This window comes from Triturus cristatus, chromosome 6 (assembly GCF_964204655.1).
Source record: "Triturus cristatus chromosome 6, aTriCri1.1, whole genome shotgun sequence".
In the NCBI taxonomy this organism is placed as follows: Eukaryota; Metazoa; Chordata; class Amphibia; order Caudata; family Salamandridae; genus Triturus; species Triturus cristatus.
The window spans coordinates 978,712,697-979,001,054 of record NC_140589.1 but is presented as its reverse complement, the minus strand read 5'-3'; the positions used below and the strand labels follow the sequence as shown (position 1 = coordinate 979,001,054).

General features: G+C 44.5%; 1 protein-coding gene across 1 annotated transcript; it reads left to right on the top strand.

Annotated features, from left to right (window-relative positions):
- The first annotated feature begins 73,734 nt into the window (after positions 1-73,734).
- Positions 73,735-270,035, top strand: LOC146820882 (uncharacterized). Its single transcript, XM_085609759.1, has 6 exons — positions 73,735-73,806; positions 105,476-105,569; positions 146,868-147,011; positions 147,451-147,541; positions 219,466-219,520; positions 269,917-270,035. Exons 1-6 carry the CDS (start codon positions 73,735-73,737, stop codon positions 269,920-269,922), a joined length of 462 nt encoding a protein of 153 aa, XP_085465885.1. The 3' UTR covers positions 269,923-270,035.
- The last annotated feature ends 18,323 nt before the right edge of the window (positions 270,036-288,358 follow it).

The following is a 288,358-nucleotide window of genomic DNA, read 5'->3' as shown; positions in this document are numbered from 1 at the left end:
TGTAATAAAATGTCAATGTTGATAAACATAATGTCTCTGTACACGTAGCTTTACCATGACTATGGGTTAATGACAGATTAATGCAAAACATTTAGGGGGCGATTTTGATGTTGGGCGGAATTGCTTCTGCCCGACACTGACTTGGTCCTGAAACTGACCAACCTCCTCTTTAGGGTGCGACCGAACACTGATTTGTCACATTCCTGCTTTTCCCTATGGGAGCATGCATTACGGCCTTAAACCGGCCAGAATCATGGTCCCATAGGGAAATGGGAGGTGCTGTTCATCCCTGCCCTGCCATGGGCCCCCAAACACGCTTTCGGACATGGTTTCCATGTCGGACAGGCCGGCATGGACGCCATGTTGGAAAGCATGCATCATAATCCCAAGGGCGGGAAGGGTTTACGGGCCAACTCCGCCTGGCCGACGTGCTCCATGAGCACATTGTAACCCAGCCAGAATGACCGGCTGATTTACTTTCCGACTGAAGCTGAACTCGAACAAGACGGAGGTCCTCATCCTTGGATCCACCCCCTCAGCCTGGGACGAATCCTGGTGGCCGACTGCACTAGGAACACCCCCAACACCCACCGACCATGCACGCAACCTAGGGGTCATCCTCGACTCCACCCTCTCCATGACGAAGCAGGTCAACGCCGTCTCCTCCTCCTGCTTCAACACCCTCCGCATGCTTCGCAAAATCTTCAAGTGGATCCCCACCGAAACAAGAAGGACGGTCACTCAGGCCCTCATCAGCAGTAGACTGGACTACGGAAACGCACTCTACGCAGGAGCCCCGGCCAAACTCCTGAAACGGCTTCAACGCATCCAGAACGCCTCCGCACGCCTGATCCTCGACATCCCTCGCCGCAGCCACATCACACCCCACCTGAGAGACCTGCATTGGCTCCCTGTCAACAAGAAGATAACCTTCAAACTCCTCACCCACGCACACAATGCACTCCACAACACCGGACCAACGTATCTCATCAGCCGACTCAGCCTCTACACCACCACCCGCCAGCTCCGCTCCACAGACTGCGCCCTCGCCACCGTCCCCCACATCTGAAGAGTGACCGCCAGCAGCAGATAATTCTCCCACCTCGCCGTCAAGACATGGAACACCCTCCCCATCCACCTACGGCAGACCAAAGACGTTCTGACCTTCAGAAGACTTCTCAAGACCTGGCTCTTCGAACAGTAGCAGCTTCCCCCCCTGGCGCCTTGAGACCCTCGCGGGTATGTAGTGCGCTTTACAAATGCCATGATTGATTGATTGATTGATTGATTGATCCAGCATCATAATGTGGCAGTCGGAACCGAGCGGCCCCTTACAATGCAGTCAGGAAGGCACAGACCGTTGGTCGTAGGCTTTATGCGCTGCATCGTAATGGCCCCTTAATATATATCAAACTTTCTATAATCCTTTTTTCTGGTGTTTCTGGGAATCACCACAAATCACATTTTCTCTAATTGAACTCTCCCATTACGCTGAAGCCGTCAAATTTTGCAACTTGTGCCTGGATTCCTCGAACTCCTTGAGTTGACAATGCACCTTGTCTTGGATGTCATCCATCTAAGTTTCGCCTCCCTTCCGCTTTCTCCCTCTGGCTGCTGACAGCTTCTTTTTTTCCCTACAATTTGACTCACCCTTTTCCAAAATAATTTTGATCCCTGTCATAAAAATGAAATGCATATCACACAAATCAAAATAATTTGTAGCATTGTTAATATAATTCTGAGGATTCCTCCTCTAATACTACTAAACTACTCTACAAATTTTAAAAATCCTTTCCATATCACTTACCAAGTACCTGTTGCTTCTAAATCTTTTACCTTGCGAGAGATATGTGTCATGTTAGTTATGAACTTCTTAAACAGGTTACTTGCATCAGCATTGCTGGACTCGAAGCTTGCAACAGGCTCTGCCTTTCTTTCCTAATAAGCTATCTAAATCAAGCATACTCTGCAATATAAAAGTCTGCATGTACAAAAGCTCTTTATTTGTAGTGGTTAAGGTGCCAGCCTTGTTAGTAGATAAATGATCTACCAAGGTAAACAGCTTTCTGATCTTTAAATCATTTAAAACTATACCTACAAAGGGTTTATGGCTCTACAATGTCTCCTACCATTTGTGAAGTAGTATGCTTAATTTTACCAGGAGCTTGTATATCCTGTCATCTACATGATATACCTTAGACAACACAAAGACTAAATAGCAACTCCCTACCCAGTTTGGTGGTAGCTGAAAATAGGTATGCTTTCCACACCGGTTTGCTCTGAGACAGAAGTAAGTTGCTGTTAGTTGTTTAAGCTGTGTTTATTAGGTTTTGTACACTAGTTTTGGGCTAAGAGAATGAGTAAAGGTTTGTACAAACAGAATTGTTAGAGGGCAAAGTTTATTTGGTCCTTACCTGCAGAACTCCAAAGTGTGAATTGAGCCTGTCTGTCTCCTAGGAGAATTCTGAATTGAGGAGCAGCTTCCTGCCCCCTGGCCAGCAGCCTACGCTTGCTGATTGGCCACCTAGCTGCCAAGCAACCCCGAGCCCTCCTCTTACACCTGCCCAGGCACCTTAGGGGTTTGTTAGGTGAACCCCAAACCATTCACCTCCATTTTGTGAGCTGCAGTTTCCCTGTGCCCAAGACAGCAGTGATTCAAGGACCAGGAGGTGGTAAGAAGGAAGACTTGTGCTGTCTCTTTCCTGAAATTTAAACAGTGATTTTGCTCTACCCATGATTGCATCATTTTCACCTGTTTTGCTTGTGATTGTTACAGCTTAAAAAATGAAGTTTTTACCTTCCTGTGAGTGCATAATTTTTCACCTTTTTTGTTTAGAAGTTTGAGGTTTTTACTTGCCCTTCATTGTTTCATTTTACCTGTTGAATTGTGAGCTTTGCAGTCGAAAATCTGTTGTATTTTCAAATTGCCCTTGACTACCTGATTTTCCCTCCTAGTTTCTGCCTTGATCTGTGCTCAGACCTATGTGTTAAGCAAACCCCCTTCCCTCCCCACCTTAGCAGTAATCTGATGTTAGTTGCCTAAACTGTGTTTTTTAGGGATTGTACACTCATTGTTGTGGCTACGATAGTGACTAAAGTTTTGTAAAAACAGTATTGTTAGAGGGCAAAGTTTGTTAGGCCCTTACCTGCAGAACTCCAAAGTGTGGATTGAGCCTGTCTGTCTTCTAGGATATTCTGAATTGGGGAGCAGCTTCCTGCCCCCTGTCCAGCAAACACTGCCTGAGGTCGCAGGGACTTTAGATAGGCTGCTATTGAATGCTACAGGTGTGCACTGATTGGTGGTTGTATCTGTTTTCTATTGGATTAGTTTTTGTGTTCTCATTTGTTTAGTATTTGAGGGTGCTGATTGATTCCTGTGTCAGTAAATCTATTGATGTAGGGCTTAGGGTTAGGGATCTGATTGGTGGATAGGTTTAGTGATTCGCATTGTTTTTATGGGCTGTGCTCACCATTAGATGTAGGGCTCAGGGTTTCCTGCATGATTGGCTGCTGGGACTACGGCTGGGGTTAGGCTTTCTATTGGACATAGGGCATAGGGTTGCCTGTCTAATTGGGTGCTGGGAGTCGGGCTGTGATTGGCTGTAAGAGACTGATGTCCTATTGGTTCTAGGGCTAGTGTTATGATGGGTTAGGGCTAGAGTTTTCATTGGCTGAAGGGGTAACCTCATTACTAGGGCTATATAAGGTCAGGGCTCAGGGCGTCTCAGCCCGAGCGTTGAGGTTAAGGGCAGAGAGCACAAGGGCAGTTGCCTGTTTGAGTCTGGTTAGGACTAGGGCCAGAAATGCTGCCCAAATTTACATAGACCAGTACCCACCCTACTCCATCCAAACCTGAGTAACATACTCACAGCACATGTACTCTACTCATTTAGTACAGACTAACCCTATACAAATGCCAATGTCTCAGCATGTTATCACACATTTTCACCATTATCTACAAACAGTACACAACTCTATCCTATACCACTAACCAATCTACTCATCACTAACACAAGCCAAATTCACAACATATTTAACTATATCACATCCAGAAACTCACTCCCTGCTCTAATTACTTCCTAACAGACCCCTTTTTGTCACTAACAAACCTAAACTCATTCTTCCATCATTTCTCAAACCAACACCCTCCTGTTCTTTCTACCACAATAACACAACCTCACAACACTTACACTCCATACATATTCCCTCTTGCAGCAATCAAGTCTAAGACAAACACTCTTAACTTCACTTCATTTCATTTTACACACAATATACACTCTACTCACAAACACATCACCACCCCCTTTTCCTTACAACTTCCGCTCACAAACAATACTATACAAACAAATCCATCTCATAAAACAAATACATCAGCACTTCGTTTCACTACCCCTCAAAAAAAAAGCATAACACCCACACCAGCACAACAAAATCTCTCAAGCGCAACACCTCAGAACACTTTCCATCACAATCTACAAACAAATGAACAAACTCCAATGCCAAGCTTTCTATCTTCCATCACACCTAACACATATACAGCAACACAGCAACTATCTTTTAACTGCCTCTCATCTATTGGATAATTTCAAACCTTTGTACATGACCCACATGCTGCACCACTATCCCTAACTCATACACCTTCCACCCTAAACAAACTCAAATAAAAAAGCCACATGCCACACCTCACAACTTTGCTTTTCCATGTCTACTGCACAACAAGGTTACACTACAAAAACAACACAGCGAAGCAACTCACTCTCAAACACCGCCTCTACCACCTACACACGCAGACCCATCAAAATGCCTTCCTAGCCTGCTGGATGAGGAACACAATGCAGCTACAGGAGTGCTATCCTCATACAGCTAATACCAACACTAAGGACTCACCTGCTACAAGCCCACAAAATACTCTTCAACAAAACAAAAAAATAGTATCGCCAAAGCACATTCTCTAAACTGTCTACTAATAAAAGCTTGATTGCTCTCTAAAAACAAACATCACATCTATGTAGGGTGACCAGATTCTCAAAACAAAAAACGGGGACAGTTCATAGACATAGAAGTAGAACTACGGTTTGCAATAACAGTCGACATAAAACTAGGACTATTTGACAGCTGTCATAGACATGGAAAAGGAACTAAAATGACAGCCGCAGATGAAGAATTACAGACAAATCATATGTGTGACACAGACTTAGCCTAGAGAGACGTCAAGGTTTCAGTGACCGTCACCCGGGTGACCCACTAATTGTACGGTGTGATATCCTTACTTGGTGACACTCATGGCTCCCTGTGGATTGCAAAGTATGACTCACTGCACAGCCTGGACAACACGGCCTGGAGGCACGGATTAAGCAGCAAACCCGAATTGCCGGGGCACGCAGTTGCTCGCGGCCTGAGCCTGCCAGTGCCTGCAGCCTGGCCAGCCTTGGCAGAGTGTGTTACAGTGCGATCAGGCAGCTGCAGCGCCTGCGGTGTTACTCAACACGGTGAAATGTGTTGCAAAACTGGCGCCGCGTGAAGTGTGTTTAATGTTGTTGGGGCCTCTCTGACAAAGGTTCCCTGTTGGACCGGGTCACTCACATGACGTCAGAGAGTGGCCCAGAGTCCTGATGTTCTCCTGACTTCAGTTTGCTGGGAAGGAGGGGGGCACCTCAAAGGCTGGCAATCTTTATGTTGATTTTTCTGCTGGCCCATCCAACAACAGTAGCCACCAGAGTGTTGTTAGGGCCTCACACATCTTTTTTGGGCTGGGTCCCACCTTGGAGAGAGGCACAGGGTCACTCATGTGACATCAGAGAGTGGCCCGAGTCCTGATGTTCTACTGACTTTAGTTTGCAGGGAAGGAGGGGGGCCACCACAAGGCTGTTTCCTGATATTTGTACAATTCTAAAAATTACTTAGATATGAGTATAAATGAAAGTTGTTTAACCATTATTTCTTACGCTTTGCAGCAGCTAACGTAGAGTTTCTAGTTGCTCAAATGGGTGTCATATCTGATATTTATACGTTTCCCTCTTTTTAATAACTTGATTTTGCTCGCAGGAAACTGCCACTCATAGTCGTTAAAATGTCACTCCTAATTACTCTGAAATGATGAAAATGTCACACATAGAAATCTGAAACCTTGGCAGCTATGCATGAAACATTACACCTACAACAAGCCAGGATTATTCGCTTTGTCAGTTGTTCTTAGCTGCATAAGATAAATAAGCAACAAAGTTGGGCTTCGTTGTACATAACATTGAAAATGCTTCAGTTCTGGGATGATGAGACTGTGAAAGAACTATAACGGGTCTCTTTGAAGGCAGTGAAAGGTGGTATTGCTGCAGCAGTAAGATTGTTTTTTCATCCTGAGGGCAAAAATGGACATCCCAATAAAGACTGGTCTCAGCAACTGTGCTAAGTGAGCAGAGAAATTTCCCGGTTTTTAAATAGTGTTTCAGTGCGAGACACTATTTAAAAACCGGGACAATTCTCCGTTTAACAGGGGCACTGCACAAAAAACGGGACATTTTTGTAAGTAGGAGCAAAGTGTCGGGACACGGGGAAACTGTTCCGAAAACAGGGACCGTCCGGGGAAAACCAGGATGACTGGTCACCCTACATCTGCGACCATCTTACGGATGCGAAACCTGATATACTATTCATAAATGAATCATGGTTGGGAGATGATATGGCTCAAGTCCTGCATGAAACCGATTCTTTAGGTTATCAAACTATCACCCAACATCGTATAGGCAAAAAAGGGGGCGGCCTAGCTGTTTTGTTCAGAAAAACATTACATATCACTAAAGCTAATGAAGTCTCCAGGAAAGGTTGTGAGGCCCTTTTCTGCAATCCTACACCAACTTCCTCCTGTAACTTCCTGCTCCTTTACAGATCTCCACCTAGCAATGCAACATTCTCAGACATGCTGCTAGACACAGGTTCAAATCTGATAACACTACACTCCAACCTATGCATTCTGGGTGACCTCAACATTTGGTTTGACAAACCCAATATGACCCATCCGAAAACAATCATCACTGGCCTAGATGCACTGATCCTGAATCTGATCATCCGCAAGCCCACACACATCGCCGGACACATCCTAGATGTCATTTTTGCAAATACAGAACTAGTTACCTTTCAAACAATGACACCTGTCACATGGTCAGACCACCATTTGCTTGCTTTCAAACATAAAACAACACTAAGCGACACACCTAAAACCACCTTACATGCATCCACCTATCGACTGTGGAACAAACTCAATTTGGAAAACTTAGACGCACAACTACCTTCCAGTACAGATCTAGACACTATAAATTCTCTTCAAAAACTATATGAGTGGCTACAAGAAGGTTTTGATATCCTAATACCACTAAAAAAAACACGATAGAACAAAAAAAAACTAGCACCTTGGAGAAATACAGAGATAAAGGAGATAAACAACAAATTAGAAAGCTGCAACGTGCCTGGCTCAAAACAAACACCAATTAAGACAAACGTCTCCTACAGAAAATGAACAGATTATACAAGTCAGCTATCAAAAAAGCTATGAAAATGTACTATTCAGACAGAATTCAAAATGCTAAATGTGCAAATAAAGAATTCAATAAAATTCTCAATTAATTCCCTAAACCAAATTGCCTAGAAGGAGCTCATCCTGTTACTCAAAATTTCACAGAGAAACTGACAAATCATTTTATGGGCAAAGCAGATACGTTGGACTCATATTTTAAACAATGAAAAAGCACCAGCACCGTCCCTTTTCCAAAACAACAATCGAAGAATACTCTAACCCAGCCTCTCCATTCCTTCTAAAACATTTCACATGATGAACTTATGGACCTGGTCAATTTAAGCAGGCCTGTTGCCAGCCCTTCTGATGTGTGTCCACTGCAAACCTTCAAGAGAATTCTTCCAACAACCTCTGCTGCCTCTCCAGAAAAAAGAATCATCAACTATTCCTTAACTTCCGAAAAATTTACAGAAGAACTCAATAGGTCATACATACACCCATTACTGAAGAAAACAAACTTGGAGCCGCTGAACCCTGACAACTACAGACCGATTATAAATGGACCTTTGGGCAAACTGATAGAAAGAGCAGCATTTGCCCAGATGACACAATTCATTGAAGATAATGCCGCACCTTCATTCTTCCAAACTGGATTCCGTCCGGTAAGAAGCACAGAATCTGCCCTCGTTGCTATCTAGGATGACCTGAAGAACACTGTTGACTGCAACCGGGTTGCTGGGCTACTTCTCTAGGACCTCTCAGCTGCCTTTGACACAGTTAACCATGACACTCTGATACAAAGACTCTATGAAGCCGGCATAGAGAGGACTGCTCTAGACTGGATCACATCCTACCTGCGCAACAGAACTAATGTAATCCATACCCCTTCTTTCTTGTCCAAACCGTACTTCACGCAAGCAGGAGTAAGTCAAGGCTCTATCATCTTGCCCATGCTTTTCAACACCTACATGAAGTCATTACCGGCACTGATCAATCAATTTCACCTCACATGTTATAACTATGCAGATGTCACGAAAATACTCCTTCAACTGGAATGCCCAAAGACATTGGAAAGGCACCTTTTTCAGCTGCCTAATAATCTGGGAACACAGCCTAAAGTATCGAAGGAAGTAAGAAACCTCGGAATGACCATGGACTCCAAGCTATCAATGAATGCCCAAGTGGAAAAACTAACAAGATCAAGCTTTGTTACTATAAAAACACTGCAATGAATCTTCCCCTCTTTGGGATTTCCACACAAGGTCCAGACTACCATCTCTCTTGTTCTGTCCAATCTCAATTATGCCAATAGCCTCTACCATGGATCACCTTTAATGACTATGAAAAGACTACACCAGGTTCAGAACTTAGCTGCCAGACTACTCTTACATATAAAGCCACAAGACCACATCTCTCCTGCCTTGAAAGCCCTGCATTGGTTACCGATTGCCAGAAGATTCACATTCAAGCTGCTTTGTATCACACACAAAGCAATACATGGAACAGGACTGCTCTTCGTAAGGAATAAAATCACCAAGTATATTCAACAAAGGAACCTCCGCCTCAAAATCCCAACGTACAAGAAAAAAGTCATGGGTGGCACATTCTTCTCAGTATAACCAGCGAAACAACCCCCCAACATATGATCCATGGAAGAGCACCTTATCTTCAGAAAACTACTCAAGAATTGGATCGTCCCCACCCAAACAGAAAAATACAGCATATACCTCTGTATATAAGAATTGATTTGCACTATAGATCTGTACCTAAATATGTGTTTTGCTTTGTATAAACTTGTATATTAACTATGCTTTAAAGTATAGATATTTGTTAGTTCTGCTTCACATATGTACACATTACTCATAGTACATTATTCTATGTTTTTAACATGTATATAAGGGACTGCATAAATAAGTACATCTTTTATCATAACTATTTATGTACAATTGCTTCATTATTGAATTACAAAAAAAATAATAGCAATTAATTTAAATTACAACACACTTGAAAGCAGGAGATTAATACATTCATCTTTAATCTGCATATACTCCGTTTCTTATGCATATATGAATCTTCCATATACTTATGTATCTATATAATTATTATTATTATTCTAATTCAGCATATACAATGCACTACCCTATTTCTCACCCTATACCACTCTCAATATATTCCCTTCCTCAACTCTCTGATTCATCTCAAACTTCATTCTACTACTCTTTCCAATGCACTACCCTATTTCTTGCCCTATACCTCTATCAATTTATCCTCTACCGCTACTCTTTCATTCATCCCAAACCCCATACCACCAGAATGACCCCCCAAATAAACCTGTCTAGACTCTTCCCTACTCTACCCCTCCTTGTATCATCTCATACCTCTTTAATATTCAGAACCCCCAAACAAGCCTTTCTAAACCCTTCCCTCTGACTGTTCCCCCTCCACCTCTCTTTTACTCATGCCAAGCCTCCTCCTACTACTATGAGCTAAAAACAAGATGTGTCCTTCCCTCTTCTATCCCTCCACTATCCTTTTCAAACCATATAACAGATTTACATACCCACCACTCAAGTTAATTTCATATTTCACTATACTAATTCACTACTAATCGTTTCTGGGTTCCAGAGTTCAGTGCTACTTGCCAAAAATGTACTTCAACACCTCATCAAGGGTAGCAAGCCCTATATAAATGCAAACCTTTTCCCTCTTCTATCCCTCCACTACCCTTCTCAATCCATATAACTGACTAACATACCCACCACTCAAATTGCTTTCATATTTTCACTATACTATTTCACCACTAATTCTTTATGGGTTCCTGAGTAACGTGCTAATCGCAGAAAAAGTGGTTCAACACCCTATCAGGGGTAGCAAGTGCAATATAAATGTAATTACAATACAATACAATACATACATAATAAGCTCCTGTAACATTAGATCTTCTCCTGACAAAACTTCATTCATTGCTTTAAAATCTTGCACAAAATCACTCCAGCCTACCCTCTCTAGCCTTTGATTCTGACATTTTTCTCTTACCCTATATATATTTCTCCTCTTTTGTTAATCCAAGCTGAGTTTCAGATGTATTCCTAACTCCCTAACTGCTTATTTTTCCTTTCCCGAAACTAATTCCTACCCCTTTCCTAACTCCTTCAGTTTTTGTTTATTCACATCCTCTATAAAACCTTATGCAGCCCTATTCAAATTAAATGAAGCCTTAAAAATAGTAGGGTTAGCTGACTTAACTTGTGTGTTTTTTAATGAAAAGAATTAAACCTAGGCACATCTTCTAAAAGCATATTCAAAATTAAAAAAATATTGCTCAAAATGATCGTGACAAAAAGGCAAATTTCATAATCTTACTACAAGAAAGTGAATATGTAAGAGTCAAATGATGATAGGTAACACGCAGTGCCATAGAAGTGGGAAGATAAGTGCAACATATCAGTGGTAAACTATCTAAATGAAACACTGTCTGAAACATTTCCTTCAGAGCCATTTTTATTTAATACTTTCACACACCTACATTTCTCATCTAATAAGGTCCACTTTGATCTAATATCAGGTGAAGAATGCTCGACAGAAGGGTTAAGACTCACTAATAAGCCCACTATTAATAAAACCATGCCAAGACTACGAACTTAATTTTGCAACATTTCTGCGCAGTTGACACCACAATTTCTCCCTTGTCAGAACAAAAAGGAAAAATCAAAAATCAAATTGACTTATTGACATTGCTGTGCAGATCAAAACTTTTAGTTCTTTTTACTGTAAATTAGTTAGTCCCAGTTGTTGGAACTGGCACGTTCTGGTTGGCTGAGGCAAGGTCCTAAACAGGCAGAACCTACCACTCCCGTCAGGGGCGGGTGATTACACTCACTGTATAACCTATGCTCACCCTTGGGTTCCTGGCATTGACAGTCAGGCTTATCACAGATGCAATGTGTAAATCATTGCTACATCACTTACACACACTAAATCATCAAACGTCACAAAATAGACTTCACACGTGGTGTATGTAAATAAAATTTGCATTCAACACAGATTAACTAACATAACATGAACATCATGTACTTCAGAAATATCACTACCAGTACTAGGCCTACCCATGATAAAAATTAAATCAGCAATATGCACATTTGGGAGGAATCCTACTTTACCCCTGAGCCCCTTATGCGGTGCAAAATTTTGTCAGAATGAGGCCCACCCTGGTAATTATTCTAATGCAATACTACACTGTTATAGGGTGCACACCAGCTCACAACGATATCAGAAATATGAACATACAGATAATTACAACACTTTGAAATAACCCTGTGAGCCAAGGGTGCAAGGGTAAAAACAAATCTCCCCGCACCCTAATGCTGTGCACTGATATCCAGTTGGTCAGTTGATAATGCACTTGCAGACCCCGTGGCCCAAGCCCTCCTCCACCCTTCAGCTAACCCCAACTAACCTACACCGCCGTGTCGACTAGGCGAATAAGCGGTGGCGGATCCTTGACGAATGTGTGACTACAGGACGCTACTCTGACACACGATTCCTGCGTGATGCTAGGAAGCATCCACTAGTAGAAAATCTACTGGAGCTCGAACACAAGAAGTGCAGGTGAGTGCATTAGACCTCACTTTTGGTATGCATGAAGTATATGCGTAAAGACCAGGCAGGGACCTTAAATTAAGGAACAGAAATACAACGCCCTGACGAAGGCCCCAGACCCGATTGGGCTATTAACGAGGGCCGAAACATGTTGGCACTTATATGAGGGTACATTTGAATAAAATTATGTTCAAAAGAACCCCAACATACGGTTTTTAATGGTACCACAAGTGCCCCAGAATAAAGGTCGAGTAGGGGTATACTTGTAGGTATTTTTATTTTGTAAAAAATCTGGTTCCCTGCTTAACCAGTTACCAACTTATATAAGCACTCCCATTACATCTTTGGTTGAGTCCGCCCAGATAGTATCATCTTATCTGGGTGTGGAGAAAACGCCTATGATGAAGCATGTCACTATTATGTGAGTGAGACGTCTTCTTCAATATCTCTGATATTCCACCTGATATAGAAAACACCGTAGGAATCTCTCGAAAAAACGGTAGTCCTTGTGGGTCTACTGGTTGGCAACAGTTGCCTATAGTGATAAAAAAGTTTTGATTGGGAGAACGCAACTGGCGTGTTTATTCTCTCACTCTCCTTGTGTGAAAAAAAATCCACCTTTATCACAGGAGAGGGTTTGCCATTGGGAATGGTAGGAAATATGATGAGGCTGATCCACTGCAATCCACCATTGCCGCCTGAAGTAATTTCAACCATTCCCCAGGTTAACCTATGGGAACAGCAAACCTCATAGGAAGTGAAAACATACATGGGTGTTCTTAACTACCTGTTCAGGGAACACACACATGTGTACCTGCGCTGCCTTTCATCTCCCACATGCTTCACCCCTCAGAAATTGCCCTAGGGGTGCTCTAATGGTAGTGAAAGGTTCTCCCTGGGTTGGGTAGGGTTTATTAAGGCCAACCTAAGCATAAGTGCAATTGCGCACACAAAGGCCTGCAATGGCAGGCTGGACACATGTTTAACACACCATTGGTGCAAGTGCGTACACCTAGGCCTGCAAATGCAGACTTGTGACATTTTTAAAAACATCATGTAAGTACCTCTTTCCTTTGAAATGAAATGAAAGAAATTTGTTAAGCACGAACAGCTGCCCTGAGGCGTCCAGGCGCTAGGGAATAGAATGAACCTTCTACTGAAGTTGATCACAGGGAGTAAGTTTGTTTTTTAGTTAAAGAGGAAGGTTTTTAATTGTTTGCGAAAGGTTAGTAGGTTGGAGTTGAACCTTAGATGTAGGGGGAGAGAGTTCCACTGTTTGGATGCATTGTAGGAGAAAGATCGACCTCCTGCTCTGGATCTTCGTATCTGCGGGACAACGGCTAGGAAGGCTTGAGAGGAGCGAAGCTCTTTCTTGGGGGGGTAGGGAGTGACCAGGGAGTGGTTGATTACAGGGCCGGATTTCCAAAAGGCTTGGTGGGTGATGCACATGGCCTTGAACTTAATTCTTTTCCTGACAGGGAGCCGGTGCAGAGTTTTTAATCCCGGCCCTATCGGGGTTCTGCGGGGATTCCAAGAAGTGTGCGGGCTGCACAGTTTTGGATCCGCTGTAGTTTGTTCACGTAGTATTCAGGAGCCCCTAAATACAGGGCGTTGCTAAAGTCAATACGGGACAGAATCAAGCCCTGGATGACTACCTGTTTGGCCTCGAAAGGAAGAAGTGGGAGGATTTTTTCATCATCCTGATGAGACCAAAGCATGTTGCTGATAGTTTGGTGACTTGTGTAATGAATGTTAGGGATTTGTCTAGCCATATTCCGAGACTTTTTATGTTATCTCTGGGTGTAGGGGGGCACCTAGGCTGGGGGCCCACAATAGCTCTAAGGTGGAGGGGGCAGATGGACCGAGGAGCATGAGCTCGGTTTTATCCCCATTGAGCTTTAAGCATGACTTCGTCATCCAGCTCTTTACGTGCTCCAGACAGGGAATCAAGCTGATCTGTGCTTGCTGACTGCTCTTATGCGCAAGGGAGACCACTAGCTGGGTGTCGTCCGCATAAGCGACGATCTTAATGCCATGCGGACGGACAATCCCTGCCAGTGGTCTCATGTCTGCGTTGAATAACGTGGGGCTTAATGAGGAGCCCTGCGGTACCCCACATTCCAGAGGCTTGCTTGAGGAGACTGAGGCTCCTTCAAAGACTCGGAAGGTGCGGTCTTTTAGAAAGGACTTGAGCCAAGCTAGGGCTTCTCCTGATATTCCTAAGCTGAGGAGGTGGCGAAGGAGGATTTTATGGTTCACCGTATCAATGGCGGCGCTCAGGTCAAGGAGTATCACTGCCACTGATCCCCCTGATCTAGGATCCGCCTCGCTTCCTCTGTGACTGCCACCAAAGCCATCTCCGTACCATGTTTGGGACGGAAGCCCGTCTATGTGGTGTCAAGCAGATGGTTGCTCTCGAAAAACCTGGTTAGAGAGGTGTTAATGTGTTTTTCGAGGACTTTGCTTGCCCACGGGAGCAGTGAGATAGGGCGATAGCTGTTGAGGTTGCCAGGATCGAGGTTGGGTTTCTTCAAGAGTGCTCGGACCCTGGCATGATTCCAGGTTGGTGGAACTGTGCTAGTCACTATCGAGGAGTTCAATAATTCCAATAGTGTGGGAAGAATCACCTGGCTAGCCGAGACCAGCGTATTCGGTGGTGCAGGGTCGCATGGGGAGCCAGATTTTATTTGGTGCATCAGAGACTCAAGTGTTACTGAGTCTAACTGTGGGAAGTGGGCTAGGGTGTTATGAGGCGACTCCTCTACTTCAGCTGCTGGATAATGTCCTTGGGGGAGTGGGTCCGAGTCAATGTCCGGAAAAGATGTGTAGATTTTGTTTACCTTCAGGAAGAAGAAATCAGCCAGATCGGGAGGGCACATTGGGGTTGGCGATTGGTGGGGGTGGAAGCGTAGTTAGACTTTTTACCGTTTGGTACATTTCTTTGGGTTTACATTTGGCCGACATTATTTTGTCATTGTAATAAATTGATTGTGTCAGTTTTATTGCCGATTTGTAGGCTCCAATGGCCTCCCTGTAAGTGGCTTTGTCCGTAGCAGCGTAGCTCAGGCGCCACTTCCTTTCCAGCCTCTTACAGATGCGCTTTTTGTCTCTAAGTTCTTCTGAGTACCAGGGCGCTGTTTTCTAATGTCTTTTTGAGCTAGTAGTGCGGAGGGGTAATATGGAGTCTAGTGAATTTGTGATCCAATTGTTGTATTCACTGTTGCCTTTAGAGGGATCACCGTTGAGCACAGGCCTAGTTTTGGTAAGAATGTTGGTCCAGCCGTCCAGACATAGTTTGGACCAATTCCTCATTCTGCGGGGGATGTGGGAGGGTGGGACACATTTGTGCGTAGTCCAGGTGAGTGGGATCAGGAAGTGATCAGTCCATGGAAGATGACTGATAGTGCCAATTGTTAACTGTGTGCAGTTGCTGAATACAGAGTCTAGTAGGTGGCCTTTTATGTGGGTAGGGGAGGAGACAAGCTGCTCTAGTTCAACTGCCGCTAAGCTGGCCGTCATCTCTGTGGCGACGCTGTCCTGTGTATTATCGAAGTGTATGTTGAGGTCGCCCAGTAGTGTGAAATTTGCCGGTAAAGTAATTAGTTCGGCCACAGCAGAAGGTAGCGCTGTCTGGAACTGTTTGAGTGCTCCAGGAGGGCGGTAGATGAGAATGTCAGTGAAGCTTTTGTTAGGGGAGAATTCGATGACAAAGTGCATGCTCTCACAGTCTGCAATGGACTCCGTAGGGCAGCGACAGGAATAGATGTCTTTATAAATGAGATCAAGCCCCCGCCTTTCTCCTGGACGCGGTCCAAACGGGCGATCTGGTAGCCTGATATAAGGGCTTGTACCAGGTCAGGCTCTGAGTCCTGAGTGAGCCATGTTTCAGTCAAAAAGACTATGTCCGGCATGTGCTCGCCCAGCAGCATTGATATTTGCAAACTGTGTTTGGGTAGGGATCTGCAGTTTAAGAGAAACATGTGGTAGTCCCGCAATTCATCTTTGTGAGGAGGGCTAATGAACTCTGTCTTACAATGAGGGCACAGGTGAGGGATCTCCAGGGGGTGAAACTCTTGGCAACATTTAGTTGTTGCAGTGTTCCTCAATTGGTAAAGAGAATCAAAGCTATAGTGCCTCTTTATTCCCAGTGAAGGGGGGAAAGGGTTGGGGGGGTGGCCCCTAGCCCCGGCCTGCCGCGGACGGGCGCAGACGGGCTTGCCTTTGGCACGCCTTCGGCACGCTGGCGGCACGCCCGCTGGGCGCGTCCACTGCGCGGCCGGGGGAGGCACATTGTTTTAAGGGAGGGGGAGGCGTGGCCTCACGGCAGTGGGCGTGGCCTATGGGCTTCCCCAGGAATGGCGGCAATCGATTCTCCGACCCGCAGCAGCACTTTAATCGGGTGCGCGGGGAGAACCGAACAGGTTAGGAGGGGGAGTGTCCAGGGGCAAGTGAAACACCACACAGATTAAAAAGCGGTCACAAATACAATTTTTTAAAAACAAGCGTTTCTCCCGGCTTTCCGCCTCAGGAGTTGGTTCCAACTAAAGCGCACGTTGAAGAGGAGGCGCGACTTATATAGTTAAGAGGGGCGTGGCCTCACGGCAGTGGGCGTGGCCTGTGGGCTTCCCCAGGAATGGCGGCAATCGATTCTCCGACCCGCAGCAGCGCTTTAATCGGGTGCGCGGGGAGAACTGAACAGGTTAGGAGGGGGAGTGTCCAGGGGCAAGTGAAACACCACACAGATTAAAAAGCGGTCACAAATACAATTTTTAAAAAACGAGCGTTACTCCCGGCTTTCCGCCTCAGGAGTTGGTTCCAACTAATGTGTAGGAAGGGCGAGTGCATTTTCACACTGCCTTACAGGGGAAAAGTGCCCAGAACCCTACAACCACAGAGAATCAGCCACTCCCTGGTGGTGTCCCCTGGGAAGAGCCAACCTCCTAAGTAGGGGAAACCCACATGGGGGTTCTTCACTACCTAGACATGGAATACCCATGTGTACCTGCCCTGCCTTTTTCCGCCTACCAACTGCTCCAACTGCTCCGACGTGCAGGACTTTCCCTAGGGGTGTTCTAGTGATAGTGGAGGACCCACTCAGGGTTGAGTAATGAGTGAGAAATGCCACCCTTGAGCACAAGCTCAACCGTGCACCCACAGGCCTGCAATGGCAGGCCTGATACCTGTTTAACAGGCTGTTGTGATGGGTGGCACAATCAGTGCTGTGTTCCACTACTAGCCAGTCTAGTACCTGCCATGGGTATGTGGTGACCCTTCTACAGGGCACTGACAGGTACAACACCTATACCAGTAAGCACCATGTCCTAGCATGTGTAGGAAGGGTGCACAAGTGGTCACACTGCACAACAGTGGGAAAGTGCCCTTGTCTCCAAAGCCATGAAAAGACACTCAGCAAAAAGAAGGAGGAAAAAGTAAAGAGTTTTGGGGAAATCCCCCTAAGAAGGGCCATGCCCAACAATTGTAGACTCTAGGATTTAGGAACCTATAACTTTGACTGCATATCTAAAGGAAAACTCTATGCCTTCTGCTGGGCACCTCTTGAAACTGAATATCTTCATCTTATTACTTAAGGTGAAAAACATGAATTTACAATTAACTAACATATGTTATTCATTCAGAATTCATTAATCAAAAATGTTATGTAATCCTTAACTGTATTAACATTGTTCGTAGGGGCTTTTCATACACATTTTGATTATCTGTTTCATAGTTTCTCAGATCAGGATCACTTTTAACAAAGTAGGTCGACTCAGGAGCTGAATATCTTCCTTTTGGCATTCTTTGTCTCAGATCTTCTGAACTCTGATTGTTCACTGTCACATGCACCCTGTTCTATGGACTCTATGGGGGATGTTCACAATGACTTATCTCTGATTTATCTCCACCTTAACGCATCAAAAGTGGATATAGACCTAACACCCCATTCATAAGCTGGTGCACACTGCAGACATCGCCAGTATTCCTGCGATAACTGCCCATTAATCTATCACCACGGTGGACACCACCAACTAACCCTAATGAGATGCAGAGTAGGCGTTCCCGTGCAAAAACACACGGAAAGACAACAACACCACTTTGACAACAAACTGCCAGATCTGCGAAGTGAACCAAAAACAGTCGATAAGCCGCGGTAGCCGCAGTGGACGCAACCATGTCACCCCAGGCCGTGGGACAGATAGCGGAAGTGTCGCACGCTGCGTCCCCGTGTGAGTGAGCATAGTGGGTTGGCCCTGGTACACCAGGCTGTGCAGGTGTGTGGTGACAAACCCCGTTGCACAGGGCGTGGTCCACTTCTAGGAAGGCAAACGTCACTGACAATACAGCGCCGCGTGGCCCGCCACAATGCTGATGCCGTGAGCAGGTGGGCCTGCGACCCTGTGCGCCTGCTGCACCCCAGGACGCTGATGCACAGACCAGGCCTACCCGCCCCAGTGCACCAGTGCCGCACTGCTCAACTTCCGACACCGTCGTGTGTCAAAGAGGGCCCAACACATGCCGGTGCAAGCACCAAGCCCCAGTCCCGTGACCTCTGCAGACCATCGCTGGCCCCCCGATGCTGTTCCACATTACTCCTTACTTATTTACATGTTCCACTGGCGTCCTCTTTGGCCCAGTAGGTCCCACATGTGTAACAGTGTCCTGAGACCTGAATGGCAGTGACCCCAAGTCCGTGGCAGCAGCCACAGAGCCAGACTCCCTTCGATCAGTGAGGCATAATTCCATATCGCAGGCCTGCGACACGTGGTGCCACTAACCCTGTTCAACGCAAGCCGGCGACACGTAGTGCCACTAACCCTGTTCAACTCAAGCCGGCGACATGTGGTGCCACTAACCTTGTTAAATGCAAGTCGGCAACATGTGGTGCCACTAACCCTGATCAACGCAAGCCGGCGACTCGTGGTGCCACTAACCCTGTGCTCCATGAGTGACTGTCATCCTCCGGCGGAACGTCATTGGTGTCTGGACCTGTGACCTGGGGGTTGTCATCAGCAACGGACAGGTACAGACTTGGTGTCTGGCCTGGGTCTGTGGCATTCATATCTGCCATGTTGCCAGACACAGCTAGCATGTGCCTTCTGCATCATGCCCTGAGGGTAGGCCTCCCATTGTTCCCTGTGACACTCCGCGGAAGGCACCTATGACACAAGGGAGGCCCTGCTCTGCCCTCATGACCCTGCCCCAGTCTCCCGCAGGTCAGCGTCCCGTGGCGGTGGGCCCATGTCGGTCGCTGTGCATCCGGGGCCACTAGCCCTGTGTGACTCGAGTCATTCCTCCTTGTTGTACTGATATTGGATTTCTGAGTGCCTGATGACTGTTGGAGTTATTGCCAGCACCAGCCACTCCTTAAGGGCTGGCTTACATTCACCCCACACACAACCAGCACAGGGGTCACTGGATTAGTGGGCCTGCCATCACATCCTGCCGAACTAAGTATTGACTCTTTTCTCCCTGCACTGTCACAGGTGATCAAGGATATGCACTCTGCCCTTGGATGATGACACCCCTCCGAGACCCGACACACCTGCCCAGAAGCAGTACAATGCGGCCCACATACGTACCAGGGGCATAGTTGAACGCACATTTGGCGTGTTGAAGTCACGTTTCAGGTGCCTGGTCAGCACAGGTGGGAAGCTTCTGTGCAGCCTAGACATTGTGTGCAAGATGATCGTTGCATGTTGTGTGTTGCACAACATCTGTGTTCGCACCAATGCCCCATGGATGATGATGGTGACGATGGGGCAGGTGGCCCACATCCCACTGCAGCTGCGGCAGGGATGGCCCGTAGGAACTCCATCACTGGAACTTACTTCTCATGAGCACGTCACATTGTGGCCGTCCATGGCAATCATGGGACAATAGAAGATGTCCAATTGCACTGCATGTGTGATTAAAACATATTTGCAAGTTACAGGTTGTACTTGTACATTGTCATGTTACATTTTGCTGCGGTTTCAAATGTGATTTGCCATGTTGTGCACATTTGCGGAACCAGTTGTGTCCTGTGTTCAGTTGTGGAGAGGTTGCTGTTTGTACCGGGATGTTGTCAATGTCGAGGTGCACTTCTGCTTATGCGCGTATGGTGCACAGTGGGCGAGTCGCTCCTGCGATTCTGATTTGTCTGCCACTGGTCTTTTTCATGCGGTGTGCCTGTCGGTTCTGTTCTTCCACGGTGCTTGGATGTTGTGGTGTACATGTTGTCCTCTGCAGTCGGTCAGGGTGCATCCATGGTACTCCGCTGTTGATGTATTATTATCTGTGGCATTTTCCGTATGCTGTTCTTGTGCTTTTTCCCGCATTGCGCATGAGTATTGATGCCCCCTCTCTGGTTGTCACTGTTTTCTTATCGCGCTTTTGCCCATCGCAGGTTTTTTGCGTTGGGGTTTGTGTTTTTATCTCCGTCGAGGTGGTTGTATTGCGGGCATTGGCCGCGGTTTCGGCAAACTATCGCATGGGGCCGCCTTGTTGTGAATTCCAAGTTGACACAGGGTTATTTTCCTGCAATAGGCTGCGATGGTGAGAGTTTCGTTAAGCTTATCTTGCGGTAGTTATCACACGTTCTTGTGAATATACCCCTAATTCTTCCTTTTAAAAAACAAATAATTTTATCAACCATTTCACATTACCCAATACTTATACATCTTATACGTCTGGGGTGAATGTACATTTGCAGATAAGAGTCTCACCACATACCACAAAACAGGAACCAATATTTTCAGAAATGTGTAAATCAATGGGTATACAGTATTTGACTCAATGGGAGCCATGTTCATTCCGTCATGTACAGCGATGACACAAATAACAAAACTATAGTAGCATGAACAATCAGGCCCTTGACTTAACAGCATGTTTATCTTGGTGTTACAGAGGGTAGAAGGTAAGGGGGCATCAAACACATTGAGAGCCGCAGAGAAAGCAGCATGTGTAGAGCGGGTGTCTGGTACTTAGGGCCTGGTGAAGGACTGGGTTTTTCTAAGACCCAGCGGTGCCAGGGAACAACACCTGAAACTTTCGCGGGTTACCTGTTCTGGCGTACCAAACACAGAGACACGGGACACTTCCAGCGACGTCAGAGATCAGCGTTTATTTACTGCAGGGATACAGAGGTCACAAGAAGTACACAGCGTGTAGGTTCTCGGAGACTGCTTCAATTTGCAAAAGTGGATCGCTCCTTTTATACACGTTTTTCCCATAGAATCAAAGATTACAACTCAGTTCCCATAATAAACTTCAAAGGGGTCGCGTTCATGTTTCAGGAGGCCGGAACATAATTACAACAGTATTGCCAGTTCCCAACTGTAAAAACATATCTTCTCTGCAATAAAACACATTCCATCCTGATCGTAAACACATTAGGAGAAGGGGCAAGAACAGATGCAAGGAAAGGACAAGGGTGCACAACAGATTAGAGAAGAGTGTTAGGAGTAATAAAGGGAACTTGATAACGGGATCAGAGACACCGTGTCTAATGTATGCATGGCTGAAACAATAGACCGGCACGGCAAGACGAGCCTTGAGCGGGGCCATCTGCCTTCGTCGTGTCGTTCCCCTCGTCATAAAAGTCATACTCCAAAGAACACGTGTCCCTCGTGTAAGCTTGGGAGTCCCAGGGTCACGAAGCGGACGAAGTCCGTTCGCTGGCTACTTGAGGGCAAGAAACAAAATGGATGCCGTATCTAAAATGGAACCCGAGGGGTCAGATGAACAAACCCAAAAATCAGACAAACCATACGTGGTTGCGTAGCGAAACTGCGTACACCCACTATACTCGTCATTTGCGGTTCGTAGATACCCAACTCACCCATATTCGTCACCACCCAAAAAGTGTCGTTCCGTCCCACACGGAACCTCAGACGCTCCTTTTGCCCTCATGTAGGCAAGCACTAGTCAAGATCGGAATCTATTTCAATATTCATCAGATCGTTCAGTTGCTGCTGGAACATCATTCTATTCATCAACGTCTTCTTGGTAACAGATGGTCGTCTTATACACGTTGTAGCACATAGGCCACATAAGTCAGGATCACACTGTACACAAAGACAACACGTGAACAGAAACGTTACAACAACTCCTACGATCATCAGAATCTTCCAACCCCAAGTTGACATCAGGCCCCAAAACCATCCTAGAAGCGTCCAATTACCTTCGTCCACGTGTATGGACTCAGAGATCTTGTGCAACTTCGAGATGGCTTGGTAGACAGTTGGAGCATTGTCAGGAATAAAAATGCAACAACTCGAATGGATAACTTTACACACACCACCTCTATCTGCGAGAACAACATCTAGAACCATACGGTTCTGCAACGTCATGAGTCTATCCGCCTGAAGTTCAGCTGTGAGATTACCAAGGGCACTTGCAGTAATATTAGCAGTCGACTCTACTACACGTGTCAGCTGTCTTAGGTTCCTACTATTAACCATAGGTCCCCAAAACGGCAAGAAACCCTTAAAGAAGTCTCCTGCTTCTTGACCGGCAGTATCCTCTTTGCTAATAACGCCTCTCACAACTCTAGTCTTGTGATAATCTGAGGCAACTGTGAAAGTCGGTGGTAAAAGATTCGCAATATAACAGGTACCCGAAAAATCACGGGGTAACCATGTATATGCGCGTTCATAACATACAAAATAAGTGCCCTTAGCGGTCAGAAAAACAGGGGAGGAGAGCATCGGCAGAACATACGTGTCAGTGCAAGCACTGTTCCCAAGTTGTGCTCTCGGATTTCGACCCAGACCTTTCAAGCAGAAATTACCGAGGTGTGGTTCAATCCATATTGGGGACGAGCTCTTAAGCTGTCTATCACCCACTGACGTACTATACTCAGCCTCGCTCAGATCCTTATAAGCCTGTACCTCTTCATTTGGGATAAGCGATGCATCAAAAACATCTCTATCTAAATCCGCTATCGCTATCGCCAAAGGTTTGTGATACGGCCCAGGACCAAAATTGGCAGAACGTGGCTCTCGACTGGGGTAGGAATCTAGTGCACTACGGAACATAGTTTGGAATGCTCGAGCCGAACCCTGGGAGCTGTAAGGAAGGACCAAATATGGAATACCCCTATCCATGGTATGTGGCATTAACCCACACACCCAACAATTGGTAGTATTCATCACCAACTGATGCTGATGTAGAAGTTGAACGAAGGAGTTATTCATAAATTCCGCACGCCTAACCTGTTCATGTTGAGGCAGGGGATGAAAAGAATGTGGGGAAACAGTGGTGAGGGAGCTCAGTTTAGGAGAAGAGGTAGGTGAAACAGAAGGTAATAACAACTGTACTCCAAAATACACTCCACCCACCAATAACATAGATACGGTCAGGAACAATAGGAACACCTGAAACAAAAAGCATTTTGTACATACAACTCTTCTTAATTCCGATCTCTGCGCCGACATCCTTTCTACTTCCAACAGCTTAGAGAATACCATCCTCTACAAACCGTCCGTGACGTACTTGACGCACTTCGTTCTGAGTAGCGATTATCAATCCCCAGGAGTTCCCAGGAATCGACAAAAGTAACCGACCTAGCGTCAGAAACCTGCTAAACAGAAAGGAGTACCCGCACGGCCCTACGGTGACCCGGATGGAGAGGTTCCCTCGAAAAGTTCAGATTACAAATCTCTTAGCCGTGGGACAGCACATAAAAACTCAAAAAGAAAGGATATAATTGTCCATAATGTTCATAACATCAAAAGCAAATATACAACTAATTTTTATTAGTCCTTGAACGAAGAAAGTATCGACTTCTTCCAGGTCGAGTTTGCTCTACAAACAATTGTTCAGCTGGCGCAACAGTATTCGATGAAGTGGACAACGAGTCAGACCTTGGGCTCTCTGCTACCGATGACTCCACATGTGGGTTTGGCAGTGACAAATCATTCCCCACAGGTTGAGCGTCGCTAAACGGCACAAAGTGCAAAGGAGTCTCAGTTTCTGTTGCCGAAATCCCAGTCCTCACCCAACCATCCGTTGGTAAGGGGATCGGTACCTTTTTCGTATGGCTGGCGTGTACCCAATTCTTCCGGCCCTCCAGTCGAACCGCAGTCCTCGTCGTCAATAAGACTTGAAAGGGTCCTACAAATCTTGGCTCCAAGTTACGCTTCCGACCAAAATTTCGGGTAACAACCCAGTCTCCTGGCCGGAGCTGGTGTCCAGGGCCCTCTGTCTGCGCCGGTAGAGCTTCAAAGACCTGTTGATGGATTAACCGTAGTTTAGTGGTCAAATCATGCAGGTAATCAATTAACATTGGATACTCAAGACTATCAAAAGCCCTTGGTCTCGGGACCCCCCAAATATTCGCAGGGCGGCCGAACACAATCTCATACGGGCTAAGCCCTACTCGAGAGTGTACGGTCGCTCTGGTCGATAGGAGAGCCAGAGGCAAGGCATCAGGCCATGATAGACCAGTCGTAGCCTGGATCTTGGCGAGTTTTAGTTTTAGGGTACCATTGTACCCTTCAACCAAACCCGCTGCCTGTGGATGATTAGCGCTATGGAATTTTTGACGAATTCCAAGACCCTTGCACACACTCTGCATTACACTTCCCACAAACTCACTTCCATTATCCGACCATACAATCCGTGGCATTCCGTACCGAGGAAAATATTCCTTCAGCAGGATTTTTGCTGTGGACAGGGCAGTGTTATCCTTAAGAGGATAGGCCTCAATCCATCTGGAGAACGCACAAACCACAACCAAAACATACTTTAGGTTATTGCATCTCTCCATATGGATAAAGTCCAGCTGGATAACCTCAAAGGGACAAACAGGAGGAGCAAAATGACCAGGTGGAGTGGGAGTGCCCTTGCCAGGATTGTACATCAAACACACCATACAGTTCTTAACCACTCTCTCGGCACACTTAGCAATACCCTCATTTCTCCATACAGGGGACAAAAACCTACATATTCCTTTCACACTGATATGCGACAACCCATGAGCCATCGTCACAACAGCTAATACGTACGCATCTGGTAACATCCACCTCTGACATTCCGTCAGGTCAACCCAACATCCATGCATGTCCAACTTTCCCGTACTTTCTTTCCACTTAGTCTTTTCGGCTTTAGTAGCTTCGTTCTGAATTGCTTTCACACTCTCAATAGTATTTTCACACATACCAGTCTCCATCGGCCACCTCACGGAACTCGTGACATACATTCGGGTCGCAAGATCCTTAGCCGTTTCCTTAGCAATCTCTTCCGCAAACGCATTACCACGACCAACATCATCCGTCACTTTCCGATGTGCACTACATTTAACAATCGCCACTTGTTTAGGCAGCGTAAGTGCATCCAAAAGGTCATTCACAAGCTGCCCATGCTGAATCTTCGTACCATGCGATGTCATAAATCCTCTTTCTCTCCACAATCTTCCAAAGTTATGCGCAACACCGAATGCATACTGACTGTCGGTAAACACATTCACTCGCTTTCCTTTAGACAAAACACACGCTCTTGTCAATGCAATCAACTCTGCAGCTTGCGCTGAATTCTGATTCAATCTCGCAGTTTCCACAACCGTGCTCAACGTCACCACAGCATACGCAGTCGTCACATCACCATTCGGCAATTTAAAGCACGAACCATCCACATACAAAGTACCATCGGGATCTGTCAAGGGAGTGTTTTTTAGGTCCACACGACCTTTTGTTTCTTCCTCAGTTCGTAAATAACAATCATGTGGTGGCACATCATCTGATTCCATATTAATCGGCAACAATGTCGCCGGATTCAGTACATTACAACGTTTGATCTGTATATGACTTGCCAAAAGGGTCAGCTCGTACCCAGACAACCTTGCACTCGTCAGATGTTGAGTCTTTGTCCGATTCAAAAGAGTATCAACTGCATGCGGAACCATCACCATGAGCATATTATCCATAACAAGACCTGCGGACTGCCGAATAGACGCCGCTGCTGCCGCTGTCGCCCTCAAGCAACTTGGCAACGCTCTAGCTACCGGGTCTAAGGTGGAGGAAAAATATGCACACGGGCGCTGCTTGTCACCAAATTGTTGCGTTAAAACACTCAACGCACAACCTTCCCTCTCGTGAACGTATAATGTGAATGGCTTGCTGTAATCAGGAGTACCTAACACAGGAGCCGAACACAGTGCGTCACGTAGTTCAGAAAAACTTTTCTGACATTCCTCCGTCCATGGCAAAGGAGTCGAAACGTCCTTGCACGTGAGAGCTATCAATGGCTTCGCTAATAATGAAAAATTCGGAATCCACTGTCTGCAGTATGACGTGATACCTTAAAAGGCACGCACATCTCTCTGGGTCGTCGGCACAGTCATTCGAGCAATTGCTGCAATTCTTTCAGGGGTCAACCTTCTTCCCGCCTTTGACAATAAGTGACCTAAGTAGGTAACTTCTTGACAACAATATTGTAACTTAGAAGGTGACACTTTGTGGTGTAAGTCACAGAGATGCTGCAATAGTGACACAGTAGCAGTCTTGCAAACTTGTTCAGTATCTGCAGCTACCAACAGATCGTCAACGTACTGAATCAAAGCCGCACCAGTTGGCAGCACAAATGCATCTAGTTGACTTTTAAGAGCTTGGCTGTAGATCGATGGGCTCTCACAGTAGCCTTGAGGTGCGCGTTTGAACCGGAAACTGCGACCTCCTAACGGAAATCCGAACAAATCACGACTTTCCTCAGCAATCGGAATGCTAAAGAACGCATTCTTCAGATCGATTACCGAGAACCATGATGCAGAGGCTGGAATCAGAGTCAGTAAAGCTGTAATGTCTGGAACCACAGGAAACTGCGGGACAACAATTTTATTTACTTCCCGTAAGTCAATAACTAGACGGTACACGGGAGGCTTGGACGGATCAGTTCGTTTCAGAATAGGCAACACGGGACTATTACACACGTTACCTCGTGTCTCCTCAATAACATCTTTATCGATCAGATCATAAATGATCGCTAATAGTGCCCGTTCACCATCAAGGGAAATACGATACTGGGGTATACGTGGTAAGCGCGCATCAGCTTTCAATTGAACAACATAAGGTGGGATACCCAGTAGGCCCACATCATTGGGACCTGTTGCCCACAAAGAAACCGGAAGAGAACTCAATTCCGGTGGGAGCTTATCGACCGACAGATACATAGGGGAGATCACATTCTCACCCAATGCAAGCTCCACACCCGTAGGAGAGCAGTACAAAGTCGCATGTAACCTCTTCAACAAATCCAAGCCCAAAAGATTCTCACCACAACCAGTAGTCAAAATCAAAGGAGCTTCTAACTCATGAGACCCAATCGTAAGGGGCAAGGGGCTAGAGACTGGATTGCTAACGGGGGCGCCAGAGAATCCAACGGAAACATTCGTTAAGCCAGACAAAGGCGCGCCAGGGAGTTTCGAATGCATAATGGAACTTTTTGCTGCACCAGTGTCCAACAGAAAAGGCTCAACGACGCCCAATGTGGCTACTGCAACATAAGGCCCTCTCTGATCAACCGGAACTGATACTTCTCCCTTCCTTTGTCTATGGCTGTCCTAGTAGATACCGTCCGTATCGACATCACGCTCAACGTAATGGTCATCCACATGATACTGTGCAGATCTACCGGACGATTGTTCACGTCGATCGAAACAATTCTGCGAGTCTGAGGAAGTGGCAAAACGCTCGGCCTGATTCTGAGTAACTCCACGACCTCTACCACGTGAAGCTTGTTGAGGGCCACCACGACCTCCTCGAGCTGACACACCATTATTCCTATCACGGAGAACCGGACAATTAAACTTCAAATGGCCCTCCCCTCGACAGTACGCACATTGATTATATCCCAACACAAAACGAGGTGCGGGAGAGTCATTTCGTGTCTGCGATCTAGAGAACTGTGATTGCGATCTATTTGGCTGTTGCGACTCATTGAAATTTGAGCGCGGAGAATACGCTTGCTGCAATAGGACCTTAGTTTTAAGATCCTTTGTTTTCTTATCTGCACGTTCACTTTCCTCCTTTTCCCTATTTTCGTAATATTGGGCCGTAGCCAATATTTGAGCAGTGGTAGAAACAGCCCATGAACTCTCAGAATTTTTCAACTTATTGCTAAGTTCGGGCAACAAGTTCGATACAAACTTATCAACAAACAACCGCTGACCACCTTCTGAACCCATGTCCTGGCCACTATGATCGACAAATGCTTCCTCGAATCTCGTAAAGAAGTCGGATACGCTTTCATCCCTCTTTTGCTTGCACGCGGACAACTTGTCCCAATTGACGCGCATCGCCGGCATAAGCGTTTTCATGAGGGTAATTATCCTCTGGGGCAATTCCACAATAAGCTGCTCAGGCTTAGCCCCACCAACTTGCTGAGCGTCTGCCGCTGTAAGGGCAGCCCAATCACCGCCCAACTCGGCCGCGTGATTCTCGTGACGAATTTTCGCCCAAATCGGCTGAGGCACTACATTGCCAAACAACATATCAATATCAGCAAGGTTCATAACAGTAGCATCCACCAATTGGGACAACTCCTTATAATAACCCGCTGGATTTTTACGAGGATCAGGCAAAGTTTGCTTCACCTGTAAGACTTCCGATCGTTTCCAAGGGAGGTGTATCCACACTCTCTGAAAACGGCCTGGGACAGCAGGGTTAGCAGTAGGATCACCTGGCATCCATACTGGGGGAACTTCCCGCATCGGATATTGACCAGGTTGTGCCATCCACGCTGCAGTCTCTTCCTTAAACAATGCTCGAGGTTGCACTGTACATCGAAATGATAGCAGACGTTCTAGAGCTTCTCGAACCTTGTCACCCACGATCACACCAGTTGTGAACCGATGCTGGAGATCAGAAACCTCTGACGGTACATTATCTACCACATCGTGATCCCACTCCTCCTTCAACGATTTACACAATTCCTCAAACACGAATCGTTGAGTGGGCGCATTAAACTGAGAAAATGTTTCAAACACTACACGCGAAGAGTATTTAACGGGATTACGTATCCATTTATGTGCCATTTTTACCAGCGATTCACGTTCCCTATCATCAGGAAGCTGACTGCGCCGCTGAGCGGCATCAGAAAGAGTCGAGCCGGGTATTGGCCCAAAAAGCGGAAAATAAAGAGTAGCAACAGCAGTCAGGAGACGACTACGAACAGAAGGAGAAGAGGAAGAAGATGCAGGCGCAGCAACAGTAGGGGTAGAGGCAATAGAAGTACACGCAGCACCAGGAGTAGTGGGAACGACAGACTGAGGAGGGACTTGAAAAGGCGCAGTAGGAAGAGAAGCCGGTAAAAGAGGAGGAACGATTTGCGGCACAAGGGGATGCGGGAGAGCGGGAGGAACAGCGGGCTGACCAGCGGCCGCCAAAACAGCAGGTGGAGGAAGAGGTAGAATCACAGGACCCAGAGTATCGGGAGCATAGGGAGGTGGTGATTTCAACAGATAAGACAATAGCGAATCCTCTACCGCTTCTTCTCCCGACTTATCGACATTAGACGGTAGCACCGGATAACATTTATCCACCGCCATATGATGAAGTCGAGCACTAACTTCCTGCTCTTTCTCATTTTTATCTCGCTGATACTGTTCAGCATCTTGCATCACCGCAATAACACCGTCTCTTTTATTTTTCTTACTCTGTTTGATTTCTTTCTGCTTGGCCTCTTTCCGCCACAACCGGAAGGAATCAAACATGGCCGGCCTAGCCTTCTTTTTAAACAGTTTAGCTTCCAAATTATCTAAAACGGCAGTTTCGAAACTACCATGAGATGGCCAACTAAGAACACCATCATTTTTAGTGTAGCGGACCCAATATTCATTATACACGATAGGACCCACTCCATGGCGACTATAGAGCTCGTAAATTGGAGTTCCAACCGGAGGTATCGGACATGAATCCTCCAGCCGGGAATCCATTCTGCAACATTTGAGAAACCCAAACAAAGTACTACGGCTAGGCATCGCGCACACTAACCGAGTTTACAAACTTCAAGGGCTATCGATTTTATGATATCCTCGCAAAAAGTTTGCGAGACCCTCGGTTTTTGGCAATTGCAATCGTCAAATAAAACCCATCAACTAAGAACCACAAATGCTATGGTACCATGCAAACAACAAAGGAACACTGGGAGCGACCCACAAATACTTAACTGAAAGAACAATGGCGTCACCAGGAAGGCCCGTCTATCGTCTCGCCGTAAAAAGGACTACGCCAGGCGCCAAAACAGGTCGACAGTCAGGGCATCAGTCCGTCGCAGCCGTCAGGAGGCGGGGATCTTCGCGGGAAAAGACGTCGGGCCACTTATTTCGACAACTGGATCGATGAAGCGGGGTGCACCTTCCCTCGGAGATTTCACACGAAGTTCCTCACGATCGTCGGGCTTTTGGACCAGTACCGCTGATGTCGCCCCACGTTGGGCGCCAACTGAAGGACTGGGTTTTTCTAAGACCCAGCGGTGCCAGGGAACAACACCTGAAACCTTCGCGGGTTACCTGTTCTGGCGTACCAAACACAGAGACACGGGACACTTCCAGCGACGTCAGAGATCCGCGTTTATTTACTGCAGGGATACAGAGGTCACAAGAAGTACACAGCGTGTAGGTTCTCGGAGACTGCTTCAATTTGCAAAAGTGGATCGCTCCTTTTATACACGTTTTTCCCATAGAATCAAAGATTACAACTCAGTTCCCATAATAAACTTCAAAGGGGTCGCGTTCATGTTTCAGGAGGCCGGAACATAATTACAACAGTATTGCCAGTTCCCAACTGTAAAAACATATCTTCTCTGCAATAAAACACATTCCATCCTGATCGTAAACACATTAGGAGAAGGGGCAAGAACAGATGCAAGGAAAGGACAAGGGTGCACAACAGATTAGAGAAGAGTGTTAGGAGTAATAAAGGGAACTTGATAACGGGATCAGAGACACCGTGTCTAATGTATGCATGGCTGAAACAATAGACCGGCACGGCAAGACGAGCCTTGAGCGGGGCCATCTGCCTTCGTCGTGTCGTTCCCCTCGTCATAAAAGTCATACTCCAAAGAACACGTGTCCCTCGTGTAAGCTTGGGAGTCCCAGGGTCACGAAGCGGACGAAGTCCGTTCGCTGGCTACTTGAGGGCAAGAAACAAAATGGATGCCGTATCTAAAATGGAACCCGAGGGGTCAGATGAACAAACCCAAAAATCAGACGAACCATACGTGGTTGCGTAGCGAAACTGCGTACACCCACTATACTCGTCATTTGCGGTTCGTAGATACCCAACTCACCCATATTCGTCACCACCCAAAAAGTGTCGTTCCGTCCCACACGGAACCTCACTGGTGCTGAGTTGGGTCCAGGTGTGTGTACCTTACAGAGTCACTACGTTAAGTACATCCCTTGTATTGGAATCGTCTGGGTTGGTCATGGCCTATGAGGCTGGCATGTGCATGTTTGTAAATGTCGTACTTGCATCCCCTAAAGGATCTTTCATCTGTCTTAGCTTGCACCGCAGCCCGTAGGGCTTCTCTGTGGTCAAGCCCCAAGCCACCATGCTATCCACCTATTGTATGCTGGATCACCTCCATCTCAGCCCTGGTCTACCTCTCTACGACCTTCAGCTACTGTGGGATGTTTGGGGGTTTCGAGACTTCTACATCATAGCTGGGGCATGCTTAGCCAGGACTAACCCTAGGTCTATGATTTTGACTGTGTGTTTGTGTTTTGTTTGGCACAGTTGTAGGCCCAGGAGGCAAGTCTTTATGTCTGGAGTGATCTGTCTTCACACAAGTGTTCACAGTGTGGTCGTTATGTGTGTCAAATAGTGTGCAATCACATCACAGGTCCACATCATGTGCATGAAGTTTACACAAGGCACTAGGCAGTGCTGGTAGGTGTCTGAGCTGCCAGGGATAATCTTATCCATGCATTTTTGAGTCAAGTATATTTGGTGGAAATAGTTGAATTGGGTGTATTTGGAGGTGGGGTTCCATGTTACGCTTTGGTGTATCCAAACATCTTGTCCCATTCACTGTCAGTGAGCTCTGTGTTGAGGGATTCTTCCCACTTCAGTTTGAGTGAATTGAAGCTCTAATGTAGTGTAGGAGATTAGGACCTGTTTAGGACCTTGACAGCCCTCCCTTCGAACCATTGTGTGTGGTGAGTATGTAATGTGTGGTCCGTGGGCAGCTCAATTTTCCACTTGCACCATGTATCTCTGACCGCACCCAGGAGCACGTTGTGTGTAAGGACCTTGCCCATCCCCAATTCCCAACTGTCTATCAAGGTGTCATAAGTGTGTATGGTGCCGTTGGATAACAGATCTCCCACCATGAGCACCTCTGCATCTAACTATACATGGTGGTTGTGGAGTACCATGCTTAGAAGCGTGAGGTGAGCCAAAGTGGGATCTCTGGAGCATATGGCTCATGCAGCATCTTGATGCATCCATGCTAGCATTTCCTTGCTTCTTGTATCTGTCTGGGAGCTGAAATGGGTAGGTGGGCAATTCCCACTACTGCCTCATAGAGGGAGATGAGCTCCACTATGCACACCAGCTCCGTATGTATACAGGTGCCTTATGGCGATAGCCAGTGTAATGGCCACTTTAGCTATACCACTAGGTAGTAGGATTCAAAGTGTGAAGCCTCATGGCCCCTGAAGTTGATCAGCACCACCCATTGTCTCCCTGGTTCCTCGACAAGTTAGCGGAGTAACATATCCAAGTTTCGGAAGAATGTTATCAATAACAACAGAGGTAGAGACGCAAAATATTAGAGGATCCCGGGCAGCTGTAATATCAGAACTTAACATCATATCCTATTGAGATGACAACCAGTTCATCCTCTCGCTCACTAAACACACCCTCATCACCAGACCAACTTCCACAGCACCATGACAAATGTTGCTGACTGGATGAAGATCAAATGCCTGAAACTCAACTTGGACAAGACAGAAGTGTTGATTTTTGAGAACAACACCTCCCTGTGGGATGATACCTAGTGGTCACCCAAACTCAGACCCACACCCTCACCCACAGACCATGCCTGCAACCTCGGCATCATCCTGGACAACAAACTCACCGTGAAACACCAGATCAACGCTGTCTCATCTTCTTGCTTCCACACCCGCCACATGTTCCAAAAGAGTTTCAGATGGATCCCAGTCGGCACCTGGAAACCATCACTCAAGCTCTTGTCACCAGCCATCTGGACTACAGAAACTCACTCTACGCTGGAATCACCTTCCAACTCCTAAAGAGACTCCAGACGATAGAGACCTCAGTGGCCAGACTCATCCTCGATCTCCGCAAGCAGACCCATTTCCGCCCACCTCAATAACATTCTACTGGGTCACCATCGAGAAGAGATGCTGTTTCAAAATACTGACAAACACCTACAAAGGACTCCATGACCAATGACCAGCATAAATCATCCACTGCTTTCACTTCTACCAACCCTCAAGAAACCTGCGCTGCGGATCTGCGGGCCGCGCTTGGAGACATCGGGGTGGTCAACGATCATATGGCCCGGCGGCTTGAGGACTTCGAGGGACGGGCCCGACGCAACAACATCCGCGTCATAGGTGTACCGGAGTCCTCTGACGGCCGCCCGGTTGACCTCGTGGTCGAGGAACTTATCCTGAAACAGTTGTCCCCGGCTGGCCTAAGTAAGTTCTTTGCCGTGGAGCGGGCCCATCGAGTTCCGGGCGGTCGGCCACGGCCGGGGGCCCCCCCGAGGCCTATCGTGGCCAAACTGTTCTACTACAGGGACCGCGACGCTATTCTGCAGGCCTCACGGACCCACGGCCCGGTTCGTCATGAGAACTCGACCATCAATTTTTATCCGGACTTCACGCAACTGGTCCAGAAACAACGGATGGGATTCCAAGGGGTGAAGCGTCGTCTCCGCGAGCTAGGCCTAAAGTATTCGATGCTCTACCCTGCAAAACTCCGAGTGGAATATGGGGATCGGACAGCCTTTTTTGACTCTCCCGTGGCTGCAAGTGACTGGCTGGACTCTCTGCCGGACGGAGGTGGCCGTCCCGGACCCTCTGCGGGCACCGCGGGTGACGGGTCCCCTTTAGAATGACTTTTGGTCCTTGATTTTGCCGTTTTGCACTGTACAGTCGGGTCTTATTTCACTTGCATATTGTGTTTAACCAGGACCAGTGAGGGGGGCGGGCGGGGACGGGTCCCTTACCTCCTCCGGGGTCTTTTCGTAGAATGGGGTTAGAGGGGCGACAGGCACACTGCAAGTTGGGGGGGTTTTTTGGCCCGCAGGGGTGCAGGGTGGGGGGAGTTGGTCCTGGGGTGGGGTTGGGGGGGAGGTGGGGTTGTTTTGCTGTGTGTTTTTTGTTTACAGGGCGAGGTACTGATTTTTGTCCACATTTGGGAACTGTGCTGCAGGCTGGGGGACCCTTGATCTATTGGGGGGGATGGGGGGGGACGGGTTGAGGCTTATGTCATGGAACGTCAATGGGTTGGGGGACCGTATCAAGCGGGGTGTAGTACTGCAATATTTGCGTCGTTTGACTCCTGATGTGGTGTTTCTCCAGGAGACGCATCTGGTTGGTAATGTTTGTCATGCAATGAACAGGGGGGGATACCGCCTCGTGGCCCATTCTGGCTTCACAACTGGTTCCAGGGGGGTGGGCATTCTCCTGCAAACCTCACTTCCGGTGGAGATCACTAAGATAGTCTCGGATGACAGAGGGCGCTATGTGTGCTTGATTGGGAGGTGGGAGGGGCAGCCCCTTGCCCTGGTTTCAGTTTACGTCCCCCCGGGCCTCCAGAACTCCACCTTCACTGACTTGGGTCGAATGCTGCTTGACCTTCCGGACAGCCTCCTGCTCATGGGCGGGGACTTTAATTCTGTGGTTTCGGGTGAACTGGATCGTCACCCACCAAGGACCCTCCCCGCTGCCCAGGCATGGCTGGGTGGGATGCTGGATACCTTCGGCCTGGTGGATAGTTGGAGATTAATGCATCCGACCCAATGTCAATTCACCTTTCACTCGGGGGCGCATGGGAGTCTCTCTAGGTTAGACTACTTCCTTATGCCCGCGGCGCAGACTGGTCGGATTCGTGAGGTCAGGCACCTGGCGCGGGGTATCTCCGACCATTCTCCGCTGTGGCTTCTTTTCGACACCGGGCCGCGGTCTGCAGGGCGGATCGCTCCCATTAACCCATGGTACCTGCGAGACCCTACGACTCGTGACAGCCTGGTCAAGGCTATGGACCAATACTTCCTGGATAACGAGGGGTCGGTGTCGTCTGCAATGTCCCTGTGGGAAGCCTTTAAAACCGTGATCCGCGGACACGCCCTTTCCCAGATAGTGGTGGCTAAGAGGGTCAAGAGTGAGGCAGTGGTGAGGCTGGAGACTGACATAGTGGGGCTGGAGTCGGCCTTGGAGGCGAATGTCACTCCGGACGGGCTCCATGCCCTCAGCCTGAAACAGTTTGAGTATAGGTCCCTGGTCACTGACGCGGCCAAAACTATGTATAGGGAGCAGCAGGGTCGACTGTACGATGCCGGAGACAAGGCGGGAAAGTTGATCGCGTGGCTGGACAGGAAGGAGAGAGTGAATCGTGTGGTCCCGGAGTTGCGTGCTGCGGATGGTGTGTGTGTGACGGAGCCTGACGAAATTGTGGAATGTTTTGCCGACCACCTCCGGGCTGTGTACTCCCCAGTGACTGACAGGGATGAGGACGACTCTCGCCTTCTTTTGAGGGATATCTCCTTGCCCGGCCTGTCCGTTGAAGACCGTGAGCGGCTGGACGCCCCCTTGTCGGCGGATGAAATAGCGACCGCGATCCGCTCCCTTCGCTCGGGCAAGGCTATGGGTCCCAACGGTCTGCCCATTGAGCTATATAAATTGCGCCCTGACAAGCTTGCGCCCTTCCTCAGTCGCATGTTCCTTGAGTCTCTGGCGGCGGGTTCCCTCCCGGCCGACCAGCGTTTGGCCACGATAGTCGTTATCCCCAAGGAGGACAAGCCGCGAGACCGCTGTACTTCTTACCGGCCTATTTCACTGCTAAATGCGGAGCCTAAGGTCCTGGCGAAAGTCCTTGCCAATCGTCTGTTGAGCGTCGTGTGCGATCTTATTCATCCGGACCAATGCGGATTCATCCCGCATCGTAACACCGCTCTTAACTTGCGGCGTCTTCACGGCGCCCTTGCCAGGGCGGAGCTCCTCTCCGAACCGGCCGTGCTGGTTTCTTTGGATGCCACTATGGCTTTTGACACCATCGAGTGGCCATTCCTCTGGGCTGTCTTGGCTAAGTTTGGCTTTGGGGAAGGATTTATTGGCTGGGTGAAGCTTCTTTACACGGGACCCATGGCTCAGGTGGTGGTGAATGGGCGGGTCTCTCGGCCCTTTGCCCTCGGCAGGGGCACGAGGCAGGGATGCCCTTTGTCCCCTTTGCTCTTTGCTCTCGCCCTGGAGCCACTCGCGGCTTGGCTCCGCTGGGAGCCCTCGCTTAGAGGGATCCGGTGGGCCCCGGGCTTTGAGGATCGGGTTTCGCTGTATGCGGACGATATTCTCCTATATCTCACCTCACCGCGGCAGTCGCTCAACGTCCTCTTTGACGTTTTGACTTCCTTTGGGAATAATTCGGGCCTCACGATCAATTGGTCTAAATCCTGCGTCTATCCGATCTCCGGTGGTCCTCCTCTCCTGCCGCCTCGGCTTCCGATCCAGGTATCTCTGAGCGGCTTTAAGTACCTGGGGATATACGTTTCGCTGGACCCGGTGGCTCGCTATGAGCAGAATCTCCTGCGTCCGCTTCGGCGATTGCGAGAGGACACGGCCCGGTGGTGCAGGCTGCCCCTGTCCCCGCTGGGTCGGGCCGCGCTGTTCAAAATGATGTCCCTTCCCAGGTTCCTCTATGCACTCCAGAATTCCTTCGACGTCATCCCAGTGGCCTACTTTCGGGAGGTGGAGAGCCTGCAGAGGAGATTGGTGTGGGACGGGCGGGCGCGTATTGCTCTTGCTAAGCTTACTCTCCCCTGGTACGACGGGGGCATCGCGCTTCCCGACATTCGCAGGTATTATTGGGCCGCGCAGCTTTCGGCCATCAACCATGCCACGTATGCGCCTGGCCTGAATCCGGCGTATGAGATGGACAAGTTCCTGCTTCCCGGCGGGGACTATAACAGGGCGCTTTACTCCCGCTCGGCTGGCCGGACCCTTACGGGTCCTACTAAGATTGCGGTGCGAACCTGGAGGGCTGCCACTGCGGCCACGGGCTGGAGTGAGCGACTGACATGTGCTACTCCTTTGTTTGCCTCCGATCGCCTGGGGAGCCTCTGGACTACGAAGGGGTTTGACCAGTGGGATACGATTGGTATCAGCAAAGTGGGAGACCTGTGGCATAAGGGCGCGGTTAAGACTTTCGCGGCTCTTCAGGCCGAATATGAGCTTACGGACAGGGAGTTCTTCCGCTATGCCCAAGTTCGACACGCCCTGCTTTCAGTCTTTGGAGAGGGGACCAAGATCCCGGTTTCTTCGCCCCTCGAGGACCGCATACTTGACGGACATGTCCCTGACAGTACTATTTCTTTAATTTATAAGAAACTGATTAATCATCGGGCTGACCTCTTGGTGCGCCTTCGGGAGGCTTGGACGGGGGATGGGGTGGAATTGAACGACGAGGACTGGCAGTCTGCACTGTCGTCCCCCAAGGAGGTCGCCATTCCGGCCCGTCTCCGGTTGGTACAGCTTAAGATTCTTCACCGGGTGTATGTGACGGGTCCTCGCTTAGTCTCGATGGGATATTCCGATGATGGGCTCTGTAAGCGGGGTTGTGGGCTCAGCGCCACCTTTCTCCATATCCTGTGGGAGTGCCGCGAGGTGGCGGACTACTGGCGCCGGGTACATACGGTTATGGGACAGGTCACTGGGGTTGTGCTGCTGCCGGAGGTGCGTCGCTGTGTCCTGAATGTGTGGGAGCCCAATGATTATAGCGCAGCTCAGACTCGGTGGGCGGCCCTGGGGAACATGATTGCCAAGAGAGATATAGCGCAGCTTTGGGGTGCCCAGCGGCCGCCCACCGTGTCAGTATGGAAGGAGAATATGGACTGGTGTATGTTCAGGGAGAAGACTGTGTATGTTGCCCGTGGTAAGCCGGGGGCATGGGGCAGAATCTGGGGGCAATGGAATGCATATCGCGGGGGTATCTGTACGCCCCCCCTGGTGGACACCGATATCGCCATGTCCCCCTGACCCTTGACGGTTCCGGGCACCTTTTGGAATGACTACATATGGACGTTCGTTTCCCTTGGCCCCCCCCCCCCCGTCCCCAGCCTCCCGGTACTCCTTCCTTTCGCGTGCTGCTTAAGGGTCTGAACTGGAGTTCCCCGGAGGAAGCCTGACCTGCACTGATTGTCTTTATGCCTCGCCTTTTGATTTTCTTTTAGTTTTTTGTGTTTGTTGGACTTAAGTCTCCTGTTCCTTTAGAACTATCCGGAGTCACTACGGGGCCGAGCCCCGGGAACCGACTGCAGCTTTGATAAATGTATATTTTATTCTGTACTTAGCGGCCGGCCCTGGTGGTTGTAGGCCCGTGCTTGTAATCGAATTATTGTTCAATAAAAACTTTAAAAAAAAAAATAAAAAAAAAAAAAAAGAAACCTGCGCTGTGCCATCCACCAAAGCCACAGTGGAGGCCGTTCCTTCTCCTTCCTAGCCACCAAAGCCTGGAACGACCTTCCCCTTTTCACTTGAACATCACCATCTCTCACGGAATTCAGAAAGGGACTCAAGACATGGCTGTTAGGCTGAGCCCAGGAAGACATCAGCATCTGGATACCCTCACGGGTGATTAGTTGCGTGCTACAAATACTGACTTATTGATCTTGGTTATGACAATCTTGTCCATTGGCAACAGCGGTAGCACACACAAAAAAGGCCATAGACTGCTGGGCGCTGGCCATCAGTTGGCCTAAGTTGCCATTGTAGAGAAGAAATTCGTCCCTGTAGACCTGCACCCCCAGATTTTGGAACATTTCCATTTCACATGAAATAGCCGGAGTTTGTGTCAGTGAGGTGTGCTGCCACGCCACCTTGCACAGTGGGAACAAGCATGACTTGTTCCTGTTTGCCATCAACCCAGAGACAACTTTAATTCTTCCTTGATCGTCTTTTGTATTAATTCATCTATCAAGACGTTTTTCAGTCACCTCCACTTTTAGGCAACTTCTCTTCCCTCTGCAGTCTATGATCTGAAGTGCTACCACTCTCTTCTAGCTCATGATACACATTCTCATTCTCAGCTGTGTGATTGATTGTTGTTACTCTCACTCATTCACAACAGATTGTGAAACAGTGCTAACTTTATCACTCACATCATCTCAACTCTCAGCAGCAGTTTGGGGGAGTCGGTGCCTCAGTCTCAGTTCTTGCTCCTAGTGAAATTGGGGCCCTTGTTTTCAGTTTGACTCTGCAAATCAGTGGTTGTTATCAATACTTCTTAACCAGCTTGTCTCACTTTCTTGGCATGGGAGGCATGTATCCACTGTGGGAATCAACCATACTTAACAAAGGTTTGGCACAAGTAACACTTGAAAAGTTCTCACCCAGTGTTGTGCAAGAGATATTTTCCTGACGTGTTTCTTCACCAACACCTATTGACCAGGACTGAAGTCATGGCAAAGGTCCTATCTAGCAGATGGAGTCATGAAGTCAACCTGATGAGAAACTGAATGCCCCACATCAGCCAATTCTTTACAGTAGTCAAGAACCATATCATTCATTATATTCAGAAGCGCAGCCGCAGATACTGACAGGATTCTCAAGGCTCTCCCTATTAGCACTTCATGTGGGCAAGGTCCAGTCATTTGATTAGGAGTGCTTCGAAGACTCATTTGAAAAAGGGAAGAGCATCAGACCAGTTCAAAGTGCTGGAGGCACACATCTTGGCCATCTTTCATTTCAGAGTGTCATTCATTTGTTTCACTGTGCTTGAAGCTTCTAGCCTGTAATGGCAGTGGAACATCTGTTCGATTTCAAACTACACACAGCAACTTCATGAAATTGTTTTAAATGAGTGCCATGATCCGACTACAGAGAAAGTGGTAGGCTGGAACGAGGTATCAATAGCCTAAATAGCAGTGTGGGAAAAGTGAGACTGTCACACCTTATGGTAGGGTATGCTTCAACCCAATAAGGAAAAAAGACAAACTGTTACTATAGTATAACGAAATCCATTGCATATGGGCATTTCAATAAAGCCCAACAGCATGAGATTTAAGGAACCATTGGACTTCTCTATGTGACTAATGGTTGCAAATGTTCTCTTGCCTACATTTAACTGCTGATAAGTAACACACCTTTGGCACAAGCTCTCAACAATCACACAGAACTGGGGATTGAATCAATGACTTTTAAAGGTGTGAACCAAAGCATATCTTCCTATGTGGGTGGAACTATGAAAATGCCAAAACAGGGTTTGATCCAATTACCGTATCACGAGGGAGGGGTCAATATAAATAAAACAAAAGAAGGGCCCCCAATACCTATTATTGAAGTTCAAAACACATCGGCTCACAGAGAAGATTGAAGCGTGTAAAGACCATTTATGGGACAATGCTCACAGGTTCACACAATAAAAACCACCAAGTGGGGTGACCTCAAATTTATATATGGTATAAAGTACGCCCTTGTCGTACATTACTGGGATATTGCAAGTCACTGAGGAGTTCAATGACTATAGATGGGAACTGAACAGAAGGCTGAGTATCTTATGGAATTCTGATGTGACTAGCAATATCCTTATTATGTGCAGCAGTGGGTACATTATCCCATATAATACATAGCCACACCATCATGTTTCCCACAAACTACTTTAGTCCTTAGTGCATAACTCTTCCATTTGAAAGAGCGAGCACGTTTGATAATATAAAGAATAGAAATAGAATATCTAGTGCAAAATAAAACACATCAAAAAATATATTTGCTTCAAAAAGATATTAGAATCAGTTCCATACAAGTCAGTTTAAAAAACAAAAGCCTCAATAGCTACCTCAGAGTGTGTAGAAACATGTAAAAAGATTCTAACTTTCTATCATTACCCAAGGAGTGCAAAAAGTAACCATGTTGCCATAAATATTTCAGGTTTTCATTCTAAGGTAGAAAAACATAGCAGAAGAAAGAAATGCAATGTTTTGTTATTCTTTAAACCACTACTTTAATTATGCTCCAAGACCTGGCCTGCCTTTCCCCTCAGCTGCTGGCTTTCGCAGAAGGCATTGTGACATCAGAACACAACTGTATCAAGTTAATACAGTTGATTTTTGACAGCATTTAATAATAATAATCTTTATTTAGATATAACACATATCTTTAAAAGAGTTTACAAGATTCACAGTTAAAAAGAAACCAACTGTTTTAAAATACAATACACTGTTATATGTTACACTGGCTATAAAAATACAACATAAGTATTAAAACAAGGCAGTGTTCTGTGGAATAGGATTAGATGTATTGATCTATCACTTTGCAGAGCATGATAAACGTTTCATTTCTTCTTCTCTAAAATTTTTGTTAACAAATCCTGTTTTGCGTAAAGTTACGATATACTTGTTGAATAAAAGTTATTAAACCCAGGTTTAAGTCTTTGTTTTCAGGGTTCAGAGCCACAATAATGGCTTGCCTGCATGTCCGAACACCCATCCTATGCCACTCTACTTTAAGTTTACACCTGCGTTGCGAGTTAAAAGCTGGGCAGAGACAAACTACATGTAGCAGGGTTTCGGCTGTCTTGCCGCACCCTCTGCAGATAACATTTTCCGCCATACGTCGCCAGGGGGGCAGATCTTGCAAAAAGCGCCAGTCACCCATCCTGATTGCCATAAAGCTGCGTTTTAAGTACAGTGAATATGTGCAAGACAGATAAGATGCAGGGGCTAGCCGTCTGTAAGAATTTACAAGAGCCCAAGCATGACTGCGTTTGGTGAAGAGGGCCTTATCAATTATGAGAGAACTCATTCTCACACATTTTTTGATGGCAGTTTTGAATGCTGCCCGGCTGGTGTTGAGGACCCATAGCTCGCTCGCCGACATTTGACAAATGTAATCCTTGAAAAGACAACCAAACGTACCGCCAGGGTTTTTCTGGGTAATTTCCAACCAGACCAAAGATTCTAGTGTGCCTAAGTCTGCTTGTCGCAGTTTGTGGCAGAGATTCAGATATGTACCAATGTTAGAAGCATCATAATTCAATATCCCCAGCTCAAGTCTTACCTGAGCTGGAGATGCGGAGTTTGGCAAGTGGAGTACCTTTTTATAGATTTTGCTTGTATGTTGGTTTAAGGCAGTATTCAGCTTGCCCCTGAATATCTCTATACCATATGATAGAGAAGGGCCGATTTTTGCTCTCAGAACTTCTAAGAGTGGTAAAAGAGTTGGGCCAGAGATATTTTTCGAGACTTTAGCTAGTGATACAGCAAGGGTTATGGCTTTGACTGTGAGCTCGTTACGATGTTTAGTAAGGTTACCTCTAGAGTCCAAATGGACACCTAGGTACTTGTACGAGTGACCTACAACAAGGCTTGTGTTATTATATGACCAACCTCCAACAATGCGCCGTTTCCGACCAAATGGGACTACTTGTGTTTTCTTTAAATTAACCTCTAGTTGGTTCATGGACGTGTAGGTGTACAGTTTATCAAGAAGCCTTTGCAGCCCGACCCTAGTGAGGCTAAAAAGAACCAGGTCGTCGGCATATAAGAGGTTGCTTAAAGCCATTCCTCCTACCTTTGGGGCGTGACTATTAGTATCGTCCAATGAGGTTGACAAATCCGCTATAAACAGATTGAAAAGCATGGGGGCCAGCACGCATCCCTGCTTCACACCTCTTGATGTCGAAATTTTCCGGGAGAGATGCGTGCCGGACCCCAACTTCACCCTAACCCAAGTTCTGGAGTAGAGTTTTACAATTGCCTCCAAAAGTTTGTCAGGGATCCCCCATTTCATCAGCTTTTCCCATAGAGCGGCCCTCGGAACCCTATCAAACGCTGCTTTGAAGTCAACAAAGCAACAAAACACCGATCTGGATGTAGCGAGTGCTTTATCGACGATAGTTGACAATGCTAATAGATTGTTCATTGTCCCGGAATTTGCAATGAAACCTGTTTGGTTAATTGGTATCAATTTGTGTGCCTTTGCCCATGCCCTCAACTCCTCCAGCAGGAGACCCGCATAATGTTTCGCCTCAATGTCCAGAAGTGCAATAAGTCTATAATTTTTGGGGGAGGCACGGGAACCAGATTTATAGATAGGTTGAATTATTGCACCCCGCCATGAGTCTGGGATTGTTGCAGTTCTCAGAGCAAAGTTAAAGAGATTTGACAATGGGCCTGACCAGAGGGCCACGTCAGATTTAAACAAGTTCTGTGGGAGGCCATTTGGACCCGGAGCTCCATCTGATCTAGCTTTTGACACAGCCGTGGCGACCCTTTCTTGTGACATCTGGAGATCGTCGTTATCGGTGTATGAGCACTCTATAAGATTGTTCTGCTTGTTGTTATGATCTGATACTTTCTCACTTACGGGATTCTCTCCTGTTGCTCCCAAGCATTCCGAGTGACTAAAATGGTCAGTAAGGAAGGTGACCCAGTCTGTTTCTTGGATGTTAGCAGATCCAAGGCTCAGTGTGCTTGAATTTGACTGATTGATTAGGGCCCAGAATTTTTGTGAGTTTCGGCTCTTACGCTCACACACTAACTTACACCAAAATTGGTTATCATGTGTCCGTTTATCTTTAGTGGTTGCCAACCTGAATGACTTTTGGGCTACTTGGTACCGTTTTAATTGTTTCTAGCTTTCTTAAGTTGCTTCGACTGGTGTGAAAGCGTGAACTGGCGCGGGAGAGATCTACTTGAGGGTTGGTGTTTTTTTGGAAAAAGGTTAATCAGGCGAGCGCAGAGCATCGTCCATGTCACTATCGGGGAAGCTTCCTGGTCAAATCCACCTCTTATCAGCTCCATGCTTACTTGAAGGATCTGCGGACTAATGTCATCGCTCCATCTGAGGCGTTTGAGGTTTTCGGAGTATATTCCCCTACTGGTTGAAGGTGCAGGTTTATGCTTCACCGGGTTTGTTTTGAAAGCTATGACCTGAGGCCGATGATCACTTTCTGTTCGTGGGTGAATGCAAAAGCTGACCAAGCATTGGAGCAGAGCTGAATTACAGATGGAATAGTCCAGATAGGAACGTTTGTTTCCATTTGTCCAAGTCCAATTGGGGGGGTATCACTCTCCAATCTTCCATTTATGACCAAGTAGCATGCGCTATAAAAACGCATCGCACATAGGTGTCCCAGAGCACTGTAGGCTTGATTCGCCGGTTTAGTTTGTGCCTCTGCCTCATTCAAGGAGAATAGAAAGGGCCCCTCAATTTCTGTTAGTTGCCCCTGAAATAGATTGGTATTGAAATCCCCAGTAACAATACAGTCCGAGTGTGGGTGCTCCACGGCTAAGTCGCTCATAATTTCCGTTAGTCGTACCAGATGTGATTTTTTGTGTGCGTGTATTTGGGTTGATATACACGTTTAGAAGACTGAGTGAGCGTTGTTCCCGCCAAGAATTGATTTTAACCCCAAGCAGCCAGTCTTCATCCAATTTTAATTGTGTTATTGGGCCTTTTAGGTTAATTGATATATATATTGACATGCCACCTTTTGAGTGACCATACCTGCTGTCCCTCAGTGCTGGTTTCCATAGATCGATATAACCAGTGACGGGGTGGCCTTGTGAAGCCCAAGTTTCCTGCAGAGCTATTACAGCATGCTTACAAATAAAAGAATAAGTTTCTGGGTTCCTAACTTTCTGTTGAAGACCGCTGATGTTCCAGGAGCAAATTAAGAAGATGGAATCTACTTGTGGGATGTGCTCCTTTGCCGATGGGAATGCTTGAGTGCTTGTGTTTTCCGAAGTTGTAAGAGTTTGACCAATAGGCTCTGTACCTTGAGGTCATTCTGTTCTTTTTGATGATAAGATAGCTGGGAGCCAACTCCAGCCTTGATGAGAGTCATCGTTAGAGACCACATTTGAAGTCGGGTTGTCACATGCTTCAGATCCTGACGCATTTTTTAGAATCGAGAAAGGTCTGGGGCGGGGCTCGAATTGTAGGGTTCCGGCTCTTTTGGGTGGCGTTTGCTGGTTTAATAAAGCTGGGGGGTACCCTGGGGTGGAATATGGATAAACTCGAATGCCCCAATCCCGCAGGATAGCCTTGTGGTCCAGAAATACCCTTGCCCAATATGCCGACTTGAATGCTACCAGTGTTACCTCAGATGGTTGTGTGCCTCTTGGGGGAAGGAATACGATGGAATCTATGTCGTCCGTAACCAAGCCTGCAAACCCCGGAGTACCATCCACTAATTTAATTATATTAGATCTGTTGAGAATGTCTTGCCTACCTTTTGATTTATAGTCTGGGGCTAGTATAATATGAGAGAGATTAGAGTCGCATTTGTCCTTTTTACTGCATAAGCTTTGAGTTAACTTGTTGATGTTATTAAGGGTCAGGCCTGCGTCGAGATCCTGCTCCTGTAGAGGCTGGTGTTGATGGTCCTTCCTCAAGGACTGTCTATTAGTAGGCAAAAGTGGATTGTGATTGTAAATTGTTTTTGTTAGGTTTGAACTAGTCATGGCATGGTCTGACCGGGGTAAAATTGAAGCAGGTACTGGTTTAGGGTTATTTGCGGTCGCTGTAAGTTCTGACAGGCTTAGATCATTACTGTTCGCCCTTGGCTTTTCTTTAGCTATACAGCATTTCTTTATATTAGATTACTCAGTGTCTCACAAGACGCCTATAATAAAGAAATTGGAGACAACCTTTTATACAGAGATTACAGATTCCCATGTCTTATACACCCTTTCTATTCGGGACTGTGTGTCATACTACTAACAATGTATCAAGTTGATGTACATTCATTTATGTCTTGCACACTTTTGAATGTTTATTGTGAGGTTCTTTGTCATTTAATTTAGTACAAAATTTGCTCAGTTCAAGCCTATTATGATTTGGAACTCAAAAAGGACGGCCTAAGAAATCCAAAAAGGTCTACAAAAACATTTCACACAGTATACAGTGTATAATAAAAAACATAACAATATAGTTCAGTGTGCAAACAAACCCTACTTATATAAAAAGCCCCATGGAAAAATAAAGTGCAAATATGCAATGGAATCAATATGAAACACTTCTTAAAAAAAACAGGAAACTATCCAAGCATAAAAAATATTGCAAGAAAATAGTACGAAGTATTTTACAGTGCAACTCAAGTACAGTGCTTCTATACAATACAGTGCTATCAGCTTCGGAAAATAATACAAATACTTAAATCTAATTAAACTGTGCAAAGTCGTATTACCCCAAATAGCCTTATTCATCAAGTACGGGGGCAAATACAGCTAATACAGTCATATCTAAAAAAAAAAATTAAGAATTGATTAAAAAATATAAACATTTTTGAACAAACTGTTTCTAAAGGTGGAACGAAAAAACTTTCTGAGACTCCACTGCCGAGGTAATATTATGCTTTAAAAACAATGGTGTTAACAATTGACGTCGTAATGAATGTAGGAGAAGCCTAACAAATAACACATGATTTAGATCTTGGACCAAATTCCTGCAAAGATCACAAGGCTTTTCTTCCCTAGGTAATCCTTCCCATGCTCCAGTAATAATATGAAGAGGAAGCAAATTCAGCCTTAATAGCAAAATTGTTCTATGCACACCATGGGGAAGGCTCCATAGGACAGATGGTTGAGGTTTCTTGTATATGCTACTCTCCATTACTATATCATTCCTAATGTGCCAAGTACACAGTACAATATCCTTTTTCCAGCTAACTTCATCAACTGATTTTTTAATCACATTTTTCAAAATAAGTTTTGGGAGGGGTGCCACTTCACTTTGACCAATTCCAAACATATCCAGAGCTTTCATATAATTTGAGAAGACGGCACTCCTTCCCTTTAGACTGAGAAAGAGTTCATGTTTTAATGCATCCCAAATAGAACCCGGGTCACTGTTTAGTTTGCTATTCCGCCCCCTCCGGACTGCTGCCACAGCAAACACATTCATAGAGAGGAGCACTAATTCAAGCCGGCGAGCGGAAGGAGCAACTAATGAATTCATATGACACATTTGGCACCAAATATGCCCATCAACCTTCCCGAAAAAGGCCCGGTACCACTCATCCATTAATTCAGAGGCATAGCTCAATTAAGGCGGAATTTTAATCCTATATACCGCCAAAACATAGGCAAAATGTCCTTGCCTGCAACACTTGTAAAGCCTGCTAATGGCAGAAGCCTGGGATAATGCCTTACTTCTGCACTTACTGATATGATCAGTATTTGAGCAGTTCCTGGAAAAAAGTCTACCTAAATAAGGGTATAGCTTTACCACTTCCAACTTCTCTTTCCCTAAAAACCAATGCAAAACGTTCCTTACTCTACACCTCAAGACCTAAAAACCATAAGTTTGCTCTTGATATTTATTTTTATGAAATGTTCATCAGCATAGTTTCCTAGCTCAAAAAGATTCCTCTGTAGACCTATTGTGATTAAATCTAGCAAAATAACATCATCCGAATAGAGAAGACAACCAACATTCATTGTTCCTAGGTTTGGTGGGTCCCACTTACACTGTCCAACTCTGCTAGGTAAGTCATAAATATAAAGGGAAAAGAGAAGGGGCACACGGAGTACCCCTGCTTCAGCCAATTGTTTGTCTCTACTTTACTAGACAAACCCTGATTCCCTCCCATCAGGACCTGAGTCCAAGTGGAAGAGTGCAAAGCGTCAATTAGCCTAAGTAAATGTGCTGGGATCCCTAATACAACCAATTTCCTCCACAGTGTCTCACGATACACCCTATCAAAGGCTGTGGAGAAATCTATAAAGACAGCATATAAAGCCATACCCTTACACACAAGATACTTTGAAATCAGAGTTTGGAGGGGTGTGATATTATCTAGGGTACCACAATGCTTCCGAAAACAAGTCTGCTCCACAGGGAGAAGATTACTATCAAATGCCCAGTCCTGAAGGTGAAGAAGAATACACTTGGCGAAAATTTCCCATTCACATCCAATAATGCAATCTGCCTAAAGCTGGCGGGAAAAAGCCTTAGGACCCTTTTTTATATAAAGGCACCACTTCCTTTCCAAGAAGACAATATGGTCCAATATGAATAACAATATTGAAACACTGGGTGCAGACAAATGGCACATGCAGAAATATCTTGTTTGATAAGAGATATCGGGAGTTCATCTGGGCCCATCACCCCAAAATACCTAGTTCCATTAATAAAACTCTCTATCTCCGCACAGGAAGGAGGGCCATATACAATCAATGAGTGTTACTTATCATTCGACTCCAACAGAAACTAGCAACTAAAATTAGATGCATATAGCTGCGAGATATATTGGGTTCACTCTGCATCAGATATTAAGTTGGCCTTAGCCTTAACTCCTGTATCACAATATCCGGCTATTAAGGACCATTATTTACGCATCACAAGAAAGCTCAACTTCTCTCAGTTTAATCGATTTCTGATCCTCCTCCCTCCTACGTTCGGACACCTTCAGTCTCGTTCTCACCTGCTTCAACCGGTTGATTTCCCTTTGCCTCAGTTGCGATAGCTGCTTAAATTGTTCCCTTACTAGGGAATTTAGATCACAATTTACCTTTTTTACCTCCAAGGGGTATCCACCAAGAGATTATCACTGGAGTCTCGTTTCTTACTCCCACAAGATTGAAACCGAGATAGCGGCTTTCGAACCAGGCAATAGGGTTCTCTCATGAAGGGCCTAAACTCACTGTTTTAACATATCCAGCCAATCCAATCACAAAGCTTTATTTGATCATTGTAAATAGACCATAAAAGCACAAAAATACATATAAAAAATGTCCAGGTCAATAAATATTCATCTATACATTAGTTAAAACATTATTAAACACATTTTGCTGTCCAGTTAAAACCTTTATAATCAGTTATATAAAAAGAACAGTTCATAATATGACTACAGGGTGCTGCTAGAAACTATGCCCAACCTTTTCCTCTTCCGAAGGCAGGCCCATAAAAATGAGGTGACACAGAAACAGACAAATGGGTCACATAGGGCTTTTAAGAAATACATTGTGAGCCGACTGTGCCTAAAAATATGATGCCTCAGAATTGGCAGTATAAACAATTTCCTTTCCTCTGCATATTTTTGATAAAAAAGTAGGCTATGCAGATCTGTCTGCGCCACAAGGTTGTTACAGGGGCAGCGATCGAGATCTGCTAGCCTATACTTTTTTTGTGGATATCCCAGGAGTAAGGGGGTCATGTTTAATCTGAAGCGCAGTAGAATAAATCTTTGCTGCGCGCTGTTTATCCGTGCTAAGCCATCTCCTGGTATTGATGGGACCAAGTCATACGCAATAGTAGAGTGATGGATCAGTTTTTTCCCCTGCGGGCGTATTCTTGTCTTTGGGAATATATGTCTTTTAACCGTTTCTTTGTAACCCCCTTACAGGAATAAGAGTCCTGAAAGAGTTTTTCCATCCCTATAGTCTTCAATACAGTTTCTACATGATTTAGCCACCCAATTCTTTTGTAATAATCTAGGTTGCAGCATTATAATGGTTTGTGTCATGTCGACCGGAGTTCTTTGCCAAATTGATAGCCAAAAGAGTACCGGGGCAATTCTTATAGTGTCGCTCAAAAAAGGGAGCCCAAATTCGCGATGTAGAATATAATTTGAAGCCGATTGGGGTAAGGACACAAGGTTTTTAAAGAAGGAGTCTTCCATTTGCTGTAACAGGCCAGCATTAGCCATCCCCCACAAGCCTGATCCACATGTTGTGGCTGATTTTATTTTGGCTTGGTAAATATTTTTTGTTACGTCCAGTGAGCTTCCACCCAACCTTTTTGCAAATCTTTTAAATGTGTTTAGGCTCCTTTGCATACCCTGGGCTCTTGTTTTAACTAACAAATCCAGCCAAATTCATCATATTATTTGACCAAAAAGTATGCCCATTTATTTTGTTATAGACAATCCTATCATTTCTAGAATTCCACAGCTATATTGCCTTACGTTCTAAATCAATAGCCACTGACAGAATACTGTGATCACTCAAATCCATCCCTAATACCTCAAACTGTGTGCAAGCGCTAAACATTTGGTAGGAAACCACCCTATAATCAATTAATCACTGCCTCCAAGAGGAGTGGAAAGTGAAGGAGGCTGGAGAATTATCTGGGAATCATCCATTAAAGGCAACATGGTAATTGGTTTTCATGCAATCCAAAAATCATAAACCCCGCCTGTCTGATCTAATATTACCAAGTTAAATTTCTTCTGGGATATTCCACACCTCATCCAACTCCAGGGTTCCAAAGGTCAAAGAGTAGCAATTCTAGATTTTAGCACTAAATCTCCCAACCTAATTATCAGCGTGCATTCTTCTGAAAAGCTAATATTATGCACAAAAGAAAACAAAGACTCAATTAAAGAGTCAGACGACCTCCCGGGGGGAATAGAAATATTTACCAGAAAAAAAGCTGAATATGATCCTCCTATTACATTTCACAGGACTAACGTTATACAAATACAAAGATTTGAGGGGTGGACAAACACCATAGGATTCCAATTTATACTGCTACTCAGTAAAATAGCTATACCTCCGTTGGCGTTACCTTTTACCGTAGGTTTCGCTGCACAAGAAAATATAAATTAATTCTCATATTTAAAATCAGAACAAACCCAAGTTGCCTGTAAGGAAATTATCAATGGGTGAAATGCATTAAAAAGTTTAGCTTGGAATTAGACTGTCCTAAACTCGCCATATTCCAGAAAAGAGTTTTAACCATGGGGCTACCTCTGCAACATTGGAAGTTTGGTATCGTTTGAGAAGCATTCAATGCACCTTCTTCCCAATTCCAGGGAACTAACTCATCCCCATTTTGATATTACCTGACTATCTGGTCCTCATATCCCACAATATTTGTCGCTCTCCTTCCTTTATCTCTACCAATAGAGATATGATATCATTCAGATTTGCAACCCCCCTACCATTGTAGATGTCTCTAATGGGGCCCTGGATGCCAACCCTTTGACCAGCTAACGTAGCGTCAATGGTCACTTCAAACAGGAAGACATCAATAACTTTTTTTCCTGGAAACGGTCCATATTAGCCAGAATTAATATTATAAAAATCCTAGAACTAAATGTGACTCTTGAACTCAGAGGTGTGCTTAGGGAATCTAACAACACCCAATCAATATCTCTACTTGTTACCAGGCACAGATCCTCTATATCTAGTAAGAGCTGCAAGATGAAGCTCCTATTCAGAAGGCCCAATTCCCTATCAAACAGAGAGACACAATCCAAAGTATTAGAATAATTGCCAGACTCTGCCTTGACCCAGGCCCATATTCAAGCATCTGAGGGGTATATTCACAAGAACGTGTGATAACTACCGCAAGAGTAGTGTAACGCAACTTTCAATATCGCAGGCCATCGCGGGAAAATAACCCTGTGTCAACATGGAATTCACAACAAGGCAGTACCATGCGAAGGCAATCAGATAACGCGGACAATGTCAGCGTCAAAATCAACGCCACACCGTAAAAGTGCGCAATGCGAACACGAAAATTTATGCGATGTGGCCAATCGCGGTACAGAAATCAGCGAAAACCAGCCACAGGCCTGCAAATCCCACGCGTCTGGTGGAACAATGCACTATAAAAGCAAGACAAAAAAAGACAAAAAACAATTCAAACTGCGTAGCAACATGGATGCACCCGGACCGAGTGCAGAGGACAAGCCGAACACCACAAGCCCCACGGAGGACCAGCCAGGAACCCCGTGTTCAGGGAAGGGCAAGGACAAGAGGAAGAGGAAGACGGGGTTCAGTCCGCAGGATGACCAGATCATCGTCACGGAGGTGACCCAACACCATCAACAACTGTTCGGCACCTCCACTGTGGCACTGGCAACCCAAACAGAAATATGGCAGGCCATCGTCACCAACGTCAATGCAGTCGGAGTGTCGAGAAGGTCACTGGAGGACATCAAGAGGCGCTGCCATGATCTGAAAAGGCAGACAAAACATAAGCTCGCCGCCAACAGGGAGGCAGCAACGGCGACTGGAGGTGGGCCTCCTGCGACACAGGAGGAGCTGGATGAGCTGGAGAAAATAGTGGCCACAGTCAGCAGTGAGGAGATGGTGGCAGGATTGGGAGGCCTGGACACAGCACAATACTACCTGACACAACAGCAACACGGCGAGTGATGACCAGCGACGGGGGGACGGGGGGAAATGGGCACAATGGCACACATGCACAATCAAGTGTAGCACACTACACACCCACAATGACCGTGGAACATGTCCCTGATTGGCTTGTCACACTGTAGTACACATAGAAATTCCAAGTAGGCCCCCACCCACAATGTGCACAGAGGGCCCCCCATTACCAACATCACAACCAACCCATGCACATGTGCTGAATCCAGCAAAGCAGCAGCTCTGTGACCCACAGTGGCTGTGCAAGTAACACTGCATGTCCAATAGCATGGCAGCAGCTAAAAAAATGACATGGCCCACGAATCGACATGGAGGTTGCCCAGTGCGGATTACATCCGTAATGGAGCAGGTCACACTCTGACATGTCCCTGTGCACCCACAACCCATGCCCTACGAAACACGCAGCAGACGAACAATGCACCAGGCCACAAAATCTCTCCGAGAGCACATATGACCCAAGTAAAAAGCAAATCAGGCCCCGATAAGCACACAATTCTAAGGCACTCTACCTCAAAGGGAGATGGCCACACAAAATCAGAGCTGCAGGGGCAACTCCCCCACATTGCAGCACACACACACACATAGCAATCACAGGACATCAGCAACGACGGCAATGTGGTACAATGTGCAACACCAGCACCACAGGACAGAGCGCACAACAGGTTCCACTCATGCGTAGTAACTGTCCCCTCACATCTAGCATTGCCTGACACAGTGTGATGATAATGAATGGGTACTACCACACATTCATCATGAATTCGGAAAACACACTGAATGCCATCAAATAGCCAGCTCCTCCAAAACAGTCACAATGTACATTGGCATGCAGTCTGAATGTAAAAATCTGCAAATCAACAACATTCATGTGAAACTCTGTTAACCAGCATCTCCCCTTAACATTTCAGAGGGACAATCAACACCTACTGCAGAGCAGAACACAAACTCCATCATTGATGACCTAGAGGACAACCTGCACATATGTCAAGATACCCTCCAATGGATACTGGACAGCCTCTGCACCCCACCTCAGGAGCAGGGCAGGCCAGCTGCCTCGAGGTGACCCCACCACCTGCACAGACCACACAGCAGGAAACACACACGTCCACGGCTGTCTCCCAGGACCCCCTGACCAATACATGGAGCACATACAATGTGTGTGGTCTTTCCAGGTGAAGCTGGCTGAACAGCTGCATGTGGGGTTTGAGCTCATGACAGCCAAACTCAATGCCATACATGGGTGTCTGAGTCCCATCAGGGACCACGTACAGTCCCTATCGGACACCCCCTAACACCATGCTCAGCCACAGATGACTGCAGCGGGAACATCAACACACACAGCTCTGACCCATGATGTGTCCGTGGCACACAGTGATGCTGCCCCATCACCTTCGCAGTCTGATGTGTCAGTGGCACACAGTGATGCAGCCATCACCCCGCCACACACACCGGACACACCGGACACAGAACCCATATCAGGGGAGTAAGAAGGGGATGTGAACTACTGTGTGAGGAAGGAGGCAGTAGCAGCCATCACGCCATATGGCCTGTCCCTGCCTGGTTATGACCTATGCATCATGGTCTGGGTAACCCCTCCTAGTGACCCCGGAACACTCTGCGGCTTTCACCCGGACCCTGACATGGACTGCCATTTTGTCACCGCAGGCCAATTACACAGCTATCCTGCACTCTCCCTCTTCCCAATCACAGTGCAATCCCCAAAGGACTCTGGTTGGCACACCACTGGGCTTCCACGCGATGTGTGCTTGGATGGCCATGTACAGCCCCAGCTCTGTCAATCACCTGAATGTGAATAAAACATTAAAAATCACACAAATGTGTCTTCACTATGTTCACTCGCGTATGGAGTTGTGGCTGGATGTAGGGACAATGTTTGCACAGGAAGGTACACCCTGGTAACTGACATCTGTGTGCTTGTATATCCCTGAGATACATGGCCAATTGGATGACTGTGAAGGTGAGTACTAGCTGTGTCCCCATTGCACGTCAACAACAATTTCACAACCCCCAACGTATGCACACGTCCATGTACCGAATGCAGTCCTACACCACATGTGACGCCAGAAGTTCATGTCGCATACCTACTCACACACAGCTGTGTGGACACATTCTGTTGTGATATATGACATTGCTCCACATGGTCAGAGGTTGGACACCATACTCACATTGCTGTAGTCACGTAAGTGCACATGACATCCAGCACCAATCCAAAAACCCTGTCTGGCTCACAGAGGTGGAGCTTGCCAAAGGAACACCCCCCTATTGCACAAGCGTCAGTCAGTTCCTCCCTGTGTAGGGACGATGCTCATTGCGGCACATTCCCATCTTTATCACACTGCTCTTCCCTGGTACTCCTCTCAACCAGAAAGGCCTTACCATCCATAGCACACCTCTGATCCCTGGTACTCCTGTTAACCAGAGTGAGCTTCCCGCCCTTAGCACATCGCCCATCCCTGGTACTTTTCTTAACCAGAAAGGCCTTCCCGTCCTCAGCACACCTCTCATCCCTGATACTCCCCTTAACCATAGCGCATTTCCCATCCTCAACACAACTCTCATCCCTGGTACTCCTCTTAACCATAGCGCATTTCCCATCCTTAGCAACATGACCATGACTGTGGCGCCATTTCATCCCTAGCACACTTTCCTTCTCTAGAACAGCTCACACCACCGGTTACTCCCCACCCCCAGCATCGCTCATACCCTTCTCATCCCTAGCACCGCTCTCATCCCTTGCACCGCTCAAACCCCTATCACTGCTCTCTCCCCTAGCACCGCCCACATCCCTAGCACTGCTCTCTCCCCTAGCACTACCTACACCCCTAGCATGACTCATACATCTAGCACCGTTCTCACCCCTAGCACTGCTCACACCCCTAGCACCACTCTCACCCCTAGCACTGTGTGCACCCCTAGCACCACTCTCACCCCTAGCACTGCTCTCTCCCCTAGCACCGCCTACACCCCTAGAATATCTCATACATCTAGCACCGCTCTCACCCCTAGCACTGCCCTCTCCCCTAACATGACTTATACATCTAGTACTGCTCTCACCCCTAGCACTGCTCGCACCCCTAGCACCGCTCTCACCCCTAGCACTGCTCACACCCCTAGCACCGCTCTCACCACTAGCACTGTTTGCACCCCTAGCACCGCTCTCACCCCTATCACCGTTCTCTCCCATAGCACCTCCTATACCCCAAGCATGACTCATACATCTAGCACCGCTCTCTCCCCTAGCATGACTTGTACATCTAGCACCGCTCTCACCCCTAGTACTGCTCTCACCTCTTGCACTGCTTGCACCCCTAGCACCGCTCTCACCCCTAGCACTGCTCTCATTCCTAGCACTGCTCGCACCCCTAGCACGGCTTACACCCTAGAACCACTCCTACCCTTAACCCCACTCCTACCCTTAGCACCACTCATACCCCAAGCACTGCTCACACCCCTACCACCACTCTCAGCCCTAGCACCGTTCACACCCTAGAACCTTTGCTGACACTTTGTCCATATTTGCACCGCTAGCCAAACCTTTCGGGTGACCCTCTACCGGGCAGACATCAATGAGAAATGGGCCCCAGGGCGCCCTTTATATATATATATATATATATTCACTGAAAAAAACACAGGTTTCAGGGACGGTATAGTTAGAAAGTAGCATTTAAAAAACCTTTGAAATAACCATAGATTTTACGGATGTTATAGTTAGAAAATAGCATTTAAAAAACCATTGAAATTCACTGAAAAAATCATAGGTTTTACAGACATTATAGTTAGAAATTAGCATTTAAAAAACCATTGAAATTCACTGAAAAAACCATAGGTTTCAGAGACGTTTTACTCGTGCAAAACCATAGAAATTTCTCCATTATAGTTAGTACAGCTAACTATAACTCGTGCCCACGCAATGCACTGCTGATGACGTCACATATTACAACATTCATGACATGGTCAGTGACATCACTGATGACATCCCAAATAACATCACTGATGACATCACTGATGACATCATCCATGTGAAAATCTGATCCACCTCCTCACACTCTAATATAACCTTTGATACACCCACTGTAAATTACAGACTGCCATTCTCAAAACCATAGACACTCCAACAGCAATAACTACATACACACTCACTGATTCTTAGGTTTACACACACATCCACTCACTCACCCGTACAGTCACTCATACTTATGGTCACTTAGTACAGGACTATCATATGCACTCATACACCTATATAAACACTCACACACCACCACTCATCCATAGAGGTACTCACACACCTAGTCGGTCATGCAAATAAATAATCACACTGCCATTTACTCACCTATAGAGTTATACACACACCAGCCCAATCGCTCATACAAATACTAGCACATTCTTACGCTCTTATACAATCATTGATACAAGCACACACTCATCCATACAGCCAATCTCACAATCACACACTCCCACATATAGCCATTTACATACTCCCACACACATATATACTGCCTTTCACATATGTAGTTAGTCACACATGTACCACTGAGATATACATTCACTCACTAACACACCCATACACACACTCACCCACCTATACAGTCCATCACAGATACACTCTTGAAACCATGCACCCACTGAATCACTCACTTACACATCTATATACAGAGTCACACACACCCCACCCACATAAACAATCAGGCACCCATACAGATACTCAGACAACCAATCAATAACCCATATAGATACTCATGTAGCTATTCACAAACCCATGTAGTCGCTTACACACCAACAGACAGACAGATACAGACATTCACACAGTTTAGTCACTAACCCATGCATTCAGTAAGATACGTTTAATCACTCACTTATAGAGTCAATCACGCACCTACTAAATCATCAGTTCAGACACTTATACACCCACTCATTCTTCAATACGTCTTTCCCTATATACATTAAACATATTTAAAATTTACAGATACACACAGTCACTGGATGATGTCATCAGTGATGTAATTTGAGATGTCATCAGTGATGTCATTTGAGATGTCATCAGTGACGTAATTTGAGATGTCATCAGTGATGTCATCAGTGATGTCACTGACCATGTCATGAGTGATGTAATATGGGACGTCATCAGCAGTGCATTGCAGAGGCATGAGTTCTAGTTAGCCAACCTAACTATAATGGGGGAATTTCTATGCTTTTGTATGAGTGAAATGTCCAACTAACTATAATTTTCCCTAAAACCTATGGTTTTTTCGGTGAATTTGTAAGGTTTTTTAAATGCTAATTTCCAACTATAACGTGCCTGAAACCTTTGTTTTTTTCAGTGAAAATATATATATATATATATATATATATATATATATATATATATCTTCACTTAAAAAACCATAGGTTTCACACATGTTATAGTTAGGTGGACATTTCACTCGTAAAAAACCAATGAAATTCCCCCGTTATAGTTAGTTCAGATAACTATAACTCGCGCGCCCACAATCCACTGCTCATGACGTCACATATTACATCACTCATGACATGGTCAGTGGCATCACTCATGACATCACTGATGATATCATCCTTGTGATAGAGTGGCGGTCGCACGAGTTATAGTTATCTGAACTAACTATAATGGGGGAATTTCATTGGTTTTTTACGCGTGAAATGTTCACCTAACTATAACATGTGTGAAACCTATCGTCTTTTAAGTGAATTTGTAAGGTTTTTTAAATGCTAATTCCTAACTATAACGTGTGTGAAACCTATGGTTTTTTAAGTGAATTTGTACGGTTTTTTAAATGCTAAGTTATGCATGTATTTTTTTTTTTAAGGTTTTTCACCATGCGCGCACCCCGCGATTTAAAAAAAAAACAACAAAATGTTTTTTCACCCTTCGGGGTCCTTTAGGGACCCCCTGACAAAGGCTAGGGGGTCAGGAACTCTCTCCCCTGCCCCCTTTTCACGTTCGCCACCTCTCTTTTTCACTATCGCACCCAAAACAAACAAAATGGCGGCCGACACTTCCTGATTTCCAGCAATCAGAATTACGCTCGCGCACGTTAGGGTGCGCGCACGGTGCGCGCACGGTGCGCGCCTATAGATATTTATGTACATTTAACTGCAATTTTCTCAGGAACTACTGAACAGATTGACTCCACACATGCAAAAGGCAGATGCCTGACCTGAGGACTACCTCTCGGCCAAATTTCAAGTAATTCTGTTCAGCCATTTGGGCTGTACCTTCGACTAAAGGTCCTATGGGAAAATGCATGGGGAAACGCGTTCTGGGACCCCCCTTTTTTCTCGACCCCCGCTTGACGAATCACCCGAGACTTTCAGGGAAGGAGCTGAGCAGAGCACCCCATTAGTTTTGAAAATTTCGCGAGGATTCGTCAACCGGCGCCAAAGTTATTCAAAATAGAATTTTCAGATTTCCTATGGAAACACGGTCCTAACTATAACTATCTACTGGCGACCGCCAGTAGATAATATATATATATATTACCTACTGGCGGACGCCTGTAGGTAGTTATAGTTAGGACCTATTATCCATAGGAAATCCACAACATTCTATTTAGAATAACTTTGGCGCCGGTGGATGAATCTTTGCAAAATTTTCAAAACTTGTGGCTCGCTCCGGTTCGCTCCTATTCTGAAAGTCTCGGGGTGATTCGTCAAGCGGGGGCAGAGAAAAAGGGGGTCCCAAAAAGTGTTTTCCCCATGCAATTTTCTATAGGGACCTTTAGTCGCAGCTACAGCCCGAACTGCTGAACGGAATTACACCAAATTTGGCAGAAATTGGTTCAGAGTCATGCCTTTTGCTTAAATGGTGTAAATCCGTTCAGTAGTTCCTGAGAAAATCAAAAGTAAAATCACATATATATCTGGGTGGAGCCTAACCACACATCTCATTGTGAGATCTGATTGGCTGTCAGCACTTCATCCAAGAAGTGTTGGTAGCCATCTTGGGACCAATATACATGATAGCACCTCATTAAAAAGCATTGCAGTCAATAAAAGGTTTTAAGACTTTAGTTACATTATAAATCATTTGTTGATGGTACCATACTCATTTTAGGAATTGTGGTATGTTCTAAGGTGATTTTACCATGTGAAAAAGCCTTCTGCTGGGATATCATGAATCATGTTTGAGAGAAAACTATTTTCTCATGCTTTTCCCACAGAGGTTTGGAAAGTGATCTATAAGCTAAATTGAGAGAATATGTTCTGTAAATTCACATTATCTTTCTCAGTCATGTGAGAATGAAGTCTAACATTCTCAGTTAAACATGTACATCCAACAAGGGCAGAGACTGTCAGTTGATTCATCTTGACGCATCTTCACGAACCTACATCCGCCGTGAGGGAAACGGCTGTCATGCTGATCTTGCCTTGACCATCTCATTTCCTCATCACTTTGCCCAGAAACGCCGTGAGGGGAACGGCAGCGCGAGGCACGAACTACACCCCCCAGAAGCCTTAGCGCGTTTGACGCTGTCACGTATCACGTGACCTCGCTGGTGGGCCTTATCTGGCCGAAGCGCCTCCCGCAGCGCGGGACGCGCGCGGGCGGCGCCCGGGCGAAGCCCGGGCCAAGGGCGGGCCCGTTTAAGCCCGTTCAAGCACGATCAAGACCGGACCGGGCCACCCCCCTGTCATCCCTGATACTGCTTGCTGTATCGGCTTCGAGGAGGATTGTAAGTACTGTTATTTTTGCTCCTTGATTAACGCACCATGGCTGCACCATCAACCAGAAGCAGGACTGTATTAACAGGAACTCTGGACAATTTTATAACAAGAGCAAATTCCGTAATAGACCAGGGGATAATATTAATGGAAAGAAGAGTCTCCCAAGACATAGCGTTTGCAAAAAGATCCTCCTTGGGTCATATTGCTAATGTAGGCTCTCCAAATGCTCCTAGCAGAGTAACACCAGATAATCGCCCCTCATGCATGGACAATGCATCCTGCAGTTCAGATCTATTGCAGCCCCTCCCATCTGAGCAAGCCCTAGATTCTACTTTAGCGTCAACAATGCTAAGCTCCCCTGAGAGGTTAAGTCTCCCCCAGTTGCGAGGAAGACGTGAGGGAGCGATGCCAAAAAGAAAATTGACTACGGTGTCGAGAGCGGGGGAAAAAAAAGCGAAATTTGCCAAAGGTCATACGGGTACTCAGATGATAACTGATTCAACTATAACAGCCCAACACGCAGCTGCTTTAGTCCAGGGCCCACCTATACCCTTAGGAACTAGGGCAGCAACTCCCATTAGTAGTGAAACCCCACGTGAGATACATGACACCTCAGCAGAGATAAATGCCACTATAACTGCTCTTCTGAGTGCTATTATTAATCCCCTGGAATTGAGATTGTCTCGTATTGAGCAGCAGCTTTTACGGCTAGAACAGGTGGCGTTGGATACACAGAGCAAGCTAATTCCAAATATACCTAATCCATGCCCTCTTCCTGCCAAAAATGGGTGTTTCCAGTCTGACTTAGATCCAATTAACAACACGCCTGTCCCTCCAAAAATACCAACAGCAACAAACCCAGCCACTATCCCAACCACTCATATGGGGAAGGGGGATGCCAACACAAATGAAGGGAAGGGTGATCAGATGGAGAGCAAGGGGTATCTCCCCAAGGAACGTACCATAGATTTGCCACCAGAATGTAGCCCTTATGTGGCAATTTTGGTTGGAGTCCCCGAGCTCCCAATCTCAACCATAGAATCATACCCCTCCCTCAAAAATAAAGTAATAGATTGGCTTAACAAATACCGACCACTTCCCGAACGCATCACTAGCGAAATCCTTATGGTACGCAGAGCATCGTGGGTGGGTCATGGCCCAAAAAACATCAAAGGTGATTGTATTCTAGTAAACTTTAAAGACCCCCGAACTGCTGAATATATCTGCAATTGGAGGTACCAGGGACAGGGTGCACTGATCCAAACTCACCCGCTGTCTTACTTTTACCCACCGACCCGCTGGGATGCTAGGGAGAATGGCTGGACATTAGTACAACATAGAGGAGGAGCAAGGCCACCAAGGGCTCCATTTGACCATCCACCAGCACCCCCTAAAATATTAACACAAAACAGATACAGCTGTCTGGACCAAGTGGATTGACTTGATCGGGTAATGGGAGCGGCGCAAACTCAGAATAACAGCAAAAGTCGGGTTGTCAATGAAGCTGAAGGCCAATCAACAATAGATGGGCTCTCAACCACTATCATAGAGAAACACACCCATACTGCTGAACTCCCTCCTGAACTTCAAGAGGTTACATCTGATGCTAGGCGTCCAGACGTGCAAGAGGTTATAGAGCCGCACCTATGTGACAGTACTGTTACAATTAGGAGCGACTGTAATACCAGGGTACCTATGAACACTGAATCCATGGTAATTGCGTCTTGGAATGTTGCGGGCCTACATAGTAAAGTAGTGAGCGGTGAATGGGGAACGTTTATCGATGGAATGGACATATGTCTATTCCAGGAGACCTGGGCAAGAACTGAGGAAAGGAGAATGGGATTTGCGGGTTTTCATGTACCTGCACGATGGGGGGGTAAGGGTCGACCGTCTGGGGGTCTTACCATATGGGTGGCAACTCACTTGGGCTGTTCAGCCGAGTCTGTTAGCACACACTCGGACGATATACAGTGTGTAATCCTGAAATGGCCCAATAATTTCAAGCTGGCTGTTGTGAATGTTTACTCGAGGCCTGTCAGCCTATCTAGTGAGTCTACTACGGTCGACGAACTATCAAATTTTCTGTACTCCATCCCTACGGATGTGTCCTTACTAGTAGCAGGAGATTTTAACTGCCACTTTGAACCCTTACCGGGGATGGACCATGGTGCACTTGAAACTGAGGGTGATTACTGGTCCATTCCGCAAGTCCAATCTCCTCACATCAGGTCCTGGTCCCCTCTAGCGGTCCAAATAACGGCCCTCACACTAAGCCACTCAATCAGGGCTTGTAACGGACGCACCAATTCAGATACTCCTTCCAGGTGCACATACAACAAAAAGGGCCACGAATCGCGTCTAGACTACATTATGGTTCGGACACAGTCGTGGTCAAAGGTTATCGACCTCGAGATTATCGCAAGGGACGACAGTGATCACAATTTGCTGAGGCTGGAGCTGGCTTCTCCGGTCACACAACCGAAGGATTTAGGACCCAGAGATGCCCGAGTAGACAGGTTAGTCCTAACCAATGACCGGCGCAGGGTCAAGTGGGACAAGGTGGAGGCATCCCCTGAGGACCTGGCAAGATTGTATAATTCAGTCTTGCCGTGTTTTATCGAATTAGATGTTTTAATAACCCAAGAACCTTCTCCAGATTTTAATATCAAACTGCAGGCCCTGCATACGAATCTCGTTAGTATCTTGTCAGATATGTTTAATCCAGCAGCAACCAAAAGAAAGAATAGGACCCCCCTTTCCTCTTGGTATAATGATGCTTGTCGCCTGGCAAAAAAAGAGTTGATTCGGGCTGTAAAGCAAGGCAACGATAAGATCCTTATCGCCGCCAAGAGAACTCATTATAAAGCTATGCTGAAGCTGGCCAAACAGGATTGGGACCATGCAAAATGGACCGATCTGTCATGCGCCCTAGAACAGAGAGATGCCCGTAAATTTTGGTCTATAATCAACACAGGAAGTGGGGATCCTAAACCGGCCACTGAGCCTAATATAGAGGCTAGTATCTGGGAAGACCACTTTAGAGCCCTGTATGCCATCGAAGTTGATATGGACACATATCCGGCACTATCAGCACTGAATGACTCCTATGATTGCATACAGTTTTCGCCTGAGGAAGTTGTTAATGCCATTTCGAAAATTCCACCTAGCAAGGCCCCTGGGCTAGACAAATTGCCGGGAGACCTCTTTAAACACCAAATGGAGATCTGGGGACCATACCTATGCATTTTATTTAATGCAATCTTGAGAGGAATGAACGTGCCCTGCACTTGGTTGGGCGCAGAAATTGTTCCCATCTTCAAGAAGGGTTCCCCCTTGCTACCGGCTAATTACAGACCCATCAGCCTCATAGATGTCCCGCAAAAAATTTTTGCGCGGCTCATCCTTGAACGACTTGAGGACTGGATGGAGGAGCACGCTATACTGAGCCAATACCAAGCGGGGTTTAGGAGGAACACCTCTACCATGGACCAAATCTTTCGCTTGTTATTACTATTCTGGAAAACAGCAAAGATTGAGGGTGGCAGCCTCTACATGGTATTTGTGGACCTCCGCTCCGCTTTCGATTTAGTACCCCGAGGGAAACTTTGGGGCGTGTTGGTCAGTCTGGGGGTGCCCCTACCAATCCTGACAATACTGATCAAGTTGCATGAGGGCAATTTTGCCCAGGTGCGTCATGGGAAGAACGGGGCTTTAACCTCTAAGTTCCCCATTGGCAGAGGGGTGAGACAGGGGTGCGTTCTAGCACCCACCCTGTTCTGCCTATATGTCAATGGTGTGATTTCCCATCTTAATAGCGCCCTCAACAATGACGCCCCAATTCTGGCAGGTAGCAGGGTGCCAGCAATTATGTTTGCGGATGACACCCTGCTACTTTCCAAATCACCAATGGGAATTCAGCGTGTCCTTGACAGTTTCGAGGACTTCTGTAGAGGTCGAGGCCTGGAAATTAATGTGAACAAAACAAAGTATATGGTGTTTAATCCTTCACCTTCCACACGGCCAAACCCTAAACTTGATTCATCAAAGCTAGAAAGGGTAAAAACTTTTGATTATTTAGGAGTAACGCTGAGCGAAAATCTTTCATGGGCTCCACAAATTGCCAAGGCGCAGCTGAAATTAGCCCAGTATGCTGGGGGTATCCTTAAGTTTTCCAACACGTCCACATACAAACCAATTAAACCCCCGCTTGAAGTATATAAGAGCCAGGCCAGGGCAGCAATTCTATATGGAGCAGAACTTTGGGGGCACCTACCTGGGCAGGAACTTCTTAAAATTGAAAACAAGTTCATCAGACAGTTACTATCACTTCCACAGAGTACTCCGATGCATCCTCTGAGGATGGATCTGAATCTGAGGTCGATGGATGATGAACTAGCTTTGAAGCCCCTTAGGTACTGGCACAGGCTGTGGACTACACCAGAATTATTGTATTATAGATTAGAGCTGAAGGAAATTCTGGCAAGCAACTGTGTACCAAAAATCCCTTGGTTTGTGTTTATAAAATCCCAGTGCATCAAACTCGGGCTGGATGGGATGTGGTATGAACCGGAACTAAGCTGCAAGATGATCTCACGGAAGATGCTCACTAAGATCTATGTGGCTGAGAAACAAAACAGAGTGCAGACTGCCCCTAATATTGGAGTTTTAACTAAATCTTTTTTAAGTGTCAAGGATTTTTACCAATTTGAGAATTTTATGGATATTATTTATCCTATACCATCAAGAAAACTTTATTTGCAATGGAGATACGGCACACTACCTCTGCGAGCTTTCACTAGCAGCTGGGCATCAAATTCTGTTGAGACCTGCCCTGGCTGTAGTTGTGTTAAAGAGGATGAGCTCCATGTATTATTTTTCTGCCCTGCATACACAAAAGCTAGGAAGCAGTGGATAGTGCCTATCTGCAAAAACATGGGTTTTCGGCAATGTAGCCATGCTTTTAGAATTTTAAAAACAGACACATCTGAATGTATAGTTTTTGCAGTTTCTAAATTCCTCTTTGCAATGTGGAACAGGAGAAGGGGACTATGTATTACTTAATGTATTGTAATGAAATATTTCATTCTGTGCCAAGTTTGTCTGTATATATATTTATTTTTTTATGTACTTTTTAAGGCAAATTGCCGAAATAAAGATATCTTGATGATGATGATTCCTTTGTGTTCTACTGCAGCTTCCCAGAGTGTTCCAAAGAACAACTAGAGCGGTAACAGTCCTACTTATGACAAACATATGGCACACCTGAAGCCATCTTCATTGGATTAAAGTGGTAACTCTTAAAACATTTAATTTAAAAAGGAACAAAATGAGGGGGTTCACTTTGCCATAGAAAGTATGATTAGTGCAGCAGAAAGAAAAATGAGGGCACATTTTGAGTGACTTCTCAAATCCTCTTCTATTCCATTAAAAAATTCTGACATGCAGACTGAAACATGCACTTTCAATACCAGCAGCAGACTTCCCTGGTGAGCAGTAGCTTTACTACAGTGATCTAATGAGCAACTAGAGTGCTAACATTTTGAATTTATAGCAAATGTGTGACACATCTGAATGCCTTCTTGATGGAATCAAAGTAAAAAACTGAAAGTATTCCTACTGAGGAGACTGTAGTAAATAAGGAAATTATGAAACTTCATAACAAATAAGTCTCCCAAGATGGCCACCAGAGACAAAAGAGCCCAAATATAGCACAAATATCACCCAGATGTAGCCCAAATATAGCCCAATGACAGACTGTCTCAGAGTGTTCTAAACAACAAGTAGAGCGCTAGCAGTCTTACTTATGACAAAAGTATGTAGTAGAGAGAGAGTAGTAGAGAGTGAGTAGTAGAAAGTAGTAGAGAGTGAGTAGTAGAGAGAGAGAGTAGTAGGGAGTAGTAGAGTAGCGGAGAGTGAGTAGTAGAGAGTGAGTAGTAGAGAGCAAGTAGTAGAGAGTGGGTAATGAAGAGTTAGTATTAGAGAGTAGTAGAGAGTGAGTAGTAGAGTGCGTAGTAGAGAGTAAGTAGTAGAGAGTGAGTAGCAGAGAGGGAATAGTAGAGAGTGAGTAGTAGAGTGAGTAGTAGAGAGTAGTAGAGAGTGAGTAGTAGAGTGAGTAGTAGAGTGAGTAGTAGAGAGTAGTAGAGAGTGAGTAGTAGACAGTAGTAGAGAGTGAGTAGTAGAGAGAGAGTAGTAGGGAGTAGTAGAGTAGTAGAGTAGTAGAGAGTGAGTAGTAGAGAGTAGTGGAGTACTAGAGAGTGAGTAGTAGAGAGTAGTAGAGAGCGAGTAGTAGAGAGCAAGTAGTTGAGAGTGTGTAGTAGAGAGTGAGTAGTAGAGTGAGTAGTAGAGAGTAGTAGAGAGTGAGTAGTAGAGAGAGAGAGTAGTAGGGAGTAGTAGAGTAGTAGAGAGTGAGTAGTAGAGAGTGAGTAGTAGAGAGCAAGTAGTAGAGAGTGGGTAATAGAGAGTTAGTATTAGAGAGTAGTAGAGAGTGAGTAGTAGAGTGCATAGTAGAGAGTGAGTAGTAGAGAGTGAGTAGCAGAGAGGGAATAGTAGAAAGTGAGTAGTAGAGTGAGTAGTAGAGAGTAGTAGAGAGTGAGTAGTAGAGTGAGTAGTAGAGTGAGTAGTAGAGAGTAGTAGAGAGAGAGTAGTAGAGAGTGAGTAGTAGACAGTAGTAGAGAGTGAGTAGTAGAGAGAGAGTAGTAGGGAGTAGTAGAGTAGTAGAGTAGTAGAGAGTGAGTAGTAGAGAGTGAGTAGTAGAGAGTAGTGGAGTACTAGAGAGTGAGTAGTAGAGAGTAGTAGAGAGCAAGTAGTTGAGAGTGTGTAGTAGAGAGTGAGTAGTAGAGTGAGTAGTAGAGAGTAGTAGAGAGTGAGTAGTAGAGAGAGAGAGTAGTAGGGAGTAGTAGAGTAGTAGAGAGTAAGTAGTAGAGAGTGAGTAGTAGAGAGCAAGTAGTAGAGAGTGGGTAATAGAGAGTTAGTATTAGAGAGTAGTAGAGAGTGAGTAGTAGAGTGCGTAGTAGAGAGTGAGTAGTAGAGAGTGAGTAGCAGAGAGGGAATAGTAGAGAGTGAGTAGTAGAGTGAGTAGTAGAGAGTAGTAGAGAGTGAGTAGTAGAGTGAGTAGTAGAGTGAGTAGTAGAGAGTAGTAGAGAGAGAGTAGTAGAGAGTGAGTAGTAGACAGTAGTAGAGAGTGAGTAGTAGAGAGAGAGTAGTAGCGAGTAGTAGAGTAGTAGAGTAGTAGAGAGTGAGTAGTAGAGAGTGAGTAGTAGAGAGTAGTGGAGTACTAGAGAGTGAGTAGTAGAGAGTAGTAGAGAGCGAGTAGTAGAGAGCAAGTAGTTGAGAGTGTGTAGTAGAGAGTGAGTAGTAGAGTGAGACGTAGAGAGTAGTAGAGAGTGAGTAGTAGAGAGAGAGAGTAGTAGGGAGTAGTAGAGTAGTAGAGAGTGAGTAGTAGAGAGTGAGTAGTAGAGAGCAAGTAGTAGAGAGTGGGTAATAGAGAGTTAGTATTAGAGAGTAGTAGAGAGTGAGTAGTAGAGTGTGTAGTAGAGAGTGAGTAGTAGAGAGTGAGTAGCAGAGAGGGAATAGTAGAGAGTGAGTAGTAGAGTGAGTAGTAGAGTGAGTAGTAGAGAGTAGTAGAGAGAGAGTAGTAGAGAGTGAGTAGTAGACAGTAGTAGAGAGTGAGTAGTAGAGAGAGAGTAGTTGGGAGTAGTAGAGAAGTAGAGTAGTAGAGAGTGAGTAGTAGAGAGTGAGTAGTAGAGAGTAGTGGAGTACTAGAGAGTGAGTAGTAGAGAGTAGTAGAGAGCGAGTAGTAGAGAGCAAGTAGTTGAGAGTGTGTAGTAGAGAGTGAGTAGTAGAGTGAGTAGTAGAGAGTAGTAGAGAGAGTGAGTAGTAGAGAGTGAGTAGTAGAGAGAGGGTAGTAGGGAGAAGTAGAGTAGTAGAGAGTGAGTAGTAGAGAGTGAGTAGTAGAGAGTAGTGGAGTAGTAGTGAGTGAGTAGTAGAGAGTAGTAGAGAGGGAGTAGTAGAGAGAGAGTAGTTGGAGTAGTAGAGAAGTAGAGTAGTAGAGAGTGAGTAGTAGAGAGTGAGTAGTAGAGAGTAGTGGAGTACTAGAGAGTGAGTAGTAGAGAGTAGTAGAGAGTGAGTAGAAGAGAGTAGTAGAGAGTGAGTAGTAGAGAGAGAGAGTAGTAGGGAGTAGTAGAGTAGTAGAGAGTGAGTAGTAGAGAGTGAGTAGTAGAGAGCAAGTAGTAGAGAGTGGGTAATAGAGAGTTAGTATTAGAGAGTAGTAGAGAGTGAGTAGTAGAGTGCGTAGTAGAGAGTGAGTAGTAGAGAGTGAGTAGCAGAGAGGGAATAGTAGAGAGTGAGTAGTAGAGTGAGTAGTAGAGAGTAGTAGAGAGTGAGTAGTAGAGTGAGTAGTAGAGTGAGTAGTAGAGAGTAGTAGAGAGAGAGTAGTAGAGAGTGAGTAGTAGACAGTAGTAGAGAGTGAGTAGTAGAGAGAGAGTAGTAGGGAGTAGTAGAGTAGTAGAGTAGTAGAGAGTGAGTAGTAGAGAGTGAGTAGTAGAGAGTAGTGGAGTACTAGAGAGTGAGTAGTAGAGAGTAGTAGAGAGCGAGTAGTAGAGAGCAAGTAGTTGAGAGTGTGTAGTAGAGAGTGAGTAGTAGAGTGAGTAGTAGAGAGTAGTAGAGAGTGAGTAGTAGAGAGAGAGAGTAGTAGGGAGTAGTAGAGTAGTAGAGAGTGAGTAGTAGAGAGTGAGTAGTAGAGAGCAAGTAGTAGAGAGTGGGTAATAGAGAGTTAGTATTAGAGAGTAGTAGAGAGTGAGTAGTAGAGTGCGTAGTAGAGAGTGAGTAGTAGAGAGTGAGTAGCAGAGAGGGAATAGTAGAGAGTGAGTAGTAGAGTGAGTAGTAGAGAGTAGTAGAGAGTGAGTAGTAGAGTGAGTAGTAGAGTGAGTAGTAGAGAGTAGTAGAGAGAGAGTAGTAGAGAGTGAGTAGTAGACAGTAGTAGAGAGTGAGTAGTAGAGAGAGAGTAGTAGGGAGTAGTAGAGTAGTAGAGAGTGAGTAGTAGAGAGTGAGTAGTAGAGAGTAGTGGAGTACTAGAGAGTGAGTAGTAGAGAGTAGTAGAGAGCGAGTAGTAGAGAGCAAGTAGTTGAGAGTGTGTAGTAGAGAGTGAGTAGTAGAGTGAGTAGTAGAGAGTAGTAGAGAGTGAGTAGTAGAGAGAGAGAGTAGTAGGGAGTAGTAGAGTAGTAGAGAGTGAGTAGTAGAGAGCAAGTAGTAGAGAGTGGGTAATAGAGAGTTAGTATTAGAGAGTAGTAGAGAGTGAGTAGTAGAGTGCGTAGTAGAGAGTGAGTAGTAGAGAGTGAGTAGCAGAGAGGGAATAGTAGAGAGTGAGTAGTAGAGTGAGTAGTAGAGAGTAGTAGAGAGTGAGTAGTAGAGTGAGTAGTAGAGTGAGTAGTAGAGAGTAGTAGAGAGAGAGTAGTAGAGAGTGAGTAGTAGACAGTAGTAGAGAGTGAGTAGTAGAGAGAGAGTAGTTGGGAGTAGTAGAGAAGTAGAGTAGTAGAGAGTGAGTAGTAGAGAGTGAGTAGTAGAGAGTAGTGGAGTACTAGAGAGTGAGTAGTAGAGAGTAGTAGAGAGCGAGTAGTAGAGAGCAAGTAGTTGAGAGTGTGTAGTAGAGAGTGAGTAGTAGAGTGAGTAGTAGAGAGTAGTAGAGAGAGTGAGTAGTAGAGAGTGAGTAGTAGAGAGAGGGTAGTAGGGAGAAGTAGAGTAGTAGAGAGTGAGTAGTAGAGAGTGAGTAGTAGAGAGTAGTGGAGTAGTAGTGAGTGAGTAGTAGAGAGTAGTAGAGAGGGAGTAGTAGAGAGAGAGTAGTTGGGAGTAGTAGAGAAGTAGAGTAGTAGAGAGTGAGTAGTAGAGAGTGAGTAGTAGAGAGTAGTGGAGTACTAGAGAGTGAGTAGTAGAGAGTAGTAGAGAGCGAGTAGTAGAGAGCAAGTAGTTGAGAGTGTGTAGTAGAGAGTGAGTAGTAGAGTGAGTAGTAGAGAGTAGTAGAGAGAGTGAGTAGTAGAGAGTGAGTAGTAGAGAGAGGGTAGTAGGGAGAAGTAGAGTAGTAGAGAGTGAGTAGTACAGAGTGAGTAGTAGAGAGTAGTGGAGTAGTAGTGAGTGAGTAGTAGAGAGTAGTAGAGAGGGAGTAGTAGAGAGAGAGTAGTTGGGAGTAGTAGAGAAGTAGAGTAGTAGAGAGTGAGTAGTAGAGAGTGAGTAGTAGAGAGTAGTGGAGTACTAGAGAGTGAGTAGTAGAGAGTAGTAGAGAGTGAGTAGTAGAGAGTAGTAGAGAGTGAGTAGTAGAGAGAGAGAGTAGTAGGGAGTAGTAGAGTAGTAGAGAGTGAGTAGTAGAGAGTGAGTAGTTATTGTTATTGTTATTGTTATTTTAATTTTATACCGCGCCTAATCACCTGCAGGCCTCTAAGCGCCCGGAAAGATGGAATAGGACAATAACACAACAGGTCAGAACAAAAGATCGCATTGGATTAAGCCATGCTCAGGCTTCTCCTGAACAGTAGCGTTTTCAGGCTCTTTCGAAATTTTAAGAGGTTTCCTTCCTCACGTAGCCCTCCAGGCAAGTTGTTCCACAGCTGGGGAACCAATACCGAGAAGGCTCTGCCTCCCTTCGTCACTAGCCTGTACCGAGAGCAAGTCAACAACTGCAGGTCCGAGGACCGAAGTGATCTCGTCGGGCAGTACAGTTGTAGGCGCTCCTTGATATAGGCCGGAGCCTTACCGTAGATGACCTTATGGGATATACACAGACTCTTGAATTCCACTCTCTCTTTTATTGGAAGCCAATGTAGGTTTTGTAGTAGAGGAGTGGCTCTAGACCTCCTAGGGAGTCTAAAAATCAGTCGGGCAGCATCATTCATTAGAATCTGAAGCCTATTAGTAAGGGTTTTCGGTAGGCCAAGATAGAGGGCATTCCCATAGTCAATTCTGGAAATGATAGTGGCAGTTACTATTGAGCGCATCATGGGCTCTGAAAGGATAGGGGAAAACTTCCGCAGTTGCCGGATGATATTAGTACAGCTGCCTACCACCGACGCGATCTGAGGCGCCATCGATAGGTCAGCGTCCAACCGAATCCCCAAGCTTTTTACAGCCAGGCTTGGTTTTGGGGCCGAGCCCAACTCCATGGGCCAGTAGAGGTCACTCCAAGGTGAGAGGGTGGATGGTATAACCAAGATCTCAGTTTTGTCAGGATTGACTTTTAAAAGGTTATCTGTCATCCATCGTACCGTGAACCTCAGGATGTTCTGGGATTGGAGTTGTGCGGCCGAGGTGTCATTTATACTTAGCAGCAACTGCGTATCGTCCGCATAGTTGAAGACTTTACAGTCCATCGCAGCCAGCGCAGCGATCAGGGGTTGCAGGTATAGGTTGAATAGAAGAGGGGACAGGGCCGACCCCTGCGGTACTCCACACTCTAAAACCCCGACCTCAGATGTTTCATCCCCCAGTTGTATCCTTTGAGTCCTGCCTGTAAGGAAGGATTCCAACCACTGCAGCGCCGAGCCCTTAATCCCAAAGCTCTTCAATCTGTCCAAGAGCAGGGTCTGGCTGACAGTATCGAACGCCGCTGATAGATCTAATAAAATCAGGGCGCTCGCTTTCTTACAGTCAGCCCTACCTCTTAGTTCGTCCAGCACCGAGAGCATCACCAACTCGGTGCTGTGATGTGCTCGAAAACCTGCCTGTCTATCGTGGAGTAGATGGTGAGATTCCAGATAGCAGGACAGGGACTGAAGAACATGTTGCTCAAGGATTTTTGAGAGAAAGGGCAGCTGGGAGATGGGTCTGTAGTTCTTCAACACAGCGGGATCTGACCCCAGCTTTTTCAATAAGGGTCTTACCCGCGCCTCCTTAAGTTCACTCGGCAGGTATCCCATGTCTAGCGATCTATTAAGGAGAGAGATGATGTATTCCTCCAATAAGGGACGCGCAATGCGAAAGATCTCAGGTGGACAAGGATCAGCTGGAGAGCCAGATTTAATTTTACACATCAGTTGTTCCAAGATTAATGTATCCATCTGTGGGAACATTGTAAGAGAACAGTCGCTCGCCTTAGTAGATGTTAAGGCAATTGCAGTCCCTGTTGCCGCCATATTCTCTATCTCCTGGACAATGATCTTCACCTTCTCCAGGAAATAGGTCTGGAAGGTATTACAATCAAAAGGGGGCTTAACATTATCCGGCTTCTTACTCAGCTCAGCCAAGATTTTAAAGGTTTCTTTCTGGATATTAGTGGCCTTGCTTAGGCGCGACTCAAGATAGTCCGCTTTAGCTTGAATCATAAGTTTTTTATATTGGTGGAGAAAGGCCTTATAGGTATCCCTATCAGTATCCTGCTTGGATTTCCTCCACAGCCTTTCTAATCTCCTTAGCTTGGTTTTGGTTTCCCTTAAGAGCGGAGTAAACCAGGGAGCTTTCCCAGAGCCCTTGATTTGCTGTGTTTTCACTGGCGCTATCTGATCGATGGCCCGAATCAAACATCTTGTTAGATCAGAGTAGTCTCGATCCAAATTACAATCTGGCTCTAAAACCTGGGGGGGTTCCAGATGTGCCTCAGTCAGGGCTCTCAGATTGACTTCAATCCATTTCCGGGTTTTCCTGAAGCTATGTGAGTTATGAACAGCCCCATTGCTGAGGGGGACCTCACACGAGACCAAACAGTGATCCGACCAGACACAGGGCGCTGCCTCACTAAATGTTAGAGTGGCATCGGTGGTCCACATAAGGTCAAGAATGTGCCCTTTTTCATGGGTTGGGGTATCCACAATCTGTGTGAAGTCCAATGCGGACATTAATGTGTCTAACTGGCGCATAGGTGAATCCCAGGTGGGCTTATCCCAATGTAGATTAAAATCCCCTGTAACCAAGATTTTTATATATCTTGACCTAAGGTCAGATATAATAGGACAGAATAAGTCAAAGAAGGTAGGGGTTGCCTTCGGCGGACGATAAACAGACAAGATCACCCAACACACATTGTTTACTGTGACCTTTACCCCAAGAAGATCGGCTAAGTCAATCGTCTCAGTTAGTATTTTTTCAACCGTCATGGTCTTCCTATACAAAATAGCTACTCCACCCCCCCGTGAGCCCCCTGGGCGGTTATGCCACATTATATCATATTCGCTTGGTACAGCGGCGATGATATCCGGTAACGAGTTCTCATCTGTCCAGGTCTCTGAAAGAGTCAGGACATCGATGTCACTATCCTGAAGCATATTATATACCTCCAGATGATGGCAGTGCAACGAGCGGGTATTAAGGCTCGCTATTTTTAACGTGGAACATTTATTCAAGGCAGGTGTGACCCCAACATTCCGAGAGATACTGTACTTTTTAAGCAACAGCAGGACTGCTTTGTCCAACATGGGCTCGCCTCTATTCAAAGATTTAAGCATTTCTGAGGAGTAAGTGCGACGATGGCCAGCCGTCCCAGCCCCTGCGCCCGCCTGTGCGCGGACGGGCGCAGACGGGCTGGACTCTGGCGTGACTCCGGCGATGCTCCGGCGTGCCCGCAGCGCGTGCCCGCTGCGCGTCAGCATGGCCCGTTTTAAATACCGGTCTAGCGTCCTTGCGACGACTAGACCGTGCGCAGCTTCTCTAGGCCGCCCCCCCAAGCCAAGATGTCCGCCGCAGTGCTGTCTGTCGGGAGAAGGACCCGCTCCAAACACGGTGAATTTACAAATGTGGTGCAAGTAAGTGGATTCTTAGTTAAAAGCCTAAAAGCGGCAACAATACACAACAAATACGCTAATAATCAGCGATTTTAAAAATTCCTTGTGTGAGCTCCTGTGAGCGCGCTGCACTCTGTAGTGCAACTCGCTCCGTTTGTCCTAAAAGTTTCCAATCACAGGCCACCTAGTTTGCCCCGTTTAAATACCTGTCTAGCGTCCTTGCGACGACTAGACCGTGCGCAGCTTCTCTAGGCCGCCCCCCCAAGCCAAGATGTCCGCCGCAGTGCTGTCTGTCGGGAGAAGGACCCGCTCCAAACACGGTGAATTTACAAATGTGGTGCAAGTAAGTGGATTCTTAGTTAAAAGCCTAAAAGCGGCAACAATACACAACAAATACGCTAATAATCAGCGATTTTAAAAATTCCTTGTGTGAGCTCCTGTGAGCGCGCTGCACTCTGTAGTGCAACTCGCTCCGTTTGTCCTAAAAGTTTCCAATCACAGGCCACCTAGTTTGCCCCGTTTAAATACCGGTCTAGCGTCCTTGCGACGACTAGACCGTGCGCAGCTTCTCTAGGCCGCCCCCCCAAGCCAAGATGTCCGCCGCAGTGCTGTCTGTCGGGAGAAGGACCCGCTCCAAACACGGTGAATTTACAAATGTGGTGCAAGTAAGTGGATTCTTAGTTAAAAGCCTAAAAGCGGCAACAATACACAACAAATACGCTAATAATCAGCGATTTTAAAAATTCCTTGTGTGAGCTCCTGTGAGCGCGCTGCACTCTGTAGTGCAACTCGCTCCGTTTGTCCTAAAAGTTTCCAATCACAGGCCACCTAGTTTGCCCCGTTTAAATACCGGTCTAGCGTCCTTGCGACGACTAGACCGTGCGCAGCTTCTCTAGGCCGCCCCCCCAAGCCAAGATGTCCGCCGCAGTGCTGTCTGTCGGGAGAAGGACCCGCTCCAAACACGGTGAATTTACAAATGTGGTGCAAGTAAGTGGATTCTTAGTTAAAAGCCTAAAAGCGGCAACAATACACAACAAATACGCTAATAATCAGCGATTTTAAAAATTCCTTGTGTGAGCTCCTGTGAGCGCGCTGCACTCTGTAGTGCAACTCGCTCCGTTTGTCCTAAAAGTTTCCAAGTAGTAGAGAGCAAGTAGTAGAGAGTGGGTAATAGAGAGTTAGTATTAGAGAGTAGTAGAGAGTGAGTAGTAGAGTGCGTAGTAGAGAGTGAGTAGTAGAGAGTGAGTAGCAGAGAGGGAATAGTAGAGAGTGAGTAGTAGAGTGAGTAGTAGAGAGTAGTAGAGAGTGAGTAGTAGAGTGAGTAGTAGAGTGAGTAGTAGAGAGTAGTAGAGAGAGAGTAGTAGAGAGTGAGTAGTAGACAGTAGTAGAGAGTGAGTAGTAGAGAGAGAGTAGTAGGGAGTAGTAGAGTAGTAGAGTAGTAGAGAGTGAGTAGTAGAGAGTGAGTAGTAGAGAGTAGTGGAGTACTAGAGAGTGAGTAGTAGAGAGTAGTAGAGAGCGAGTAGTAGAGAGCAAGTAGTTGAGAGTGTGTAGTAGAGAGTGAGTAGTAGAGTGAGTAGTAGAGAGTAGTAGAGAGAGTGAGTAGTAGAGAGTGAGTAGTAGAGAGAGGGTAGTAGGGAGAAGTAGAGTAGTAGAGAGTGAGTAGTAGAGAGTGAGTAGTAGAGAGTAGTAGAGTAGTAGTGAGTGAGTAGTAGAGAGTAGTAGAGAGGGAGTAGTAGAGAGAGAGTAGTTGGGAGTAGTAGAGAAGTAGAGTAGTAGAGAGTGAGTAGTAGAGAGTGAGTAGTAGAGAGTAGTGGAGTACTAGAGAGTGAGTAGTAGAGAGTAGTAGAGAGCGAGTAGTAGAGAGCAAGTAGTTGAGAGTGAGTAGTAGAGAGAGAGAGTAGTAGGGAGTAGTAGAGAGTAGTAGAGAGAGAGAGAGTAGTAGAGAGTGAGTAGTAGAGAGAGGGTAGTAGGGAGAAGTAGAGTAGTAGAGAGTGAGTAGTAGAGAGTGAGTAGTAGAGAGTAGTGGAGTAGTAGTGAGTGAGTAGTAGAGAGTAGTAGAGAGGGAGTAGTAGAGTGAGTAGTAGGGAGTAGTAGAGAGTGAGTAGTAGAGAGCAAGTAGTAGAGAGTGTGTAGTAGAGAGTGAGCAGTAGAGAGTAGTAGCGAGTGAGTAGTAGAGAGTGAGTAGCAGAGAGGGAATAGTAGAGTCAGTAGTAGAGTGAGTAGTAGAGAGTAGTAGAGAGTGAGTAGTAGAGTGAGTAGTAGAGTGAGTAGTAGAGAGTAGTAGAGAGAGAGTAGTAGAGAGTGAGTAGTAGACAGTAGTAGAGAGTGAGTAGTAGAGAGAGAGTAGTTGGGAGTAGTAGAGAGTAGTGGAGTACTAGAGAGTGAGTAGTAGAGAGTAGTAGAGAGCGAGTAGTAGAGAGCAAGTAGTTGAAAGTGTGTAGTAGAGAGTGAGTAGTAGAGTGAGTAGTAGAGAGTAGTAGAGTGAGTGAGTAGTAGAGAGTGAGTAGTAGAGAGAGGGTAGTAGGGAGAAGTAGAGTAGTAGAGAGTGAGTAGTAGAGAGTGAGTAGTAGAGAGTAGTGGAGTAGTAGTGAGTGAGTAGTAGAGAGTAGTAGAGAGGGAGTAGTAGAGTGAGTAGTAGGGATTAGTAGAGAGAGAGTAGTAGAGAGGGAGTAGTAGAGAGCAAGTAGTAGAGAGTGTGTAGTAGAGAGTGAGCAGTAGAGAGTAGTAGCGAGTGAGTAGTAGAGAGAGTAGTAGTGAGTAGTAGAGTAGTAGAGAGTGAGTAGTAGAGTAAGTAGTAGAGGGTAGTAGAGAGTGAGTAGTAGAGAGTAGTAGAGAGTGAGTAGTAGAGAGAGAAGTAGAGAGTGAGTAGTAGAGAGTAGTAGAGTGAGTAGTAGAGAGTGAGTTGTAGAGAGAGAGTAGTAGAGAGTAGTAGAGAGTGAGTAGTAGAGAGTGAATGTTAGAGAGTAGTAGAGAGTAGTAGAGTGAGTAGTAGATAGTAGAGATTGAGTAGTAGAGAAAATAGTAGAGTAGCAGACTGAGTAGTAGAGAGTGAGAAAAAGAGAGAGTAGTAGAGTAGTAGAGAGTGAATAGTAGAGAGTGAGTAGTAGAGAGAAGTAGAGAGTGAGTAATGGAGAGTGAGTAGTAGAGAGTGAGTAGTAGAGAGTGAGTAGTAGAGAGCAGTAGAGTGAGTAGTAGAGAGGGAGTAGTAGATAGAGAGTAGTAGAGAGTGAGTAGTAGAGTAGTAGGGAAGGAATAGTAGAGAGTAGTAGAGTGAGTAGTAGAGAGTAGTAGTAGAGAGTAGTAGAGAGTGAGTAGTAGAGAGTAGTAGCTAGTGAGTAGTAGAGAGTGAGTATTTTAATTTAAAATGAACACAATGAAGGGGTTCAGTGTGCTGAAAAAAGAAAAATTAGGGCACATTTTGAGTGACTTCTCAAATTCTCTTCTATTTCATAAAAAAATTCTGACATGCAGACTGAAACATGCACTTTCAATGCCAGCGGCTGACTTCCGTGGTGAGCAGTAGCTTTACTACAATGATCTAGTAAGCAACTAGAGTGCTAACATTCAGAATTTATGGCAAATGTGTGACACATCTGAATGCCTTCTTGATGGAATCAAAGTAAAACACCTGAAAGTATTCCTACTGAGGATACTGTAGTAAATGAGGAAATTAAGAACCTTCATAACAAATAAGCCTCCCAAGATGGCCGCCAGAGGCAAAAGAGCCCATATGTAGCACAAATATCACCTAGATGTAGCCCAAGTATAGCCCAATGACAGAATGTCCCAGAGTGTTCTAAAGAACAACTCGAGCGCTAACAGTCTTACTTATGACAAAAGTATGGCACACCTGAAGCCATCTTAATTGGAATAAAGTGGTAACACTTAAAACATTTAATTTGCAAAGGAGCAAATTGAGGGGGTTCATTTTGCCATAGAAATTATGATTATTGCTGCAGAAAGAAAAATTAGGGCATATTTTGACTTCTCAAATCCTCTTCTATTTCATTAAAAAATTCTGACATGCAGACTGAAACATGCACTTTCAATACCAGCAGCAGGTTTCCCTGGTGAGCAGTAGCTTTACTACAGTGATCTAATGAGCAACTAGAGTGCTACCATTCAGAATTTATGGCAAATATGTGACACATCTGAATGCCTTCTTGATCGAACCAAAGTAAACAAGCATTGAAAATGCAACAGGTCTTGCCCTAGTTTAAGTTAAAGCAATTCTGTTTGTAATTAGGTGGCTTTTTAGCTTTGCTTGTATTAGTGTTTTTCAAACTTTCATGTACATAACATGCATATGTATGCATATATGTATATGTATGCATGCATTTATATTTGTATTTATATATATATGCAGATTATATACATGTTTATATATGTATGTATCTATATATACACATACATATATATAAATGCATATGCACATATATGCATATATATATGTGCATATGTGTGCGTGTGAAGAGAGGTAGAGGTGTAGAGGTGTAGAGGTAGAGAGTTAGAGTTAGCGAGGTAGAGATGTAGAGAGTAGTAGAGAGAGAATACTAGAGCGTAGTAGAGAGTGAGTAGTAGAGAGAGAGTAGTAGAGAGTGAGTAGTAGAGAGTAGTAGAGAGTGAGTAGTAGAGAGTGAGTAGTAGAGAGTGAGTAGTAGAGAGTAGTAGAGAGTGAGTAGTATAGAGTAGTAGAGAGTGAGTAGTAGAGAGTAGTAGAGTAGTAGACAGTGAGTAGTAGAAAGTAGTAAAGAGTGAGTAGAAGAGAGAGAGAGTAGTAGAGAGTAGTTGAGAGTGAGTAGTAGAGTAGTAGAGAGTAGTCAGTCAGTGTCAGTCAGTCAGTTGCAGTCAGTCAGTCAGTGTCAGTCAATCAGTGTCAGTCATTGTCAGTTAATAAGTGTCAGTCAGAGTCAGTCAGTCCGGGTCAGTCAATCAGTGCCAGTCAGAGAGTAGAGAGTGAGTACTAGAGAGTAGAGAGTGAGTAGTAGAGAGTAGTAGAGAGTAGTAGAGCGAGTAGCAGAGAGTGAGTAGTAGAGTGAGTAGTAGAGAGTGAGTAGTAGAGAGTAGTAGAGAGTGAGTATTACACAGTGAGTAGTAGAGACTGAGCAGTAGAGAGTAGTAGAGAGTGAGTAGTAGAGTGAGTAGTAGAGAGTAGTAGAGAGTGAGAAGTAGAGAGTAGTAGAGAGTGAGTAGTAGAGAGTGAGTAGTAGAGTGAGTAGTAGAGAGTGAATAGTAGAGAGTAGTAGATAGTAGCAGAGAGAGAGTATTAGAGAGTGAGTAGTAGAGAGTAGTAGAGTGAGTAGTAGAGAGTAGTAGAGAGTGAGAAGTACAGAGTAGTAGAGAGTGAGTAGTAGAGTGAGCAGTAGAGAGTGAGTAGTAGAGAGTAGTAGATAGTAGAAGAGATAGAGTAGTAGAGAGTGAGTAGTAGAGAGTAGAGAGTAGTTGAGAGTGAGTAGTAGAGAGTGAGTAGTACAGTGAGAGGTAGAGAGTGAGTAGTAGAGAGTAGTAGAGTGTAGTAGAGAGAGAGTAGTAGAGAATGAGTAGTAGAGAGTAGTAGAGAGTGAGTAGTAGAGAGTGAGTAGTAGAGAGTGAGTAATAGAGAATAGCAGAGAGTGAGTATTAGAGAATAGTAGAGATTGAGTAGTAGAGAGAGAGTAGTAGAGAGCAGTAGAGTAGTAGAGAGTGAGTAGTAGAGAGTGAGTAGTAGAGAGTGTGTTGTAGAGTGAGTAGTAGAGAATGAGTAGTAGAGAGCAAGTAGTAGAGAGTAATAGAGTAGTAGAGAGTGAGTAGTAGAGAGTAGTAGAGTAGTAGACAGTGAGTAGTAGAAAGTAGTAACGAGTGAGTAGAAGAGAGTGAGTAGTAGAGAGTAGTTGAGAGTGAGTCGTAGAGTAGTAGAGAGAAGTCAGTCAGTGTCAGTCAGTCAGTTGCAGTCAGTCAATGTCAGTCAGTCAGTCAGTGTCAGTCAATCAGTGTCAGTCATTGTCAGTCAATAAGTGTCAGTCAGTGTCAGTCAGTCAGGGTCAGTCAATCAGTGTCAGTCAGAGAGTAGAGAGTGAGTACTAGAGAGTAGAGAGTGAGTAGTAGAGAGTAGTAGAGAGTAGTAGAGAGAGTAGCAGAGAGTGAGTAGTAGAGTGAGTAGTAGAGAGTGAGTAGTGGAGAGTAGTAGAGAGTGAGTATTACACAGTGAGTAGTGGAGAGTGAGTAGTAGAGAGTAGTAGAGAGTAGTAGAGAGTGAGTAGTAGAGTGAGTAGTAGAGAGTAGTAGAGAGTGAGAAGTAGAGAGTAGTAGAGAGTGAGTAGTAGAGAGTGAGTAGTAGTGTGAGTAGTAGAGAGTGAGTAGTAGAGAGTAGTAGATAGTAGCAGAGAGAGAGTATTAGAGAGTGAGTAGTAGAGAGTAGTAGAGTGAGTAGTAGAGAGTAGTAGAGAGTGAGAAGTAGAAGTAGAGAGTAGTAGAGAGTGAGTAGTAGAGAGAGAGTAGTAGAGAGTAGTAGATAGTAGTAGAGATAGAGTAGTAGAGAGTGAGTAGTAGAGAGTAGTTGAGAGTGAGTAGTTGAGAGTGAGTAGTACAGTGAGAGGTAGAGAGCGAGTAGTAGAGAGTAGTAGAGTGTAGTAGAGAGAGAGTAGTAGAGAGTGAGTAGTGGAGAGTAGTAGACAGTGAGTAGTAGAGAGTGAGTAGTAGAGAGTGAGTAATAGAGAATAGCAGAGAGTGAGTATTAGAGAATAGTAGAGATTGAGTAGTAGAGAGAGAGTAGTAGAGAGTAGTAGAGTAGTAGAGAGTGAGTAGTAGAGAGTGAGTAGTAGAGAGTGTGTTGAGGAGTGAGTAGTAGAGAGTAGTAGAGAGTGAGTAGTAGAGAGCAAGTAGTAGAGAGTAGTAGAGTAGTAGAGAGTGAGTAGTAGAGAGTGTGTAGTAGAGTGAGTAGTAGAGAGTAGTAGAGAGCGAGTAGTAGAGCGTAGTAGAGAGTGAGTAGTAGTAGTAGAGAGAGAGTGAGCAGTGGAGAGTGAGCAGTAGAGAGTGAGCAGTAGAGAGTGAGTAGTAGAGAGTGAGTAGTAGAGAGTGAGTAGTAGAGAGTGAGTAGTAGAGAGAGAGTATTAGAGAGTGAGTAGTAGAGGGAGTAGTAGAGAATGAGTAGTAGAGTAGTAGAGAGTGAATGGTAGAGAGTAGTGAAGAGCAGTAGAGTGAGTAGTAGAAAATAGTAGAGAGTGAGTAGTAGAGAGAGTAGTTAAGAGTAGTAGAGTAGTAGAGAGTGAGTAGTAGAGAGTGAGTAGTAGAGAGTGAATAGTAGAGAGTGAGTAGTAGAGAGAGAGTAGTAAAGAGTGAGTAGTAGAAAGTAGTAGAGAGTGAGTAGTAGAGAGAGAGTAGTAGATAGTGAGTAGTAGAGAATGAGTGGTAGAGAGTAGTAGAGTGAGTATTAGAGAGTAGTAGAGAGTGAGTAGAAGAGAGTGAATAGTAGAGAGTAGTAGTAGAGAATAGTAGATAGAGAATAGTAGAGAGAAGTAGAGAGTGAGTAGTAGAGTGAGGTAGCGAGTGAGTAGTAGAGAGTAGTAGAGAGTGAGTAGTAGAGAGTGAGTAGTAGAGTAGTAGAGAGTGAGTAGTAGAGAGAGAGTAGTAGAGAGTGAGTAGTAGAGTAGTAGAGAGTAGTAGAGTGAGTAGTAGAAATTAGTAGAGAGTGAGTAGTAGAGAGTGAATACTAGAGAGTAGTAGAGAGTGAGTAGTAGAGAGAGAGTAGTAGAGAGGGAGTAGTAGAGAGTAGCAGAGAGTGAGTAGTAGAGAGTGAGTAGTAGAGAGTGAGTAGTAGAGTAGTAGAGAGTAGTGAGTCAGTGTCAGTCAGTGTCAGTCAGTCAGTGTCAGTGTCAGTCAGTCAGTGTCAGTCAGTGAGTCAGTGTCAGTCACTCAGTGTCAGTCATTGTCAATCAATCAGTGTCAGTCAGTGCCAGTAAGTCAGGGTCAGTCAATCAGTGTCAGCGAGTGTCAGTCAGTCAGTCAGTTTCAGTCAGTGTCAGTCAGTGTCAGTGTCAGTCAATCAGTGTCAGTCAGTGTCAATCAGTCAATGTCAGTCAGTCAGTGTCAGCTAGAGCAGCTCTGCTGACCTGGTTCTCTGGCTATAAAGCAGCTCTGCTGACCTGGTTCTCTCCCTCTAAAGCAGCTCTGCTGACGTGGTTCCTCTGGCTCTATAGCAGGTCTGCTGACCTGGTTCTCTGGCTCTAGAGCAGCTCTGCTGACCTAGTTCTTAGGCTACAGAGTAGATCTGCTGATCTGGTTCTCTGGCTCAACAACAGCTCTGCTGACCTGGTTCTCTGGCTCTACAGCAGCTCTGCTGACCCGGTTCTAGGGCTCTAAAGCAGTTTTGCTGACATGGTTCTCTGGCTCTAGAGCAGCTCTGCTGACCTGGTACCTTGGCTCTAAAGCAGCTGTGCTGACCTGGTTTTCTCCATCTAAAGCAGCTCTGCTGACCTGGTTCTCTTGCTCTAAAGCAGCTCTACTGACCTGGTTTCTCTGGCTTTACAGCAGCTCTGCTTACCTGGTTCTCTGGCTCTAAAGCAGCTCTGCTGACCTGGTTCTATGGCTTTAAAGCAGCTCTGCTGACCTGGTTCTCTGGCTCTAGAGCAGCTCTGCTGACCTGGTTCTCAGGCTCTAAAGCAGCTCTGCTGACCTGGTTCTCTTCCTCTAAATCAGCTCTACTGACCTGGTTCTCTGCCTCTAGAGCAGCTCTGCTGACCTGGTTCTATGGCTCTAAAGCAGCTTTGTTGACCTGGTTCTCTGGCTCTAGAGCAGCTCTACTGACCTAGTTCTTAGGCTACAGAGTAGCTCTGCTGATCTGGTTCTCTGGCTCTACAACAGCTCTGCTGACCTGGTTCTCTGTCTCTAAAGCAGCTCTGCTGACCCGGTTCTATGGCTCTAAAGCAGTTCTGCTGACATGGTTCTCTGGCTCTAGAGCAGTTCTGCTGACCAAGTTCTTAGGCTATAGAGCAGCTCTGCTGACCTGGTTCTCTGGCTCTACAACAGCTCTGCTGACCTGGTTCTCTTGCTCTAAAGCAGCTCTACTGACCTGGTTTCTCTGGCTTTACAGCAGCTCTGCTGACCTGGTTCTATGGCTTTAAAGCAGCTCTGCTGACCTGGTTCTCTGGCTCTAGAGCAGCTCTGCTGACCTGGTTCTCAGGCTCTAAAGCAGCTCTGCTGACCTGTTTCTCTCCCTCTAAGTCAGCTCAACTGACCTGGTTCTCTGCCTCTAGAGCAGCTCTGCTGACCTGGTTCTATGGCTCTAAAGCAGCTTTGCTGACCCGGTTCTCTGGTTCTAGAGCAGCTCTGCTGACCTGGTTCTCTGGCTCTAAAGCAGTTCTGCTGACCTGGTTATCTCCCTCTAAAGCAGCTCTGATGACCTGGTTTCTCTGGCTCTACAGCAGCTCTGCTGACCTGGTTCTAGGCCTCTGGAGCAGCTCTGCTGACCTGGGTCTCTGGCTCTAGAGCAGCTCTGCTGACCTGGGTCTCTGGTTCTAGAGCAGCTCTGCTGACCTGCTTCTTAGGTTCTAGAGCAGCTCTGCTGACCTGGTTCTCTGGCTCTACAACGACTCTGCTGACCTGGTTTCTCTGGCTCTACAGCAGCTATGCTGATCTGGTTCTTTGCACTCACGATGCAAGCACTCGACTTTGCGAAAATATATTTAAAAATAATATAAGCTTATTATAAGTACAAATATATTATTTTTATGAATATCTTAGATAATCTCTTGCCCTAATATGTATATTAAAGACACATACATATAATTTTGGAACATAACATTTTTTTGCGGGAGTCGCGCACCCAGCGTGCCCCAGAACGTATATGATGTCACGTGGGACCTGTAACCGCGCAAGCATCTCGTACGAAAATGCGCATGTGTCGTGAATGTGCGGGAGCAGGAGTCGCGGACTGGTCGCATACCAATCGCGCACATCATGTAATATTAAATGTATATGATGTAACTGAAAAACATGCAGCCGTCGCACACTGTATGCGGATCTTTCACGACTTTTCTAAACCGGCGGCTAGAATGCGCGCGCCCACCGTGATGTGTACGCTTTTAGTGCACGACTCCAAAAAAGTAATTAAAACATTTTTTTAAAAAGAAAATAATATAAATATATTAAAATAAAAAATGAAAACAAGAAAAGTAATCAATATTTCAGTTTGAATTGTAAAAATTTTGTTTTGCAATTTCCACAAAAATATACAATGTTATTTAATGAATAAAATATTTATAAATAAACAGTTAAAAAACTGTAGAAAATCAGTACAAAACAATAGGTATAACTACGTTCACACTTAAAAATTAGCATTTAAAAAACCTTTGAAATTCACTGAAAAAAACCATAGGTTTCAGAGACTTTATAGTTAGAAATGAGCATTTTAAAAAGCTTTGAAATTCACTGAAAGAACCATAGGTTTCAGAGACGTTATAGCTAGAAATTATCATTTAAAAAACCTTAGAAATTCACAGAAAAAACCATAGGTTTCAGAGGTGTTATAGTTAGCTGGCCATTCACTCGTACAAAACCATAGAAATTCCTCCGTTATAGTGAGTTCTGCTAACTATAACTCGCGCACCCACAAAGCACTGCTGATGATGTCACATATTGCATCATTCATGACATGGTCAGTGACATCACTGATGACATCACTGATAACATCTCAAATGACATTACTGATGACATCATCCAGTGATTGTGGTTTAGTTTGAAATTTATTATGTATTATATATATACCAATCTGTATTAAAGATTTAGTGGATATATAATTGTCTGGATGGAGGATTTAGTAGCTATCTGACTGTCTGTTTAAGTGAGTAATTAAAAGTGTCTCACTTAATACATAGATTAGTAACTAAACTATGTAGTTTGGCATTATCCACGTGACAATCTGATACACTTCATCATACACAAGTATAATCTTTCATCACTCACTGTAAAATACAGAGTAACATATTTGAAACCATTGGCACACCAATACCAGTTACTACATACCCACTGTTAGAATTGGGAATCTCTGGTTGGCACAGGTAGGCACTTGTGACAAGCAGGGACTCTTACTTCTAAGTCAGGATAAGGGGATCACCCTCTTAAATAACCCCTGCTCACCCTTTTGGTAGTGTGGCGCAAGCAGTCAAGACTATTCTCAGGGCCTCATAGGTTAAGCATTTGTGAACACAGACAGCAATACAATGACACACCACAAATGGACACCAGTCAAGGTTATATCAAAAATAGTTCTCTTTATATAAGGCTTAGCACAAGACCAGAATAACGATTAAAATGACCACAGTATTATTTCAAAGTTCAATGTTCTTGTAAAAAGGCTTAAAATACAAAAATAGGCTTCTTTTACTCAATTCTGGCTTTGGACGGTTTGGACCTGGGTGGGTGACTCGTCCGCATTAAAAACAAAGAAAGTACGAGTCAAACAATCGGTGCGGACTCTGGGGTCCGTGACGCGCACGTTGCGGTGCGAACAGAACAAAATACCTTAAGTTCGTGGGGTCCGCGACGGACAGTGCGGGACAAGTTGATGGGTCCGGGTCGTAGTTCGGCAGCGTATTCGGTTTGGTCCGGTCGCGGCGACGGGACGCTGCATTGGTACGGGGCCTTCAGGAAAACGTGCGGATGGCCCGGATCAGCTTGCAGAGTCCGTGGCGTCGGCGTTCGAGCCGTACCTTCGGTGCGGATAGGCGGCGACACTTCTTGGCGCCGTACAGCGTACGGGGAGGATCAGCGTGATGCGGCTTCTCGGCTTTGAGTACGGCACGGTGCAGTACGTTAGCGGCGTATGGACCGTACCTGCGGGACAGCAAAGCTTGAGTCCGACGTACAGGGTTCGGCAGCCAGTGATGTACGTCTCGAATCGGCGGGGAAGGTTAGGTGCAATGCAGCCGGGAGGGATACGGTGCGTACTAACGCTTTTGGATCAGCGTAGACGTATGGTGCCGGGTGGCAAAGACACGGCTTCCTACTGGGGCCAAATCCAGCGGGAAACAAGCAAGAATTGTCCAGGCAACTCAGTTTTAGAAGGCAGATGAGTCCAATGGTCCTGGGACTCAGTTCAGGGGCAAGCTCTTCTTCCAAGCCCTTGGAGATAGTTGAAAAACAAAGTACAAAGTCCCTTTCAGTCTTTTCCTCTCCTTTCTCAGCAAGGCACCAAATGCAGACCAATCCCCCAGGTCAGGGAAAGTTACTCCTCCTTCAGCTTCTTCCAGGTCCTTCTAGTCAGGCAGAGTTCCTTCGTGGTTCAATCAGGATCTGATCTCTCTGGGGGAAATCAGAATAAAGCGCTCTCCAGGTGCTATGTGGAGGACCAGCACAAAGTCATTGATAGATCCAGGAACAGAAACAAAAGGTCCCAAAAGGTCCATCAGGCATCCAGCGGCTGGGCAGGGCCCAGGGAGGCAAGCCTTCCCCTGGGCCCCAGCAGCAGCACGCCCCTGGTTGTTTCAAGTTAAGCACAAGAACAAGAACATTTTCATGGGGTCACAGCCGCTCTTTTATACACAGAATCCTTTGTCTCCAAAGGTGCGGGGAAGGGGCGAACCAGATGCAACTGGTTCCTGAGCACTTTGTTTTGCTCAGCCCCTCTCCCTATTCACAGAGCAGGCCAGGGTCATCAGCCGCACCACAGGGGGCAGAGCCAGCATTGTGTGGGGAAAGCCCAGCCCTATTCAGGTCCTAGGTGTACTCCTCCCACTCATCAACCTGCAGAGCTCTCCACCCACCACTGGGGCAGACCCACCCTGACTCCTGGAGCCAGGCACACCAGCCAATCACACGCCAGACAGTCACTGCACATTTATGCCAGTGTCTAGAAGTGGCACTTCTATACTAGCTACAGTAACGCCGCACACATCATTGCGCAGCATTCACTCTCACGAGTTTGCACATATCAAACTCGACCCTGCACTCCTCACGCATCAGGAACTAGCACGGTCACTCAGATCCCCCATGCATTCCTAAGGGAGGGCAGGTCAGTCTCATTCAACCACACCGAGCGCACGCGCTTTTCACTGGGACACAGTGTGAAAGCACCTAGAGGCCTAAAACCACTAGTACAACACAGGAAAAAGGCTAGGATACTGCAAAAAGTTCTAGGGGTGAACTTGCCAGAAGGGCCAGGTCCAACACAACCCCCTTCCAGCCAAAACGCAGGGTAGACCAATCACCACCGTGATGGTCTTCCCTGCTTGGGGCGATAGAACACGGACGCAGGCCCGCACTGCAGGGACACTCTCCGGTCCTACGCCATTCTCAATCAACGTGGTTCCATCTGAAAAAACAACCGAAAAAACTCAGGCCCAACTAGGCTACCCCACTGGTACTACCTAGTTGTCCATGGCCAGGACCAGGCCCTAGGCCACCCAGATACCACTGGTCCTTGCCAAACACAGAGTAGGGGGTAGTAACCCCTGGCATACACGCCATTCTCCACTCTCCCTCTCAGTGTAGTTCCCAACTACCACTGATCCTTCAACCTAGGGTCCGCACCCTCAGGCTGACCAGAGGTCACGGGCAAGAATGTCCCACCCTACCTCTACTTCTGGGGTTCCGCACCCTCCCAGGGAAGCACCCACCAGAACACAACTCTCCCACCAGTTCAGGACCTCTCTCCACCAACTGGTCTACCACCTGGGGTCCAAGGGGTCAGAGGCGAGGACTCCCTCCCTCTGCACCCCCTTCCACTGTAGAGCAGGGTCTCTTCACCCAAGATGAGCCTCCACTGCCCTCAGGACTACAGCTGCCCTTACGTCCAGATCCGGAAACACCGACTACTGGCTCCCCAATCGAGGGACGTACCCTTTGGTCAGATGCCTTGCGAACCAGGACTTAACGAGGCTGACAGATAACTAATGGGTCGTGTGACAGTCTGCCTGCCACTGATCTCACGACCTCCTGCCCATCTGACAGTGCGTGCAGACCCCCCAGGACAGAAGTGGCGATACCACGGTCACTCAGTGGCGACTCAGCCCTCCCGGCTGGTCCCTGACCTACTGGTTCCTACTGGGGAATCCCTCCCCCTCTCACCCCTCCCTCTGGACTTCCGCACCCTCCCAACTGGAGCGGTACGGCCAGACACCAGGACTACTGGAGCTCTGATTACAGACACTCCACGTCCTCTAGACACTGGGAGATCCTCCTCAAATGACCTATTGGTACAGCCTAGGCCCCCGACCTGATGTTCCCTAAAGAAACCATCCAGGCCCTGAGAGTGGGTTTTGTGCACCTGGAGACACGCAGTCCCACCCACTCCTTCTCCGCAGAGACAGGACGTGACCCCTACACCGAGACCTAGCTGGGCTACTCTGAACCTCTTCCACCACGCTGGGCTGGAAGACACCTCAGCCACTCCTTTTGGAATCACTCCCCAATGCAAGCTCCCTATCCCAGAGAACTCACACCCAATCAACCAGCAAGCTCCTTATTTCAGAGAACTCACACCAAAGTGTTCAGCATGCTCCTTATTTCAGAGAACTCACACCATTCATCCACACACACACCCCCCAGACTAGTAAGACAGTTTGTACCGCCCCTGATTTCTCAACCTGACCACCACGTGACACAGGTACCATTACTCTGGGAACTGGGAATAGGACGTTCACATTCATCCAGCGCATTACACATTCATCCCCACCCCTCCCAAGACTGGTAAGACAGTTTCTACCGCCCCTGATTTCTCAACCTGACCACCACGTGACACAGGTACCATTACCCCGGGAACTGGGAATGGGAATACATGCACTGGACACACATCTGCTGACACCACTGGATCCCACCCTTACTGGTGAATCCAGAACCACATTTCCATTTGAAGCTTCGCCATCTCCACTTCATGTGCTCTTGTAGCAATCCTGTCGGCCATCTCCTCTGGCGACAGGCCTCTGCCAGGCTCAGAAGCACATTCTGGGGGTATCACCTTGTTCTGCTTGGGTTTTCGGATCAGATAGAACCTGCTCATCAGAGCCTCACTAACCCAGCCAGAACGTTACCCCCTCCCTAGAACCTATTTACAATCCTGCAACCACATATATCTATCACCTAAGGACAGGGGATTCCTACTATACATACCAAGACCTCTTACAATCGGCGGCCTCGCGATCCCATATGGATCCAGACCTCTCTGCCCATACGACAGTATCACAAGTGGCGGCCTCGCGGTCCCATACGAACCCAGACCTCTCTACCCAGACGGCAGTCTCAGCACAATCGGCGGCCTCGCGATCCCATACGGATCCAGACCTCTCTGCCCATACGACAGTATCACAAGTGGCGGCCTCGCGATCCCACCCGGATCCAGACCTCTCTACCTAGACGGCAGTCTCATACGACAGTTCATCCTATGATTACCATAACATACAAAAAGGGAATCAGTCTCACTATTCATCAGATCACACAAGGATTGCCAGTTCGAGCATAGCCTGTTCTCAGGTTCGAGGGGCTCCTCTTTCCCTTATTCAGGTACCACTTACCTGATCAGGGTTAACATCTGTTCATGTAGCCGCAGCTGACTAGAAGAATAGGCTACCCTCTTATACAAGAACACGCAGCACATGTTGGTTCACTACAAACTGGATACTTTATTACTCATTACATACACAATCACATAACATTACGATATAACACATAACCTGCAAAGAAAAGTGAAAGATTAAGTTGTACACTCTAATAAGAAAGGGTCGACATCACCTTAGTAGTATGTAGCCTGCACTCAGTAGTCATCTAGGTTCCCTTCTCGTCTGTGCCTCGGCTCGCCTGGAATCACCCTTCTCCGAGTCACTGGGACCTCTTCCTTATCGGCTACTCTCTCCTCTCTGGCTATTCTGCTAGGAAAGCATCTGTCTCTCGGTTCTTCTCCGCCTTCAAGATGGCGTCTGTCTTCCCTGGAATAAGTAGTAGCTTTACTGCTAACGGCTAGATGCCGCCTACGGACTGAACATGTAACTGCCTCAGACTTTCACTAATATAGAGGTGCGTTTCCTCATGGAAAATTCCGGCCTGCAACCTGCCGCCCACCAAATTCTTGTACCTCCCCATACCAAGGACACGTTCCCAGCCAGCCGGCCTGATGTAGTGTCTTCGGCATGAAGAAAAATACAATCCTTCGATAAGGGCCGGCCTGAACCGGTTCTCTCCAAGCGAATAACACCTCATAACTAAAACATTACGTTTGACCTAGAAGCATCCCAAGCTGCCGGAGCAGAAAGAAAGATGGAGTCTCTCCCGTTTGAGGCCTACCAGGCCTGAATTCAGCACAGCTCCGTGAAATACCCTCACTACAGGACAGGTTATCCCTAATACTAACGAATCTATCCCCTAGGCTATGTGTGCGAGCCCTGATCTATGGGGAAGTGCACAGAATCATGTCGAAGTGCCTAGTAAATAGGCTCCATTCACTACTCTAACCCTTAGACTTGAATGGTAAGAGACTGAAGTCACATTTAATCATCTTTTCCTCACAAGAAGGCCGGGAAAATCGAGCAGAACATTTCACCCTTGACTTCAGTCTATTATACATTCATTAAACGGAACTAATATCTGTGGAAGAATAATATGAAACAAGACTAACTGATCTATGTCTAGTACCAGGTGTGCAGAATTGAAGTAGTGAAGGAATACACTGAATAAAGCAACAGATAGAAATCAAAATGCCGATAGTAATCAGAATACCTCCTAATATTTGACGTAACATATGTAAATCAGGTAACCAATTAAAGAGCCAGTCAAACCAGCCCTGGTCAATGTGTTTTCTAACTTCTTCTGTTAAGTCATGTAATTTGTCAATGTGAGCCTGAATGGATTTTGTATGATCCGACAAGTTAAAACAACAAAGGCCCTCAAAATCAGAACAATCGTGTCCATGTTTAAGCAAAAGATAATCAATGGCCGCTCGGTTTTGCAAGATAGCCCTTCGTTCACCCTGGGCGTCTAATAGCATGTCAGACAGGACTGTAGAAGTATGATTGATGGATTTTACCATCCAGCAGGCCATTTTCCCAATAGATTTGGCATTATAAACTGCCAAAGCAGGAACACCAACAATTAAAACAGACAGGCTAAGGTATTCAGACTTGGAATATAAATGCAAAGATGAGTCACAATCCTCCTGTAATCTCACTGATCTCGAATCACACGAGAGTTGGCATTCGGATGTGATGAGAACATGAGCAAGCTCAGTCTAGTAATGGCACAAGGGCCTCCAGAAATATTTGCGGGTATATATGGCCAGGAAGTATTACCACATGAGAAAAGCCATCCGGCAGGTAGTAACATCGTGCGATAGTGACTGGGGGTGACTACCATACTCTTGCAAGTCATGTTATTCTGAACAGAAGTACATGTTTTCGGTGTCCTTTGAAGGCACAAAGTCCGTTCATGAGCGGTGAATGAAGTGGCACCTTTCAATTTTAAGCGCATACATTCAGAAATCGCACTAGGATCACAAGTAAGGAAAAAACATAAATCGCCCTGTGTGATATTATAGGTAACTATTTGGGACTGGATGGGGGGTATCGGGTCTGACAGTACAGTACACAAGGGGCAATACTCATGGGCAGCGAAATCGCCCAGAAGAACATTGGGGCGAGCATTTGATATATTGAAAATATGAGTCAAAGTCTCCAATGAAGCAGGGACAGCAACTAAACAAGTTGCCAAAATATCCGTCACCGATCTCATCGGTGTCAAGCAGAAATGAGGGGTTTTAGTCACTTGCTTAGCCAGTGTAATCCAAAAGTTCGGCGACGAATCCCACGCAGCGAAGGAACGCGACACTCGGGTTCTCAACTCAGCCCGGGTTGATGGGATCCCTCCTCTCTCGTCGTACCAGCCCAAAAGGAGTCCAACGCCGACACATCCTGCAGCAACAGTCCAAAGAATGATCTGAAAGAGAATCAAATACAGGCATTATTCATTCTCGTAAGTAACATTTGTCAGCCGGGACTGCTTCCCAGCTATCTTTCCCTGGTCTCATAACTAAAATGGTGTTGTCTTGACCGGTTGCAATCACTTCTGCTTGTTCAGGTGGATTCTTAGGCGACTGCACCCAAACTCTGGCCCCAGGATTATCTGTGGAGCCAAAACCTTTCTGGCCTCGTACAGTTAGCAACGTTGGGGCAGTGCCTTTTGTCATCTCACCACTGAAGACAGGCATTATTAGCAATTGAGCCACTCGGTCAGTTTTATGTATCAGTAAGTCAACCTCACTGCTATTCAGCAGGAGCACCTTAATCTCTCCCTGATAATCACTATCAATGATTCCTCCAAGCACCTGAATGCCTTTTACAGCCAGCCCCGATCTAGGGGCGATTATTCCGAAATTCCCAGTTGGTATATGAACACCAACACCGGTTTCAATGATGACTCGATCTTTACCTTTTATAATGGTGTCATCCATGGCATGCAAGTCTAAACCTGCCGACCCTGGGGTCGCTCTACATGGAGCCAAAGCTCCGGGAGTAATCTCCCAGTACATCACAGTTTCTCTGATCTCATTGGGCTTAGCATCAACATTCGGAGGAAACAAACGCATAAGTGGGGATTCAGCATTTAGAAAAGGACGGTTATTCAAAATCAATAGCGCTTGAGGCAAAAAATCTCGCCAATTCTTATACTTGTCATCTGTTAATTTGCGCAATTGGTCTTTCAGCAGGCCATTCAACCTCTCCACAAGACCCGAGGCCTGTGGATAATATGGTATATGAAACACCCATTCAATATTGTTTTCCACACAGAATTCCTGTACCAATCTTCCACGAAAATGGGATGCATTATCAGATTGAATTTGGAATGGCACACCATAATACATCATAATCAATTCCAATGTTTTAATAGTATTCAATTGGGTAGCTTGCTTACAGGGAAGGGCCACCAACAGGCCACTGTATGTATCAACAATGGTGCAAACATATTGACAATTCCTACTCATAGGAAGTGGACCAATGTAATCAATCTGCCAAATTTGAGCGGGCAATTTCCCGCGATGTAAATGACCTTTAACAATTTGGGGCACTTTGCGCTGCCTGATATGCTGACAAATGGGACAATGTAGAATAACATTTTTAATTAAATCTAGGGGAATATAAATTCCTCGATCAGCAGCCCACCTGCTAGTGGCTTTCTCTCCAAAGTGTCCTGCTTTCTGGTGGGCCCATTTCGCCAATCCCGCAATATCAGAATCTTGAGTGTCCACCACTGCCTCAGCAATTTTAGATTTCTCATCTGCAATATTATGAAAGAATTTGTCAAGAGAGTCTATCGGGGTATGAGCATCCACATGGAAGATTGTAACAGTACTCTGTGGGAGCATTTCCCAAATCTCCTGCCATAATTCTTTTCCCCACAGTTCTTTTGAATGAATTTTCCAACTATGGGAATGCCAAGTCGGTAACCAAACTGCCAGTCCATTGGCAGTAGACCAAGAATCGGTAAAAATATGACATGTGCCAGGCAACTCTTGCTTCAGAACTTGATAAACAGCATAGAGTTCAGCAAATTGACTGCTCTTACCCTCACCAGTTGTACTCAGCAATTTTTGTGTGATCGGATTATAGGACACTGCCTTCCAATGCCGTTTCGTCCCTATGAACCTTGCTGAACCATCCGTAAACCAGACATGGTTTCTGTCCTCTGCGGACAAATCATCAAAAGGTTTACCCCACTTAACAGGAGACTCCTGTACTAAAGGTACGGAACATTCACTCTCAGTCTCAGTTGATGGCGCCCGTGCCACCTGCTCATGCAAAGATGCAACTCCTTTTTGTCCCACACGTGCCCTGTCTTGTATATACCATTTCCATTTAATCACACTCGCCTCTTGAGCGTGTCCAATTCGGTGAGTTTTCGGCGAACTCATAACCCACTGCATGATAGGAATTTCAGGTCGCAAAACTATATCATGTCCCAAAGTCAATTGCTCGGTATCCACCAGAGCCCAATAACATGCAAGTAACTGTTTCTCAAAAGGTGTATAACGCTCACCAGCATCAGGTAACTTTTTAGTCCAGAAACCTAACGGTACTCTACTCTTGCCTTGTTTCTGCCACAAACTCCAATTCGCATAAAGGCCTTGTACAGACACATTCAAATCCACCTCACCATCACCTACAGGCCATAAATCTAGAGCATGCTGAATTGCTTCTTTTGCCAGACTGAACGCATCTTGCTGTGGTTTACCCCATTCAAATGCATTCTTTTTACGAGTGACCTGGTACAAAGGGGCCAATATTTGACTCAAATGAGGAATATGCTGGCGCCAAAAGCCAAATAAACCAATGAAGCTTTGGGCTTCTTTCCTATTTCTCGGAACTGCAAAATCAAAAATTTTCTGTTTAACCTGAGGGATCACTTCTCGGTGCCCTTCATGCCAATTAATACCCAAAAATTTCACAGCCTGGGACGGACCTTGTAATTTATCCGGGTTGATTTCCCAACCTTTCTCACGCAAGCACTCAATGACTCTATCCAATTGAGTCTGAACTTCCTCTTGTGTTTCGCCTTGGATCAAAATATCATCAATATAGTGACATATCTGAATTTGCGGATGAACCGGTACCTCAGTCAAATGCTCTGCCACCAGCCGGTGACATATCGTAGGACTATGCACATAGCCCTGGGGAAGACTTCTAAACGTCATCTGACGCCCGTTCCACGTAAAACTGAATTGTTCCTGACACTCAGGGGCAATCGGAATCGAAAAGAAAGCATTAGCAATATCAATGGACGCATACCATGTACCTGGATGTTTTTGGATTCTTTCAATTAGGGTAATAATATCCGGTACTGCAACAGTCAAAGGGGGTGTGTGTCTATTCAATTCTCGATAATCAACAGTCATGCGCCAAGAATTATCACTCTTACGTACAGGCCAAACAGGATTATTCCAAGCAGAAGTAACTGGAGTTATAACTCCTGCACCCACCAACTCCTGAATAGTGGTACTAATCTCTTCATGACCACCTGGAATACGATACTGTTTCTGACAAACCACTTTTATCGCCTGGGGAACTTTTATGGGGGGCATTCTTAAACGACCAACCCGTACAGGCCTGGACGATATATAATGTTTAGTTCCAAATTGGTAACATCCATCATCTAAGTGCAAAGTCATTCCTTTCAAAATATCAATTCCAATTATGAATTCTAAGAGTGGCACCACTAATACAGAGTATTCTTTTCTAGGAATTCTACCTATTCTCATTTCAAGTAAAGTTTGAACTGCGGGAGTTTCCTTTCCACCTAATCCGGTAATTGTAAAAGGCTGACCTTTAAACTTCTTTGATTTTCCATGAATAAGAGTGGCCTCCGCTCCTGTATCTACCAATGCTCGGGCCCTTTGGATATTACGATGTTTCCAATAAATATCAATATCTACATAGGGTCTATTATCTCTGTGAGCCCATCTGTGTACTGGAGCTTGACCTATTTCCTAGTCCTTTTTACTGTGTTCTGTGTACCAGGATAAATCAGGATAAAGACTCTCACGTTTCCCAGGTATCGATACCTCCTGTTCATATCCATCTCCATTACGAAATGGATTACTGTTCCCTGCATTGTACTGCGGGTTTCGATCGGCCAATATGTGTCGATCCTCTCTCCTTCTCAACTCAGGGGATTGATCCCTATCATCTCTACGTCTGCTGTTAACATAATCATCTCTCCCCCTCTCTCTTTCCCCCTCTCTCTCCCTGTCTCTCTCACGACGGGGGGACAAATCACGCACATAACGTCGATCATCACGACGATCAGAGCGCCCACGGCGGTCGTCATCACCGCTACCGTCAGAAAAACCACGATCACACTCAGTCGTCCGAACACGCCGGGCACCCTCCTTTCGATCCAAGCCACGTTTGCGAAACATTTCCCACAAACGAGAAGTAGTCTCACCATCAATGTCCTCCTTCCGCACACCATCGGCCATAAGACCAAAAAACATATCACGTCTAGTAAGTTTATTGTCACCAGGAGTACGAGTGTCAGGCCGGGACTGCCGTTCAGGTTTAAACCACTCACCCAACTCACCGAGTTGGCGTACCAATTCCAGCACCACAGATAACATGTTACCAGTCTGATTAATCAATAAAGTCATCATGACCTGCTTATAAGCAACAGGGGAAGAACGAATAATACGATTCCGCACAGAAGATGTCAAGAAACCATCAAGCAACCTGTCGGCAGTATTTAGAAAAATCGCCGTTTTCATCACCTCCTCTTTGAGACGTTGCGCAGCATCGCGCAAAGTATACCACGGTTTGTCATTCATAGGCCAGTCAGACTCAGTAGGATATTTTTGATTACAACCCTCAGTCGCCAATTGAAGCAAAGAAATTTGACCACCACCATTAAAGTTACGAAAATGATCCTGTACAGTAGAATCCGAACTCAAGGAACAAAACTTCAAACAATCGCCAGCATCCAACATAATGCCAGCAGCGCCCAGTTCATAAAGGCGCACCATCCATGTGAGTAAGGTCTCACCAGCTCGCTGCCGAAATCGCTGCAAAATATCACTAATTTCTTGTTGAGTAAAATTCTCCAAAGAGTCTAAAGCAATACCATTCGGAGCACCGGGAGCCTGCTGCACCTTCCGCCGAAAAACTGGATGCACCGAGACCGCGGGACGAGCATCACAAGGAGCTCGACCAGTACACGTAGAGGAACAATCAATGGAAGAAGCATCGACCCCGCTCGAAGGACGAGCGCAATCACGAGGTGCACCATCAGAGGCGCAAGAAGCAGACTTACAATCACGGCCAGAGCGAGAGGACTCGCGCTTGGCAGACTCCTCACCCGAGGAAGGAGAATCACTCGAGTTCCAGATATTACCCTCCCATTCATCAGGATTCCAATCCAGTCCGGCTTTCGCCACGACCAGACGCACCTTTCGCGTCGAAACCCGACCACGCCGATTCTTGTATTTATAACGAGCAATTCGCACAGCCGCCCTCTCGGCAATAGTTTGGTACGTCTCAAGTTTATCAGCAAGCAACTTATTTTGACATCGCAACAAAGTATGAGCATTCTGAATCTCAACAAAGTTCGCTTCCAAATCCTTATGCAAGTTCTGTAACTTCAACAACCTCTCATGCAGAATTCTGTACGCAGACAGAACAATCCAACCTCTGCGTCCCAAAACGGGAAGCTCATCACCCTTAGATACCGGCACCTTCTGTAAACAAGTAATCACATTAGCCGGCTCCGCCAGCTCCAAAAAAGAATTCCAATTCTCACTCAAACCAGTAGAATCAGCCCACTCACGGGCTAAGGCTTCATAAGGTGTTGAATCCCAGCCGGGAATATCAACGGGCAACTTAAAAGTAGATTTCGACTTTCTAGAAAACATCTTTGAAAAGAAAGAAAAAGAGAAAAAGAAAAAGAAGAAAGAGAAAAGAAAATAGCAAACAATTATAGACAAATAATATTCAAACGAAACCACGCACGCACCGAAAGGAAACACGATACAACCACAACGCACACAGGTTTCGTAAACGGTTCGTGACGCCAAATGTTCTGCTTGGGTTTTCGGATCAGATAGAACCTGCTCATCAGAGCCTCACTAACCCAGCCAGAACGTTACCCCCTCCCTAGAACCTATTTACAATCCTGCAACCACATATATCTATCACCTAAGGACAGGGGATTCCTACTATACATACCAAGACCTCTTACAATCGGCGGCCTCGCGATCCCATATGGATCCAGACCTCTCTGCCCATACGACAGTATCACAAGTGGCGGCCTCGCGGTCCCATACGAACCCAGACCTCTCTACCCAGACGGCAGTCTCAGCACAATCGGCGGCCTCGCGATCCCATACGGATCCAGACCTCTCTGCCCATACGACAGTATCACAAGTGGCGGCCTCGCGATCCCACCCGGATCCAGACCTCTCTACCTAGACGGCAGTCTCATACGACAGTTCATCCTATGATTACCATAACATACAAAAAGGGAATCAGTCTCACTATTCATCAGATCACACAAGGATTGCCAGTTCGAGCATAGCCTGTTCTCAGGTTCGAGGGGCTCCTCTTTCCCTTATTCAGTTACCACTTACCTGATCAGGGTTAACATCTGTTCATGTAGCCGCAGCTGACTAGAAGAATAGGCTACCCTCTTATACAAGAACACGCAGCACATGTTGGTTCACTACAAACTGGATACTTTATTACTCATTACATACACAATCACATAACATTACGATATAACACATAACCTGCAAAGAAAAGTGAAAGATTAAGTTGTACACTCTAATAAGAAAGGGTCGACATCACCTTAGTAGTATGTAGCCTGCACTCAGTAGTCATCTAGGTTCCCTTCTCGTCTGTGCCTCGGCTCGCCTGGAATCACCCTTCTCCGAGTCACTGGGACCTCTTCCTTATCGGCTACTCTCTCCTCTCTGGCTATTCTGCTAGGAAAGCATCTGTCTCTCGGTTCTTCTCCGCCTTCAAGATGGCGTCTGTCTTCCCTGGAATAAGTAGTAGCTTTACTGCTAACGGCTAGATGCCGCCTACGGACTGAACATGTAACTGCCTCAGACTTTCACTAATATAGAGGTGCGTTTCCTCATGGAAAATTCCGGCCTGTAACCTGCCGCCCACCAAATTCTTGTACCTCCCCATACCAAGGACACGTTCCCAGCCGGTCGGCCTGATGTAGTGTCTTCGGCATGAAGAAAAATACAATCCTTCGATAAGGGCCGGCCTGAACCGGTTTTCTCCAAGCGAATAACACCTCATAACTAAAACATTACGTTTGACCTAGAAGCATCCCAAGCTGCCGGAGCAGAAAGAAAGATGGAGTCTCTCCCGTTTGAGGCCTACCAGGCCTGAATTCAGCACAGCTCCGTGAAATACCCTCACTACAGTACAGGTTATCCCTAATACTAACGAATCTATCCCCTAGGCTATGTGTGCGAGCCCTGATCTATGGGGAAGAGCACAGAATCATGTCGAAGTGCCTAGTAAATAGGCTCCATTCACTACTCTAACCCTTAGACTTGAATGGTAAGAGACTGAAGTCACATTTAATCATCTTTTCCTCACAAGAAGGCCGGGAAAATCGAGCAGAACACACCTCCAGCACATTCTCTGGGAACTTGGATTCGTACCAGGCCCTCAGCGCCTTTGTAAACTGCTCCTTGTTTTTCAATCCAGTTTGGTTAATTCTATACTTGGAGAGGTATCCTTTCAAAACTTCACTTGTGCACCTCATCAGTGCCTTCTCCTCCCAATCTATGTCATCAACCCCAGAGAATATAGAGGCCGCTCTGCCTCCATTGACTGAGCTAGGCATGGTTTCTTAAAGTGGAGATTCTTCAGCAAAAACAAAAATCAATACTGTGTGGCTGCGTTATCGGTCTGAACTCACTACGTGGTGTTCACTCAATCACTGTACATGAATCACAAATGCAAATTCAAATCCTCACCGCTGACCACCAATGTTAGAATTGGGAATCTCTGGTTGGCACAGGTAGGCACTTGTGACAAGCAGGGACTCTTACTTCCAAGTCAGGAAAAGGGGATCACCCTCTTAAATAACCCCTGCTCACCCTTTAGGTAGTGTGGTGCAAGCGGTCAAGACTATTCTCAGGGCGTCATGGGTTAAGCATTTGTGAACACATACAGCAATACAATGACACACCACAAATGGACACCAGTCAAGGTTATATCAAAAATAGTTCTCTTTATATAAGGCTTAGCACAAGACCAGAATAACGATTAAAATGACCACAGTATTATTTCAAAGTTCAATGTTCTTGTAAAAAGGCTTAAATACAAAAATAGGCTTCTTTTACTCAATTCTGCTTCTTTTCAGGCTTTGTACGGTTCGTACCTGGGTGGGCGACTCGTCCGCATTAAAAACAAAGAAAGTACGAGTCAAACAATCGGTGCGGACTCCGGGGTCCGTGATGCGCACGTTGCGGTGCGAACAGAACAAAGTACCTAAAGTTCGTGGGGTCCGCGACGGACAGTGCGGGACAAGTTGATGGGCCCGGGTCGTAGTTCGGCAGCGTATTCGGTCTGGTCCGGTCGCGGCGTCGGGACGCGGCGTTGGTACGGAGCCTTCATGGATACGTGCGGATGGCCCGGATCAGCTTGCAGAGTCCGTGGCGTGTGCGTTCGAGCCGTACCTTCGGTGCGGATAGGCGGCGACACTTCTCGGCGCCGTACAGCATACGGGGAGGATCAGCGTGATGCGGCTTCTCGGCTTTGAGTACGGCACGGTGCAGTACGTTAGCGGCGTACGGACTGTACCTGCGGGACAGCAAAGCTTGAGTCCGACGTACAGGGTTCGGCAGCCAGTGATGTACGTCTCGAATCGGCGGGGAAGGTTAGGTGCAATGCAGCCGGGAGGGATACGGTGCGTACTAACGCTTTTGGATCAGCGTAGACGTATGGTGCCGGGCGGCAAAGACACGGCTTCGTACTGGGGCCAAATCCAGCGGGAAACAAGCAAGAATTGTCCAGGCAACTCAGTTTTAGAAGGCAGATGAGTCCAATGGTCCTGGGACTCAGTTCAGGGGGTAAGCTCTTCTTCCAAGCCCTTGGAGATAGTTGAAAAACAAAGTACAAAGTCTCTTTCAGTCTTTTCCTCTCCTTTCTCAGCAAGGCACCAACTGCAGGCCAATCCCCCAGGTCAGGGAAAGTTACTCCTCCTTCAGCTTCTTCCAGGTCCTTCTAGTCAGGCAGAGTTCCTTCGTGGTTCAATCAGGATCTGATCTCTCTGGGGGAAATCAGGATAAAGCGCTCTCCAGGCGCTATGTGGAGGACCAGCACAAAGTCATTGATAGATCCAGGAACAGAAACAAAAGGTCCCAAAAGGTCCATCAGGCATCCAGGGGCTGGGCAGGGCCCAGGGAGGCAAGCCTTCCCCTGGGCCCCAGCAGCAGCACGCCCCTGGTTGTTTCAAGTTAAGCACAAGAACAAGAACATTGTTCACAAGAACAAGAACAAGAACAAGAATGTAAATGCATTCATTCTTCAATACATCTTGGCATATATATATAAAACATATTTACATTTTATAGAAACACACATTCACTGGATGATGTCATGAGTGATGTCATCAGTGATGTCATTTGATATGTCATCAGTGATTTCATCAGTGATGTCACTGACCATGTCATGAGTGATGTAATATGTGACATCATCAGCAGTGCATTGCGGGCACGCGAGTTATAGTTAGCTCAACTAACTATAACAGGTGAATTTCTCTGGTTTTAGATGAGTCAAATGTTCAACTAACTATAACGTCCCTGAAACCTATGTTTTTTTTAGTGAATTTCAAAGGTTTTTTAAATGTTAAGTTCATATTTTAATGTTTATAAAACCTACATTTTTTCTATTATATTTTTAAATATTTTGGAACTCTATTATACTTCTTGTTTTTAACTTAAAAAATCATGTAATATTTTAAATCTTCCCAAAAAAATGTATATTTTTTGGGGGGGGAGAAAACTGCACTCCCATACCGGTAGCGTACCAAGCTCCATCAGCACACAAATCCTATCTGCCATATTGCTAAACTCGGAAATGATGCGCTTTTTGTATCCAACGAGTTCGTGGCACCGCATCCCGCGTAACATCATATGCGCATGAAGTCACCCCAGGTACTACTTTGGTATCCGACGGGTACGCAGTACCAAGCCATGCATTACGTCATGTACGTATGGGGTCGCACCTGCTGCGCGTTGCGTATTCGACGAGTACACGCTGCCAGGCCCTGTGTTACGTCACAGACGTATAGTATCGCGCTGGGTATGCCATTCAGTATATGAGAGCACGCGAAAATCTGAATTATTTTAAACATTTATATATTTCTAACTGTAATAAACTTATATTATGATAAATGTATTTTGTCAAAATCGCGTCAGGTGTGGCATCCTTGCGTGCTCGGTGCGCGATTCCCAGGTGACCTTAAAAAAAAGCATTTGATTGGCTCATAACATTTCCCATTGTAACAGTTATACTACCCCACCCATTTTACTCATTCTCTCTACAGCGTTTGATGAGAGACACCTCTTCTGCTTAGAAAGCTTTTTTGAAAAGTGTTTTCCTGTATAAACCTATCTTATACTACACACAACATGAAACGATCATCTTGATCAATATTCATGCTCTGTACATTAGCCTTCCACGTGTGATTGCCATGCATCTCAAACGTTCCATCAAAAAACAAATATGTGTTAAACTATGCCCCTAGTGTGTGTGACTGCACATTATTGTGCTGCCTTTCGGCCTGGGTATTGCTGGCTCTAAGGAGCATCATCAGCCACAGGCAGACTGCACATCCTAGATCACATGCCATCTCATTAACGAAAGTGTCCGCCCTCCTGACACATGCTACACTAATCTAAATTGCATACTCTGCGAGGTCAAAACTACAAAAGAAACACACATAAGTACACTTCCTGGCCAGGCAGGAACTGGACAATGCCCAAGTCCCCAGAATAATTATTCACACCCCTACGCTGGCCTGGCGTACGCAAGCCCAGCCCACTTTGCGTACATATAAATAGGATAACCACGATGCCACACGTCCCTCGTCTTCCACACTACCTCAAATGATTTGCCGCATCCACCTCGCATATCACAATGCGCAATAAAAAAAAGAAATGGATCCATGAGGTGTACTCCATCCTGCCAATCAACACAGGCTCCAAATTGAGAGCCCTACTGCCCGTCGTCTACAAAAGGGATCTATGAGGTGTACACTCTCCTGCAATCAACACTCCATCTGAATTCTGAGCACCACTGCCCGTAGTGTTTGGTCACCCAACAATGACAGCAGGTAAGCAGAGCGGCCTGGGTGCACAGGGCGTACCAAGCTCCATCAGCACACAAATCCTATCTGCCATATTGCTAAACTCGGAAATGATGCGCTTTTTGTATCCAACGAGTTCGTGGCACCGCATCCCGCGTAACATCATATGCGCATGAAGTCACCCCAGGTACTACTTTGGTATCCGACGGGTACGCAGTACCAAGCCATGCATTACGTCATGTACGTATGGGGTCGCACCTGCTGCGCGTTGCGTATTCGACGAGTACACGCTGCCAGGCCCTGTGTTACGTCACAGACGTATAGTATCGCGCTGGGTATGCCATTCAGTATATGAGAGCACGCGAAAATCTGAATTATTTTAAACATTTATATATTTTTAACTGTAATAAACTTATATTATGATAAATGTATTTTGTCAAAATCGCGTCCGGTGTGGCATCCTTGCGTGCTCGGTGTGCGATTCCCAGGTGACCTTAAAAAAAAGCATTTGATTGGCTCATAACATTTCCCATTGTAACAGTTATACTACCCCACCCATTTTACTCATTCTCTCTACAGCGTTTGATGAGAGACACCTCTTCTGCTTAGAAAGCTTTTTTGAAAAGTGTTTTCCTGTATAAACCTATCTTATACTACACACAACATGAAACGATCATCTTGATCAATATTCATGCTCTGTACATTAGCCTTCCACGTGTGATTGCCATGCATCTCAAACGTTCCATCAAAAAACAAATATGTGTTAAACTATGCCCCTAGTGTGTGTGACTGCACATTATTGTGCTGCCTTTCGGCCTGGGTATTGCTGGCTCTAAGGAGCATCATCAGCCACAGGCAGACTGCACATCCTAGATCACATGCCATCTCATTAACGAAAGTGTCCGCCCTCCTGACACATGCTACACTAATCTAAATTGCATACTCTGCGAGGTCAAAACTACAAAAGAAACACACATAAGTACACTTCCTGGCCAGGCAGGAACTGGACAATGCCCAAGTCCCCAGAATAATTATTCACACCCCTACGCTGGCCTGGCGTACGCAAGCCCAGCCCACTTTGCGTACATATAAATAGGATAACCACGATGCCACACGTCCCTCGTCTTCCACACTACCTCAAATGATTTGCCGCATCCACCTCGCATATCACAATGCGCAATAAAAAAAAGAAATGGATCCATGAGGTGTACTCCATCCTGCCAATCAACACAGGCTCCAAATTGAGAGCCCTACTGCCCGTCGTCTACAAAAGGGATCTATGAGGTGTACACTCTCCTGCAATCAACACTCCATCTGAATTCTGAGCACCACTGCCCGTAGTGTTTGGTCACCCAACAATGACAGCAGGTAAGCAGAGCGGCCTGGGTGCACAGGGCCTCCAATAGAGCGCGCTGCAGCGAGAGGGGTGGGGTGCTTCAGCCTAGCTGCGCAGGTCAGAACAAACAATATTACCATGTGTTATGATGTGATCTTTGAGCAAAATACAAACCCAGTTTGACCATACAAACTGCAAAAGCTATAACATAATATACCTCATCCTATGCCCTTGTGGCAAAGGGTATGTTGGTGAGACAGGACGTGAATTCAGGCTCAGATACTCTGAACATAGGTCAGCAATACGAACAGAAAAGCTGGCGTCACCTATGGTACGCCATTGCATAGACCAAGGACACTCTGAAAAGGATCTCTGCTGGCTGATTCTTGAAAAAGTTAAACCCAAACCAGGCCATGATGTGACTGATACGCGCAAACGGAGGGAAACATATTGGATGTATACTCTAAATATGATAGCAGAAGGCTTAAATGAGGACATCATATGGAATACCTCCTGCTGATCCAATCATTCCCCGTCATTATACATGGACGGACCACAAATATAAATCACTTCTTTTTTCTTGTCTCTTGCAAGTATGAGTCAACCAACTCTCAGTCTTGCTCTATACCAAAGGCTATCACCCATACGAGTACTGCCTTAGCATTTCAAAGTAAAATCACCTCTTAACAGCCGAGGCTTGTTCATTTCTGCAGGTGGTGATGCTGCAGGGAGTACCCTTTCAGATTTTATAAATACATGTATGTCACTTGTGAGATTAAAACCACTCTGCTCTAATTATTATGAAAAAAATAATTTAAAAAAATATATATGTTCCTCTATGATATTCATCCATCATGTGATGTCCGGCCAAAACAAAAATAATTTCACATGATATATAGGCCTTTGACCTGTATAACTCTGACTTGTCACAGTAACAAAACATATGGGCGCCATCAGAGTACAATACTGGGATCATGCAAAGTGCCAGGAATTAGTACGTCTTCATTAGAATAATCACCATTCGTAACCACCGAGCTAAATAACAACACATTGTGTCTTTGACATATCGTTTCAGAACATGGATATCTGCGCAGTCCAAAATAGCGACCAAAAGCATATAATAAAAAAAGTCTAGCTTTTGGACTTGAAGAAGAAGCTTTGTAACAGATCACAGAGTAGTCCTCAGCAAGATAGCGATATATATTACCTAGAAAATATTAATGAACTTTCTTTAGCGTCCAGTTTCTTGGGAAAAGTAGTATTATTAGATCTGACAGAGGAGGATTGTTTCACAAGTGAAGACAGCCACTAGAGTGATGGGTAATACATGGTGCAGGGAAATATAGATGCTGCCTGGTATGAGGCTAGGATCATATGTACAATTTTAGATCGTTTTATTTCTTTCTAGAGTATTGCCTTTATGAACACAACACGCGATTATGTCTCAGATATATTCGGCCACATTACGGACACTAGTCCACTTCAAAATGGCGACCGCATTTGCAGAATAACACTGGTCTTGGCCATGGGGTTGTGGAATACATCACGTGATAGACCATAGAGAAACCACAAGCAAGATAGAGACATATACAGCTGAGAGTATTTAAATGCATACTCCCTACGTCGAGTTTTTTTTGGGACAAGCAGAATCCGACAAAGGAGGACTGCTGCCACAGTAAGTACAGCCACTAGTACGTCGAACAATAGATTTTGTAGAGAAAATCAAATGCAGTCTAATTGGAGGTTCAAGCTACCCAGATAATATCAGAGCATGCCAACTTTCTTTTTATTCGTCTGAGCTAGTTTGCACTTATGTAGCGCCTCTAGGCGTGCTCTTAAATATATAGAAATTACGTCAAGTTCCCTTCTAAATAAAAGACCGCAAACTAAATGAAACAGGACAGTATCATGCTAGAGAATCTTAGAATTATTTCACCGTATGACAACTTTCCGTGTGTAAAATCACAGAACAAATGAACGGACATCAATATAAACTAGCATTGGGAGATGCGCGATATATTAGGACGCTCACAGCACTAGACACATGGGGTCTGAATTGAGGCCATAGATATTACCAGCACATATGGATCATGCCCATATCTTTTTCGACTGTTCGAATGAGCCCGTAATACCTTTCCTGCCGTATATATCCGAACATATAAGAATTATGCATAAGTCTGCATCGCCATTAAGATCGGGAACAGAGTATTGCCTGTCAGTGCTTATTTAATTAAGAACAAGGCTGTGTGCTACTCTGGGGGTTACGCAAGCATATAGATATCGGTGTAAAGCATCAGTATACAGTGGTGAACTAAAAACAATGAGGGGCAAAGTAAAAGATACAATACATAGTGGCCAGTAAAAATTTAAATCAGCACCATTAGTAATGGCGATAAACAAGCATCGTTCGTTTTTTTCTATACATGTTTGATGAATGCTTTTCAGTGATAAAACGCAAATTTTAAAAGGGGAGGGTAACAGAGTAATACCGATACTGACGGCATGTAGGCCTATCAGTCAATCTCGTAGAATCAATCAATCAAGCGATCTTGCTCTATGATTCCAATTTGTGTCAAAGATGCAAAACTTGGAATCATATAAAGAATAGCTGTCTTTAGACGCTCACCATATTAGTAAATCATATATTATGATTTTCCAGATGAATGCAGCCTGAATAATCAAACCAGAAGCTAGCGACGATATCTATTTTACAATGTACTGGAAGATATCATCCCTAAGGATTTCCTGTTCTAAGATGTTTGAATTATACAGTTCATATGGGGCTTTACTTTATTACATTAGAATATTTCCCAGTACTAATCGCTCTTTGTGGCATACTCTTAAAATAATGGCTCTAAAAAGAATAGAGCAGGACATCCAGTAATGAGAATTATCCTCTTGTATTTTAGCGCTGAGATATAAGGTTTAATCATGTCAAACCTATAAACCAACCCCCTATGCAGTAAGAAGTACCCTTACCAAGACTTGACTCTTGACTGTTAAGGAAACAGCGTATTGCAGGAAAAGACAAGTTCCTGATCATTATATCAGGGTTAGTAACTGTTTTTATGTTAACTAATAACAATGGTTAACATTATAATTCAGATCACCAAGGGTGCAACACAGTGAACTTAGTTTGTATTATACACAAATCATTCCTTCATTTTCATTTCTTTCTTTCTGTCCATCACACAATCTTGGTGTGGTGAAGGCCATCTATACTCGGTGTTACAATATCAAAGTACATAACGAATAACCAAGCTTGCTTTTCCTCTGCTTAAGTATTAACTCATACCATCTGTCCTTGTTCTAAATTGTGTATGACTAACACAGTATACACAGGCGAAATAGCAACACACGATATTTTATCAGTGTGGTAGATAACTTAGATTTGCAAATTAAGATTTTCTCATCTGGGCTTCCTTATAAAGGTTTTTTTGATATTTCTCCATTTACAGATTTCCACATCGCACCTCCACTAGGGAAATTAAGAATAGAAAGTCGATGGCCCTGAGGAAGGTGGATATTAACTAAATTGAATCCACCGAAACGCACGTTGGCTATAAGCACCTCCGGCTGACGACCACACCATGGATGGATAAATAAGAGTTCTACCATGTAGTGAAGCAGAATGCTTTATTAAGCCCGGCGGAAAAAATTAGGTTGATAGTGTGTATGTATGACTGGTATGAGTGATGTTAGAATGGTGTGAGAGGTGCATCATGACTTGATTTTCCTATGTAAATTTTTGTTTTTGTTTCTGTCTCTTGATGGGGAAAAGATAAAACTATCAATCCATTGAAAGTATATACATGTATAACAAAATTCTTACCAACAAATGTGCTGTTTACATGTCTGTCATGTTTTAATTGTATATATGTAAAATTATTGTTTTTTCACTTTATCCATAAAAATGATGCTGTATCATATTTTACATTTAAAAAAAGTGCACTATAAAATAGCGATATCAATATGATCAAAGAAGAAATATATGTTCTGAGAAAAACATGTAAAAAGAAAAAAATCAATAACAGGAAAGTATGTAGCAGGTTTTGATTTGTATTATATAGGAAGACCATTAGAGCTTTTTATAGCCAAAATGAAATCATTATAGGTCGGGTGGGAGTTTTTCTTTTTTGCTCTATTGTGTCGATTTTTCCCTTCTCCCAGACCTAGAAGTATGTATAGGGAGCACCTTATTACAGACACATGATGTGATCTTTGACCTCATTCAGTCACATCTCTGTCTCATTTTAAATACCTGCTGGACTGTACTGTAGGCCTGAGCCAGTGGGCAGCGCTGCCCTACAGACACCTCTTCAGCGCAGTGCTGCGGGAGGGATGGGATGCATCAGCCAGACAGCGTACGTGTGAATAAGCGATGTTGCAATGTGTTATGATGTGATCCTTGACCTCATTCAGTCACATCTCTGTCTCATTTTAAAGACCTGCTATACCATAAGGTAGGCCTGAACCTACGGGCAGAGCTGCCCTACAGACACCTCTTGAGGGTGGTTCTGCAGGAGGGGTGGGGTGCATCACCCTGAGTGCGCATGTGCAAAAAAGCGATGTTGCCGTGCGTAATGATGTGATCTCTGATCTCATTCAGTCACATTGGTCTAATTTTAAGGACCTGCTGGACCGTACTGTAGGCCTGAGCCAGCGGGCAGCGCTGCCCTACAAACACGTGGCGGTGGCTTTTAGGACACTGTAGTGAGCTCCTTACTAAGTGTACATGCCCACAGGCTCCCGCCACTGCATTACACACGTACATTATGCTTCTAGCATGCGCTCTGTTCCTCTGTATGTGAACGTTGGCATGACATATTATTAAACCTTGTGTATTCCCGTGCACTCCAACTTCCATCGTGGTATCAAGACACCGGCCCCGACCGGAGACCTGGTCAATCGGACCAACATACCCCAGACTAGGAGCTTGCACCAACACGTCGTGGGACACACCAGTGGTGGCAGGTGAGCAGTGAAGCCTCGGTGTGCAAGACCTACAATTGAGCACAGTGCAGGGGAAGGGGTTGGGGGGCAGCACCCTGTGTGCTCAGGTCCATGCAAGCGATTTTCCCGTAGCTAATAATGTAGGACTATATTATCAAACAACAGCGATAACATTATCACCACTTTAGCGACAGGAAACTGCCGCTAAAGCAACAATAAGGGGTTGATAATATGCCCTTGTAAATTCCCATAGAAGCCCAGGTTCACACCAGAACCTGGGCTTTTAAGGGAATTCACAAGGGCATATTATCAACCCCTTATCGCCGCTTTAGCGGCAGTTTCCTGCCGCTAAAGCAGCGATAATGTTATCGCCCTTCCTTCATAATATGGCCCATAATCTCTGGCCTCATGTATTTAATTTTAAGGACTTGCTGAACCACACTCTTTCTCGCAGACCCCAGCGTCCTAGACAAACGGGTGACGGAGGGTAAACACTAAGGGCTGGGTGCAATAGGCCGACGCTCTGTCTCCTCCTCCCTCTCTTCTTTTGACTCTCCCTCCCCTTCTCCCTTCCACCCACTCCCCCTCCCTTCCATTCTCACTATGGTCCTTTCATTCGGATTACCTTTCTTTACCTCTTCCACATAGCACACATACTTATGTTTCATTTTCGTCACTGGAGTCCAACCCATGTTTTTTTTATTATACTGTTCTATTAAAGTTACATTTCTATACATTTCTGATTTAATAAAGGTTACTTATTTTTTCAAATAAATAACTGAGTGTATAGGTCTTCTTTTTCTGACGACACTTGTCTATTGTGAAAATCATCTGTTTATAGGAGATTTTAAGGACAACATTATTTAATATTAGAGAGTGCACCTACCAAACATAATCTAACTGACTATTAGACAAATGAAGCCTGGGTAATTGTACAACTGCAAGAGTTCTATGAGTGTATCACTTTATAACACCGTAACCACTACCCATGTGATTACAGAACAAATAAGGCACTGCCTAGGACCACCGAGGCTTCAGGGACTGCCAAGGTCCACCCTGCATATTTAAATAAAGACCCGGAGTGTGGCGATCCCCGGACTTCAGTTGGCCTCCAACCCCCCGAACAATTAGCAAACAATACCCGGGAAGATCGCGCTCCCCTGGGCTGCAAAACGTCTCTGTGCCCATCCGCGCCTAATTTACATGTGACATTAAGATCCCCAGTCCTACAGAGACCCCGCAATATAATAATTAGATTGGCCACGGAACATTACCCACCCACCAGGGGCCTCATTTAAAAGAAAGGGTGAGACCCCGTTGTAAAAAAAAAATCTTTTCTCTCCATTTTTACCATCCGCATCCCCTCTATTACAACGATACGAGGTTTTCCTCCTCTCACTTCAAGTAGTCGAACAAGTATTTACCATCCCAGGGTGGAAGCCATGCACCACCCTCTAACAGCAAACACTAATGTCCAGCGAATGCACACCCCGGTACATTGTATGAGCTGCACCTGAGAGGTCGCCCTCCCTACTACCATGATGCATTTGTTAGTATAAAGGCATACTAACACTACTTACACACGTGTAGTACAGCAACCAGAATGTAGTGAAGAAGCAGAGGAAGCACAAAATCTAAAAATATAAATCCTACCAGAAGTCGGATGACATAGTTCAATGAGCCGACGACCCTGGCATGAGTAGAAACAGCTACACGATCAAAACGTGTCTTCAGCACAACGCAAGCAATTTTGAAATAATGCTGAGTGATGCCTTCTTTTTGCCTTCTCCCACATGTCGCCAAATTTATGTAGTAAAGAGGCAGACAGCAGTGAATCCAATAAGTAGATTTATTACAAGAAAACAAGACACCTAAAACAACCACCAACAGGAGCAGACAGCAAAGCAACCGTCTAATCCAGCACTGTGTACAAACTCCGCAAGGTTCCCCTCATGACAGCCCGACATTCTAACATTACATACTGAGGGCCATATTATCAAGGAACGGCGTTAAAATTATCCCCGCTTTAGCGGGAGGAAACTGCCGCTAAAAAGGCGATAATGGGCTTGAAAATATGCTGTAGAGAATTCCAATAGAAGCCCATGTTCTTGTGTTAACATGGGCTTCTATTTGAATTCTCTACGGCATATTATCAAGCTCATTATCGCCGTTTTAGCAGCAGTTTCCTGCCGCTAAAGTGGCGATAATTTTAACGCCGTTCCTTGATAATATGCCCCTTAGATTCTAGTAGAATTACATACTAACATTCTACTATGACTTACAATGGAATACTGCACAGAGCACATGACTTTACAGCAATGAGCTCATAGTTTCATCCACGAGTCTTGACACCGGTAGGGGTAAGACTTTCGCTTCCCACTCCCTATATTGTATAAACGTAAACTAACACATCTTCCACAAGTATGCTACAGCGCCCAGTGCACATCACTTTACAGCAATGAGCTCACAATTTAGGCTCACGGTTTAATCCCCGAGTCATCCCACCATTAGGGATGAGTAGTTCGCTTCCCACTCCCTATATATTATAAACGCATACTGACACTACTCACACACTTATACTACAGCGGCTAGTATCCTACACCGGCCAGAGCCCATCACTTTACAGCAATTAGCTTGGTTTCATCCCCAAGTCTTCACACCGGTAGGTATAACTACTTTGCTTCCTGCTTCCGGTATACTATCAACACACAGTAGCGGTCAGTAATTCGCTTCCCACTCCCTGTATGGTATAAATGCCTACTAACACTACTTGCACACGTATGCTACAAACACCAGACCACATCACTTTACGGCAATAACCTCATGGTTAAGATTCTCGGTTTCATACCCAAGTGTAGCACCATATCATATCACTACCATGCCACTCTTAGCAACACCGTACTTTCAGACCGTTGAGTGAAAATTACCTACTGTTGACCGCCAGTAGGTAATCAAGAACAAATTACAATAGTTCCTTGATTCTTTTAGCCTTCAAAACTTCTCTCTATTACTGTCTTTCTACTTTTCCATATAAATAGTTTTTTTAATATTCAAGTACACATTGAAGTCAGAAATGCAATGTAACACACTTTCTAGAACATTCTACAACACGTGGAGGTTAAAAGTTCATTAATTTTTTGAAACCTAACGATATTTTTTTGCAACATTTTCTCGAACATGTAACGGCACATGCAGGTTAAAAGTTCACGATTGTTTTAAGTTCGAACAGTGCCTTCCAAATGCAAGTAGCAGGTGTGGTTGAGTTGAGCAGATTTTATCCTATAATATGTACTATATGTACATGCAAACTGCTTTTCCTTAACCAATCACAAACATACTTTTCCACAAAACAAATGTGCACCCTACTTTTAAAAAACAATGCTTTTCATCTCCCAATCAGGTACCGTTTTGTATACGAAAAGAAACTAGTTCCCCATCTTTAAACATAACTCTTATTCTACGAAGGAACTGCATGAGCTACAGACATCTTTCCATACCTTCTAGCCATACCTTCAAAATGCTAGTGTGGATCGTAGGACATAACTATATTTTCTGGTGCAAGAGGTATGCAGAACAGAGACGTATTGACTTAGACCTAGGTTTACAAAATGTGGACATTAAATGGTTTGGACAGAGAGGATTGAAGTGGCACCAATTGTTGCCTTTGGTTAAAACCTGTTTGCATCTCCAACACCCTGACCTCATGATTGTGCACTGTAGTGGAAAGGACCTAGGCACATTGACTGGGGTAGATTTGGAAATGCTTATGAAGGACACCTTTAGACAATTGATGTTACTTTTGCCTCAAACTGTCTTTATATATTCCAATAAATGCCAAAGACAGAAGTGGAAATGGTCCAAACAATTTTGTCCTCAGATTGAATAATCTCGGAAAAAAGTCAACAAAGCTGTCTCTGCATACCTCAGAGACCACAAAATGGGGTCCATATACAACAACAACATACGTTTTGATATGGCGGATATATACAGAAGTGATGGAGTACACTTCACAGATCAGGGAAACCGAGTTTTCCTGAATAACTTGAAGCTGTGCATCCGCACTTATATGTAGCTCCAACTAATGACTCAAGGGCTCTTTTTAGAGCCACCCTATAACTTACAACTTAGGCCCCCTATTTTAGGGCCATATAACGCCAACTCCCACACCCTCACCAAAATATATTCTTCACACAGCTGTGGCACAGTGGCAAGACCATCTCACTTTGCAGCACAGACCTCTCGCTTTGATCCCCAGCTCTACTCACCCCTGCGCTCTACAAATACCATATTGATTTACCTTCGCACTCCCTATACAACACCACCTAAGTACCATACACAAGCTACAAAGTTCTAAACAAAAGTTCATCCAAGTACCTATAACTACATGCTGACACTACTTGCACAGATGTGGCACAGCGGCCAGAGCACATGACTTCACAGCATATGACACACAGTTTGGGCTCACGCTTTAAACCCCAACTCCGGCAGCAGCTCAGCTTAGCAACATGAGGCTCTTGACAATACCTCACATACATTCCGTACCCCAGGACTTTCATACCAGTACGGGTCAGTAGTTCGTCCTAGTTGTTATAAACACATCCGGACACTACTTCCACAACTGTAGTGCAGCGGCCACGGCACATGACTTCACAGCATAAGACACACAATTTGGGCTCACGCTTTAATCCCCGAGTCCCGCACCAGCTCACCTTACCCGCATCAGACTCTACCCAATACTTCACTTAATTTCCGTAGCCCACCACTTACACACCGGTAGAAGTAAATACTTCGCTTCGCACCCCCTCTATAGCACACCCTTCCAGTGCTCCTACCCTCCTATTTCCCACTTTTTTCCCCTTTTTTCACCTTACTCGCTTCAACGGAATCAAAAAATGACAGCCAACACTTCCTAGCTGCAACCGCTTGCACCGCTTGCAGCCAATCAGCAACAAGCTCGTGCTCGTAACACCTCAGCCAATCAGATGGCAGAATTCCCAAATATCGATATCTGTAAATGTCGATATTTCTCAAAAACTACTTAACGAATTTACACCAAATAAACAAAAGCGTGCTTTCTAGACCAAGGCCCTTATCCCTGCCAAATTTGGGGTAATTCCGTTCACCTGTTCGACCTGTAGCCTTGTCCAAAGTTTCCTATGGAAATTAACATGGAGAAAACACGTTTTGGGACCACCCTTTTTTCTCAACCCCCCCTTGACGAATCATCCCCAAACTTTCAACATAGGAGCTGATCTCAACAAAGAATTCGTTTTGGGAATTTCACGGAGATTTGTCAATTGGCGCCAAAGTTATTGCGAATAGAATGTTGCCATTTTCCTATAGTAACTAGGTCCTAACTATAACTACCTACTGGCGACCTTAGGTAGTCATATTTAGGATATAGTTTCCATAGGAAGAGCTTTTTTCACTCTGTAATAACTTTGGCATTGTTTGATGAATCCTCATGAAAGTTTCTAAACTTGTTTGTCACTCACTTCAGCTACTGTCTTGAAAATATCAGGATGATCTGTCAAGCAGGGGCTGTTGTTCTGAAATCAACCTTTTTGTAAAATGGTGTAAATCTGTTCAGTAGTTGTAGAGTAATTTAAAGAAAGGTCCAATTGTATATATAAGGATGCAGAGGATCCGGAACCCCTCCCGATCTCGTGCTGAATTTTATTGGCTGCCAACACTTCAATAAGGATGTACTTTCAGCCATTTTTGGACTCGGACTCAGGAGAGTATCAAACAAAACAGTTAAAGAGAGAGAAGGAACAGGGTAGGAATACCTTGACTACCTTGGCCTCATGTGGGGGCTCTGCAGGGATCCTGCAGGGTCAAAAAAAGATATATTTTTTAATTTATTAACAGGGGTCACCCTGGATCTGAGGATCCCGCAGAAAAATTTGAATAAACCAGAAACCCGGTCTCCTGCGCTTCTGTTATCTTGAGCCCCCAGTGAGACAGGTCCTGGGGGCACATAATTATCGTAGGAGGGGGTGCACAGGCCCCCCTTCTAGGGCTTATAAAGCCCCGGAGACCACCACCTCCACAGGGCATTGTTTATAATTTATGCAGGGGTTGCCTGCTCTGAATTCCTTGTGCCCTGGGGATGCCACCTCCACAGGGCAAATGTGTAATTTATATGGGGGCCTGCGTGGCCCCCCTGCAGCCCCAGCGACTGCCATCGTTCCGGGGCTCAATATAACATTAATGCAGGGAGCTACATGGCCCCCTGCAGCACAGATGGCGGCTACCTCCCAGGAGCTAAAAAGAAATTAATGCAGGGGGCTCGTGGGGCACCCATACACCCCTAGGGACTGGTATCCCCCCTCGGCAAATGTTTACAATTGAAGTTGGGAGGCAATGGGTGAGCCAGGTCACGGGGACATGCATAAAATATGTAAGAGGGGGCACATGGTTTCCCCCTTCTCGGACTTATAAATTCCCAGGGACCATCATCTCCCCAGGGTATTGTTAATAATGTATGCATTGGTTGCCTGCTCGGCAACACCCATGCACTGGGGATTGCCACCTCCCCAGAGCAAATTAATGAGGGGGCCCGTGCAGTCCCCTGCAGCCCTGGGGGCAGCCCCCTTCTTTGGCCTCAATATCACAATAATGCGGGGTGGGCCGCATGCCCCCCGCAGCCTCAGGGACCATCTCCTCCCGGGGCTAAAATGAAATTAATGCAGGGGTTCATTGGGCACCGTACAGCCAATGGTAACCACCACCTTGTAATGGCTATGTCTTGTAATGTAGTGTGGCAGCATGGCCCACACCCTGGAGCCACAGATGTCCATGGGGACCACCATTCCCCTGGGCTGGCTCCTGCTATGTCCCGGGGTGCCCGCCCTGGGACATAGCTGTTTGCTGTGGCTTGGCGTGAGCTTTACTGCTCCTGCCAAGCCATAGCACACCGTGCTCTGCTTCTAGCAAGCAAGAATAAAATAAATGGTCTTGAATGCTAGAAACAGAGGAAATTACTTTTACGCATGAGGCAGCTGCATGTGTAAAAGCAATGCTGGTGACTGCAGGGTCCTTGATCCTCCCCCAACAGATGTGAGTGGATCCCATGGGGCACCCACAATGGAGGCTGGGCCCCAAGGGATAGGTTCCCAGTGGCCAAAATAGGCCCCGTCCACAATTGCTGAAAGGCTGGGTGCCAGCAATGGGGTCCCCAGTGCCAAACTTGACACTGTGAAGGGGGGCCACATAGCTCCCTCCCCTAATAAAAGGAACAATAAAAAAAAACGCTGGCTGCAAGTTGTCAGACACTCGTCCCCTTTCCCTACCACTCTGCAAATGGGCATCCAGGAGCACAACTAGTTGAGGAATAAACTCCCCCTGACTCCAGGGGGGCCTTGGGGGCCAACTACCTCGCCTCTTAGTTCCAGTAAATCCCACACAGTGTGATTGCTGAGAGGCTGCTGGAGGCCATGTCTCCTTTGTCCACCACTCTACAAACGTGTCTCCTAGTGAGCTACTTGTAGTGGGATGAAAATCCCTTGGCTGCTGAGGGTTTTTGAGGCCCAACTACCCCCTTGATATCTCCAGTAAGCCCTCCACAGCAGGACTGGAGGATTGCAGACAGGTTGTAGGACGTCACGTCCCCTTTTTCCATTACATTGCAAACATGCCTCCTGCTGCACAACTGGTTGAGGGATGAAGTTCACTTGGCTGTTGAGATTATTTGTGAGCCAAATACGCCTCCTGTTACCTCCATTAAGTCATACACAGTGGGATTGATGAGAGGGCTCCCGCGGTCCTTTAAAAATGGACCCCCTTGTGGGCCAAGTCTGGTGGCATTTTGTGAATAAGTGAGGGGGGCACAGTCCCGCCTCCTGGGGCTTATAAATGCCCCAGGGACAACCACCTCCCTGGGGCTTTTTTATTGATAAATAGGGGGCCTCTTGGACAGTGTACCATGGGTATAGTGGTACCCATGGGCTTGTTTATTGATAAATGTGGGACCTCTTGGACCATGCCCCCAGCACGGGGATCACCACCTCTATGGGGCTTTTCTTAAATTTAATTTGATGGGTCCACGCGGACATCACTGACCATATCATGAGTAATGTATTATATGAGGTCCTAAGTGTGCATTGGGGGGCTTAAGTTAAAGTTAGCTCAGGTATCTATAACTGCTGAATTTCACTGGTTTTGTATGAGTGAAATCTGATCCTAACCAAAACATCCCTGTAACCTTTGTTTTTTTTCAGTGACTTTCTTAGGTTTTTAAAATTCTGTTTCCTAGCTATAATGTCCTGGTAACCTTTGGCTTTTTCAGTGTACTGGCCTGAATTGATTCCGGGTCATCATACTTTTTAGTACCCTTATTTTAGAGCCATGTGATAAGCGCTACATTTACTATTTAAAACCAATTGAAAAACGTCATGTGAGCATCAGGGGAACGTGTAATATCACAACAGTTTCACTGCACTGAGGAATATACATTGTGTGTGTGTGTGTGTGTGTGTGTGTGTGTGTGTGAATATATATATATATATATGCAGAGAGCCGCATTCTACTTAAACAGATATTTACAGCCCTTAGTTATCTTCCCCCATAATAAGTATTTGATTCTTAGCAGATAAAAGTTGCAAAGTAAGAAAATGTAAAACCTCTCCTAAAGTCAAAGCAAAGACAAGAAACAACCAGTTAATAATGTGTGCCATAATGTCTGGGAAGGTAAGAACTGAATAACTTGCTGGCCTGTGCATTGCTCCAGATTCAGATATCTACTCGCCTTCAGTGTACTGCACTCCTGTCATAGTTCAGGGAATAAGATGCCTGCTTATGGCAGTCTCCAGAATCAAAGAGGATAGCCTAATGGTGCCACACAAGCCTAACCCTGCGACCCAGAATCTATTTCAAATTACACTAGACAACAGCTGGAGAGATGATGGAATATATGTCTATTTGCAACATGCTTAAATTGCAAAACACAGGGGCACACGGTGCACATTCATCATGCAGGAGGTAGTAGGCTACACACCCATCCCCCTTTCAGATGTTCTGCAGCATGTTGTAAAGGCTGGGATACATCTACTGAAGGCACTCTACAGCCTCTGTTCTTGGAGTCATCCCTTTCAACACTCTCCAGTGGCCCAGTCTTTGATACTTAGATCATTCTGTGTGGTTATGTGCAAATGTATTATATGTAGAACTACTGCATACACTCAAAAAAAGGCTCCATTGCAACATTATACATTCTACTGATGCTCATATTACTTTATAGAATTGGTTTCAGAGAGTAAATTAAGCACTTTACCATCTGACTCTAAAATAAGGTTACTAGGAAACATGATGACATGTTAACTGTCTATTTGGATAAAAGCCACAGTAATATTTCACAGTGTGAAAAGTGTAATCGGTTTTAATTATGTTCTCTTACAAGTCCTCAGGTCATGAAGGCTTTTGAGATGCATCTACAGCATGCTCGATTTAGACTGTGTTAGAAACCCGTGAGCACAAAGGGCGCCTGCGGGGAGAGTTAACCTCCACGGCTTTCCTTTTCAGAATGAACTTATCAATAAAAGACAGAAAGAGCAGCAGGGGTGCGCGCTCTGCTGGCACACCACTTCTGGCAGAAACACCTTTCCCACAGACCTCTCAAATAGCATAGCTCTACAGTTTACACTACGCAACAAAAATGATTACCAAATGGGTATTTGCTGTGAAACTACAGAACTATAGATCCTCTTTATGCTCAGTTCACCAACCACTTCTGTGCTTTTGAAAGAGAAGATATGCCAAAGAGTATAAAACATATCCCAACATCTACTGCCTCTGCATCAGTTGAATAGGGAAGAAGTTTGAATGACAGTTGCAAAGAAAGATGGTGAACGTGATTACATTTTCACTCTGGTTCTGAATAATTAAAATATACATTTTGAAACATGCAATACAAGTGTCCGGGAGCTATAGCGGTAACCCAAGCTTCTTTTTCAGTGGGAGCCATGGATCCAGCACAGCTCCCACTAAATGTTTTAAAAAATCATTTTTTGCCCTGTCATGGTCCCTATGGGACCTCCCCAAGAAGCCTAGGGGTCAGGATATATTTCCCCTGGCCCCTACTCTTTTTTTTCAAATTATTTTGGAGGACTCTGTAGAAGCCAAGTCCCAAGATGGCTGCCAATGCTTCCTTTTTTGAAATGTTGGCAGCCAATCAGATTTGAGCATGGGGACTGTTGAATCCTCAAAGGATCCACGTCCCTATAGATACAAATTTGAATTTCATTTATTAACTCCAAAACTGCTGAATGGCTATACACTAATTCACAAAAGGGGGCTTTCTGGACCACCACCCAACTTCCTGACAATTCCGTTCAGCAGTATGGGCTATAGTCCTGTCTAAAATTCCTACAGGAATTATCACGGGAAATACATGTTTTTTAACCCCCCATTTTGTTGGCCCCCACTTGACGGATCGCCCCAAAACTTTCCATGCACAACCAGAACAATTGGGCACTCTTCATGGAAAATTTCACAAAGGTTTGTCAACCAGCGCCAAAGATGTAGGCAAGTTAAAAATGGTATTTCTATGGAAACATGGTCCTAACTATGACTACCTACTGGCGACCACCCTGCAGGGATGGGGGTTCCTAGCAAAATGGAGAGTTGTATTTGGATTCAATTTGGGGAGCATGTTTCTGGGTAATTCATGCACGGAGGCGAGAAAGGGTGTCTCCTCTTGCCTTTTCTGAGACACTCGCGATTTATCATATGAAATGAATGCGGGCAGCAAATAAATTGAGCAAGAACCTCAATATACTAAGGAAGACTCCTTTTGGGACATGTGACTACCTTATTTTAAAATACTTACACTTGCATAAATGTTTTACATTGAGATTGCAATGTTGTCAGATGTTATTAAGCAGGATGTACATGATCATTGCAACTTGGATCAAGATATTGATATTGCAAGTGCACTTACACTGCAAGTGGATTATGGAAAATGTATGCTTTCACCTGAAGTCACATTCCAATTTGGATTTAAGGCCCTCTAATCATGCACATTCAATTTTGCTAACACGTGAACAAGGCTACGTAGATCAGCAGAAACGCGTCCGGGGAAGAGATGCTGCCAGTTTGAAAAGTATAAATGCTGGTGTTTTGAAGATCTGGGCTTCGACATCTATCTTTGGGGGTAACTACCCCTCCTGTTACCTCTGGTAAGTCCCACACATTGGGATCGTTAAGAGGTTTTCAAAGGCCATGCCCCCTTTCTCCACAACTCTCAAACGCGCCTCCTTTAACACTACTGGTTGGGGCATAAAGTCCACTTTACTCCTGAGGGACCTAGGGGGCCAAGAAGATCTCCTAGTACCTTTTGTAAGTCCTACACAGTGGAATTCCTGAGCTCTGGTTAGAGGTAGGCCTGGGCTAAAATTTCATTCCGTTCGCGGAAATTGCGATAATTTTAAATTTTCGCGTTCTTGCTCGCGCTGTAAAATAATACATTCTCGCGCGCGCGTGATCGCCTTACCTGAATCCCTGCGTTCGCCGACAAGTTTTCTTGATCCGGTCGCGTTTTAGCCATTTGCACTGTCTCGCGACAGTTCGCGCCCGCAGTGACGTCATGCGTCGCGCGATCACGTCTTTCTTCTCGCGATCATGCACCGCGAGACAACTGAAAACAAGATGGCCGCGCCCGCGAGCAACCACATGGGTAAGTTGGCGAGCTGCAACCATGCAGAAAATCTCGCGAACATGCCGGAAAAAACTTCCGCATCTTCGCGATATTTCCGCGTGTTTTCGATAATTTTTAACATTTTCGCGATAATTTGCGAAAGTGGATTTCGCAAATTCCACCCACCCCTATGTTAGAGGCCCAGCCCCCTTTCTCCACCACTCAAATGCCACTGCTAGTCAAAAAACTATAGAAATCCACAGAAAAAACCACAGGTTTCATGGATGTTATAGTTAGAAATTAGCATTTAAAAAACCTTATAAATTCACTGTAGAAGCCACAGGTTTCAGTGATGTTAGAGTTAGAAATTAGCATTTGAAAAACCTTAGAAATTCACTGAAAAAAACACAGGTTTCAGGGCATTATAGTTAGAAATTGGCATTTAAAAAACCTTCGAAATTCATGGAAAAAAACAAAGGTTACAGGGATGTTATAGGTACGCTGACATTTCACTCGTACAAAACCAGGGAAATTCAGCCGTTATAGTTAGCTGAGCTAACTATAACTTGTGCCCCCGCAATGCACTGTTTATGACTTCATATATTACATTACTCATGACATGGTCAGTGACATCAGTGATAATATCATCCACAGCATCTCTGACACACCCACACATACCCCAATAGAATCTTTTATACATCCACTGCCACTCCCACACAACCGTTCACAAACCCATTCACATAGCCATACCAGTACTTACACACCCACTCATTGATTAATTAATCTACACACACATCCACATGCTCACCAATACTGAAACTCATAGACCTACTTACTCACTAATACAGCCATTGTCATATCCACTCATACAGCCATACAGGCGCTCACAGACTGAGTGAGTCACCCATAGAATTACTCCCACACCTAGACACCCACCCATGCGTCAATTAGACAGCCACTTACTCACCCAAACAGTTACACACCCACCCACTTACTTACTCATAAAAATAGTAACACACACTCACTCAGGTATACAGTCACTGACAGAAGCATTCACTCATCCATATAGCCACTCTCACATTCACTCACTCACATATGCAGTCACTCATATACCCCATCACTCACATATACTGCCTTTCACCTTTCACATACTCAGTTCCTCAACCATACTGACACATGCACTCAATCACCAACACAGTCATACAGATACTCACTCACCCATACAACTTCTCACACATGCAACCCTATCCCATATAGCCACTGAATCACCCACTCACTGATCCATACAGACAGTCACACACCTCATCACCCACAAACACAGACACCCAGACAAACATAGACGTAGTCAGACAACCAATCAATTACCCAGATTGCCATTCATGTACCCTCTAACACACTCATACACCCACGTAGACATCAACTTACAATCAGATACACACATTCACACAACCAGTCACTCACCCATACATTCACTGAGATACTTAATCACTCACTTATACAGTTAGTCATGCAACCACTGAGTCATCCATACAGTCACTCATACATCCACTGATTCAGCAATACACCTTGGTATATATATTTAACACTCATAAACTTTTTTAAACACTCTGGAGGATGTCATTATTGATGTCATCAGTGATGTAATGTGAGATGTCATCATTGATGTCATCAGTGATGTCACTGACCATGTCATGATTGATGTAATATGTGAAGTCATAACCAGTACATTTTGGGGGCGCGAGTTATAGTTAGCTCAGCTAAGTATAACGGCTAAATTTTTCTGTTTTTTTACAAGTGAAATGTCAGCTTGACTATAACATCCCTTCAACCTATGTTTATATATATATATAGTAACAACAAAACAATGTAGGAGGAGGTCCAAGGGAAAAGGATTTTTAAAGACCAGCAGGTTGTATATCCCTTAAGTTAAATCACTATAACACTGATCAACCCGGGTCTAATGCTGTGTCAACAAAAAAGAAGAAGAAAGCATATCTACTGATTCCGACATCTCTTATTAATAGAGAACCCTTCTAGGAACAGAACCCATCAATCACCAAGGAGTCAGTGTGTTTGTCATCATTTGGGTCTGTGTCTCTTGATACAACGCCCCAGGTCCTGATGGAACGACCCGGTTGCGAGTAAAGAGAAGTGGCATACAAGGGTTGCTGTCAGATCTCCACCAATAACAACAAGAGAAATGTAGTAAGCCCTCGCTCACGTGAAAGGGGTTCTAAAAGTGCAGCACTAAATCATAAAAGTGACGATAAAAATGGCTAGGGGAACTCAAAAGTGCTTTAATTGGTAGAGTGCCTCTGCCAACATTAAAAAGCAAAATGGCAACTCAGCATAAATACTTTGTCATTATGCTCATTGTCCATAGTATCTGGTCGACATGTTTCTGCCCATTGGGATCTGTGTAGTATCAAGGGCATTCATCAGGACCTAAATTGCTGCTACTATGTAAAAGTGTATAAAAGTATAATGAAAAATACAGACAATCCTACCACCGGTTAACTCTACAGATGTCAAAACCGGATACCTCCGGTCTTTACTCATAGACCGCCCCGGGGTACCGACGGATAGAGCGGGGCCCCTTTCCCTGAGCAGAGACCAGGTTGAGGTGAGGGTATCACCCATAGCTTTGGGGTATCCGGTTTTGACATCTGTAGAGTTAACCGGGTTGATCAGTGTTATAGTTATATATATATATATATATATACATATATATATATATGCACTATGCAGCAACATCATTGCCTGAGGGAAAGAGGAGTATTATTCTAAATACTGAAGAGAGACTTTGCGTGATTCAACACTTATGGAAACAACTGAACACCAGCTGCTTTGATGCCGTGATGTCCGCAGCCAACAATGTTTGGGGCGCCACTGGGTCTAAGAAGATCACATTACTTAATGTGCCTTCACTGGGGGCAGTACTCATCGTAAGCAGCGAGGTTCGAACTAAGGCAAGCGTTGTAGTGAGAGACATGACGCTGTTCCTTTAATGTAGAGGTGAGGTCAAGCACCAACGAAAACATTAGCGTCTGCATTTAAACTTCTTGCAGGAGTAACGACTTCCACTATGAAACCGGCACTGATGAAAGCTAATTGCTGAAACGCGTCTGCCGAGGGGTTTCATGGCTCACTGGTTTATGCCTACGATTGAATTAAAATCAACTTCGCAATGCTCTCTTGCATGTGTTGGACTCATTCTTTAAGTGGAGTGAGTAATGGACTGAATATTCAGCCAGGTTTGCAGGCACTGGCTACCGGCACGCCCTCTTGGTTTGGTGCGACGCGAACAGCCGGCAAAATAATGGATAGTTTGTGTGAACCACAGCGCGTGCTCCCCCCCCCCCCCCCCCCCCCCCCGGGTGGAAATAGCACTATGCAGCAACATCATTGCCTGAGGGAAAGAGGAGTATTATTCTAAATACTGAAGAGAGACTTTGCGTGATTCAACACTTATGGAAGCAACTGAACACCAGCTGCTTTGATGCCGTGATGTCCGCAGCCAACAATGTTTGGGGCGCCACTGGGTCCAAGAAGATCACATTACTTAATGTGCCTTCACTGGGGGAAGTCCTCATCATAAGCAGCGAGGTTCGAACTAAGGCAAGCGGTGTAGTGAGAGACATGACGCTGTTCCTTTAATGTAGAGGTGAGGTCAAGCACCAATGAAACCATTAGCGTCTGCATTTAAACTTCTTGCAGGCGTAAGGACTTCCACTATGAAACCGGCACTGATGAAAGCTAATTGCTGAAAGGCGTCTGCGGAGGCGTTTCATGGCTCACTGGTTTATGCCTACGATTGAATTAAAATCAGCTTCGCAACGCTCTCTTGCATGTGTCGGACTCATTCTTTAAGTGGAGTGAGTAATGGACTGAATATATATATATATACACACAAAAAGAAGGTTGCCCTCGATAAAGACGCCACTCACAAGGGGTTAAATCCATTAATTTATTAAAGACTACAGAGTGTCAGGGTCCCTGCACGCGTTGTGGTAATAACAGCCTGATGCATTTCGGACGACTTTTGTCCTTGTTCACAGGCTCACAGAAGAGGAAACAGCAACAACAAGGTACGACTCCTGCATTCTGCATTCAAAGTCCCTCCCTCATGGGCATAGTGTTTTCACACATTGCGTATTTGCAGTCATACACCATTACGCCGGTTGTGAAATCTTAATAAAGGATCCTGCTGGAATTTGCAGGGTGCACCTGTTTTTGTTTGCATCTCCAATTGTGGACAACTTTCTGATGAATTATTCCGGCCGCCCTAGTCAGGAAGACGGCACAGCCACCAAAATGTAGCGTGGACTGTGGATCACGTATTGCCCGCAATCGAGTATGGCAGAAGAACAGATTTGGTCATAAATACTAACTGGCAACACGATTAGAGGCTTATTGGAAGCCCTTTTTAAATATTATGAATGATGTTGTGTTATGGCAGCACCTAGGTCCTATTCCACTGTAAAATCTGGTATGCAAGCACTACAAGTCCCAGGAGGCTAATGTGACATCCCCACCAGAGGGCATTCAAGCAATCAATCACATGGCTTGTACTTTGCTTGCAAACTGCTGTTTCACTTGGACAGCCCGTGAACAAGGAGCAGGAGCTCCGAAACGCCTAGGGCCTATCTGATTGTCCAGGAATGTTTGCAGGTTGTGAAATGCAATAAAGGATCCTGCTGGAATTTGCAGGGTGCACCTGTTTTTGTGTGCGTCTTCAATAGTGGACAACTTTCTGATGAATTATTTCAGCCATCCTAGTCGGGAAGACGGCACCGCCACCAAAATGTAGTGTGGACTGTTGATCACAGATTCACAGTAATTGAATATGACAGAACAACAGGTTTGGTCATAAATACTAACTGGCAGCACGATTGGAGGCTTATTGGAAAGCCTTTTTAAATATTATGAATGACGTTGTGTTATGGCAGAACCTATTCCAGAGTAAATTCTGGTATGCAAGCACTACAAGTCCCAGGAGGCTAACGTGACATCCCCACCAGAGGGCATTCAAGCAATCAATCACGTGGCTTGTACTTTGCTTGCAAACTGCTGTTTCACTTGGACAGCCCGTCAACAAGGAGCAGAAGCTCCGAAATGTGTATGGCTTATCTGATTGTCCAGGAATGTTTGCCGGTTGTGAAATGTAATAAAGGATCCTGCTGGAATTTGTAGGGTGCGCCTGTTTTTGCGTGCGTCTTCAATCGTGGACAACTTTCTGATGGATGATATACATATATATGATGGCGGACTGGTACAGAGTGATATGAAATAAAGACTCAGTGATTGGCACCGAAGTTTTGGGTCCGTTCTTTCGTCTAACCAAGGCAGCAGCATTAGAGACGAATTTACATTCATATATATATATATATATATATATGAACACAAAGTTTGTAGCTGTTCCCAAGCCTCTGGTTCGGCGGGCTCACGGCTGGGGTAGCCACCCCCAAAATTCTCACACGTACAGTCCGGCGCAATCCTTCCCAAGTAGATCAAAGGAATCACACAGGAGCCGTGGCCTCTATTTCAGTGCAGATTTATTGCAGACACTCCTTCGTCACGGGCAGTGACGAAGGAGTGTTCCACTCCGAAACGCGTAGGACGTTTGTGTCTGCAATAAATCTGCACTGAAATAGAGGCCACGGCTCCTGTGTGATTCCTTTGATCTACTTGGGAAGGATTGCGCCGGACTGTACGTGTGAGAATATATATATATATATATATATATATATATATATATATATATATACAGCCACTTGGTTATGGTTAAATAATGTTAAAGGTATATATATATATATATATATATATATATATATATATATATATATATATATATATAGCCACTTGGTTATGGTTAAATAATGTTAAAGGTAGGTGAATTTGTCAGTAAGAACATTAACTTTTTGAACTAAAAAAAAATGAAATTCACCAGGTATAGTTAGCTAACTATAAGTTGAGGCTCCCCATGCCATGCTTATGACATCACCTATTACATAACTCATGACACATTTTATGACATAATTTATGATATCACTGATGACATCTCAAACGACATCATTGATGATATCACTGAGGCATCACTGATGGCGTCATACAAGCTTCTTTTGTATACATTGCTCTATAAACAAGTATACCATTAGAGCTCTGAAAGTAAGTACAAAATCGCTCAGAAGAATATGAGGCATCATTAATGCCATCATGGAAACAACCGCCTCAGGTGTAGAAAGCATGTATTATGTACCACATTGATCCTATACCACACACTTCATGGGTAGCATAATTCACATTAACAATCAACCACAGATATATGGGAAACCCTCATTGTGTATGTTGGCCAATTTGTATAGAGACAGTCAAGTTGCTAAAAATACTGAACATCTGTCCCAAATCAAATGCCCTACTATGGACAGTCTTCATCTGTATCAAACTTCCGACAGTGAACAGACCTAGAGTGAGAAATGAGGTTGATATGAGTAGAGAATTGGTAATGTAAACCATATTCACTCTATGGAGAGAGTTTACCCTGTACCACACTGTTTGCAGACAATGAAACTCTCATGCAAAATACACTAGAGTATTAAAAAGGATCTATTAGGAATATTGTACACTCTATAAAATACTTAGCAAAATATACAGTATTTGCTTAGAATAACCAAGGTCTGAAGGTGCTAAAGTTTATACAACCTGCAGCTTTCATATGGTGGTGAAAACTTTACAGATGGCCCAACTTCTGAAGCAAAACAGATGCACGTACATAGCTTAATACCTGGTGCACATAGTTTTCTATATTATGTAGAAATTGTCATGCTTGGAAGATTCTGCCTAATAACTCAAGGCTACCTACAATACGTAGTATGTTGTATATATAATCTTTGCCCTGTCACAAACTTTATTTGCAAAGTGGTAAACTTTGTGTGGAACACAAGTTGTTAAACTGCACACAGGGTCACTCTTCAATGCACACATTTATAATGTGTTCATTACGTCTACACACCTAATGTTGCATGGTTCATACTTTCTCTATAAAACTATGCATTTGTTGGGCAACATAAATGTCACAACTGCACGAGCCTGAGTCCGCGCACACCATGAGGATATGTTTCCTCAGTCCTGGCTAGCTCACGGTGCACCATCTGCAAACCTAAGCTAGCAAGATAACAGGTGGTATTTGTAACCTCAGAACATGACAACCCTGACATTCCAAGGAATTCATGGAATCAGATCTAGAACTCTTTTGTTTGGTAACTCATGTATGCCTAAAGAGAGGCACAATAAATACTCAAATTGGTGCTTAAATATTTGTTGAAGCAATAAGATGTGTGCAAAATAGGTGCACAGCAATAATCAATGGAAGTAAACAAAACTGAGTAATCAGCATCATGAGAGTGGCAAAGAAAATGAACAATTCAACCATTGTGCTATTACATAGAATATAGGCTTGCATAGAAACATTGTTATAGTTATGCTACTATCCAACACTCCCTATCCTAGTGTGGATAGGGTGGGTGTATCTGATAGAATACCTGTGGCATATTCTAACTCCCCAGTTACCTGTGGGTACGTTTCATCTGGGAGCCCGTCTTAGTGTAGAACTGGGCACCATCCTTCTTAGGAGGTAAACAGAATTCAGCTGGGCTGAGCTTCCAGCATTGGTGACCTCGACAGTGTCAGTGAAATGCTCCTCTTACAAAACAAAGTAGTGATGCTGTTTATATATTAAACATAACCCATGTTGTCACGCCGCAGTTTCAGGCAGTCCACCAATATTGATTCTATCTTACAAAGCTGTTGCCGAGTGAACAATAACAAACAACAACATTTTCCACAGTGAACTTTAGATTTCGTACAAAATGTTCAGGGCTTTGATTATATGCCTACAAATAAATGTAAATGCAAGCCAAAGTCATTTCAGAGAATAGTATCCATACAGTCATGCAAACAGATGTCAAATGGCAACGTTCAAGAAAGATGTCAGCTTTAAAATGTGAAGATGTAAAATTGTGGTGTATTCGTCTGGGCCTAATGTGACCACATAAGACCCATTCCTTGTATGTGAGACAACTATAAAGCTTCCTAAACCTTATGCTAAAAAATATATATTTAATATGAAATTAAAATAATAAACGCAATGTGCTACTTTAATGATAAAAGCACATGGAAAGCTGAATTGTATTTTAAAACGCAATAGAAAAAGGTAAGTTAAAATACTTCATTCTAAAAGCAATTTAGCAAATAAAACATAGACAAATATAAAAAATCTCCACTGCTCAAAACTGTCAGTTTGTTTAAATGTTCCAAAGAGTAAACAAAACATTGCTGTTCCCAGGTTCTGCAGACAATTGTTCCTGTGGACTCAAGTTACCAGGAGCTGAAACATGCCAGGAAGGCTCATAATATGTCATTTGAAGCAACATCAATCGCACAGGGGATTTGTACAAGTGAGTCCTTAGGGAACCCACAAGCAGTGCATTCCCTGTAGATTGGACCGGTAAGATCCCCAAGCATATATCCAGGGCACACTGGAAAGTATACAGCTGACAGTGGAATGTGGGCCGCATGCAGTGTATCCAGAAAGGCCAAAAGGACAAGAACCAGTTGTCACTCAATTCTTGAAGCAAGAGTGCACCTAAGGGCTGCTTTATTCTCCTACAACAGAGTAGCACCATAAAAAATGTTGATCGAAGGCCAATTGTCGCATCCCTAAGTTTACGGGCAGGAGAAAATGGCACTTGTGCACATTAGAGAGCAATCTGAATGCCAGATGCATGGACATCAAATGGGGTTCACCAGGGGTCACAACTGTGACCCCTAGTCAACTCACTGCGACCCCTGCTATTTTGCTTGTGACTGTGGCTCCTTATCAGGCACAGCAGATTCAGTTGATTTGACCAAGTAAAAGAATAACAGATTTGCGCAAACACTGTGCTGGGGGTGAGGGGGGCTGGGCTATTTAGTACACCAAGTGGACTACTGGCAGCCCATTTGTAGGCACAGGACACATTGGGCTCAGCTAGTGGAGAGAGCTGTAAACCGGTCACAGACAAATGCTTCAAGTCTCTGTAGGCCTGCCTTGCAGAAGACCTTCAGTGCCACTATAAGTGCCACCTGTGAGCAGGAGTCACACTGTTGTGTGTCGTAGAATGTCTGAACCCAGTTGCTGGAGCCCACACTCTCCACGCAACTAAATAAGCAGCATAAGCATGGAGCTTTGCAAATGATCAGTTAAATTATACGGTAAGCTAGTAATAACTAGGGTCACGGAACCATATTTGCTCACCATCCCTAGTTCATATCACTGCTATCTAGTTAGAATTCACCCTAGTATGTCACACTCACTAGTTGCTTACCCCTCGACAGCTAGCTGTGAACAGGACCTTACAGTGTGTCCTTGCGATTCGGCTTCTGCTCAATCACAGTTGCATTTTTTCTTTTTTTGCCGACTGTACAATAGGAACAGGAAGGCAATACTTGTCCTTTTGTTGAGGAGTCTAAATTTAGACTCCTCAACACAGACTTACACAGTTACAATTACTACAAACAGACTTGGTCCACCATATAGTTTATTAGTATGTTGCATCTTCTGTCAAACTAAATACCTATTCCCACATTTATATTTTTCCCTACTATGTAAGAAATGTACAGTATGATCTGCACATACCTTTCGATAACTAGTAGACATATAGGTATCACGTCAGCATTACAACTAAAGATTGGATGGATTTTTAGAGTTCAGGCTCAAGGTAGGGAGTTTTTAGTACAAACATATTTTAAAAGGAATGGCACATGCACTTTATCAAAGTAGGTTTTGTATTTATTTATCCTGAAATGCTAGCACATGGTTTTATTATGATCCTGGCCGAATCCAAGGTGTTTTAAAGTTTTAAGTAATTTAAATATAGATTTTATGGTAAATCTTATTGAATGGAATGATGTACAAACTCTTGACACGCACAGGTTTTGGATCACATGCATAACTGATTGACATCGGACATGTATTAACTGTATGAGTGTGCATCTTTTCTGGGTTCTATTTGAACGGAATAAAGATTATTACTACTAAGCAGGTGTTTTGTTGGGCTAGCAGATGTCACCAACGGGCAAGAATCTACAGCTAAAAAGTGAATCATTCCTAATTTCATTGTCGATGACAATTTAGTTTTAGCCCTTAATATATTTCCAGCTTATATTATGTCAAGAAAGAGCCTTGTTTTCATGTTCCTCATAGTGCATTGCTGGCACATCTTCCTATAAAAGGGGTCTAACTGCAGTTTTTCTGTTGAACACTGAACAAGACATTTGCATGTCCCTCCTTTTTAAGATCCTGTGCATACAAACCTGCCACCTACAGTGGTCTGAAAAGTAGGTCTATACATTAGCCACATGCCCAAATCTAAACAGACGGTAGTCCGCAATCAGAACTCGAGGTAACCAAAGCAGAAAGCTTGCAGTCTGTACAGGATACTGGTTCTCAGAGGCAGAAACTTTCCTGTACCGCCAGACAGCCTAGAGTGCTCACTTCCGGTTTCAGACCAGACTCAACTTGGTTAAATTGTCTGCATTAGTGACTTTCAAAAACTCTGAAATTCAGCCACTGATAGAATTAAATGCAGCACCAGACTCTCCAATGAGTGTAAATTGTGTTTTACTGTTGTGTTTTTTTCCATCCCCCTTTAGTGGGTTGTACTATGCATCCAGTGCCCTCCTTGGGTGGGAATTGTGTTTGAACCAACTCATTGCACAGTAGATTCTGAAATCTTGCTGCAGTACAAAACTTGCTTACTTTCCACCTTCCTACTAATCCTTCTTTGGAACTAACAGTTCCAGCAAAAAGTACAGAAAACCTGGAGCAGCACCAGACTGCCTTTCCATTGGTCTCCACTGATTATACAGCTGAAGAATGTACATGGTGTTGTCTAGTTACTGTAAGGGGTTAGACTTCAGCAAGAATTAAGCAGAAAAAGGGCAAAGTGGGGAGAGGTTGGCATTGAAATCCCAGGGAAGGATTTTCTCAGCACTTGAAACATAAGGTGTGATGCAGATTTGCAGTAAGCACCCAACTGCACTAAGGGGAATACTGCACTGAAGGGCTAGGTGAGAACATACCCCAAATGAACATAGGGGAAGGTAAACTGATCTCTATTGCACTCAACAGAACTTTACACTTTACATTTTGAGTGTGTGGTGTTCAACCCCATGCTCCACCCAAGGAAGTGGAGGATGAAGTATTTCATAGCCTACTTCAGTCTTATCTTGTGTACACACAGATTATATCTCCCTTCTGCCATTCAAGATACTCACTTACTTTAGACTTTAGTCTACAATCCGAGAGAAGAGCAAGCAGGCCAAACAGTTTATACAGTGTTAACTGAACATGATTTTTCATGCCATGCCCCATAAGCCCTGACCAGTCTATCCTACGTCTCACGCATCTTATAGTGTCTGATTACAACCTCTGGACACCAAGGGCATGAGGCCTTCATGCTATCCAGGCCTAGTGACATAACTCAAAATGTGAAGGGGGCCTTGATTCTCCCACATCTCACAGATATTCATTGGCCTTTGGATGATTGGCAATCCCTGAAAGGCTAGGGAGCTTCAAAAGAGATTGCCCTCTCCGCAAAGTAGAAGCCTCTGTTATCCCTTGTACAGGCCTGCTGCTGCTCCCCAGGGTCTGCTAGCACATGCTGTCTCTTAAGTACCCTTTCTGTCACTTTCTCATTCCTGCCCTTACAATAAAGAAGAGGCATGATGCCAAGCACCATTACTGACAAGGTGCACACTTTTAATATACTCCATTAATTACTTCCCCTGTTCCACCCATGGCAGAGAGTTTTCCTATAAGCGGGGGTTGTGTCATAAAACCATCTCACCTGTTTTGCAGTATTTACATGTGACAGCAATTGGGGGTAATACAACCAAGAATCATTTTCTTTTTACTAAAAACATATCTGACATGGGCCCTGGCAGGTATGAAAAGGGGCACAGTTGCAGCTCCTGCCGGCTCTGAAAAGGCCTGTCCACATGCCAAAGCCCAGATCTGGATATGCCAGCACATGTCATCTGCACAGCCGAGCTTTGAGAGGAGGGACACTTGCCTGGGTATATTCAATCAATCAATCAATCAATCAGTCACTTGTAGAGAACACTACTTACCCGTAAGGGTCTCAAGGTGATGAGGGGAGGGGGTGCTGCTACTGCTCGAAGAGCCAGGTCTTGAGGAGTTTTCTGAAGGTGAGCAGGTCTTGGGTCTGCCGCAGGTGGGTAGGGAGGGTGTTCCAGGTCTTGGCGGCGAGGAAGGAGAAGGACCTGCCACCGGAGGTTGCTCGTTGGATGTGGGGGACGGCGGTGAGGGCGAGGCTGGCGGAGCGGAGCGGAGCGGAGCTGGCGGGTGGGGGTGTAGAAGCTGAGTCTGCTGTTCAGGTAGGCTGCTCCGGTGTTGTGGAGTGCCTTGTGTGCGTGGGTGAGGAGCTTGAATGTGATCCTCTTGTTGACGGGGAGCCAGTGTAGGTCTCTCAGGTAGGGGGTGATGTGGCTGCAGCGAGGGATGTTGAGAATCAGTCGGGGGGAGGCGTTTTGGATGCGTTGCAATTGTCGTAGGTGTTTGGCCGGGATCCCTGTGTAGAGTGAGTTGCCATAGTCCAGCCTGCTGCTGGCGAGGGCTTGGGTCACCGTTTTTCTAGTCTCAGTCTGGATCCACTTGTAGATCCTGAGATGCATGCGGAGGGTGTTGTAGCAGGAGGAGGAGATGGCGTTGACCTGCTTCAACATGGAGAGGGAGGAGTCGAGGATGAATCCTAGGTTGCGGGCGTGGTCCGTGGGTGTCGGTGCTGTACCCAGTGAGGTCGGCCACCAGGAGTCGTCCCAGGCAGAGGGGATGGGGCCAAGGATGAGGACTTTCGTGTTGTCTGAGTTCAGTTTCAGACGGCCGCTCCTCATCCATTCGGCGACGGCCTTCATTCCCTCGTGGAGGTTGGTCTTGGCGGGTGCGGGTCTTTGGTAAGGGAGAGGATGAGCTGGGTGTCGTCGGCGTAGGAGATGATGTTCAGGTCGTGCTGGTGGGCCACTTGTGCAAGGGGGGCCATGTAGACATTGAACAGGGTTGGGCTGAGGGATGAGCCCTGGGGTACGCCGCAGATGATGTTGGTGGCTTCGGATCGGAAAGGTGGGAGGCAGACTCTCTGGGTCTGCCGGTGAGGAAGGACGTAGTCCAGTCCAGGGCCTTCTCCTGGATTCCGGCTCTTTGGAGGCGAGTCATTAGTGTGCGGTGGCAGACCGTGTCGAAGGCAGCTGATAGGTCTAGGAGGATGAGGGCTGATGTTTCGCCATTGTCTAGCTGGCATCTGATGTCATTTTTGGCGGCGATGAGGGCTGTCTCGGTGCTGTAGTTTCGTCTGAATCCGGACTGTGACGGGTCTAAGGTGTTGTTGTCCTCGAGGTGGCGGGTCAGTTGCATGTTGACGATTTTCTCGATGACCTTTGCCGGGAAAGGGAGCAGGGAGATGGGCCGAAAGTTCTTGAGGTCCTTGGGGTCCACATTGGGCTTTTTGAGGAGGGCATTAATTTCGGCGTACTTCCAGTTTTCCGGGAATGTCGCTGTCTCGAAGGAGATGTTGATGACCTTCCGTAGTTGAGGTGCGATGGTTGCGTCTGCTTTGTTGAATACAAGGTGTGGGCAGGGGTCTGACGGAGATCCTGAGTGGATGGAGTTCATGACCTTGCGTGTCTCGTTGTCGTTGATGAAGGACCAGGAGGTCAGGCGGTTGGTGCAGGTGGTGTTCGCGGGGAGGTGGAATCAGCCGTAGTAGGGCGGTCGTAGTGTTGAAGCTGTCATGGATGTCAGCGATCTTGCGGTGGAAAAAGGTGGCCAGTGAGTCGCACAGCTCTTGTGAGGGTGGGATGTCGTTGGTGTTGGCGCTGGGGTTGGAGAGTTCCTTCACTATGCTGAAAAGCTCTTTGCTGTCGTGTATGTTGTTGTCCAGGCGGGCTTTGAAGGAGGATCTCTTGGCTGCTCTGATGAGTTGGTGATGTCTGCGGGTGGCGTCCTTGTGGGCTGCATGGCTGTCCGGTGTAAGATCATGGAGCCATTTCTTCTCCAGTTTCTGGCATGTACCTTTGGAGGTCTGGAGCTCTTTGGTGAACCAGGATGCTTTCTTGCTGGTGTGGCTGTTGGAGGGGTTCTTGAGTGGGGCGAGGGTGTTGGCGCAGTCGTCGATCCACTGTCTGAGGTTGTGGACGGTGATGTCTGGGTCGGTGGGGTCGGTGGGTGGGTTCTGGGTGAGGGTGGAGGTCAGCTGATCTTCGGTGACTTTGCTCCAGCAGCGGCGAGGCAGCTGTTGGGTGCGTGGTTGGTTTCTTGAAGGTGAAATGGATGCAGCAGTGGTCGGTCCAGTGGAGTTCGGTGGCATGGGTGCTTGTAGAGAAGACGGGGTCAAGCATGTGGCCGGCAGAGTGAGTTGGTCCGGTGACGAGCTGTCTGAGGCCGAGGTTGGCCAGGTTGTCGATCAGGGTGGCGGAGTTGGCGTCTTTGTTGTTCCCGAGGTGGAAGTTCAGGTCCCCGAGGAGGATGTAGTCCGTGGAGGCGAGTGCGTGGGTGCTGGCGAGGTCGGCAATGGAGTCGCTGAACTGAGCACGGGGTCTGGGAGTCTATAGATGAGTGTTCCTCTGAGTGTGGTGTTGGGGTCGGTGTGGATTCGGAAGTGCAGGTGTTCGGCGGTGTTGAGGGTGTCGTCTGCGTAGGTGTAGACCTTGAGGGTGGACTTGTGGACGATGGCTATTCTCCTCCGATTCCGTTGTCGCGATCCCTGCGGGTGATCTTGTAGCCGTCCGGAATGGCTATGGCGATGTCGGGCGCTAAGGAGTCATTCAACCAGGTCTCGGTTAGGAAGGCAACGTCTGGGTCGGAGGTGTCGAGCAGGCCCCAGAGCTCGACACCTCCTCTTTGGGATGTACCCACCTGGAAGGGGGCAGTGTCATGATGATAAAGACAACAATAAATGGAAGTTGGGGCAGAGGGAGAATTGTGGAAGCCTTTAAATGCAAAATATTCTATTTGGCTCTGTACTCTAATAGAAATAAATGTTATTAAAGCAGTGTGATATCTAGGTCACAAGGCCATACATATTAAAAGAGCAGCAGATGCAGGGACACTGGGACATTTGTGTACCCCAATTCACCTCCTACACAACAGGTAAGCCCTCTCTTTTACAATAGGTCGAGACTAGTTCACCGTGGAGCTAGCACCCCTTTCCCTAGTCTGGTGGTCTAGTTGGTCTTGGGTATAACCTCCCTCTCTTCCCAGATACAATCCACAAGCACTCCTCCCCAATCACTCTAGATGTATCCTCATCTCCTATACAACCAAACATGCATCTACTCTCATACAATAATGTTCTCCCCATCCTTTAGCCTACACTACTGTGCACCCCAGGAAATCTACATCGCCCCTAAACTCACCCCAATCACAGCTGACCATCCTATCCTCTAAGTCTCACCTCACTCATTCTCCCCCAGCATAGACCTCTATTACAGCTCTATTACCAACAACCCATCTCACAACCTTCCCCCTAACTATACTGTATGTTACCACTGAAACTTGGTACCCTTCCCCACTCTCTATGCACCACCTACACCTCCCTACTACACCTGTGCCTGATAATATTCCTCAGTACATCCTCCTTCCCAACCTTACTCCACATACTACAACTCTGCCAATAACTGTCTCACCTCTTGTGTTTCATGAGGGTGACCATAGACTTCAATTGGGGGCGACCAGGGGTCACAACGCCAACCCCATGGCAACCTATTTAGACTTTCACCTCTTCGTTTGCAACTTGTGACTCCCAGCCAATCATAATATTCAGGATGGGCATAACATAGATTCAGGTTTGATTTTATTGGCTTATAAATGAGAAATAATAGCTTAAATATGTAGTACTTGGAGGTTGAAAAAATGCACCATGTAGCGCATGTGCAGTAGCAGCCGCTTGTTTGCATTATGCAGGACAGGGGCCACGTAGGGTGGTGAAGAAATAAGCAGCAGATTGTGCAGTCACTAGCTGCCAGTGACTGCAAGTCCACTCTGCACACAAAAGCAACTTTTACCTAATTCACTGAGTTACACAATCTGAGACTAGTAAACAAGGGATCAATTCTAGCATCCCTGCTAGACCAAATAAACCCCTTTGGTGCTCATGACGGAACAGTTCCATTATGAGCAACTGTGAGAGTATGCTGAGGCTTGTTCTGGTGCTCCCCCCATGGGCAGCCCATCTAACGCTGCAAACAGGGATGGCAGTGGAAGAGTTTCCCTTGCCACTCTCGACCCCCCTTGGCAATCCCATGATGTGAGCATGCATGGTGCTGGCTTCCGTCATGAAGAGCTGCTGGATGCGCTGGAAGCTATTTGCTTCCAGCGTGTCCAAGAAGCAGGTACATTTTTCCTGCTTGGGTGCGGTTTCAGCGTATATAGAGGCATCAGGGGAGAGGAAAGAGTTTCTCCCAGTGTCACTTTGCAGGGCATTCCTAATGCACAGTCATGCATGGGGTCGAAATGGTGCAAAAGGAATGCCCACACTAGCACCAGGGAAATTTCAGCGTTCTGCATGCGGGCATTTTCTTGGACAAGGATCGCCTCTATTTGGTGTTTAATTGTTTTAATCAACCTATTTGCAATTGTTTTGCCCCTCTGGGGGTGGATCGGCCCTATTGAAAGGCCCAGCTTCCCGGGGGGGGGGACCCACTAGCATGTTCGCGGGTGGTCCCTTGGGCAAAAATCCTCCCTATTGGGGCTTATAATTTATTGATGTACTTTTGGCCATTTTCTGCCCCCACTGTGGTTGATTGGGCGCATTTCGATGCCCATCTGACCCCAGGGGGTAAAAAAAAACACTACCACCATTTATTTTCTCACTCTATGCGTGGGGGAGTTCTCTTGGGCAAGGATTGCCTCCTTTGGGGGTATAAGTCTTTTAAATAATTTTGGGTCATTTTCTGCCTTCTTCGGGGGCAGATGGGGCCTATATGGTGGCCCATCTGGGCAGAAAACCCACTAGCACCAAGGATATGTATACATTTATGTTTGGGGTTGGCCCCTTGGGTAAGGGGCTCCCCTTTTGGCGCTAATAATTTATTTTTTTAAATTACTTTTGGTCATTTTCTGCCCCCTCTGGCGGTAAATCAGCCATATTTTTAGGCCCATCTGCCCCCAGGCAGGCAGAAAACCAACAACCACCAGGGATATGCATATATTTATGTTTGAGGGTTGCCTCTTGGGTAAGGGTTGCCCCAATGGGATGAGGCATTGGTTATTATTTACTTTTGGGTGTTTTTCTGTCCCCCTTGGTGGCAGATTGGGTATATTTGTAGGCCCATCTGCATTTTATAATGTTTTTTTCCTTCGCATTTGTGATTGTAATGTTTTATTTCTCCCTTTTAATCTAGTTCATAGTTTTTGCTCTTTTGACTCATGGTCTAGGTTGTGGTTTCATCACTGGTAGTTCTGCCATTTGCGTAGTTGCATGTGTTTGGTAAGAAAATGTTTTTTTTTGGTACTATTTACTCTAAATGAGTTTCATTTCCCTGCATGAATGTGCTTTTTAATAAATGGTGTAATTGTAGCTGTATGTTTAGCTTCTGTTCTATTGTGTGTGAATTTTTTTTCCATTTGTGCTCGATGTGTATTGTGTTTGCTTGTGAGTAATTGTATTTTGTTTTTTCTTTCTAGTGGGATATCGTTGGTTTTTACTGTGTCTCTGCAGATTAGGTACTGGTGAGTCTAGCTGTCTCTGGAAAGTGAGCGGTATAGTTTTTAAGTATATAGATCATTGTGATTAAGCCACACTTTGTTTATAATTTATTTTGCACAGTGTTGGTTTTTGTTGACTTGTTTGTGAAGTTTCCTTTATTAGTAAGGATAATGGCTCCCTGCGGGATGACTGCTCAGCAGATTGTTGGTATGCTTTTCGAGTCTTCCTCTGACATTGGTTTAGTGACTGACTCTGCATCTGAGGCAGAAGAGGGAATGGAATATTCTGGCAGTGATTTTTCTGTCCAAGAGGAATCTTCAGATGATAAAGCCACTCTCAGTGCAGCTAAAGGGCATGTTTTAGAAGAGGACATTGATGTGGCGATAGTGCAGTAAGAGTCATCTGGATTGCAGCCTGGGAATGCAAGGCTTCCCATTGGAAGAGCTGACCTCAGCATTGCCCCAGACATGGAGCAGCCAGCATTGCCTGCCTTTACTGGTGTCACAGGGTGTAGAGTGGATACTGAAAACGTTTTGCTCATACATTTTTTTCAGTTCTTTATGGATAATATATTTTGGAGGAGATTTTTGAGCAGACTAATTTGTTTGCTGAACAGTAATTTAGGGACAACAGTGCCAGAATTTGGCCCCACTCTAGACCTACCTGGTTGATTTCCACAAATCTGGATGAGTTGAGGAAGTTCTTGGGTTTAACTTTTTTGATGGGCTTGATAAGGAAGCTGTCAATGTCTTCATATTGGTATACTAGTCCCTTGATGGCAATGGTTATATTTCCTTCAATCAAGAGTCATGATCGGTGTTTGCTTCTGCTTCGGATGCTGCATATTGGGGATAATGGTATCGCGTTGCCACAAGATCACCCTGATTGTGACCGTCTTTTTAAGATTCGGCCTGTTTGTTTTGCTTCTATCATATAAATTAGCCGTGATCAACATTGTGTGTTATTTGCTTTCAATCATTTATTTTACCATTCCCTGGTGACAGTGGCAGGTGCTGAGGAAAAGCACTGTAATACTGATTACTGTTCGCAGCCACATGGGTAACACCAGTCAAAACAAATGGCTGAATGTTGCAATGATAGGCAGGAACCTAGCCACACCTTCCATGTGTCCTGTGTGCTTGGCCTCATCACTTACAGCTCCCCTACACTTCGGTCCAGGATTCCCAGGGGTGCCTCTCTACTCTTGCAGCAAGCGTCCTCATCTCCCCTGCAACAGTCAGTACCTTTGCTCCCATTGGCTGGACATCATTGCAGCTCACTTCTTCATCACAATGCCATGAAACATAGAAAATACTGCAGCATTCGTATCGCCCCACACCGTCTTTTGCTGTTGCTGCTTTGCATCTTCATAAAAAACAGAGACAAGGTAAAAACAATTCCTTTGCGTTATCGTGCCTCTCCGTGCAGCCCCCTGTGTAGACTTCCATTCCACTGCTGATCTCAGATGAGCATTTTAAAGACTCATCAGATTATGAGCACAGTTGCTTCTTAGACACAATTACATTGCGTCTTACATACATGGTGCCAAACATCTTGAGCTCATTGGGGAAACTGTTATCTGAACTTTGCAGCAATTGGACAGTAACTGGGTTTAACAAGCAGCACATGAGTATGGATATTGTGCAAGGTTAGAGAATTTTTATTATTTTTCAAGCACATCTCAGTGCATCACGATTGTTGGGCTAGTACTTCATTTGGTTGAACTCTTGAAAATAACCGCATTCAGATGACAGTTGGTCTAGGAACAATTCTGAAAGTTAATATTTTCTTACTTGTAAAGTTTATGTAATGAGGGGAATATGTGTATATTTTAACTGTGTTTGTACTTACAGATGCCAAGTTATCTTGTGGTTACATACAAGTGCAGCATGAGGAGGGCCCTGATACCTGGTATTCATGCAACCCAGTCAGCCCTCATCTTGACACAGTTCCCCGGCAAAGAGACATGCTGCAATGCAGTGTGATCTGTTTTCTCTCTTCTCTCATCCCACTCCACCTTCCCTTTGCGAACTTCCAGTGGTTCAGTGTTTGCTCGCTTTCATTGCTACCAAGGCTTTTCTCAGAGGGTGTTGGATCCAGTCGTCACCCCATTGTAATTGCCTGGAGTTTCAGGTGAGTAGCTTGTGAAAGAAGGCCAAGTTACAAAAAATAAAATGTCCTTTGGTGATATGGACCAAGAACACATAAAGAAACAATATTTGGCCCATAACCTTGTGGCCGAAGAGACAGGGGCTGTAGATCTAGCTAGGGTTTTACAAGACCCACAAGTCGAGATACACAAACTCAGGAAAAAGAATCTTGAGCTATGAATTTTCTCATACAATACACACCTAAAAGTAATCCCTGGGAGAACCCAACAGAAAAGAACACACAAAATCCACATAGCCTAGGCAGTCACGGTAAGGCAACCTCCCCATAATGCTCTAATCAGGATTCCACTACACCACTACAGGTCCCCATAGCTGTACCTACCCCAGTGTCAACCTCATTTTTTGTGCAAACCCAAGGCCTTTACTACGGATGCGGCAAAGGTAGCTTTCGCCATTTCCTATCTTGGAGGGGTAGCGCCAATTGGTCCATACCACTCATTGGTAACGACAACCCCATACTATATAATTGACCTGCTTTTGAAGCAGCAATGACCCGATTATTCGCCAAACACATTTTTGTACAATCAAGTGATAACAAACTGCTAAATTTGTGTCAAGGTAAGAAAGACTTACTAACTTACATTACCATGTTGAACCAACTCTTTGCAGAGATGAGACGGCCCTAGGATGAGATGGCCCAGTCTTTTGGGGACTGAGGGACAATCTGAAGGACACCTTGGCCCATATAACTGATATACCGGATGATGAATTTACTGATTTAGTTGTGATGCTTCAACATCGTCTAGGAGAATGCAAGGTAAAAAAATATTGTGCTGAAACTAAGGTAATATTTGTGAAAATAGAGCACAAGGACTCTGAACACAAAACTTCAGAGTCAAAACCAATGCAGATAGGTGAAGTTAGGGGACCTCTGTCAGCCGAAGAAAAATTAGATTTGTGCCGGTATTGAGGCAAAGCTGCCCATTTCACAAGTGAATGTATGGTATGTCCCAAAAAGAGTAGCAAGACAGCGGCCTGTCGACAGATATCTAACAGTCAGGAAAAGTAACATTCTAGACAGGAATAGAGATTACCTTGTTGAGAGATCTAGTGCCCCAGTTCTCCCAATACCCCACAACTCATGTAACATTCATTTTGGTTACAAAACAAAAGCAGGTCCTACCCATGTTGCCTGATTCTGATGCAACAGGGAATTTCTTTGATCTAACCTGAGCCCAAAAAATAGGAATTCCCAAAGTCCTGAAAGATGAGCCTTAGCCCGCACATGCAGTGGATGGGTCAAGGGTTATCATCTGATCTTACAACGTTTCAGACAATGCCACTGACCTTCCCTATTATAATGGCCTTACAGAACAACTCACTTTTGATCTTTTTGATACACCTACTTTTGGTGTTATTCTTAAAGCACCATGGCTCTCGTGTCATAACTTCAAAATAGACTGGTGGCTTTGCACAGTTAAGGTAGATTCTCCACACTGTAGAAGGACATGTTATCAAGAGGCCTTGATTGAGTGGGTATCTCCCTTACATTGTGCTGTGCTTTCAGAATCAGCCGCAAGTCCCATTTTACCTCATGTCTACTAAAATCATCCAGATGTCTTTGACCCAGTGACGGCAACTGAGTGACTGCCACATCGATTTGATCGAGGCCACTCTACCCAGCAGCAGAGTGTATACTTTCACAAAACACAATATCTCAAAAATTATTTACATGAACTGTTAGAGTTTGGGTTCATCAGCATTCCACCTTGCCTGTCTCACCCCACTCTTTTTTGTACTGAAGAAGAATGGGGAATTACAGGCTTGCATTGACTACTGCACAGTTAATAAAGCCTTGCTAAAGAACAAGTAACCACTACCACTAATCCCTGGTCTCTTAGATCAGAAAAGACAGTCCTCAATTTACACTAAAATAGAACTCCGTGGGTGTTCCATCTTGTGTGGGTCAAGGAGGGTGATGAGTGGAACTGGGTAATACACTGGTGGCTTTTCAGTATTTCAGTAACAAGGTATTGCAAGACTTCTTAGACAGCTGTGTAGTTGTCTATATAGATGACATTCTCATCTATTCCTAAAATGAGGAAGAACATGTCCAACATGTTCACGCAGTTCTAAAATGCCTTTGTGACCATTACTTATTTGCTAAACTTGAAACATTTCCTTTTCATTCTCACACAGTAGAATTCCTTGGCTACTTCCTCTCCCCCACTGGCATCTCCATGGATCTAAAAAAGGATGAAGCGATCCTTAACTGTCCCAAACCCACTACAGTCAAGTAAATTCAGCTTTTTAACACCCAATTCCCGACCAACCCTTCTTTGTGGAATAAGATGCTTCACAGGTAGCAAATGGAGAAGTTTTAACTCAGAAGGATCCCAAAACAGGACACCTACACCCCATTGCCTTCTACTCTAAATAAATGCTTACAGAGTGGCTAAAAGAGAACTGCTTGTCATTACACTGGTTTTCAAGGCATGGTAGCACCACTTAATGGTGGCGAAGCATACAGTCACAATATTTACTGACCATAAAAACCTACAATTCTTTAGCTCAGTAAAGGCCCTCACACCACATCAGATGCTCTGGTTGCAATTCTTCAGTGGGTTCGATTTTGTCACTTACCACCCAGGTGTTAAATAGCTACAGGCTAATGTACTCTCCAGGTTCGGTCATACCATATACAGTAAACTCGAACAGGTCCCCCACACATCATCCCATCAGAAACAAGCGATATCCATGGACATTTTCCAGGAGTGTGGGCACCAAACGGCTAGTTGGCTCAGGAACAATTCCCTGTAGTTTAATGGGGGGAAAACATAGGTGGTGTACTGCCCTGCTACTAGAATAGCTCGACCCCTACCGGCGGAATTTAGGCTCACCCGTGAGGATGAGGCCTTGATTCCTGTCAAAACGGTGCGTAATCTGGGGGTCATGGTGGACGATAATCTCCAGATGGAATCACAGGCCAACAAAACTGCTGGTGTCTGTTTCTCTTTACTGTGCATGCTTCGGAAGGTCCTTCCGTTATTACCAGATGATACCCGCTCACTTGTGGTAAGGAGCATAATTCTGAGCAGACTGGACTACTGCAATTCCCTGTATTTGGGAGCACCGCTATACATCTTGCAGGGTTTGCAGAGAGTCCAGTCTACAGCAGCTAAGATGGCACTGAATAAACAGCGTAGCTCCTCCATGACATTGGCTCTGAGAGACCAACACTGGCTGCCTATAAAAGAGAGAATTTGGTTCAAATCTCTCTGCATTGTACACAAAGCTGTACATGACAAGGGTCCATCCCCTTTACAGCAGATGTTCACCTGGTATACTCCTGGGAGGCATCTCCGCTCCTCGAGTGCAATTCTGATCACAACCACCAAATTAAAAAAATCTAGGATGGGGGGCAGAGCGTTTAGCGTGGCTGCTGCGCGTTTATGGAATGACTTGCCTCAGAACCTTAGACAGGTTAGTTCTCTGTCCTGCTTTAGGAAGGATCTGAAAACTTGATTGTTTCCTAGGGATGAGTGATAGATCCCTTCATTGACAATTGGCCTTTACTGCTATAGTGAGTAATCCTTCAATCGAAGCGCCAGGATACCGTCAGGGTGGCAGTCTGCGCTGTATAAATTTCTTTTCATTTCATTTCATTTCAAAAGGTCATAGAAGCAACCTTGGGGGATAGTTTTTTCATTGATCTACAACACCTAGCCCAAACGCAAGATGCATAGGAATGGCTTGCAAAACCAAACAAATACATAACAAATGGACTACTCTATCTTAACGACTTTTTGTTTCTTCCCACAAAAGAGCTTAGGGAACAGGTCCTACAATGGAATCATGATTTTCCTTTGGCAGGTCATTCAGAGGTTCAGAAAATGCGGCCTGATTGACAAATGTGTTTCTGGTGGCAGACTATGAGTAAAGATGTAGCAGATTTTGTAGCAGCCTATCCAACATGCACAAGAAACAAGTCCACACACCAGGCACAATCTGGGCACTTACAACTGCTTCCAATACCGCCACATCTCTGGCATGCAGTAAGTGCAGTATTTGTTACTGATTTACCACCAGCACACAAATACACTACCATCTTAGTAGTTGTCGACCTGCAGTCAAAAAATGGCACACTTTATATCCCCTTAGCCAAGCTACCTACAGCAAGTGTGTTTAGTATTCTCTTTATTCAACAAGTAGGGTACACAAACTTCCAGCCGAGATCATGTCAATCATAGGGTGCAATTAACACTGTGTTTTAGGAAAGCACTGTGTACCACTTTGAGTGTCGAGATGGCCTTTTCACCAGCCTATCACCCTGAAAGAGACGGCCAAACAGAGAGGGTGAACCAATACTTGGAGCAGACCCTCCCTTGTCTCCTATCCACTATCAAGCAGTCTATAGGACATAGGACTCCCACTAGCTTAATTTGTTTACAATAACAGTACTTATTTAGCAACACACTGCACATTATTTGATATCTTGACAGAGTACCGCCCCAGGGCATTACCAGTCTACACTAATGCATCTTTAGTTCCTGCAGTTACCGCACGCCTCCAACTATTACTGGAAATTCAAGAGCGTACCAAACATTCTCAAGCAAAAGAGAAATTTAAACTACAGGCAGATAGACACAGCACATCTGCACCATTATATAAGACAGATGACTATGTGTAGTTGTCCCCTCAGAGCATTAAAATATAAGGGCTGCAAAGATTGCAACTCAGGTTTATTGGTCTTTTTCTGATCAGTTGGAAATACTCTCAGAATATGCTATGCATTCCATGTGTCCCTCCTGAAACCCCATTACTGAGTCGCTCAACCAGGCCACCCACAGTTCCTGTTCAAAGTCAACTTGAGTATGAAGTACAACACATCCTTGATTCCAGACGGATACAGGGACTTTTGTGTTATCTCACAGTATGGAAAAGATATGACTCCACAGAAAACTCTTGGGAACCTGCATCATTTGTACATGCTCCCTGTTTAATTAAAAGATTTCATGTGTTGCTCCTGGACAAGCCCCACCCTGTTGGGCGCCCTTTTGAATGGGTGACAGTCATGACACTACTCCAACATGCTACTGCATGTTTATGTTTATGTAAGTTTGGTGGCCTCCCTCCCCGCTCTTGATGATATTATTGTGTTGTCCCATGTTTCACCGTATCTGATTTCTGTATGCTTATTCATAGTCCATGTGGGTAAGAGTGGTTTATTTTCCTGATGGTAGTAGTAGGAGCCATCACATAAAGGTAGCTATGATCAGGATTGTGTTTTATCTGTTTTTGAACATTTATTTTACCATTCCCTGGTGGCAGTGGCAGTGGCAGGTGCTGAGAACAAAACACTATAATACCGCTCCCCATTTGGAGTCATGTGGGTTATATGTGTCAAAACAAACAGTTGTACTTTGTAATGGTTGACAGGAACTTAGCCACACCCTCCACATGCTACCACTGGAAATCGGCTATTTAAGCCGCCCCAACGAGCCCCATGTGATTGGCCTCTTCAGTTCCAGCTTAGCTGAACTCAGGTCTGGTTTTCCCCGCGATGCGTGCTAGTCTCCCCTACAATCTTCATTACCTCTACTGCCATTGGCTGGATGCCATCGTGGCCCAATTCTTTACTTTCAGGCCTTGAAAAAGACAAAAGACTAAAACACAGGTATGTTGCAGCACTGCGTCTTGCGGTTGCATTTTGTGTCTTCATCAAAAACAGACTAATGGCAAAAACAATTGCGCTGGTGCATGAAGCGCACCAACAAGGTGCGGCGCACTGTCCAGCAGCAGATGCACAGCTAGTTGAATATTCTTGACTGGGAGCAGGACCTGATCGACCTGCTGGGTATCAATATTATGAGGTTCGGTGAGTATTCATTATTTGTTGTGTTTTTTCAATGCTAACATTTTTCTTTTTCTGAATAACAGCTCACACTCAGAGGAAAGTTACATTTAGTTTATGTTGAGAATATTATTATTATGTGATCCAGTTTTTAGATTCTGCTAGGCAGGCGCTCAAAACTACCTAATCGTACTTATCGTTGATGCTTGCCTTCGCTGATTAATTAAGAAGGCTTTGCAGACTGTCCTCCTGTCACCGTGGTGAATCAGTGATAGCAGTGACTTAGCCTTCTCTCTGTGACTTTTTAATGTAGTTCATACAGTTCCAAGCTAACAGAGATGGGTAGTATGCATCTATGCATTGCAAAAAAAAGGGAGCCTGAGTTGGTCCTCATGGGGTTCAGAAATGAGAATAGAATCAAAGATCATTTACTGCAATGCATTAGTTCCAAATGTAGTTTTTGTTAAGGAATTTGGAATAGGGATTTTAGGATCAGTGTGTGCAACTCAACAATAGATGATAGTCTTGAAACTAGTACTATAGGTGATTTGTTTTAGAGAAGTACAATTATGTGACTGTGTGTACCTGTCATAAGAATATTGTGGCGATTAACTGAATCAGTAATCTTCTTTTTTATCTTCTTTATTTCTTACATCAGCACCCAAGGGCAAAAAGAGGGAAGTTGCAGATGGTCTGGGAGCAGCTGGTCAGCAGGCGGTACTGACCACCAGCACCGCTGCCGAGGGATCTACTAACCCTACTGCTAACTCTACTGTCTACCATGAAGATTGCAGGCCCATGTGTGAGCTAGTATTATACATAATATTTGCCATGTATGGTTGCTGAGAAGGCTTTCTTTTTCCTGCTCATTCTCTAACAGTTTAGTTCGCGAGAGAGTGGCCATGGTCGTGGATCCCCCCCGATGTTGTATGTGGTGTGATCAATTTATACAGAATACCAGCAGTTTTCCATGACACTGCAGCATGATTGGAAAGCATTTATGAGGTCCCACTCCCAATGCATTTGTCAAACAATATCATATGTCTTTCATTGACATTATTTCACCCCTTGCTTGACTAACGTTTTCACCCAACCAAATACCCAGAGTAATATTTTTGTTTCAAGATACAACCGTGCTAACTGAACTGTAGTGATGTTTTGCAGTTGTACTTTTTTGATTGACAAAATTAAGGGGAGCCGTATCTGTCATCTAAAATGTTATGTATAATGTTTTCTTCTAGCCACACAGATCACCAATGGTGATGGCTCAAGTAGAGCTGCTGTAGGAGGAGATTCAGTTGGGGGGAGAAGTGGCTGTAGGGACTGGCACAGGTAAGTCACATACTTACTTCCTTATTGACAATTGCTATTATACTCACTAGCTATTACCAGGGCATCGTCATCTCATGACCGTGAACCCCCCAGCTTTACCAGCTGCAGTCGTGGTTGAGCTATTATGGCCTCTTCCATCTGTAACTTACCAAATGGTCACATAAGGAGCGTTGATGCCTTGAGGGAAAGGTGAAAAAACAGAAGGTTAAAAGAAAGGAAAATGGAATATGAGTGAAAGGCTGGGTAGGTGAAAGGGTGCAGGGGTTGGAAAGGGGATGGATGGGCAAAAGGATGGTTGGAAGAAAGTGTAGATATTGAATGGATGGATAATGGATTTGAAGTTTTGTTGAAAGACTGAATGAGAGAAAGAAAAGCTTAATCATGGTGGCTATGGGTAAATTAGAATGAAAAGATGAATGAATATTTGGATTGTTTGGAAAAATAAGCAAGGCAGCTCTTCTCATGGAGAGAGGCAAGATGCTCACCTACTTTGCTTACTTTGTTTGTGTAGGGTTGTCAAAGCTATGGTTCAAAGGGGTGGGTATATTTGTAATTTTTGTTCTTCTTCACCTTGACTCACTGTATTTGTTAAGCGAGGCAGATAAATCCAACCCATTCTTCATCACCCCTCTCCCCACCCATGGCATTTTGCCACCTATGACCGAAGTGCAGTATGGTTCAATTCAGGACAGCAGTGTTGTCTGTGCAATGTGCATCTGCTTCAGTTAATGCAACATTTACAAAGTTTTCAATGCACTACAAACCAAACACGGAATGTGTGTTACCCTTCGCCCACTCAGACACCTCTTAGTACCTCACACCTTTATTCTGTTTCTAATTTCTTCCATCCCCTCCTACCAAAAAAGTAAAAAATCCATTCTTGGCATGTGCCAAATTTGATTTTATAGCCTCTTGAAGTGATTCCAAAATCTGTTTTATAGTTTCCCATAACAGATTTGTTTTACACCTGCTCAGAATTTTCCCTTTTGACTTCGATTCTGTCGACCAGTACAGTGGCAGAATAAGCCAAAGATTCTGGATCGATGATCAGTGTAGTGACCTCTCTATTTTATATCAAAAGAGCTACCCTACACACCTAATGCCTCTACCCTGCCCTGCAGTACAGTAAGTCAAGTTTCCTTTCATTACTGCACAGGGAATTAATTTGTTAGAAATAATATTTGGTGGTGGGTGAGGCCATGCTGCGTTTTCGTTTTGTTTAACAAAGTATCCACTGCATGTGGTACCATAACAATGAGAGTGTTATCCAACACTATTCCAGCAGACTGTCGAATACAAGTTGCTGCTGCTGCTGTCGCTTTGAGACAATTGGGCAATGCTTTAGCTACAGGATCTAACGTAGCCGAAAAATAGGCACATGGCAGCTGTTTGTCTCCAAATTGTTGTGTTAAAACTGATAACGCACAACCTTCTCTCTTGTGAACATAGAGCGTAAAAGGCTTTCTGTAATCAGGAGTACCCAATACAGGGGCAGAACACAGAGCAGTACGTAAGTCAGTAAAACTCTTTTGGCACTCATCAGTCCACGGAAGGGGCTGAGGCGTATCTTTTAAAGTGAGTGCCGACAAAGGCTTGGCCATTAGAGAGAAGTTAGGGATCCACTGCCTAGAGTAAGAGGTAATACCTAGAAAGGCACGTACTTCCCTTTGTGTGGATGGCATACACATTTGCGTAATCGCCTGAATTCATTCTGGGGTTAATCGCCGTCCCTCCTTTGATAGGAGATGACCCAAATAGGTAACCTCTCGACAGACCTATTGTAATTTGGAAGGTGAAACCTTATGATTCAGATTAAATAAATGGAGTAACAATGCAACAGTGACATTTTTGCAAATTTCTTCTGAATCTGCAGCGACTAATAAGTCATCCATATATTGGATAAGAGCTGCACCAGACGGCAAATGAAAAGTATCAAGATGACATTTTAAAGCTTGGCTGTAAATAGAGGGACTTTCACAATAGCCCTGAGGTGCGCGCTTAAACTGAAAGCTTCGGCCTCCAAGAGAGAAACCGAAAATGTCCCTACTCTCTTCTGCAATGGGAATACTAAAGAAGGCATTCTTTAGATTAATAACAGAGAACCAAGTCACTGTGGAAGGTATCATCGTCAACAGAGCAGTGATATCTGGAACAACAGGAAATTGTGGCACAACAATTTTGTTTACCTCCCGCAGATCAATTACGAAACGATATACAGGTGGCTGAGAAGGATCAGTGCGTTTAAGAACAGGAAGAATAGGACTATTGCATGTGTTACCTCTTGTTTCGTCAACCACACCCTTTTGAATTAAATCATGAATGATTCTAAAAGCGCTTTTTCACCTTCAGTGGAAATTCTATACTGCGGGATGCGCGGTAATTCAACATTGGGCTTGAGAGTGACAACATAAGGTGGAATCTCAAGACAGCCCACATCATTCGGACCCGTGGCCCAAAGCGTTGCTGGAAGAGAAAGCAATTCAGGTGGGAACTGATCTTTGGACAAATACATTGGGGAAATCAATTTCTGTCCTAAAGTAAGATGTACACCAGAAGGAGAACAATATATCTTAGCATGCATTCTTTTCAATAGGTCTAGACCCAACAGATTTTCACCACAACCATTCATTAACAGAAGTGGAGCTTCCAAATCATAAGGACCAATTGAAATAGGCAAAGGGCAAGAAACTGGATTGCGAACAGGGGCGCCAGAAAATCCTACAGAAACATTTGTTAAGCCAGACAAAGGTGCCCCAGGGAGTTTCGAATGAATGATAGAACTTCTCATCGCCCCAGTATCTAGAAGAAATGGCTCTAAAACACTCATTGTAGTGACGTTAACATAAGGTCCATTCTGATCTACTGGAACCGACACAACTCCCTTACTTTGTCCATGGCTGTCCTAGTTGACATGAAGACTTTCATTTCCGTTTTCAATATAATGGTCTTCATTGTAATACTGAGTAGACCTGACATTCTGCTGATCGAAGTAGTTCATGGAATTGGGAGAAGGAAGGGCACGTTGTTCTTGAGTCAACACACCCCGACCTCTACCTCTGTTTGCTGACTGGAGGCCAGCACGACCTCGTGGAGCAGATAATGCTCCATTGCGCTGCAATAATACTGGACAACTATTCTTAAAATTACCTTCTTCTCTACAATAGGCACATTGATTAGGTCCTAACAAAGGTCGCGGAGTGTATGGCTCAGGCTTTTGATACAACCTCTGAAACTGCGGAGGCTGTTGAGACTGAGGCTGGACATAACAAGGAGGATAAGCTTGTTGCAAGAGAACCTTCATTTTAAATTCTTTCGTCTTTTTCTCTTGCTTTTCTTTTTCTTCTTTATCTCTATTTTCGTAATATTGTGCAGTAGCCAATATCTGGGCAGAAGAAGAAACAGCCCATGAACTTTCTGAATATTTCAATTTATGTGACAGCTCGGGAAGCAAATTGAATACGAATTTGTCCACAAATAATCGCTGTCCACCCTCTGTAGCCATGTCTTGACCACTGTGATCAATAACTGTCTCCTCGAAATGAGTAAAGAAATCAGAGACACTTTCATCTTTCTTTTGTTTGCATGCTGCTAGTTTATCCCAATTAACTCTCAATGCAGGCATCATAGTTTTCATTAATTTAATAATCCTACCAGGGAGTTCCGAAATCAAAGCATCAGGCTTTGCACCACCCACTTGGTCTCTATCAGTAGTAGTTATAACATCCCAAGTAGCACCTAGTTCCTGCGCGTGATCCTCTCGATGAATCTTAGCCCATATTGTCTGTGGAACTACATTTCCAATTAGCATATCAATATCAGCTAGGTTCATGATGCAGGTGTCAACTGTCTGTGATAAGTCTTTGTAATAACCCGCAGGGTTTTTACGAGGATCCGGTAGAGTCTGTTTGAGGGCCAAAATTTCAGATCTCTTCCAGGGGACATGTACCCATATACGTTGAAAATGAGCGGGAATAAGTGGATTAGCACCTGCTGCTGCAACCTCTTCTTTCCATACTGGAGGAACCTCTCTCATGGGATAACTTTTCAGTGTTAGTTTAACTGACGGATCAGAATCAAGGAAAGCCTGAGAGAACAATAAGGATCTATAAGAAATAAGTGTCCTTACAGCTTTCTCAACCTTAGAACCCACAACAAGTCCTTTATCAAAATCAGTCTGAACATCTAACAGATCTTGTGGGATTGGACTCGAATTCACATCTTACCATTCTTTAATGAGAGTATCGCACATTGCATTAAAAACATATCTTTGTGTAGGCGCATTCCATTGCAAGAAAGTAGGCATGATATCAAGCACACTGTATCGAGGACCCTTTTTGATCCATTTACGTGCAAGAGAGTCTAATCTTTCTCGTTCTTCAAAATCTGGGAACTGACTACGAGACTGTCTTCGAGCAAAAGCCGGAGACATATTTAAAGCTTCGAAGAAAGGAGATAAAATACCAGTGACAGTGTCTGTGAGACGCTTACGCACAGACGGAGAATTAGACATAAGAATTGGAGACAAAGTATTAGGAGAACTGACAGGAGGATAACCGATTATTGCAGGAGGAACAGAAGGCTAAGGAGATCCAAGATCAGGAGATGAGGGCAAAGAAGTCGAAGTTAATGGTAAAACCGGCAAGGGCGGTAATACTGGAGGAGGCAAATGTGGAAGAGCCGGAACAGGCGGAGGTACCGCTGGTGGCTGTACAGGCTGTAACATTTGGGGTGCATTGGCACTTTGTGCATAGGGCGGAGGCAACCTCAATAAATGGGACATTAGGGGATCTTCTTCTATTTCTTTATTATTATCGGAAGGGGAAACAGGCAACACCGGAAAGCATTTATCTATCGCCATGCGATGCTGTCTTTCTGAAATTTCAGTCACATTATCAATTTCATCGCCTTTAAACTGTTGGGCAGCCTGTATAATTGTCATACCCTGTGCTTTCCTATCTCGTTTTGCTTGCTTAATTTCTTTCTGTTTGGCTTCCTTACGCCAAAGGCGAAAAGAGTCAAAAATTGCCAGCCGGGCTTTTCTTTTGAATAAGACTGCTTCTAAATTGTCTAACACATCAGAGTCGAAACTACTATTGTATGGCCATTTTAGAACACCATCTTTCTTCGTGTATCGGGTCCATGTCTCGTTAAAGGCAATGGGGCCAATACCATGTTTTGAATAAAGCTCATATGTGGGAGTTCCAACCGAAGGAATCGGACAAGAGTCCTCAAGTCGGGAATCCCTATTACAACCAAAGCAACAAATTCTTCCAAACTTAGTCAGACCAGGCATCTCGTGATTTCACCGGACTGTTCACAAACTTCAAGGGGGTAAAACTCAGTCTACGCAGCACAAATGCACTTACCCTCGGCTTCGGCTATTGCAATAGTCGAATCTAAGGACTACAAATACCAAGAGAATCAAAGAACAAAAAAAAAATTGTGGCCGCGTCCCACGAAGACACTTAACTAAGGACGTCTTCTCACACCAACAGAGGCCCGTCTATCATCTCGCCTTACCATACATCACCAAAGGAAGGGCCAAGGCAGGGCGGCAGTCAGGGCAGCGGCTATTAGTAGCCGTCAGGAAGGAGTAACCGCGCTGCAAAAGACCTTTCGGACCACTTTCGATATACAGGGGTCGCTTAACGTGGCTCGCGAACCCTCCGGAATTTTCTTGCGGGGTTCCTCAAGACCTTCGGGCAGAACCGGTACCACTGAAGCCGCCCGACGTTGGGCGCCAGTTGAAGAACCAGAACCTTTTGGGTCTGGCGGCGCAGGGTACGCCTCAATCTCCGGAGTTCACCAGCTCAGCTACACAGAGACACGGGACCCTCTGTCGGCGTTAGAAGATCAGATTTTATTAGCTGCAGCTAGTACAGTTATCCCAGAAGTACACAAGGTAGGTTCTCAGGAGACTGCCATTTCACTCTGTGGCACACAAACTTATATACTATATAGGTAACATATACATTAACCAAATACACTCCCAGAACATACAAGAAAGAGCCAATAAGGAAAGTTGGAAAACATGACAGAACCAATAGGAGAGATTGGAAAACAAAAGTGTCAGATGACTCGAAGAAACCTCTCCTCCAACTATGTTTGTCACCCCTACCTCAATCTAATTTATTAACGGATTCGTAATTAACTTGCAGGTGGCGAGATACGTTTGTGTGTATTGGAGGACAGTTGTGAAACGAGAGAATGCTAGCAGAAGACAGTGAAGGCCAGACGATAAGATAAAGTCAGAAAAGAATAGTGTGAACCAACAGATAGTTGAGACGGGGATTAGAAAACCAGACGGGGATTAGTGTACTCGGCCAGTCCTAACACCAGCTTTGTAAATAGAGGCAGAAAGGCTGTTTTTTAACACGAAGCTGCAGAAAAAGCAGAATAGACTTTGTTCGCCGTGCTGCCTGAGTGATGGCAACACAAAATGGCGGCGGAGCACAAAATGGCGTGTCGATTCGATCGCGATCGGAAATCGAAGTTCCTCAGATGGGAAAGGAGATTTGGGGAAAGGCTTGCCAAAGACAAACACTACACAAGGAGAACATTCATCTGAGCAATGAGCAGCACATCATTTCTCATTAATCTGTTGTCGGAGGAAATGAAGTAATGAGTATGATACAGTACAGTTAAATGTATCGCAAACAGTCCTGCTGCCCGACACCCAAGTTATCAGATATCTAAATGTTATATCTTCTAGGTTGGGAGTTAATCCACCCACCCAGTTCTCCAAATATGATTGGTAAAAGAAAAAATTATACTGTGGGAAAATTAGGTGATGCATCTGCATTCTCGTCTGAAATGTCCATCACTCTTAGGTGCCTGTCTGGACTGGTACGGTAGGTAAGCAGGAGTGTTGAGATCAGCTTTCACCTTTCGTTCTTGCAGTAGACTAGGAGGCCTGTGGATTGTAAAACAGAAACTGTATTTTAGAGTCAAGGAGAAGGACTGAAGGAAGATAAACTTCATGAAGAGTGTATCAAGAAGCTCAGAGGCAGAGCAATAAAACAAGAGGGGGACTCAGAGTTTCACTTTTGCCACATAGACATACACATAGCAGCATTTCACAAATTAAGGCACCTCTCTCCTTTTAACATACCTGAGTAGTAGGTCCCAGTCTCATTTTTGAAGTCGATAACTTCTTGCTTCTACCCGTTAATGAAATAGTCCAGCTGTTCCCAACCTGAGTTCTTCCATCCTCCTCCTGACTCCAAGTAACTCCAACCTAGACCAGTCATGACCCAAGCAAGATAGACACGTAGTGCACTGCTGTTGAACAATTAGCAGAGAAACAGATTTGCAGTATTTTGCATACGTTTTTGTTTGTCAACTAAAGTGACTGCGCTGGTCTCTGAAGAACCAGAAAAAAGGAGAATCACCTCCAGGGAAAAGGTAACCACCCATCTTTCAAACCCCAAACATTGTAAATCATCTCAAGCAAGTTCCCAAATTACACTTCAAAACCCGCCCTCACTGTCTACCACCACATGAATCATCAATCGTCACTCACAATCACTCAATAATTAGATGACTTATTGACACCTGTTCGAATCCAAGTACAGTGGTAGGCACACTATCTCCCCTTTGATGCAAGCAACAGACTGCAATTTAGCAGTCTTGTAGATCAATTGATCTCATGACGCATCCCTACTTGTGATGAAATAACAGAAGGAACGTAGGAGTGGACCATACAGGTAAATTCATTTTTGCTGAGTAAGTTTGTAAAGCCGAATCACCTCCAGGGAAAAAGAATTATCACCTATCATTCAGGCCCCAAACATTGCAAATCATCTCAAGCATGTTCCTAAATCACATTTCAACACCCTCCCTCACTGTCTGCCATCACAGGAATCATCAATTATCACTCACTCACCATTGCAATAGTTGTAGTTACCTCTTCCAAACCAAGCATGGGTAGGTTAGGTAGTAGGTATTCGTCTTTGAAGGAGGCAACACATTGGAATTTGGTATTGGCATTGTTGTAGATTAACAGTCTTTTGGGGCAGCCCTACTAGTGCTGATTGATGAAAAAAGGATAGGCATTCAAGGGATGCAGGCATTGACTCCAACTTCATGAAGGAATTGGGGAGGCATCTTCAATGCACACAGGTCAAACTGAAGTCCAGCAATATATGTGACGAAAAAATGGAGGATCAACATAAATCTGACACAAAAATAATAATGTTCTACTAGTTTTTTGTCTGGCAAAGAAAGATGTTCAACAAGAATAATTAAAAGGTTCTATGGGGGCACTGGCATACTCAGTCCATGAAGTAGAGTTCATTCTCATACTCAGGTGGTTCACACAGAAGTTGGTCACCTAATACACTCGATTCTGACCAATTATCCCACCTCCACCTCCTCTGATGTTACAGGAACGGTGTTATTGTATAGTATGAAATGTTGGTTCATTTTGATCATAGTCAGTTTCTCCACATTTTGAGGCGATATACTAGTCCTTCTCACTTTAAGTACTGCACGAGCTGCACTGAACACACACTGAGCAGACGCCCTGGCTACAGGGCAGGCCAGATACTTTATTGTCAGCCTGCTGAGCTCTGGCCATTGGCACATCTTCACATGCCAATATATCTATGGGGTATGACCCAAATAGACCTATTTTGATCATCCTGATACTCCTGGAACATCCTGTGGATGGTCATTGGTGCTGCCACTTGCTCAACCTCTTTTGCCATCAACTCTGCACTGGACTTAAGCCCTGCTGATTGAAACCAATACAATGCAGGGGTTGGGTCTGGTCCTCCTGTTGCTCTTATTGCCGGTGTTGTGGTTGGTGGTATTGTTGGCTGCTGTGAGACATGACTGCCCTCTCTGGAAGTTGAAGGGAGCACCCCAGAACTGCTGGATTGGAGTCTAAATTCCAGTTGTTCTTCTTCCAGGTCTCCTTCTTCCTCAACAATCCAACTCTTGTATTTTGAAGCATCCCCTTCAGAAAAAGGAATGAAAGTAGGCAGAATTTTTTTGTACCCTAGACAAAAAAGTATGGCACAGATGTACTGTTTGGATGAGATGATGTCCTGTTGCAGCCTTGTATTACAAGCCAAGCGACAAACTAAGCTCTCAACCAAGGCATGCACTTCTGTTTTTTTCTTCACACCTGTGGGGTGCAAACCTTTCAGACACATTCTTTACCTGTTCCTGTAGCAGATGCAACAACGGGATAGCTTGGCCATCGTACTAGCCTCCTTGCTAACCTCCGGCATGAAAACCCCAAAAGGGAGTAGCATCTTTGTCAGGCATTTGACTAGGTACATTTGTCCGCGTCCAGGGTCATAGCTTTGACACCTGCACCCCCTCCTTTTGGAATGACATAGTAATTGATCTGTTTGTACTGTTCAAACACACACTGCAACATTTAATAGGCTTAGTTCCAACATGTTAGCCCCTCCTGTATCAGGGGTTTAACTGGTGCTCTATTAGCTTGCTGAATTATCCACAACTGCTTATAGGCTTTGAAAGAATGGTTGAAACTATTGCTGATCCTTCTGCATGTGGTTAGTATGTTGCTGACTATGTCTCCTTTTTTTGAGAAAGCCTTGTACCACCAGGTTGATGCAGTGGGCCAAATACAGGACCATTAGATAGCCACCATCTGACAGGGCCTTGGCTATGTTACTTCCATTGTCCGTGACACCAAATCCAAATCTGAGACCTCTGGGTCACAGCCATTCATAAACCTTGCTGTTAAATTTGTCCAAGATGTTTACAGCTGTATGTGATTTATCCATGGCGACATGGCCACTGTTGCATGGTGCTGAATCCTCTTAAAACTTTCTTCAGGGCCAAGACCAGCAGATACCATTTGATTTACCTCCACAAAAGAGATCCAATGTGCAGTGATGCACATGTAATCAGTTGCTTGACAACTGGTCCACATGCCTGTTGACAACACCCTGCTGCAAAGCTTGCCCAACCAACTGCAGTACATTGGGATGCAGCACTGGAAATGCAACTCTGACAAAATAGGTCTGTCAGATGGCTGCCACAAACTCTAAGAATCCCAGGGCATATTATCAAGAAACGGCGTTAAAATTATTGCAGCTTTAGCAGCAGAAAACGTCCGCTAAAGCGGCGATAATGGGCTTAATAATATGTCCTTGAGAATTCCCATAGAAGCCCATGTTCTGGTGTCAACATGGGCTTCTATTGGAATTCTCTGCGGCATATTATCAAGCCCATTATCGCCACGTTAGCGGCAGTTTTCTGCCGCTAAAGCAGCGATAATTTTAATGCCGTGCTTGATAATATGCCCCCCATTCCTTCCATAAAACAAAAAGGGGGGAGGTCCAGCACTGACATTGTTGCCAGCTTCCCATTGTACAAACATGTGGTTGGGTGGTTTTGCTCATAGGGCCCCTCCTGCCTGAACATACCCATAATAATAGCCTGGAATTTCTTCTTTTCAGGGGCCACTGACACAGGCAACATTTGAGAAGTAGGTGGTGGTAGACTCAATGTGCATAGTTGTGGGATATCACTGTATTGTGATGTCTCCATCTCACATTGAATCGTGTATAATTGCGAAGTGACTGAGGTGGGTGATTCCGCTGGTGCGGTTAAATTGGTAAATATGTGTGTATATATTTGTTATGTAACAGTTTTGTAGTATGTTTTTTTCACAAATTTATCATGCTTTATGTCAATATGAGTTTTGTATGACATTACGTATAATATGTGTTGTTTAACACTGTTGTTTTTGAATATGTGTTTTCTTTCTCAAGACATGCAAAAATAAGTTTATTTGTTTTGTGTATTTAAATAATATAAACTAAGCTTAATAAAGCTAGAGAACTTTAGAATTGTTGGTCTAAGTGTCATGCTAATTGTATATGGAACAGTCCTCCTGGACACTCCCTTCGTTTTCAAGTTTAAAGCTCTCAGTTGGCAGTGGTACTAAGCTTCACAAGCAAACGAGATTGAAGGACTGATGTATGACTGCACAGGCCGTCTGTTTGGCAGTACTGCGGGTGATGTCTCTTCTTTTATGCACCTAAGAGTAAACAAGCAAGAAAAACATTTAGGGCCATATTTCAATCTCCAACACCTTTGCAGGTATGAGTCGGACTGAACTCTGGTTGGAGGTCCCAACTGCTGAATTTTGATGCAACCGCACATGGTGCAATTACCCTTTTCTGTATGGGAGCTTGAGCTACGGTCAGGAACTGGCCACAGCATAGGCTCCCATACAAAAAAGGGAGTATGCATTTATCCCTGCACCGTGTGGTCACGGTGCCTGCCACGTGGAGCAGGGATGAACAGGGAGGCACCATAGGTGCCCCAACCGTAGGCCAGTGGCTGAAGGGGGTCCTGCTAGGGGCCCAAAAGGTCACTTTCCGACAGGGTTTCTATGTCGGAAAGCCCAGCATGGAAACCCTACCTGAAACCGACATCGTAATACGGACAGTGTGAAATGGTGTCCATAGGGATTATGTGCCGGTTCGGACTGGCAGACGGGCTCCTTGAACCCATCGGATGCCTGCCGGAATGTCCGGCCGGTTTAAAAACTGACAGCCTCCATTGTAATGATGCTGTCAAGGTTTTTCAACCGCGTTGAGGCTCAGAAAGCCTCTGAACTGTGTTCAGAGGCTTTCCGAGCTTCATCGTAATAAGGATCTTAGTGTGAAATGTTGCATTGTTTGAATTTGAATTATTACAGACAAAGGCAAGATTACTGTGATTGTTTTGTTTACTTAGGTAACCACTTTAAAGTCAAACCACACCATCATATCACAATATACAGAATGATAGAGCTCTTTCCTTTATGTCCATATATTCTAATGGTGACACCTGTGGCACCCAGGAAACTGAATGGGTAAATTGAATAGTCATCTTTAAAAAAATTGAGGTTAGTGTGCACCTATGGCAAGCAATATGGCACAGGGGGAAAAGGAATAATCATCATCATTAGACAAATTAATGATTGTATTGTAATCGCATTTATATAGAGCTAACTACCTCAGATGAGGCGTTCAAGTGCCTTATCGGTGAGTAGCACGCTACTCCGGAACCCTTAAAGAATTAATGTTGAATTGGTACAGTGAAATATGAAAGTAATTTGAGTGGTGGATATGTTAGTCAGGTTTTATGGATTCAGAAGTATATCGGAAGGATGGAAGAGGGAAAAATGTTTGCATTTATATAGCGCTTGTTACCCCTGATGGGGTGTTGAAGTGCTTTTTGGCAAGTAGCTCTTTACTTTGGAACCCATAAAGGATTAGTGGTGAATTAGTATAGTGAAATATGAAAGTAAGTTGAGTGGTGGATATTAGTCAGGTATTTGGATTGAGAAGGCCAAATGATGTTAATATATCTACTCTAAAGTGCACTGCAGCCGGGGTGTCTAGGAGGAAATTATATTATATTCCTAAAAAAAAGAATTCTGTTCTGCGGCTGTGTGCCTATGGTGGATAGATTTATGGATGATGGATTGACTGAAGCAAAACAGACAAAAATATGTAACATTTTTAAAAAACTAAAAAGGAAAATTAAAAAAAAGATTTTAAAATATTTAAAAATATTACGAAAATGTAAAACAAAATATAAAAACATAACATTTTAAAACTAAAATTGTAAAAGTTGTCGGGGGTGCCCACTTTCCTCCATGATCTTCGTGATGGCACTTGAGCCACTCGTGGCGTGGATGCCTAGGAACCCTCTCATTCATGGTATTCATGCTGGGAGCGGCGGGGAGGAGTGTATGTCTTTGTACGCTGATGATGTTCTGCTCTATGCATACAAGCCCCGCCAGATGTTCCATAGACTCATTCACATATTCCAACTTTTTGGCAGTTACCGTGCTAACAGATAAATTGGGACAAGTCCCTAATCTTCCCTTTGGCTGGTGAGATCCCACCTCTCACATCCGCCTGTGCAGCTTAGGTACAGCGAGACAAAGTCAAATACTTAAGTATTTGGATTACCAAGTCGGAGGAGGATTTCATGGCTTTGAACCTACACTAACAACGGGAGAGATTGCAGGGGGATGTGGCCGACTGGTGACGGCCCTCCGGACTCACTCATATGGCACTCCGGACTCACTCATATAACAGGTGGTCTTATTCAAAATGATGGCCTTCCCTCACCTGTGGTATGCGCTCCAGAACACTCCATATCGGATCTTGGGTGAGTTCTTTTAGGCAATTGAGGAGGAGCTACGTAACCTGTTGTGGGAGGGAGGCCACCCGCGCATAGCGATACGTAAACTGTTGCAAGGAATCTATGAGGGCGGACTGGTGGTCTCTGACATTGGGAGTTACTATCTGGCATTGCAGCTCATTAGTATAAAAGACTGGGTCTTTGCACCCTTCACCAAAAGAGGCATATCGAGAGGACCGCCACACCATGGGAAATGGAGGTTACCCGGCTGCACTATATCACATGGGTCGTGAGAAACTTCTCCCAGCACACACAGGGACTGTGATACAAGCATGGCGGGCAGCTGCAAAAGTACTGGGTTGAGAGACCAAATTGATGGAACAAACCCTGCTCTGGGAAAGCAATATATTGGGCATAGTAGAGTACCTACAAGGCTTTCGCAGGTGGAGCTTCATTGGGATAGACTTCCTCGGGTACGTCTGGTGGAACGGGGTCATGATTACATTCAAGGATCTGCAGATAGAATATCAGATGGTTGAGGAGAAATGGTTCTGCAACCTGCAGTTGAGACATGCCCTGGGGTGCCAAGTGCCAGAGGGAAGATTGATACCTAAATCCTCCCCATTAGAGGACTGACCACTACTAGACCCAATGATAGATAAGGCTGTTTTTCTCACATTTTGAAAACTAATGAATAATTTCCCAGACCCCATGGGCCCCCTGAGGGAGGCAGACTTGGGGCTGCTGGAGAACGACAACTGGGTGCAGGCCATACAGAGTCCTAGGGAGATTGCTATACAAGCTTGGTTCAGATTGATCCAACTCTGGATCCTACACAGGTCATATGCCCTTTGGACACTCAACATCGGCTGGGTAGACGCAACTCAGACCAATGCACCAGGTGGTTGCGGGGAGGTTGGTATCTTCTTCCACATTATCTGGGTCTGTCCCAAAATTCAGCCGTACTGGGCTGAGGTGGCCCGGGTCATGTCCAAAGTGGTGGGTCTCCAGGTCCTAGTGGAAGTAAGGTGGCACCTAGGAGTGACAGTACAGATAAATTGGGCCAACTACATCAAAACTTGGCTCATGTTGGCTTCAGGGGGGTGGCAATAAGGAGCATGGGGGGTTGCTGATCTACCAAAGATTGGTGACTGGAAACGTGATCGAGACTGGTGCCAGTAAGTGGCTAAAGTAGTCTACCAGAACAGAGGGTGCCCTAAAAAATGGGAAATGTAATGTAATGTAATGAGGTGCTTATCTAGCGCTTTATCACCGATGGGTATCCTGGCGCTTAAAGAGTCCCTACCAGAAGTTAATAGGGGCAGCCGAGGTGTGACACAGGAAGGGAGGAAAAGAGAGATAATATCAAAAGGAAAAATTACTCCAGCCTAGGGAATAAAAACGTTTTCAACTTTTTCCTGAAATCCATAAGACTTTGGACCTGACGTAGATCCAAAGGGAGAGTGTTCCATAGCCGAGAAGCAACGGCAGAGAAGGATCTGCCACCTGTTCTGGACCGCCTGAGCCTGACTACATTCATCAGAAATGCAGAAGCAGAACGAAGGTTTCTAGTTGGAGAATACCAGCTGAATTTTCTTTGCAGGTTCTTAGGGCCCATTCCATGAGCTGCCCTAAAGACAGTGCATAGAGCTTTGAATTGAATTCGCTGGTGGATCGGCAGCCAATGCAAATCTCGCAAGGCTAATGTGGTTGAGGTCCCTCACTGCCTATTTAAAGCGAGTTTCGCTGCAATGGCCTGTATTCTGTACAGCTTCCCGATAAGGGTGTTAGGCGCACCCAGAAATGATCTGAACCCCATGGGAGCAGTACAGAACTTAATTATGTGGGGCAGGCTATGTGTTGGAACAGAAGGGCATTGAAAACCAGTGTCACAGGGATCTGAAATTGTAATTCTTTCCCTGTCAAGACTGTACTGCTCTGTCTATTCACTTGCGCCAGACTAAACCCTGACTCTGTAATGTTTGTAATGGTGTATTAAGAAACTGGTGAATAAAAAGAAGATTTAAAAAAATGTAGGTTAAAAATAACTGAAATTATCCTCAAGCATATTATTAAACTAATATTTCATCCATCCATGCAAGTCCATGCCAAAGGCAAACTTGCTGGACTCACAAAATTGCTGCCAACCAGTGACATATGGTCAAAAACAACACTGAGCAAGAAGGCATAGGGAACAAAGAAGACATGCAGGCCTACAGCAAAAGCACATTGGCTGGCTACACAAAATGACCACCAGCCACATGGTCACAACAACAACAAGCAAGGATGCATGGCCCCAACAAAGAACAGATGCAGGCATATGGCAAAAACACACTAGCTGGCTACACAAAATGGCCGTCAGCCACATGGTCAAAAACACCAAGCAGGAGGCATGGAAACACATTCAGGCCTATGAACACTGGCTACACAAAAAAATGGTCCTGGCCACATGGCATGGGGAATAAAGACAAAGCCTGGCCTATGGCAAACATACTCACACACTGGCCAGACAAAAAAGGAGTCATGGTAATTGGTAACACATGAGAAAATAGCATTAATTCAACAATGCCGAAAACAAAATCTAACTGGACTAAAACTAATTACAACACCACACATCCTCCAAAGGCATCAGCTATTTTACCCCATCTATAAACTGTTTGCAGAAAAAAACATGAAATAGCCCAAAAAAACTTCCATGGCCTAATGATGTTTAAAATCCACATTCAAAAAAGGACAAGGGAACCCAAAAGGTAATCGAGGACCTTGGGTAGTAGTTGATTACAAAAAACAGTGGTCCTCAAATAATTTAAATAGGAATGAGAATAAATATAGTCCAGAATTGGTACTATATACAGGATGTCCAGTCGGACAACCAATTTAATTCTTCAACGAAACAAGACAGAAATACAACAATAAATTATTTGTGGGACACAGTCCTGCATCCGTTAAGAACAATGACATTTACACAACACACATAGACATTTCAGGCAAGGCAAGAGAGCTTATTTACATTATCCAATGTTTAAGCTTTTTCAAAACAACAATTGCACTTTTTTACGCAATGGATTGATGTGCATGCTGTTTAAACTAAGGTCGACGACGTTTCGATCCTGTTAAGAAGATGCAAGGATCATCATCAGGACAGTGATGTGTACAAGCCTGATTATGAAAAGAAATTGCCTGTGGGAGAAACAAGAGGTGATGTAAGGAAAAGAATAAGCGGTGAATGGGAGAAGGGGAGAGAGGAGAAAGTTAGAGCTATAATATGGCAGCAGCGTTAAGGTTCAATAGTGGTGCCACAATACACATGCTGGTGTAGGTGCATGCGTATGTTTGCGATTCTGGACTATATTCATTCTCATTCCTATTTAAATTATTTGAAGACCACCATTTAAAATCCACAGGCATCACAGAAACAGTTACTTCATGCACCGATGACTAGTACTGGGCCGACTGTCTGATAGGCCTATTGGCAGACTAGGCCACATAGGGAATTAAATAAATATTGAAAATTTATTAAAAAACATGGAGAAAATGTACCACAACATGCAACATTTTTCCTTTACAAAAGAAGAAAAAATACGTGGAAAAACATACCTAGGCCCCCACTGAAACTGCAGGCCACCCACCACATAACATTTCAAATATGGAATAAAAGCACATATAAATCCTGGCACATGACCCCAATCAAACAAACAACTGGGAGGAGATTACTGGACAAGAAGATGAAGTTGGAGTCTCTGAGGCACTGCCTTCCTGTTGGAGAAAAGGTTTTAAACAAAACATTTGGTACAAAAATAAAATTCTATCGGCTTGTTGGAGAAGAAAATCCACTCAAAAAACCTCTCAGCTGCTTCTCGAGCACAAAAGCTGCTCGAGCGGCGTGTTTGTGATCGGCACTAAATTGATGCCATCGCAGTCGGAAACCATAGAAGCAAGTGTGAAGTATCGTGTGAGCTCGCTAGTGACCCGATTTTATCGCTGCAAATCAGAGCCAGAAAAGGCCCCAAGGAGCCCCCTGAGGCCGATTCCTTTAAGGCTCCCCTCTCTGACCCTCTAACAGCCGAAGGAGCCCACACTCAGGGATGTCTCAGCAGCTATGTCTCAGTGGTGCCTACCCCAGGAATTTAGCAGTTTCCCTGCCTGAAGGAGTGAGAACAGAAAAACCTGTGTTTGCTTCACTTGTCAGAGTTTGCGAAGATTTGTTAACTACACATTCCATTAAAAACACGGATTTCAGGCAAAAATTCAGCTACTAAACTGCACCTACAAATGCTTTGATAAAGCAACTTTACATGCTATAAAGCATATAACCAATTCACAAATGTGAACTTTGAAAATGAGAAATAATCAGGCAATGAGAGAGGTGATGATTTTGGGGTCCCCCCTAACTTAGGGGGGAGGACCAAGCAGATGTCTTGAACACAAAGAGCATATCATGCTGAACGATTCAGTGGTGGTCCCATCCTCTTAGGACCACCCCAAGCACAGTAATGGGCAAAAATACAATCCCAAGCAAAGGTCCTGCAAAGCATTATGGGACGAGATTAGCAGTGGGCAGTGAATATTATAGTGTCCAATATCAAAATAATTCTACAAAGAGCTGCAGTTCAACTAGTCATTACTAGGTGTCCCTCACGAGTCAAATGCAAAAGCATTGAAATTACTATATCAAGCTGCAGTTCAACTAGTCGTTGCTAGGTGTCCCTCAAGTCAAATGCTTTTGACTCATGAGGGACACCTAGTAACGGCTAGTGGAACTGCAGCTTGATGAAATAATTGCAATGCTTTTGAATTTGACTCGTGAGGGACACCTAGTAACGACTAGTTGAACTGCAGCTCTTTGTAGAATTATTTATTATTACTTGTTCAAAAATGTGCTGATCTTCTGGGAATGGGGTCCCCAGGGCTGAAATAGGTCCAGGAAGGGTGATCCACATACCCCCTCTCACTTAAAATGCATCCATATATCCGCTGATGCAAATTCAGCCCAAGGTGGGGAGCCACGTGCCCGCCCTTTTCCTTTAAGAATGCAGCCAGGCCCAAGGGGATGATGTCCCTGTGGTCAAAATTGGCCATGGGAATGGGGCCATATGTCCCCTTTCTCTCCTTTTAATATAGTGCTGGGCCCTGGAGATGGGGTCCCAAATGCTGAAATCATCCCAGGAATGGGGTCACATGCCCCCTCCCCCTTTTAAATGCAGTCAGGCACCGAGGATGGGGTCCCTGGAAACAAACCCATCCTGGAGGGGGGCCACATGGCCATCTACCCCTTTAGAATGCAGCTGGGTCCATGGATGGGATCTCTGAGGATGGGGTCCACAGGCCGAAAATCATCCAGAGGAGTGGGGCCACGTGACCCCTCTCCTTCAAAATGCAGTTGGGGTCCCCGGGCTGATATCAGTCTGGAGAGGGGGGCTGTGTTGTCCCCCTCCCCTTTTAAAATTAAACAGGGTCCCCAGGGTCAAATGTCGACCAGGGGGTGGGTCTGCAGGCCTCCTCCCCCTTTACTATAGTTCCAGAACCTGGGGAATGGGATCTCTGGGGCTGAAAATGGCCCCAGAGGGGCCACATGAGAGGGACCGCATGTCCCCTCCCCATTTAAAATGTGGCTGAGCCCTGGGGATGGGGTCACCAAGACTGAAATCAACCCAGAGATGGGGCCATATCCCCATCCCCCTTTAAAATGCAGACGGTCCTTGGGGGATAAGTTTCTCTGGGCCAATATCAGCCCAGATAGGGGGCCACATGTATTCCCCTCCACCTTCAAAATTTTGTCGGGCCCCTAGGGAACAAGATTGCTGAGACAGAAATCGGCCCTGGGAGAGGACAGTTGCATGCCCCCTCCCCCTTTAGAAAATTCTGACAGGACCCGAGGATGGGGTACCCAGGTCCAAAATAGGCCTCGGACAGTGGGCCACATTCCCGCCTCCCCCTTTAAAATGCACCCATTCCCCAGGAGATGGGGTCCCCAGGGCCAAAATTGGCCCAGGGAGTGGGGCTCATGTGAACCCCTCTCCCTTCAAAATGCAGTCAGGGGATGGGGTCACTGGGCCAAGTCGGCCCGGTAAGGGGGCCCATATGAGCCCCCTTTACCTACAAAATTGCACTGGGCCCCATGGGTTGGGTTCCCAGGGCTCAAAATAGGTGTGGGGGGCCACGTTCCCCCTTCCCATTCAAAATACAGCTAGGGATGGGATGCCGGGAGACTAAATTGACCCGGGTTTGGGGCTCTGTTTGCCTCTTCACACTTCAAAATTGTGACAGGCTCCAGGAGACGGGTTACCCAAGGCTAAATCTGGCCCTGGGAGGGGAAGGTTGCATGCCCCCTTCACATTTAAAATGCAGTCAGACCCTAGGGCAAAAATTGACCTAGGGAGGGGGTTCATGAGTCCACATTCTACTTTAAAATGCACCAGGCCCCAGGGATGGGGTCCCTGGCTCCAAAGTTGGTCTGGGGAGTTTGACCGCCTGAGCCTCCCTCCACCTTAAAAATTGCAGCAAGTCCAGTGGAATGGGTTCTCTGAAGCTGATATTAGTCTGGGGAGGGGGGCCACATGCACCCTCCCCAAAAAGGACACTGGGAACTGAGTGATGGGGTCCCCGGGGCAAAATCAGGTTCACCTTCCCTTTAATAAAAAGATAATGGCCAGGAGGATGGAGTCCCCAGGGCCAAGCCCTGTACCCAGATGCCCACTTAGCTTGGCCGATGGCAATGTGTAGCATGGGGTTGACAGTAAGCCCGGGCCAGAGTTCGCGTAGCCGCCCTATGTGAACCTATGTGAAGTGCTAAAAAAACTCTGCAACGCTGCGCCGAGTTCCTCGAGCATGCAGAGATGTTGTTCCACATGTTCAGGTATGCTCACGAGAAGTTTCTGACATTCTGCAACGCGAATTGCATGTTCGGGGGAAACATTGCGCGAACTTCACCACGCGGACGCTAATGGGCGCGGCCATCTTGTTTTTCTACGCTTTGCATTGTTCTGGGGCCTGTTTTTCTTCCCTCTCCAATATTTTTAATCCTTTGTTTTTTTACACTGTTTTTCTGATCTTTTTTTATTTTTTATCTATCCCTCTCTCGCCCTAAGTGTATATTTTGCGTTTTATTGCTACTTTTACTGCATTTTTTGTACTGTTCCTCTATTACTTTTAATTTGTTTTACTTTCCTACTTCTTCTCCTGATTTAATTTTTTACTTCTACATTTTCTTTTCCGCCCCCTGCCCCCCCCCAGAACCATGGCTAAGGCTAGTAAGAAGGGGAAGACCAAGGATACTGCGGCCAGAGCTGCCTTCCTTGGGGAAGAAGGCGCTCGGAAGGGGTGCAGCCTCGGGCCCTGTTCTCTGAGGTAGAGGTGGCTGGCCTTGTTTTTTGTACAGCGCCACCTCCCCTTAACCTTGGCAACAGGTGGCAGGCCTGGCTCCGGCTACGGTACACAGGAGCGTCACCACCAGTGGAGGACGGTGGGCTGAGCATTGTTTTAATGCTCTGAGGTCCAGCGCACCCACAACCAACTGACATCTTGGACCGGGAGCATGACCTGCTGGACCTGCTAGGTGTTGAGGTTGTGGGGCTTGTTGAGTAGCCAGTTATAGTGCTATTGTGTATTCTGTTTTTCCCAAATAGCAAGAATGCTGCTGCTTACATGCAGGTAAGGTCTGTTTAAAAATATTATATTATGTGATTGTTATTCTTCTACACACTTGACAGGTGGTCGGTGCTACGAATCTTACTTATTTGCAAATTTGCGTTCGCTTGGGATGATTATGAAAGAGAGTCTAGAGAACCTAAGTTAGGTAATGCTAGAGAGACTCCTTTCCTTTGTCCTGTCACTAAGATAGGTAAGTAGTTTAGTTACTTAGTATTAGTTGGTAATGTTTCAGCGGTTGATGTGATGTGTTCTCCGTCACGTGCTGCTGGCTCCAGTCCTTAGTAGAACCTTTTGTAGTTTGTTAGTGAGGGAGTAATATAGCAACTCATCAGCACATCAGCAGCAACCAACCAACAATTTGGTGTACGCAATATGCATTCGTCCATCTATGCCTTTTTGAGGACTAAAATAAATGGAAATGCAGACTCGGTGAACAATTGGCCCATCAAAGGGGGCTGATTCATTGATGATTTTGAATGAGTTTGAAACTTAGAAGAAGCAAATATATTTTTTGGCAAGTCATTTCCAATGTCTTTGGAATAGGCGGGCAAGGTGGTACTTAGGTTTAGGATTATGGAATCAGAATAGAACACTGGATTAATAAATATTAGACGGTACACGATACTATTAGTCGATCAGATTGGATAGACCAATTTTATTGCAATTGTTGTTTACTGTCCAAAATGTTTTTGGTGCGTTGTTCAAAATATTTTATTTGTTTAACACCAATCAATTTTTGTCTCTTTATTATATATTACTTGATCAGCATCCAGGGACAAGAAGACAATGTGGTTTGAGGAGAGAGCTGGAGATGCCTCCCAGGGCCAGGATCTCTCCTCTGCCGAGGGCCCTGCTACTGGCCCCACTAAGTCCTCCTGTTGTTAATATCAATAAATATATTTCCCTATCTTTTACTGCACCTTATTTTTCCTGAACTATTATTTCAATTTCCTAATTCAATTTTTTCCCATATCTTCTTCGGTCTATCTGTTTCTAAATTCTTGTGATCCCTGCATTACCTCCCTACTTAGTTATATATTTTTCTAGTGTCTGATTTTTTTTTTTTTTACATCAGTCTAACTGCCTCCGACTCTGTACTTCTATAAATCTGTCTGTAGCATGCCCAGTTGGCCACTATTTATTTTTAAAAAGTTTTAAAACTCAGATTCACCAATAGCTCTAGCCACTGAGTCCAGTCCTTTGGGTTGTCCTCTTCTTAATCTTGAGAGGCTTTTCGACAATTGCCACCAACAAAATGCCCAACCAGATATTTTACTATTTTTGATAGGATAGGGCATACTACTGTCTACTCTACTCTAGTAACCAATTTTTGCTAGTGATGTATGTGGTGTATGTATGTATTGTATTTTTAATCTTGCTAGTAAAAATAAATAAATAGGGTGAGGAGTATATGGCATCTAAAAAATGTGTAAGGTTTTTTTCTAGGCGTATCGATCACCAGTGCCAAAGCCAGCGGTGGGGCAGGCGATGCCAGATAGGAGGGAGCAGATGCGGCAGCTGCTGAAGGGGTGGGTGAGCCAGCAGGAGTGGTGGGTGGTGATAAGTTATACTTATATTACTTACTTATTGACAATAGTTACACACTTGCTGCAAGGGTGTACACTGTACTGTTGAGAGAGACTAAGTTGTTGTGAACAACGGTTGAAGAAGACACCCTTAACTTAGCATTATCAATATCATTAGCAGCGGGAGTTGAGTAACTAATGGCCTCTTCTATCTGACTTCAACTCAGCTAGGAAAGATTTATGGAGAGGACTAAAAGTCAGACAACCTTGATGGATGGGTTGAAAGAAAAGGGAGAGAAGGATGGAAAGAGGAAGGACAGGCAACATGTAATATATGACTGCCAGCGAAAGATGCATGGGATGCATAGGTGGCTGATAGGAAATGGATGCATGGTTGGTTGAAGAATGGGTGGAAGGTGAAAGCAAGGATGCCTGCCTGGGTGGGTGAAACTGTATGGGTGATTTGAAGAATCCTCCAGGGGGTTTCATGGGTCAAACTCAAAGTCAAGCAAGGAAGGACACATGGTTGGTGGTTTAAAACATGTATAAATGTATGTTGTTAGTGAAAGGTTTATTGAGAGATTAAGAAGAATGATAGCCATTTTACTTTGAATGGATGGATGCCTGGATGGTATTCAATCATCAAAGCATTGGTGGAAACTGTCACTGGATGAAGACAATGTAAAAGAAAAATAAACCGTGCCAGGGAAACAAAGTCAAGGAGAATAGAATAAGATTAGAATTAAAAAAAGATAATGCTAGAAGAGCAATGCAATGATAACTGGCAAAATTGCTGGGAAGAGAAATAAGGACTATTTTTTCCAAGGTTTTTGATTCAAGGTTGTATTTCAGAATACTCCCTTGACTCACAGTAGTTTGCAAGCACAGCACATATTTTATGTACGTATGTACCCATACCTACCCATTATCAGGTGCCTCCCTCCTACTCCGAGTCTAACTCCCTACCTATGTAATTTTCAACTGTCAGCCTGCCATGGGTGGCCTATCGGCTGCATGGTTACACAATCAATCAATCACGTCATCCCATATATAATCAATGATCATTTGGATCAGATATCATCTGCCTTGTTTTAGTAGTCATGTTGAAAGTGAAATTGAGCAGTTGCCATTGATGTAACACAGTATGGCCATAATAGAAACATTAGATAATTGTGTCATTTTAGACAACAGCTGCCCCACCTGCAGACAGGAGTAAATAAAAATAACGTGATTCTGCGACACGAGTATGTCTAGGGCGTAAGCTGACTGAACTGGCATGCCTTCAACAATGTTAAATTAGCTAAACAAGAGAGAGAGAAGAAGAAGACTTGTCTTCTCCATAGTGCCTAGTAGTAGTAATGCCTGTAACTCACACAAATGTTAGAGGCCGAGTAAGTGGGAGGATACCACAAATATTATGCACTGTGTTTGCTAGTGCTACTGTGCCCCTATTTTGTAGAATTCATTTTGTGTTACTGTTTTGCCAAGAATATTGGTTACAATTGTCTTTTTTCTTTCTTGATATAGCTACTCCTTCTCAACCAAAAGCACAACCAAACAGGAAGGAGTTAGCAGCCATGGCCTGGCGCTGGAAGCTAGAGGCCATCTATACAGAATATCGGGGGCTTGTGGCTCTGGCGGGGGAGAAGGAGGAGGTAGCAGCACCTGCAGCCGTCTCCAATGCCCCGGGCCCTAGCCAGGCCCCCCCAAGTGGTACAGCACCACAGTTTGGCAGCCACCTGCCGCACTTCATTGAACACTGCTGCCCCTATGGATGCAACCGTAAAGTATTCAAGTGCCGCATGCTCCTCCGGAAGGCGCGACTAGAGGAGAGGATAAAGGTCCTAGAGAGTAACCGGCGAGCCCGCCGCTACAACTCCGTCACCTTGCCCCTTTTCTAATTTTGTTTTTGGTGGGTGGGAATTGGACATTGGGGAAAAGTTGGGGTTTATATTTATGGACAATGGAGTGGACATTGAATTCTTATCTTTGGGCATTGGTTGAGGTTAGGGAGAGGGGTGGGTCAGGTGTTGTGTTTTTTTTCCATTAGTTTATCTTGTTTGGGGAATAAATTAATTATACTTAAAGTTTACATACAATGTAAATGTTTTGTGGGGTGGTTACTCTTTTACTTCACATGGTTTCCTTTGCTGCTGCAGGGCATCAGCCAGTTTTTGATTGAAATAATCTGCCCATAGTGTAACACACCAACAGATAGATGCAGTACCCTCACTTGTGACGTGTCCTACTAGTACTGTCAGTCTTTCCTCCTAGTCTGTGCAGTCTGCAACTGGTATCAGAAGGGTGTGGGTTTGTGAAGAAATACATTATTTTCCATAGTATTAATTATGCCTAACTCAAACATCTTCTCTTACCTGTGATTGATGTTTATTTATACTTAGGCAAAGCAATGGCGGCATGCTGATGATGGTTTGGTTTCCCAAGATGCCATGGTGGTGGTGGTAGTAGTAGTAGACACTGACAGTAGCATTTGCAAAAAAAGAAAATGAGACAATCAGTCACCTGAGAGAGACTTGGGAATGAGGAGTAGAAGTACAGTACACAAGAAGACTGCCAAATAAGAAACCATGATGATGATAAGCAATGCTAAAGTAAAATAATATATAATGGTGGCAGGGATGGCCTAGTACAAGTTACAAACTGAAGTTGACTCGACCTATGAAGTGGACAAGCGTAACCTTTAGTGCTGGAAGGATGATGAATCAATGGCAGCAATTAATTATGATGAATTATGTTCCTCTGGAAACAAAATTGGCTTGCGAATACTGAGCATGGGTGGGCAAGCAGAAGAAGATCCTCGCCCTGCCTTGAGTTAGTGTTGCTTTCACCACATCCGCCCCAGCAAGTGTGTGATCAATTATTGGTATACATTTAATTTAATCACACCTCAATATACATCACACAGCCCAGGAGAAGAGGTTTAGGGTTGATGAATCGATGGGAAGGGCTATTTTGATGGAAAGGTTTGACAAAGACATGGACAACACACAATCTAGGCAGACGACCATCTTAAATCTGTTAAGGGAGAAAAAGGAAAATGCATGCATAGTGATGACTTGATGAGTAGTACTAGACTAGTAGTATAGGGCAGCAGTATATTATTAATTATTATTAAGCAATTGCCTTGCCTGTCTGCCCCCAGAGAGACCCAAGTTACATACATTTTATGTTCTACTGTTGTACTGGGCTTCCTTTTAAAGCTAGCAAAGAAAATTAAAAAAATATCTGTAGGAGTCACATATAAGCAAAAGTAATAAACAACACAACGCACACAGTCAAAATGATTGAAGAGAAACAATGAATCAAATGAAATGATGACACTTTAACTATGTTATGGTCAAATTGGGAGTTGCATCTCAGCATTCCTCTTGGTCCTTCCTTCCATGGACGCTCCGTCCGTCAATCTTTGGTGCGTGCCTGGCGAATGAGGATTGGTAAGGTAATTGTGAGCTGTTTTTCCCAGTATAGGACAGGGTAAAGGCCAGCCTGTAAGTGTAGATGGAAAAACAAAAGGGATAATGACATATCAAGGAGAAAGGCAAAGTTAAACTCCATAAATTAATGAGGAGATCAACAAGAAAGCTTTCAGAGGCAGCATGGCTAAATCATGTCTACTCTGCAGCATTTAACTACAACAACATAACAGGAGCATGCCCGCGGCGCCCACCCAACCTCCACCTTAGATTTCTTTTTAAGCCAGACAGCACTGAACACACATACACAGCAACATTGCATTTTCGTAATTAAGTAACTAAATCAGGGCACCGCTGTCAGTCATGCCACTACACTCGCCTCCACCACTACACAGACATGTAGGTCTGGTATTGTTGTTGTTCACCATTAGGCCACTTCATGAAATGCCCTGAGTTATTCCATCAATCATCTCAGATTCTACTGACTGACTGCAAGTATGGTATGGTCATCATGGTGGCCAACTCTGTAGTGTATCAAGTGAGTCCAGAATCAAAAATGCAATTAATCGGCCTGCAGTAGTACAATTTTGCTATTGAATAACAAGAAGAGAAACATTGTCTTGTGTCACTTTTTTGTGTGTAGATTAAATACTAGTAGACATCCTGCACAACAACAACACAAGCACCAATCATTCAGGGTCAGAGGCATGCCATCATTTACCTGTTCTTACTGGACAGTCCCTCTAGGCTCGGGAAGGAGGATAACTATAGTCTGGTTTTTTTGGAGAGACTCGAAGAAGCAGGCACACATTTCACATTTCTTGTACTATTCTTCATCCAATGTCTGGCTTGAGGGAAATGGATTTAGAGTGAGTCAGGAATGGAGTAGGACTCGGAGGAGTAGACTTACTTCTTCAATGACAGCACACATTTGCAACTCCAATCCGGCAATAAAATAGTAAGACAGAGGTGATGGATTTGTTGTGATTCGAACCAGAAAGACAGTGACACATACAAATATTAAAAGTAAATAATATTTCTTAGCTGTTTCTTTTTGGGGGGCCTGAAAACAAGAAAGAAAGTCATAAGTCGAAAGCCTAGTTGTTGTCAGGGAAGTTGAGTTTGTCCTCAAACTCTGGTGGTTCACCCAGAAGTAGGTCATCTAACTCACTACTTCCATAACCTAAGTCGCTGTCATCATCTTCCTGCTGTGCTACTTCAGGTATGGTGTAATCCGGTGGTATAAAGTGCTGATTCATTTTGATCATGGTTAACCTCTCCACATTTTGTGGAGAGAGGCTGGTCCTTTTCACAGTCAGAATGGCACCAGAAGCAGTGAAAACACACTCAGAAGAGACACTTGCCACAGGGTAAGCCAGATAGTTTATTGCCAGACTGCTGAGCACTGGCCATTGACGCCTTTTCCCATACCAATGCAGCAATGGGTATTGCTCAATGTAGACCTCTGTTGGGTCATCCAGATAGGCCTGGACCATCCGCTCAGTGCTTTGGGTGCTTTGCTTTGCTCGGCCTCTTTTGCCTTATCTTCTGCACTGGACCTAACAAGCCCTTGCTGTAGAAACCATTCCTGTGCCGATTTTGATGAGGCTCATGGCCCTGTTCTTGTTGATGTTTATGTGGTGGTTTTGGCTGCTGTGAGCCAACCGCACTACCCTCAGGCTCTGAAGTTGAACTTGACGCCGGCTGCCCTGCAGTACTTGTTGTGGCCTGGATTAGCGGGCCTCTTATTCCAGGCTGTTCTTTTTCTAAGCTATCCAAGTTTTGTAGTTGGCAACATCCCCTTCTGAAAAAGGAATCAATGTGTTCTGTACTGGTTTGTACTGTGGATCCAGAATTGTGGCACAAATGTAATGGTTGCATGACACAATGCCTCTTTGCACCCTTGTATTTTCAGATATGTGAAGGGTTAAGCTCTCCACCAACTCATATGCTTCTTTTTTTCCCTCCACATCTGCATACATTGCAGACACCCCCGTCAGCTGTTCCTGTAGCATGTGCAACAATGGTATAGATTGGCCCATAGTACAGTCCTCCTTGCTGACTACACGTGTGAAGTGCTCAAAACGAAGTAGCAACTCTATCAGGCACTTAACTAGGCCTCATTGGCCCATCTCACTGAACATGCCTTTCACAGTAGCATCCCCTCTTTGCATGACATATTCATTGATTGGTCTGTACTGCTCAAACAAATGTTCAAGCATGTAATAAGTTGAGTTACAATGTGTTGGCACTTCCTGGATGAGTGGTTTAACTGGCATTCTATTATCACATTGAATGATCCTCAGCTGCTACCGGGCTTTAAAAGAATGACTGAAATGTTTGCAGATTCTTCTGCAGGTGGTCAGTAAGTTGCTGACTCAGTCTTCTTTTTTCAGAAAGTCTTGAACAATGATGTTCACGCAGTGTGCCAAACATCCCTACCAACAACAATGGGTGCAGTTTTTTGGCCGCTAAGGTGTGCCTCCCACTGGATCAAGTGATGTTTTTTCAGACAGGGTAGTTTGGCTTCAGGTATCATAGTTTGTACCAAGCTTACCCCGACTAACACCTTGTCCATAAATGGAGCACATAGCAATGTTCATCAGCGAAAAGAAGTCCCAAACTGGGGAGGTCAACTTTCTGGTGCTGCATTTGCCACTTGCAATGCTGGATAAACTGGTAGGTGGGTTTGAAGTTTGACTCTCTGCAGTACCTACTTCTACTGAGGTGTTGTGGTGGATGTGGTGCAGTTCAGAACACAAAATCTCCCCCTGCTTCCACGGACAGAATGATTTCTCAGTCACACGCACATACACACATCACACGCTGGTGGGGCCCATAACACCAACATTCATTCTCTTCAAACTATCTGTGCCTTACAGAGGAGATATCCGATCTCAAACTACAGTTATTCACTTGGATAGAGGAAACCTCACCTATTGACTTACCCTACCAGTTCCTCCATCCGGAGGTCGACTAGATCATTTAGTTGTAATAGAATTTGATGACTTTTTTAATTCTCAAATTATTCAATAAAACATTTCAAGAAAATAATCAACCGACACAGTTCTTCAAATAATGTTTTTCTTTATCTAATTAAAGTGCAGGTTAAAGACTAATAATGCCATATTATCTTTTGTCATATTTACCTATTCTGGCTAATTGTCGTTTTCTAAGTCAGAACTGGTCCTCAGAAAGTTCATCAGTGTTCTAATGTCCCCGTCCTCTTCCGTCAGCATAAGAATCTCTAGCGAAGAGCAGCAGCATAAAGTGTAGCATGGGAGAGTCTCGCCTAATTCCCTCTCTAGACTACTATTGTTTATACTAAAATTTACATATAACAGTAACATTTTCTTTATTCTCAGGTCCCTGATTGGCTGAATTCAGCCACGTCCCAATACATTAAGAAACATTCTCCAAATTTCACATGCGGATGATGAATAAACTAGGCGCATGGGAAAGGCTGTTCCCAGGTCAAGAAAGTAACAGTCTATTGTAAATAGGTGGCTTTCGGTAGTTCATTTTTCCACATTGACAACAATTGCTTCATGTTCAGGGAAATTGGCACCTCGCCCAGGGTAGTCTTCATGGGCCTGGTCTGTCGGGTCAAGGACAGGACACGAACGAAGTCAGTGCAGGCGCCTTTCTCCATTGCTTAATTTATGAAGTCATGTACTTTAGTAAGGATTCAGTCGGCAGCCATCTTTTGGTAGGCCAGAATAGTCAACTTTAAGCAAAGAAACACAAAATCGTAATTAAAACATAGAAATGATTAAAACAGTGTTATTCCATTGCTAATACCCTTATGTGTATGTATTTATCTACAATATAACAAAAGAGAGAGAAAGGGATTTCACAACTAAGTTGTAAGAGGTACTCCCAGTCCCCTGAGGTATACAAAATAAACAAAGAAGGGGGTATCCTTAAATGAGAGAAGGTAAAGACCTTCTGTCTGTTAGAGAGTTCTCAGAGAAGTAAAAAGAGAAATTATTTCTTTTTTATGAAACCCCTCACTCACCAACCTAGTTGGTGACATGCTTCATCATCGGGGTCCACCCGAGCAGTCGAATACCACTCGGGTGTGCTTCAACGCCTGATTACAGCGGAGCAGGTTTGTTATTATATCAGTACGTGTAAGTGACGTGTGTGAGTGAGTGAAATAAAGTTAAAAGTAATCCTACTGTACTCCCTAACAAATTTAATATGGAGCAGCAGGGTCACGATTAAAAAAGTGGTGAAGTGTAATACTAATGTAGGTTTAATTTGACCTAAAGTATTATCCAAATATTGACGGTCTACATGTTTCAACCTTTGAGTGTAATCACAGGTTTTCGTCAGGACCTATCGACACACCGGGCAGTCTACACGCACTAAGGTGCATCCAACCCTGGAGCATCTGTGTGCCACCTACATATACTTGCGAAGGTGGTAAAAAGGGTTCAGGGAGTCCTCTGTGTACAGATGAACCTGAAAAAAGCACATACAGTTCTGGGCAATCAGAAAATGATCTATTTAGAATTAGAATGAACAGTGCCCATTTCCGTGTGAACTCTCATTTTTGCGCATATAATCACCTCATTCTGAGTTATGCGCCCCATGTAATTACCATTGGTTGTTGGAACCGAGCATTCGTTCCATATTATGCGAAATTACCATCAACCCACTAAATCATTGTGGAAATCGTGGGTGTCTTACGGCTACACAGCAATTGTGAGTATACTTGATGTGTGATTCTATAGAGCGGACAAAGACGCACGTGAAAAAGACTCTATTTGCGACATGCGTGCTCTAGGGAAATTATTTAAAAACAGAACACGGTGGAAAAAAGGAAACAACTCAAGACTCACTCGCGATTCTTACTCGAATCGTGTCATGAGCTCATAGGGGAGACAGACGGTGCTGCATTACTGTTGGACAAGAAACACAAAACACGGGCGGCAATGGTCAGAACACTTAACTCTAAGTGCCTCACGTGTGCATGGCCACCAGCTCTTCCCTACATACTCTTACCTCAGCTCACCGACTGCCTGCCACAAACCTGCGGTGATTCCCCCAGGCACCCGGATGTTACTGAATGGGCAGCAAGGCTTCAACTAAATACTCCTCACTTCCTGGTTATACGTCACATGACTAGTGGGCGTGGCCTGGAGTGAGGAGACAATTCTTAAAGCGACAGGTCGATTTCTGCCGGTGAATGGCTAGTCAAAGGTGAGAAAATAAAAGGAGTCAAGAGTGATTATTAAAAAAAATATATTTACATGGAATAGGACCTTCCACACGTAGGAGGAATGCTACAGAAAGGAAAACAGTAGTTCAGTTAGAATTACATGGCACAATGAGGTTATTTGTTCAGCACAGATTTCCAAGGTATGCAATCGTTCATACCATGTTTGTGGGTGGACAATCTGTGTATCCAGCGTTGTTCTTTTTCATACAGATATTTCTGTGTGTTAGTACCAGTCACAGTTTCAATTATCGTCCAACGCATATCATAGGGTGTATGATTGTGTTGAAGAAAGTGTTCTGTTAGACACGTGGTTTGTTTTTTGCATCTAATAGTGCTCCTATGCTCACAGATCCTCTGCTTCACATTCCTTGTTGTCATCCCTATGTAACGAAGTTCACACGGGCAGGTAATTAAATATACTGCATTAGTGGTGTTACAGTTTGTATGCATTCTTTGTGACCATCCTCTGCCAGGTTCTAGGGATAGTGTTTTTGTGGCTGTGGTGAGATGGCACATGCTACAGTCACCGCATGGAAAATGACCTGTAATGTTAGGTAGTCCCCATGAATTAAGGACAGTACATCTTGTTGGTGTTTCTGGTTGTTTTGGTCTGGTGTGTACCAATGCATCTTTAATACTCCTTGCTCTCTTGAAAGAGAACAAGGGTTTTTCCCATTTTAGATTGCCTGTATTCAGGATGTTCCAGTGTTTGTTAATTGTCCTTGTGACCTGGTTAGAGATAGTTCTGTATGTGGTGACGCACGTAAGAGGCGTGTCCGTCACTTGTTTCGGATTAGGTTCCAACAGTGCCTCACGGTTCTGATTAGCAGCCCGTTTTTTGCAAGTTGCCAATATCTTTTCGGGATATCCTCTGTCTGACAATTTGAGTGACAGGTCATTAGCTTGGGAGCGGAAGTCAGAGCTCTTGCTACAGTTTCTCCTAATTCTGAGATATTGTCCGAAAGGGAGGTTTTCCCTGAGGGGCCTAGGGTGGAAGCTATCAAACCTAAGTAGATTGTTTTTCGCAGTCGGTTTGTAGTGTGTGCGGGTTTCAAGGGCCCCGTTCTCTATAGTGATCACAACGTCCAGAAAGACTAAGGACTGGGTGTCACTACAGTGAGTAAATCTGAGATGGTCATCACAGGTATTTATCCATAAGAAAAATTCATTTAGAACATTCTGGGGTCCATTCCATACTAGGAGTACATCATCGATGTACCTGCGCCATAGTGTTATGTTTCTAGAGAAGGGGTTGGATGTGGTCAGGATGAACTTCTTCTCAAAGTCGTAGACATAGAGTCCTGCCACACTAGGAGCAAAGGTACTACCCATAGAAGTACCGCCCGTTTGTAAATACAGGGTACCCTCGAACTCAAAAAAATTCCGTTTCAGGGCTAGAGTGGCGCAGTCGATGATAAACCCCTTGGGGGTTCTATGGGACCATTCTGAGTTCTCGAGTGACTGCTCAAGCACGTTTAGGGTCGCATCCTGAGGGATGCTGGTGTAGAGACTTTCAATATCCAGGCTGACGAGGATGGTGTGTTCATCAACCTGGATTGTTTTAAGTAATGACAGAAGACTTTTGGTATCCTGGAGATATGTTTCCGATTGTTGGACCATAGTCTTGAAAAAGAAGTCACAAAATCGTGATAGTGGCTCCAGGAGTGAACCAATCCCAGAAACAATGGGCCTACCTGGTGGTGGGAACTTATCTTTGTGCATTTTGGGGAGGATGTAAAAGTAAGGAATTTTGCCTTCAGTGGTTGTCAAGTAATCTGCCTCCATTTTGGAGATCTCATTGTTACAGGCTGCTGAGTTAACCAATGAACTGATGTCACATTTTAGGTCATTAGATGGATCAGAGGGGAGTGGGAGGTAATTTCTCCTGTCAGATAACAGTCTCAAACATTCTGCTTGATACATTGCTTTATCCAGTAGTGACACCCAGTCCTTAGTCTTTCTGGACGTTGTGATCACTATAGAGAACGGGGCCCTTGAAACCCGCACACACTACAAACCGACTGCGAAAAACAATCTACTTAGGTTTGATAGCTTCCACCCTAGGCCCCTCAGGGAAAACCTCCCTTTCGGACAATATCTCAGAATTAGGAGAAACTGTAGCAAGAGCTCTGACTTCCGCTCCCAAGCTAATGACCTGTCACTCAAATTGTCAGACAGAGGATATCCCGAAAAGATATTGGCAACTTGCAAAAAACGGGCTGCTAATCAGAACCGTGAGGCACTGTTGGAACCTAATCCGAAACAAGTGACGGACACGCCTCTTACGTGCGTCACCACATACAGTACTATCTCTAACCAGGTCACAAGGACAATTAACAAACACTGGAACATCCTGAATACAGGCAATCTAAAATGGGAAAAACCCTTGTTCTCTTTCAAGAGAGCAAGGAGTATTAAAGATGCATTGGTACACACCAGACCAAAACAACCAGAAACACCAACAAGATGTGCTGTCCTTAATTCATGGGGACTACCTAACATTACAGGTCATTTTCCATGCGGTGACTGTAGCGTGTGCCATCTCACTACAGCCAAAAAAACACTATCCCTAGAACCTGGCAGAGAATGGTCACAAAGAAAACCTACAAACTGTAACACCACTAATGCAGTATATTTAATTACCTGCCCGTGTGAACTTCGTTACATAGGGATGACAACAAGGAAAGTGAAGCAGAGGATCTGTGAGCACAGGAGCACTAGTAGATGCAAAAAACAAACCACGCGTCTAACAGAACACTTTCTTTAACACAATCATACACCCAACGATATGCGTTGGACGATAATTGAAACTGTGACTGGTACTAACACACAGAAATATCTGTATGAAAAAGAACAACGCTGGATACACAGATTGTCCACCCACAAACATGGTATGAATGATTGCATACCTTGGAACTCTGTGCTGAACAAATAACCTCATTGTGCCATGTAATTTTAACTGAACTACTGTTTTCCATTCTGTAGCATTCCTCCTACGTGTGGAAGGTCCTATTCCATGTAAATATATATTTTTTAATAATCACTCTTGACTCCTTTTATTTTCTCACCTATGACTAGCCATTCACCGGCAGAAATCGACCTGTCGCTTTAAGAATTGTCTCCTCACTCCAGGCCACGCCCACTAGTCATGTGACGTATAACCAGGAAGTGAGGAGTATTTAGTTGAAGCCTTGCTGCCCATTCAGTAACATCCGGGCGCCTGGGGGAAGCACCGCAGGTTTGTGGCAGGCAGTCGGTGAGCTGAGGTAAGAGTATGTAGGGAAGAGCTGGTGGCCACGCACACGTGAGGCACTTAGAGTTAAGTGTTCTGACCATTGCCGCCCGTGTTTTGTGTTTCTTGTCCAACAGTAATGCAGCACCGTCTGTCTCCCTTATGAGCCCATGACACGATTCGAGTAAGAATCGCGAGTGAGTCTTGAGTTGTTTCCTTTTTTCCACCGTGTTCTGTTTTTAAATACTTTCCCTAGCGCACGCATGTCACAAATAGAGTCTTTTTCACGTGCGTCTTTGTCCGCTCTATAGAATCACACATCAAGTATACTCACAATTGCTGTGTAGCCATAAGACACCCACGATTTCCACAATGATTTAGTGGGTTGATGCTAATTTCGCATAATATGGAACAAATGCTCGGTTCCAACAACCAATGGTAATAACATGGGGCGCATACCTCAGAATGAGGTGATTATATGCGCAAAAATGAGAGTTCACACGGAAATGGGCACTGTTCATTCTAATTCTAAATAGATCATTTTCTGATTGCCCAGAACTGTATGTGCTTTTTTCAGGTTCATCTGTACACAGAGGACTCCCTGAACCCTTTTTACCACCTTCGCAAGTATATGTAGGTGGCACACAGACACTCCAGGGTTGGATGCACCTTAGTGCTTGTAGACCGCCCGGTGTGTCGATAGGTCCTGACGAAATCCTGTGATTACACTCAAAGGTTGAAACATGTAGACCGTCAATATTTGGATAATACTTTAGGTCAAATTAAACCTACATTAGTATTACACTTCACCACTTTTTTAATCGTGACCCTGCTGCTCCATATTAAATTTGTTAGGGAGTACAGTAGGATTACTTTTAACTTTATTTCACTCACTCACACACGTCACTTACACGTACTGATATAATAACAAACCTGCTCCGCTGTAATCAGGCGTTGAAGCACACCCGAGTGGTATTCGACTGCTCGGGTGGACCCCGATGATGAAGCATGTCACCAACTAGGTTGGTGAGTGAGGGGTTTCATAAAAAAGAAATAATTTCTCTTTTTACTTCTCTGAGAACTCTCTAACAGACAGAAGGTCTTTACCTTCTCTCATTTAAGGATACCCCCTTCTTTGTTTATTTTATGTATTTATCTAGCCATATGCAACATCCAAAGCAATTAATGCTGGTTTATTTAAGCGCAAATTACATTAACACTGCTTAAGCAAAACATATAACTTTAATATGCGTACAAACTTAGTTCACTTATTATTTTAGCCATGCAAATGCATTTCCCACGTATATTCTCTTGGTTAAAAAGGTTGGTTAATTATCATCACATCACTCTATTATTCATTAGAATTAGTTGTTATTTGTTTTAATATAAACTTATATAAATGGATTGGGTATATAAAAAGAAATTATTTTACCCGCTCCATCAATCCCCCCCTTTGGTGATTTTATCACCACAAACAAAACCCACAGAAAATCAATTTATTTCCCCTTTTACAGAAATTTGAAATGTTTTCTTGCTCAATTAAAATTCTGTTTCCCTTTCATCTTCTCTTTTGATTTTGTCATACATACTCTCCTTCCATTCTTCCAATTCTATTTCATTAAGATCTCTTTCTGGCTTCTTTTCCCTCTTTTTGTAAATTTCTCATTTAACCTTCATTTTATTTCTTCTATGTCTACAACACATACATCCTAATCTAAGTATTAATAATACGAAAATCACACAGGTTAATGGAAATAATTTTTTCCCTATTATAGTAATACCTAATTTACCTAAGAAAGCTTTAATAGCAGCCATCTTATTACTAATTCTAGTCCAGATACTTTCAACCTCCAGTGGTTTTATTTCATTATGCAATTCTGTAATATTCTTTATATAGACTTTTAGATCTCTGCTTTCGTCAGGAATGTAAGTGCAACAATGTTGAACTTTCAGCATTCCACAGACTCCACCCTCCTTTGCCAATACGATATCGAGGGCAAGTCGATTTTGCATATTCATAGCACGCATGGCAACCAGCTCAGTGTTTACCAAAAGAAATCCACCAGCGGTGATTGTTGACAAGCGATCCACGATGGTTGACAATTTCCGAATATTATTTGCATTCCAAGATATTCCCACTGCTGGTATCAAGGCTCCAAAAATATCACCTACAATTTCTAACCAGGTTTCTCTTCTGCTACGCATTAGTAGGTTATTTGGTCCATTATGTTCTACTCTATCCATGTGAAAGATCTTTGGAAAGACCAGGCCAACATAACATGTGCCATACCAATGGTCGGGCAACCTATAGTAAGCCTTGTTCCCACAAATATAGTACAGTCCAGGGAAAACTGGATCTTCTCTGCCTCTAAATCCCCATCCGGATGCAATGAAATATGTATCATGACACTCACTTGTCCTTATATAGATATAATCATATTGGGATCTTTCCCTCATAATGCATAATTTGCCTTTCTGTGGTGGGTCTATAGCTACTGTTGGTCTAACTCCACCCGGTGTCTCCTTTTTCCCATCTATTTCCCAAATGTTTTCCCCTTCTTTATGTCCCTCTGCATTCTTGTGTATTTTCAATCTCCTCTCTTCAACCATATCCAAAAATGTTTTCTCTTCTGTCTTCAAACTGCAAGTTAAATTGTTCTTAAAAACATAATCTAAAGTTAGTTCTTTAGTTTCTATAAAAATTTCCCCTAATACATTAGCATCTTTAGCTGGATTCAATTCTTTATTCATGGGCAATCGTCCAAGAATATTATCTATATTAGACAAATTATACTCTAACTTTCCTACTTGATAAAATATACTGGTTAAAACGCTACATGTTATTCCATAAGTTGCTGGGAGGTGATGATAAGTCACCCCTTCTGAAACAGATGCAGGTAATTGCATTCATACGTAGCAATCCCTTACGTCCATTGTTTTTACAAATTCATACAATAATTTTGAAAAAACATTGCTAGAAAAATCAGTTATTGACCTATCTTGATGCATATGCTCAGTGCTTGTTCTAACTGGTATTACGTTTTGCGAGCTTTTCAAGATACTTGAAAGAGATCAAAAGAGCGAGTACGCTCCAAAGAAGCATTAATAGTCCTGTACAACAACAACATGTTTTGCACCATCTTCTCATAAAGGTACATCTACCCTTGTTATTATCTATGTTAGCCATCTTGTTAGAATTAACCGTGTCTTTTGACTTAGCCTCTTCTACTCCTCCTCTTGTAGCTTTCCCACAAGAGCTAAGACCTTATCAGGTGATCCAAATACTTCAATTTCTTATTCAATCCTGTGTATTCCTACAAGGACCAATTTGAAATTACTCAGCTTGGCCTCTCGTCGTTTTTCACTTCTTTCTCGTCATCCACATACAGGATTTCCTGATCTTCCGCTTCTTCTCCGATGTCGGATAAGATAACTCTCAGGATTTCCCCTGTTTCTTCTTCTTTTATCAACCTTAGTAAAGTCTCCTCTGGATTTCCTTGACTATCTACCTCTTCTCTTTGTTCAGGCAGTGCCACGTACATCCATTCAGGTGACTTATACTTCTGGTTTGGTTTTCTTGATCGTTTGTTTGCTTCAGACACTTCTGTTTCTCCCTCTTTCTCTGGATGCTGACTGGTTACTTCATTCACCTGTTCAGCTTCTGAGGGTTTGACTCGTGTCAATCGATATCTCAGCTTCTTAATTTTGTTTGGCCAAAGATCTCCTTTAGCATTTCTTCTTGTTTTGCCGTCTTTACTGTTTCTTTCCTCAATCCAAGTTCTCTTTCTTAGAACTCGACCCTCTGGTATTTCAGTTTCACTGTCCTCAGATTCTGTCTCGTTTGACTTTTCTTTTTCAGTAATCTCTTTTTCCACCTCTTGGGTTGGCCCTACTTCTGTCCCTCCTCGGGTCTCCGGCACGCAATTTTCCTGCTGACTACTTGTCCCTTCACCTGGCTGGGTGTTGCAATTCCCTACACCTCCTCGGGGTTTTTCCGCAATCTGTCCCTCTCTTTCTGTGACTGTCCCTTCTTCTCCTTCCAATATTTTCTCAGGTGGAACTTCTTCTACTCTCTCATTTGGTGTAAATGTTACTTCTGACTGGACATTCTTTTCTTCTTTCTGTGTTCACCATTGGCGTTTTGCTCATCTCCAGAATCTGAACCATCTGAAATCTGCAATCTTTTCCTCAGAATTTCTTCTCTGGGAGTCTGAACTAGTCTTGGCTCATTTTCCCCCCTTTCAGGATTTTCTTTTGACTTTATATTCTCATTGCTTGACTCATCACTTGATTCTGATTCATCAAAGTATTCTTTTCCAATGCCGTCTGCTGGATTTGGAACTCTCAAAGTGTGACTTGCATGTATCCAGTTTTTCAGTCCAGCACACTTCACAGCAGTTGTTGTGGTCAAGAGGACTTGCCTTGGCCTTCCCCACCTTGGAACCAGGCAATTTCTTCTTCTGTGGACTTTTATTCTCACCCAGTCCCCTGGGCTCAAATCATGGGCTGGTTTCTTTTCAAGTGTGGTGGCATCCGCTCCAACCTGGTGAAGCACAGGATGAACTGCGTCAGCCAGGCCTTTACAGTAATCCAAAATCATGTCATCAGTTATAGTCATCAGCTTGTTGACTGGTACAAACACGTGTCTCATGGCGCGTCCCATGATGATCTCGTGTGGACTCTAACCTGTAGTTCTGTCTGGAGTAGATCTAATGGTCATCAAAACCAGAGGCAAGACATCAGGCCATTTCATACCTGTGGCCAAACACATTTTCCCTATTCTGTTTTTGATAGTACCATTCATTTGCTCGACCACACCAGAAGCCTCTGGTCGGTAGGCACAATGCAGTTTTTGTTGTACACCCAATGCTTCACAAATCAATTTCATGATCTCATTGTAGAAATGTCCTCCTCTGTCTGATTCTATGGTTATTGGGAACTCGTACCTTGGGATGAATTCCCTCAACAATAGCTTGGTCACTGTGATTCCATCATTTCTTCTGGTCGGGTATGCTTCCACCCACCTAGAGAACAGACAAACTACCACCAAAACATACCTCAGTTTGTTAAAAGGGGGCATTTCAATGAAATCTACTTGCATTCTGGTGAAAGTTCCTCCCTCCCGGCCTATGGTGCCTAGACTCACCACAGTTTTTCTTCCAGGATTGTACTGCTGACATGTCAGGCACCTTTGACAGAGACTTTCTGCAATCCACCTGAATTTTGGATTGTACCAGGTCTGCTTAAAAGCCCTTATCATGGCATCCCTTCCCAGATGTCCTTGGCCATGATACATCCGTGCCATGGTTGACATCATGCTATCAGGCATTACTGGTCATCCATCCCGATAGACCCACACATGATCCTTTTCCCTGGGTGCACAACCTGCTTTTACCCACTGCTTCATTTCCACATCAACTGCTTCATCCTGCAACTGCCTTACTTCATCCCATGTTCCCACAACGTTAGTAAACATTATGGAGCAAGAAGACATTTCCTTTTCTTTTGACCGATTAATTGAGTATTGGTTTCGGGCACAATACTGAGCCATGTCATTCGCAAAGCGATTCCTCGTAGTGATGTAATCACTACCCAGTCCATGAGCAGCACATTTCACCACAGCCAATTCTTTGGGCATTTGTATTGCCTCAAGCAATTTTCCAACCACTTCTGCATTCCTTATGGGAGTTCCACTTGAGGTCAGGAAACCTCTGTGCAGCCACAATTGGCCGAAGTCGTGGACAACTCCGAAGCCATACTGGCTATCAGCCATCATAGTCACTCTCACATTCCTTCCAATTTTGCATGCTTTTGTCAATGCCACTATTTCTGCTACTTGAGCGGATTCAACTCCTTTCAAGGTTGATGCTTCTATAACTGCTGAAACTGTGCATACTGCATATGCTGCGCTCAACACTCCTTCATCTGTTCTCAGACAGGATCCATCCACAAAAAACACATAATCACTTTCTGGCAGTGGCAGGTCTCTTATGTCAGGTCGAGGTTTCGTGCAGTAGTCAAGCACATCCAGACAATCATGACCAACGTCCTCTCTTATCTCCACTCTTTCTGCATCGGGTAAAAGTGTAGCTGGATTCACATTCACACATCTTTCCAGACTCACATTGGTTGCACCTAGAATGACCTTTTCATACTTAGTCAGCCGACTATGTGACCTGAACTGTGTTCGGCTCCTTGTTAAAAGGATCGCCACACTATGAGGTACAAACACTCTTACTGGATACCCCATCACGATTCCCTCACTCTGCTCTAAGCTTCGGCATGTAGCCGCTACTGCTTTTAGACATCCTGGCAGACCTATTGCCACTGGATCCAACGTTGACGAGAAATATGCCACTGGTCTCCTTTGCCTTCCATGTTTCTGTATTAACACTGAGAGTGCACATCCATTTTTCTCACTACAGTATAGTTCAAATTCCTTCTCATAGTCTGGCATACCCAGAGCAGGGGCTTCACAAAGACTGTTCTTTAGCTGTTTGAATGCTGCCAATTCTTCTTTGTTTTGTTCAAGGGAGTCTTTGACCTCACTTTTCGTCAATTTGACCAATGGTTTGGCAATCAGGGAAAAGTTACTTATCCACTGACGATAGTAACCAACCATTCCTAGAAACATTCTAACCTCTCTTTGGGTCATTGGAGCTGTCATTCCTCTAATGATTCTGATCCTGTCTATGGTTACTTTTCTCAGCCCTTTTTCGATAGTATGACCCAAATATTGTACTTCTTCTTTACAGTATTGCAATTTTGTCGGAGATACCTTCAGTCCTCCATCTGCCAAATGATTCAGCAAAGCTATGGTGTCTGTTTCACAGGCCTCACGTGTCTTTGACGCCACCAATAGGTCGTCAATATACTGGACCAAAACTGAATTCTCAGGCATGGTAAGACTTTCCAGGGATTTCTTTAGCAACTGATTGAAAATGGAGGGGCTATCTGTTTACCCCTGTGGCATTCGGCACCATGCCAAAATACGCTCTCCAAACCGAAATGCAAAAAGCGGCTGGCTGTCATGATGCAACGGAATGGAAAAGAAAGCATGACACAAATCAATTACTGTGTACCATTCTGCATCATGAGGAATCTGATACAGAATTACTGAGGGATTTGGAACAATGGGACAACATGATACAACAATCTTGTTAATCTTTCTCAAATCTTGCACAATCCTGAACTTCCCACTCGGATTTTTCAGTCCCATTATGGGCGAGTTACATGGACTGCTTAATATTTCTCTTAACACTCCTTGCTGGATCATTTTCTCAATCAAAGGGGTTACTCCTGCAAATATTTCGGGTGTCAGTCTGTATTGTGGAATGTTTGGGTAAACTGCTCCTTCCTTTACAGCGATTCTCACTGGGTCTACATTTCTCATCAGGCCGACATCTTCTCCAGTGAAATCCCAGACGGCTGCCTTCACTGTCTGTTTCAATTCTGGGGGCAATTCATCTGGATAGAATACTGCATAGGTTCCAGCAACCTCACACTCTCTGTTAGCTATGGTCATATTATACAGAACATCTTCATCTGGTGTTTCAAAGGCTATTCCGTCTGGTGTGCAGAATACGGTGCAATTCATTTTGCACAACAAATCCCTACCTAGTAAATTCACAGGACTGGTGTCACACACCACAAATCGATGCATGTCTTAAAATTTCCCTAGTCTGACCTTTACAGGTTCAGTAAGGTACGTTCTAATCTGGGTGTTTGATACACCAATTACTTGGATTGTTTCATCTGAAAGAGGAAAATTTTTCACATCTGCTGATCTGACAGTGGATCGTGTAGCTCCAGTGTCTACTAGAAAAGTAATGTTTTCATCATTAACTTTCCCATCCACAAATGGTCCTGTCTGATCTATTTCTAGAGATGCGCCAAGTACGCACCCTACTTCCTCTTTTCGGCACCGTCAATAAATCTCTTCTGACTCACTCTCGTCATTTTGCAGCCAATATTGTGACACAGCGCTCGCGCGTTGCGGTTTGTTTACCTGTTCTTCATTGTAGAATCCCGTCTCCTTACTATATTTCTGTGTATACCGGCTCTGTGGTAAGGTCGGTTTTGACACCTGATTCTGTGGATTAACAGCCTTCTGCTGTTGCGGCGGTGGGCCACTCCCCTCACACTGCACCTGTGGATTTAATGACGGATTTTCATTATTAGTACCTGGTGGGTATTTACACTCGGATTTCCAGTGCCCTAATCTTCCGCAATTGTGACATGGGAACTTCTTCTTTGCTTCTTCTATATTACCCTTCCCTTTTCCCGGGCCAAATCTTGATTTAATGCCTGGATTATTAGCTTGTTCTACCAACTGAGCTTCCTGTCTCTCTGCAACCTTCACTTGAGCCCACATTGCCTTTTCTTTTAGTTTTCGCTGCTTTGCCTCAATCTCATCACTAAAGTATTTAGCATGCCTTAGGATCTCATCTATTTTCTTGCTCTGCCAGTCCACGGTATGTTGCTTAATCATGTCCCCGATTTCGGGACGCAGACCATACACAAATCTGTACACAAAACGACTCAGGTCCTTTTCTCCCAGACTGTCATCCCCACTAAACTGTTTGAAAGCTAAAATTAGCCTCTCATAGTATGCGTGGACTGACTCTTTCACTTCCTGATGTGTTCGATCTATTTTAACCCAGTCTGTTTCTTTTGGAGGAACTTTGTTTTTCAAGAATGCCATGACCTGTTCATATTTCTTCATTACCTCTGGGTCTGGGGATCCTGTTTTGGGATCTCTCGGGTATTCTTTGGTTGGCCAATCTATGACTATCTTGCATTCTGCTCCCAAGTCTGCTGGTACTATTATATCAAACAGATTATTCAGATCAATCCACAGCACTTTTGACGATTTAACAAATCTGTCTACCTGTCTGTACCACTCGACCGGCTTTTCCCGTAATCGAGGAAAGTCATTTGTAAATGACAAAATGTCCTGTCCGGTCCATGGGACATGCACATATCCCCCTCCTGGAATCTCTCTCATAGGGAACTCTGTCACCACCTTCTCCTTTTCTCTCACAGGAAACGCTGAAAATGTTCTGTCTGAGGTGTCATCCCGCTTCCTACACCACCTGCTCTTCCATTTGTCCACATTTCCCCATTTCCTCAATACTGTGATTATGTCCCTAATCTGCCCTATTCGTCCTGCAGCGTTCAGATTCTTAATGTCTTTTTCTGTGAAATCCACTCGGTATGGCTTCTGTAAAGCTTTTACTTTATCCATGTCAATTCCCATTTCACTTGCTATTTCTGCTAGTCTGTCATGTAAATTATTTGCTCTCCAAGTGACACTTTTGCACAAAAACAGTAATTCCTCATCTTGGTAGTTTTTCAGCTTTTCTGTGGGGATGGTCCCTACAATCAACTCTTCTAACACCATCCGTAATTTCGCCACATCAACGGTATGAGATTCCTTTTCTTTATCCTGCAAGCCCTTCAGCCATTCATTCAATTCTTCGGTAGTTATACTCACTGATTTCTCTACATTCCCTAGTTCTGTCAATCTCTGTGGTTCTAATATTGATCCTCCTACCATTCTGTTTCTCTCGGCAGTATCAGGACAATAAAATGGGTTCTTTGACACATGCAATTCACCTTTACCGATAGTATGTCCCCAGGAATTCTCCTTTGCTCTCATCAGAGGCTGTTCTTCCTGTCTATTGTTCACATACGGGACTGTTAGTCCGTGCTCACTGTCTTTCTGCTTCTCAAAAATAGGCATAACAGGACCTAAGGTCACAGGGACTGTAACTGCTTCTAGCTTTTTCGTCAATTCTCTTATTTTCTCTGTCAGTTCTAATGTGGTTTTTGCTAGTTCCCGAGAATTTTCACCCTCTGCCTTATTTTCCTTTCCCCGTTCCCTAAGAGAATTCCTTCTTTTTACTTCCGGAGTCACAACTTCTGTCTTAATGATTCTCAGAGTCTCCTTCACTGGTGTATCTGCGGTTGGCGTCTCTGGTTCCTGCCTGTACGGAGGTGGGCTTTTGAAAAACATATCATCTAGGACATCGTCATCTGTCTCGTTGGCCCCATACCTCCGGGTTTCTACATGATTTTTCTTTTCTAGGCATTTCCTTCCCTCACTTTCCCCTACAGTTCTCACTGGAAACAACCCTTCAGTCATAATTGCGTCTCGCCACCTTCTTATTCGGTCACAGTGAGTTTCGCGATCATGAGGCCGTCCGAACATGTATCGATACCTACTGCCATTTCTCTGTTTCTCTTGCTCATGCATTTCATCTTCCCACTCTGTCAATGCCTCAAATTGTTTAGGCCTAGGTCGCGGATCTAAGCTCATCATCCTCTCCCGTAAATTCCTTAATATTGCCGAATTAAAGGACCCATCCTCTGGAAACGCTAAAACTCCGTCTTCCTTTGTATACTTCGCCCAATTGTCTAACCAGATGCAAGTATGGTACCCATATTTCGCAACCATGAAGGATGGGGGGGTTTTCGCTGGAGGAAGTAACTGTCCTTCCCTAGTCACAATCTCTTTGTCTTTCACGAACCAATTTCTCAATTTACTGCACATAGATTTTTTCTTTTTCTCGGGTGAATGATAATGCATCTTCCTTTTTTTTTTTTTCGGCAACCCTCTAGTCTTTACTGCAACTGTACGATCTTTAGTCCAATAGTAACGCCACTCCTACTCACGCACCAATCCTAGCGCGTCTACGTCACTGTCACAATCTCCAATCCTTGCGCGACTCACACTAACGCACCAATCCTGGAGCGTTTTCGTCACTGTCACAACCTCCAATCCCTGCGCGACTCACACCAACGCACCAATCCTGGAGCGTCTTCGTCACTGACTAGCTGTCCAATGCTAGCGCGGTCTTCCTGACGTCATCAGTCGCTGCAGCAGTTCCTCTCCTGACTCCTGTCTTCAGTCTACCCCTCCTTTACAAAACTACTCAGTAGACTTTGTTTCAATTTTACAATACTTGTTAATTACAACGTACAAACATCTCCATTGTCTGCTCCGCTAACCACAGAATAGCAAAAGACCTTTCCCACGAGAATTCCGTTTTCCCGAGAGCAGCGCTTACCTCTGCCCTACTACAGAATCGTTACGTCCATTGGCAAAGTAGCGCATCCCTCTACTTCACCCTTCTATCAAGCATCAATTAACTGTTTTCCCCGGAATTAAGACACATAGGTGGAAACGCAATGCTTCATTCACACAGAATCCTGCCTTTTCCAAGAACAGCGAACAGTCTGTCCTACTACAGAATTATAACATACGTTAACAAAGCAGCACTTACCTCTACTTTGTCCTTCTAACAAGCTCAGAGAACACCTGCTACCGTTTCAGTGATAAGCGTTATCGGCATACCAATTGGTTTCCTGGTACCTAAGACCAAAATTTCACAGGTAACCCTTTGCTATCATTCACGCCTTTCTTCACACAGAAAATCACTAATGGCAACACTCGGCAATGCTACCGAATCGAACCCAGACAATGCGCCGTGTAACTTCAATTGTCACACGTTTCTTCCGTGTACCTACGGGCAACCACAATTCCGTCTTTCCCCAGAGCAGCACTTACCTCTGCTCTGCTACGGAACTGTTACCTATTACTGACTTCCTACCTCCCAGAAGCCGTACAGACAACATAGAACGCAAAACGACTTCAACATACAGTGTTAGTACATATATCAATACCAATCAATAATCGATAAGCTATATACATGCCAAATCATCAAACCAAACAATAAAACCCATCTCTAGCTACCAGAAATACTAGTAGCTATATATATACACACAAATCATCAAATTTAAACAATAAAAACCATCATCTTGCTACCAGGAATACTGGTGCAGTTCAGAACACAAAATCTCCCCCTGCTTCCACGGACAGAATGATTTCTCAGGCACACGCACATACACACATCACACGCTGGTGGGGCCCATAACACCAACATTCATTCTCTTCAAACTATCCGTGCCTTACAGAGGAGATATCCGATCTCGAAATACAGTTATTCACTTGGATAGAGGAAACCTCATCTATTGACTTACCCTACCAGTTCCTCCATCCGGAGGTCGACTAGATCATTTAGTTGTAATAGAATTTGATGACTTTTTTAATTCTCAAATTATTCAATAAAACATTTCAAGAAAATCATCAACCGACACAGTTCTTCAAATAATGTTTTTCTTTATCTAATTAAAGTGCAGGTTAAATCCTAATAATGCCATATTATCTTTTGTCATATTTACCTATTCTGGGTAATTGTCGTTTTGTAAGTCAGAACTGGTCCTCAGAAAGTTCATCAGTGTTTTAATGTCCCCGTCCTCTTCCGTCAGCATAAGGATCTCTAGCGAAGAGCAGCAGCATAGAGTGTAGCATGGGAGAGTCTCGCCTAATTCCCTCTCTAGACTACTATTATTTATACTAAAATTTACATATAACAGTAACATTTTCTTTATTCTCAGGTCCCTGATTGGCTGAATTCAGCCACGTCCCAATACATTAAGAAACATTCTCCAAATTTCACATGCGGATGATGAAGAAACTAGGCGCATGGGAAAGGCTGTTCCCAGGTCAAGAAAGTAACAGTCTATTGTAAATAGGTGGCTTTCGGTAGTTCATTTTTCCACATTGGCAACAATTGCTTCATGTTCAGGGACATTGGCACCTCGCCCTGGGTAGTCTTCATGGGCCTGGTCTGTCGGGTCACGGACAGGACACGAACGAAGTCAGTGCAGGCGCCTTTCTCCATTGCTTAATTTATGAAGTCATGTACTTTAGTAAGGATTCAGTCGGCAGCCATCTTTTGGTAGGCCAGAATAGTCAACTTTAAGCAAAGAAACACAAAATCGTAATTAAAACATAGAAATGATTAAAACAGTGTTATTCCCTTGCTAATACCCTTATGTGTATGTATTTATCTAGCCATATGCAACATCCAAAGCAATTAATGCTGGTTTATTTAAGCGCAAATCACATTAACACTGCTTAAGAAAAACATGTAACTTTAATATGCGTACAAACTTAGTTCACTTATTATTTTAGCCATGCAAATGCATTTCCCACGTATATTCTCTTGGTTAATAAGGTTGGTTAATTATCATCACATCACTCTATTATTCATTAGAATTAGTTTTTATTCGTTTTAATATACACTTATATAAATGGATTGGGTATATAAAAAGACATTATTTTACCCGCTCCATCAGATGTAGGTCACCACCGGCATAATATGGAAGCTGGAGGTAGTGTTGGTGGTATCATCTGTGTTGGTGGTATCCGTGCCACATCCCTCACGTCAATTTGGGAAGGGGTAATGTTGGTCTCCACTGGGACAGCAATAATGTCCATGATGACTTGCTCGTCATTATCATCCTCCTCCTATACATCTACCTCCTTTTCCCTAGCCTTGTCTTGTGACGTGTCCCACTCTCATACTGAGGTGGCTTCCAAGTGGCATCTAGATCATTAGAAGGGGGGCATGGAGACAAAGTTTATGGACTAACCCTCCCTTTCTTTGCTGCGGATCTGGAAGACAATGGATCTTCTGAAAGAGTGGCTTGCTCTTCTTCTTCCTCTGCAGGAAGCTCAATCTCCCCAACTGCCCCTACTTCGGGAGGAACAACTACTATTGGGGGTGGTGGCTGTGGCTGTTGTTGCCCACTAAACTTAGATCCCTTAATTGATTGGGTACTACTTTGCGATAGCGATAAGTCAATTTCAACATCACTGCTTGTTGGTGTTGTATTCGGGATTAGACTGGCTGCCTCTCCAACAGACATGGGATTGGGCCTAGGTTGGTGGAGTGGGTCCACTGATGCAGGGGTGCTGCTTGATGCTTGTTCCCCAGACAATGCTGCTGTAGGCGCAATTTGTTGTTTCCCAAAAAAGGTCTTGGGCGACAAACCCTTCTTGGTAAGTGGCAGTGCCTTCTTCTCACTTGCAACTTTCTTGGTACTGGACCTGGTACCTTTCTTTGGGGCCATTTTGAAGATGTCAGCACTGCTGCATGTAGAGGCACAAGTTGAAGAGATGTCTGTGGTCATGAGACATCTTGAGCTGCAGGAATTCTGTCTGGCAGTACTATGGGTGATGACATCTCTTCCTCTTTTGTGCACCTAAAAGTAAAGAAGCAAGAAGAACATCAGTGAAACGTGGCATTCATTGTTGTTGTTTAATTACTCCTAGTACAAACAGACAAATATAATATATAACTTAGTGTGTGGTCACACTTGTTATTGTAATTAATATTATTAAATTTGTTACCTCAGTTATTAAAAGAACATAACAATACAGTATAGACATTTATGAGACTTTGACAAAAACAAGGGCTTTCATAGTTGGTTTACTAGCATACAGTACACTCAGGAAGGATAGGAAAGAAGAAGAAGAACAACAAATATATTAATGTAACGGACCTGCTTTGGCATTGTGCATCATGTGGGTTTCGTCATTCAGGGAGCTGCAGCTGACAATGGATAGAAGCAATAAGCCAAGAGGAACAAAGGAAAGACATGCAGGCCTAATGCAGAAGCACAGAGGCTGCCTTCACAAAATGGCCACCAGCCACATGCCCAGGCCACAACAAGAAGAAAGGGAAGTCAGACAATTCAGGCCTATGGCAAAAGCACACTGGCTGCCTTCACAAAATGGCCACCAGTCACTTGGCTAGGCAGGCCACAACAAGAAGCAATAAGCCAAGAGGGGCAAAGGAAAGAAGACATGCAGGTCTATGGAAAAATCCCTACCACCACCACAAAATGGCCACCAGCCACATGGTCACTCACAACAACAAGATGCAGGAGGCCTGGAAAACAATGAACTCAAGCAGGCCTATAGGGACACAGACTTTACAAAAGGGCTCCTTGGCCACATGGGGAAGCTCAACCAAGACAAATGCTGGCCCACTATTACAAACACACTCACACACTCGCTAGACAAAGGAGGCATGCTAAACAACATATCTTTAATACAACAATGCCAAATACAAAAATCCACAGGGCTAAAAAGGTTTGCAAGTTACACAACAACCACACATGAAAAAAAGTGAAATACCCCCCAAAAATCACATTTTGCAATTCATTTGAATGCCATTCATGCCCTAAATGATGTTTAAATTCAACAGACACCACAGAAACAGTTGTTCCATGCACCCATGAGTAACTCTGGGCCTACTGGCTGAAAGGCCTATTGGCAGACTACTGGCCGGCTAGTGGATTAAATAAATATTGCAAATTAATTTCAAAAGTTGGAGAAAATGTAGTGAACTGTGCAACATGTTTCCTTTATAAAGGAAGACCAATTACTTACAAACAATTAGGCCCCTAGTGAATCTACAGGCCACCCACCACAATATTTTCTTTTTAAATTATGACAAGTACAAAAAAAGTAGGTGCAATGCCCCAATCAAACTAGCAGCTCCAATTTTCAAACTTACTTGTGAAATCTCAAATTCAAAAGTCCTCAAAGCCAATGATATATGATGCAGCAGACACAAAGAGGGATCCTTGCAGTTCCACAACCAAATGAAAAGTGAAAAGAAGATGGACAAAGCACTGGCAGCCTGCTGGACAGGAACAGGAAGTTGGATCACTATCTTCCTTTTAAAAAAAAAAAGAAAAAGGACTCCTTGCACAAAAAAGTACAGCCAAATGTCAATCTGAGGAGTTTTGTTTATCCAAATCATCATTTCAAGAAGGTTTTGATGATGCTTGAGAGAGATTCTTCTCCAGATTGAAAATTCTACATGTTCGGGATCGAGATCTTCACAAAACTTCTGCCGGAAGTCCGATGGTGCACCCAAATGACATGTTTGCGATCACACACTCTCGCGGGATCGTGCGGCCGGCTACCAAATCTCATGGCTCTCGCGAACAGATGGGAAATCTCATCGGCGATCATGGCCATCAGTTAAGTCTCTCCAGCATGCGCAAAAATGCATTTTGGGCACACGAACACCCCAAACAATCAGCTCCGGGGCGGAGTGCGGAGTTTTTCTATGTGGTACGCAGAGTTGCCAAAAATCCATAAACTCCGCGAGCAGAGTGGAGTTTTATGCCCAGGGTTAGTTGACAGTATGGAGGGTGTTGACTGAAGGGTCTGGCCTCAGGCAGGAGTTTCATTTACATATGAAAATTAATTATTACTTTACTTTAAAATAACCCCAGAAATTCACTGAATAAAAAAAAGGTTAAAATAACCTTACAGTTAGGTGTGAGAAAACAATTAAAAAAAAAAATTAAACCTTACAAATTCACAGACAAAAATCAAAAGTTACATGCATTTTGTATCAACATAAACATCTCGAAACAAATCACAGAAATTCACTTATTATAGTTAGCAGTGCTAACTATATCTTGCACCTCCACCATGCACTGCTTATGAATTCACAAATGATATCACTTATGACATGTTCTGTGAATATATATTTATAGAAAAAAACATTTAGCAGTTAATGTTAGCTGAACTAAATATAACTTGTGCCCCAACAATGCAGAGCTTATGACCTCACATTCTACATCACTCATGACATGGTCAGTGACATCACTGATGACATCTCAAAGGACATCACTGATGGCATCATCTAGTGACTGTGAGAGTTTTAAAAAAGTTTATGAGTGTTAAATATATGTGCCACAATAAATAGGTGAATCAGTGGGTGTATGAGGGCCTGTATGGATGATTTGGTGGGTGTGTGACTTACTGTATAAGTGAGTGATTAGGTGTCTCAGTGAATGCACTGGTTAGTGACTAGGTTGTGTGAATGTGTGCATCAGTCTGTTAGTTGGTGTCTAAGTGGCTGTATGGCTTGATGAGTGGGTAGGTGAGTAGCTGTATTGTCTTAGTACTTGTATGGGTGTATGGGTGTTTATGTGAGTGGTGAGGAGTTGTGTGTGACTGCCTTCATGACTGAGTGAGTGGGTGAGTCAGTGAGTTTATGGGTTATTGAGTGTGTCTGTAAGAGGCTGTATGGGTAACTGAATGTGTGTATGGTTGTGTCAGTGAGTGAATGGATGTCCCAGAGGTATATGGCTGGGTGAGTAACTGCATATGTTAAGGGCAGTATAGGTGAGTGTTAGGGTATATGAGTGAGTGTATGTGTGAGTGATTAATTGTGAGATTGGCTGTATGGGTGAGTGTGTGCTTGTGTCAGTGACTGTATATGTGAGTGAGTATGTGTTAGTATCTGTATGAATAAGTAAAGGAGTGTATAAAACTGTAAAGGTGAGTAAAGATGAGTAAATGGCTGTGTGAGTGACTCTCTAGGTGAGTGACTGACAGTGTGTAAGTGGGTGTATGGGTGTATGAATAGATATATCAGTGGCTGTATCAGTGAGCAAATTGGTGAATGAGTGGCTGCATGAGTGACTGAGTGTATGTGTATGTAGACCAATGAATCAGAGAGTGGGTTTGTAAGTACTGGTATGGGTGTGTCAATGGTTTTGAGATTGGTAGTGTAGAAGTTGGAGTGGGTGTATGAAAGGTTATATGGGGTGTGAGTGGGTACATCATAGATTCTGTGGGTGATGCCAACAGTAATGTCATCAGTGATATTACTGACCATGTCATGAGGTGCCCTAAGTGATGTAATATGTGAGGTCACAAGCAGTGCATTGCGGGGGCACAAGTTATAGTTAGCTCAGTCAACTATAGCTGCTGAATTTCTCTAGTTTTGTGTGAGTGAAATATCAACTTAACTATAACGTCCCTGTAAACTTTGTTTTTTTTGCTTTTGAGCAAGGGGAGCTGTATGTCAGTAGCTTTCCTTGCTCAAAAGCAATGCTGGCTCCCGCAGGAGGTGGGGAGCCGGCAGGACCGTGGAGGCATTGGGGCTCCCCCCACATTCAACAACGGAAAGGGCCGGCCCCAGGGGATGGGGTCCCTGGGGCCATAAGTGGCCCTGGAGGGGGGCCATGCAGCCCCCTCTGTCATTAAATACATTTTTATTTAAAATAGAGGCACCGCCCTGGGGGATGGGGTCCCTGGGGCCAATAGAGGCCTCAAGAGGGGGCACACAGCCCCCCTCCTTAAAATATTATTAATTAAAAACTATTAAATATGTGGTCATGTCCCAGGGGATGCAGTCCCCGGGGCCGAAATTGGCATCAGGAGGGGGGCCTCATAGCTAGCCATAAGTTGGCATGGTATGTCCAGACGTGGGTCCCTTGCTCACTTTGCCACTGGATTCAAGCTAGCCTGGCTGATGAGGGCTGTTAGCCCGAAACCGGTCCCAGGATGCTTGTTTCCAGTCCAGGGAAGACATGGCTTGGCAGTTTGTTCGGGACTGTTCCCATGAGGCACAGGATCAAGACTGATTTGCATATAGCTGTGTCTGAACTGGGGTGGCAAAGTGAGCTAAAGAACGATGATGGATTCAACCCAGATCTGTGACTGGGGGTGAGTGTTTGCAATGTTCAACACTCCGTCCATCATCTCCTTGTGTTTGCTTTAACCTCTTCTGTGCCCATGACGAGATAGTCTCGTCATGGAGCATGGTTGCGCTGTGCCCATGACGAGACTATCTCGTCATGAACCCCACCCACTAATACAACACCCGGCACTGGAGGGGGAAAGAGCGTGGCACTGAAGGGGTTAATGTTATATCTGTCATCACTATTGGCCATTGGGAAAAAAAGATTTTGCAAATTTTGCCCTCCTGTTGACATATATATATAAAACCTGCTTGCGGTCGCCAGTAGGTAGCTATAGTTAGGACATTGTTTCTATTCAAAAAGTGGGGGTTTTTTGCCAATATTTTTGGCGCCGGTTGACAATTCTTCGTAAACATTTTTAAAACTAATGGTTCACTGAGGTCAGCTCCTGTCCTGAAAGTTTCTGGGTGATCCATTAAGCGGGGGCTGAGAAAAAAGGGGGTCACAAAACGCGCTTTCCCCATGTTAATTTCAATAGGAAACTTTGGAACAGGCTACAGACCGAACTGCTGAACGGAATTACACCAAATTTGGCAAAAAAGGTAGCTCTTGGGTCAGAAAGCAACTTTTTAAAAATAAATGCGCATGCCAGGTCCCTGGGGCAATGTGAAATTCTACAGAGGGGTCCCGTGAGGGCCCCCGCAGCTCCAGGGGCTGCCACCTCCTCAGGGCTATATGCATAATGTGTGGGGGCACGTGGCCCTCCCACAGCCCTAGAGACCTCCACCTCCCCAGGGCGTGTAAAATAATGCATGGGGGGCTCCTGACACCCAATGCTGCCCTGGGGACCGCCACCTCCCCAGGGCATTCATTATTATCTGCAGGGGCCTTGCGGGCCCTCCAAGCCCTGGGGACTGCCACCTCCCCAGGGCTTAAATTAATATAAAAAAGTGTGGGGGGTTCTCCTGCCCCCTCACACTGCCCTGGGGACCACCACCTCCCTGGGGCATACACTAATTTAAATGCAGGGGTTGTGGGGGGCCTAGTGGGCCCCCTAAGCCCTGAGGACAGCCACCTCCCCGGGGCTTAAATTAATATAATGAAGTGTGGGGGGCTCCTGCCCCCCCACACTGCCCCGAGGACCACCACCTCCCTGGGGCACACACTAATTTAAATGCGGGGGTCCGCAGCGGCCCCCCGGCCCCGGGGACTTTCACCTCCCCGGGGCTTTAAAAATGCAGTGAGGTGGGGCCCCCCTCCTGGAGCCCTCGATCGCCTTGGGGACTGCCACCCCACAGGGCGGCTCCTGCAATGTCCTGGTGTGGCCACCTCCGGGACATTGCCGTTTGCTATGGCAGGGCGGGTGCACAGCTTCCGCCCTGTTATAGCAAACACCAATTTGCTTCGTTGAAGCGAAAGCAGGAAACCGGCTCTCACTTCAACAAAGCAAAGCAGAATTGCTTTTGGGCAAGGGGAGCTGCATGTTAGCAGCTCCCCTTTTCAAAAGCAATGCTGGCTCCCGCAGGAGGCGGGGAGGCGGCTGGAACCGTTGTGGAATTTGGGCTCCCCCCACAGTCCCCAACGTGAGGGGGAGGTCCCTGGAACCAGAAGTGGCCCAGGAGGGGGTCCACTCATCCCACCTCCCCTTTATTTTACAATTAATAAATATCCATTCCCCGGGGTCCCTGGGCCGAAATCGGCCTGGGTAGGGGGACTAAACGGCCCGCCTACATAAAAAATATATAAAATGGCCAAGCTCCAGGGATGGGGTCCCAGGGCCAATAGTGGACCATGGCCCCACTTCCCTATAAATATATACATGCCTCGTTTATGAGGTCCCCGGAGCTGAAACTAAATCCGCCTCGGGAGGGGGGCCGTGTGGTCCCATCCCGTTTTTTTATTTTCCTCTTTTAAAAAATGAGCAGGCCCTCAGGGATGGGGTCCCAAGGGCCCCAAAAATACTAAAATAAGGGGGAGCCACACCCTTCTAAAAATATATTGTAAAAAAGCCAGCACCTCGCAGGAGGCCCCGCCCCCTCCCTGCACCACTCTGCAAACATGCCCCCTGGTGCGTTCTAAGTTGGGGTATCTCCAGTAAGCGCCACACATCTGGATTGCAGAGATGTGGTCCGAGGACACGCCCCTTTTAACACCACTCTGCAAACGCACCTCTTGGTGCACTGCTGGTGGGGCAATGAAGTCCTTTTGTATCCTGAGGACCTCAGGACACAAGTTGACATCATTCCCCAAGCAGTAGTGCACCAGGAGGCACGTTTGCAGAGTGGTGTAAAAAGGGGGCATGGCCTCGGACAACTCTCAGCAATTCAGCTCTGTGGGAATTACTGGAGGTACGTGGTGGGCTATTTGGCTCCCAGGGGCCCTCATCAGGAAAGGGAACTTAATCCCCCAACCAAGAGTGTGCCAGGAGGCATGCTTGCAGAGTGGTGGAGAATGGGGGCGTGGCCTGTGTAAGAGGTAGGCTAGTTGGCCCCTAAGGACCCCCAGCAGTGAAGGGGACTTCAATCCCCATCCAAGAGCATGCCAGGGAGCGCATTGGCAGAGTGGTGGGCAAAGGGGACGTGGCCTGGTTTGAGAACTTAGCAATCCTGCTATGTGGTACCTACTGGAAGTAAAAGGAGGGGTAGTTGGCCCCCAAGGATGTCCTTGAGGGCCAACTACCCCTCTTGTTACCTCCAGTAAGTCCCACACAGTAGGATTGTTAAGACGTCTTCGGAGACCACACACCCTTTCTCCACCACTCTGCAAACGCACTTCCTGGCAGACTAAGGGATGGGGGATAACGTCTACTTTAGTCCTGAGGGACTTTGGGGGCCAAGAAACCCTCCTGGTACCTCCTGTATGTCCTACACAGCAGAATTCCTGAGCGCTAGTCGGAGGCCCAGCACCCTTTCTCTACCACTCTGCAAATGCGACTACTAGATAAAAAAAGCATCTTTCTGCACCTCTGACTTAGAGGTAGTTTTAATCCCTCTGCCCTATTATGTACTAGGCCTTACAGGGGAGGTAATGCCAGTCACAAAGGGTACTCCAACCCATAGTGTATCCTAATGTATGGTGGTGTTTTCACTGTATTCTTAGTGTCTTTTAGCATAGTACTGGCTCTTGGTCTGGTTAGTCTGCCTCAGTTACCACCAGTGCTAGTAGCAAAAACTTGGGGGCACATATTGACTTTGCATCAAGGCCTCTTTCTGCCCCTCTGATGGTTCTTTCTGTATATCTCTTGTTACTTTTCACACCTTTCTTTGTCTTTCTGGACTTCTGCTGCCTCTTTCTACATTACCCTTGCCTATTTCTGCACCTTTCTTCCTCTTTCTGCATGTGTCCTACTTATGTAGGCATTGTTTGAAATTAGCATCTAAAAAAACCTTTGAAATTCACTGAAAAAAACATAGGTTTCGGGGTCGGTATAGTTAGAAATTAGCATTTAAAAAACCTTTGTTTGTTTTCCACCAAAACATGTTTGCATAAATAAATGGACATTTAATTCACCCTGTAAGTGCCCCACTTGGAGCTTTGATATGAATCGTGAGTCCTACCATCACGTTTGAAGGCACCCGCCTTAAGAGTTCGGCAGAGCAGGTGGGGTCGGAGCTGTGATATATATATATATATATATATATATATATATATATATATATATATATTCCAAAACAAAGGGATCCAAATTCCGGGGCACACAGTCAGCGGGTGCTCAGCATAGCGGGCCGGATCCTGGCCACGGAAACCACATTATTTATCCAAAGATGCGGCACTCGGGAAGGAGGTGATTTCAAACAGTGCTTTATTGATTACACAGCTCAACCAACGCGTTTCAGCCTAACGGCCTTGCTCACGGTCAGTGAGTCCTTCTTCTATGGCACTATTTATACATCCAACTAGCCATAGTATGGCATTGTGGGAAATGTAGTGCAATCAAAACAAGGTTGTACAAATCAGCTAAAAGAAAAACAATCATATGTTATGATTAACAGGTAGATGAATTGGCATCAACAGGTCATGGTATAGTACCTAAAACGCAAAGGTATACAAACAACTTTATAGGTTGTAGAGCTTATTTGTATAGTACGAAATATAATCGGACGGCGGAGTATCCAGAATCAGAGGGTAAGAAGTAAGTGTGAGAGAGTATAGTGTAGTTTCATTAGAGGAGAGAAAGAGAATCAGTGCTTAAAGTACATGAGAGAGGGAAAGAAAGAGTAAGAATGAGAAAAACTGAAAAAGGGGAGGACAAAAAGAGACGGGATAAATGCTGTTATCTCAAAGTAACATTGAAAGCTGAGGGAAATGAGTCTATGCCAAATGTACGTAAAGTTCTTCATCATTGTTCATCCCAGTCGGGGTCTTAGTTTGTAATCTGATGATGTAGCGGGATTCCAACTGTCGCAGTTTTTTAGTTCTATCGCCACCTCGTTCATTTAGCGTGATAGTGTCAATTCCATAGTAGCACATCGCTCGCCAATCCCCTTTTTGGCATGTTAACATGTGTTTCGCAGTTGCATATGTGGTGTCCTTATTCTTGACTGCTCGGATGTGCTCCAGAATACGCTTCTTGAGTGGACAGATAGTACTACCTACGTACTTTTGACCGCAGGTACATTCAATGATGTAAATGGCAAATTTAGTACTGCAAGTTATTCTTTTGCTTAATGTTATGATATTTCCATTTGGCTCAGCAATATGTTTCACGTTTTTTCCAATTTTGCAAGCCTTGCAAGAGTTACATTTAGTAAACCCATTTTGTTGTTTTGTTAGCCAGTTGGTTTTTTCTTCCTGAACGAAGTGGCTCTTGACAAGCATGTCTTTCAGTGATTTTGTTTTTCTGTACGTTACTGTCGGTCTTACTCCCACAAGTTTACCAATGTCCGGGTCTTTTGTGATCAAGTGCCAATGCTTTTTGATTTTACTCATGATGAGCGCACTTTCTTTACTGTACGTGGTAATAAACCTAGGAACTTGTTTTTCTTCTTCTGAAGTTGGTTTGGTTTTGGGCATGAGAGTGTCCGCTCTTGTTCTGGCATCAATTCTATTCTTATTCCGCTTTAGGATGGGTTCAGTATAGCCTCTTTGTTTGAGCCTCTCCATGGATTCATGTATTTGGCTCTCTGCCTCTTCTGGTTTAGAGCAGTTGCGCTTGAGTCTTATGAATTCTCCAAAGGGAATACTGTTCAACAATGGTTTGGGATGAAAACTGGTTCCATGTAAAATGCTGTTAGTAGCCGTTTTCTTCCTATAAAGGATTGAGTGGATCTGATTGTTCTCGATATAAATCAGGGTGTCGAGAAATGGAATCTTCGATCTACTCATCTCAAATGTGAACGATAGGCCAATGTCGTTATCATTCAGTTTGTCAAAATAGTTTCGAAAGTCCCCATCTGTGCCATTCCAGATGAGGAACAGGTCGTCGATGTAACGAACCCATAAGATGATTTTGTCCATTTCTTCATGATTATCAGAATTCCAGGCTATTGTCTTCTCCCACCATCCCATGGTGATGTTAGCGTAATTTACAGAAAAAGAAATGCCCATAGCCGTTCCACACATTTGTTTGAAAAGTTCTTTGTTAAAACAGAAGATGTTGTTGGTAAGACATATCTCGATCATATTGAGTAACATTTGTGTGTGCTTCATTTCAGTTATTTTCCTTTGTTTTAAAAAATAGGTACAAGCTTGCATTCCCACTTCATGGCGTATTGACGTGTAAAGAGACACAACGTCTATGGTGACTAATAAATATTGGTTGTTCCAGGAAGTACCATCTAGGATCCGGAGGAAGTCGCCAGTGTCCCTGATGTAGGAGCTCATGCTCTGGGCGATAGGAGCGAGAAAATGATCCACGTATTCCGAGACATTTTCATACAGTGATTGACATGAGGAGACTATCGGTCTGCCTGGTGGATGATTCAGGGTTTTATGAATTTTGGGTAAAAAGTAAATGGTCGGTATGACCGGAAATTCATTTGTTAGGAATTTGAGTTCTTCATCGTTAATTAAATTGTCCTTATGCCATCCTGTAAGTTTTGTCTCTAGTTCATGTTGCATTTTATTCATCGGGTTGGTGGTAATCCTGTTATAATTGGTGGAATCATTTAATTGTCTGTATGCTTCAGCTAAATAGTCTGTGGTGTTTAACAGTACGGTGTTACCACCTTTATCGGCAGGTTTGATAGTTAAGCTTTTATTTTGCATCAGATGTTTGATTGCTTCCCTTTCCTTTTTACTTAAATTTTCTCTGTCGGTGTTATTTCTGGTGTTTCTGATTTTATTAAGTTCATCAATTATAGCTTCACTGAATTGGTCAAAGCGGTTCCCAGGTGGTAGAACAGGGCAATACTTAGACTGTTTGTATACCTTTGCGTTTTAGGTACTATACCATGACCTGTTGATGCCAATTCATCTACCTGTTAATCATAACATATGATTGTTTTTCTTTTAGCTGATTTGTACAACCTTGTTTTGATTGCACTACATTTCCCACAATGCCATACTATGGCTAGTTGGATGTATAAATAGTGCCATAGAAGAAGGACTCACTGACCGTGAGCAAGGCCGTTAGGCTGAAACGCGTTGGTTGAGCTGTGTAATCAATAAAGCACTGTTTGAAATCACCTCCTTCCCGAGTGCCGCATCTTTGGATAAATAATATATATATATATATATATATATATATATATATATATATATATATATATATATATATATATATATATATATATATAAATAGGTGAAAGAAATAATATGTGGCAGTAAAATGTTAACAATATGCACTGAAAGCACTTTAAATATATTATGCAACTAGAAATTGTATATTGATATAGGATCATGTTGTATAATGTTGGGAACTTTCCACTTTGCATTTAAATATATTGAGTGCAAGTATAAAATAACATGTTTTAAAATGGCCGCCACGTTTACCTGCTATGACTGTACCATGCACAACTATGAATAATAAGTGTCCTTTTTTAATGTCTATGCTTAAACATTATTGTTTTTTATGTATTTAAATGGATCTCTGTGTGTAGCTTGACATCATGAACAAGGCCATGAGGTAAAGGCTGAAACGGGTTGATGTATCACTCAAAGGATTAAAAGCTATAAATACAAACTCACTGAGTGCCGTTACTGCTTTCTTGAGGATTGGAAGGTGTTTGTTGTTTTCATAGTTAGAGGCTTTGGTGGAAGCTTCTAAACAGCATCACTGATGATTTGGAAGCACGCAGGTAAAAACCATTGCAAGTAAACAAGAAGCCGTCACAAGACAGGCGTGCCCCCTGCACAGTGAATTTTTAACCGGAAGGAAAAAGGTGACCGCTGCGGGAACCTGAGGGCTCCTGACGATGACGCACTCGTTGTCCCCAGTAAGCATTATGCCGTGGTGGGAAGAGGGAGTCAGTAATCAGCTGTTGGCTCCTGAAGACGAGAGGGAGAGACACAGCAGCGTGGATAAGTGGGGGCGAGTTGGCAACTAATCCAATATGAGTGGGGATAAATGTGTATTACGGAAACAATAGGCATTAAAACTATTCACGCACTCCGCGTCACATGGGAGATCTAACTATAGCGGGAGTACCTCCTTTCAGGCAGCTAACAGTGATATGGGCAGAAATCTGCAAAAGCTGGAGAAACTAAAGAAAAGGGAAATCTCGCGTTGGTGAGAAATAGCGTCACTTAAAAAATGCATACAACTAGGTCGAGTACCCCGAGGATTAAGAGTAATGATCACCTCCATGTACAAAAATCCACACCCAGGACTATTAAAAGAGTGGGCGGATAACAATGCAGAGAGCTCAGCCAACATGATCAAAATCCTAATAAAATATGCGCAAATTGAGAGGGCTGAAGTGATGAATGAGTTGAAAGAAGTATTATCTGCATTAAAGGGGGAAACGGATCAGACAAGGATCAACAAATTTAAAGGTGACATGAAGAAACGCTTGGAGAAATATGAGAAGAGAATTAAAGATAGAAAGGCAACAAAGTTTCTAAGAGACAGACTGGATTATGACAATGGACAGATTTACACTTTTGCCAGGAGGTTCGATAATACTAGATGACAGAAAGTACAAAGTGGTAATGTGAACAGAGAAGTGAGTTCACAGAGGGAAATGAGTTCAGACACCAGATAGGAGGTTGAGGAAGAATAAAATGCAAGAAGAAGGACAGGGACAATGAAAATTACAGTGTTAGATGAACTAAGTTTTTTACAGATGGACTAGAGGACAGATCATGGCCCTATGAGAGGGAGAGGAAGACCAAGAGGAACCAAAGGAGAGGAGGAGAGGGATATTGAAGAAATGTCAGGAGAAAAACTAGGGAGATCAATGTGATCAAATACAAAGAGGTAGAGCAAGAGAGAATGAAGAACAATATCATCATTAATTTAAGCTCAACAATATTAACGGAAAATGACAAGGATACCCTGCAACTTGGTTTATCATTTTGCCAACAATCTAATTTCAACTATGCCAATAGCAGAATGGATTTATATCGCTTTATTCGAAAGTTGAAATTGACAAAAGTGCCTAAATTAAGAACTAAGGAGAATAATTACACGGGTTAACCACACAACTACCTCAAATACCGTAAAATTTACTGGCCTCGGATCTCACAATCTTAGAGGATATGTGAGAATTAGAAAATGATGAAAACAGTGGCACTTCATTGACCCTGCATCAGGCCAATACATTACCGAATATCGTTTTATTGGATGATCATAACCCATTCTACCCACGTTCCAGATTTGTCCTTCAAACAACTAGAGACAACATGGACATATTCTCAGACAATGTCACTAAAGATTTGAGAGATCTTTATTTAAAAGGAGAAAAATCTAAAAAGTATCGAAAAACACAGGAACAAAAGATTTTTCAAACAGTGAACAAATTAAAAAGGATTATGGTACCATCATAAAACCCTCCGATAAAGGAGTGAATGTAATACTCTGGGTGAAGGGCTTGTATGAAAAGGAGGCCTCACTACAATTAAATAATATAGAGTGCTACAGACGAATTACAATGGAGGAATACGAAGGAATACAAGAGAAATTCAATGATATTCAATGATCGATTAAACTACTGGAAGGAACAAGAACTCCTCACATGGGATGAGTATCAATTTTTAAAGCAGAAACATCCAGTCATACCGGTATTTTACATGATCCCAAAAATCCATAAAAGTTTGACTAGCCCTCCCGGGAGACCAATAATATCAGCCAAACAGAGTATGTTTGAAAATGTCTCCAAATACATTGACTTTTACTTGAACTCACTAGAATGAACTTTGCCATCATTTTTGAGAGATTCAACAGATTTTTTTTAAAGATCTATGATATTCAATGGGAAGAAGATATGGTGCTCGTGACATTCAAACCCGAGTACATTGGAGCCCACCAACGTCTCCCAGAAGGGTGCAGCGGTGGCGGGACCCAGCAGCAATTAGTAGTCAATCTAAGTACATATACCCTCACCGATATGGAAGATAAGGTTCTTAACAGAGGTCTGGGTTTTGTGCCTACGAATAGGGGTGATCCCTTTACTACTCAATGTGAACTAGCCTGCTTCTTTAACAAAATCAGGCTTCATTTTTTCTTTAAGGATAACATTTAGGAGTCCATGGAACCGGGTGAATCCAATGGAGATAGTGGGTTAAGAGCAAGATCTACTTTTAGTCCACCGGTGCATTCCCTGCCTGCACATGTTCTTACTTACGAAACAGCCGTTATCAAAGATATTTCCAACTTGGAAGGTTCGTCCAATGCACAATATCAGAATCTTACTAATCTTGAAAAACAGGCCTTGACTTCTCTCTCTAGAAATACTGATATTACCATTAAGCCTGCCGACAAGGGCGGATCTATTGTTATCCTCAATACATGTGATTATAGAGCAGAGTGTTTGAGACAGCTCGATGATGAGCGATCATACAGACTACTCCTTAATGACCCTACGTCCAGACTCAAGCGGGAAATCACTGAGCTAGTCGATGAGGCAAAGCTTGAGGGTTAGATCTCTACACGTGAGGCCGAGTTTCTGATAACTGCACATCCAATAATACCTTACTTCTATGTGTTACCTAAGGTACACAAAACACAACACCCCCTCCAGGGAGACCTATTATTTCAGGACTTGAGTCTCTTCTTGAACCCCTTTCTACATGTGTTGATTTCTTTTTGAGGCAACCAGTGAAGATCATGCCCACGTACCTTCAGGACACTAAGGCGGTTTTACAGTCATTACCAGACATCAGTTTTGATGTTGAGACGGATTTTCTCGTCAGTTTTGACGTAGAGTCCCTCAATACTTGTATACCGCAGACAGAGACACTTGCAGCCATAAAAGGCTTGCTAGATGACAGGGCTCAGGAGTTGAGTTCACCAGTTTCTTTCATTATGGATTGTGCCAGGCTGGCTATGACTGAAAATGGGCAGTGTTTTTGCCCCCAGCTTGGCCAATCTGTATGTACATCTATTTGAACAGAACCCTGTACTCAAAACAGATAACCCCTTTCGCCAGTGTATCATTGAGTGGAAACGTTACATTGACGATATTTTGGTCATCTGGAGAGGCGATCTAGATACACTGAATGCATTCCATGGGTAGATTGAATATCCAGAATAATTTTCTCAACTGTACCATGGAAGCGAGCAAGTTGAGTTTACCGTTTCTGGATCTCCGCATTTTTCCATTTGACAATGGCCTGGGGAGTGAACTCTCCACCAAGCCGATGGCTAGAAATTCCATCTTATCATACGACAGTTTCCATCCTAAGTCTCTGCGGGAAGGACTGCTGTTTGGGCAGTTTCTGAGGCTGAGACATAATTGTTCTACGATTGATAACTTTAATAAGCATGCTGACTCTCTATCTCAGAACCTTCGAGTTAGACAATACCCTTCCCGATTGATACGGCGTTCGTACAAACGGGCATGAAACAACAATCGGGGTGCTTTGCTGGAAACCTCTGTACTTAAAACATCTTTAAACCAATTGACTTGTGTGAATACCTTTAGCACTCAATCGAATCAAATCCAAAAGATCATACGTACACATTGGCGGATTTTAAATGTTGGCCTTGTCCAACTTCCACATCCACTGTTTTCGTTCAAAAGAAGTGCTAACTTACGTGATACCCTAGTGCATACACGCCCTAGAAACACAGCAGCTGCACCATTGAACACTCTGTGGCAACTGCCACCTGTCCAAGGGCATTTTGCATGCAGTAGTTACGCTGTGTGTCCACAAACAAAACACATCACCGAGATTGACATCGGTACTTGTAAACCATGGCGACAAACTAAACACACAAACTGTAACAGTGAAAAGGTTATTTATCTTATCACATGTCCTTGTAACAAGAGATACGTTGGGATGACGACTAGGAAAGTCAAGCTTAGAATTATGGAACATAAGAGCACCATTAGGTGCAAGAAACAATCTACTCGCTTGACTAACCATTTTGTCGAATTTAATCATAAACCTGATGAAGTCTCTTGAACTATTTTGGAACAACCATTTTTTACCCCGCATGTTATGGATAGATCAACCTTTCTGTTAAAAAAAGAACAGCGTTGGGTGTTTAAACTACACAGTGATGAATTGGGGATAAATTATGCCATTCCTTGGATTTCTCTACGCTAATTTAATCTGGTTACTCTGTTTCGTAGAAAAATTAATGATCGGTTTCCCACACACCAAGATGCGTTGGTGTATCCACGTCATCACCAGGCTTTGCAGACCCAAGTCACCCATTTATTGTTTATAGTAATGGAATTGCGCCAACTGACTGTCAGCTATGTTGAGTCTACTTTTTCACACTTTCCATTGTGCTATAATCATCCGCTGACATACCTTGAATGGCCTTGAGCAATGTGACATTTCCCCCCCTTTATCCTTGTTACCAATCAATATTTACTCGCTATTCATTTTTTCGGTTTGAAGTGGGGTACCTTATAATTTCTTGTAGCGCTATAGCAAGACCGTTTCATCCATAGGCTGTTTGCACACTTACATCTGTGTTTTTATATCCGTGTATGCCGTGTAACATCAATTCAGTCGCGTTACATAATTGCTGTGGGCATTTGCACAGTTATCAACAATGCGCGCTACAGACAGTATAGTGGTTCTATCCTGGTAGATGTACACTACATCTCCCAGAACATCCAAGTTTGTCTCAGTGGAGGCACCGTAGCATGAAGCTACTGCACTACTATCATGTGACGAGTCCCGGGCTGACGCACCGTCTGTTGATTGCCGGGCTCTGGGGTGTTTAAATAGGCGCGCCTTGTTCCACGCCGCTACCGCTCGGTGCGATCAGGAAGACCGTCCGTGATAGCGACGGATAGGTAAGCGGCTGATATGCAATGAACGTAGCTCTAAGCAGCCTACACTTGCTGGCCCATTTACCTGTTCTGCAAGTACCTTGCCTCCGTGTTCCCTCCATTTTCCCCTCTACTATAACTTTGCTAAACAGAATAATATGACCTTTATAGCTGCCTCTATATTGCCTGGAGGTCGGTATACTCTAAACGCTATGTGTTGCCCGTCATTGCTAAGCACTAGCTGCTCCACTCGTCTCGTTCTAGCAACAGTGATGAAAGTTCTATGGCTCTGTCATATATTTTACCTTGTGTTGTCCTTTCAGTCACTAAGTATGAGTGGAATATATATATTTTTTTCGAATTAGCAACAGTGCTGATAATTCTGGAGCTTTATCTTAGCCTCAATTATTCTTTTGCTTACCAGTCATGTTGGGCATTTTTAGTACATGTTGTTTGTTTCTGATGTGGCAATTTTTATGCTACATACAGGAATGAGGCTTCTCAAGCTGGCTTCTTCCCGATTTTAGTTTCTTTTCTTGTGTTTTATTTTTTATTTAGAGCGCTGTCTCACGCCCTGAGCCGTTACCAGGAGCGTAGGAATATACCCCCGACTATATGCGGGTAAGAAAGCCTTTTAGTGTTTTCATCATGACAACTGTTTACTTTCGCAGTTGTTTGAATCAACTGAGTGCTGGGTTTTCAACGCAAGTTTGTGACTTTGATTTGTTCTCCTGTTCTTGTTTTTTAACAGGGGTTTTCTGTGTATCCCTACAGTTTTGCTTACTCTCTAATCAGCAGGTACATCTGTAGGTTGTATCGTTCAATTTGACTTTTTGCACTTTGTATATATTGTTGATGCAGTAGTACCACCTTTGGTCCTGAAGAAAGCCTTGATCATAATGCCAGATCACCATTGGCTGAAACATGTTGACCATGTCTGCTATTAGTGTGCTTATAGATTTTCCATGCACACGCATTTTGTTTTTATTTATTGACACCTATAGATATTGAATAAACATATTTTTCTCTAGGTAGTCAATTTTAATACACTGCTCATATACACTGCACACTCTTTACACTTAGTCATATCACACCCTAGGCAGCTTCATCAAGTGTTAGGAGAACTATACCTCTGTAGACACATTTCAAAACATCTGCGAGCTCCTCCTTCTTTTGACACTAGCAAAGGAGTTGTAGTTCCTTAACTGCACCAGGTGCGGTTAAGAGGAGGCCCGAAGTTATGAAGCATGCCACTTCGGTGGGTGATGGGACTTTGTCCTCTTTATGAGGACTTCTTCTTTGAACTTGTTGGGATGTCTTCATGAGCTCTCGATTGTGTTTTAGTAGACCCACGGATTTTTTGTTGATACAATTATAGTGATTAGGGGGATTGTTTTCGTACAGGTCTTTAAATTTCCCCCAGACCCCCTTACTGAACAGTGTTTTTGCGCTCGTGACATTAGACATATCCACCCTATATATGAGCATTAGGCACAAGGATGGACTGAAAGCCACTGAGCACTTTCTAAAGAGGAAACATTTGAGATTTGCCAACCACAATGGGATGATTCTCAAAGTGATGCATTGGTGCCTAACCGGGAATATTTTTTGGGTTGGGAAAAAATTGTTCCAGCAGGAACAAGGAACGGCCATGGGTACCTGCTTCACCCCCAGTTATGCCAATTTACATCTGGGCTGGTGGAGGAGCAGGTGCTTGGGCCAAGCCTTTGAACACTGGTTGAAAAAAGTTCTTAGCTGGTCAAGATTCATTGATGATGTCTTCGTGCTGTGGCAGGGCACGGAGACGGAGGTGGACTTATTGATCAATGAACTAAATTACAATGACTTGAATTTGAACTTTGTTGGTCATAAAAGTAAATTTTCATTAGAGGTTTTAGACATTAGGGTGTGGGTAGAAGGGGGAAAACTTGAAAGTACTATTTTTAGAAAACCCACTGCTGGAAATACTATTCTGCATTGGGAAGTTCCCACCCCTTGCCCCTGATCAGGAGTATCCCCTTTGGGGAATTCTCCAGAAGAGCATGTAGCACCCTTCAAGAATATGACAGAGTAGAATAGGACATGAAACATTGGTTTATAGAAAGAGGCTATTCAATTGATAGTCTAAAACAGCATCCAAAAAAGCAAGAAATCTGAATTGAGATAAGGTGCTGTTTCAACCCTCCAAGACGACAACAAGGAAAAAGAAAAAAAGTCAAAATAGCACACATATATTCACAACAACCTTCAATGTGAGACATAAGGAGTTAGACAGGGTTTAAACAAGCACTGGCACTTTATTACAGAGGACCCAAACTGGGACAAGAGGTGAAAAGAAGACCAGAAATCACTTACAGAAAATCAGAATCCCTTAGAGATTATCTAGTGAAGAGTGAGTATGTAGACACAGCCCCGCAAAAAACTTAGCTTAAAAAGAGAGAAGGTTTTTTTAAATGTACAATGTGTAGGGCATGTCTACATGGGAAAAATCTGTAATCGTTAGATACTCCCGTAAAAAAAACTGTGAAAATCAGAGGTGAGTTATCATGTGAATCAAGTTTTGTAGTTTACATTTTAAAGTGTCCGTGTAGAAAAATGTATGTAGGGCGCACTACATTACCTCTCCATAAAAGAATTCTACAGCACAGAAGAGCTATTATCAACAAGGATAGAAGCTATGCAATAGCCAGACATTTTGAAGAAGAACACCAAAGTCATCTTAAGTCTATGACATATAGTTGTATAGCGCAAGTACCAGAAAAAAGAAGAGGAGGGGATAGGGAGAGAGAATTGAGAAAACTGGAAACTTTCTATATCCTTGAACTGGATGATAAAGAACCAAACGGGTTTAATCTGGACGAATAATTATTTACATGCCTTTATGAATGAAAGAATTTTAAATTCCTGTATGACACTTTCATTAGAAAAAGCAACATAAGATGAATTAGAATAATTCACTGTTTTTAAGTGTAGTATGTAGTTTTAGAAAACAACCACAAGTAAGACAACGAGCACTAGCACTTTAATTAAAAAATATGAAGAACTTTAGATACAAGAAGAGTAGTAGAAAATGATTAGAGTGAAAAGATACAATAGAGAGGCTTGATCTCTATTTAGGTATCTGGTAATAAATCTGGGATAGTTTGAAATGTATCTGACCAGACAACCATCAAGCACTTGAATAATAAATAGGTCTGCACTTTAGAAACTTCAGCACAGCACTAGCACTTTGAAAAATCAATGAAAAAAACAAATTGATCACTAGCACTTTATGAAACTAAAAAAAGGATATTCTGGACTTGTGGTGACGTAGTTGATGATGTCTAAAAGAGTTTGTCCCCCTTGTTTTTAAAATATATAAATGAGTGAAAGAAATAAAATGCGGCAGTAAAATATTAACAATATGCACTGAAAGCACTTTAAATGTATTATGCAACTAGAAATTGAATATTGATATAGGATCAGGTTGTATAACGTTGGGAACTTTCTGCTTTGCTTTTAAATATATTGAGTGCAAGTATAAAATAACATGTCTTAAAATGGCTGCCACGTTTACCCACTAAGAATGTACAATACACATCTACAAGTAAAAAGTGTCCTTTTTAATGTCTATGCTTAAACATTACAGTTTGTTTATGTATTCAAATTTATGTATGCAAATGGAAATCTGTGTGTAGCTTGACATCGTGAACAAGGCCGCGAGGTAACGGCTGAAACGCGTTGATGTATCACTCAAAGGATTAAAAGCCAGAAATACAAACTCACCGAGTGCCGTTACTGCTTTCTTGAGAAATGGAAGGCATTTGTTGTTTTAATATATATATATCAGCAGGGGCTGAGAAAAAGGGAGGTCTCAAAACACGTTTTCTCCATGCAATTTACCATAGGAATTTCAAACATGACTACAACCCGAACTGCTGAATGGAATAACATCAAATTCGGCAGAAAGCTAGCTCTTGGTCCAGAAAGCGTGCTCTTTGTTATTTATTGTAAATCTATTAATTATTTTAGAGATATTAACTGAAAACTATATTTGCAAATCTAGGGACACGGACCATTCACCGATCTACCTGTGGTAAGTCCACAGAGCCATGAGCCAAAGTAGGGTTCTGATCAGCTGGCCACACCTTCACAGAAAGTTGCATCCACCTTTTTTATATCTCAGGAAACTGTGGGGTGAAATGTTGCTTGCATACTAATTGAAGGTGTCAGGTGAGAGCTTTTCTGACCCCTTGTGTATGTACTGAATAATGTGAAAGCATGTTTACTAGGCTATAAAATGGCAGAAAATGTATATTTTATCTTTTACATGTTCTGCGGAGCTGTCACGGGGTCTAGCACGGCCCCCTGCAAATTTGCAGTTCTCACTGCAAGGTTTCACAGGTGCAGCACTGTGCATTGCTGTGCATTCAGGGATTCATGAAAAATCCCAACCAAGTTGCCGATTATGATCTCTTTTGGAAACTCTTCCAACTGAATTGGTTTTGGAATTATTTCTGAACAAATCGGGTTCTGTGACTCCTATTGACTTCAATGGGAGCCTGTGTTTTGAATGAGAACACAGGCTTCCATTGAAAAAAGGGGTTGTTAGGGAAAACCATGCACCCTGTGATGGGCACCCCATTGTGCCTGCCACACTGTGCATGGTGGTAAGGAGGGTCACATGGGTACCCCCATAGGCTTGAAGTGGAGGCCCGTGGGTGAAGAGGGGCCTGTCAGCTTCCAATAGCCGTTTAGTGCTGGACAGACTGAATCGGAACGGCTGTCTGAAACAGCCATCGTAATTGCTCATTCGGAAACTGTGTTCATAGAGCTATACGATCCGGTTCCGAATGACTAGGGCTTTGCGAATGTCATTCGGAACTGATTCGGACAGCACGAACGGTTTCCTTGCATCGTAATCGATGGGAAATGTGTTCGATTTAATCAGAAACATAAGTTCTGAATCGGTTTCCTAGAATCCTAATCCCATTCGGAGCCTTTCCGGATGGCATCGTAATCGGCCCCCAAATTAGGTTTCTTCATAGGAAACACGGAAAGGGGTAAGAAAATACTGACCATTTAGAAGTGGTATAACACAAAAGAAATCTGAAAGGATGCTTGTGATTTGTTAAATAGAGCACCATGATTTTCTACTGAGAGAGGAGGTGGTTTACAAGAGATCTGACTGGAGATTTCACAAGAAAACAGATGTTACCAGTCTTAGAAATACAACTGAGAAAACAGCAAAGAGCTTTTAAAGGTATTCTAATTAGATTGTAAAATACAAAAGTTCATTTGGAAAAAAATAGAGAGTGTATGTAAGTTGGCGGAAAATGTGTAGCTTCTAGACACTTTACTAGAAGGGAAAATGGAAGGGTGCTTAGATGAGAACATTAACAAAAAATTATACTGAATGAATATACATTTTATTATGCCAGTATGAATGAATGTGTTTCATTGTAGATGTGGGAGATTGCTCATAGTATGCAATTTAATAACATGTAATTTACATATGCTCATATAGTCAGGCAGGCACTTACAGACCTGGCTACACTACAGAAGCACCTACGTACCAATCACACATATCAACAGACAGTGACTGCCGCACTCACTCACACACCCATAAGACTATTTGCACACCTATTTGCTCACCTGTATGTCCAGATTGGAATACTAATTTGTCCTTACAGTCTAGGAGGACCTCCACTGAATGCAATATACACCACAGGAAGGGTTTTAAGAGGGCTACTTCAGCACTCTTGAGAAGAGAGAACGCTGATTGTAGTTGACATTAGAATTAGGGCCCCTAGGGGTATTGGCTCTGAGGAAAGAAAGGAGTAAAGAAATGACTGGGCAAAGGTTCAAGAGATGAGAGAGGCTCCCCCACAGAGAGAGAGTTCACTACTGGATTTGATGCAGGAAGTAGAGTCTCCTTCCAAACCCAGTCCCCTGAGGAGGTCAAGGACAGACAGGCTGAGAGGGACCTGAGGTTGCAGCTGGCCCAGGTGGCTGCTGATGAGAGAAAAGCTGAGGCTGAGAGGGCCTCTGAGGAGTAAAGGGTCTTGTTGGCTCATGAAGTAATTTTAATTGAGGTGGACTTGAAGGCCAAACAGCTGTTAGACTCTATCAAAAATCATGGCAGCAAAAGTACTGTGTCCAGTGCAGAACAAAGTGTCCATATACCCATATACATGGTGCCTACCTGTAAGGAGAAGAGTGATGTAGACAGGTTATTTCAGGCATATGAAGTAGCTCTTGAGCAGTGGTCTTCAAACTTTTAATTCTGCCCCCATATATAAAAAGAATCATTGGCTCCTCAAAAAAATATTTCCTAATTATTTTATCAAGCTTGAAATAAAGCTTGCAGTTAACTTTTGTACCATTTTTGAACTTCAATCAAATACATGATTGCCAAACATACTATTCTGGTCACACAGAACTTACTAATGTGTAAAAGTATTCACAGTTTGATTATTAGGAATGGGGGTGGGGGTGGGGGTTTGTAGAATATTTGGAGTCCCTTCCCTTTTGATACCTTCTCCCTGCCAGGATATAAATGGCAAAAGATGTTAGTGCTGGCCCATTACAGACCAGATTACTGCTGCTCATTTCCCCACTGAAAACAAAGCACTGATAGCAGCTTAATGCTTGATTTGGTCAGATACTGGCACCCCACTGGGATCACCTGAGGCCCCCCTAGGGGAGCTCGCCCCCAGTTTGAAGACCTCTGCTCTAGAGGTACAGAGAATCTCTAAGGAGGATTGGGGAGCCGGCCTTTACAGTCATATTCCTGTTGATGGAAGAGATGCCCTAATGGCCCTAGAGAAGGGGAAGAGGTTGAGGTATCCTATTATGAAGGAGTCTCTTGTCAGTAAGTATGAATGCACCCCGGAGGAGTGAAGGTTGAAATACAGGGGCAGTCAGAAAGTGTGTCACCAGTTCTCGGAGAATTTTGTGGTGTACTTTTGAAAAGCTTGTAAAAAGTACTGTTGTATTTAAGAAGCTTTTTCTAACAGTATTGTACTTATTCTTCTTTTTTTAAAGAGAACTGGGAAGAAAGAACTGGATTCAGACTGTGAAAAACATGAATGTTCAACAGGTAGCTAAGAAAACAATAAAATATTTCTGCTGACAGTACTTTGTACATAAATGTGAATGAAAACACAGTACTTACTGCTTTATGCTTTTCCTCAGTGTATTTTGCAATAGTACATGTAATATACTGTTCTATAAAAGAAAGTACAGAGTCATCTGTGTCTGTTCCAAATTTAAATGCATCTTTTACCAACAACAGCATATGAATATGAGGAGCAGCTCTTGTTTGTTACTCTTCCAGTATGAAGAAATCATTAATTTCTCCAAGAAGTGGACTTTTTGTTGCAGATAAAGGACAGCATACTTTCACATCTGGGTTTAAAGCACCTGCAATCATTTGGCAGATCTAAATAGGAAAGTTCTCCTGTTGTCTTTAATTTGATGTATTTGATGTTACAGTTTGTTTGTGTGAAAAATGTATGTAAATCATCTCATATATATTCTGCACAGCTCAGAGTTAGAAGCCAAGTTTAAAAAATAAATATTTATGATTGTTTTTCCCCAATAATAGTTGAATATCCTTTCAACAGTGCATCACGTTTGGTGTATTAGTATAGAACCTTAAAACAGTAAAAAACTGAAAAAGCACCCGCAGAAGGCAGTGGTAGGGTGAGAAGCATGTGGCATTTCACACAGTGAGTAATCATCTCACTTACATTTTTGAAGGCAGGTACTATTAGGACTGCAGTTGGTGGTGCATCTCAAAATGGTAGTGTACAGGTGGACCGTCCGGTTGCACCTACCTTGTCCTGCATTATTTACTTGTGGCCCCTTTCTGGACATTTTTTTTTTGTTTCCACATGCAAGTTGTCCTATGTAAATACTGATTTGTGGTGCCCCTGGATAACTGCTTTGTGCAAGTATTACGGCACAGACACACTTTTTCTCCCTTGACAGTGTTGGAAAAGGCTTCAAAACATCACTTTATTTTGTGCTTCCTGAAGTACTTGTGCACAAAAGTGATTTTGTAACTAGGTAAATAAGCTATGTTATGTTTGTTTATTAATTGTTTGGTTTAAATTGTTGTGTAATGTGTTAATAAAATGTATTTGTAAAGTTATAAAAACGTATATTAGTAATTTTACTTATACGTTACAAAGACACCCACACAGGTACTCATACATGAACTCGCACACCTATAGAGCCATTTACACAAGTACTGAAACACCCAAACATACGCTCATACAGCCACTCAAAATACCATACAGTTGGCTTGAGAGCACGGCAAGATGGCCGCTCACTAGAGAGGCTCTGCCCGGCTGAGCCTACAATCCGACTATAATCCGCCTTTAGCACTGCCAGTAAATGCTGTAAACAGAGCGAATCCTACCTCTGCTGTGTCCTGCCCAGATCGTAGCCGAAACTGAAGCCCGGGACTGCTGTAGAACCATCAGGCATGGAGGAATTGTTTCCGGAGACCATCACCCAAAATGGCAGCGGCGACGTGGCCCGGAGACTGTGCGGCGGCCTAGCTTGCAGCCCGCAGCGGTGGCTGAGTGGTCCGGGAGAGCTGCGTACACCCATTGCTTGCAGAAGACCCCTGCTTTGGTGCCTGTGAGCCGACACCGGCTTCTGAGGAAACGAGAACATCGACCTGAGGATTCTGCCTAAGCGGCCTAGAACTGCACCGGGAGCGGCGGCCCTCGGCGTGCTCGACAACGGTTGCGGTGAGTGGGGAGCGGCTTACCCTCTGGCCGGTGTCTGCAGACATGGCGCTGGTAGGGGGGCTGCGGCCTGCGATCTGCGGCTGGGAGTCTGGGTGCGTGTAGAGTGGCTGGCTGCACGGGTGGAACATCAGGGCCTGGTCCGGGCCCCCAGCTGCCCTGATCCGATTGAAAACGGAGCCCGGAAAGACTATCACTGCTAAACATCGAAGCGTTTTGGGCACTGTCAGGGGGGTCACACAAGGCTGGTTGCACTGGTGGGTGGAAACACCGAGTTCGGGCCGGACCCTGCTGCTTGGGAAGCTGCACCACACCCGGCCTCAGGCGGTCCGCAGGGGCCCGTATAATACCGGCACCACTTGAGCTGCGATTTGCACCGCTTGCGGGGGCACTTACACCCTGAGGCCTGTTACCCCGCTGGACAGTGGGATCTATACCCCCTGCTTAGGTGCACTACAATCAGCGGGCTGTAACAAGATGTACATATTTGCAAAGCTGACGACTCACCGGGCCCTCTAATAGGGCGGCCTGATCTGCCTGAACCAACAGGGCCTACGAAACCGGCCTGTATCCAGTCATGGGGCGCACGGATAAATCACAACCTCGCCTCACGTTTGAGGCGTGCAAAATGACCAATACACAGTGCTTGTATGGGTGAAATAAAGCAACGCGTGTCGGCGACGGAGATCGAACCGGGCGAGGTAGCGGGGAAGGCATTGAACATGGAGAAGGTGTTATTCCTGATTCAGGCGAAGAACGAGGATTTGGAGGCCCATTCTTGGCGTAACAACATTCGTATTATGGGCCTTCCTGAATCCACAAATGTAGGCAAGATGGAACTATTCTTTGAATACTTGGTTAAAGAAATATTTTTGGGGCAGCTCTTTACCATCTTTCTAGTTGATCGGGCACACAGGTCCCTTGCAGCGCAGCCTGTGCCAGGCGCCCCACCCCGCCCAGTTATAGAACGACTATTAAATTACAGGGATCGGGATGTGATTCTCTAAATGGCCCGCAACAAGGGTAATATTGTGCACCAGGGCAGTACTATTTCCTTCTTCCCTGATTTTACGGTTGCGGTGCAGGCCGCAAGGCGGGAGTTTGGCGCTGTAAAAAAGTTTCTGCACTCTGAAAGGATCACATACGCAATGGTATACCCTGCTCGCCTGCATGTTGGTTCTGATGGTGATTTCAAAATCTTCACAAACCCCAAGGCCGCTCTTGAACATGCTAAGCACTTGAAGAGGATGAGACGAGAATCGCAAGTGGCCTCTGACACTGAGGGGTGATGGGGTCCCTTCCGCTAATTTCTGCATTGTAGTCTGAGTGTTTGTTATTGTTTACAAGGAGTAGTATGACCACTCACTGCTGTTCTTCTCCTCAGGTTGCTTTAGCTGTGAGCCGCTGATGAAATAGGCTATCCTTTGATTAGAGGTAGGGGAGGATGATGTACTATTAGGTGCAAGGCATTGTTACCATTGATGTTCAGCCACCTCCTATTAGTTGTGAGGCTAGACGCGTGCTGATGCCCCCTACATGGGAGTACCTCACTCGTACTGGTTTTCTTGTTCTATGGGTTGGGTGGGGCGGGTAGATTCTGGATTGTTTGCTTTTGGGGGGTTGTTGCTTCTTCATTGGGATGGCTTTGGCTTGTTGGGGTGGCTGAAGTGGGTGGGGGGTCAGCGGGGGTAGGGGGGTTTGGGCCTAAATGGCCCAAGTTTACCATTTGGCACGAGATCTCGAGGGTTGTGGTTTGTACATCACTGCAGGAATGTGCTGTGATTATTTGATTTTCAGCTTTTGGCATACATATGGCCCTCAATGTCTCCTGAAGTTTTGCGCTATGGTAATCTGTTGCAATGTTCACCATAATGTACCCATAATGTTTAGGTAATTCCACTGCGTACAGGCCCTATGAGTGGTAACTGTAGATTTCTAACATGGAATGTACGAGGTCTCAACAGTCCAAAAAATATATGGACAGTGATAGCATGTTTAGATGGGGGCACGAGTGTGATTTTGGCAAATGTCTATCGCCCCAATGTGGACATTCTCCCCTTTATTGCGGCTGTATGGCGTTGAATCTCTATAGTGGAAATTGTTTGGGGAGGGAATTTTAATACTTGCTTGGATGGGTGTGATGGCCACGTGACATAGACTATCCACTGCCTCGCTTTTGGGCATACTGGAGGCTGGGGGGTTGTGAGATGTATGGCGTATGAGGCATCCGGAGGCTAGGGAGAGCACATTCATTTCAACTGTGCATGGTACTTGGTCCAGGCTGGACTATTGGCTGTTGTCTGAGGCTGCATGTACCTGGGTTGTGGATGTGAAACACCTAGCAAAAACGTTGCCCGGTCATTCTCCTGTACTCCTGGAACTGAAGGTCCCGGGTTATGAACGGCCCCCATTCACTTGGAGACTGCAACCGTCATCCCTGACAGATCAGGTTTTCCGACATACAGTCGCTGAGGCCATCCACAACTTTTTCTGGGAAAATGAGGGGACTGTCGACAAACAAGGGGTTCTGTGGGAAGCCTTTAAGGAACCCATTTGTTTATTGGTGCCCAAGCGGCGGTCCTTAAGGACCTACGCTGTAGGATCCAGAAGCTGGCAGGTGAAATTGCAACGCTGGAGCAAGCCTATGCCTCTACTCCTGGCCCTGAGACGTTGGCTGCCATCCGTGATCTCGTGACGGAACACAATAAGACCATATATCAGGAAATGGCACACAGATCCCGAGGTGCATCGCTCGTTATTACGGGGAGGAAGGACGCCATAGTTGCTCCTTGGCACAAAAATTGGCAGCGCCGCGGATCCAGACCCACATTACCAAAATGCTGGATGGGGAGGGCGTAAGGCAGTTTGGCACAACTGAAATTAGCAAGGTGGTGCAGAACTATTTTTCGGATCTATATGGAGAGCGGCAAATGACAGGGGTGGATGAAATGAACGCCTATTTGGACAATGTGGCACTAGGCTGGCTTCCTCCTAGCTATAGAGAATATCTTACGGTTTAGACAGAGACCTTTGGTAGTGTCATTATACGCCGACGACATGATGCTATATGTCCGAGAACCAGCCACCTACCTGCCTGCGCTTCTCCGCGAATATGTTAAATTTGAGAGGTATTCGGGATTAGGCATCAATTGGACTAAGTCCACTGTATTTCCGTTGACGGCAGTCACTGTGGAATTTGACTTGGACTATCCCCTGACATAGTCAGTTGAGCCAGTAAAATATTTGGGCATATGGCTGCATAGAGACCCTGAAGTAGTGATAACGACTAATTATGGCGCGCTTGGCCAAACTCCCACTTTTGCTTGCGGACCGCATTGCTGTTATTAAAATGTCTTTCTTACCTAACCTAATTTACTTATTTGTTAACATTCCGATTCATCTGAATAAAGCTCTGTTCACGACACTGCAGTCGGCCCTTTTAGCATTTGTGTGGGGGGTGAAAAGCCCCGCTGCAGTTAGAATGTACTGACCCAGCCCTTTGACTGTGGCGACTTCGAGACCCCAGACTTGCACTTATATTATCTATGAACCCAGGTGCAGTTTGTGCACTTCTGTTTTTTTCCACAGAAGTTTCAACCGCATGTTACGATCGAGGCGGACTCTGTTCTCCCTCTGCCTCTGAGGGTGGTGACATTGATGGGTGGGAGTGAGGGACCATGCTCGGAAATTAGCCCGGTTCACTGTACTGCCTGGGCATGGAAATCTCTTGCGAATAGGGCACAGTCAGATTATTTGTACGCACCAAATCTACCACTTGCTGCACATCCTGATATATCGTCCGCTAGGTATCGGCAGCCTTGAAAATGTTGAGTAAGGTGGGAATTATAAATATTGGCAATTTATATAAACAAGGTCCGTTCCACACCCTAGCTGACCTGCAGGCGGGTCAGGCAACTGGAATGATGTTGGGATTCACATATGTAAAGGTACGACAGGCGATGCGGGATGTCAATCCAGAGTTCCCCACCGAACCGAGAACGTTACTAGCCTTGCGTGCGGTTTTAGGAGGGGAGCACAGATGAGGTCGCATTACCAAATTATACAAAGCATCTCTCCGGGAACAAGAGCTGAGTGACTCCCGTTGTTTGAGGTGGAATTGTCTCCTGTCCTCGCCACTGACGTTGGAGGCTTGGAAGGCTTGCTGTGTCTTTACGGGGCGCCTGACAACGAATTGCAATCTCTGCATCATCCATTTTAAATATTTGCACTAACTTTATTACACACCGACTCAGTTGCACAGATTTGGTTTGCGTGAAAATGCATGCTGTGTGCGCTGGGGCCAGGCTGATGCGGATTTTATACATTTAGCGTGGTCTTGTGCTGGCATCTTACAATTTTGGACACGTGTCACCCAGGTGTTAACTGATATAATTATGGAGCCTGTTAGATGTGTACTTGAGATATGTCTGCTGGGATGGGTGCAGCAACTTAAGCCTTGTAATAGGCGACTAGTGGCCATAGAAACTCTATTCGCAAAAAGAGCCGTGGCACGGTGCTGGGGGGCACGGGCTGTACCCACGGTCGGGAGGTGGCTCCAGGATCTAATATATTGTAGGGATCAGTTGGAAATATACGCAGATGAACTGCCCGTATCTTCTCGCCCAAAGGACTCTTGTGCTCCTCTCACTAGATATCTCCTCACCCATTCGGATCTCACATAATTTGCCATACAAGTGAACATTGCATACCAGCCGAGTGCCATGTGACTACGATTTGGAATATCGTATACCACAAATATTGCAACCAGAACCATGAATGTACATACAAGTGCCGGGGTGGATGGGAGTTGGTGGGAATAGGTTTGTTTTAATCATACTGTTGTTTTTTATTGACAAATAGCTTTTTCAATATGCATTGTCATAGAAAGATCGGCTACCCCCGTTGCGGGGGGATATGATTGTAATATTCGCAAGCTGCTCAATAAACATATTAAAAAAATTTACCATACAGTCAGTCACACACCCATTTACACATGGAAACTGCTACTTAGCTAGACTCATATACCCATACAGCCATTCACACACCGACTTACACAGTAAGTCGTACACCAAGGCACACACTGGTACAGTGACTCATATACCCAGTTCTGCACTAATACAGTCAATTTCACTCCCAAACACACACCAATACTGCTACTCTCATACCCATTATACACTGATAAAACTACACAGAGACTGACACATTCATGCACAGACCAATGCAGCCACTGACACACCCAGGCACTTACTGATACAGACACAGACACTGACAAACCCAGGCACTTACCGATACAGCCACTGACAGACCCAGGCTCATACTGATACAACCTCTGACACACCTAGGGACACACTAACACAGCCACTGACATACCTGGTACACACTGACACAACTACTGATACACCCAGCCACACTCCCAAACAGAAACTTACACACCCCGGTGCATACTCATATAAGCAATGACACTCCTAGTCACATATTTGTACAGCCACTTAGACATGCCAGTAAACACTAAGACAACATCTCACAAGCCCTTTTACATACTGATACAGCCAGTTGCACATGAAACCACACACTAATACAGATATTAACACAGCCAGGAAAATACTATTGTACCCAATAATACACCCAGGCACACACTGATGTATACACTGACACACCCAGGAATACACTAATGCAGATACTGACACAACCAGGCATATATCAAAGCAGACACTGACACACCCAGCCAAACATTATTGCATCTAATAATATATCAAGACACAAACTAATGCATACAATGAGACAGCCAGGCAGACACCCATTCATACACTAACACAGTCAGTTACACACTAATGCATATGCTCACACACCCAGGCAGACACTGATGCATGCACTGTCATAGTCAGGCACACATTAATTCATACCCTAATGCACACAGGTACACACTCATGCATACACTGGTGCACCCAGGCACATATTGGTGCATCCACAGGCTTACCCAGGGACACACCAGTGCAGACATTGATACATTCAAGCATACAGGGATGCAGACACTGACGCACCCAGTCAAACATTAATGCATTCAATAACATGGCCAGGCACACAATGATGTATACACTGAGACACCCAGGCATACACTATTGTGGATACTGACACAACCAGGCATACACCAAAGTAGAATCTGGCACACCTAGCCAACCATTAACGCATCCAATAATACAACCAGGCACACACTAATGCATATACTGAAAAAGCCAGGCAGACACTCATACATACACTAAGACACTCAGTCACACACTAATGCATATGCTCACATATCTAGACAGCCAATAATACATGACCTGACACAACCAGGCACACACTAATGCATACCCTAACACACACAGGCACACACTCATGCATACACTGACCCACCTAGGCATACATTGACACATACACTAACTCACCCAGGGACATACCAGTGCAGGCACTGCTACATCCAAACATACAGCAATGCAGACACTGGCACACCCAGCTTTGCACTAATGCATCCAATAACACACTTAGGCACACACTGATGCATACACCGACACACTGATAAACACACTGACACATCCAGGCATATAGCAAAGCAGAAACTCACACATCCAGCCATACACAAATACATGCAATAACACACCCATGCACACACTGATGCATACACTGACACACCCAGGGACATACCAGTGAAGGTACTACCACACCCAGGCATACACCAAAGCAGACACTGACACACCCAGCCAAACACTAGTGCATCCACTAACACACCCAGGAATACATTAATGCACATACTGACACACTCACTTTCACACTGATACAGCCACTTACATATTAAAAAAACAGAGATAGCTCTTTCTTCGACCAGATAGTGGTTCTCACAAGAACCATTTTCTTTCTAGATTTTTTTTATTCAGTTTTTATGTTTTGAACAAAACGTGAACAGGGTAGTAAAAAGCCTAAGGATGGGGAAATGCAAAGAAACAACTGGCTTCAGTCTTCGAAAAACATTATGTGGTCACTGGAAGCAAAGAAATATAACTAACAGCAATGCTTCTTCACTGTATCCAAGAATGCACTCACAGATTACAATTTTTACAGTGAATAGCATGAGGTATTTCGTGGGGTGAATAAACATCTCACTCAGTTCTTCACAGGCACCTGGTATTGTAATGACTGTAGCTAATGATCATTCTGCCAAGGTTGCTGTAGCGGCCTACTGTCCTATTGCACCTGCTTTCTCTTGCATCATCTGTTTGTAGACCTTTTCATTAATTGCTTTTAGGTGCTTCCACATGGAACTTGTCCGATATAAATACTTCTTTGCAGTTCCTCTGGATAACTTATTTTACGCAAAGATTGTACTGCATGTATTTTTCTGTTAGCTTCTTTTCCACAGAAGGTATAGTGAAGTGCTTAAACACATCTCTGGTGGTGTGTCTTCCTCTTCAGTCTCAACAGGTTGTGGATGCTCATCTTGGATGGATGATATAGCTTTAGCCATTGTGTGATAGAGCATCACTGGTTCTCAATCCTCCTCCTAGAGACTTCACTGGAGAAGTACCTGCTTTTGGTTGTGGTTTTCCATGGGCAAGGGTGGGATCTTAACATATACAATCAGAAGACAAGAACTGGTTGTGCTTGTGAGTGAATTCCCAAATATGGTCCATAAATTCCTGGATTCGTGAAAGCTGGAAAATAGGTATCTTTGTTGAACAGTTATAAGGTGGTTTACATATATATACTTGTAAATATGTTCACACTGCTGTGATTAATGACAATGGAGGGTTGTACAAATTCACAGTGGTCTAAAAACAGTTCTGAGAATCTGTAGAGTCAGACTCACAGTTTCATTCTGATCATGTGATCAAGGTTGAAAACCATAAAGTAGTAGTCAGTCTGTGTTTACGGACTCACAACCATACCGCAGTCCCAAAAAGTAATTTTTTTATTGCAATTTGTTTTGCTACATTAAAAAAATTCACATACTTTCCTTGCCAGTCCCAACTTCCGATTATGACAATGGCAGTGAGACCGACAAAAGACGTCCGCCACTGCCAAATTCTTACATCCTGTGGTGGTAGGGAAAGCGGCACGGAATGGAGGCGGTGTGGATGCCAGCACAGCTGTGCCTAATCCAGCATGTCGTTGTGCAGACCTTTTCATGGAAAGGACCCTGACATTAAAAAGTCAGCAGGAAAGCAGATAAGGGGCCCAAGACAGGGCCCCCAGGCATTTTAGCCCATAGAGCATTGTGGCTGGGGGCACATATTGTGCGCCCCATTCATGGCAACACTGTGTGCATGGCAGTGCAGGTGCTGCAGTGTGGCTGCATTGCATTCAGGCTCCCTCTGTAAGCCGAAGCATGGCGCCACCTAAAGAGCACTGCCGGTCCACTGTCAGCCAAGGTGGTAAACTCAAAATGGGTTGCTCAGGATGCCGCCAGCTCAGTGGCTTTCTCTAAACCGCCAATGCTGTGGCCTGGCGGTACGACCACCAAGGTCATAACGTGGGTCTTTCTATTACAATTAGACCACGCAAATTAACTAACCAAACTAAACATTAGAGTGACATAATACTGGAATTTGAAAAACCTTTGATATTCACTGACAAAAACTAAGGTTACAGGGACATTATAGTCAGCAAATAGTAATTGAAAAAACCTTAGAACTTCATACAAAAAAACAAAGGTTACAGGGACATTTTAGTTAGGCACCAATTTGACATGCACAAAACCATAGAAATTCAGCAGTCATAGATATCAGAGCTAACTATAACTTACGCCCTTGTAATGCACAGCTTATGACCTCATATAATACATGACATGGTCAGTGACATCACTGATGACCACTCTAATGACTTCATCTAGTGATTGTGAGTCTTTACGAATAGTTTATGAGTGTTAAAAATATCTACAAAGTAACTCTAAAATTGCAGTTAGTATACTTAATAACAAGCCACCTCCGACCTCCATGAAGCTAGACGCTCCTGCAGACACCTCGAAAAACAATAGAGAAATAGCAAAACCACCAAAGACCAGACCACTCACAAGAACGCCATGACATAATACCACCAACTCATAAGATCCACCAAGAGGATCTTCATCCGGAACTAAATCCTCACCAACTCCTGCAACTCAAAGGAACTCTTCAACATCATCTAGCAACTCACCAATCTTTTATTAGCGAAGGCTTGGACTTCACTCCTTCCCAAGACCTCTGCAAGAAGCTCGGCTCCTACCTGAAAATCAAGGCCATCTACGACCACGTCTGTGAACAGACTCCAGAAACCACCCTTCCCTCCAGCGATGACAGCCAGCCCACCGTCACCACCTGGACACTGGTCACCACCGAGGACACCATCACGACCATGAAGAGCACCCACTCAGGAGCGCCCACAGACCCCTGTTGCAACACATCTTCCACAGAGCCACCGCCACCTTAGTACCCAAGATATGCCACATCGTCAACGCCAGCTTCAACTACGGGTTCTTCTCCGATGACTGCAAGTGGGCAAAGGTCAAGCCCCTCCTCAAGAAACCCTCAGTCGACACAACGGACCTGAAAAACTACCATCCCATCCCTCTCCTTCCCTTCGCAGCCAAGATCACGAGGAAATCTTCAACGCCCAGCTGACGACCTTCATTGAAGAAAATGCAATCCTCAGCCCTTCCCAGTCCAGCTTCCACAGTAACCACAGCATGAGACCACCCTCCTTGCTGCCACCGATGACATCCGCATGGTCCTCGACCAGGACCACACTGCGGCCCTCATCCTGCTAGACCTCTCCGCAGCTTTTGACACCGTCTCCCACTGCACTCTTGCAGCCAGAATCCACAACGCTGGCATATGGGGAACCGCCCTCGACTGGATCCACTCCTTTCTCACTGGCAAAACCCAAAGAATTGATCTCCGAACATTCCTCTCTGAACCCACAGAGATCAACTGCGGAGTACCCCAAGGATCATCGCTACGTGCCATGCTCTTCAACATCTACATCGCCCCTCTTGCCACCATTGTCAGACAGCATGGACTCATCATAGTATCCTACGCAGATGACACCCAGCTCATCCTCTCCCTCACAAAGTACCCGAAGACACCAGACTCAGCTTCCAGGAAGGAATGAAAGACATCACAGCCTGGATGAGCAGTAGCTGCCTAAACCTCAACTCAGAGAAGACAGAGGTCCTTGTCCTCTGACCCTCCCCACTGCCTGGTACAACACCTGGTGGCCCTCCGCTATCAGAAACCCAACCACCCCTGAGGATCACGCCCAAAACCGAAGCATCATTCTCAACTCCTTGACTTGCCAGATCAACGCCGTTGCCTCCACCTGCTTCAACTGTCTCCGCATCCTCCGCAAGCCCTTTAAGTGGAACCCCCTGATGCCAAGACCGTCACCCATACACTCATAACTAGCAGACTGGACTATGGAAATGCCCTTTACGCTGAAATCAACAAATCCCTGCTACACAAAATCCAGACCATCCAGAACACTGTGGACAGACTCGTCCTCTGCACCCCATGTAGAAAGCACATGACCCAACACGTGCCAGACCTCCACTGGCTCCCCATTGAGAAGAGAGTACCCTTCAAGCTACTCACCCATGCCTACAAATCCCTCTACAACATCAAATCCAAATACCTCAACGAGAGTCTCTTTCCACGTACCCAAGAGAAACCTCCAATCCCCCGACCTCGCCCTAACAAAAACCACAGTGCATACTCAGAACCAGAGCAGGGGGAAGAGCCTTCTCCTATGTCACAGTCAAGACCTAGAATGAGCTTCCAGTCAACATCAGAGGCTCCCCTACACCGCAAACCTTCAGGCTGACCCAGAGCTGCACCCCCCCAGTGCCCTGAGACCCTCACGGGTGAGTAGCGTGCTTAAAATTCCCTGATTGATTGATTGAGTGATACTATTTCTTACATATATTATGTGAGTGTGTGTCTGAGTGGCTGCATGGGTATGTGAGTGGGAATAACCTTTGTTTTTCAGTGTATTTTTTTAAATTCTATTTCCTAACCATAATTGCCCTGTAACCTTTATTTTTTTCAATGAATTTCAACATTTAAAAAAAAAAGGAATTACCAAGCTGTAACCTGTAACCTTTGAGAGTGGGTGATAGAGTGGTTGTATAGGTAGGATAGTGTTGCAGGGATTCTGCACCTACACAGAACTATGCGCAGAAAGACAAGACCTCGGTATATAGGGGTGTACCATCCTACCTCCTTAGTGCCCAAAATCCCAAAACCGACTAGCTATAGTGTCTCATTTGTTCTCCTACAAAAATCACAAAGCTACATATGATTAGACAACCCAGAACACAACACTCCTGACTCACTCAGGAATCGCGGTCGCAAGACATACCCTTTTCGCTCGCTGTAGTGTTTATAATTTGACACAATAGGACACACCTGGACCCTGCACTCCCAAAAGGAGGCAAATGCACTACTGCACCTCTAAACAACACACGTTAAACAGCACTCCCAAAAGACGAGGCGATTAAACAAAACCCAGCACTCTCTTAAGGCGAGGTGAAAAGACAAATTCAGGTGCATTTAAAGTGACACACACGTTTATTAATTCAATATTTTAGAAAGGAAGGCAAAATATATCAGTTAATGCAGACTCCCACAAATCAAGTAACTCAAGTGCAAAACCAGAATAAAATATAGCATATGTACATGTAGCAAAGAGTAAAGAAACTTAGAAATTACGTACATAAAGTTAGGAACACCTCACCGATCGATCATGCAACATCCTTGCCAACTCAAGCTGGAGGAGCCGTTCGACAGCCCCGGAAGGAGTTGAATCGGGATCCAAGTTCCGTTTGTTGCGCAGCAGTACGTCTAGTCTGTGAATGAGCTCCTACCCGTCCTCCCGAAGACTTCCAGCTTTTATATCTTTACTTAACGTGAGGCGAAGGTTCTAGAAACCTCGACCCCTTTCTTCTGTTGCAAAAACTGAGCTGGCCGTACTGGTCTGTGTCAAGGTCAAGACAGAAGCTGGCCAGGCTCCTGTATTTTGACTCCGAGACAGAGCTATACATTCCGCACATTCCCTGAAAGGTACCAAGCACGCATCGCACACAACATGTTCCAGTTCACTCTGATTGGTGAAGAGCAAAAAACAAGTGAAGAGCAAAAACATGCCCTCCCTACTTTGCAGCTACGTGCAAGCACAGAAAATGGAGTATGTTACACAAGATGGAATATGCACAGAAAATGCCAATTATGCCAAATGGAACCAATGGTCAATATATCATTCCTAATAAAAATGGAGTCAATTATGCCAAATGGAGCCAATGGTCAATATATCATTCTTAATATCAGTACATTCACTCACTCATACATGTACACATTAAGAACAGGCAGAGTCTCAATAATAGTTTCAAAAGTTTATTTTAACTATTGTACTCTACAATACCGTATACAAGCCACTACCACCCTCAAAATGCATAAACTTAAAACATTTAGCATTGTTACACTTCCATAGAGTACAAAGGAGAAAGTCATTATATAAAGACAGTAGAAAAAGGACTATGAGGTCTAACCACCCTCCCCTTGACTGGATGAAGTTTATTATATAACAAAATATCTCTGGGCTTTGTCAGCAGACCCCATAACTTAAAGTCTCGATTTAAGGTTTACATCATAGGAACAGCAAAGCGCTTCTCCATGGAAGGGGCTCTCTCCAAGTCTGTGATAAAAAAAACATGCATCCCCGTAATATCAAAGCACGAATCTCCAGCATTTCAGCTGTGTTTAGCATGTTATGTCTAGGTGCTAGGGACTTACCAGAAAAGAATAACAAGGGGCATTGTTTATCAACCTTGCACATCATGTTCAGACTAAACTCTAGGAGCTTAGCAGAGAACGTGAAAAGCAGACAGTTCTCATCTGAAAGGCATAAACAGAGTCTTGCAAAAATAAAGTCATGTAGTGATGTGCGCAAAGGCAGCATCATGACAGCAAAGCTCATGCTAACTTAGCAATGTAGACAATGACCCTAATGGCCATATAACTCCCCTCGCTTGGTAAGGTCATAGGACATAGACAAAGGACCAAAACAGAGTTCAACAGCCAAGCATAGTTCAAAGGCGTATGAAAAAAACAAATTGTCAAAAGTAAAAAAATAAAGTATGTTTTTGAGGTACAAATGGTTGTCGTCGGTAAATGGTATTATGAAGGAGGTGGTTAATCCATCAAAGTAGGTGAACTTAAGAAGGCAATTCCCTCCAAAAGATCATCCTTATCATTAGTAGAAAAAAGGGATGCCATCCGCTCAAGGGGATCGAAGGAACAAATGTGCTCCTCGTAGTCTGATGCTTCCAAAAGCAACTTGCAAGATATACAATGAACCTCTGATGCAGGAGGTTCTGCGCAGCTGCACAGATATCCCATTCAGCCAATACTCCAAGTGCTGCTGCACACGCCATACGGCCATCCCCAGAACAAGCCTGGTCATGAGCCTCTAAGGGACCCATCAACTGGATAAAAACCGGGACTGGATATGACGTATTGGAGAGACATAAATCCATAGCCCATTAGAAGGGGGGAAGTCAAAAGTAGAAAACTGGTTGCACGCAAGTAAAGTAGGCAAAGCGAAAAGCTAATCCATAACTCACACCAAGCATTGTTAAGGGAAAGCATTCCAAAACCTGTTGCTTTCGATCGCGGTACAGTTGCAATTGGCATGGTCTGTGCATTATCACAAGATGAGAAGCTATTGCGCAGCAGTAACAGAAGAAGCAGAATTCCACCAGCTAACTCCAGTATTAAAAGGGAATCATCAGAAGACGCTGGAAAAAATGGAATGAATAAAAGCCGGTGTTACTCCAAATATCGTCTGACAGAAGTCACAAGGCTGTATCACAGACGTTTAAAAAAATGTGCAAGGCCTTTAGTGTCAGACACATTAAATATTTGATGTATAAGCTCCCCAAAGTGGAGTGGAAGGTTAGTGTTCAGAAGGGACTGAATCTCGCTAGATGTTCTAGCCACCTGCAACTCGAAGGTCACTCAAGCTGAAGTGAGAGCCACTTCTTGTTGGAATAATAGCGATTTGAGCCTGCTTAATTTTCTTAAGTCTGTTTTCAAAATCGGAATGGAAGGCCTAATGGAACTATCTACATTCCCGTGTGGCGTAAAAAGAACATTGCTACAGCAAGTAAACTGTTGTGAGACTGTTACTAAATACGGAATTCATGCCCATAAACCACAGCAGTCTTAGTTGTTCAAAATAAGGAATGCCATACTGTGGAATCGCAGTCCTCCCCTGTTAGGAAAACTTTATTATCCTCCCGTTGACATCTGTAAGTAAAAGGTATGGACCATAATTCATGGAGAAATGCACTACCCAGGGGTTCATAGCGGCCAATCGGAAAATGTTGCATAGATGATTTAAATTGAAACAGTGAGAATGGGAGAGATATAACCCCATAAATTAACCGAACAGCTGAATCCGTCTCCGCCACAGAGAACAGCAAGGGCTCCAATTGTTCAATGTGCAACAGTGTGTATGTAGCATCTTTCATGGACATAAATCTCTGTTTATCAGCCAGATTAAACTGTAAAAACAAAGCTGAAGCATTCAAATAATCCCAAAGGACTTTTCCCATTTTGAGAGCCTGTAACATCCATGCAAACTGCATAACTGATCGTAATTGATTTTGACCATGGTAGAACACAGATACATCACTCTAAACAATATCAATAACAGAAGAAACAATACTATCCAATGTATAGATGCATGTAGAAAGTGTATGGATGCTATTGTCGACCACAGCAAGGACTTTTTCTGAATTTGCTTGATCAATTAGGCACAGACGAAGCGCTGCCTCAACATGTTAAAGTTTCCAGATTTAATTGTAAGCGGCATAGATAAACCTCTTAGATCTAGGAATTCTAGGACCTAAGAGAAAATTACTTAGCCAAATTGATGTCACTCGACAAGAGTGTGAGGTGTTGTTTCACTGACGATAAGGTGGAATGTTCTAACCACTGTTGGCATAATTTACCCACTGAGTATGTTGTGACCAAATGTGTAAGTGGATAGCAAGGATCTGGTCTAGTCTGTGTGAAACCAGGTGTTACATTATAAAAACGCAATTGACATGCATTTGTTTGCCACACCAACCATCTGGATGACTCAATTTCAGAGATATTGAAGGTCTCATTTCCAAACAATGCCTGCAATGTGTTGATAGTACATTTCGTCTGAGTGCCCCAATTTTCATATTCCGCCAAGGACGGAATCGACAGGATATTCAAATTTTTCACGGTAGCCAAACCAAATCGAGTGGTTTGGTGCACTGTATCATTTAAAAATAAAATTTGAGGTGGGATAAGGCAGAACCTGTCAAGGCTTCATGCCCCAGATTGATTTTAACTCAAAGGCCTCTTTCCAGTAATCATAACCCTGTGTGATCAATTTAGTCCTAAAAGAGTTGGAGTAAATCAATTTAGAGTGGGTCAAGTAAATTTGGATTGAGATGACAATTGTGGTTTAAAGAAATACGATTCCGGATTAGACGTGTCATAATCTGTAAAATATGTGAACTTATCTCTAAGAGTTTTTTAACTCCCCTGTATGGGAGTAGGACAATTTTCCCATTGAGTGTGATTAAAAACTGGTCTTAAAGTGTTTGTTTTTGAAAAAAATGATGCCCATAATGTTGATAACAGAAGAGATCAGCATAGTTGGCAGAATTTAAATAGAAATCTTCAGATTCATAGACGGCAGCATTTTTTAAATCCGAAAACAATGAATGCACTGCTTGCACATCCCAATTGTCAGAATGTATGTCCTGTGTTACCACATCTCCTAATGAGACACGAAACACGTATGGCACCCTGAGCACCTCTGTCGGACCGTGAATTTCAAAAGCTTCTTTGTCCGAAATTATGCCATCTGCAACCGGGAAGCTGAAATGTTCACAAGTGTCTGATCACGTTTCATAATATGGGATGATGTGTGAGGGGCCAGAATTCCATCGACCAAGTTCACAGCAGAGCGTTCTAGCAAATAATGACCATTGATGAGTAAGAAGAACACTGTGACAAATCCAATCAACATAACGAGGAAAATTAGGCTAAGCACCAACCAGATGTAGGTCCATGGTGGGACCAGGTAAGTCTTCTTTCACTACGAGACGAAAACACTTAATTTAGTTGGTAGAACTGCCAAAACTGGAAGACAAGGAGGATGAGTCACAAGAGAAGCTGGCATGGTCCCCAAAATAACCGTTTACATCCCTCTGTATTAAAGGTGGGTGGGTGGGTGGGATGTATCAGCATGCACTTCCCTCTTGGACTCATCTGTTGGATATGTATTTTCGACATCTGCGGTGGAAGAGGATTGAGGCAGAACAGGTGAAAGGTAAACAGTAGTTTCCATCTCATCCTTACCGGTACGAGCATTAGTCATAGAGGTTGAGTATACCGGATTCAAAGAAATAGCGTTGCAGGAAACGGCAGGTGTTACACTGTTCAGAATCGTCCAGATGGTGTAACTTGACATTGTCCACTGAGATTTATCTGTTGTCTTTGCAAACAAGCAAAGGTGGTAAAATGGCTGTACGAGTACCCTTCAACCCAAGTACTGGAACCGGTGCACAATAGGAGGGACCAAATTCTTTTTTGTTCTCCAGCTTTTCTCGTACCAGATCTCCAATCTTGGGAAGCCAGCCGGCAACTGGAATCAGCAGTGCTGCATCATTGGCAAAGGGTAAATGTTAAGTTGCGTGGCTGTCATGGGTCTTTTGTAGATCCTGTAGCACAGTAGAATGATTATCTACGTCAAAGGTTGTGGCAGCCGCTACAACGTCTAGACCATCAAGGTCTGGCACAAACATTATAATGCCAAAGACCATTTCGTATGGGGTTTGCCCACCCAGAGATCTTCTAGGGAGAATATTGAGTGCACGTTGAACACCATACAAATGGGCCAGACAGTTCCTGCCAGTACCTAAGACTCTAGCTGTCAAGGATTGCTTTAAGTCATGGTTCATTCGCACCACTATTAAATTACACTTAGGCCTGTATGAAGACGAAAACTGCACCAGCACCCCCATTGACTTCATTGCGTCCTAGTACGCCTTAGAGGTAAACGCTGGACCTTGGTCCGAATGAAAGGTGCCACAGACAAACATCCCGACAAAAACATGCAAATCCCTGATGACATTTCAAGTGTCAGCACAGCGTTGTGGCCAAACCCAAAGGAATCTAGTGTACGAATCAACTGCAACAAATATATATTTATACGCAGTATCAGAAGAAAATGGACCGCAGTGAGCAAGATATACACAGCCAAATGGTTGATTATAAATACACAGCTGTGTTTGAGGTGGAAGTGTGACCGTAGAGGGTTTAATTTGTTGACAAATGTCTCAAGAAAGTACATAATTACTGGTTTATTTATGTAAACCACACCACCAATAACGTTGCTGTAAAATCGAGACTGTCGCAGACACCCTGTCATGCACAAAAGCCATGTCCTCGTGCGCAGCTTTGATCAAAGCAAGTCTGCAGTCCATGGTGGGAATCAGCCGATCCCCAACAGATGAAATCTTAGCATAAGGAACTTGTTCAGGAGATATATGATAAGAGTATTTAGATGGGAAACCCTGAGGATAAGCAGTTCCCTCCCTCGTAGCAGCTACTGCTGCCAGAATATCATTATCTATTTTAGTCATGGACCTTGTAACTGCTGCTATGGAACACGTGGCTACTGCAAATTGGGCCTCTTCATCAGCCAAAGAATTACCAAGATCATGTGCTCCCACACGCTGATGGCCAAGAGTGTGTATAACTTGTGTGAGGGGCAGATGTTGTTTATGGTCTGCCACTCTAACCCAAAGAGCTTTATGCTTAATTGTGCTGCCTTTAGAGTTTCCATAATCATTCTGAGACCAAAAGAATAAGTTGTCATTAAAAGACTGGACACAGTAGTAAGAATCGTATACAATAGGAGTATTTACATTAGGATCAGCAAACTCTAAAGCAAGAACAAGAGCACGCAGCTCTGCAAATTGTGCCGTACAGTCCCCAAGTGCTTGAATATGCACTATGGAAGACTCTCCATTGACAATTGATCCAGCCACAATTGCGCAAGCTGCTGAATAGGCCTGTTTAGAGCCAGTGGTCGGTTGAGCCAAGCCATCGGTATACATTTTACATTCGTACTCATGTAAAGGAAGCAACAACAATGGAGGAGGATGAAAATGTTCATACTGTAAAAACTCCTGTGTCTGTAGGGCAGGGTCAAAGATAAAAGTGACATCTGATGATGTCAAAGAAGTAGCCCATTGTATCCAATGGGGATGTAGTGCCTTGGAGTTGGGTACACTTGTCTTAGTCACGGCCTCCAAAGCAGGGAAGGGCGTGACCACAAGAATGCGTTTACCTTACGCCAGCAGGCATTCTTTCAGAACCGCCATCTGTACCGCTGTCAAGATTTTTTCAACATTTGAAAAACACATTTCAGCTGCAGTGTACAAAGGTGATTTGTATGCAATAGGTACTGTGTCTCCCTCATTAAACGTCAAGTAAATGAAACCCATCGCCCCTGGTACTATACGTATCACCAGGTTCGTGGTATTATCATGCGTCAACAAATAGTTAGATGCAAGCATGTCAGGTTGTAAAGGATATAGGATAGAGGTATGTTCTGGAAGCTAGCTGGCAGAAGAATTTATTGGTTGTATCAATGCATAAAGCGGTTTGATACTCTGAGCATAATCGGGAATGTATGTCCTCCCGAAATTCAAAAATCCCAGCAAAGACTGAAGTTTCTTCAGCCCAGATGGTGGGTAGCAATTGTGCACATTTCTACAGGAAGTGGGGGGCTAATCCCTTACCTTCATTATTGAGCTAATAGCCCAAAAAGAACACCGCCAAATGAGCGATGTGAGATTTTGCAAAATTGAACTTGTATCCATAGTCGGCAAACAACAAAATGATGCAGTCAACTCAGACTAGATGCAGCATCAGTTTGTCATCCGTCAGAAAAATGTCATCAACGTACAAGAACGCATCTGGATCTATGTCGTGCAACAAAGGCACAACAGCAGCAAATGCCCCGGGGCTGTTCTTATACCCTATAGGCAAACGCACATTTTTTTTCCAATTTCCGACGGCGGTAAATGCTGTCAAGTCACGGCTCACAATCGCGAGATTATGACTATAGAAACCATTGGAATTGTTCAGTGTAGTTTTTCACTTGTTGCAAACAAGATTGTTCACCAACGCAGAGCTGTGTGTGTTTTGCACTGCAAAAGTGCAGCAATGACTGTTCAAATTTCGGTACTCAAATACAATGTGATATGAACCATCAGGTTTTGATACGGTAAAGAGAGGATTATTCATCAGTGATGTACATGATTCAATCAATCCTTGATACTCAAACTGTGCTAGAATGTCACAAACGTGAGCCTTAGCTTCATGTATGATTGGATATTGCGGTTGAGGTAGTGGCATAGATGTAAAGGTATCTCATGAGCAGGTGAATCAATATCCCAGCCTACCTAATTATGGTACACCGCTGGGGCAAGGGCCAAAGCCCACTCAGCTGCAAAAGCCTTTGCATGTTCCTCAGGGACATAACGTGAAAAACTCAGAAGTATCACGTCCTCCCCTCGAGAAGCGGCTAGCACAAAGGGTGGAGGGCAAACTGCCTCCGCCAACAAAATGTCGTATGAAGAGGTTAGATTTTCCCAGAAAACCGATTTGATGGGACGCTGTACATCACCTTCAATTTGGAAAATAATCCCATAGAGTCTTTCTGGGGGGAAAACCCGGGTATCTGCTGTCTCTACTGTAATGAATGTATCAGTTGCTGTTGCCTCCAGACAGGGACACACTGCTTCCCACACTATGGTAACCTCCGCTGTGCTGTCGAGCAGAGTCATTGCCCATGTCAGGTCCAGGAGTCGTGTTCTCACCGTCTGAGGCATATCTCGCTGTTAAGGTGGCAACCTTTTTCTTCTGATATGGGGGTCTAAAGCAAGGCAGGTCCTCTTGTTTCGCTTTAACATCAAACTGTCGAGGTCAACCACATCCCTGTCAGACCTTTGCAATGATCCGAAGTCACGAAGACGCTCAGAAATCTCAGGTGTCAGTGTACCAGCACACAAACCTTGCTTCTGCTGTTGATGCCCCTGTTTCTTATTTTTCTAGTTCTTTTTAGGAAAGAATGGGCACCCGTCTTTGTCAGTCTGGGCTTTTTGTTGTGTTTGAGATTGCGTTTGCGCTTGAGTAAAAGACTAAACTCCCTATTGCTGCCTATGGTTTTATAAGCCTTAGCAATGATTTTTTGTCAATTTGCGCAGCTTGTTTGAGTCTGCCACAGCCACCAAGTGGTTAGCCACTTGTAAGTTGACAGCATCACCCTTACCATTAGGAAGGATCATATCAGCCACCACATCAAACACCCCCACCAGTCTCATCCCTAAATCCAGAGCCGCTTCGGCTCCGTATTCATCTTGAACACGTTTTATCAAGGAAGGGATCACGGTCGTGGAGGGAGTGCCAAAACACTAATATACCACAGCAAACACCTTAACCCAGGTGTTACAATCAGCTAGTTCAGGAATTAAGTCATTAGGCAAACTTATAGTTAAGATCCTGTGTTTCTCTACAGGAGTGATATTCGGAAAAACAGCCTTATTTTTGTCCAAATTTCTCAGCAAGTCAATAAGTAAACTCATCCTTATTCTGTGGATGCTTGCCCATCACTGAATTAACCATAAGGGGACTGATGGTTAAACCACCAGGTCCAGGAGGTTGTGCAGCAACGCCAGGTGTCCCACCTGAAAGTTGCCGGACATGAACTGTATAACAGCTCTATGCACACGTATCAAGGAAGTATACAATTTGCGTAGTTCAGCAAGCGTTGCAGTTGTCAGATAACGTGGGTGTGGGGTATATCCTGCCAAAAACGGTCCACGTGGCCCCATCTATTGATAAAGGGCCTAAACAGACCAGCGTTATTGGGTGAGGAAGGGCACCATTAAACCAAATTTGGTGTTGCCAAGCTGTGAGCGGAACCTTGAGAGCCCTATAACGCTGATAAACTTGAGGAAGGGCCGTGGCAGTATATTCATGAAACAAATTATCTGTTCCAGTGAGCAGCCAAAATATCGAAACTAAAATATCTACCTACACAAATATCGAGTTTTTAATATCGATGGGACAGAATATCGATGTCAATAATATCTATGGACAGAATATCGATCCTAAGGTAAGTATTTTAATATCGATGTTAGTAATATCGAAGTTAGTAATATCGACATCAAATATATCGATTTTACTAATATTGATGTTACTAATATCGATATTTATATTATTGTTATGTATTTTATTATGTATTTAATATGTATGTGTTATATGTTTTTAGTTAAGTGTTCTACTGGTTTTCACATATATGTATACAATTTTTATATGTTAACAATGGTTTTTTAAGTCAATTTTGTGTTTTAGTACCGTAGCGGGTTGTGGGTTTATAGGGGAATAGGGTGGGAAGTAATTTAATTATATGGAATTAATTATACATTTTTAGGAATTATAAATTAATTTTAATTATTTTTTGCGTTTAAGTTCTGTAGCGGGTTGTGGGTTTATAGGGGAATAGGGTGGGAAGTAATTTAATTATATGGAATTAATTATACATTTTTAGGAATTATAAATTGATATTAATACATTTTTGCGTTTAAGTTCTGTAGCGGGTTGTGGGTTTATAGGGGAATAGGGTGGGAAGTAATTTAATTGTAATTAATTAATAATTTGTTTTCATTTATTGGTATTGATAATTATATTATTGTTAATTAAGTATTAATTGGTAATTAATTTTTATTAATTGGCAATTAGTTTTAATTAGTTGATTAATTGATAATTATGTTAAGTGTATTATTTTATTAGTGGAGTGTGTTGTGCGTTTATAGCGGAATAGTGTTGGAAGTAATTGAAATCTAATTAAGTAATTATTAAATTAGTTGTTGGGTATTGATAATTAATTAATTGGACAATAATTATTAATTGGTAAATATTTTAAATTATAATATTTTGGTTATGAAAAATAATTAATTGTTGATTAATGATTAATTGTGAATTAAATATAATTAAATATTATGCATTGATATTTCTAATTAATATATTAATAAGTAATTATTAATTGGTAATTAACGTGTAATATTTATTATTTTGGCGCATGAAAATTATTTAATAGTTCAATATTTTTTAATTGGTAATTAATGTTTCATAATTATTATTTTGCGGTATATATTTTTTTAAATGGTTAAATATATTTTAATTGGTATTTACTTTTTAATAATTCGTATGTTTTTGGTTATGAAAAATATTTTATCGTTTAATATTTATTATTTGGTAATTGATATTTATTAATTATTATTTATTGGTATTTATTATTAATGTATTGTTAATTAATTATTCTTTGGTAGTTATGTTTGTAATAATTATTTATTGGTATTTGTAAATAATTTTGAGTTATTTAATAATTAAATCACTAATTATTTTAAATAATTATTTTATTTATAACTATGTTATTTTTAACTTCTACGCTATCCAACACTTTCCCTACTGTTGCACCCTCTGGAGTTGGAATAGTAAATGTTATCCCTACGCTATCCAACACTTTCCGTACTGTTGCATTCTCTGGAGTTGGAATACTAATTTTTACCCCTACGCTATCCAACACTTTCCCTACTGTTGCACTCTCTGGAGTGGGAATAGTAATTTTTACCCCTACGCTATCCAACACTTTCCCTTCTGTTGCACTCTTTGGAGTTGGAATAGTAATTTTTACCCCGTCGCTATCCAACACTTTCCCTACTGTTGCACTCTGTGGAGTTGGAATAGTAATTTTTACCCCTACACTATCCAACACTTTCCCTACTGTTGCACTCTCTGGAGTGGGAATAGTAATTTTTACCCCTACGCTATCCAACACTTTCCCTACTGTTGCACTCTCTGGAGTTGGAATAGTAATTTTTACCCTTACGCTATCCAACACTTTCCCTACTGTTGCACTCTCTGGAGTTGGAATAGTAATTTGTACCCCTACACTATCCAACACTTTCCCTACTGTTGCACTCTCTGGAGTTGGAATAGTAATTTGTACCCCTACGCTATCCAACACTTTCCCTACTGTTGCACTCTCTGGAGTGGGAATAGTAATTTTTTCCCCTTCGCTATCCAACATTTTCCCTACTGTTGCACTCTCTGGAGTTGGAATAGTAATTTTTACCCCTACACTATCCAACACTTTCCCTACTGTTGCACTCTCTGGAGTGGGAATAGTAATTTTTACCCCTACGCTATCCAACACTTTCCCTACTGTTGCACTCTCTGGAGTGGGAATAGTAATTTTTACCCCTACGCTATCCAACACTTTCCCTACTGTTGCAGTCTCTGGAGTGGGAATAGTAATTTTTACCCCTACGCTATCCAACACTTTCCCTACTGTTGCACTCTCTGGAGTGGGAATAGTAATTTTTACCCCTACGCTATTCAACACTTTCCCTACTGTTGCACTCTGTGGAGTTGGAATAGTAATTTTTACCCCTACGCTATCCAACACTTTCCCTACTGTTGCACTCTCTGGAGTTGGAATAGTAATTTTTACCCCTCCGCTATCCAACACTTTCCCTACTGTTGCACTCTCTGGAGTGGGAATAGTAATTTTTACCCCTACGCTATCCAACACTTTCCGTATTGTTACACTCCCTGGAGTGGAAATAGTAATTTTTAGCTCTACGCTATCCAACATTTTCTTTACTGTTTATTTTTGGAGCTGGAGTAGTAGTTTTATTGTCGGTGCTATTTAATATATTTTGTATTATTTTAGCTAATGTAATATATAATTAATTTTAACAATATTCAAATTAAATGTAATTTTTTAAATGTGTTATAAATAATTATTTAATTTTTATTCATGTTATTGTTTTATGTGTATGATGTATTTGTAATTTATAATAATTTTTAACAAGTTACAAGTTATTAAAACAGTTATTAAAATGTATTATTAAGTAAGTATATATATTATATATTATATGTATATGTTTAATTAATGTTTTATTACATTATATATATTAATTATTAATTTTAAACATTATAACATATATTTAATTATGTTTCTTTTATTTATAAGTGTTATTTGGTTTATTTTACATATTTTTTTTTAACTAAAAAATACTTTATATTTTTAATAACGATATTTTTGACATTCTATATTTTATTTTCAATATTTTTGTACTTACCATGTTGTAGATAGGATCTCGATATTCTTGTCATCGATATTTTTGTGTCGATATTTTTGTAGGTCGATTTTCTGTCCGTCGATATTCTGTCAGACATTCATCTGTTCCATCTACCGCCGGAAAGGTGACCCAAGAATAAAACACCTCGAAGGAGTAAGCTGCATCTGCTTCTACCACAAAAATGAGCGCAATACTAGCATTTGGCACTCCATTTTGAATCAAATAAGCTGTGCCGGCCCCCGATTAGGCAGAGTAATTACAACCGCCATAAGGAACAAGAAAGAACGAAAACCTAAAGCGTGGCAGCGCAATAATGGGTTAAGAATAAAAAGAGGGAACCTTTTAAATGTTTAAGCTTGAAAGAACCTATAAAACATCAATATAGGAGGTTACACCGTCACAGCTGTCTCCGAAAACAGAAGTGAGGGGATTGTGAGCATGCACAAGCACTACTCAAGAGTTTCACAGATAAGAACCAGACCAAGGGTTGGCGACACCATGCTGTGGGGATTCTGCACCTACACAGAACTATGCACAGGAAGACAGGACCTCGGTGTAAAAGGGTGTACCAACCTACCACCTTAGTGCCCAAAATCCCCAAAATGACTAGCTTTAGTGTCTCATTCGTTCTCCTAAAAAAATCACAAAGCTACAAATGATTAGACAACCCAGAACACAACACTCACGACTCTCTCAGGAATCGTGGTAGCAACACATACCCTTTCACTCGCTCACTCCTACTTGTCCACGATAAGAATTGGTAAAGTCACTGAAATAGTTTAAGATGTGTATTTTAACTATTGTGCTCTACAATACAGTATAGGAGCTACTACCAGCAGCAAAATGCATAAACTTAAAACCATTAGGATTGTTACAATTCCATAGAGTACAAAGGGGGAAGTCATTATATAAAGACAGTGGAAAAAGGACTATAAGGCCTAACCACCCTCCCCTTGACTGGTAGAAGTTTATTATATAAAGGAAGATCTCTGGGCTTTGTCAGCAGACCCCATACCATAAATCCTGGATGTAAGGTTTATATCATAGGAACAGCATAGATCTTGTCCATGGAAAGGGCTCTCTCCAAGTTTGTGTTAAAACAAAATGCATCACCGTAATATCAAAGCACGAATCTCCAGCATTGCAGCTGTGTTTAGCATGTTATTTCTTGGGACTGACCAGAACAGAATAACAAGGGGCACTGTTTATCGACCTGGCACATCGTGTTCAGACTAAACTCCAGGAACTCAGCAGAGAACGTGAAAAGCAGACAGTTCTCATGTGCAAGGCTTAAACAGAGTCTTGCAAATATAAAGTCATGCAGTAACGTGTGAAAAAGCAGCATCATGGCAGCAATGCTCATACTAACTTAGCAATGTCGACAATGACCCTAATGGCCATATAACAATATTGGGTGTGTGAGTCTCTGAGTGGGCAAGCGAGTGGGTGCTTGAGTGTCTGAGTGGGTTTGTGAGTGGTTATGCGAGTCTCAGAGTGGGTCTGTGATTGGCTCCATAAGTGTCTGAGTGGGTCTGAAAGTTGGTGCATGAGTCTCTGAGTGGATGTGTGAAAGGGTGCATGAGTCTCTGAATGTGTCTGTGAATGGGAACATGAGTGCATGAGGGGGTCTGTGAGTATGTAGGTAAGTGTCTGAGTGGGTCTGTGAGAGAGTGTGGGAGCCTCTGAGTAGATCTGTGAGTTAGTGTATGATTGTCTGAGTATGTCTGTGAGTGGGTATCTGAGTCTCTGAGTGGGTTTGTAAGTAGATTTATGAGTGTGGAAGTGGGTGTGTGATTATCTGAGTGGATATGTGTGAAACTCTCAACGGCTCTGCTCTTTCTGCCCATTATTTTCCCTCTTTCTGCTCAATCCTGACCTTTATTTTACCTCTTTATGTTCATTTCTGACGTTTATTCTGCCTCTTGCTGCTTGTTTCTGACCTCTATTCTAGCTCTTTCCGCTCATTTCTTACCTCTGTTTTGCCTCTTTCTGCTAATTCCTGACCTCTTTTCTGCCTCTTTCTGCTCATTGCTGACCTTTATTTTGCCTTTTGGTGCTCGTTTCTCGCCTTTATTGTGCCTCTTTCTGCCCGTTTCTGGCCTTTATTATGCTTCTTACTGCTCGCTTCTCACCTTTATTTTGCCTCTTACTGCTGGTTTCTAACTTCTATTTTTCCTCTTTCTGCTTTCTTCTAACCTTGATTCTGCTTCTTTCTACTCATTTCTGACTTCTATTCTGCCTCCTGCTGCTTGTTTCTCATGTTCAATTTGCCTCTTTCTGGTTGTTGCTGACCTTTATTCTGCCTCTTTCTGCTCATTGGTGGCCTTTATTCTGCGTCTTTTTGATAGTTTCTCACCCTTATTTTGCCTCTTTCTCCTCATTGATGACATTTATTTTGCCACTTTCTGCGCCTTTCTAACTTTTTTTGCCTCTTGCTGCTGGTTTTGGACCTCTATTTTGCGTCTTTCTGCTCATATCTCACCTCCATTTTGTTTCTTTCTGCTCATTTCTCACCTTAATTTTACCTCTTTCTGCTTGTTTCTCACCTTTATTTTGCCTCAATCTGCTGACCTCTTCTGATTGTTTGTAACCTTTTGTTAGAAATGGGATTTCTGGTTGGCTAAGGCTTGCGCCAAAGCCAGGCAGAAACCACCACTCTAGTCAGGGCAAGGAAGTTACACGCCAAAGATAACCCCTGCTCACCCCCTTGGTAGCTTGGCACGAGCAGTCAGGATTATCCCGGAGGCAATGTATAAAGCGTTTGCGCACGCACACAGCAACAACACCCCAGGCACACCACAAAAGGAACTCCACACTAGGTTATATATACAAATAGCCTTTGTGTTATAATAAACACATTAGATCATAATCACATAATATACACTGTGCCAACTGGCACTGGGCAGTATCTTCAGGGGGACTATATACACATGACAGGGCTACATGGATCACTGTCAGAATCAGCACTTATTAGAAATAGTCGATGTAGCACATAGAATAACTGTAGCACAAAATAATCATTGTAGAGCACAACCAGTAACTACTGGTAAATGAATGACCTTAGCGTAAGCTCCTGCACTGTAAACCACCCTATGCAGTAATATCACACTAGGCATAAAGACACGGTGCGCTAACTTCATAAGCACTGAATTACGTAGGCATAAAGCACTTTAGGCATGATAAACAGGATTCATCACATTAGGCAGAAAAAAGGATTATTCAGTTAAGCTTTAGGCATGAACACAGTGTACCCCATCTGGGGGCACACACACCTGAAAACTGGCTCCAGGCCAACTGGCCTCTCACAGGGGCTCAAATGCCCTTTGTCCAACAGAGTCAGGGCTGGCTGCGCATACAGCAAAAGCATAAGGTGCAACAGATCAGGCCTAAACGTTGCAGCTGCCCACTACTTGCTGGGCAGCTGGGAAGTCAAAATATGGCCACGGGCATTCACCGTGCCCTCTGTCCCATTCTGGGACTCTGTAATGCTTTGCCCCCAATGTTAGCACAGTGGCGCTGGCCCTCCAACCCAAAGGTGGGCATGGGCACCTCGATGCCCCTACGTTGGAAATGGCACTTGCGCTGCTGTGTCCCGGGTGAACCCCCCCCCCCGGGGGCTTGGTAAATAACTTGGCACTACGTGGCAGCTGCCCGCTACAGTGGTGCAGCTGAAGAGGCAAAATAACATTGGCACTCACAGTGCCACCGGGGGCCCCCACTGGGACTCTGTAATAACAATTGCCCGCTCGGTGCCTCCCGGAGACCCCTCTAGAAATCACCAGCCGTCTCACCTGAAGTTGGGGAGGCTCCTTCCAACTCCTTTCTTCACCCGGTCCCTCTTTCTGGGACCGGGACTTTAATGGAGAGCCTGCGATGCTCCGACGGCTTCCGGCGGCATGTGGGGTGGGCTCCCGCCGAACTTCAGGTTCTGTTTGTGAGGACACGCGGGGCTCCCCTCACAACACGGGACCCCCACCAGCAGCTGCAGTACTTCTCCGCTCCTCCGCTGCGCTACGGGGCTCTCCCTCGCTCTCGGGATCCGGGGGAGGAGATGTCGGCTCTGTTCCCGCGATCTCTCTCGCGCCGGGACTTCCTGCCGCCGCTCTGCGTCATGATGACGTAGGGGTGGGAGTCCCGGTTGCCAGGCAACACTTCGGCATCCCTCAGGCCCGTGGCGGTGATTTTGTTTAAGGTCTCGGCAATGCGGGGTAGGCTCCCACTTCCAGAAAACGGCAATTGCGGGGTGGGCACCCGTGTGAAGTTTTACCTACAACAAGACAGATATGCGGGGTGGCACCCGAGCTGCACACAATGCAGGGTGGGCACCTGCTCTCAAGGTACCGAGGCGGGATGGGCTCCTGCTCGGTTTCCACGCAGTAATCAGCGGGGTGGGCTCCCACTCAAGAAGGCACAGATGCAGGGGGATCCCCACGCCGGGGATTCCCTCTTTAAAATTATCGCAGCTCTGTGCTGCAGTAAAAACAGAAGCACCGCTCCTCATGGGCAGAAATTAGACCGCTCCCCAGGAAATAAAGATGTAGCGCTTCCCAGGCGCTTGATATCCCAAAATCCAGGGGAAAAAAATGGAGCGCTCTGGCCAGCAATAAAGAGCCAAGCGCTGTTCCAAAGAAAGGCAAAGTTAAGGGGGCACAAGGCTGGGCTCAGGCAGGCCAGCACACAGGGCCCTCCAGCAGGGAGGCAGTCCCTTGTGGCGGTTCCTCCTGGAGCCCAGCAGCAGCAGCCCCCAGCGTCAGGACCAGCACCACAGAACCGAACTCATGGGGTCACAGCCCCTTCTTATACACACATTTCCTTTGTCACAAACTGTAGGGCAAGGGGAGAACCAGTTACAACTGGTTCTGGAGCACTTTGTTTTGCTCAGCCCCTCTCCCTATTCACAGGACAGGCTAGGGACATCAGACGCACCACAGGAGGTGGAGCCAGCATTGTGTAGGGAAGGCACAGCCCTATTCAAGTCCCAGGTGCAACTCTTCCCTCCCACCTACATGCAGATCTCTCCATTCACCACCGGGCAGACCCATCCTGGCTCCTGGAATTCCCCACACCATCCAGCCCCTGTCACTCACAAGCCAGACATGCAACTCACATCACACTGTACACAGAAATGCCAACTTCTAAAAGGGGCACTTCTCCACCAGTCACAATAAATCTGCACACACCATTGTGCAGCATTTATTCTCTCGAGTTCGCACATACTAAACTTGACCCTGCACTCCTCCCACCAGGAATTACCATGGGCACACATATCCCCCATGCATTCCTATGGGACGGCAGGCCAGTCTCACTAAAGGTAACACAGAGCACACGCACTTTACACTGGGACACAGTGCTAAAGTGCCTAGGGGCCTAAAACCACTAACACTACATAGGGAAAATGGCTATGATAAATACAAAAATTTTAGGGGTGAACCTGCCAAAAGGGCCAGGTCCAACACCTTTATTTTGCCTATTTGTGCTTGATGCTGTACTTTATTCTGCCTCTTTCTGCTAGTTCCCGACCTTTATTTTGCCTCTTTCTGCTCATTGCTTGCCTCTAGTTTGCCTCTTTCTACTAATTTCTCACATTTACCTTGCTTCTTTATGCTCATTTCTCACCTTTGTTCTGCCTCTTTCTGCTCGCTTCTTACCATTATCTTGCATTTTTCTGCTCATTTCTGACCTTTAATATGCTTCAATCGGCTCGTTTCTGACCTTTATTCTGCTTCTTTCTGCTCATTACTCACCTTTAATTTGCATCTTTCTGCTTATTGCTAACATTTATTCTGCTTCTTTCTGCTAATTTCTCACATATTTTTCTTCCTCTTTCTGCTCATTGCTTTCCCGGGGACTGAGGAGGGAGCCTCAAGGCCCCGCGATTCTAGCCAGCTCCCCATCTCCTGCGGGAGCCAGCTTTTGCCACTGCATGAAGGTAGCTGCTAAAATGGCAGCTCTTTCCGTGCAGAAGCAATAGTTTCATCTCTTTCCCTGCCTGCATGTCTGCAGGCAGGGAAAGAGATGAAACCTCCAGTTCCAGCGGGTGGGAGCACTTTAACTGCTCCCACCCACTGGAACCGTAGTGTTTGCTTTGGCTTGGTGGGGAGCTGTCACAGTGCCTGCCAAACTAAAGCAAACAGCTATGTCCCGGGGTGGGCACAAGGGCATGTATGGCTCTAGGAGAGGGCCCACGCAGCCCCTTCAGTTACTTTTCAGGGCTGCCCCCAGGAAGGTGTTGGTCTCCGGTGTCCTTGGTGGCCCAGGAGGAGGGCCAGCATGGCCCCTCTTTTATTGTGGAGGCGGTGGTCCCCAGGGCTGTCTGCAGGCCCTCCCATTAGGTGTTTTCTATCCCCAGGGAGGTGGTGGTCCAAGGGCTCCAAAGAGGGGCCATGCAGCCCTCCCATATATTGTTTCATTAGTCCCAGGGCGGTTGTGGCCCCAGGTTTTAGAGAGCCCATGGAGGTGGGGCATGTGCCCCCTCCTTTTCAACAAATAAAGCCCCCGGGGAGGTGGTGATCTTAGGGGCTCAATGAGTGTCAGGAGGGGACTCATGCACACCCTTCCTTTTTAAAAAAAATACCCAAGGACCTAGCTCACCCGGGGGCTCTATTCAAAACTATCCCACACTTGTTTTTTAATTTATTTATGATGCAGAATCACGGCTCCGTCACATTTTCACAGCAAATGTTTTTTTTTTAAAGTTGTTTTTAACCCTGTCAGGGTCCCTCTGGGACCCCATGAGCAGAGCTAAGGGGTCCAGGTACTCATACCCTGCCCGCTTTCTTTTTTTATAAAAATGTTTGTGGAACTCGGATGAAGCCAAGTCCCAAGATAGCTGCCAGTGCTTCCTGGTTGAAGTTATGACAGCCAATCAGATCTCAGCATGAGATCTGGAGGGTTCGTAAAGGGTTTGTGCCTCAAGTTATATAAATTTGGATTTCTTTTAATAACCCCAAAACTCCTACATCGATTTAGGCCAAATAACCAAAAGCACTCTTCTTTCTGGACCAAGAACTACCTTTCTGCCAAATGTACTGTAATTCCGTCCAGTGGTTTGGGCTGTAGTCCTCTTCCAAATCCCTATGGGAATTAACATTGGTAATGTTTACCCTGCTTTTTCTCTGCCTCCATTCTGCGGATCACACCAAAACTTTCAAATTACAATAAGACTCACTGGCGCACTTTTTTGGGAACATTTTGTGAAGATTGGTCAAACGGTGACAAAGATGTAGGCAGGTCAAAAACTATTTTTCTATAGAAACATGGTCATAATTATAACACAGAACTAAATAAAATTATACACAAACTTATGCAAGAGAAAATTGGAAAATTCGTTTGAGAGTGTATTACAGCTTGAACAGCAAATTGCAGATGAGACATGACTGTATAACAAAAAATTCTGATAAGGGAGGATACATCGTCCTCTGGCCTCTTAAAAAGTATTTGAAGGAGGCCTTTAGCAAACAGCATGATCAAAAATCTTATGAAAATATCTCTATGGAGACAATATATCAAACAAAAACCAATGGGGGAGGGAGAAGCTTGCTATCATTCCATTCAGCTTCCTAGGTTATAATATACAATCAAAAGGAGTGGAGGAGCAGTGTCAAATCAAGGATCTCCAACGAAAAATGTTGTGGAGCCCTCAACAGTTACGTTCTGTCAGTGGCATGTTTCCCACTGACGTTCTAATGACAGATAGTGACATCATCGGGTCTTTTACACCTGAGCATTTGCTTTCAGTATTGGATGCTACATTACACAGGAGATTATACATTGCATAACCACTTAAGAACTCTTACTGGTTAAGCTGCTTTCAGTTCTTCATTTCAATTCATGTCCCTTATTAGAGCATTAGAATCGATCTTTACTATTTCACTCTCCTTATAAACAAATCAATTTGGTAGTAGACAAAGTGGATATCCAAAATGGAAAACCCCATGCTTTGTCTCGGCCTGGGCTTAAAGTTATGCTCCACTTGCAGTTTGCAGAGTTTTGCCCACTCCTCGCACTATATAGAGCACGGAGTTCCTACAAACTCCACATAGCGGCGCGGAGTGGAGTTTTTTCTCTAGCATGAGTGAGGAAAATTGTACTCTAGACTACCTCCTGGTGAGATTTCTCAACACGGGCCATCATGGGAGGTCCCTACCTCTAACATTGAGGAACCTGCTGCTCACGTTGAGGAATTTGCCACTCGAGTAGAACTTCTATTCTAGTTGCAGAAAGAAGCACCGCCCTCTTGTGCTGAGCGTGGTGCAGTTTGTTCTGATTTTACAGCATGGAACAAACACCTGGTGATAAACATCAGCGCGAGCAGCATTACTTTAAGCACTCTACCACTTGCGGAACTCGGTGGAGCGCATAAAGAGTTTTTTCAGCACTTCACAGAGTTCTGCATAGCAGAACTCCACAAACTCCACCCAGCCCTAGTTTCACACCCTTGAAACTTCTTCAGGGCTAAAGAAATATATACAAAGAAATACTCAATGTATTTATAAAGATTTAAAAAATATGTACACAATTTAAAAGAACCTTCTATTACCAGCTGAAATTTTGGTTGACAAGAAGATAAAACCTCATTGAGCACCAACACTGTGTTAGACATGGAACTAACCAACCCCTATATAATTAATAAGATTTGCTCAACATTCCTGATGAAGACACTTAATAATCCCACCATGCTCAAGTAATCATCAGTACAATTTAATATTCAATCAAAAGGATAAGTGAAAAATTAGAAAATGAAGGGAAAACTCCAACCCAAATACATTAAATAAGCTACACCAAATAATAAAGATTTGGTAAGACTTTCATTCCTTAAATGTTCTAAGTAAGCGATGTAGTGGAGCTAGGATGTTCTATATCGCTCATATACCTGTATATATAGGCCTTGTTAGCATAGCAACACCTAGAAGTAGTAAATAGTTAATATATACATGTCAATAATATTTTATTATTACAACCTCCCCCATGACATGAATTGTTTAAAACCAATCCTTTATCATGAAACAACAGATCACTCATACATTGGTACACATCATAGTCAAGTCTAATTCAAGTAAACTTTCATTTATCTCAATAAGAAGAAATAAAAAAGTAATACTTCATAGGTTTTATGTCACGGAAAATTATAATGGACAGGTGATTTTCATGCTCGTGGTTCAGCCTAGTAGTATGCAATTTGGTTCTAAAATGTAATCAATGAGCACCTATTTTAAAATGCATTGCCACCATTGTTAAATAATTGCTAGGTTAATTAAACCCATTGTGCCTTGAGAGATATTACATTCTCAAGAGTGAGCATCACATTGTAAAAGCTTGTGAACATTGTTAATATTATTATTCAGTTTTGAAAAGACACGTTATACCAGATGTGGTTTAAATTAATTTGTAACCGTTGTGCATAAGAAACTAAAGACACTGTATGTGCCGCAAACCCATACCAGTATTCATAATAATTGCATAAAAACTATTATATTAAGAAAAACACAAATAGGGGAATAAACTTACACATTGATGCCAAAACATTTATATTTTCAAATGGTATTTCGCAGGAGAAGAGTTACCACTAAAAAGTACTCCACACTTTCAAAATTCCAACAGCTATATATCATATTGTATAAATATAGTGAGTATTTATTTGTTTGTTTGTATACATTTCTGCAGCCGTGAACAAGTTTCAAGGGGACAAAACATGTTTGTTTTCATTTTGAATATCCTCTTTGGCTCCAACTGAATGGATTTTTCATTAGAAGAATAGAATACTAAATAATCTATTATAAGCCACATCTAGGACCTTGTCTCTCTTTTTTCTAATGGCAATGAAGGATGGACATTGATCCTTACGAAGTGGTCATAAATACACTTTGAATAATTGTATGCATTAATAGTCCTATGCATCAGGCCCAGTGGTTCGATCATGACTGTCTGTGGCTAACCATCACCTATGTAAAGCTCTAAATATTACCCTGAGGGATCACACTGCATTAGCAATTCTGAGGAAACAATATAAGATGTTGACAGCGAAGATGAGAAAGAACTTATTCCCATCAGTGGGACAAAGTGTTGCATAAGGCTCTCTCTTTTGGAGAGCCACATCTAGCATCTGCTCCCTTAGCAAGACAACGACCAACATTAGTTGCCACATTAGTAGCTCGGCGTGAGAGGCTCATTTTGCCGCAATATATTTAGCCACAGATTTACCTTTAGCCCTGGCAGTAAAACCAGATTCTCCCTTAACACCACAGGTCACACTACAGGAAGTGATTATTGCCATAGTAAGGGGGGTGCCAGCCAGGACCAGATCACGCCCCAATTGAAATAATCAAATGAAATCTTGAATTATGGGCGCCTCTCCTGACAAATGTTTTTAACAATATATGCCATCAGACTGCCAAGTTCCTGGGTAAGCTCAATGATTGTTCCAATCTTTAAAAAAGGGAACCGATCTAAAACACATTGTTATCACCCCATATGACTGATAGAGATCCCAGCCAAAATCTACGATAGGGTCCTATATAATAGGATACTGGAATGGGTACTACAGAACAATATCTTAAACGCTTGCCAGTATGGATTTTGTACTGGTATTGGTACCATGGAACAATGCCTAAATTTGAACTTACTCAGTAGGAAATATACAGTGGCCAAGCAGTCATCCATTTATCTCACCTTTATGGACTTGTCAATGGCATTTAACTATGTCAATAGGCCAAAGTTGTGGCAATTAGTTCTGGAGATGGGCCTAGATAAAAATTTAGTGTAATTACTAATTTCCTTACATACAAACACAAAGGCCAGATTCAGGCGTGGCCAAAATGGGGAGGTCTCAAATTAGATCTGCATAGGGTGGCGGGTCGTTAACGATGTGTCTTAGTGCCATTGCGGGTTATTCTTTATATTAATAAATTAGTCACAGAACTTACATTAAGCACCCCGATATTCCAAAAATAAATGACGTACCGCAACCAGTTCTGTTGTATGCGGATGATGCGGTGCTTTTGGCCCACACCCCTAAACCGCTACACTCACCAGTGCAATGATTTGTATAGTTCATGGCTGGTCTCAAGCTAACAACTAATTGTGCTAAATCTTTCATTATGTCCTGTGGCTCTAAGTGCATGAAGCTTACGTCCATACAAGCTGGATCCCATCAAAGAACAAGCACTGGCACATTTACTTATTGGGGTGTAACCTTCAGCTCCTTGGGCTCTTGGGCTGCTCACATTGCATTATGCAGAGTGAAGCTGGCCAGGGCAGTGGGATCCCTTCTTAGCCTCCCATGCACCAGTGGGGGTCAGGTATTGGCCCCGCGTTGCTGATTTATGCTGCCCAATGTGTCCTGTTAGCATCCTATGTATTAAACTGCCTATACTGTGGTTATCAATTTGGAAAAAAGAGAAGGCAGTTTAAACCTGGGAGATAATAAATGACTGCCTGGGTAAATGACTGCCTGGGTTGTGATAAGGGGAAAACAATACCATGGTTGGCGTATATTAATAAATCACTTGATAAGGTAGTCATATACCGTAGTTTCTCAGACAGAACAACTCATGCCATTCCTGATAGGAAACAAGTACAAGCTTTAATGCTCGCTCACTTACAAGGCGATAGATTAAAAACAGATAGCCCGAAAATAACTGTTACAAATTATTTACATTTAAATCCCGAAATCTTCCCCACATGCTATTTATGGAATAGTACGGGACATTCGGACTAATTATCATAGTTTTATGTTAGAGTTGATCGGGCCAAATATTTGCTATGTTTCCCACTTGGGCACCAAAATAATTTAGAACTTAAAGTATTTCCTTGTAATAATACATCCAACCAATCAATGGTGCATTTCCTTTTTTTCTGTGACTTTTATAAAATTTACACTAAGAAGTACTTAGTCCCGATCCTAAAATTTAGGAATCTTTGGCCGTGCCTTCAGGCTTACTACTATCTCTAACAACTTTTAGATAAGGAGTCTTGCGTTTATGTAAGCTTATTTTTGCGTTCAGTTGTATGGTCATGTGGCACTATGCAATCAGATTATTTGTATTCTTATGAATTTTATATATACTGCGATCAATGCATAATGTTTTAGATATTTATTCATGTGCCTGTAAAATGTATTGAATGTGCTACCGTTGATCTGAATTATTTTCAGCATTTTATGAGTGTGTATGCTTTCAAGGTTCAATCATGGACCGAATAAAGTTATTTTGAATTGAATAGTGCTAATTAGTATTTAATTCAGATCTTCTTCTCTGCCTTCATACTTTTTTGTATTTTGAGAGAATTTTTGAGAGAATTCCTCTTAAGATGGAATCAAAAGAGGTGACCTTGAGGAAGAACAGCAACAAACTTCCCCTCCTTCCTTGGAGTCAATAGTTTGGCAGATCTTCACCATCCATACAGGGCAGGTACTGCAAACATCATGACCACTCTCATTTATGGGAAGGTTGTCTCACGTGGTATAGAGAAAAATGACCCACATGAGACTTGGAAACACATGAGGTTGGTGCATCCCATGTGCCTCGCAGGAGCAGAGCTGCATCATAATGCAGATGAGGTGTCCCATCAGCTCAACATCATTAGTGCCTACCAACATATGGTGATTTATTGTGCAAGGTACAAGAAAATTGTGGTCATGAGAAACAAAGTGTGGCAGCCAAAAATAAACTGCTCAATAAACACTAGCCTGGGAAATAGTAGATTTAAAGTTTTTTTTTAATGAAATCTCCAAGTTTTGATGCCTTTTCTCTAATTTTAACTGAAGGTCTCCTAGAAAAATTGAAAAAAACGAAAAAAATTGAAAAATATGCAATAAAAGGTTCTTCTTAAAACCATCTTCCTCAGTTAATAAATAGAAAAATGTTGTTTTCATGGCAGTGTTTATTTTAACATATCATAACAGTTGGCTTTAGCAGGCTATTTATAATAATAAAACCTAAATCTATTGTTATGAATGTAATTGAACATCAAACCCTTATAACAATTGAGTAATGTCAGATTTATGAAGATCATTCATCATGTTTGCCTAACTTTTTTAAAGCAGACGACACAAAATTCAAGTTGGTATTTATAAACCAACAGAAAATACTGTTTGCTTTGGTTTATAACCAAAAGTAATTTAATATTATGCAATGCACTACCTTGCATTGGTTTGTGTCAAAGAGGCATTCCATGGATATTGTATAGACATTCCTGCACATCTATTTATGAATTTGAAAGCAAATCCATATCTACAAAGACTTGTAGTTATGAACTTCTGCTAAATCCTGTGCCTCCCTGAGGCTATGAGCCCGATTCACAAAAGAAAAGTGAGACAAACATCTAACTTTATGATTTTTGATATTCACAAAGGGTATTTACCAGTGCTTTAAATGGGCCGGTACTCACCAGTACAGAGTACTGTCACTTTTTATTTTTCTCACTTTGAGTACCGGAACTTTTCCTTCGCCAAGGACAATACCGGTACTCTTAGGGGAAAGTCAGGCAGTGCAGGCTCGATGGCACTGGACACTGTGCTGCGCAGAAAGTGCTCTGCTCATCTGCTGCCGAACAAGAGAAGGCAGAATGGAGGGAGGGGCAGTGTATGCCTCTGAATGAAGCCGCTGCTGACCAATCCTGCAGCGGCTCATTTGCATCACTTAAGGGCTGTTTAGGGTTGTGAGTGTCCTGCGACCCTCTGTGAATAAAAGTGAAGAGTCCAATCAGACTCCGACCCTGCCCAGTCAATAACACTGTAGGCGTGGGACTGTGAGCCAATACAGTTTTCCACAAATCTAATTACAGCGTGACACCCGAGATAAATGCACCTCTCAGCACGAGTCTGCGAAGGGGGGGGGGAGAGGGGGGGCGGTTACAAGCTACCCAGTATCAGATTGGGAAAGCGGACATTGGGCGATGGGATGGTGCCTAAAGGTCTCTCTGCTTTTCTTTCCTGCTCCCTGTCCAGGCTAGCGCCCTGAAGCTATAGTTTTCTGGGAAAGGGGGAGAGTTAGTGAATTGGCCTTGCTGTGTGCCTGTACTTAGCCCCTTCGCTCCAGTGTCTTGCAGGTCTTGGTGGGGGGTTTATGTTTGCATAGGTTATGAGGCATCTTTCCCAGATAGGAAAATTGAGAGTATGTAATGTTAGGGCTGGTCAGAGCTGCCTAATAAGGAACTATGGAAATAGGTTTTAGTCCCAGCTTCAGCTCAACATCCTATGATTCTGAGCAAATGACTTAATTGTCCTAGTCCTAAAACAAATATTAATGTGACTTTCTGTAATGTAACTGGTGCTCATGTGATCTCTGCCCTTGGGCCTAGTTCACTTAAAAGTACAATAAAAAAAGAATCTTCTGTTTGCTCATGCTTTCGGAGTTGGAAAGTCTGCAACATAATAATGACAGCAGATTATTTATACAATGATACAAAAGTTTATATTTCTTCAACATGGCTTTTTTTCATTTTTATACAACAGTCACGGGTCATTGAAGCAGCTATACACCACATTTTAAAGTGCTTTCACCTTATGTTTACTGTTTAAACTTCAAAGTGCATATCGATCAGAGGTGAAAGTACCAGCTTTAGGTAATTTTCTCAATTTTTATACTGGCAAGCAGTGCTTTAAATGGGCCGGTACTCACCGGTACTGAGTACCGGCACTTCTTAGATTTATTACTCTGAGTACCGGCACTTCTCTACTTCCAAGGAGAGTACAGGTACTCATGAAAAGGTAGGCTCATTGGCTGTGCTGGTGAGCAGGAGTGGAGCGTATCTCTGGCAGCCAAGGCGCTGTTTCTGCAGCGCCGATCTGAGCCCCAGCTGAGCTATTCAGCAGGGCTCATTTGAATAATGTCGGGTGCTCGACATCACACTGTGCTTGAAAGAGCAGGGTCCGTTCAGGCCCTGTGCTGTCAATCACATTCACACTATCCTGTGCTTTATGCAAACAGGAATCATGGCAGTGGCAATCAGGCTACTGCCAGTCCGGCCCTGGTGGCAATTAAAAAAGCCATGGTAGGTGAAGAGAAAACATGGCTTTTATCATACCCGAGCCTTTTGTGTGTCTGCTATGTTTGTGTGTTTGTCTGCATTTGTATGCCTGTTTTAGTAAGAAAAAAGTGAGAGAAAGAGAGAGAATCAAGACACTCTCAGGAGGTATTTGAAAGAAAATGGGTGGCACTTTGTGTGTACATTTCTGCTCGGTGACAAAGATTAATAAATAACTGAAAAAAGGGGTTGGTGGGTGGGTGAGTGAGTGGATGGATGAGTGAGCAACGGTGGATGGATGGATGGATGGATGAATAGATGGATGGATGAGTGAAAGCATGCATGGGTGAAAGAGGGTGGATGATTAGCTAAAAGGACGGATGATGTGTGGATAAGTGAAAGATTGAATGGATGAATGAAAGGTAGGGATGATGGATGAGTGAATGGAGGGATTGAGTGAAAGGGTGGATGGAATGAAAAGGTGGATGGAATAAAAGAGTGAAAGGGTTGTTGGATGGATGAGCGAATGTATTGATGGATGAGGGAAAAGGTGGATGAATAGATGGATGAGTGAAAGGATGAATGGATAGGTTTGGAGATGGATGGATAGGTTTGGCTATGAACGGTGGATAGACGGAATGGCGAAAAACTGAATGATTGATGAAAGGCTGAATAGACGATAGAATGTAAAGGTTAAATGGTGGACATCAGCAGGTAAATGGTAGGATGAAAGGAGGTATGGATAGATCGATGGAAGAGACAGGAGATTTCTTCTGGGGAGGGTCATGATTGTTTGCTTCATTTGCTTGGTGCCATAAGACCTTTTGCTCGAAGTGGGGGTATTTTCAGTTTCTTCCTACTTGTGTGCTCAAAAATATATAGTATCCACTATTGTGCCAAACAGCAATTAACAGTATGACATTAAAAAAGTGCAACTATTGCAAAAAAAGGAAATGTTAACATATTTTCGCATTTCTCTTTCATTTTGTGTAATGAGTTAACTTGCTTTGTTTATATGAACACATTTCTCATGTGTTTTGGTATGTGCTGCAACTAATATAGAAGTCGTTAAGTATCATGTCTGGCCTTTAGCCCCGCCCCTAGCCCCGCCCCCTCACTACACCTGTAGCTCAATTTAATGAGTACCTGCACTTCTTTTTTCCCATTTAAAGCACTGGTATTTACTACTCGTAAATGCCCTTTGTGAATACCAAAAGTTGAACTTTACGAATTTCGGTATTCACCAAGGGCATTTACGAGTAGTAAATGCCCTTGGTGAATACCGAAAGTCATAAAGTTAGACTTTTCGACCCATTTTACCTTTGTGAATCGGGCCCTATGTTTAATTCTCTTTGTTTTCTCTATTTGCATGTGTGCTGCATACTAAAGAAAACATACATCCAGGAATTGACCTTAAAGATTAATTTATGTGGAGGAGGGACACCTTCCTTCACAAAAACTATCTTGAATACAAAGTAGATACATTTGCTCTACAGCGCAGGAGTGCCTACCTTGACAAAAGGCTGTACAAAGTGTGCCATGAGAGAGCACAGCTGTGCCATTTGTTTTAGATGTAGCACAATTGTTTTAGATATAGCATAATTGCACTCTCACAAGTTAACAGAATGCACCACAGCAACTTTATTGGTTTTGCTGTATTGTGCCAATACCTATTAAATATGGCCCAATGGACCAATGTTATGTTAGTGTGATGCATTTGAAATTACTTGTATGAAAAAGCCTGTCTTTTACAACCATAAGAGCCCTTTGGAAATGCAGTATAAATAGATATAAGTTGTGAACTAGGCCACGGTTGTGCATAGCAGTGGCATGTCCTACAAAGGGGACTTGGGTATCTGGAGGGATTTCGTTCTCTGTAAACAGATCTGCGCAGGCTGTTTGTGGTAGGGGCTTAGCCAGGTAATGGGGCTTGGGTGTCTGAAGGGAATGGGCACTCCGCGAATTGCTGCACACAGTGCAAAAGCTGTGCATAATAGATTCTTGGCCACCTAATGGAGCTTGGGTGTGTGGAGGAACTGGCCACTCTGTCAATAGGTGTCCACAAGACGAACACTGCACAGTACAGGCTTAGCAGTGTGATGAGGCTTGGGTGTGTGGAGGAGGTGCACTGTTCGTGACAAGCTGTCTAGAATAAAAGACTGAATAGCAGGGGGATGACCACCTAATAAGGCTTAGGTGTCTGTAGGGACTGGTCTCCCAGTAAAGAGTTGTGCACAGTGGAAGAGTTGTGTGTGTATTAGGGGCTTAGCCATGTAATGGGGCTTGGATCTCTGGAGGGATTGATGTATCCATGGCTGTGCACAAGGTGAAGGCTCTGCATAGTATGGGCTAGGCCACGTAATGAGGTTTGGGTGTCTGGAGAAACATGCCTCTCCATGAGGAGCTTTTATTTGAGTAAAGCCATGTATAGTAGGAGCTTATCCATGTAATGGTGCTTGAGTGTAGGGAGGGAGTGTGCTCTTCATGTACAGCTGTGCACATGGTGTAGGCTATGTGTCGCAGGTGCTCTACCACATAATGCGACATGAGTGTGGGGAGGGATTGAGCTTTCCACAAAGAGATATACACACACCACAGTCTTTGAGTAGTTGGGAGCTTAGCCACATATTAGAATTTGAATCTTTGAAGGCAATGGCCTCCCCATAAAGAGCTATGAGCTAGGCAAAGCCTATTGGGGCTTGACTGTCTGGAGGGACTAGCCTCTCAGTAGAGAGCTGTGCAAAGGACAAAGGCAGTGCTTCTTAGGGGATTGCAAAATTAATTGGGCTTGGATATCTGAAGGGACTGGCCTATCTGCAAAGAGTTGTGCTCAAGACGAAGTCTTTGTATAGTAGAGGCTTGGCCCTGTAATAGGGCTTGGGTGTCTGGAGGGACTGTCCGCTTCGTGAAGAGCGGTTCAGAGAGCAAAAGATGAGTATAGCTTGGCAATATTATGGGGCTTGGGTGTGTGGAGGGATTGTGCTTTCCCTGAAAAGATGTGCATGCGGCAAAGGCTCTACATAGTATGGGATTTGGTCACATAATGGGGCTTGAGTGCGTGGAGGGAGTGGGCTCCCTGTAAAGAGCTATGCACAGGGAGAACACTGTCCATAACAATGGTTTAACCACGTAATGAGACTTATATGACTGGCAGTACTTGCCTCTCTGTAAAAAGCTGCACACAAGGCTAAGCATAATTCGAACTTAGCCACAAGTTTGCCTTGGGTGTGGGGAAGGACTGGCCTCTTTATGATGAGCTGTGCAGAGGGCGTAGGCAGTGCGGAGTAGGGGTTTGGCCACCTAATGGGGCTTGAGACTGTTAAGGGAGTAGACTCTCTGTGAACTGTTTTGCATAGGGTGAAGGCTCTTCACAGCAGGGGGATGACCACCTAATGTGACCTGGGTGCCTGGAGAGACTGGCCTTGCAGTAAAGAGCTGTGCATAGGGCAAAGACTGTGCATAGTAAGGGCTTGGCCAAGTACAGTGGTTTGGATGTCTGGAGGGACTAACTTGTACATAAAGATCCATGCACAAAGCAAACGCTGTGCATTGAAGAGACCTCACCATGTAATGAGTCTTGGGTGTCAGGTGTGATAGCTTTCCTGTGAAGAGCTAGGCACAGGCCAAAGACTGTGTGTAATAGGGGTTTAGCCTCCTAATAGTGCTTGAGTGTGTGGAGTGATTGAGATCTCTGAGAACCGCTATGCACAGGCTGAAGGATCAGAACAGTAGGGTCTTGACCAGGTAATGGTAGTTAGGTGTCTGAAGGAAGTTGGCTCTCTGTGAAGACTTCTGTACAAAGTGATGAGTGTGTGTAATATAGGCTTGGTCAAATAATGGGTCTTAGGTGTCTGGAAGGATAGTTTCTCCATGAAGACTTTGTACAAAGTAAAGGCAATGATTAGTAGGGGCATGGCCACCTAATGGGGTTTGGGTGTCAGAGGAGAAAAGATCTCTGCAAAGAGTTCAGTAAAAGGCAATATCTGTGCGTTGTAGGGGCTTCACCAAAGGGGTCTCATTTATTGCACACAAGACTCACCTACATACATACGGTCTGGTACACTGCAAAGGAGGGGCATAGTAGGAACTTGGCCACTTAATAAGACTTGGTTCTTTAGAGGAAGTGGACTCTCTGTGTAAACCGCTGTACAATGTGAAGGCTGTGTTTTGTAGAGGCTAGGCAACCTGTGTCTCAACGATTGTACATGAGAGGTCACATACATGCAAAGGGTGCAGTACAGGGCAAAGGGCATTTGTACTAGGGGCTTGGCTAGTTTCACTGTCTAGAGGGAGTAGACATTCGAAAATTCAAGCCACAGGAGTTACCAGTTTTTTAATGTCCTCTGGTACCTTCAAAGTGCCCAGAGGGGACCTCCATGTGAGTCCTCATACCATCAGTTGTCCCACGGGACCAAGATGGCCAATGGGAAAAAAAGCTCTTGTCCAATCAAAACGGTATATTTTATTTTTGTAAGGTATCGAGGAACACTGTGGTACTCCTGTGGACCAACCGACCAGATAACACTACTTTGAACTTAAATGTCTCAAAAACAGTTCAACAGATTTACACCAGATCACAAAAAGCATGCTTTCTGAGTAAAGATATAGCTCACTGGCAAATTTGGTGTAATTCTGTACAGTTGTTGTCTACAGTTATTATCGGAAATTAAATAAGAAAAATGCATATGCAATTGCCCCTTTTTCTCTTTGGCACCCCACTTGATGGGCCACACTGAAATGTTTCAGGAGGGAGCTGAGATAGATGACATTTTATTTGGAAGTATTTGTGAAAGTTTGTCAAACAGCACCAACATTATTAGCAAAACAAAAAGTAGTGTGTGTGTGTGTGTGTGTGTGTGTGGGTGTGTGTGTGTGTGTGTGTGTGCGCGTGTGTGCGTGTGTGTGTGCATGCGTGTGTGTGTGTGGGGGGGGGTTTGGGGGGGAAAAGCTACCCACCAAATTCCCAATTAACCTGACAACCCAAACTAAAATGTAATAAATACTTTTTTAAGTTAAACATTTAAACCAATAAATAACATTTTAAATGTATACAATTGTTACAGATTATTTCATCAATCAATCAATGATTTGTAGAGCATTGTTTTTCAGGCGCTGGGGGGGGGAGGTGCTGCTGTCGGGAGATGTCAGTTGAACATCCAGGTTTTTATGCCCTCTCTGAACTTCTGTAGGGTGGGTGCAGTCTGGAGGTGGAGTGGGAGGACATTCCAGTTCTTGGCGGCCAGGTAGGAGAAGATGAAGCTGCCACTTCTGCTTTTGTTGAAGTGTGGCTTGTGGGCCAGGGAGAGGGAGGTGGCGCATAATTGTCTTCTGGGTTGTTGGAAGTTCAGTCTGTGGTTGAGGTAGGCTAGTTCTTTGTTGTTCATGGCCTTGTAGGGGTGGGTCAGCGGTTTGAACATGCACATTTTTGGGATGGCCAGTCAGTGAAGCTCTCTAAGGTGGTGGGTGATGTGAGCTCTTCTCAGGAGGTTGAGGTTCATTAATACAATTAAAATAACACTACCCACCGAATACCTCACTTCACCAAATAACCTGAATAAAAAATGCATATTTACGATATATTTCTTAAAACAATTAAAATAAATCTTGCAATCAGATACATAATACAGTGAACTCTTAAAACAATACCATAAACACCATAATACAATCCTTATTATCCCAAACAATATTTGAACTCATGATATGTTGATTATGATATTATGGTCAGGTGATAGTTTAGAGTCAATGTTTAGGTGGAGTACCTTTTCCAGGGAGATAGCATTTGTCGTAAAGGCTTCAAGACACAATGGACGTCAGTTGGAGGTACTCAGGGGTCACAGCTGAAGCATCTAGCTTGCTCCTTGCTACTCCTGGCACTTCTTTTGTGACCCCTGGCCTCATAGGAGGTTGAATTGTGCCCCCTCTGAGGCCAGGGTTTGCAAAGGAAGTGCCAGGAGTAGCAGGGAGCAAGCTAGAGTGCTCAACTTTGACCCCTGACTATCTCCAAATGACATCCATGCAAGACACCCTTCAACCCTCAGGGCTTATGATCATCATTGGTCCTTTTAGGTTTCATGTGTCATCTTAAGCATTATCAGGCTCCTTAGATTCTGGAATGTCTCTAGGAGGATTTTGCTTTGGATCTTGTTCTATCTACTCTCAAGGCAGACTGTGCTGTAAAAGGCTTTCCGTGAAACCTGGGAAAATATTCAGTTCATTGATGGTTTGAAGTATAGATTTTTGAAGGGATTCTTTTGATCTTGCCGTGGAGTGTAATGTCCACCTCCTGTTTGGGGTTGGCCTATGGTGCTTTCTGTCCTATAAAGTTTACCATTCTGAACCTCTGGAATCTATTTCTTTCTGTTTGTTTTCCTTCAAGGTACTTTTTGTGGTGGCCATCGATTCAGTTTGCAGGGTAGGTGAGCTAGGGTGTTTAGTATATCCTGCTCCTGATCAATTTAGTTGTCTGGATCACTTGTTTCTTGGACATGTTTTACATTTTGTGCCCAAAGTCTCTTCAGAATTTTATTGCAACCAATAAATCATTATGTCATTTTTCCCCAGATTGTTATTGTCATGACGAGGTTAGACTTCATTCTGTTGATGCCCATAGAACTGTTTCTGTCTACCTGGATTGCACTTCAGATAGTCAACAATGTGACTGCCTGTTTAATTTGTGTCTGGCAAATAAAGGTCATAATTCTTATGTGTTTACTCTGGAGAGATGGCTTCCTTTTGTCATTTCTATGTCCTAAGATTAAGTTGGTTTAACATGTCACTGTGATTCTTGGATGTTCTACTTAAGGCATGCGGTGTCTTAAGCACAAATTATTGGGTCTAAATTCCTGAAATATGGGATGTTGCAACATGGGCTTCCCCTTCAACTTTCATATCCCACTACCAGCTGGAAGTGTGATCTGTTAGTGGTAATGTTTTGGTGCTCCTGTGCTGTCTTCTGTACCTACTAGTTAGACTGAAACCTTGAAGCCAAGGAGAGGGGCTCTTCGAGTCCAAAGGGACAGAGTACCAGAATAACTGTGTAGTTAAAAAACAAAATTCCCTTTGGAACTGTTCAACATATTTCTTATAGAAATAATAGCACTTTTTCCCTTATATCAAGCATACAACTTCATACCAGGACAACAATCATCATATAAAAATAGAACCACTCTGCTCAAGATACGAAAGTACGTATGCACAAGTTTAATACATCAACTATAAAAATCACATCATATTATAAAAATACATTAGAAAATCCAATACACATTGTATAGCATCATTTCAAAGAGACCAATAGAAAATGTTAAAAACTCCTGACCAACTCAGTGAGTACAAAATACATAGATAGACAAACCCCCTGGAAAGGAAACTACATAAGGCAGTGGATTTTGCCTTTAGATCGCTAATTTGAACAGTATTTTGACAGAACCTAGCAGGGTATAACTTTCTCTGTCTTGATGGCCACAGCCACACCTCATATTTTACAAAAATCACTGCGTCGATGCGTTTCGGTGGCCATAGATGAATAAGGCCACCTTCTTCAGGACTATAGCTTTCTTTCCTCATCCACACTTCAATTATTAAACCTAACTCAAAAGGACGACAAAGGAATAAAGAAACATTTATATTAAAAAAGTTGTGTTGATCTCATTTTGTATCAATTTCACTTATTTAGCTACCCCACTATGATTCCATGCATATTTACAAACAGTAGATTAACATATAAGTAGGACATTCCTTTTATCTTTACATGATAAACTCTTCTAACCCACCATTATATACATTGTTGGTTCTCTTATTTATAAGTGCTCACACATCTCTTGAGAGAGTTCAAAATACAAAGGACTACAGGTCTAATGCCAGATGTTTAAAATATCTTTTAGTGACAAACAAAAAATCGGTATACGTCTCCACACATACGTGGGAGCCACACCAATCACACACCAAGGTGGCCTTATTCATCTATGACCACCGAAACGCGTCAACGCAGTGATTTTTGTTAAATTTGAGGTGTGGCAGTGGCCATCAAGACAGGGAAAGTTTTACCCTGCTAGGTTCTGTCAAAATATTGTTCAAATTAATGATCGATAGGCAAAATTCACTGCCTTATCTAGTTTCCTTTTCAGGGGGTTTGTCTTTCTATGTATTTTGTACTCACTGAGTTGGTCAAGAGTTTTTAACATTTTCTAATTGGCTCTTTGATATGAGCTATGCAATGTGTATTGTATTCTTAATGTATTTTTATAATATGATGTAATTTTTATAATTGATGTATTAAAAGTTGTGCATAAGTACTTTCATATCTTGAGCAGAGTGGTTCTATTTTTATATGATGATTGTTGTCCTGGTATGAAGTTGTATGCTTGATATAAGGGGAAAAGTGCTATTATTTCTATAAAGAATATGTTGAACAGTTCCAAAGGGAATTTTGTTTTTTAACTGCACCTAGTTAGAGACATTTTAGATTCAATCTTGTTCTGAATCAATCGGTGGGCTTCATCCTTCTCATTTGGGGGTTAATTGGGATGGCTCACAAGTCTACTTGGGTATTAGGAGCGGCCACCACAGGTAAGAGTGGTAGGGCAGTGGGGTGGGGTGGGAGAGAGTCGACAGATAATGATGAGGGAAAAAAACACTTACCTTGCTCTCGCTGACTTAACAATGCAGCGAGCGCAAGTTAAGTGGTTTTCTTTATTTTTTATTTTCACTCATTTTCGTCTGTTGACTACCCCCATCCCCCCACCACTCTTACCCACACGGGCCTCTCCTGTAGGGTATAGCCTCAATTTCAAAGGACTGGAATGAGGCTTTGGATGATGAGGTAATGCTTTGATTACTTACCACTAGTCCAGCTACTCGTATTACATCTGTCTTGTCCTGCTCTTACATAACATCTACTCTCCTTCTATGGCGTTATGGCCTGAATCATATAGGACTGTGATGGTCTACACAGAATCTGAGGCAGGGAGGGCCTTCAGGTTATAGTACCTGAAACAAGGTTGGTGGAGCTTCCTGGTAGAAAGACCCAATATATTTTTACACTTGGGGGGCAGGGAGCCACCTGTCTAGGAGATACACATACCTTACTTTAGATAGTCTGGGACAAGGCAGATTGAATCGAAGTAATGGGATTACTAGTAAGTAATCAAAGCGTTATGCCAAATAATTAGCCTTTTCTTACCACATACCAGTCAACACTTAAACACAATATAGGTCATCATTTGTGGATAATTGCAGCGGCCTTTCATATAATGCACGTTTTAATGGTGCAGTGCAATTTCCATAAGTATCAATTTATACAATAATTTAAAATTCCACTAACGGGTTTTACCACCTGCAAAAATAAATACAACTAACACAAATAGTTTTATGTGATACATACTTGAGTGGTGTCATAATCAATAAATGCTAAGATAAAATGGTATTTGTGTTGGCTTTTTATAAACCACCAGGCCTGTTCATCTCGAGTGAATGTTTCTAATCAAATCATTTCTCTCTGTTTAGCTATAGTGACTCCACTTTTGCTGCCTGCGAGAGAGATCCTCCCAGAGACCAGGACTACCCATACTTACATAAGGTTTAAAAAAACAGCTGTAAGACTCTAGTTCCAGCATCACTCCAAGAAATTGTCTGGTATTTCTTTCTCAGGTTTCCTTTTTTGACGACTGTACAGATGAAGTAACTCATGCAATCAATGTATAATTGTATTCTTATTGTTTCTTCTAGTTAACGTATATTAAATCAATGATTGTACTGAAAAAAACATCAATGTACATCTAAATATACATGTAAAAATAAATTTACATTGAAATATTTCACTTTTTATAAATTATCTTTAATAATTACATTTTAAAAAAGAATTCCACTTGCTTTATGTGACACCCTTCGATGTTGGTAAGTCTGCATTATCTTTGTCAGAACAGACTGCACCACCAGTCCTGTTTCCCTACCCACATTCAACATGTGGTATAACAAGTTGTGAAATTGGCATAATCAACACAATAAGTTTCACTGCTTAAGTATGTGCATGGTAGACTTGCTGGTTGGCATATTACCAAGAATATGCAAGCAGAGTTTTACGATGATACACACGTGAGATAAAGGAAAAGAAGTATTACGCCTTCTTTTAAATGCCTAATGGTATTTATAATTGAGTGTGTATAATATCTAAATTACTTGCTACGGCTAGGGTTATTTATAATTTAGTGTGTATACTTTTCAAATCACCTCTAGAAAACAATACATAAATATGTAGGTCTAGCAACAAAGCATTCATATGAAAAGCATTTAATAGTCTTGAATATGTTATTTATGAGATGCTGTGTGATTGCTTTGCCATTAGTGATGCAAATGAAATCTAGTCACTCAGTGTCAATCAAAGCCTGTCAGGCATTTTACAAATTAGTCCTTATTGACATATAGTGATACATGAATCAAAAGCAAGAGTAGGAACAATTTGTCATTGTAACAGATGTGTTTCCAATTAGCCTTTTTAGAGATTCATAGTCAGTTATGCTCTGCATTTTTATCGCTCATTGCATTTTAATGAATAATTTATGTGGCGGAGGTGAATAAGGATATGTCTTTTTTTTCCAAAACTAAACCAAGTTCATTCCACAGAAGGTAGGAAGAATCGACGTTTTCATGTAGCATAAATATGTGTTCATCGTGAGACAGGCCCTCAAATGCCGCTGTTGGAACTCTTCTGCCCTCATTAGGAGTAGCCTTTTAATTCCAACAGGGCCGGTGATAGCAGTTTCTGGCCATATTATAAATATGAGATCCATGAGAACACATCGAATCTCTTTAATTTCAAACAGGAGAATTTGGCTGCTGAAAACGGCCAAAATCTCGCAGTGAAATTGTGTAGGACAACGGAAAAGGATGAATTACTGGAGGATTGAACCCAGAATCACCGATTCCTACAGCAAATGTTGATTCATTATTGGGTCCAACTTGTAATGGGGCTAATTTTCCCCAGCACTGGAGTTAATGATTTCCTCAGTATAGGTAATTCTGAAGGTGGAGAAATTACAGCCCATTTCCTGGGCCACTTATAATGAGGGATTAGTGAAAGGTAATTGAACCTTAAAAGAGCAAGGGCTCTTTTCACCCTTTGCTCAGGACATGGTTTAAGTAAAGATTGCTTTCTTTCAACCATGGCCGATTCTACTGTCATTTCATACTTTTTAAGTTGTCCACATCGGTTTCTGTCAAAATTTAGTTGGGGTACTAACGGACCTGTTGGACTTGGCCCTTCTGGCAGGTTCACCCCTGAACTTTTTGCTTTTTATTGCTGACCTGGTGTAGTGATTTTTGGTTTCTGCGCACTTTCCCTGTGTCCCAAAGAAAAGTGCGAGCGCATTCTGAGTGCATGTGGTGAGATAGGCCTGCCCTCCCATAGGAATGCATGGGGAATGTATGTATCCCTGGTAGTTCCTGATGCGTGGGGTGTGCAGGCTCGAGTTTGGTATGTGCGGACTCGTGTGATTGAATGCTGCGCGATGATGTGTGTGGCGTGCATGTACCTAGTGTGGAAGTGCCACTTCTAGAAGTGGGCACTTCTGTGTGCAGTGTGTCTGGTGTGTGATTGGCTGGAGCTGGCTGGTGAGCCTGGCGCCAGGAGTCTGGTTGGGTCTGCCCCAGTGGTGAGTGTGAGATTAGCATGCTGATGGCTGGGGAGGAGTGCACCGTGGACCTGAATAGGGCAGGGCTTTCCCCACACAATGCTGGCTCCGCCCCCTGTGGTGCGACTGACGACCCTAGCCCTGCCAGTGAATAGAGTGAGGGGCTGAGCACATCAAGGGTGCTCTCCAACCAGCTGCGACTGGTTTTCCCCCTCACCCTGAACCCAGAACAAAGGGTTTTACTGTATAAAAATGGGGCTGTGTCCCCACAGAAACGGTTCTCTTGCTGATCCTAATTTGAGGGGGGCCTGCTGCTGCTGGGCACCAGGAGAGACCGCCACTGGGGACTGCCTCCCTGCTGGAGGGCCCTGTGAGCTGGCCCCTGGGCCCAGTCCTTGCCCCCCCTGCCTTTCTACCAAGACTTTGCCCTGGACCTTGCCTGCCAGCGCCTGGGAAGCACTGCACCTTTACTCCTGGGAAGCGCCTTCACTTGTGGCCAGCAGCGCTGCGCTGCGAGGATTTGCGGGAGAACCCCGACGTAGGGAATCCCCCGCTGATGCCGTGTTAACGCGGGTGCCCACCCCGCATTGTGGTGCTCGAGCGGGAGCCTACCCCGCTTACTAGGGAAATTAATATCCCTAGCGGGTGCCCACCCCGCCAGGGACGTTGCGCTGATTGATACCCTTGGCGGGTGCCCACCCCGCCAGGGACTTCGCGCTGTCAACGGGAGCCTACCCCGTACTGCTGCCAGGAGAGGGAACGAGGAAGAATCCGAAGGGCCGCCCCGCTGCCCGCGGCGACCCGGAAGTCGAGCGGTGCAAGCCCGGAAGGGGGCAGGGCGCGAGACCGCAACCCGGAGGTTCAAGCGGGGCTCCCGTGAGCGTGAGGGAGCCCCGCGGTGCTGAGAGTGAGAGCGGACGGGAGCCTACCCCACGCTCCCGCACAGAGGAAGAGCCGACGGCCGCTGTCAGAGGAAGCGACCCTCCCGTGTGGTTGGGAGGGGTCCTGCGAGCAACGGGATGTACGGAGCCCTGAAGGCTCCTCGCTGAAATACACCGTCCTGCCCGCGCCGCTAGGAGAAGGACTGCCGCCGCCTTCCCCACAAGGAACCTTCCCCCCAGCTGCGAGCCGGTGAGTTGAGGCGGCTGGGTGGGGAGGTTGTGTACTTTGTTCCTGCCGCTCCTCCGACGGGGCCAGCATTATTTGTTTAGAGCACTGGGGTGCTCCCACATACGCCGCATTGTGTGCCTCACGAGCCCCTGCCGCTCTAACAACGGGGCCAATACGTGTTTAGTCCCGGAGGGGGACTCGGGCACATTATTAGTCAGAGCCTGCGAGGCGCCAAGGTGAGGGGGCATTTCTGCAGTGTTAAGAGTCCCCAGAAGACTCCAACGAGGAGGGCAATCTTGGTTTAAGAGCGCTAGTACGCTCCTCTGGGTCACATTGTGGAAAGAGCCTAGAAGGCTCCCATAAGGCACATGGTGTGAAGAGCCCTGTGAGGCCCCAGCGTCTGGCCCCCCTCATTCCTTTGAGAGTCCAGGAGAGGCTCCAACAACGGCTATATTTGTTTTAGAAGGCACAGTGGTGCCCACGCTCATTTTCCCAGCTGCCCAGCACTTAGTGGGCAGCTGCAACATGTAGGTTGTGCCTTGTGCGCCCTGGTTTGCGCAGCCTGCGCAGCCTTGCCCTGACTCTGCTGGACACAGGGCGTTTGAGCCCCTGAAAGGCCGGGTTGGCCTGGGGACAGGTTGCTGTGTTGTGCCCTCACCTAGGGTACGTGATTACTGTTACTGGTGTACTTTTGCGCCTGCGCAAAGCCTTGATGCTATGTCAAGTCAAGTCAAATGGTCTTTATTCGGATAAAATATCCATAAAAGTACAGTTCATCACCACCAAAAAATGCTATGTTTCTGTCTAGCTGTGCCTATGCGTAGGAGAGGGTTTTTCCTGGTATAGGTTATGCTGATGCGTTCATGATTCCCTGCGTAATATTCTCCTATGGTGGTTAGGGTTGCGTAGGTGGTACTTAACAGTTACCAGTGGTTACTGATTGTGCGCTACATTTTCTAATTGGTGCTACAGTGATTATATGTGCTATGTTCTAAGGTGATATTTCTACAACGTGCTAGTTCCAAAAGTGCTTATTCCTGACAGTGGTCCAGGTGGCCCTGTCTTGTACATAATCCCTTGTAAATTCTGCCCGTGCCTGTAGGCACATTGTAAAGTGTGTGTTTTTATCTAATGTGTTTTGGTATAATACAAAGGCTATTTTTATAGAATACCTTGTGTGGAGTTTCCTTTGTGGTGGGCCTTGGGTGTTGTTGCTGGGTGCGCGCGCAAACGCTTTACACATCGCCTCAGAGATAAGCCTGACTGCTCGTGCCAAGCTACCAAGGGGGTGAGCAGGGGTTATCTTTGGCGTGTAACTTCCTTGCCCTGACTAGAGTGGTGGTTTCTGCCTGACTTTGGCGCAAGCCTTAGCCAACCAGAAATCGCCATTTCTAACATTGGTGATCAGCGGTGGGATTTGGACTTGCGTTTGCGCTGTACCGCAGCAGCAACTGGCTGCACCACAAAACTCTGCATTTAGATAGTCACATGGTATAGGGATTATGTTCTAAGATTGTTTTTAAATGTCATTTCTTTGGAAATGTGTTTCTTGTGCACTGTGAGTTAGGTGTCCCTAGCTCGGGAGGGTAGATCATCCCCCTAAGTGCAGTGTGTTTTCTGGATTCACCAGAGGGTGGGATCCAGTGGTGGCAGCATACTAGTGTCCAGTACATTTGTTCCCCGCCCTGCACCCAGAGTTTGGTACCTGTGTCACTTGTGGTCAGGTTGAGGAATCAGGGGTGGTAGAAACTGCCTTACCAGTCCGAGGGGAGGGTTGTGTGTGGATGAGTGGTGTGTGGCACTAGGCAAGTGAGTGTGAGTTCTCTGGGATAGAGAGCTTGCTGAAACCTTTGTGAATTGTGTACTCCTGTTCAGCTCAGATACCTAGGTCCCTTGTGTTGCACGTGTCCCTGAGCGTCCTGCCAATATGGAGTCTGCTTTTAATTTCTGTGGTCTGTTTAGATACAGTATGGGGGAGTTGGTTGAGTTTTGTGAGGAGAGAGACATAGCAGTGAGTGTGTCAGACTCCCAGTCAAAACTCAGGGAAAACTTGATCCATTGGCAGAAGGATGAATGGGAACGTGAGCGCAGTGAGGAAGAGAGGGCCCGGGCCGCACGCCAAGAGGGTGGTGGGTCTGAGGGGAGCCCTGAGGAATCTGAAGAGGAGGAAGAATGTGACCTGACAGGGACGCCAGTAGATAGCGAAGACCCCATAGATAGGGAGTCCCTTCCTGGGTCCAGTGTCAGGAACAGCACCCCATCCCTTTCCCTGTCCCCAGAGGAGTGGATAGATAGGAGGGAAGAAAGGGAGCATCAGCTGGCCATGGAGAAGCTCAGGTTAGAGCATGCCAAGGAGATGGCGCAGCTGAATGTGGAGGAGAAAAAGTTTGAGACCGAGAGGGTCTTAACGGAGGAGAGGATAGCGGAGGCTGAGAGGGCCTTCGCCAGGAAGAAATTAGCTCTGGAGGGTAAGTTGTCCCCTGAGCGCAGTTCTGGTTTTCTGGATTCCCCAGGGAGGGTAGAGTCCAGTGGTGGCAGCGAAATAGAGTCCAGTGCAGGGCGTCTCATTCCGAGTTCACCCAGTCTGGTACCTGTTTCCAAAGAAGAGGAGAATAGGTTGAAATTCAGGGGCAGTAGGAAGCTGTCTCACCAGTCTTGGGACACGTTTGTGGGTGAATGTGAGGATGCACTGGATGATTGGTTAAGGGTAAACACGAAACGGGATTTTGACGGACTGTATGCTCTGGTTATCAAAGAGAAGCTATTCAGTAGTTTTTATCCTGAGTTGCGCCAACACCTGTTAGCGTGGGGGTGCACTGATCCATGGAAACTTGCAACGGAAGCAGACCGATGGGAAGGGGCCCCAAGTTATGATGAGGAATGGGAGAGTTCTTCTAACAGTAGTGACTCAAGTAGCTTCCAGTCCAGTATTGAGGAAGAGGCTCAGAGTAGCCCAGCTAGGTCCCAGAGTAGTGAGAGGGGTGTAGGGGCTCACGTCCTGTCTCCGTGGAGTAGGAGTGAGTGGGTGACTTCGAGTCCCCAGAGGCCCAAATCCCAGTCTCAGAACCTGGATGGTTTCTTCAGGGAACACTAGGTTGGGGGCCTAGGCTGTCCTGTGAGTCTATTTGAGGAGGATCACCTACTGCATGGAGGACCTGGAGCGTCAGTAAATAGAGCACCAGTGGTTCTGATGACTGGCAGTACCGCTCCAGTAGGGAGGGTACAGAAGTCCAGCGAGAGGAGTGGCATGGGGCTGTGTTCCCCGGTGGAGGAGCCAGTGGGTCAGGGACCAGCCGGGAGGGCTGAGTCTCCTAGAGGTGACCATGGTGACCACACATCTGTCCTGGGGGATCTTCGCACACTGGCAGGTGGACAGGGGACGGGAGATCTGCGCCACGCAGACTGTCACGTAACATATGAGGAATATGTTACTCTCGGGGGGATGGTGTGTAAGTCCCCAGAAGTCCTGGAGTGCCAGGCAATCATTCCACCAAAGGTTCTAGACCAGAGGTTGGGAGGCCAGGTTCAGGATCAGCCTGACCTGAAGGGTAGGACTGTAACAAGTGTCCTGACCGGTTCTTCTTCCAGAGGTACCGCCCCAGTTGGTAGGGAGCAGGACTCTGGAAGGGGGTGCAGAGGGTGGGAGAGCCCACCTCTGACCTCGGTGCGACCTGAAGGGTTAAACCCTAGGTTGGGAGACCAGTTCTCAGGGAGGGGTCCTGAGCTGGTAGGTGAGTTGCGTTACGGGGTCGCCTCTCAGAGGAAGAGAGGGCGGAACCCTAGTAGGGGGAGGAGAGCCTCTCCCCTGACTTTTGGTCAGCTTGAGGGTACAGACCCTAGGCTGGAGTATCAGTGGCAGTTTAGAACTGCCCTGATGAGGGGTAGAGTGGAGAATGGTACTATGTACCAGGGGTTACTACCCCCCACTCTGTGGTTAGGCAAGGACCAGTGGCGCCTAGATGGCCTAGGGCCTGGTCCTGGCCCCGGACAGCTGAGGAGTACCAGGGGAGTAGCCCAGTTGGTCCGCCGAGTTTTTCCAGAGGGAACCACATGGGTCCAGAGTGGCATAAAACCGGAGAGTGTCCCTGCCGTTGCGGGCCTGCGTCCGTGTTTTATCGCCCCAAGCAGGTAAGCCCATCACGGTGGTGATTGGTCTCCCCTGCGTTTTGGCTGGAAGGGGGTTGTGTTGGACTTGGCCCTTCTGGCAGGTTCACCCCTGAACTTTTTGCTTTTTATTGGTGACCTGGTGTAGTGATTTTTGGTTTCTGCGCACTTTCCCTGGGTCCCAAAGTAAAGTGCGAGCGCATTCTGAGTGCATGTGGTGAGATAGGCCTGCCCTCCCATAGGAATGCATGGGGAATATATGTATCCCTGGTAGTTCCTGATGCGTGGGGTTTGCAGGCTCGAGTTTGGTATGTGCGGACTTGTGTGATTGAATGCTGCGCGATGATGTGTGCGGCGTGCATGTACCTAGTGTGGAAGTGCCACTTCTAGAAGTGGGCACTTCTGTGTGCAGTGTGTCTAGCGTGTGATTGGCTGGAGCTGGCTGGTGAGCCTGGCGCCAGGAGTCTGGTTGGGTCTGCCCCAGTGGTGAGTGTGAGATTAGCATGCTGATGGCTGGGGAGGAGTGCACCTTGGACCTGAATAGGGCAGGGATTTCTCCACACAATGCTGGCTCCGCCCCCTGTGGTGCGACTGACGACCCTAGCCCTGCCAGTGAATAGAGTGAGGGGCTGAGTACATCAAGAGTGCTCCCCAACCAGCTGCGACTGGTTTTCCCCCTCACCCTGAACCCAGAACAAAGGGTTTTACTGTATAAAAATGGGGCTGTGTCCCCACAGAAACGGTTCTCTTGCTGATCCTAATTTGAGGGGGGCCTGCTGCTGCTGGGCGCCAGGAGAGACCGCCACTGGGGACTGCCTCCCTGCTGGAGGGCCCTGTGAGCTGGCCCCTGGGCCCAGTCCTTGCCCCCCCTGCCTTTCTACCAAGACTTTGCCCTGGACCTTGCCTGCCTGCGCCTGGGAAGCGCTGCACCTTTACTCCTGGGAAGCGCCTTCACTTGTGGCCAGCAGCGCTGCGCTGCGAGGATTTGCGGGAGAACCCCGACGTAGGGATTCCCCCGCTGATGCTGTGTTAACGCGGGTGCCCACCCCGCATTGTTGTGCTCGAGCGGGAGCCTACCCCGCTTACTAGGGAAATTAATATCCCTAGCGGGTGCCCACCCCGCCAGGGACGTTGCGCTGATTGATACCCTTGGCGGGTGCCCACCCCGCCAGGGACTTCGCGCTGTCAACGGGAGCCTACCCCGTGCTGCTGCCAGGAGAGGGAGCGAGGAAGAATCCGAAGGGCCGCCGCGCTGCCCGCGGCGACCCGGAAGTCGAGCGGTGCAAGCCCGGAAGGGGGCGGGGCGTGAGACCGCAACCCGGAGGTCCAAGCGGGCTCCCGTGAGCGTGAGGGAGCCCCGCGGTGCTGAGAGTGAGAGCGGACGGGCGCCTACCCCGCGCTCCCGCACAGAGGAAGAGCCGGCGGCCGCTGTCAGAGGAAGTGACCCTCCCGTGTGGTTGGGAGGGGTCCTGCAAGCAACGGGATGTACGGAGCCCTGAAGGCTCCTCGCTGAAATACACTGTCCTGCCCGCGCCGCTAGGAGAAGGACTGCCGCCGCCTTCCCCACAAGGAACCTTCCCCCCAGCTGCGAGCCGGTGAGTTGTGGCGGCTGGGTGGGGAGGTTGTGTACTTTGTTCCTGCCGCTCCTCCGACGGGGCCAGCATTATTTGTTTAGAGCACTGGGGTGCTCCCACATACGCCGCATTGTGTGCCTCACGAGCCCCTGCCGCTCCAACGACGGGGCCAATACGTGTTTAGTCCCGGAGGGGGACTCAGGCACATTATTAGTCAGAGCCTGCGAGGCGCCAAGGTGAGGGGGCATTTCTGCAGTGTTAAGAGTCCCCAGAAGACTCCAACGAGGAGGGCAATCTTGGTTCAAGAGCGCTAGTACGCTCCTCTGGGGCACATTGTGGAAAGAGCCTAGAAGGCTCCCTTAAGGCACATGGTGTGAAGAGCCCTGTGAGGCTCAAGCGTCTGGCCCCCCCTCATTACTTTGAGAGTCCAGGAGAGGCTCCAACAACGGCTATATTTGTTTTAGAAGGCACAGTGGTGTCCACGCTCATTTTCCCAGCTGCCCAGCACTTAGTGGGCAGCTGCAACGTGTAGGTTGTGCCTTGTGCGGCCTGGTTTGCGCAGCCTGCGCAGCCTTGCCCTGACTCTGCTGGACACAGGGCGTTTGAGCCCCTGAAAGGCCGGGTTGGCCTGGGGACAGGTTGCTGTGTTGTGCCCTCACCTAGGGTACGTGATTACTGTTACTGGTGTACTTTTGCGCCTGCGCAAAGCCTTGATGCTATGTTTCTGTCTAGCTGTGCCTATGCGTAGGAGAGGGTTTTTCCTGGTATAGGTTATGCTGATGTGTTCATGATTCCCTGCGTAATATTCTCCTATGGTGGTTAGGGTTGCGTAGGTGGTACTTAACAGTTACCAGTGGTTACTGGTTGTGCGCTACATTTTCTAATTGGTGCTACAGTGATTATATGTGCTATGTTCTAAGGTGATATTTCTACAACGTGCTAGTTCCAAAAGTGCTTATTCCTGACAGTGGTCCAGGTGGCCCTGTCTTGTACATTTTATCTAATGTGTTTTGGTATAATACAAAGGCTATTTTTATATCGGAAAAACTGTCGCAAGAAGAGCGATGCATGGATTTTCTTGTTGTTACGTTGCTTTCCAGCTCCCAGCAGCAAAAACAACCTCCAGAGGCCCCACACAGTCACAGGCACACCTGGCAGGTCAGAACTCCCAGCAAGGAAGTTCAGGGGAGCTGGGGGTGAAGTCATTGTGTTCTTGAGACTTCAAAACAGGAGGCAAGCTCTACTCAAGCCCTTGGAGACTTTCCTCAAGCAGGGGACACAGCACACTGCAAAGTCTACTCTTTTCTTTGGCAGAAACATCAACTGCCGGCCAACCCCAGACATACAGCAAGGGCAGAACTTCTCCTTAGTTTCTCCAGCTCTTCTCCTCAGCAAAGGTTCGTCTTGATTCCAGAAGTAGTCTAAGGTTCAGGGGTTTTGAGTCTGATACTTATACCACAACATTTATTTGTTCTCTTTGTGCAGCTGGGAAGCATTGAAAAACAGAGAAATGCATCGTTTCCTGAGACCTTCGTGGATGCGATGCGACAGTTCTGCTGGACACAGGGGAGCGGTGCACTGGGTCCGGTCTGTAGGGAAAAGCGATGCATCAATTCTGAGACAACTCCGATCTGCGGGTGATTCGTAGGGGAAAACTTGCCACACAGGGCCAACGCGTAGAAATCTGTGATGCGTCGGCGAACTATGCGGTGGCGGTAAGTGGCGCTGCGTCGACCTTTTCAGCCGTGATCCCTTGATGCGTTGATTCTTGCTGCGGTGACAGGCACTGCATCGGTTTCAGCAGAGGCTCTACGGTGTGGAGAGATTCTTCTTGCACCACTGCGTTGCATCGTAAAAACTGTCGCAAGAAGAGCTATGCGTCGATTTTCTTGTTGTTGCATTTCTTTCCGGCTCCTAGCAGCAGAAACAACCCCCAGAGGCCCCACACAATCACAAGCACTCCTGGCAGGTCAGAACTCCCAGCAAGGAAGTTCAGGGGAGCTGGGGTGGAGTTGTTGTGTTACTGAGACCTTCAAAACAGGAGGCAAGCTCTACTCAAGTCCTTGGAGACTTTCCTCAAGCAGGAGACACAGCACACAGCAAAATCCTTCTCCTTTCTTTGGCAGAAACACAACTGCAGGCCAACCCCAGACACACAGAAAGGGTAGTACTTCTCTTCAGTTTCTCCAGCTCTTCTCCCCAGCAAAGGTTCCTCTTGATTCCAGAAATAGTCTAAAGTTCAGGGGTTTTGGGTCTGATACATATACCCCAAAATGTCTTTGTTTTCTTTGTGTAAGGGGCTCTGAACCCAGTTCAAACCACTTTTGGGGTACTCTCCAAGTGCACCACAACATCCATTGTCAGTGTGAGCCTTGGCTCCAGACACACCAGAGGGGGACAGAGCCAGCATTGTGGAAGGCAGACACAGCCCTATTCAGGTACAGGTGCTTCTCCTCCCACCACTCCAAATGCAGATCAGGCCTATTCAACCTAGTGCTGACTCATTCAGGAAAGGCAGGACACACATCAACCCCCCCGGTGGCTGTATGAGAAAATGCACCTCCCCAGCTCCTGTCACTCCAAAACCAGACAGTCAATACACAAACTGGCAGAGGCGCTCAGAAGGGTTAAACAAGAAAATGCCTACTTTCTAAAAGTGCAAAAACCTATAGGGGTTAAGCCCAATGGACCGGGGCCAGGTAGGGCTATTTAAAATTCAGAACACAAAACAATGAACCCGGCTCCGTACTACCGTACACTCCTACTACTCATGGAGTAACGAACAGTCAACTCTTTTATCTGTCTGAATGGAATTTTTATTAGACCATTCCTGTTTCTTATAATTTAAAAATTTATCAAAACAATTTTTGGGCTGAAAAAGAAACACAGACTTATCAAATTCACACATGAACTTACACGTAGATACAATTCACATTAACATATGTGGTTTATAACATTGGATATTTTCATGTTTATTACTAAATTTTGTATATGATGTAAATTTTCCTAAAATTGTGTTTTGCATCAGATTAATGTATGAATTCATTTGCTGCTTTTGTCGTGTTGCAAGCTATTGCCATTAATTTGTTTACATTGTCTAAGTTCTTTTTTGTCTTTAAGTATATGTTAATGTGAATTGTATCTACGTGTAAGTTCATGTGTGAATTTGATAAGTCTGTGTTTCTTTTTCAGTCCCAAAAATTGTTTTGATCAATTATTTAATTAATAAGAAACAGGAATGGTCTAATAAAAATTCCGTTCAGACAGATAAAAGAGTTGACTGTTTGTTACTCCATGTGTAGTAGGAATGTACGGTAGTATGGAGCCGGGTTCATTGTTTTGTGTTCTGTACTTTCTAAAAGTGGCATTTTCAAACACACAATTTAATAACCATCTTTAGCAAAAGATGTGTTATTAAATTCTGAGTTCAGCGAGCCTAAACTTTATTTTTCTATGTTATCCCAATGGAAAGATATGCTTGTAAAATGTTACAAAGCATTCCCCATTCGGTACTATGGGGCAAGATAGCCTTTCAATAGTGAAAAATGAAATTAGCAGTATTTTACTATCAGGACATGTTACACACATCAGTACATGTCCTACCTTTCACATACACTGCACCCTGGCCAGGGGGTACCTTGGGCTTACCATAGGGGTGACTATCATATAAGAAAAGGGAAGATTAGGGCCTGGCAAGTGGGTGCACTTGCCAAGTCGACATGGCAGTTACCAACTGCACAGGCACTGCAGTGGTAGGTCTGAGTTACCTTTTCAGAGCTAACCATGTGGGTGACACAATCAGTGCTGCAGGCCCACTAGTAGCATTTGATTTACCAGCCCTGACACACTTAGTGCACTTTAGTAGGGACCGACCAGAAAAACAAATATGCCAATCATGGATAGCCAATCATGTTCACAATTTACTCAGAGGGCATATTCACTTTAGCACTGATCAGCAGTGGTAAAGTGCCCAGAGTCCTAAAACAAACAACAACAGGTCAGGAAAAAATAGGAGGAAGAAGCATAAAGTTTGGGGATAACCCTGCAAAAAGGGCCAAGTCCAACACTGACCAATGCTTACAAGGCCCTGCACAATAAATGACTAGCATACATCAGCGGACACCTGACCTTCCACCAATAGACCAGACACCTGCGATCCGCCTCTCTCTACCTCGCGGATACCTCAGGGATCCACTGAACCAACAGCGGAGGAAACATCTTCCTGTACCTGGCAGCCAAGGCATGGAACAACCTCCCCTTGCACCTAAGGACCGCACCGTCGCGCCAGCAATTCAGATAAGAACTCAAGACCTGGATGTTCGAATGATCAACCTTTATGCAGAAGCCTACTTCTCCAGCACCCAGAGACCCTCACAGGTGATTTGCTGTGATTTATAAATGATTGATTAATTGATTAAAATCCTGAAACTTTAAGACGCAGCCTGCCTATTTCTTCTCAGCTGTCATCACAATGATTTTGAAAATTGAAAGTAACATCAACTTGTAGAATGACCCTGTGGAATATAAACATCAAATGTTCTGCAAGGTAATGTTCTAATAAGGACCACGTAACCCACCTATGACACTGTTTACTTGGGAGATTAAAAAAACCTATGTTTTTATGAAAAAAATGCCTGGAAGGAAAAATGTTACCTTAGTTTTCATGAACATCTTAGAACATCTGGCAGGGCTAGAAATAAGAAAGAAAGCCTCCATCTGAAACTGTCCACTTTCCCAAGTCAATTTCAGATGCACTATGGTGGTCTCTGAAATGTTCAAGAAAGCCTCCTTTAGATCATCCTAGAGTAGCTCTGCCACTTTCCAAGAAAGAATCCACACATTTTTGGAAAAATAAAAGGAAAGTAACATCAGAGGATACACTCCTGGTGAGCACTCCAGTGAGCCATAACCATGTTGATGTATCATTTATATTGTTGTATGAGTAGTGAGGCAAATGTGCCACCCTTTCACACAGGCCAGAATGGACTACTATGGAATGAACCTCTGTAACTAAATCTTGGAAGGGTGCAAAACTGCTCACTGGGTGATGCAAATCCCTTGATCAGGAAGTTAACCGTTATTCACTGAGGAGGAAATGGGCATGATACCTGAAATTACTTGAATTCCTATACTATACTATCCTGGAAGATTTCACAATATTGCTGAATTACAGCAGGAAGAAAGTTAGATAAAACGTCCATCATCGTAAAACTGTAAAAGAGATGGACCTTCCGTAATGAAACTAGATTGATATCAGCTGAAATCAGAAAGTATATTTGCATGGTTGTGAAGAAGGATCAGGATTCTAGACCTCTTTAATTGGAGTCTTCCATTAGTGAACAATAAATAAACAATGTCACTGGTGATAGACACTTCTTCCCCATAGAAAGGGTTTTATTCAAAATTACTCGATATTCAGTGAGCGTCTGTGGGTAGAATTCTGAACAAGTTGCAAGATTTTGTTGAGTGTGCACAAAGTTACTCTGCAAAATGTTGGGGCTAATGAGAGTATTTTTGCAATAAGCCTTACCACTGGCAATTTCTTTGGGTAGCATTCCAACCCATAATGTCTTTCTGCCCGCTAAGCCACTTCAGAAAGGACCCGGCCACATGCATATCAGTCTTGACCCTGCCCCAATTGGAACACTACAGCCTGGAGTGCCAGACCAGGTCCTCCTTGAACAAAACCACAATCAACCCAAAACTGGTTTCTCCCTGATTGGAGCTTGTCAGTCAAGTGCAGGTTGGTTCATGTGGAGCAGTGAGCAAGGGGCCCACGTTTGGGCATGCTGTGGACATACCTTTGGTCATTCATGTCGGTATTTTTCGGTATGTGTCTTCCTTTTCCTCATTCCTGGTGAGTGACTTTAAAGTCACAACAGTGGGTTTATCAGCAGGATTTGAGCCTTCATTGCAAATTTCAGCCTTTGGGAAGAATGATAGTACTGAACGAGGCCAAGTTACTTTAAATATAACAACCTTCTGCCAGGAGCTTTGAATTCTTTGGGTACCACAGACTTATTTACTAGAATTCCTCCAGGGAGTAGTTTTCTGATAATTATTGCCAGCCTGTAGGTGCCTTTCCTCCAACTTATAGGACAAGGTACCATAAGCTGTTATAGATTTGCCATTAAAATTATGGATGGAATGCTGAACACTGGCAAATATTCAAGCCCCCAATACAGAGATCTGGGCCTTAATCCGTCTTTTTTTGCCCACCATGCTATTCTAGTTTAAACCCAGTCATGTGCAAATCAGTTATGACCCTGCTCCCGATGGGAACAGTCCAGCCAGAATTGCCAGACCAGGCCCTCCAGAAACAAGCATCCTGGGACCAGTTTTAAGGAATCACCCCTCATCAGCCAGGCTACATTGAATCCAGTGGCTTCGTGAACACGGAACCAATGCCTAGGCTTATCTGTCCCCCTCGGGGTGACAAACGCAAAAAGATCAATAGATGGATGGAATGCTGAACAATGTCAAAATTAAAATTATGAAGGCAAATATGAATGTGCCCAACGTAAGTATTTTTGCTACTCCTTTCTTCAAGGTTGGGCCACAAGTCCAGGAAAAATGCCAACCACAGTTATTAATAGTGCAAGCATAGACACCGACAAGCAGCACAAAAGTGAGCTTCCCTCATCCCACACTCCACAGAGCAGCAAGCTGCCCTGCCTCTGCCTTCTTCATAGGACTTTTTAAACCAGCATCACAGTCTTTCTGGTTTAGGACACCAAATCGCCTGGAGGGACAGTGTTTTATCTAGCACTGCTTTCAGGCCTAAATCCTCCGTCAAGTTTGTGTTGGGATAGGCACCAAAATTAAGGTGGCCTCCATTAGTGAATTAGATTGCAAAAAATGTGGACCACGTGTGCAATTTGGGATAGTTTTCAACTTGTAAAGACAATTTGTATAAGAGTTTTGAAAGATATAGAACATTTGCTTAAAGTATCAGGGGCATCAACTGCTCAAACTGGCCCAGCAGACCTTAAAACAGACAAAAAAATCCCAAACACTGACCTCTCAGACCAGGTCATCGAGCACTGCCTGACTGCCCAATAGACCAATCCGCCCAGGGCTTTCAGTCGTCCGTATCCTGCCGGTGCTCAGCACCGGCAGTTCTAAACACCAGGTGCTGGGACAGGTCCCTATTGGGCTCTCCATTTTTGTCCTCAGTGTGGAAAAAGTTGTTTTCACTTGCAGGCAGTGACAGCCATCAACAACCTTCGAAAATACACCTTTGTTTGTTTTTTGCTAGTGATCTTAAATCAACCAAGGCAGAAGGGGTGTAGGGCAGAGCTCAGACTCTAACTGTAACACTTATACAATCATTTCCCACTCCTCAGTCATGCTGACCAGCGAATATGGTCTACGGTCACTGGTGAGTGGAGAGAGAGAGGGAGCAGTGTGGTGCTGAGAGGCAGAGATATATGCTGATTGTTCTCCTACCATGTTCAGTCTTACATAGGATGAAAAGAGTAACTGAGTGGAATGAGCGCCAGTTAAATGTGTAGATAATTGATTGGAACTCCTACTTGGGCTGTCGCAGTCTTTCATCCTTTCTAGATGGATACAACTGGAACCAACACAGTATTCAGATGCAGTCCATTGTTTGTTTGAAAACACATTTGATTATACCCAACAACACAGACTTCTGAGTAAGTAAAAGAGGATTTAGCTTGGCTGAAAATGATTGAAGTGCGGAGCTAGAGGTAGGGTGACCAACCGTCCGTAAATTTCACCGACCGTCCGTGCTATGGATCTCATATCCGTTGTTCATCATGATCCCTTTTACAGACACCTTTTGTCTGTGATTTTGGGCATTGGGGAACAGCACTGTTCCCCTGCGAGAAGCCTCAACACCCTGATGGGACCGCCTCTCACTCATCCTCTGAGCACAAAGGCAGCCACACTCCGCCCATTTTCATTCTGTATGCCGGCTGATTGTCTCATACGGAATGAAAATGGGCCTTTCTGGGCTGTTACACCATGTGGCGGCTCTCCTACTGCCTTTGTCTAGGGCAGACAATCCTGTTTTAATAGTACGAAAAGAAAAATATTGCTCCTCACAAGGTGGAAGAAACATACAGAATCCAGTTCATGAAAAGAAACCAGCAAAAGAAGTTAGAAAGAAAGAGTTATAGTTCTTTCACAGTCTCATCATTATAGAACTGAAGCATTTTCAATATTACATCCAAAGAAGCCATAGCTGCTGCTTTTTTATTTTATGCAACTAACAACCATTGACAAAGCCAATAGTCCTGGCATGTTGGAGTAGTAATGTATTATAGATCTGTATGCAATACCAATAGTAGTAGAATGCCAGTCGGGCAGCACACTATGCTCAGCACAGATATATAACTACTGTGTTTTAAGCCACACCTTTAATTACATTGTACACGCCCTTTGCAGAGACCCACACATTTTTTCAACCCACTTAAAGCCCTGGAAACAAAACCATGTCAAAGTCACCTCACGTCCTGGCACTGTGCATCATGCATGACTTCCAAGTTTTCAGATTGCCTATGTGCAGGGGCATAGTGAACTCTCCCTTGCCCCACCCCTTTCTTTAGGAACTAACGCAAGGGTGAAGTTCTTGATGGGCCTCTTCTGTCTGCTACTCTGCAGACAAAGGTTCAGCTCATAATTATTGTGAAAAGGTGGGTGAGTATGTAAGTAAGTGAAATAAGGGGTGAATAGCTGAATGGATTCGTGAAATGATGAATGGATGTGTGAAAGGGTAAATGGATGAATAATGAGAGAAAGGATGAATGGATGAGTGAGTGGAAGGATGGATGAGAGAAAGGGTAAATAAATAGATGTATGGGTGGAACAGTGGATGTATGGGTGGAAAGGTCGATGTATGTGTAAAAGTGTGTATGGATGAGTGAAATGATGGATAGATGAGTTAAAGGGTGGGTGATGGGCAAGTGAATGGGTGGATGGATGAGTTAAATGATGGCTGGATTGATGAATTGATAAGTGAAAGGGTGAATGGGTGAATGAATGGACAGATGAGTGAAAGGGTGGATGTAAGGATGGATGAGTGAGTGAAAGGGAGGGTAAATGGGCAAAAGGATTGATGGATGAGTGAAAGGATGGATGAGTGATAGGGTCAATGGATGGATTCATTAGTGGATGAGTAGATGGATGAGTAAGTGGATGGATGGGTGAAAGGATGGTTAAGTGAAAAGGGGATGGAGAGAGAAAGTGAGGATGGATGGATGAGTTAAAGTATGGAAGGATGATTGAAAGGATGGATGGGCAAATGGGTATCTGGATGAGTGAAAATAAGGATGAAAGGATGGATAAGTGAAAGATGCATAGATGAGTGAAAGGGAGGGTGAAGAGCTGGAAGAAAGGATGAATGGATGAGTGAAATGGTAAATTGATGGACAAAAGGACAGATGAGTTACTGGGTGAATAAATGGATGGATGATTAAGCGAAAGGATGGCTGAATAGGTGAAAGGGTAAATGGATGGATGGATGGGAGGAAATGTGGATGGATGAGTAAAAGGAAGGATGGGATG

Bases quoted from the DNA above. Each gene is read 5' to 3' on its own strand.
- LOC146820882 (XM_085609759.1), top strand. From the start codon at position 73,735: ATGTCCGCCGCAGTGCTGTCTGTCGGGAGAAGGACCCGCTCCAAACAC. The intron at 105,570-146,867 runs GTAAGTACAGCC...TTCTTACATCAG, and splicing joins AAAGGAGGACTGCTGCCACA to CACCCAAGGGCAAAAAGAGG. The intron at 147,542-219,465 runs GTAAGTCACATA...CTTTTTTTAAAG, and splicing joins GGCTGTAGGGACTGGCACAG to AGAACTGGGAAGAAAGAACT.